At 36.1% G+C, this 210099-nt stretch overlaps 5 protein-coding genes across 35 annotated transcripts in view; 3 read left to right on the top strand and 2 right to left on the bottom strand.

Moving 5' to 3' along the window:
- Positions 1-18359, top strand: part of abch1 (ATP-binding cassette, sub-family H, member 1) — an 85016-nt gene extending 66657 nt beyond the window's left edge. For 3 of the 5 annotated variants that reach the window (XM_087290492.1, XM_087290493.1, XM_087290494.1), the window contains 3 exons: positions 11145-11304; positions 12411-12515; positions 15181-18359. In XM_087290492.1, coding sequence (XP_087146618.1) covers positions 11145-11304; positions 12411-12515; positions 15181-15287 — 372 coding nt within the window. In that variant the 3' untranslated portion in view covers positions 15288-18359. The remainder of the gene's footprint in view (positions 1-11144; positions 11305-12410; positions 12516-15180) is intronic. The other 2 variants (XR_015513392.1, XR_015513393.1) reach the window with 1 other exon arrangement.
- Positions 18360-29437: 11078 nt separating this feature from the next.
- On the top strand, positions 29438-73970 carry peli1b (pellino E3 ubiquitin protein ligase 1b). 2 transcript variants are annotated; one of them, NM_001077601.2, is given in 7 exon segments: positions 29438-29878; positions 56620-56825; positions 63061-63190; positions 64066-64167; positions 64408-64605; positions 66288-66476; positions 69893-70676. In NM_001077601.2, coding segments are annotated over 6 exon segments (1278 nt in total). In that variant the 5' UTR covers positions 29438-29878; positions 56620-56745; the 3' UTR covers positions 70472-70676.
- Positions 73971-74933: 963 nt separating this feature from the next.
- Positions 74934-206252, top strand: wdpcp (WD repeat containing planar cell polarity effector). 11 transcript variants are annotated; one of them, XR_015513394.1, is made up of 20 exons: positions 74970-75411; positions 75986-76112; positions 141275-141342; positions 142339-142383; positions 146906-146956; positions 150753-150823; positions 151178-151237; positions 153650-153764; positions 156159-156295; positions 163444-163635; positions 172666-173311; positions 183452-183640; positions 184593-184716; positions 185052-185115; positions 190706-190808; positions 192479-192619; positions 197730-197832; positions 202274-202359; positions 203025-203053; positions 206083-206252. XR_015513394.1 is itself a non-coding variant. In XM_087290496.1 (19 exons), coding segments are annotated over exons 2-19 (2133 nt in total). In that variant the 5' UTR covers positions 74934-75411; positions 75986-76110; the 3' UTR covers positions 206131-206252. The 11 variants fall into 11 exon arrangements, 9 of the variants coding, with proteins under 9 accessions (XP_087146622.1, XP_087146626.1, XP_087146621.1 ...); XM_087290496.1 differs by lacking the exon at positions 192479-192619 and having other exon boundaries at positions 74934-75411; XM_087290495.1 differs by lacking the exon at positions 192479-192619 and having other exon boundaries at positions 75083-75411; positions 76019-76112.
- ugp2b (UDP-glucose pyrophosphorylase 2b) lies at positions 79749-105044 on the bottom strand. Of its 11 annotated transcripts, none has more exons than NM_001443934.1 (11): positions 104997-105044; positions 104545-104685; positions 100111-100244; positions 98193-98300; positions 90019-90204; positions 88132-88265; positions 86673-86970; positions 85408-85605; positions 80951-81193; positions 80643-80747; positions 79749-80548 (listed from the first exon to the last, which is right to left on the bottom strand). In NM_001443934.1, the coding sequence occupies exons 1-11, from the start codon at positions 105010-105012 to the stop codon at positions 80441-80443; spliced, it is 1671 nt and encodes a 556-aa protein (NP_001430863.1). In that variant the 5' UTR covers positions 105013-105044; the 3' UTR covers positions 79749-80440. The 11 variants fall into 11 exon arrangements, with proteins under 11 accessions (NP_001430863.1, NP_001430864.1, NP_001430867.1 ...); NM_001443935.1 differs by having other exon boundaries at positions 104545-104669; NM_001443938.1 differs by lacking the exons at positions 104545-104685; positions 104997-105044 and adding exons at positions 102015-102532; positions 103722-104129.
- mdh1ab (malate dehydrogenase 1Ab, NAD (soluble)) lies at positions 106071-111273 on the bottom strand. Of its 6 annotated transcripts, none has more exons than NM_199969.5 (10): positions 111177-111244; positions 110744-110858; positions 110085-110183; positions 109781-109877; positions 108031-108206; positions 107806-107928; positions 107543-107692; positions 107223-107336; positions 106920-107009; positions 106071-106745 (listed from the first exon to the last, which is right to left on the bottom strand). In NM_199969.5, exons 2-10 carry the CDS (start codon positions 110744-110746, stop codon positions 106623-106625), a joined length of 975 nt encoding a protein of 324 aa, NP_956263.2. In that variant the 5' UTR covers positions 110747-110858; positions 111177-111244; the 3' UTR covers positions 106071-106622.
- Positions 206253-210099: the final 3847 nt, after the last annotated feature.

Below are 210099 nucleotides of genomic sequence, written 5' to 3'. Positions count from 1 at the left end.
GTATCATGCTATTCACATGCTAATTCATGCTAGAATCATGCTAGTAACATTCAAATTGATGTTAGAATCATGCTAACAACATGCTAATTCATGCTAGAATCATGCTAGTAACATGCTAATTCATGCTAGAATCATGCTAACAACATGCTATTTCATGCTAGATTCATGCTAGTAACATGCTAATTCATGCTAGAATCATGTTAACAACATGCTAATTCATGCTAGAATCATGCTAGTAACATGCTAATTCATGCTAGAATAATGCTAGTAACATGCTAATTTATGCTAGAATCATGCTAGTAACATGCTAATTCATGCTAAAATTATGCTAGTAACTTGCTAATTCATGCTAGAATCATGCTAACAACATGCTAATACATGCTAATTCATGCTAGAATAATGCTAGTAGCATGCTAATTCATGCTAGAATCATGCTAACAACATGCTAATTTATGCTAGAATCATGCTAGTAACATGCTAATTCATGCTAAAATCATGCTAGTAACATGCTAATTAATGCTAGAATCATGCTAACAACATGCTAATTCATGCTAGAATCATGCTAACAACATGCTAATTCATGCTAGAATCATGCTAGTAACATGCTAATTCATGCTAGAATAATGCTAGTAACATGCTAATTTATGCTAGAATCATGCTAGTAACATGCTAATTCATGCTAGAATCATGCTAACAACATGCTAATTCATGCTAGAATCATGCTAGTAGCATGCTAATTCATGCTAGAATCATGCTAACAACATGCTAATTTATGCTAGAATCATGCTAGTAACATGCTAATTCATGCTAAAATCATGCTAGTAACATGCTAATTCATGCTAGAATCATGCTAACAACATGCTAATTCATGCTAGAATCATGCTAGTAACATGCTAATTCATGCTAGAATCATGCTAACAACATGCTAATTCATGCTAGGATCATGCTAACAACATGCTAATTCATGCTAGAATCATGCTAACAACATGCTAATTCATGCTAGAATCATGCTAGTAACATGCTAATTCATGTTAGAATCATGCTAACAACATGCTAATTCATGCTAGAATCATGCTAGTAACGTGCTAATTCATGCTAAAATCATGCTAGTAACATGCTAATTGATGTTAGAATCATGCTAACAACATGCTAATTCATGCTAGAATCATGCTAGTAACATGCTAATTCATGCTAGAAGCATGCTAACAACGTGCTAATTTATGCTAGAATCATGCTAGTCACATGCTAATTCATGCTAGAATCATGCTAGTCAAATGCTAATTCATGCTAGAATCGTGCTAACAACATGCTAATTCATGCTAGAATCATGCTAGTAACATGCTAATTCATGCTAGAATCATGCTAGTAACATACTAATTCATGCTAGAATCATGCTAACAACATGCTAATTCATGCTAGAATCGTGCTAATTCATGCTAAAATCATGCTAGTAACATGCTAATTCATGTTAAAATCATGTTAGGTACATGCTAATTCATGCTAGTAACATGCTAATTCATGCTAGAATCGTGCTAGCAACATGCTAATTCATACTAGAATCATGCTAGTAACATGCTAATTCATGCTAGAATTATGTTAACAACATGCTAATTCATGCTAGAATCATGCTAGTAACATGCTAATTCATGCTAGAATCATGCTAACAACATGCTAATTCATGCTAGAATCATGCTAACAACATGCTAATTCATGCTAGAATCATGCTAACATTGTGCTAATTCATGCCAGAATCATGCTAACAACATCTATCTATCTATCTATCTATCTATCTATCTATCTATCTATCTATCTATCTATCTATCTATCTATCTATCTATCTATCTTTTCATACTTTTTAAAACTGTTTAAATAAACTACTACCGTCAGGCTTTCACAAGCCAGCCTCAAAGTTTGTTCTCAAACTTTAAGAATCTAGTTATTTTTATTAGGCTGGCTTGTCAAAGCCAGACTACTGAAATGCTATTTAAACTTATTATTATATTTTTTATTATTCTTCTGAGACTAAATTTCTGACTCTATCTCCTCCTAGAGCTTTTGAGCTATTACCACCAAACTCGCTCCAGACCTCCAAACTATTCTGACTCGTGTTGCTATATCTCCTCAGACTGATCCGACTTTCGGTTTTCCGAAAAACGTCCCGGGACTGTCGGAAAAATCCCATAGGCTTAACATTGGATCAAACTTTGTGAGCTCATAACTCTGCGTCAGACTGTCACACAGACTTCTAACTGGGCTCATTTAACTCAGACTATCAAACTGCCAATGACTGATCACCTTTAAACTTTCTAGCCACGCCCTAGCAACCACTTTTTGACCCTAGTAACTGTCCCATAGACTTCTATTCAAAAGACTCTCATTGACTTAACATGGGATCAAACTTGGTGAGCTCATAACTCTGCATCAGACTGTCCTACAGACTAATGGCTGAGCTCATTTAACTCAGACTACCAAACTGCCAATAACTGATGAGCTTTTAACTTTCTAGCCACACCCCTAACTACCACATACTGCACCCTAGGAACTGTCCCGTAGATTTCCATTACAAAAGACTCATTGACTTAACATGGGATCAAACTTTGTGAGCTCATAACTCTGCATCAGACTGTCATAGAGACTAATGGCTGAGCTCATTTAACTCAGACTACCAAACTGCCAATAACTGATGAGCTTTTAACTTTCTAGCCACACCCCTAATTACCACATACTGCACCCTAGCAACTGTCCCGTAGACTTCCATTACAAAAGACTCTCATTGACTTAACATAGGATCAAACTTTGTGAGCTCATAACTCTGCATCAGACTGTCATAGAGACTAATGGCTGAGCTCATTTAACTCAGTCTAGCCAGCAGCCAATCACTGATGGCCTTTTAACTTTCTAGCCACACCCCTAACTACCACATACTGCACCCTTGCAACCTATAGACTGTAATTAGCTGTGCTATTAAATGCTTATAATTCTAACATGCTAATGACATGCCAATCATGCTAGCAACATGCTACTCATATGCTAATCATGCTAATGACATGCTAACTCATACTGGAAACATGCTAATGACATGCTAATTTGTACTAGAATCATGCTAGTAACATGCTAATTCATACTAGACTCATGTTAATAACTGGCCTACATGCATATCTTTGCTTAGCAGTGTCCTATTGACTTGGGGGATGGCTCATCTGACTCAGACAACCAATGAGCATCTCAATATGATAATGAAGCTCACAAGCCACGCCCCCAAATTGATTCCATAGACTTCCATTAAAATAGGCCAAGATGCATATCTTTGCATAGCAGTGTCATAGAGACATGGGAGTTGGTTCATTTGACTTAGACAGCCAACCACATTCAAGTTCACTCTGTAACCTCGCCCATAGCAACAAAACAGAGTACCCTAACAACCATTCATCAACAGCTATATCCCAGCATCGGAACATCGTAGAGACTTGGGGATTGGCTTGTTTGACTCATGCTAGCAAACGGAACTTCCTATATGCTACACATGCTAGCAGTGATTAGCTACATGCTAATATTGACTAGCCAAGTACTGTAACTTGCTAGAAATGCTTACTAAGTATAAATGTTTTATCAAGCATGTATGTGGGGCTTGCCTAGTAACCACCCAGGGTACCCTAGCAACTGCCTAGCAACCACCCAAATTACCCTAGCAACCACCTAGTAACCACCTAGCAACGGCCTAGTAATGCCTTAGTAAGGGCCTAGCGACCACTCTGGACACCCTAGCAACCGCCTAGCAACGCCTTAGAAACCACTCAGAATACCCTAGCAACCACCTAGCAACACATTAGCAACCACCTAGCAACCACTTGGGACACCTTAGCAACCGCCTAGCAACACCTTAGCAACCACCTAGCAACCACTCAGAACACCCTAGCAACCACCTAGCAACACCTTAGCAACAACCTAGCAACCACTTAGAACACCCTAGCAACCGCCTAGCAACACCTTAGCAACCACTCAGAACACCCTAGCAACCACCTAGCAACATCTTAGCAACCACACAGAACACCCTAGCAACCGCCTAGCAAGACCTTAGCAACCGCCTAGCAACCAATCAGAGCACCCTAGCAACTGCTTAGCAACAACCTATCAACCACTCAGAACACCCTAGCAACCGCCTAGCAATGCCTTAGCAACCACCTAGCAACCACTCAGAACACCATAGCAACCACCTAGCAACACCCTAGCAACCGCCTAGCAACATCTTAGCAACCACCTAGCAACCACTCAGGACACCCTAGCAACTGCCTAGCAACGACTTAGCAACCACTCAGAATACCCTAGCAAACACCTAAGCATGCTATGTGACATGCTAATTCATACTAGAATCATGCTAGTAACATGCTAATTCATACTACAATCATGCTAATAACATGCTAATTCATACTAGAATCATGCTAGTAACATGCTAATGCATGCTAGAATCATACTAATAACATGCTAATTCACGCTAGAATCATGCTAGTAACATGCTAATTCATACTATAATCATGCTAATAACATGCTAATTCATGCTAGAATCATGCGAGTAACATGCTAATTCATGCTAGAATCATTCTAGTAACATGCTAATTCATAATAGAATCATGCTAATTCATGCTACAATCATGCTAATAACCTGCTAATTCATACTAGATTCATGATAGTAACAGGCTAATTCATACTAGAATCATGCTAGTAACATGCTAATGCATGCTAGAATCATGCTAGTAACATGCTAATTCATGCTAGAATCATACTAGTAACATGCTAATTCATGCTAGAATCATGTTAGTAACATGCTAATTCATACTATAATCATGCTAATAACATGCTAATTCATGCTAGAATCATGCGAGTAACATGCTAATTCATGCTAAAATCATTCTAGTAACATGCTAATTCATACTAGAATCATGCTAATTCATGCTAGAATCATGCTAATAACTTGCTAATTCATACTAGATTCATGATAGTAACAGGCTAATTCATACTAGAATCATGCTAGTAACATGCTAATGCATGCTAGAATCATGCTAGTAACATGCTAATTCATGCTAGAATCATGCTAATAACATGCTACTTATACTTTTTCAAAATGTTTTTAAACTAAATAAACTATTACCAACAGGCTTTGTCAAGCCAGCCTCAAAGTTTGTCTCGACGAACTTTACTGTCTAGTTTTTCTATATTATTCTTCTTCTGAGACTAAAAATTAAACTCTATCTCCTCCTAGGCCATTCAAGCTATGACCATCAAACTTGGGTCAGACCTCCGAACTATTCTGACTCGAGTTGCTATATCCTTTCCGACTGATCCGACTTTCGGTTTCCCGAAAAACGTCCCGGGACCGTCGGAAAAATCCCATAGACGTAACATTGGATCAAACTTTGTGACCTCATAACTCCGCATCAGAATGTCACACAGACTTCTAACTGGGCTCATTTAACTCAGACTATCAAACTGCCAGTGACTGATCACCTTTAAACTTTCTGGCCACGCCCTAGCAACCACTTTTGGACCCTAGAAACCGTCCCATACACTTCCATTGCAAAAGACTCTCATTGACTTTACATGGGATCAAACTTTGTGAGCTCATAACTCTGCATCAGACTGTCCTACAGACTAATGGCTGAGCTCATTTAACTCAGTCTAGCCAGCAGCCAATCACTGATGGCCTTTTAACTTTCTAGCCACACCCTAACAACCAGATACTGCACCCTAGCAACTGTCCCATAGACTGCAATTAAAGAGGTTCAGACTGATATTGTCATGCTGCAGTGTGATAGAGACATGGGGGTTGTGTTTAACTGTTCATACTGGCAAGAAGCTTTGATACATCATCAGTCTAAGCTGTCAATCAACTCCATAGCAACAAAACAGACTAACCTAGCAACGATATGGCACCAGCTATATCTCAGCATCAGAACATCGTAGAGAGGCGGGGGTTGGCTTGTTTGACTCATGCTCGCACTCCATCTATCTATCTATCTATCTATCTATCTATCTATCTATCTATCTATCTATCTATCTATCTATCTATCTATCTATCTATCTATCTATCTATCTATCTATCTATCTATCTATCTATCTATCTATCTATCTATCCATCATGCTAACAACATGCTAATTCATGCTAGAATCATGCTAGTTACATGCTAATTCATGCTAGAATCATGCTAGTCACATGCTAATTCATGCTAGAATCATGCTAGTCACATGCTAATTCATGCTAGTATCATGCTAACAACATGCTAATTCATGCTAGAATCATGCTAATTTATGCTAAAATCATGCTAGTAACATGCTAATCCATGCTAGAATCATGCTAACAACATTCTAATTCATGCTAGATTCATGCTAGTAACATGCTAATTCATGCTAGAATCATGCTAGTATCATGCTAATTCATGCTAGCATCGTGGTAACAACATGTTAATTCATGCTAGAATCATGCTAGTAACATGCTAATTCATGCTAGAATCATGCTAACAACATGCTAATTCATGCTAGAATCATGCTAATAACATGCTAATTCATGCTAGAATCATGCTAACAACATGCTAATTCATGCTAGAATCATGCTAGTAACATGCTAATTCATGCTAGAATCATGCTAACAACATGCTAATTCATGCTAGAATCATGCTAGTAACATGCTAATTCATGCTAGAAGCATGCTAACAACATGCTAATTTATGCTAGAATTATGCTAGTAGCATGCTAATTCATGCTAGAATCTTGCTAGTAACATGCTAAATCATGCTAGAATCATGCTAACAACATGCTAATTCATGCTAGAATCATGCTAACAACATGCTAATTCATGCTAGAATTGTGCTAATTCATGCTAAAATCATGCTAGTAACATGCTAATTCATGCTAGAATCATGCTAGTAACATGCTAATTCATGCTAGAATCGTGCTAACAACATGCTAATTCATGTTAAAATCATGCTAACAACATGCTAATTAATGCTAAAATCATGCTAGTAACATGCTATTTCATGCTAAAATCATGCTAACAACATGCTAATTCATGCTAAAATCATGCTAGTAACATGCTAATTCATGCTAGAATCATGCTAACAACATGCTATTTCACGTTAAAATCATGGTAATAACATGCTAATCTATCTATCTATCTATCTATCTATCTATCTATCTATCTATCTATCTATCTATCTATCTATCTATCTATCTATCTATCTATCTATCTATCTTTTCATACTTTTTAAAACTGTTTAAACTAAATAAACTATCACCGTCAGGCTTTCACAAGCCAGCCTCAAAGTTTGTTCTCAAACTTTAAGAATCTAGTTGACTTTACATGGGATCAAACTTTGTGAGCTCATAACTCTGCATCAGACTGTCCTACAGACTAATGACTGAGCTCATTTAACTCAGTCTAGCCAGCAGCCAATCACTGATGGCCTTTTAACTATCTAGCCACACCCTAACAACCAGATACTGCACCCTAGCAACTGTCCCATAGACTGCCATTAAAGAGGTTCAGACTGATATTGTCATGCTGCAGTGTGATAGAGACATGGGGGTTGTTTTTAACTGTTCATACTGGCAAGAAGCTTTGATACATCATCAGTCTAAGCTGTCAATCAACTCCATAGCAACAAAACAGACTAACCTAGCAACGATATAATAGCAGCTATATCTCAGCATCAGAACATCGTAGAGAGGCGGGGGTTGGCTTGTTTGAATCAGGCTCGTACACCATCTATCTATCTATCTATCTATCTATCTATCTATCTATCTATCTATCTATCTATCTATCTATCTATCTATCTATCTATCTATCTATCTATCTATCTATCTATCTACGTACCTCTATCTATCTACCTACCTACCTCTATCTATCTATCTATCTATCTATCTATCTATCTATCTATCTATCTATCTATCTATCTATCTATCTATCTATCTATCTATCTATCTATCTATCTGTCCATCATGCTAACAACATGCTAATTCATGCTAGAATCATGCTAGTTACATGCTAATACATGCTAGAATCATGCTAGTCACATGCTAATTCATGCTAGAATCATGCCAGTCACATGCTAATTCATACTAGAATCATGCTAACAACATGCTAATTCATGCTAGAATCATGCTAGTCACATGCTAATTCATGCTAGAATCATGCTAACAACATGCTAATTCATGCTAGAATCATGCTAGTTACATGTTAAATCATGTTAGAATCATGCTAACAACATGCTAATTCGTGCTAGAATCATGCTAGTAGCATGCTAATTCATGTTAGAATCATGCTAACAACATGCTAATTCATGCTAGAATCATGCTAGGAACATGCTAATTCATGCTAGAATCATGCTAACAACATGCTAATTCAAGCTAGAATCATTCTAGTCACATGCTTATTTATGCTAGAATCATGCTAACAACATGCTAATTCATGCTAGAATCATGCTGACAACATGCTAATTCATGCTAGAATCATGCTACTCAAATGCTAATTCATGCTAGGATCATGCTAACAACATGCTAATTCATGCTAGAATCATGCTAGTAACATGCTAATTCATGTTAGAATCATGCTAACAACATGCTAATTCATGCTAGAATCATGCTAGTAACATGCTAATTCATGCTAGAAGCATGTTAACAACATGCTAATTTATGCTAGAATCATGCTAGTAGCATGCTATTTCATGCTAGAATCTTGCTAGTAACATGCCAAATCATGCTAGAATCATGCTAACAACATGCTAATTAATGCTAGAATCATGCTAACAACATGCTAATTCATGCTAGAATTGTGCTAATTCAGGCTAAAATCATGCTAGTACCATGCTAATTCATGTTAAAATCATGCTAGGTACATGCTAATTCATGCTAGAATCATGCTAGTAACATGCTAATTCATGCTAGAATCGTGCTAACAACATGCTAATTCATGTTAAAATCATGCTAACAACATGCTAATTCATGCTAAAAACATGCTAGTAACATGCTAATTCATGCTAAAATCATGCTAACAACATGCTAATTCATGCTAAAATCATGCTAGTAACATGCTAATTCATGCTAGAATCATGCTAACAACATGCTAATTCACGTTAAAATCATGGTAATAACATGCTAATCTATCTATCTGTCTATCTATCTATCTATCTATCTATCTATCTATCTATCTATCTATCTATCTATCTATCTATCTATCTATCTATCTATCTATCTATCTATCTATTCTTACTTTTTAAAACTGTTTAAACTAAATAAACTATTACCGTCAGGCTTTCACAAGCCAGCCTCAAAGTTTGTTCTTAAACTTTAAGAATCTAGTTACTATTACTATTAATAATAATAATATGAATACTACTACTACTACTACTACTACTACTACTACTACTACTAATAATAATAATAATAATAATAATAATAATAAAAATAATTAATATTAGAGTGATTTCTGAAGGATCATGTGACTGAAGACTTGAGTAATGAAGCTGAAAATTCATCTTTAAAATCACTGGAATAAATTATTAAAATAAATTAAACTACTTTTGAACAATTATTTGCTACAATAACATTTTACAATTTTACAATCTGTGCTGAATTTGTAATAAAATAAATGCATCCTTGGTGAGCAGGAGAAGCTTATTGGAAAACATTTAAAAATCTCACTGACCCCAAACTTTTGACCAGTAGTGCACTACATACTCATTCTAGCCTGTAATTATATTTATACAGTTGAAGTCAGAATTATTGAACCCCCTTTAAATTATAATTTTTTTTATATTTCCCAAATTATGAGCAAGGAAATTTTCACAGTATGTCTGATAATATTATTTCTTCTGTGGAAAGTCATATTTGTTTTATTTCGGCTAGAATAAAAGCAGTTTTTAATTTTTTAAAAAACATTTTAAGGTCAAAATTGTTAGCCCTTTAAAGCTACATTTTTGTTTTTGATAGCCTACAGAACAAACCATCATTATACAATAACTTGCCTAATTACCCCAACCTCATTAACCTAGTTAAGCCTTTAAATGTCACTTTAAGCTGTATAGAAGTGTCTTGAAAAATATTTAGTAAAACATTATGTACTGTTATCATGGCAAAGATAAATTAAATCAGTTATTAGAAATGAGTTATTAAAACTATTTATGTTTAAAAATGTGTTGAAAAAAATCTTCTCTATGATAAACAGAAATTAGGGAAAAATAAACAGGAGGGCGAAAAATTCTGACTTTAACTGTATATGTATTGTTGTTGTATTATTGTTATTATTAATAATTCATTCAGTCATTAATTCATTTATTAATAAGATAAGTGAATATACATACATTCTTTTTTTAAATGCTAAAAAATACCTTGCTGACAAATTGTACAAATGGTAAATAGGTCATTTGTATTTTAGGGTGATCCCAAAATGCAGTCTTCTAATATTTTAGCAAATAATGGCCAATGTATAAACTGAATGACATTTTAGTGGATGTCTCCTGTAAATCATGAGGCAACAAAACTTAGTTTTTTTATTATAGAAAATAAAATGAAAAGAACATGGGTTGGAGAATTATAGTCTATATAGCAATTATGCATAGCAGTATTCCCTTAGTATTATGATTTTATAGCCCACATCACACCTTTTGTTCTCCATGATGGACGTCCAGCGTTCTCCAGCCTCCGGCGCCTAGACTACAGCTCCACATAAGAAGTTTGGCCAGAGGAGAAATGGTCTGCCCAACAGAGCCTGGTTTCTCTCAATGTTTTTTTTCCTTCACTTCGTCAGTTGGTGAAGTTTTCTTTTTCTTTTTTCCTAGCTTGCTTGGTTTGGGACTTGTGGAGCTGTGCATCAATGGATTTGCTCTTTAGTGTTTGGACTTTCAACAGTGAAATTAAAACCACACTGAACTAAACTGAACATCACTTCTGAAATCAGGACTTTACTAGAATTTCTATGTTAAGCTGCTAGGACACAATCCACATTGTATATTTTAATATATGTGTTGAATATATTATTAACATTTTATCTCAAACCTGAAAAATGTGATTACAAACTGTGCAGTGGAAAATTGAATACAGTTTTTATCTGATCTTTCTCTCATGATTATTATAAGCATGTTGTCTGTGTGTTGCAGATTCCTAATGAAGGCTCTCTGGCTCTGGTGATCTCACTGATTGTGCTGCAGGGAGTGACGGGGATCTCCTTTGGTCTGGTCATCTCGTCTGCAATCGATGACGAGCAGTCAGCCAATCAGGCGGCTCTTGGAGTCTTCTACCCCAACCTCATTCTAAGCGGTACAACTCACAACTCTCTCTCACATCTCTCTCTCTCTCACATCTCTCTCTTTTTTACTGATATTTTATTTTTAAATTATCTTTAAAACCTTTACACCAGAACTGATGCAGCAAGTGATATTTCACCCCAGAATTGAAGATTTACCAACCACTGTCTTTCTTTTGTTGATAAGATTTGTAAGACTCCGTGATTAGCACTGTCGCCTCACAGCAAGAAGGTCGCAGGTTAGAGTAGTAGTTGGACCAGTTGGCATTTCTGTGTGGAGTTTGCATGTTTTCCCAGTGTTCGGGCTTCAAAGACATGCACTGTACAGGTGAATTAAATAAACTAAATTGGCTGTAGTGTATGTGTGTGAATGTGAGAGTGTATGGGTGTTTTCCGGTACTCGGTTGCAGCTGGAAGGGCATCAGTTGCATAAAACATATGCTGGATAAGTTGGCGGTTCATCCCTCCGTGGCGACCCCTGATGAATAAAGGGACTAAACCAAATGAAAATGAATGAATGATTGAAGACTTGGAAATCAGTAGGTGCTGACATCTATGGTATGAACAAAATCTATAGACATCAATTGCTACGTTTTCAGCATTCTTAAGCATTTCTTCTTTTGTGTTTAACAGAAGAGAGAAATGTAAACAAATTTGGAACAAGTGGGTATTGAGTAAATAACTAAGTTTTCTCTTTTTTTGAGGAGGTGAACTATGCCTTTAAGATTTTTTTTTCATATCTCCCTCTACAAATGGTACAATCCAATAAATATTATAAGAGCTATTCGAGGGTAAAATATTTGGGTGTTCAAAATATCCAGTTCATTAAATTATGTGATGTGAATTGATTGATTGATAGTGGAATGAAATAAATAACGTGAATGATGATTCACGATTTAGATAACAATGGAAAGTAAATATATTTGAGCACTGTAAAGGGACATTCTGAGGTCCTGATCCCACTTGCTCTTCATATTTCACATCAACTAATTTGTAGTTTTCTGCTCAAGCAACACAGACACACTAGTAACTACTAAAATATACACATAGAAGGTGTTCGGGAGGAGATTTGCTTTAATGAATGTAGTCATCTGTCTGCTTCTCTGTCTAACTGCTGTAGGTGTTATCTGGCCGGTTGAGTGTATCCCATATCCTCTGCGATATTTGAGTCTCGTCCTGCCACAGACATATGCATCTGAAGCTCTGCGCTGTATCATGTACAGAGGTACAGTATGGCCACTCGTACATCTATAATCATACATCTATAGACCATTTTGAGGCATTTAAATAATTTAAATAATAAACAATGGTCTGTATGTATTTCCTGTTTTACATTTTTAATTTTTATAGCTTCTGAGAATCCAAAAACGTCCACATATTGAAAAATAATGCTATGACAGCTTTTTTTATGTTAAGGCATGATTGAATTGCCTTTTGTTACAGTTATGAAATGGTTAACAAGCAGCAAATGTTCATGGGTCAATGACATCACCACATTAAAATAGTCTATATAATGTGATTAGTGCTGCCAAGTAATTTATCATAATTACTTTAAATAAATAATATTTATTTATATGTAGAAAGTATTTTTAAAGAATATGTTAATTTACATATAAACTGCATGAAATTAAAATATGCCATATAGACTATAGACTTATTTCTTAATTATATAGCAAATATTATAGTATTAAAGTATATTTTAAAATATTAAAGTATATTTTAGAATTTATTTGTATAATTTAAGTATATCGTATGTAATTGTTTAACACATATGTTTATTAAAATATAAATATTTATTCTATTTTCCTTAAAATATGTCAAATAAATATAAAAATATGTAAATATTTTATTTATTAGAATAAAAAAAGATTCAGATTTATTTAGTTCTAATAAACGGTATTATATTTAGGGTTATTAGCTTCAATTATGCAAGATTTTCAATTAGAATTTCAAGCACATGCAACAAAGACTCTAGAATGAAGCATTACCTTTTGTTATTTAGTTATTATTGATGACATAAGGCATATTTAGAATTTAATTGTCACTTTTTAAGCCGGTACATGTTCTTTCGATGTCCCAAAATAACTCTGTATAAAAATAAAATGAGCAACAAACTCAAATGTGTGCATGTAAAGTCCAGATGGTGGATGTTGTTTACAGTTGCAATGTTTAGTACAGGTGGAGTCTTCTCACCTTTCACAATTCATGGAAATGGTGTGTCTATAATCTTGTTTCTAGCAAACCTCAAAGCTAATCTCCTACCAACAAACTTCAGAAGTCTAACGTCTCTTCAGTCCACACAAACACACAGTAATCTCCTCTGAAGTCCCACTCATCTAACATTTTCCCTGTGCTACAAACATCTTGGGTTACAGTAGACTTCAGGACACCCAACACTCTCACGTCTCAATTATTCACAGAGCAGGAGGAGCGTCTGCCTCCATTCCTAAATTAAACACACGACCACACTGCTGTGTACCTGCCTGCTCTGCTCAGAGACTTAGAGAAACACACACACACACACAGCTCAAGTTCAAGTTCATACCCACTGAGGCTGATTGTCTGTTGAGGGGAGATCAGAGCTGAGACTGGAAATGTGCAGACTACACAAACAGGGCTTTCCCCTTCATTAATCTGCAGCAGTGCTTTGGGTTATGGTTATGGTATCATAAGGACATCATTCTGGGAGAGTGTTGTTATTCTAAACTCAAATAAAAAAAAATCTATTGATTAAATTTTGAAAAATATAAATAAAATAAGTATTAATTGTAACATAATTACAAAATTTAAATAAACGGAGCATTTTTTTATTGGATATTGTTTATCACAGTGCCTCATGATTTGTCACTGGTTCAAGTGCATGCACACATGATTTATATAAAATGACAGAATGGACCTCGTTACACTTTTTAATTTTATTTTTAAGGCTTTAGAAATTACCACAGCCGGTATCTAGTTATAATAGTACTATCTAATAATAATTATAATAATAATAAAAAGTTATAATACTTATCAATAAACAACTAAAAAAATTAAATAAATAATTTACCTCTGAATTTAACTTCTTACAAGAACAATTTTAACAAAGGTAGATACATTGGACATTTGCACATTAAATAAAATGCAAAGAAAAAATCACAATAGCAAATCTTTTATCTTAGTTATTGCACATATCCATGAGGTCATAGTTATTGTTAAAGCGCCATGGATCCTTGTCACAGACAGTTCCATATTTGCAATGTCCAAGGACATATACATCCAGTGTTTCTGGTCCAGGGAGTGTGGAGGGTAATATTTTGAATTGAGTTTTTATTTTTATATTTTTTGTTTCAATTTTAAACTTTTAGTATTTTAGTTGTTGCAATTTAATTTAATCTTTTTTACATTTAATTAATTTATTTTGAACTAAACGCTAGTTAAACTAATTAAAAACTAAATTAGACATAATTTCTTGGCAGTCGGATTAGGCAAGAATTTGTTTAGGTGTGTATTTTTTCAGTTAATGCTTATTTTACAAAATAATTTGTATTATATAAATTTTTTATTATATTAATTATTTTATTTTTAAATACAATAACTACAATAGTCACAATTAAATGGAAATGTATAAACGTAGGCCTGAACATTCTGTATTGAAAATTGTTGAAATTTATTGTCATAGTTTCACTTTTCATAAAAGTACTATTTCCTTAATGCCCTAAACAGCCAGACTGTTTACTTATAGATTTTATACTCACCTTTATAAGGGGAATATTCTTCCTTTCTCATGTAAAACAAAACAGCTTCCGCAAATTAAAGTTAAATTTCTGAGTTTTCCTATCATGAGCCTACATTGATTTCCTATCTGTCATAACTCTGCTCATCTTTTGATTCTCTGATTTCTCATTCAGGATGGGGTTTGTCCCGCATGATGGTTTGGCGAGGTTTTGCAGTCACCCTTGGCTGGAACACATTCTTCCTCATGTTGGCGACCATCATTCTCAAGCTGAGAACGTGAGAGGCTCAGCTCAAAACAGGTGCTTCAGATTGGGTAAAGGAGTGTCTGTCGAGGCCAAAAAAAGGATTGACACATGGATCTGCCAATCAGAGCCTCTCTGTCTTCTTAATATGCCATTTACCCAAAACTGGCCTCCAAAGGACCATTAGTGTGAACTCAGGGCATTTCTCAACCAGCTACTCTTAGAGACGTGTTCTACAAAATATTCCAGTATCGAGTCGACTGACAATGTGAAGCATAACACTGCTGGAGCTACTGTATCCATACTCTCTTCGTTTTCTCCAGTTTATATATTGCATCCAAGTAGGTTCTGCGTGCCTGAGTTTCTTTGTGTATGTTCCATATGCCTTGTATGTGCCAGTAAACCTTATTAGACTGGGTAAAAGCACACACCTATAAACTGCTTTAGGTTAGATGGCCTAAACAGAAGGAGTCTCCTCTCTTTGTACAGTAGTGTTTTGTTTTCCAAAATCGCTGCTTGTTCATTGTTTTTTTTTACAATAATAGTTTTTCTGTTTGAGTTATAATAATCCATTCACGTGCCAAAAAAGAAATGAAGGACGAACAAGCGATGTTTACATTTGTGCACATAACAGGCGAATGTTAAACCTGATAGTTGCACTGAAAAGACGAGTTTAGTCTGCGCTTTAGGATATTTTATATATGAACGACAGCACAAACTGCATCACAATGCAAGCCATATGCTGAGTTGCTTGGAATGGCGAGAATAGTTTGAAGGATGTTTTAGCGTGCAATATTTGATCAGGAGATACTTTACAAAGAGGTTTTGGGTATTCATTTTAGATGTGAAGCACTGTTCTTATAAGATGACAACCACTTTAGTAGACTTAAATTTTCTCCACTTCCACATTAGGATTTTTTTGTCTCTACATTCTACCTTCACTGACCAGATCTAGGTTCTGGTTTGGTTTTAATTGTATGGGTTCATCCAAAAATGAAAATATGCTGTTATATGAAACAAAATCAATCCCAAAGGCATTAAAATAAAAAGCTTATCGAATAGCACTAACTGAAAAAAAATAATACACTGAATTAACAACTGCTTGCAATTTAGTGACTTGAATTGGTGGGGTTTGTAATTTAGGTCCTGAAATTTCAAATAGTATCTGGATGCAGCCTTTATGATGCAAGCTGTGACTGCATCACTCAGCGATGCACTGTCAGACACAATGCACTCAAATGGAGCTAGTGACGTCACTGTGACGGTTAGGGGTGGGGTTAGGTGAGCCCATTAAAAAGCATTGGATGCAGCCCAGATTGCACTGCACCAGGTCTGCAGCCAGACCCCTCTCGAAATTTCACACAACTGTTATTTAAGCTGTGAATATTTCAGTTCAAAACATAATTTCATACTTAAATTCAATACTTCACATTAAATTTCCAGATTTCCTTTGCAAAGTATTCAGTTCTGTTAAAAAATGCAAAGTTATAATATTGAAAAGACGGTTTTCAGATTATTTTATTTCAGTTCAAAAATTTGCTTCCATATATTCAGGTGTTCAAATTCGGCGAACCTGCAATATCGGAATGGGAGCAATCAACGAGGAGGAAAAAGATTGCTGGATCATCACTTGAGATCTGAAAAAATGAGGTTTACGTGATCCCCAGCTGGCTTTCCTTACATTAGGGCAAATATAAACATCAAAACATCTACATTTACTCATTTTAGGCCTTCTCATAATCCTTTTATTAGTCTACTTATAATGTCCAAGACATTGATATTAATATAAAATGCCATTTTTGTGCCGTTATTTGCTTTTTCCCTCACCTATTCATCAGTTTAAAAATCTTAATTTGGTCCATCTCTACCTGCTGGTGAAAAAGCAATCTGCAGTCTATCGAATCTGCTATCTGCAATCTATCGCTTTTCCTGCAGTTCCCGGATACAATGTAGAATTTTAACAGTTGAATTTAAAACGCTGATTTTATGGAAGCAAATTTTTGAACTGAAAATTGTCTTTTGAATATTATACTTTGTATTTGTAAACAGAACTGAATATTTTGGAACTTAAATCTTGAAGTTGAATGTGAATTATTCAATATAAGTATCAAATTGTGTTTTGAATTGAAATATTCACAGCTGTGTTAAATTTTAGGGCCTAAATTACAATTCAAGTCACTAAAATGCAAGCAGTTGTTAATTCAATGTATTATTTTTTCAGTCAGTGCCATTCAGCAAGCTTTTCATTTCAATATTTTAAATATTAGTCACTGATTTTGTTCCATACTGTTAAATTGATCACATTTTGTGCAATCTAGATGTTGGTGATTTTTTTCCTTTTGTGCAGCAGAGAAGTTTTCAACTGAGACTGTGTTTTTGGTGATTCATAAAATGTAAGTTAACAACTACCAGCACTCAGAAGGCAAAATAGAATTGATAGAGTTTACAATGGGGATGGAGGAATTGCATTTTATGAATCCTCAAGGACCACAGGTTGAGCTAAAAAAAAGTCCTTGTTTATTGATTATTGTAATTTAACTGTAGTTTCTCATTTTTGGGTGAACTATCTCTTTTTAAGTTTCTACACCACAGCCAGAAGCACAAACTCTAAACTAAAAGACTTTTTAAGTTACAAATTAGTTTGAATGCAAATTAGATTTAAAAGATTTAAAGCTACCTTTAAATTTTATTCCACTTTATATTAGCTGAATTTTAATATAGTATATACTTAACAATTATGAGGCGATTGTTTATTTATTGTAGTAATAATGACGCCCACAATAAGATTGGAATTTGGTGTTATGTTTATGTGATAGAGCGTAGGCTGACAGTTGATTTTAGGACTAGAGCTCTGTTGGTTCTGGATTTTCTGTGTTTGGCTCCGGCTGAAGCTTATAGAGACAAATGATTGGCAAAGGTTTGGTAGGTACTGTGCCATTTTGAAAGGTCATCGTGTCACCTCTATATACACACACAAGACCATCATTTGCTACCTCTTGAATTGTTGCATAAATTTCCTTATACGTGTGCACACTGTTCTTGTTATTTGTGTAAAATTATCTTTATGGAGCTGTTGACATCTTTTTCAGAAATAAATCTTTTCAAAAAGATGACCGTTTATACTTGTATAATAATGTTAATCTAATTAACTACTCATAGTGTTGTACCTTTCGTGATCCTTCATTACAAAGAGCCCTTGAAAGTGACTAGTTTTGAGCACTTGAGTTTGGAATGACACTTTAATATGGTGGTCATGATTGTTTTCACTCTGAAGATCCTTTGAGTAGGGAAATGTAGTGAATTTGGCTTCACACACTTCGTTCAGTTCAGAAGGGCTCTTAGGGCATTGATGAGCTCTTTCAAATGGGAAACCAGAGTATAAATCTAATGTGGAAAAAATCTGGGGCCGAAAAAGAACTTGACGTTTGTGCACTCCTCAACAGCCTCTCTATCGTAAGTTCAAAATAACGCAGAAAAAGATGGCTATTCTGTACTATGGTGATGTGTCTTGCCCAGAAAATTAATTCAAACTCCAGTAATCAACACTTTAAGGCAGGGGTGTCAAGCTCAGATCCTGGAGGGCCGCAGTTCCTGCACAGTCCCAACCATGCTCAAACACACTTGCCTGTAGGTTTCAAACAAGCCTGAAGGACTTAATTAATTTGATCAGGTGTGTTTAATTAGGGCTGGAACTAAACTGTGCAAAGCTGCAGCCCTCCAGGAACTGAGTTTGACGTCTGTGCTTTAAGGAGATCAAAATCTTTCACCAAAGTGTCCTAAAACTATCTAACAACATAGGCCTACTTGTCTCATGACAATTGTAAAAAAAGAAACGTATATGATCCATCTCAAAGATCCGTTGCTTTTAAAATGTCTCTCTACCTGCTGACATCTGACTGTTTGTCCACATTGCGGCAAATGTATTTCCAACTTTAATTGCTAATCAAAGAATAATAAAATCTTGGGCGTATGTTAAATTATATTCAATAGGCTATGCTAAAGTAAACTCACTAGTACACTCTCAGAAATAAAGGTACCTAGAGCTGTCACTGGGGTGCTACTTTTTAAAAACATACAATGTAAAGGATACATATTAGTACCTAAAAATACAAAAGTGTACCTCTTAAAATTTGTAGGTATATGCATTTGCAAATATATGCTTTTGAGGTACCATTATGGATCCTTGAAGTACAAATGTAAACCTTTTGAGAAGGTATCACCTGAGTGACAGCTTTGTACCTTTATTTCTGATTAGTGTAGGCTAATAAACTGCTGGCTGCAGTTCAAAGGTGGCACTGAAAAGGCTTATTCCCAGAATATTATATTTTCATTGTAAGCATATTAACTTTTTGATGAACCACTTAAAATAATGAATCAGTGTCATATAGACATTGTAATTTGAAACTATTCTTATGTGAGACTCAGGTCAGCAGCCAACATCCAGAATAACAAACAAAGATGCCTATTAGATATGAGGGTTCTTATTTTATCTGATATATCTAATGATGTGAATGTCTGACATTGAAAGCATTAAATGCATCATGTCAGTTAATCATTCATGCTGGTGACGTAATGTTAGGGTAATTGGAGAGCTTAAATGCCAGCATCAGTTTATGCGACATGCTTGGTAGATTGAATTACATATTGAAAAACAAATGGATTGATAAAGTGTTCAGATTGCTAATTGAGTTGGTCATGAGAAGCTGGACTTTCCTCTGTAATCCCTAGTGGAATTACTGGGAAAAATCCCATTCTCCCATATCAGACATAATTTATTACAGGAAATCAAACTCCACACCCAAGCTATGATCAGCATTCAAAGTTACTTGTGAAAATACTGGAAGTCAGCTGAAAAGAATTGGTTGATTTTGCTGGATATTATGTCCAGGAATAGGGCTCTTCTCTGCCTTTTCAGTTTGAGAAAGTTTCATAAATCTGAAGTAATTATTGGCCAAAAATATTCTTGTTTAATAAACCACATTTACTTTATGAAACATATAAATATTAACATTATATGAGAATCAACACCAGTTTTAATATTGAACTACAGTAGTGGACTTGTTCCATCAAGAACTTCCACAACATGGTGATTAAATGACTAGATGACATCACCCACAGCAGCTCACCCAGTGCTATCACAGTCTATAAATAGATTCTCTGCCAGTCTCTCACTGCTGTGTTAGGGCAGGTTTAGATTTAGGAAGGTAAAATACTAAAGAAATGAAAATCTACAGCTCACAAAATATATTTGAAAGAAAAACAAATATATTTGAACTATTACTCAGTGCAGCTGATGTAGAATACAGAAACATATGTTGATCTGTGCGCACATTGATTCCTCAGGTTTGTTTTTCCATATTCTAAACATTCTGTTGATATATTTTTGTACATGGTTACGGTCACCTTGACAGCCAGGGCAATAATTTGAACGCAATCTCCTAATGGCTGGGATGTAAACCTGATTGCTGTCACACTGTTTTATGTTTCTCACAGCTATTTGTTTTTAATCTTCTGGACGGGCACTAAATTAGGCTCTCAGATCACATTTTGTATAAAACAAATGGAGTCATTTGCAATGTGTAATTGCAATGGACTTTCCAACATTTATAGACCTTGAATAGCCCAATAAAATGATGTAAAGCCTGTAAAGGGATAGTTCGCCCAAAAAATTAATCATGTGGTTATAAACCTTTATGAGTTTATTTTTTCTACTGAACACAGAAGGTAATTTGAAGAATGCTGGTTGCCTGCATCCATCAGCTTCTAATGAAGGAACAATGGTACTATGGAAGTCAATGGGGACCAGCATTTTTCAAAACATCTTCTTTTGTGTTCAACAAAAGAAAGACACTCAATAGTGGAGGAGGAGTGAAGGATGACAGAAATTTCATTATTGGGTGAATCATCCCTTTAAATATTGAAAAATGTTAATTATTTAAAGAACACAAATGTGCTACCACTCATAATGCATTGGCATGTACATTATGCTCAACCTTCATATTCCTGGGTGTTTTGTACCCGAAGAAGCATAACAGCAACTTATAAATATGCAGTCAGTAGGTGATATTATAGCCCACTCTACAGTTATTAGAAAGAATGAAACTACTAGAATAATCTTTGCTAAAGAGCAGATTGTGGGTTACAAAGTTGACTGATGAAAGCAAGTTTCATTTATTTGGGTTTAATGGAAATCATTATGTTGGCATAAAGAAGTGTTTACAGTCTCAAATGTGAAGATCTTGGAAAAAGACTACTGTAAATGTATTTAACAAATGTTTATTTTACACTGATGGATTCATTAATGTAGCTAGTTTTTAAGTGTCTTAAAGCATTTTGGTCGTTTACACTACCTGACAAAAGCCTTCTAGTTGATCGTTTGAAAAAGTGGCAAAATCATTTTTTTCCATGAATCATCTGTTGAACTGCCTCCCAATCATCACAAATACTGCAGAAGACATATTTGAAAAGACCGCATAGACCCAAGATTCTCACAAATCAGTGAAGTTTGGTGAAGGAAAATCATGGTTTGGGGTCACATTCAGTATGGGGGCGTGTGAGAGATCTGCAGAGTGGGTTGCAACATCAATAGCCTGAAGACATTTGTGCTGCCCATTACATTACAAACCGCAGGAGAGGGCAAATTCTTCAGCAGGATAACACTCATACTTCAGCCTCCACATCAAAGTTCTTGAAAGCAAAGAAGGTCAAGGTGCTCCAGGATTGGCCTGCCCAGTCAGACAGGGGCGCCTCCAAGGGGTGGCCAGGGGTGGCCACGGCCACCCCTCGGTAAACTCTGGCCACCCCTGTGGCCACCCCTTTGGCCACCCCAATATAATTTTGCGGTTGACATTATTTATTTAAATGAACTTATAAATTCCCAATATTTAGATAAATAAATAAATAAATAAAATGCAGTCACTAAATTATTGTTGGTGTTACTGACGTAGCTCTCCCCCTCTGGTTCAATGCTGGTGAAAGCAAACTGACGCATGCGCGCGGAATACCATTCTCGCGTGCCTCACGCACTCCTGTGTGAATCCCGGTTGGTTGTTTGCATGCACGCCGACATAATAGGCACCGCTCATGCGCCGTGAAACCGGAGTAACAGCCTTTTGTGTAGAAGTGTCGGCACGCAGCGAGTTTTGAAAGTCGGTTAAAGTTTATATAATATGATAATGATGATGATGATGATGATGATGTTACTTTCACTAAGCATGCCTTTAAAGCAGAAAGGAGGGATAATGAGTCAGGGAGGTAAGACTTCATAACATGATTTATCAGCCATGATCTGGTCTAAGACCACAGATAATTCTATAATACATTTTTTGTATTCTTTAGAATTGTCATAATTAATTTTCATGCAAAAGGTTTCTTAAGTGATCTTGGCATATCACTCCAGTTGTTGTTTTCCAGTAATATTTAGGACTGATTTCTGTTATTTATTCAGAATATTAATTGTATATTAATATTATTTGTATTTATTTAGAATAAATATAAATAAATTGTTATATTTATTGAATAACAAATCTAACAATTCAAGAGAGGTGGGGGTGTATAGGGTGGTTCGCCCAGGGTGTCATTTAAACTAGAACCACCACTACCCTCCCCGATCGTCCTTGACAGCACGCACACACCTTCAATAGACAGCAATGGCAATTTAATATTTACCTTAAGCTACAGTATATCAATAGAAGAAGCTGCATTAATAAAATGGTTCAAAAAGCAATATGGATAAATAATATTATTAGGTATAGTGAGTGTGTATAGTAATGCCTTTTGTTCAGTTTGTTCATTTGTTTGGGTAATTAATAAACTCATTATTCTTTCATTCATTTTCTTTTCGGCTTAGTCCCTTTATTAATCCAGGGTCACCACAGCAGAATGAACCGCCAACTTATCCAGCACATTTTTACACAGCGGATGCCCTTCCAGCTGCAACCCATCACTGGGAATAATAAACTCATTAATCTTCATTAATTTTAGACATGGCATATCTCGTATGATGTACAATAAAGGCACGTAAAAAAAGAAGTTATTTATACAGTATATGAAAAGTGTTTTTAAACTAAACATAGATTTTTATTTGGTTTGCACATGTACTTGCTGAATTATTTCAAAGAATGAATTGCAATATTTCAAGTAGAATTAATTAAATGAATAAAAACTACATTATTTCATTTACCAGAAACAAAAATATAACATTACACTGAATTCATTATTTTTTTTGTGTGCCACCCCAAGATTTGGTGCGGCCTCTTCTGGCCACCCCTAAGAAAATTTTCTGGGGGCGCCACTGCAGTCAGAACATGAACATTACTGAGCATGTCTGGGGTAAGATGAAGGAGGAGGCACTGAGGATGAATCCAAAGAATCTTGATGAACTCTGGGAGTCCTGCAAGAACGCTTTCTTTGCCATTCCAGATGACTTGAGTTATTTGAGTTACTGCAGAGATGTTTGGATGCAGTCCTCCAAGCTCATGGGAGTCATACACAATATTAATTCTTTTTCCACTGCACCATGACTTTATATTCTATACTGTTCATTATTTCTGTTAAGTGACAAGACTTTTGTCTAAGCAAAGTCAGACCTTATTGTCCTAATTAAACAATTAAAAATTAAGGCTTGATCATATTTTATGTTGTTAAAATAAGCGTAATCTAGAGGCCTTTTCCTTTCATATAATTCACTTCTGATACCAAATGATAAACTAGAAGTCAAGTTATTATTAGTTGTTCCTAAAACTTGGATAGGCGACAAGACTTTTGTTAGGTAGTGTATTAAAAATCTAAATCAAAATGGAGCAAAGTGGACAAAATGCATAATGAAAGGTATTGAAAAATAGAAAGTGTACCATTTACTCAACCTGAAGTGGTTTTTCTGTTGAACACATAAGAAGTTATTTTGAAGAATGTTAGAAACTGCTAACCACTGAATTCCATAGTAGGAAAAACAAATAATATGAAAGTCAATTATTACTGGTTTCTAACATGTTTTAAAACAACTTCTTTTGTGTACAACAGAAGAAAGAAACTCAAACAGGTTCATGACAGAAGGGTTAATAAATGATGACAGTTTTCAGTTTTGCGTGAACTATCCTTTTAATTATGTAGGGGAGGGGGTGGAGATTTCAGACTGTGATGATGAAAATAAACTCATAAAGTTCATACACAAGAGTGCTTTGTGCACACGTCTTTTGAGACAATATACAGAAAAAATGTTGTTTAGCTTATCAAATTGTGAACTGAAGAAGGGATGGTTCACCCAAAAATGAAAGTTGTGCAATCTTTTATTCACCCTGCAATTGTTGTTTGATTTTCTTTCTTCTGTTGAACACAATAGAAGATGTTTTTAAAAATGTTAGTTGCTGACATTCATTGATCTCCACAGTAAAAGTCTTTCCTACTATGGAAGTCGATAAGTAGTAGCAACCAGCATTCTTCAAAATATCTTCTTTTGTGTTTAACAGAAAGAAAGAATCTCATAAAGGTTTATAACCACATGAGGTACAATTTATGATGTAATTTTCATTTAGAGAGGTAGAAAAAGCAGTCATTGGTGGTCTTTATACAGTACATTATTGATTACTGTGTATGTGTGTGTGAGAGTGTGTGTCACAGGTGAGAACTGAAAGAAGTATGATGTGTCAGTGAGCTGTGGTTGTCATGACAACATAAAGGCAGACAACGGATTAAGACAGATATTAATCTTCACCACAGCTATAATGTTATATGTGTGCATGTACGTGTCTGCATGCACTGACTAACCACACAGATCTGCAAAACTTTCTGCAGTGTGAAATCTTATTTAGTTGATTCACCAGGCTTACGTTGTATTTGGAGCATGCTATCTGAAGTACTTCACCAAGTGACCTGTACCGACGGTACCTGTATTCACAACACAGCCTTGAGCAGGCTTGGGCTCGAGTTGAAGGTGGATGTAAGGATATTACCAGATCATGTCTCAACACATCGGCCTCTGCTGGAAACCCTTTCCCAAATACTGTGTAGTTATATGACGCTTTTAAATCATCTTTCAACTCAGCAAGTTATCTAGACCAGGACTAGTCATAATGTGTTTGCTTTTAAGCACGAAGAAAAGTCCCATATCTGAAAAGAGTGGGTGGTAGAGAGAGATGATCTGATTGCTTTGAGGTTTTGCTGGGCATCTTAACGTGCATCATGCAGAAAAACAAAACTTTAGATTTCTTTTAAATGACTGAAGTTCAAATGCATTCAATTTTTGGTACATTTTATTCATTTAGGTTTATATTGCATTAATTCAAACAAATAACCCTGAACATTTTAAATTTAATTTAAAGATTAAAACACTGTAAAAAAAATTAATAATAAAAATTATATTTTGTGGTTTACTGTTTTTTTTTTTTTTTTTTTACAGTTGAATAAGTAAATTCTTGATCTCTGCTTTGTCTTAATTGATGTTGAATTTTATTGACATTTAATTGGTTTGAAACAATATATTGTAAAAGCAATAGGCTATATATAGGTTTATGTCTGAGGTGCCACAGTGGCTCGGTGGTTAGCTTCACAGGAAGAAGATTCAAGGCATTTCTGTGTACAGTTTGTATAGCCACAGTCACACTTGGACCCACAGTCCAAAGACATTAAATATACACTCACTGGCCACTTTATTAGGTACACCTTACTAGTGCCGTGTTGGACCCCCTTTTGCCTTTAGAACTGCCCTAATCCTTCATGGCATACATTCAAGAAGGTACTGGAAATGTTCCTCGGAGATTTTGCTCCATATTAACATGATAGCGTCACACAGTTGCTGCAGATTTGTCGACTGCACATCCATGATTCGAATCTCCCATTTCACCACATCCCAGTGCTCTATTGGATTGAGAGCTGGTGACAGTGGAGGCCATTGAGTAAGGTGAACTCATTGTCATGTTCAAGAAACCAGTCTGACTTGATTTGCGCTTTATGACATGGTGCATGTTATGCTGCTGGAAGTAGTCACCAGAAGATGGATACACTTGTCATGAAGGGATGGACATGGTCAGCAACAATACTCAGGTGTGCTGTGGCGTTGTCAGAATGCTCAATTGGTACTAATGGGCCTAAAGTGTGCCAAGAAAATACCCCCACACCATTACACCACCACCAGCAGCCTGAACTGTTTATACAAGGCAGGATGGATTCATGCTTTCATGTTGTTGACGCCAAATTCTGACCGTACCATCCAAATGTCGCAGCAGAAATCGAGACTCATCAGACCAGGCCCAAATTTGGTGAGCCTTTGTGAATTGTAGCCTCAGTTTCCTGTTCTAAGAACCATGCCACATTCAAAGTCACTTAAATCACCTTTCTTCCCTATTCTGAGGGTCAGTTTGAACTGCAGCAGATCGTCTTGACCATGTCTACATGCCTAAATGCACTGAGTTGCTGCCATGTGATTGGCTGATTAGAATTTTGCATTAATGAGCAGTTGGACAGGTGTTTGTAATAAAATGGCTGTTGTGTGTAGGTGGACTGGATAAACTTTAATTGGCCGTGGTGTATGTGTGTAAATGAGAGAGTGAATGGGTGTTTCCACATAAAAACATATTCCAGCGTAATTGCCGGTCCATTCTGCTATAGCAGCACCTAATGAATCAGAGACTAATCTGAAGAAAACTGAGAGTGAATTAAAAATGTAAAATAAAAAGTAGGTGGCACAGTGGAGGTCGCTGGTTCGAGCCTTGGCTGGGTCAATTGCCGTTTCTGTGTAGAGTTTGCATTTTTTTTCTGTGAAACCGGCGGTTTCCCCCACAGTTCAAAGACATGCGCTAAAGGTGAATTGGGTAGGCTAAATTGTCTGTACGTATGTGTTTGAATGAATGTGTATAGATGTTTCCTAGTGATGGGTTGCAGCTGGAAGAGCATCCGCTAAGTAAAACAAATGATAAGTTGGCAGTTCATTCCGCGGTGGTGACCCCGGGTTAATAAAGGGACTAAGCTGAAAAAAAAAATAATTAAATAAAAAGTACTGGGGATCCCATGATGCAGTTCAAAAGCATAATAAGGGAAAACATGAATTACAAAATATGAAAAACTATAAAATTATGTATATTTCTAGTGAACACTTGCTTACAGATGTATGGTGCACCGTAGAAGAAGTCAATGAATAAAATTAAGGATTAGATAGTCTGACAGTATTTTATTAAAATCTGTATCACCAAAAGGTTTTTGATACATTTCATGTACAGAGGAAACTTCACTCAGAATCTGGAAGATTATATGTTGTATATTCTTTTCGGTTTAAACGCATAACTAATTAGATACTTTTCATGTTAATATGAAATGGTGTCTGTGTTGAATCTTTAAATAATGAAAACTACATGTCTCTGGATGCATCTATCCTCTTGAAAAGATTTGAGATGAGATTTATTTTGTCTACATGGTCTTTTCTAATCATTGCTTTTGAAAAGATAATAAAATAGACTGGACCTGATATTTATTTTAACCATTCATCCATGACCCTTAAAAATACTATTCCAGAACATTCTGACTGTTCACTAAACATTGACTAACACTTTTTGTTGTTAAAGGTGACATACAGCTTCTTGATTACTGAGTCATGTATCATTTTCCTTTCCAGACATGCCAAAAAACGTAGTGTCGAAAAACAGGAAACCACACAATGCCTTTAATGACTAGTTAATCAGGGCAAACAAGACTCAGTTCAGATTTCTGAACAAAACAAGTCTAATTCTTGTACATTTCCATCTTTATTTTAGTTTTTATTTATTTTTATTTTATTTTTTATTTGTGCAATTAAATGTAAGGTTTCACAGGGATCAATCAAATTTAATGAATTGTATTGATTTAGCTTTTTAATGCTTGTTTTGTCTTATTTTAAACCATTTTACACTCCATGAAAGGTCTACACCAAACCTTTGCATATAAAGGGCCAAAAACCAAACTTGATTGAGGGATGTGGGCCAAGTATAAACAAAACCGAATATCACACCATATTACATTAAATTTGCTATGCAATTTCTTAATTTTTTTACCAAATATTTAAAAATTACTAGAAAATGTTGCTTTAAATTATATTAGCTAATGCAGTATATATATTTTTTACATTTCATAATGAACAGATTACAGTAAAAAAGTAAACAATCCCATTGATCCTACACGGGAAGAACCTAAACATATATGTTTAAATATAGGTTTTGATATAGGTTTTTAATATATGTAACATATATAAAATTGGCCATTTTCCTTTATTATTTGTACATATATGTACAAATAATGTGTGAAAACGGTCATAGTCTTACTTATTTGCCATAGTTAAATTCCATAACATGCCAATTACATGTGATACCAATTTCAAGTGTTCGCATATACAACTCTTTTGCATTTTCTTTTAATAGAAAATATGAGCTAGGCATCATGTATGACTAAGTGAAATATGAGCTAAATAGGAGACATATCTTATTTGTACATATAGGGCTTACATGTGGATATAAAGAAGCAATACAGGAGACCTGTATGGCCTGTATGTGCACATACAGTATATGCACCTTAATTTTGCCTATGTGGCATATATACATATATATGCAGCGTATATATTATCATATATGTGCACATATACTGCATATAGGTTTTATATATGCGCATATATCTTCATATAGGTTCTTTCCATGTGGTATAACACAATGGAGTTCAATGCAAAACACTAGTCGACCTGCTCCTGCCTTTGCCTTGATTTGCTTGCTAATATTTTGTGCATTGCTTTTTGTCAAGTGACAGCTTTTACATTTTAAAAGTCTGATTCATTTACAACATTTTATTGAAACATTAAATTTCAGTTGGATTTTTTGAAGCTCAGCAATAAAACTAAGAAACAAGGGTTACGTTAAAATTGAAATAACGATCTCTTTTCTCTCTTTTCAAATGGGATGGTGGGCCATGTCAAAGGTTACCATGTGGCAACTTTGGCCAGGGGGCCCTGCATCTCTGGTTTACAGCAACTGATTAGATTCTTCTTGTGCATATTTTGATGATGACATGTGATGATACATACATTTATATCTTGAAAAAAGAGCTCAAATCAGTTATTGTCTTCTATGGGCGTGCATTCAGCTTAAATATGAGATCTACTGTACTGACCCAGTGACACGCCTTTGATGGGACAGGCTCTTTGCTCAGAACTACATTACCCACAACACCCAACTCACCGATCTGTGACGCGGCAGGTTTTTCTCCCCTCATCTAGTCTGGAGGCACTATAACACAAAACACCACCGTCTGTTTACAGTCTCTCTAGAAGCAGCGGCGGACAGCACCGTTTTATAGCCTTTTTATAAAAATATCAATCCTCTGCTCTTCTTCCGAGCTCGACACTGTGCGGGATCACAGTTAACGTTACATACAACGGCAGGGAGAATATTTTTATTTGAACATTGACAGAGAACTCAAAACACCTGCTTTTGTTAGCAAGTTAACGTTAGCTTCTCTTGTCTTCACAGAAACCCTCTTTATCCTGTCTTTCCGTTATATTCTGTCTTGTTTTTTTATTTTGTTTAGTAATTTGTTTAGCCAGATAGCAGTTGTAGCTTAACCTGTGCTAACGGAGCAGCTCTTTGTTCGTGCCTCAGAAAAACACACCAACACCGCCGTGAGTACCTCAATTTACCTAGAAAATGAGCAATATGCTTTTGTTTTGTAGAACAATGGTTGTTTTCTATGTGAATCTGAGTTGTTTTCCTGCAGTGTTATTGTTATGATGTGTTTGTTTGTAAATATTCTAGTCATCATGTTTAGGCTAGTTTCATCTTTATGAGTGAACATTAAAATATGTTTCAGCATTCTGTATATTCATTTACTATTCATGTATTGTGTCTGTTTATTGTTTTATTTTCTTAAATATACAGCCATTGGATATTTGTTATATGATATATGGTTCTACTTTTCTAAAAGCTCTGCATACTGTAAATGTCCTTAACTGACATAACTTTTACATCTAATGATATGATAAAGAATTGTCGTTTTGTTAGTTGACACTTCTCGAAGTTGTTTTGTCAGATACATGCAAAAATGTGATTGCTTTGACTCTATTGATCCAACTTTTCAATTGTTCCTGCTTAGTCGACATGTTCAAGAATAACGTATTCTAGTCTGTATTGTTTGTCAAGTCCAGTAAATGACACGAAGCCTTCCTTTTTCATTTAGAGTTAGACAATGGGGAATTATGCTAATTGAGAAAGCAGTGCACTCCATATATTTTACGAGCACAATTTGCATTGGCTTTTGTGGGCTCGTTACAGACGTGTCATTGTTCTTTGCTGATGTATTTAAACGTTCAGAGTCATTTGCATAGGCAGACCGAGCATCTGGTCCGACCCAATGTGGCCTTTGTCCCTTTGCCTTGCTGACGTCATGATGTCAATCACCCCCCCTTTTTTTGGTACCAGCCGGTGCTGCTACATCTGAATTATTTATTACATCAACAGATGAATTAACATGCTTTCATACAAAACTTACTGTCACTCCATTGTTTCTTCTATCACATTAATGATATTCCTGAAATTGGAAACTTTTATGTTTAAAAGTATACCATTTGGATTGGAATATTATGTCAGGTATATGGAAACGTTGTACAAAATTTTTATTTTAACCGTGCGTATAGTTCCATATTTATGAATTGACATGCTTGATACTTTACCATGAGGCTAATATAATCTTTAGTCACATGTAATAGTGTCAAACAAAAAAATACTTTGCATACATATACAGGGACTTCAAAATTATTTATCTGAAATAACATTGGATTTAAGAGTTTGTATGTAAAATATTGTGTATATTAAATTTTTTATTGACACTGTTGAGTCCTTGCGCTAAATAACTAGTGCCATTTTGCCTGGAAAATCAAAATGATGTGACATTTGTATGTACTCCTCTTGAGAGCCTTTCTTTTGTTCTTTGACACATGTAACCAATGCTTATTCAATGTTCTGGACAATACCGAAATAGATATTTTGTTATGTAATGTCAATGTGTTAAGCAGAGAAAGCAATGAATTTGAAGTATCATTTCACATAATTGTAACCCCACTGATCCTACTGCACCCATTCCACTCTGAGCTGGGATCGAATCAGCGACAGTCCGCATAGCAGTTGAATGCTCTAACAAGGAGGCTAAAGACCATGGCCTCTAGTGACTGTTGCTAGAGCACCTTTAGAGGTCAGAGGAGTGAGGTTTACCTGCACGGTACTTCACTATCTGGGCTGTTATACTTACCCCCTTAAATCTCACTCCCATCCGGGTCACGGCACCATTGTATCCCCGCCGGTCCTACTGCACCCAACCCGCTCTGAGCTGGGATCGTACCAGTGACCTTCCACATGGTAGTCGGTTGCTCTTACAAGGAGGCTAAAGATCATGACCTCTAGCATCTGTGGCTAGAGCACCTTTAGAGGTCCCAGGAGTGAAATTTACCTGCACATCACTTAACTAGCTGGCCTCAGTTAAATTAGCCAGTTTTCCGCTGTTTGGTACGTTCCGTTTGGTTTGCTTGGCTGGTTTGTATTTCCACTGCAGTTTAGTATCGCTAAAAGTGGGTGGGATTTTTAGTTGCACAACCTCTGCTGAAGCTTCCAGAAAAACGTTTTCATGCCGGTTCATGCTCTCGCTGGATCTGCTCTTTGGCGACCAACGAAAGGGATGTCTGGATCTTTTCTATTGGTCATGATGCTGGCATTTCAGATGTCTTTTCCTTGCAATGGTATGAAAATGGTTTAGTCTTGTGAATCAACAATACAGCAGTGGCAGCTGTTGTCTATTTAAATATAGCATGTTTGTTGTGACTCCAATGATGCTGGTGGTCATGCTGATACTAATCATTCTCTTGGATCCATCGGTGATTAGCTGTGTGTCTATATAGAGTGGCCCTTTGTTAATCGCGGGAGCTACTCTTTAAAAATAGCCCGCAATAGGTGAAATCTGCAAAGTAGTCAGCTTTTTTATTATTTTTTTTTACAATTATTATAAATGTTTTGACTGTAAAACTGGATTGTGTAAGGCTGTTAAACCCTCACTGCATTATTTTCTTAGATTTTCACACTTTTCTCGCTTGTTTAAACACTTGCGTAACTTCTGCCTTTCTTTAGCATGTCCAGAAGGTCAACTTTTGGTGCAATGGTTATTGTCTTCCTCTGCCTTTTGGGTGCTACCATGGGTGTCTTTGGTTCAAAATGTTTCATCGACATTGTCGGATTTGTTGGGGAGAAAACTTGCAAACATGCAGTACAGCACTTGTGCAAATTTTGTCAGTAAAGCAAGTTCTAAAAAACCTCCTACACATGATTTCAGATGAAGCAGCGTCTTCTGCAGTCATATTCACTGATAAGCTCTGCAAAAAAAAATTGTTTTAAAATCTAATTTGCTTTACTTGGTCAATTAAAAACATTGGGATAACGGTTCATATTTACATATTCATCATCACTCACAGCAGTGTATTATAGTATTTTATTCCATTATAGTACATTGCTCCTTAGGTTTTTCTTTTTTTATTTTTAATCAAAGAGTGAAAAATAACTTCATCATGAGTATATCAAGGCATTACAACATGTATGTTATGTACGTTTGGTATGTAACGTCACATGTGCACAGAAGTAATAAGTTGTTGGCTGGAGTTAAACCATTAGTTTTGCTTATTAAACGAGTTTGTGAATTCTAATGGTATTTTTTTATATACTTTTTTTTTTCAAAATGTGAATTAGTTTGTTCGATCGATTAAGTGATCACGCACCCTGAATGCAGTCTGAAGATCCAAAGTTTTTTAGGTTTAAACAAGATTTGGTTTTGGTTATTATTGTTGTTGTTTTTTTTGCTAAAAAAAAAAAGCTTGGTCATGCTGAACATGTTCTTGCAATGATATAATCTTAACTTCCTGAATGCAAGTTGTACACTGGTGTCGTTTTTGTGGAAGAAAGTTACAAGTCAGAGAGAATACTGTTCCTCTTGAAGTTGCTTTTTTTTATATTTTAGCCTTTCCTCCAGTCATTTACTGGTTTCCTTTAAACAAGGGCAAAGGTTTAACCGTGCTTGACACTGGCCTTTTGTATGTTTGTGCTATTCTGGTGATTTGAGTGAGCTATTAGTCTTTTTTTCTATATGGCACTTTATGTAACACACATTACATGCATTCCCTCAAGCGTGATAGTTACACTGACTCTGCTTTAATGTAAAATGATCTCAGTCTGTATCACTTTCAGTGTCTTTTGAGCCTGCTGTTCTAGGATTGATTTTAGTTGCTACATCTTATCCAGTACAGTGTCATTTAGTTAGAAAACGGTTCCTGTAGACTAATGCTGAGAGACATGCGAGTCTTGATGTGTCTGCAGCTTATCTGATATCTGTGAAACTGTTGGACATCTCTGTCAATAACTTTAAATTGATTTCTGAGCTAATTGAAGCCGCATAGTCATTCTCTATTAAATACTGCAGAGCTCAGTTAAAGTTTTCGAATGAGCTTTTCTTAACATTGGTCTAATCTCAAAGTTGACTCGCTGTCATTATGATGAATTGTCTTTTTATTGAGCCTGCATGTTTGGAAATAGAACTTGCAAGGAGATTATTTGGGAGGCATCAACATGTTTTTGATAAAATGCTTGTAGTTCAATTTATCTATGAACTTCCATTAGTTGTCATGATGAGAAACCTGCTCATCAGTGGATGATTTCTCAAGTCTGTGTAGGTGATGAAACACAAATGGAACTGTTCAAATGTGCAGTCGTCTACTTTTTGACTGATCACTTTAATGCTACCTGTATTAATAATAGTATTAATTTACAGAACCAGCATGGTGCTTTTTAGAAAACTGCCAAACCTCTGCATTTAGAAAACATAGCACTCCCTGACACCTTCCAACAAATTAATTGATTATTGTCTATTTGTTTATATGGTAATCGACCCATGTGCACCAGTGCATCATCATCACTGTGTTGTTTGATCAGATAATTGTCCATAAATGTATCCAATGTATGCATATTACTTAAAAGTTTGTAGTGTAGGCAGTTTCTTAAAGATATAAATACTATTGTGATTTAAATTGTTTAAGAACTACAGCCAAGCTTCTATATAATTACAGAATTATTAGTTTTCAAATAAATGTTAATTAATATATATATATTTTGCATTATAGCCAATATGGCTGTTGATGATGATCTAAGTGTTTCTTCTGGACTAATTGAGCAATGATATAATGATTTTGGATTATGAAGGATGATGTCACTGAAGATTGGAGGAATGATGCTCAAAATTAAACTTAAATTATATTTTAAGTTATAGTAAAATTTCAGTGTTGCGATTTTTACTTAATCGAAAATCAACCTAGGTGTGCATAAGAGTCTTCTTTCAGAAGCAAATCCTCTATTCCTCAAACATATAAACAGTGTACCAGGGAACATTCATCTGTTAGATTCATTAGCCTGTTTTTGCATATTTTTGTTGAGGCTACACAAAGTTATGTGGATGATAACATATATGATGGAAACTAGGTCAGACAGTGGGCACCTCAGAGGAAAAGGAAGCAGGAACAATTCTCTTTTTCTCACATGCATGGCTGTGCTGACAGGCTGCTTTGACTGTTTTTGCTCTGTTTATAGTCGCAACACCTAAAAACTGAAAAAAGGTATGGGTGTATTTCTATTGGAAGGTAAACATTCACTTATTGGTTTTTGTACACCAAGCTGTTGATGGTGGTATTTGTTTAGTTTTGTTATTCCAGAAAGGACATCGCAGTAAAGACTTCTGTTTAAAAGCAAATGAACGTATGATAATTGTTTCTAAAAGATTGTCAAATGCAGAAATACTGTCTTGAGAGACTTTCAGAGGCTTAAAAAAAGTTTCACCAAGCAACCACTTTCTTTTGAAGGCTCACCGGACATAGGTACACCTTACTATTACCGGGTTGGACCCCCTTTTGCCTTCAGAACTGCCTTAATCCTTTGTGGCATAGATTCTACAAGATACTGGAAATATTCCTCAGGTCCATATTGACATGATATTATCACGCAGTATCTGCAGATTTGTCGGCTGCAGATCCACATTGCAAATCTCCCGTTCCACCACATCCCAAAGGTGCTCTATTGGATTGAGATCTGGTGACTTGGAAGGATATTTGAGTAAAGTGAACTCATTGTCATGTCGAAGAAACCAGTCAGAGGTGATCTGTGCTTTATGGCATGGCACGTTAGCTTGCTGGATGTAGCCATCAGAAGATGGGTACACTGTGGTCATAAAGAGATGGACATGGTCAGCAAAAATACGGAGGTAGTCTTTGGTGCTGACAGGATGTTAAATTGGTACTAATGAGTTATTGCTGCCTTTCTATCAGCTTGAACCAGTCTGGCCATTCTCCTCTGACCTCTGGAATCAACAAGGCATTTGCACCCACAGAACTGTTGCTTACTGGATATTTTCTCTTTGTCAGACCATTCTCTGTAAACCTAGAGATGGTTGTGGCTGACAATCCCAGTAGATCAGCAGTTTCTGAAATACTTAGACCTGCCCATCTGGCACCATCATCAACTATGCCACATTTAAAGTCACTTAAATCAGCTTTCTTCTTCATTCTGATGCTCGGGTTGAACTGCACTAGATTGTCTTGACCATGTCTGCATGCCAAAATGCATGTGATTGGCTGATTAGAAATTGGCATTACTAAGCGGTTGGACAGGTGTACTTAATAAAGTGTCCAGTGAGTGTATAGCCATGTCAGAGTGGTATTGTTTGGTTCTAGAACACCTGATTGGATCATGTGTACTGATGAATTGTTTAATCATTGCTCATGTATGTCTGTTGAACTCTTTGTAAATTCCACTACCTGCTATACCAAATACAACCTGATTCTGGTAATATGTTCTGCTGACTCTCGCTTTCTGCACACGTTCTGCTCTGGGCAGCTAAATTCTGAGTGGTGTGTGTGAAAGACGAGACCAGTCATGTGATCTGAAGGACACAACAACCCCCATCATAGGCCTATGTTTCCCTCAACTTCCTTTGGGGAGAGCCAGAGCTGATCACTGCGGGCTGTAAATGAGTTATTGTCATGGAGACTGTGAGGTCAATCTCTGCCAGTCAAAGCTGAATTCAGGAAAAGGATGAGCTCTGGCATACTGAGTATCTGGAGTTTGCGTCATTGGGGAGATCCTTTCGAACATTTTAAAACCAGCTGACAGACCTTTTATTAGTATTAAATAAGGATGACTTGTTTCCTGTTTAGACAGTCATAAAGAGCAAGCCCCACCTTGCTGGATTAGCAGGATCGTTTTACACTTTCTGGGAAAGATTTCATTGTTCTCTCTTGGGTAGTAAGTGGTTCTTTAGATGTGTGTTTTGTTGGCGAGCCTTTGTTTCAGAAATGGACACATTGCCCCAAATGTGTGGAGACTCAATACCATGTGTGTGTTTTGCTGTGGTTTCAAGTACATATGTGTTTGTGTCTGCATGGTTAGTTCATTGTCACAGTCCAGTCTGTTTATTTCTCTCTGGTGTCAGTGCTCATGTCATTGAATAATTAAAAACTCCTGAAATCGAAGCTCATCCCCCCCCTCCTCTCTCCTGTCCTCCCTCCATCTGTCTGTTCTTTTCTCATTTAAGAAAGCTAGCCGTCATTTTCAGCTTGAGTGTTGTTTGTGACCATTTCTTGTTCCTAGATGGTAATCTTCCATTGCATTGTTCTCGCTCTCTCTTGATTTTTTTTTTTTGTAACAGTGATTTGATCAGGAAAAGTATGCAGCTTATTATTCAGATCCCAATTAAATTATGATTGTGCTACACTTTTAAAAAAATACTAGAATGTTTAAACTCAAATTAAGAAAAAATACGGCCAGAAGCATCCAACAAAATGTAAGAAATGTAAACAAAATTCTCAGTAGTTGGATTTGGCTTTTTTTTTTGTTTAGCCTTGCTTCTTAGGCTGGTACTCTGCCATCTAAAATAATACACACTTATTTTCTCACAGTAAGTTTGTTTACATAGACAAAGTTCATTTCTGGTCCAACAGAAAGTAAAGACTCTAATATACTGACTGTAGTATTCCAGTTAACATGGTGAATTAATGCTCTCCAATAACTACTTAGTGAGTGAACTCGGCACCTACTTAGTTCTACTTAAATGCAAAAACGCTTTGTGTTAAAGAAACAAAAGATGTGTGCAGTAGAAAGGGTGAAAATATAGCTCATGGTCTCTGCAAAAGGTGTAAGATGTAATTACAACATGTCTGTCTAGTGCATGTTAACATAGAAAAAGTGGAACCTCTTAACTGACGAAGCCAGCTTTGATGTTTTGAGTTTTGTACAAAAAGACACTTAAAGGCATCAAAAAGACTACAGGTGATTGGCTGCTTGCTTTTGCATTGTGTGTCTTTGGGTAAGGAAGAAGCCGTCTATGTCAGCAGGTATCAGTACTCCATATTCCATATTCAGAAAGAGAATTTGAAACTAAAACTGCTCACTCTGCTTGCCTTTTGAATATGAATATAATTGATCACTCCAGGTGGCTCATATTTTGTAAATATTTGCATATATCAGAATTGTCAGGTAAGATGTCCTAACATTAAAATGCTCTTTTGTTTTTTTTTTTTGTTCTTGAATCTTTCAATACATTGGACAGGAAAAAATCTAAGTGATCCTCACCAATGGCTAAATGTGTGTTCAAACCGGTGGTGAGAGCGTCAAAGTACACTTTGGCAGGCCTGGCGACAACGCTGTCTTCTTTCGCAGCTCCAGCGGTGAGAGCGTTAAAATTCGCTACATTGATCTTGTATTTAGAGAAGCCCTTGCAGCAAATTACTTACATTCCCGCATAAAAACATGCCTTCTAGTGTGAAAATGTTGCACGCCTTTTATCAAATTCATTTCACAATAGAAGGTCTAGTTGCTGTGTGTGTTGTGGGTTTGCTCCACTTATCCAATATGTGTTCATATATCTAAAATAATCTAAAGCAGCAATACTGTTTTGTACTGTCGTTATAGTTAGCATGACATTCCCGCTTTTTTAAAAAACAGAATGTATAACATTAATGCCCATCAGTAACTCATCAGTATCTTTAATGTATGTCGCTGTTAGAAAACATTGTAAATAATTGGAAATCCGGCGACCGCAATAATCAAACCCCTATGATCAAACCCTTGGGAACCACTGTGGTCGGAACCAAAGTTCACAGGACTGTGTTCTCCGGACTCCTCTCAAGCGCATAACTGCGTCATAGCTTATTACCATAAAGTCGACTTCATTTCAACTCTCCTCGACGTCCACACTGTCGAACACTTGCCGCGATGCTCCTCACTGCTTATTGCTGCTGGCTCCCATTGAAAATTAATGACTTCTGGCTAATTTGACGCTCTCGCCGCCTTTGGTGTGAATGCAAATATGCTGATTTAATATGCTGTACTGGTCAAGCGACCACCAACATGAGCCCAACTAGAGTCAGATTGTTAAACACTTTACAAAAACTAGCTTTGAAGGATGTTCAATGACGGTCAACTTTCTGCCTGGTTTGTGTCAGCCCTAAATCTGCTTGTTCTTGTCAATTTAAACAACTGATTAATTAATTTCATGACACAAAGCCCAAAACACTTGTTATGTGTTCCTAAATATGTTTCTGTCAAAAGTACTTTGAACTTTGTACAGATAACCTTTACAAAGTTTACCACTATGAATCATTCCTAATTAGATTCATTTAGCTCTAAAGATCTTAAGACTTGAATTAGAGTAAATATTATGCATTTTTATTAATTATTAGCATGATCATGACACAATAACAACAGTTTTGTTTCTCAATACATAATTGTTTTAAAATGACATATTTTACTTTTCTTGAAGCAATTTCTGTGAGACACTCTGCAAAAGGCTCAAAAATCTTCCTTCTTAAACTAATAATTGCACATAATTCGCTCATAGCAAACTAACAGTCTAGAGGGGCATGGTTAAGAATATCAGTGTTCAGTTGGAAGCCCTCAGGTGGACATTAACAGAAAGTCTGCCACTCCAAATTCGGAAGCAAACGCTCAGTCTTTTTTTTCAGTGCATTAATTATTTACCATAGGAATAATAATGTGAGCTACAAAGTAAACATTGTAAACTTTGATTAGACACTGACTTTAAGTATGTGATTGCTCTTGTTAAATACAGATAATATGAGATTTAAGAACCATCTAAGTTGCTCTTATGGAACAATTTAGTAGAAAAGGACACTCAGTTTGGCTTTACTTCCAGAGCCTACACAGTACACGTGTTCCTGTGTGCTCACGTGAGGGTGGGGCATTGCAGAGGTCTCTTCCTTTGTGGTGTAATCAGTACCAGATGGAGGGGAGGGAGTGTGTGTTAATACACACCCCTCCTTTTCCCCTCACCTCTGAAATTAAATCGAAATGCACATTCAAATAAATCTTGGTGAAACAGTTACAATATTCTCTGTTACAGAATAAGTGATGTCATCTGATCTCTGGGATGCCCTTAAAATCTCAGCTTGTTTGTTGTTAGGTTTGAAGTTGAGCGCTTGTTTTCTTTTGATCCCCCATTAAGCAAACACACAGGCAGAGCTGAGACTTTATAAATGGGGTTTAAGTCAGATTCCGTGCACTCTTTGTTCCTCAAAGAAAGCTTTAAGCCAATTAGCCTGCTAGCTCAGTGCTGGGTGAATGGCTATGGTGAGGTAGTGTGTGTGAGTGATCCAAATGGCACTCTGGAGATTAACCAGCCTCGTGGAGTGTGTGTTTGTAATGAATGTTGTTGGGTTAATTCAGTTTTATTTTTTTTAAATACTTTTTTAAATAAACATCTTTGCTTTTTTAAATGTGACCTTTCATGGAGTTTGAAATGTGTGTAAATTTTTAGTTGAGTTATTGTCTTTTCAAAGATAAAAGCAGATTCTAAATTGCCTCAAATTAGTTGTCTGTAATTTCAGTCTATTTATTTTGTGCACTGAGTTTTGTAAGTTTATGACAGATTTGCATAACTGCAGCTAGGGCTGGACAATATAAAAAAAAATCACAATATCATGTTTCATATCATTCGGTATCGATAATTATTGAATTTTTTAACAATACATTTAGGAATATTTGGTTTTTTTTATTTAGCCACTTTTTTAATTTACCACCATACTAAGGTAACTAGTTTTAATAGTCAAAAACAGAAATATTTAGGCAAAATATCTCATCTCTTCATAATAAAATAAACATAAGTGTTAAAAAGACTCTTAAACTTGGTAAAATATTACAAAGTGTGTGCAATGGAAATGGTAGGTCAACATCTGTAAGGTGTCAGTAATAAATGATACAGTAAACCCTTAAACTGTCAACAAAGCAAATTATGATAATTAAATCTGAGCTTTCAAGTAAAAGAACCTGCCATCATTATTCGAATACATATTGCAACATTGCAAATTGTGAAGTTAGATGGTTACATTACACCTATGCTAAACAGTCTTTCTGATGTGGAGCTAGTAGAAGGGATGCACAAGAAAAGAAAACAAAAAGCCACTCTGGTGACATTCATACAAGCTTTTTTTATTCACAATTTCCTGACTACTGCTACACGGCACTCATTTTCGCGTGTGTTGCTATTCTGATATGAAATCACAAGCGCGTGGTTTCCTTTACCATTTTCAATGTACTTTGCACTTGCGGGCCCCGGGTGTCTCTCTCAAGGCGATCATCAACTCATCAAGTTAATAAGTCTGCTGTTATTACTGAAATGTGTATTTTCATACAAAGTGTGAAGCAGATTAGTTAGTTCTACTTGAAAAGTTTAGATGCTTTTCAACTAGGTTTACCTGGAAAATAAGCACATTAACATTCCTTCCAAGACATTCTTTCCAAGGCATTGACTCTGCAGCCATATTTTAATAAAACTACAGCCTTCATACTGAAACTTCATACCTAGCTTTTTTTTATCATTATTGATAATGGTGGTCCGGCAATAAATACAGATACCGATTTTTATCGCCCATCCCTAACTGCAGCTTATGTTCACAGTACTCAAAAGTGATATGTCGACTTTGGGCCATCTTTATTATTGATAGGTCAAGATGGCATTGTTTTCAGCTGTGTAAAACAAATTCCATTTGCATGCACTTTTAAAATATGAAACTCAAACTAGAATTGATACGGTATAACCTACGTCATCATTTACCATTCATTATGTATACAAGTGCTTAGTAAACCTCTTGAGCAAAAAAAATGTAATAGTAATGGATGGGTATTTTGGTTCCAACATGTACAGTAAGTAATCGACCAATCACACAAGCAGGCTGATTAATCAGAGATCCTGAACCTTGAACAAACCATTTCAGACACAGTGTGAGTAGAGAGTGCTGCAATGTTTATGATGAAAACAATTACGTTATGACCTTGGGTGGATGCTAACCTATAGTAGGAGACCTCCAGACAAAGTATATAAACTTTTTAATTCCCACAATGGCTACCTTATTATGCAAACTGATGATAGGCAACTTCAAATTAGTTGATCATCACTTTCACAGAAATTAGGATTTGTTTGTTGCGATTAGCCACAGACCACAGACATCTTTCTCATAAACTGATATTTTCTATCTCTGTTTTATCAATTTTTTTTTACTTTCTCAACATCCTCTTTGAAAGGTTGTTCCAAAATAAGGCACTTGTTGCATGCATCAAGTGTGTTTGTTCAGAAGTAGCACAGCGGTTTAATATTTTGTGTGCTTTCAATCTGAGTGCTTTGATTTAAAGAGAAGCCAATGTGACTCGGAGTTCACCACTGCATAATATGCAAAAGAAGCACGTGAAAACAGGCACCCACTTTATTTACAAAATGAGCATGTAGGGTCACAGTTGTCCCTTGCCCTAGAAAAACTCTGGTTTTAAATGTTTCACAGCGGCATGTAGGAAACGTTTGATGTTTCTGTTGCTGCTTCAAAGGACTGTTGTTCCTAGCTGAAATTTTTCTTAAGCTTTGATATTTGTTTTTCAGCAAGTCTCAAGGGGTGACTTTAGGCCACTCTTTGCCAATGTGTACATGTCTGTATTTAAAGCATTACTTAACCCAAAAATGTAAAGAATAAGTAAATAAAATCTTTTTTTCAAAACATCTTTAAATATCAGATTGGAATGACACGAGTAAATCTGGTCAGGCATTTCCTTTCAGTAGCTGCTGCTTTTGTCAGTTTTCATATGTAAGGCTGATGTGCATCAATACATATGGTGTTTCGTATGCGTGCAGGCTTCTGGATATCTGATTCATCTCACCTTATCACTTCTTCGCCATCTATGTTTTCTACTAATGATGCTATACGCTGTGCATTTGCCTTTGTCAATGGTGCTTCATCAATTCAAACTGTTTTCAGTGTAAAATAGTGTGCAGTGGTCCCATAACATGGTTTACCTTTTTTGATCTCGCAGTTTTTGCAGATTTTTTTTCATGCGCTTTTACATGACATGACATTTCTAGAATGCATTGTGTTCAGCGTCCTGATTAGCACATTGTGTTCTGTGTCCTGACTGGCTGTAGATCATTGGCAATCAATCTCCTCCACACCATGTCTCCTGTACACTACAGAATGCGTTCAGCTTGCCAAATTGACATAAATCTTTGATGGTTAGCAGAGTAACTGAAGTGCTGTACTGCATGTTTGCAAGTTTTCTCCTCACAATGTCGACAAAATGTTCTTCATCTTCAAAGGCACCCATGGTAGCACCCAAAAGGCAGAGGAAGATGCTAACCATTGCACAAAAAGTTGACCTTCTGGACATACTAAAGGAGGTAGAAGTTATGCAGCTGTGGGGTGCCATAACAGATAAAAAAATGAAGATTAAATGGTTTTGACCTTTAGGCTCATTCTATATATAATAATAATAGTTTTACAGCCTTAAAACATCTATAATAATCGTACAAAATAAAGCAGACTACTTAGTGGATTTTGCCTGTTGCAGGTTATTTTTAGAACATAACTTGTGCGATTAACGTGGGACCACTGTAAAGGTGGAGATGTAAAAAGCCTTGCTGTTTTTCGCCCAGGTGAAGGTCACCTGATCTCTTTTAGCAGTTTTACCGTGGTCAGCCACATGTGCCGTCCAGTTACTCATTAGTGGTGGAATGTTTTTGTAATGTGTTCATTAGGACGCTTTAAGCAGTCTGTGAAATTCCTTGTAAAGTGATTCATGGGTTTTGTGACTTGATTATTGTGTTGGTATTGTTTTCAGAAACACTTTTTCTGTTTCAAAACCCACGTACCTGCTGTCCCAGTTAAAGTTATGTTGCCTCCTAAACAACCTTGTTTTGAAGAGTTTAAGAACCATGTTAGGCAATGTGTTGATCAGAGAATAGAGACACACACACACTCACAGGACTTTATTAAAATACACAATACAAACTGCAAGGTTCCATAAATTAATACAAATCAAAAAAATGTTTAACGTATTAAATAATTGTTTAGTAAAACTATGTAGTACTTTGACATTCTTTTTCCATGACAGACACATCAACATATCGATTTGCACAGAGTTGTACTTTTATAGTGTGATAAAACAACACAAATGTTGATTTCTTACGCTGTGATACCTAAATTACATTTGTATTTTTTTGTATGTTTACTGAAAACCCTATGGTTAAAAGTCTTTTCCTGAACTTTTGAGAAAAGGCTGTCGCACCGATTGTAGTTTTCCTCTGACATTGTTGTGTATAAATCCAGACAGCTTTAATTCGTCTGTGGCTGGCCATGCGTATGGGTGTTCAGCGGGTGCGTATCGCTCGTCTGCTGTGAAGCAGCTGCACACCCAACATGCTCCACTTCAAACTTCCATCACCCACATGTAGCGCTGATCTGTCCCGCAGACCAGATGCCCATGCTGGATACAGATGTGTCCCTCCCTCTGGTTCCTAACTTCTCATTTCAACTTCTCTACTTTTGGATCTATTTTAGACCGCAGATGCCACCAGAACGTCTACCTAATTTCTCAGTGGGAACACTTTAAGCTTCCACATCCTACTCACTCATGAAAGGAGTTTTTTTCACCGTTAGGCTATAATTCTGAACTCCCCTGACAGCAAAGTGATGCTTGAACCTGCTTTCGTGTTTCAGCTGGAGTCTTAAAATTCTCATTTTAATCACAGAGCTGGCACCTTTTTTCCCCACAAGAGCTCTTGAAGAGGGATTTCTACAGAAAGGTGGTTTCGTTTGGGTTTTTGGTGGTTTTTGCACATGAGAATTTCCATTTCGATTTGTCTTTTATGTGTAAGGACAGATATAGTTTGTGTACAGATTTAGTTTGGTTTCACTTGCACTTTAATGTAGAATCTGCTTTGGACACTTTTTAAAATTATTTTTTATATTTTTTATATTTAACAATATTTTTTTACTAACATCTAATATGTTACAGCGGTTTCAGATTATATGATTTATCAGACTATATATTGTGTCCTATATGCTCCACTATATGAGATAAAAAAAATTGATTTCTGTGTCTTGACATGCATTTGCATTTACAAATTGCTACAACACCCTATGTCAAGAATCATGTAAACATCAGACTGAAATCCTGTATTCTGAAGTTGATGTTTGAATAAGTTGTATGGGAGTTGTCTGAGCTCAGAAGAGGCTTGAGGCTGTGAACCTCAACACAAACACTTCTCTGAAGTCTGACAAGTTTTGCTTGCTTTTAGTATGTCAGACAAAAACACATCTGTGTATCTAAACGGTGTGAGTGTAAATATAAAAAGGAGTATCTCATGCGTTTCTGTAGTATATTTTGGAAATGAGGGTCATATAATATTCTTGGAGGTCTGAAACCATGTTCTATGTTAAAGATAAAGGAAGTGGTTAGTTCATAGATGTATACAGGGCTAAATATGCAGACACTGTTAACATTATTTGAAATTTCTAAACTATTTTCTTTCTTTATTTATTTTTTTCCTGATTGATTAATCTTTGTTCATTGTACTTGTAATAATTGTGCCAAAATAAGGTGGCTGTAATGATGTTTTAATTTTCTGGTGCTTGCATGGCCACAGCAAACTAGTATAGATTGCTAATTTAGTACTAAGCTGTGTAGTTGTTTCTTGAACTCATCTGGAGCTAGTTTTTATCAGTTTGGAACTAGCTAGATTGAATGTTTTCCGAGTTGTAGTGCAAACCTTTTTGAGTGGGTGAGTGCTAACATGTGGCTGTGCAGTTCATAAGGTGTTAAGAGTGTTTATTTTAGCTGTTGCTAGGAGGTTTTGGTTCATTGCTGGGGCCTTGAAATAAAGTCAGGGTTCATTTCCCACCAGACACAAGTTGTAAAACTGATCTCTTATAAAAGTAGTAGCACACCTTTCTTTGCTGCAAAGATTGCAAGATGAATTGTAAAACTTTCCTAATTGGAAGAAAGCTCTAATAAAAAAATTATAGTAATTGGGGATGGGTTTTTAATCTAATTTACAAATGGATTTTGTCAGTAAAGACTGTTATGTAATAAGTAGTAAATCTCAGGATGTTTTTTTTACATCACAGATGTATTTACAATACAGAGCTGTAATTTATTGACCAGCAACGCAAAATTGTTTTCATAATCAGTCAATTAAATCTCATGATAATGAATTTTTATATTATCATTCTGCGATTCTGAAAGCAATATATTCTTTTTACTTCAAACAGTTGAGTTTTTTATAAATATTTTTTTCTAAGATATAATTCCATTGTTGGGTATGCTAAAGTTGACTGTAGTGTATGAGTATGAGAGTGTGTGTGTGTGTATGGATGTTTCCCAGTGATGGGTTGCAGCTGGAAGGGCATCCGCTGTGTAAGACATGTGCTCATAAAGTTGGGGGATCATTCCGCTATGGTAACCCCAGATTAATAAAGGGACTAAGCCGAAAAGAAAATGAATGAAATTAATGAATAATTAATTTCTTTGTTCTTTTATTATAAGTCATGTTAAATCAATGAAGACTGTTAAATCTTCTATTTATTGAGCAATCACTATGAGATTTCCTGTTGTTTTTTTCCGAAGCTTATTTCAGTCACTGCAAGAGTGCCCTCTGGCTTTCAGAGTGCATTTTAATATTGATGACAGAACTGTGCTTCCCTGACAAGTTGCCCATGACGATTGCAGCTTTTGCTTCATCATGTTTGCAATCTGTTTCCAATTTATTGCCCAGTCTTAACACAAACATTGTTGTATAAAAAACATTTGTTTCCTTAGTGGTTAAAGCTGAAAATGACAAAGTGATACTAAAATAAATATTTATAAAATAAATAATTGAAAAAATAAAAATTAAATAAATAAACATTTAAAAGCAACAAAAATGTAGAACTCTGAATGTTGCTTTTTAATTCACTGGCCATCTGTTACAGCTGACACATTATAGTAATATCCCAGCATGCTAATCTGAAGAGCCATATTAGTGTAAAGTTGTGGAAATAAAGCCAAGCTGGCGGGGTTACTGGGCCTTAAGCCCAACCTAAGTTGGAATAATGTATTTTTGTGTGCATTTTCAAGATTTACAAATCATTTCTCAGCAACACTGACACAAAGGCTGAACTATATTGAGTGTTTTTGATTTGTGAAACTTGTGGAGTGCCTTTGATGTCTCTGAAAAGTTTTTTTTTTTTGGATGACATAATTAATTTTTCTGCTTGTTGATTTGCGTGCATCTCATCTCTGTCACAGTTCTGTTCAGGCTTAATGCTAACCCAGGCTGTCTCGCTCCTCATGGGGTCAGGTTATTTTTCAGGTCATTATACAGAGAAGGAGTGCGAGACAAATCAGGACAAAACAGCAGGGGTGTGTTTGAAACAGGGTGTGCATCTGTTCTCTACTTTATTTCGGTATAGTTGCTGACTGTATAATAGATCTCTGAACTAGTACACATGTGTATATGTATGTAAGTATATATATATATGTGTGTGTGTGTGTGTGTGTGTGTGTGTGTGTGTGTGTGTGTGTGTGTGTGTGTGTGTGTGTGTGTGTGTGTGTGTGTGTGTGTGTGTGTGTGTGTGTGTGTGTATGTATGTATGTATGCATGCATGTATCTATGTATGTATACACAGTTGAAGTCAGAATTATTAGCCCCCTTTGATATATATTTTTTGTTTTTTAAATATTTCCCAAATTATGTTTAACAAAGTAAATAAACTTTACAGTATGTCTGATATTTTTTCTTCTGTGGAAAGTCTTATTTGTTTTATTTCGGCTATAAAATTATTAGCCCCTTTAAGCTATATTTTCTTTCAATAGTCTACAGAACAAACCACTGTTATACAATAACTTGCCTTATTACCCTAACCTGCCTAGTTAACCTCATTAACCTAGTTAAGCCTTTAAATGTCACTTTAAGCTGCATAGAAGTGTCTTGAAAATGATCTAGTCAAATATTATTTACTGTCATCATGGCAAAGATAAAATAAATCAGTTATTAGAAATGAGTTATTAAAAATATTATGTTTAGATATGTGTTGAAAAAATTATCTTCGTTAAATAGAAATTAGGAAAAAATATACAGGGTGGCTAATAATTCTGACTTCAACTGTGTTTGTGTTTGTGTGTGTGTGTTTGTGTTTGTGTGTGTGTGTGTGTGTGTGTGTGTGTGTGTGTGTGTGTGTGTGTGTGTGTGTGTGTGTGTGTGTGTGTGTGTGTGTGTGTGTGTGTGTGTGTGTGTGTGTGTGTGAGCATTTATATATATTTATTTACTGTGTTTTTGTGTATTAGCAATTGTGACCATATCAGTTATCTTTTAGGTAACTGCTTCTGGTGGTATAGATAAATCTGTAATCATGTCACCCATTTATGTAATGGGTTCACCTGGGTTTCATCAAACAGAAACTATTTGTCATGATGAAATGAGATGTGCAGATATAGAAAGACTGTCAGTTATTTTTCAGACCATGTGAGGTGGTTTTGTGTGTGAAACCGAGAGTGTAGAAGGATAGAGCCTTCAAATCTCTCAGAATCTGCATGCGAGAGATGCATAAATATGATGACCTTATAATGAAAATCTTTTTTTTTTCTATCTCTACATTTCCTTTCATGTTTCTCTCAAATTTTACATTACTGCAACATGCTTCAATGATTAGCTTAGCTGGTGTGTAAAATTGCTATAAAGGAGGTCATCAAGTGTGATTTGCTGTGTAAATATGGTTAGCTGGTTTGTCTTGAAATATTACAGGATTTTCAGGCCTGGTAATAACTGACACGAAAACAAATCATTGATACAGGTTCACGCTCTCTCTCCTCAGGAAGGTTGACTTGTGGTTAATGTTGTGCAATGGCCTTGTCTTAGTTTTCAGAGATGATATAGTGTGAAGAACCTTTTCCTTTCTTTTGCACTCTTGTTTTCTCAGTTTCTAAGCTCTATTCTCACTCTTGCGCTTTTTCTCCTTTGCTCTGTTTCAGTGTAAGGTGTAAACAGTGATTTCTAAGAACAGGAAGAACTGCTGTTTTTTTTACTCCATGGTATGACAAATACACTCAGCCTGTGGTGTAGGAAAGGATGTGAAATAAGTTTTCTTGTCATTTGTAACATCAGCACTGACTTTTTTTGGGCACTTAATAAGAAGAAATGCAGATAAGGATGTGTATCGCTTGCATTTTATCGATACCACCGATATTTACAGATACTGTTATCTATATTCGGGGTCGCACAAACTAGTTGACTTAAAAGCTCTAGTGTTACTCTGCAGATCACATTGTTGTTGACCTGAACTACATGGCAGACTTACACACCAAGGTAGCTCCACCGAATGAAACTCCCCTCAGATTATTGCATTATTCAATGATTCACATGAACTTTGAGTAAACTTCACATAGTCAAACAGGTGTCAGCCAGGGGTGCATTTTCCAAACAACTACGTAACTTGCAGCTGAACCATCTAAGTACAATGGATCATTTGGGAAAAGAACGATGTGTTTCTCTGTTGCAGATCCATCATTTGAACCATGTTAGTTATAAGGTAAAACGCCCATAATGATGCTCTAAACAGGGTGGGAAGAACTTTTTTAGAGAGAACCCCATAATTTATGTGCAAAATAGTAAACAATTCAGACACGTTTTTCTATATAAATGCGCTACTTTTTCTACTTTTTCTTTGTAAACATGCACTTAATGGACGTCCATGACTCCCTTCATTTTCAGCGCCTCCCTTTTTTAAGATGCCGTGTCAAGTTAAAGATTTTCAACTTTTATGTGAAGTTGACAGTTTTTTTCCACTGTCTTTCAGTTTCAGAGCAGTGGGCTAATCAGAAGAGCGCAGAGGCAGGGCAATTGTTGTTTACTATAGCAAGTTGGCATGACAACTGCATAATTCCTGACTGCTGCGTTTCACGTTTTTGGGTGCAAATATGCATTTTCCGTGAATGTCCCATTATCTGCGCATACGGTGAACATTTTGCTGTGAAAACAGGTCACACGGCAACAAATTTGATAAACTTGCACAAATGCTCTTAAATATATTTTGAGGTTGTGTAGACTAAATTTCAGGTACAAAACCGTTGCAATTTCGCACCCTGTGTATATATACCGAATATTTTTAGACAAAGTTTTCATGAACTTGTTTTATCATCTGACCGCTCAAAACTTTCCCAAGATTGTTTATGTATTGGATAAATAAATGTAAGACCCTTTAACTGGTTAGTATATGTTCATTTACATTTACATTATATCCAAAGCGACTTACAAATGAGGACAAGGAATCAATTTACACAACTATAAGAGCAACAATGAATAAGTGCTATAGGCAAGTTTCAGGTCTGTAAAGTCTAAGAAGGAAAGCATTAGTATTTTTTTTTTTGAGTACAGTTAGTGGTATATCCAGAGAGGCAATTGCAGATTAGGAAGTGAAGTAGAGACTAAATATTTGAGTTTTTAGTCGTTTCTTGAAAGCAGCGAGTGACTCTGCCGTTCTGATGCAGTTAGGGAGTTCATTCCACCAACTGGGCAGATTGAACGCAAGCGTTCGGGAAAGTGATTTTCTCTCTCTTTGGGATGGAACCACAAGACGACGTTCATTCACAGAACGCAAGTTTCTGGAGGGCACATAGATCTGCAGAAGTGAGAGCAGATAAGGAGGAGCAAGGCCAGAAGTCGCTTTGTAGGCAAACATCAGAGCTTTGAATTTGATGCGAGCAGCAACTGGCAGCCAGTGTAAACGGATAAGCAGCAGAGTGACATGTGCTCTTTTAGGTTCATTAAAGACCACTCTTGCTGCTGCTTTCTGGAGCAGCTGAAGAGGCTTGATAGAGTTAGCTGGAAGCCCTGCTAGTAGAGAGTTGCAGTAATTTAGTCTGGAGAGAACTAGAGCTTGAACAAGGAGTTGAGCTGCATGTTCAGATAAAAAGGGTCGGATCTTTCTGATGTTATAGAGTGCGAATCTGCACGATCGAGCAGTTCTATAAATGTGGTCAGAGACGTTTAGTTGGTCATCAATCGTTACTCCCCCATCCATCGGGATTGAAAATTTATGGTGTAGAGTCAGGTTGGCAGAAATTACAAGCATTTCCGTTTTTGCGATGTTAAGCTGAAGATGATGATCTTTCGTCCAGTGTGAAATGTCAGACAGGCAGGCTGAGATGCGAGCTGGAACCGAGGGATCATCAGGATGAAAAGAGAGGTATAGCTGGGTATCATTCAGGGGCATTCAACATTAACCACTCTCTATTGGCTCGTTTCCACTGACTGGTACAGTACGGTTCGGGTCGGTACGGGTCACCTTTATCAGGCTTGCGTTTCCATTACCAAGGGTCCCCTTTTGGTGGGCGTGGTGTATGACAAAGTTTTAGTCGACGTCATTTTCGCTCGAGAAAATGTCTACAATAAAGCTGCACAGGTCGTTCACATATCATATGAAAAGCACTTCTCACAAAATAGATACTTTACACACATAAATACTTGTGTATAAATGTTTATTACTAACTTTTCTATAAACAGAAGTTGTTTGTAACTGCAGATCAATGACGGTGCGAAATAGCCTACTGTAACGTCTGTAATTATATTAAATAAATAAATAAATAAATAAATGAACATATATGAACACATACAGACCCTTACAGTCTCCGATATGTTACCAACTACAGAAGAACTACACAAAGCAGACATTTCGTCGTTAATTAGGTTCAAAACAACACAAAGTATAGCCTACAGTCAGAGCAAACCTCTCATCTGTGTCTGTAATCTTCCGCAGCACATTAAGCCTCTGTTAGAGAGTCATTCCATCATTCCCAGTTCATATTAGTCCAAAGGGTGATAATAAGATTAAAGCAAGGCAGTTTGTTCACGTTTGCTGAAGAAATAACGTGATCCTTGGCTTCGCCTTTTTTTCCGTGCTCCACTCTCGCGTTTGTCCTTTTCTATCTGAATGTGTCACTCACGTTTGTCAGTTTCTCACAGGATCAGGTTTCCAAAAGCTTGTCAATAATCAAGCGCATGTTATTTTCATCAGCTCAAGAAGTTTGTTATTTTAGATAGAGACGCGCGGCGAGCGCAAGGAAGAAATCGAAACCACTCAGGCTTCAGACTGGCTCGTTAAAAACTACGCGGCACGGGGTGAATCCGCTCTTCTCCATGGCTTTGTGGCTGTTTATCATGACGACGACAGGGTTTGTTTGCAGGATCGACCATGGCTGCATATGTATTTATAATTCCGCTGTAATCTCTCGCTGTGTATTTCAAACATGGCGGGTCCTTTGTTTGCATTCTGGCTTGTTACATCTACGAATGACGTATCTCTGTAAACCAATAGCGTTCAGCTACGCATGTAGCTCCACCTTTTGGGACCCTTTCTGCAGTTTGGGACCCTTTCGAAAGGGTCCCAAAAAGTGGTACGGTACGGTTTGGTTCGGTACGCCTTTTGACAGTGGAAACGGCCATTAAAGCGTACCAAACCGAACCATACCGTACCGTACCACTCAGTGGAAACGGGCCATATTTCTCTATTAACATCAAAGTATACAAAAGTTAGTACCATTAACAGTACTGTTTGTCCTAAAGCTAATTAATAGACTGCTATTGACCCAGTTATGTACTGTACCCACCCCCCCAAAAAACTGTTCTTGATCCCATACTCTTCATGGAGATTAATAGTCAGCCTAGGGCTCTATGACAGGTTTGTATTATTATTTTTATTTGTATGTTGCAAATATAGAAATTATAGGGCACCATCAACCTCTTTTGTTTACTTATTGTACTGCTACTTTTATTGTACTTTATTAAGATCCAATGATTTGCATACTCAATGTTTTTTAGTGTTATGACACAGATGTTGAACACATTTTCAATGTTTGCCTAAAATGGAAAAGCTGAGCACAGAAAAAGGTTAATTGTCCTAAAGGCCTAATTTCCCTGTTATATGAGAAGTCAACAGCTCGGGGTAACACCTGTTAGCACTTCATGTTCTGTGGATGTCATTTAGACCGCATGCTTTGATGGTGTTATCAGGATAGTGTGTATGGGGCAGGTGTTGATTTTGTATGGCTGTGAGGAATTTATGAGTGCAGTTGATGCATGTGACCCATTAACGCTCATAGCTCTTGTTAAAGTATTATATAGGGACTGTATGACCACAATCTCCATTGCGCCCCTTAAAGTAAGCGACTTAGAGGTACAGCAGTAACACACACACTTTAAGCCCGTAGCAACAGTCTGGTATGTGGGACAGGGATCGCTGAGGGAGTAAAAAGGGAGGTGTGAATAAAGAAGATTCTGTGGATGGCGGGACGGGAGAGGGTGCGAATCCCCAGAGTGGCTGGCGTCGCTGTGTATGGACAAAGAGTGAGAAGATGGACATGAAGAGACAGAGCTCTCATATAAACAAGTTAGCTGAGTAAAAGCCAACATGGAAAAACATCAAATCACTCTTGTTGTTAATTCCTAATACCTGGCGTATTGTAAAATGATTCTTCAAAGCATATTCTGAAAATTAATATATGCTTGTCTTGGTGCGTGCTGTTTCAAAAAAAATCTTGTTTTTAAAAAAAAACTTTCATTTTTTTATTATTTTTTATTTACTTATTCATTCATTTTCCTTCGGCTTGTCCTTTTAATCATCAGGGGTTGCCACAGCGGAATGAACCACCAACTTCTCCAGCATATGCTTTACAAAGCGTAAGCCCTTCCAGCTGCAACCCATCACTCGGAAATAGTTAGCCTTCCCAATTCATCTATAGCACATGCCTTTGGATTGTGGGAGAAACCGGAGCACCCAGAAGAAACCCACACGAACACTAAGAGAACATGCAAACTCCACACAGATATGCCAACGGACCCAGCCGTGACTCGAACCAGCAACCTTCTTGCTGTGAGGCGACAGTGCTAACCACTGAGCCACTGTCACCTTTTTAAAAAAAATCATCTTTAATAAATAGTTAATTTTATTGTTGAATATATGCTGTTATTTTGAATACATTATACTACACAGGTAAAACATGAAAGTACAGTTAATAATTTCTGAGATAATTACCTCTTTCACAATCAGTTTCTGTTGATTCCAAATGTGCATGATGAGTGATTGGGTGTAACTTCCCTCACACATGCACTGACAGTTTCACCAGTGTCGTTAACCTCACCTCATCTGTAGCATCTGACAGGAAGTTTTCATAAACAAGCATGGTTAAAAGTGAAGGTCATGATGAACTTGAATTGATTTCCTTGTTAAGGCGAACTCTGTATCTCCCTTTATAGTGCAAAATACAACTTTAGCCAGAATTTGCACGAAAAATCTTTCATTGCCCCCATTTACCAGTACAAACTTTGCATGAAGAATTTCTCAATTTTAAATATAGTTTTTGGTTGTGCGATCTTAAAATCCCTTTCAGAAATTACAGTTCTGATACACAAGATCAGTTTTGGGTAACATTACTTTAGAAAGTAATGCAATAAATTAAGTTACTCCCTAAAAAAGTAAATAGTGGCATTACTTTTTATGGCAAGCAATACACTATATTCAGGGCTATATGAGGGTAGATTTCAGCTGTGACGGGTTAGACAGCCACTCTCACTAGCCACTTTGGCCGGTTGAAAATATATTTAAAGTGTAATTGTTTTCTTAAAAGCAGGGGTTTGACAATAGAGATGGCCCAATATGCGTGCAAATGTGGTCTTAGAAACAAAAAGCAGCACGACTGGCAAAAATAGAAAGCAGGTGAATACCGAACGAGAGGATAATCACTCACGCGCACAGGTGATGTTTAAAAAAGCGTGCACACTCCCGTTTCCTGACGCAAACCAACCTGCGATCAGTTCACTTTGAAATAGACGATGGTCGTGCACCAACACTCTTGCTGCTTTCAAGAGCACCAAATGTTTTTTTTTTTTAATTCTTTGTAATCAGCTGCAGTTGCCGCTTTCGCTTTTTTCCATTCTTAACAGATTATGGGCCTAAAGTTAACCGTTTGTGTGTGATAATGAAGAGATGAGCAGGTTTTTCAACTGCTTTCCTTTGCTTGTAGTTAGTTTTGCTAATATGGTTTAAATATTATTATAACAATAACATTTCTTTAATAGGAGATTAACAATAGAATATTAGCTCCCCATTTATGTGTAGTTAACTGGTGATCTGGGACCTTTAGCCAGGACAGAATACTGTGCATAGATTTATATACATGACAATAATAATTTTTTAAATGTCAATTGTTTTTTGTTTTTTTAAAGAATGGTTTTGTTGAATAAAAAAAGAGCATGTACGTGGCTATATTTAGCTTGTTTTGACTTTATTTAAAATTTGTGGCTAATAAATAATTATTTATTTTTGGTGTGGTGTCGGAGATATATTTGGTAAATCCTTAGTGTTGAGCCCTGAAAAATCAAATGAAATAAAAACTATTTGCAATGCATCACAATTAAACCATGACCCATTTGCTTATGCACATTAAGCAAGTTCATACACATATTACACACGAAAAAAGTGAAATGAATGAGGCATGTGGACATAGCACAAACAAATCCAAATTAAGTAATTTCAACATGTCATGTATGCTTTCATCCATTTATTTTCTTGTCGGCTTAGTCCCTTTAATAATCTGGGGTCGCCACAGCGGAATTAACCACCAACTTATCCAGCAAGTTTTTTACGCAGCGGATGCCCTTCTAGACGCAACCCATCTCTGGGAAACAATCACACACACACATTCACAATTCACACACACACACACACTTACTCACACACACACACTCATACACTACAGACAAATTAGCCTACTCAGTTCACCTGTACCGTATGTCTTTGGACTGTGGGGGAAACCGGAGCACCCAGAGGAAACACACGCAAATGCAGGGAAAAAATACAAACTCCACACAGAAACGGCAACTGAGCCGAGGCTCGAACCAGCGACTTTCTTACTGTGAGGCGACAGCACTACCTACTGTGCCACTGCTTCGCCCCTTATGTATGCATATTATGGAAATAAAATATATTTTCCCAACAACAAAATTGTGGCTAGTGAAAATGGCAACTGGCGAGTGGCTAGTAATGTTACAAATTTACTAACCACAGTAGCCGGTGATCAAAAAAAGTTAGTCAAGCCCTGGTACTTTTACATTTGGCTGACTGAGGCATCTCTTTCAGAAGTTTTTTCAGGTTTCTTTTTTCTTTTTTTTTATAGAGGAGCTCTGCAATTAAAAACATTCGGTATAACCTTCACTTACCTAAAAAATGAAAAAAAAAAAAACTCATAAAAAATGAATAAAATGAACTTTCTGACCCCAGAGCTATACATACATGCCCTATACACAGGTTAATTAAAGTTTAAAGCAGTGTGTTTGCTACTTTTGTACTTTTTGTCTGATTAAAAAGTAAATTCACTGTCCATTCAGATAATCCTCTTTTCCCTTTCTTCCATAAGTTCAAAATATCGAGAATATTTCCATTGCAGAAATGTAAGGCTCTGCCATCTTCCTATCAGTCTATTCCTGCATTCTCTCATTGAGTGTGGGATTCCACATGACTACGGTCATTTTAATTCAGAATTAACAAAACTAAAAAGTAACTCGCATTACATTTTTAAAAAGTAACTCAAATATTATTATTATTAAAAGTAATATTACATAACTCGCATAAGTTGTAACGTGTTACCCCCAACACTGCACGCGGTAATGAATTTAGATCATTTGATTTTAACAGTATTTAACAGTGAGTGTTTGGTTACTTTGACCGTGTTAAGCTTCATGGTTTGGTGTCTGCTTGAGCATTTGTTTGGGTTTAGGGGATCACCATCTTCTTAGTTTACTCTTTAGATCTTGTTAGCAGCCTTAATCTCATGCCTAAGCGCAAGTAAGACTGAAAAATATAGGCCACCAAACATCGCCGAAGGATTTTTAAGTGGTGCCTGGTTTAATCCTGTCATTGAAAGTTACCTGAATGATCTGCCAGCTGATTGTGTCCTCACAGGTTTCTTTCTCTGTTCTGTGCAGTTGAAGTGACGATGAGGATGATGATGGTGATGAAGAGGAGACAGAGTTGAGAGCTGAGTGTGTGTGGTTGTGTTGCGTTCACACTGGGAGCGGGACAACCCCCCCTCCCCCACACACACTGCACCCATGTTCTCCCCCGACCAGGAAAACATCTCCACGTCGTCAACCAAAGTGCCAGTCAAATACGGAGAACTCATTGTGCTCGGGTAAGACCTTATGACATTCGACCTCAGATCAGCAGAGAGCAGCATCTGTCGTGTTGGAGCTAATAGTTCGTAATGCTCTGTGACAACTCTTGCATGTGCGTGTTTGTGTGTTTCTGAAAATAGAGTCAGCTGCCTTGAACTTTTTGTTTGTGGTTGTGGGCAAAATGTGAGGGTGATGCTTGTTGGCGGGAACAAAGGAGCCCTCAGTTGGAAAACAAAGCGGGTTTCAACGTGGTGTTAGAGGATCATAATGCACTTCATTGACTTGTATTTGCAAAACAGGCTCCTGTGTGATTTGCTGTGCTATATACCATCACATGACCGACTAAAAGAGCTTTTTGTGTATTAACGTCTTTGATTAGATGTTCTCAGGGGGTCATGGATTGGATTAGATTCTCATCCTGGAGAGTGTAGAGGATTCACCTCCATTATTGTGTTTGGTTACAGCTCATTTAGGGGTTGTGTTACTGCTAAACTGTGGTTTTGGCTACCTTTTGTGCCAGGCTGTGCATTTAATCGAAATAAAAACCTGAAATCTTGATATGTCTTGGTGAGAATTATCAAATTTCAGAGGCTGTCACTTAATTAAATAAATAGGCCAGAGTTGATTAGAAGTGGGCAAGTGCAAAAGGAAAATATATGCATTGTATATTTCTGAGTAAAGAAAATTTTCATTTTGATATCAACAAATTAACACACTAAAAATATTAAGGCATAGTGTAGCTACATATTTATATGAATGTCATCTTCATTGTATGCATATTTATAACAAAACGGAGCCTATAACGTTACTGCCTCCTTTCATTCTCTTCTAAAAACATGAAACATACCCTGTCTCTTTTGCTTTAATAGTTTTAATAAGTTTTAATAATCAATAATGGCCATTATAAAAGTATAACATACAATAAGTTTATACAATATAGAAAATAAAGGCAATCAGTCAATATACAGAATCAATGTACGTGGTTACATAAATTATCACATTAACTTATTTTTGCACTCACAACACGTGACCTGAGAACAAGTAACAGATTCAAAAGACCAAAGAGTCGTTAGATTAACCAGGTGAATTAAATATCACATTTAACAACTATAGTGAGATGAGATCCAGCGGTGGATCTTGATCTTACCTGGGTGTGCTCAAAGCACCCGCTGACTGCCTGGAGCTCAGACATGCGCGTACGCTACAGCGCATGCCAGAGTGTGTGTGGTCACGTTATGCGTTTCCAATGGTATATAGTGGACAGAGATCTTTTCTGAAACGCTGGGTGAAACACAAGTGTGGGCATGGATTGTTTTCATTCTGAAAACTAAAATCCATTATTTTAAACGGGGACTGAAGATGGCTGGTGTGGAGAGGAAAGCCTTTCCTAAACCAGAGAGCAGTGTGTACAGAGGTGGTCAATGGGCACTCCAATCCAGAGGACTGGCTTTTGACATAAAAAAACTGACTATAAAATTACTTATTATACAGTAGGATAGTGAAAGGAGATGAACACGATTATGAAGGTGAATAATTTATATTACTTGTATAATTAATTAGTATTTTTAGTGTGATGCAATTAAAAATGTTCAAGATTATTTCTTCTTAAATGTTCAATAATAAGCAAATTATTATTAAAATATGCATAAACTTATTTGAAAGGGAGAGGGTAAAATAGTCTAATACCTGGTTTTGTAATAAAACTACTTTGTCTTTCAGTCTAAAAAACATCTTCACACTTTCGTTTTGAAGGCAATGATGCACCGCGTGATCTTCATAGCACTCGTCGGAGCAAGCGAAGCTGCAAATCATCTGGTCCGCGTGATTTGGCTTATTTATAGTGTTTTTGCATATAGACATCTTTGACAGTGGTTTATAACTGTGTTGACTGTTTATGTGCTTCATATCAGTTGTTCTGTTAGTGTAAGTAAAGGTCTGTTTGCAGTATTTGCACACAGTTTGTGTTTTGTCTGGAATACTTCACCGCTGTTGTTTAACTCTGCCGCCCCACCTCTTGCTCTTTGCTTATGTGCAGGTAAATCAAGTTTGCACCTGTAAACACAGCACCCCCTTTGTTCAAAAAATATATTGCGATTCATTCAACATTTCTAGCTGTTTGTATCTTCAAATATTGTAATCGATTTTTAACCAGCTCACGGTGAATCGTTACATCTCTAGTTTTTACCTCTGCTTTAAAAAAGATTGCAGTCTTGCCATCCAATTAAAGGTCTTATACTGACATTCGAGAAATTAAGAAATCTATAAATAATAGTCACTTTTCTGTAAACATTGTTTAATAATCAAATACTTGATATAGTTTTTCTCTAGATAATGACATTTTTGTCCACGCTATGCAGCCCTATAAAGAAGCACAGCAAACCAAAATATTTTTTTTAGTCCAATCACAATTTTAATCAGAAAACCTCATCCAGCCCTAGTGTTTTGTTCTGTTTTTCATCTTTGTAGTGACTGATTAATTCTGTTGAATGTTTTTGGAATGATATTTGTGTTACGTAAGTTTGCTTACTGTGCTCCCAGCACTGACAGGGCTCTCTTGAGCATATAACCTACATTTGACCACACACACACACACACACACACACACACACACACACACACACACACACACACACACACACACACACACACACACACACTATGAGTTCCATGAGACTGCTCATTTTCCTCCTCCACCTTGTTTTCCCTCTGTGTTTCACTCTCTCCTCCCAGCAACAGCTGACACTGAAAGACTTCCTTCATCTACACCTCTCCAGGGGGTGGGGGGGTTTCCTCCCTCCCTCTGTCTGTCGTTCCCAGAGTGTTTACTTAAGGAATGCGCTCGTAGATGAGAAATTGCAGCTGTGGAAAATTCAGCTTAGTTCTCGTGCGTGTTCATGCATCATGTTCTGTGAAATTCCCGCTCTGCGCTGATTCACTTTGTTTTTTCCCTGCACATCACTTCTGGAGATCATCAGAGAACGCCTCTGTCATCATAAGTGATGCATGGCTTTTTCAGGTTTGCAAAAGGTGAAGATGCCACCTGATGGAAATCCCCAGATGTCTTCAATGCACTTTTCTGGTCTCTATGTAAGAGAGTGTCGTTTTGTGAGGGAAGCTTTGGGAGAAATAAGCTCAGTCGGTCAGCTTGTTTAGCTTGTTTATAGAGCGCATTGTGATAATGTGGGCTTGCCAAAATATGCAGAGAATGCACTCAATAACGTCAACACATGCCTTCAGCAAGCTCATGTTAAATCAATCAGAGACTTAATAAAGTCCATTGCTGTTCATTTAAAGCCCACACAATCCCGCATAATGTTTAAACTACATAATCACATTGCAGTCACTGTGTCTGCATGCTGTTCCTGAAGGACGTTCGGGCAGTGAGTGAGTTGGTGGGTGGGGGATTGAGAGGAAACCTCCACAGACGAAACCAAAAGACACTGCAGGTGTGGCATTTCTTAATGCTTTATGTAGTGTACTTCACACAGATCAGATTTGTTCTTCACATGCTGCTTGGATCTGTAGTTCTAAAAATTCTCTCTGTCGTAAGTGATAATGGCAGCTCCATTTCTTCAGATCTGATATACGAACAATGGTTTCTCGAATGATGTCATCAGTGGGCGTGGCAAATCAGTATGCAAATCACTGTGTCCTTGTGATGTCACATGCCACTTTATATCTAACCACACACTTTTAGGATAAAAAAGTGGTAGTCCAGAGTGTATTTTTAAGGCTTGGATGTGTTTATAAGATGCAAAGCAATGTGTGCTCATGCTTCATTTGTAGAAAATCACATTATTTTTTGGTATTTTTTACTTAATGTACAGCTAATCAGCTAACATGACAATGACTGTCATATTTCCTAATTTCTTTGGAAAGAGGCTCTGATAGGTCAGCTATTATAATGTGCTGTGATTCGCGGATCAGTTTTATGTCACCAGAAAAAGTGTCACGCCTCCACAAGCACGTGCTTTCGCTCTGCTGTGTAAATACTGTCTGTCAGAGTAGCTTTTAGCCGTTTCAGTTTAAGCCTTAATCAGACAGAAAATAAAAAGGATAAACCTCAAGCCTGCTCCCTAAAATAAAATTCTGAAATGTGTCTTACACATGCTTATTCCGATTATATGTGAAAGTAATATAAAACATTCACTTATCTTTTGCGAGTTTGTTATTTGCAATGTAGAACGCAGGGAAAGCGGCCGCATAGAGAGACCCTGCAGCCCTGGTGAAGATTATGGATGTTTACAGCAGTCTGACAGATAAATATGAATTTGCAGCTAAATTGTTAGCAGTGCCAAACATCATTTCCCGTTGTTTGTACTCTTGTTTACATCCTTGCTACAACATAACGCTAACCTTCAAACTGTGCATGTAGTTGATTGATTTTATCAAATAAAAATACTTACAGGTTGTGGCTCACAATTCACAGGCAGAGGAATGCAATGTCTCTGAAAGCTTTTAACATCATCCGGCCCTTTCCAGTGAGTACGTACATGGACACCAATGCTCCGATTTTAATATGATTACGACAATTCTCTGATTAAGAGCCTAGACTACCATGTAAACAGTGATTTTGATTACCTTAAAGGACCACAGACACCTGCATCGTAAAATGCGAAGGTTTCCTTCTTTCCCTTCAACATGCGCTATCAAATTCCATTAAAAAAGCACTCTTCCACCAGTCCTTAGGTAATGCTCAAATCAAATCAAAAAATTAAAAATGAAACACCTGAAATTATATGAAACGCTAAAGGAAACATGGATAGCGTGGTGACGCAATGACATTAATCGATCTAAGTACTATAACATGTAAGATGAAAACATGAAAGGAACATTCAAAAAGCAACTTATGTAAACACCTTAATCATATTATTGTCTTATTCAGATTAAGGCAAATCATTAGTTTACTAATAAGCATGTAAACATTGTCACTAACCCCAACCCTAGGGAAAAAAAAAGAGTTCAGTATTTTGATAACAGCCTTTCCACAGGTTAGTAGTAAGCTATTGTAATTTCATAATGCTAATCTTAAATTCATGCTAACCAACAAATGATCAAAGGAAATATATTAATATAATTCAAATATATAAAATATGAATTGATGTTTCTTTTAAAGTTTAATTATATTGTTCTATTAAAATTATATTTTTTAAACATTTTGTCAAATAAAATATTTTTCTAGAGCGGTGGGGCTCAACCCTGTTCTGGCGATCGATCTTCCTGCAAAATTTAGCTCCAACCCTGATCAAACACACCTGAACCAATTAATTAGGACCTGAACAGCACTTGATAATTACATGCAGGTGTATTTGATATGGGTTGCAACTGAAATCTGCAGTAAGGTCGATTGCCAGGAACAGGGTTGGTCACGCCTGTTCTAGAGTCATCCACCATAATTTTGTGGCTTAAAAGTGTTGGTTCAGGCACTGTTTTGGCACCGGTACTGTTTTAAAAGTATCGATTTAGCACCGGAATCGGAATAACCCAACCCTAGGTTGGGCAGCATTTTAGCTTTGTCTGCAATAATATTACAGCGCCTCTGGGCACGCCCCTTTGCTGCACAGGATGTATGCGCATGGCGTATGCACTTAACCAGAAGCGTTTGTGATCTCACCAACCCGGATGTATTTTTTTGTAGTCCCAAAGCTAACTCTGTAAAAGCCAATGTCTCCCTTTTGTTCACACAGCTACATTGCACTTGAACTAAATTTTAAAACAATGATACAAATGATATTGTAGTAGACCACCTGTTTAAGAAATATTGTGAAGGATAATGATGTTGAAAATCTTGATGTTTAATTGAAGAGTTCTTCTATGTTGTTAAAAGAAATCAAGGCAAATTTCAAATGTAAAGACCCCTTTATTTTTATCACGAAAGATTATATTTGAAGTTATTAGTCTAGTAATTGTAGAAGCTGTTTTGGGGGTTGTGTCACCTCACCAGCATATATACATTTTATGAAGAGTGGATCTTGAAATGTATGGCATTTTGTGTTTTGGATTAGGTGTTGTTTCCAGTCAACAAACAAAATGATTGTTTGCTCTTCCAAGGAAAAGTATGGGATTGCATATCTACCGTACAGCTTTTGTTTGCTTGTGCTTTTGTGAGTGCATCTATCTGTTTTGTTCACCACCTGTTGCCTGCAGCTGAATTGGTGGTGAAGTATATGTTGCGCCCTGGTGCTTTCAGCTGAATCTCTCTCTCTCTCTCTCTCTCTCTCTCTCTCTCTCTCTCTCTCTCTCTATCTGTAGGTATAATGGCTCTCTACCCAATGGGGACCGCGGCAGAAGGAAGAGCAGGTTTGCACTCTTCAAAAGACCCAAATCCAATGGTGTCAAACCCAGCACTGTACACGTAGCCTGCACCCCACAGGCAGCCAAGGTACCCTCCACCTAGGCATTACACAGGACTATCTTAAGAAAATCAGCAGTTACAGTGATATTTTGGTTCTGGGAGAGTTTTGAATAAAAAAAAAAATAGGTAGGTTTGAGCTGCAATGGAACAGGGTGCGTCTGCTCGGACACATCTGGATACTGTTGAGCTCATGAATGACCCTTCTGTGGCTCCATCACAAACACACACATTTATACACAAACAGTTCCAGATTCCACAGCCTCTTAGACTCTATTGTGCTGGCCAATAAACTTTTGATGGAACTTTTTTCCACATCTGCAAATAGTGATCTGTGTTTATTTACACCTGTACACATTTACTTGCTTTAGTATATACAATGATATAATAATTATTGGTATATACAATATTTGGACTTGACTTGATGAGATCTACTTACCACTGTGTTTATTTCATATTTGTTCACATGCAAAAATAAGTTTGCCTAACATTTTTGCCAATCATGCTGCCTCTGTCATCATTATTTTTAGGGAAATATATTTTTCAACAAATTGTTATTATCGTGACTTTTCCATTCATGCATTTTCCATAAAATAAATCACATGACTTGAAATTGGGTCAGAACTATTTTTGGCTTACACAGTCACACTTTTAAATATAAAGCATAAACGACTTTATGGTAAAACTAAAACTTTTCGGATTTGAAAATTGGCTATAGAAATATTTGCGCATCTCATGCAGCACAATCCAAATGTGAGCATGCTGTAGCTTGTTATGCATGCTTGATGTTTGTTGTATTCCATGTGATTTTGAAATTGTCAGACATATATCTGTACAAATACAGTACATCTCAGGTTGTGTGTTCAGCATGAATTTTTTCATGATCTCTCTTCTTGTTTCCTCAGGCCATAAGTAACAAGGATCAGCACAGTATTTCCTACACATTGTCCCGAGTACAGACAGTAGTGGTGGAGTACACTCAAGACAGCAATACAGACATGTTTCAGGTACACAATTACTGTTCACTCTGCTGTCCTTCAGGGTTTCCTGGACTGTTGAAAAGTGTCCATTACTCTCCAAGTGTCAGTCTAAATTAATGCTGACGCTAGACAGAAAACAGTTGTCACTATCACTTAGGATGGTTCTGTACATATTATGATTATTATGTATAGTGATGCAAGTTTACAAATTCTCTCACAAAGTCTTCACTGTTTAATGTTTATTCTCTGCATCTCTCTGGATCTCAGATCGGCCGCTCAACTGAGAGTCCTATAGATTTTGTGGTGACCGACACGGTTCCTGGGAGTCAGAGTAACTCTGACACTCAGTCAGTTCAGAGCACCATATCTCGCTTCGCATGCCGGATCATGTGTCAGCGAACACCCCCTTACAATGCACGCATCTACGCCGCCGGATTTGACTCCTCCAAGAACATCTTCCTAGGGGTGAGAGAATAAGAATGTGTGACTTGAGCTTATATAAAAAGATGTGACCTAGGAAACCAGCACTGTTTTTTGAGTAGGGGTTGTTAGACTTGATATATTCAGCTCTGTGTTGAAAACAGGAATGGAACTGGATTAGATTTTTTAAATACATTTTAAATCATCTACCTAAATAAATGAAGGATTACACGGTTCTGATTAATAGAAAGACTTTTGTCAGCTATTTCATCCTCATTGTGTTCAAAGCCTGACTTTATTTCTTCTGTGTAACACAAAAGAAGATATTTTTATACATATCCACACAATGGAAGCCAGTAGTAGGGCTGCACAATATATTGTTTCAGTATCGATAACGCAATGTGATCTGTCGCAGTGGTCGAATCAAGAGTATACGCAATGTTGAGTCTGAATTATAATTAAGCATTTTGCAAGCGTCATTGAGGCCTGTTACTATGTGAGGGTTTTAAAAGCATTCAGGCATAACAAATTTTACTGTTTGTAACTTTGACAAATGAAAAACAATTGACTTCATTGAATTGTTTTATAAAGTGAAGACAATGCAGAATTATTTTCACAGTTGATTATTCAATTACTGTATAGCTGAAAACAGTTTGACTCCTCTGAAAACAATAAAATGTTGTTTATTTAATTTTTTTTCCTTTATTGAATTTATTTATCCTGTAGATCAGTGGTCTTCAACCATCGGACTGCGAACTGGTACCGGTCTATGGATAAATTGGTACATGGCCACACAAGAAATCATTAATTATTTCCATTTTATTTATTATCTTAAAATAATAAAATAAAACAATCTTTTATTTTGAAAAATCCTTTATTTTGAAAAATGACCATATTCTCTCAGTTACATCTCGATCACTTGAGCGCCAAAATTTAACCTACAAGCAGCAAAATGAGTAAGAAACGGACGTCTTTTGGAAAGGCAGAAAGGCCCAGTGAAGGATCTGGGAACTGCCATGGAATAGATCCGATTCCACAACCCATTTGTCAACAATCAGGTGAATCTAGCATGTCTGCACAAGAAGATCTACTGCTGGAGATCGCAAATAACGGCGGCCTTTTAGGGACCATTTGCATATCACGTCTTTACTTTACTAGAGTTCACGCAAGTTCGTTATTTCCAATGGATGTGCATGGCTTCCAGACGCACCCAGTTAAATGAATGCCATGAGCGCACCACGAGTCACGTGACAAGAACTGACCGATCAGCTTCAGCTTGTATGGACTATAGACATTCCGGTCGACTAATTATCTTAGACAAGCACAGAACACCAAAACACTGAAGTGCTTTGTAATTTTCTCCAGAAATAAAACTTGTATAAGAGTCACAGCAATGCTTTGTCAGCTTGTCATCCTCTGAGAAAACCTAGCAACCTATGATCCACCACCCTTGTGGTAAAATTGTCAATTGTGATAAAAAGGTTGGGGACAAATCTAGTAAAATTTTATTTCTAACGCAATATTTATTAGAGGATGAAAAAATATTGCAATGTTAGATTTTTCCAATATTGTGCAGCCCTAGCCAGCAGGATCAAATGCTGCTTGGTTCCCAGCATGCTTGAGAATGTTTATGTTCCACAGAAGGGGTTTGGAATGATATGAGGATGAATTAAGATACAACTTTTTGGGATAAAATTGCTTATTTTGATCAACTTTTTACCTTACAGGAGAAAGCAGCAAAGTGGAAGACATCAGATGGGCAGATGGACGGTCTAACTACTAATGGTGTGCTGGTAATGCATCCTCGGCACGGTTTCACAGAGGACTCCAAACCCGGTGTGTGGAGAGAGATTTCCGTGTGTGGAAATGTGTTCACCTTGAGAGAGACACGCTCTGCACAGCAGCGAGGGAAAATGGTCAGTGCTCACATATTACACATATATGTAAGCATGCTTAAACATTGTTTTGCTACATATTCAAACCAAAAATAATAATAATCCCACACAATTATGTGCAGTGTAAAACGTTTAGCATATTAGCTTGACACATCACTGCCACAAGGTATATCCCATCAAGATGCATAAATATAAGCTAGTGTTTATGAAGGATTTGTGGAAGCTGTAACTCAGTGTCAGATGGGTCGCTGAAATTAAAGATGTTTTAAACAGTCCGCTCAAGATGGGATGTTGGGTTGTTCTGCTGCCATTGACCGGTTGCTCTGGGACACTGTTGCCACAGTTACAGCCCAGGCAAGACGGTTTTGCCCTGTCCGGTGTAACACAAAGCTGTAAGATGATCTAGAGTCGATCTGTTAAGTGCGTCAGACAGGAGGTCCAATGTGAGCTACTGCACTCAACACTTTGCTCCTGTGCTCATGACAAGTCATTATCTTTAGTGGTTATCTGGACAAATATAGACCTGCAAGGCTCCTAGATATGTGCATGTGCCCACACTGAGGAAGACAAATCAAACTGCTTGTGTATTCTTGGTGCACAACCCAAACACTCGCTCTGATACGCATGCACTCACAGTCCAGAGGCTCAGAGGCGCCCCATTAATCTGGGTTGTCACTGGCAGAACAAACACGCTTCTGATTGCTGTTCATGTCCTGCTCCTGAGGAGTCCTTCTGATGGCTCAGTGCTGGCTAAACATGGATCTAATGCTGCCTCAGTGCTGGGCAAACACTGCTCTACTGTGCTGCTGTGGAAAGACTGTCGGCTTTACTGGCTCAGAAAAGATCAGGTTAAAGACCAACTGCTCAGACTCTGAGCTGATGCTGTGGAAACAGTCAAGCAGTACAGAACTTTGGCTATTTATCACAGTTTTTCAGTGGGAACTTTTAGTGTTGAACAAGTTTTGTGTATACAGTCAGTGTGTACCTCTGTAATCACAATATTTCATAACAGACTTAATACAGTTTAATTACAAATTTGGATTAAATATAGATTAGGGCTGCACGATTAATCGAAAAAATATCACAATCTCAAATTTATTTAAAAAATATTAATCCAGTATTTCTATGATTCAGCCAGTTATATTTTAATTGGTAAAACATAAACACCTCCAAATAGTGTTAAAAGTGTCACATACTGTATTTATAAGGTATAAATCACCCAAAAATGTACTTTCTCTCTTACCGCACTCGACAATGAAAGTGAAACCAAAAGCGCACACATCATTTAAATGATCATATCACATCTTAGAGTTTTGATTACAACAAGCATTTAATGTTTTTCTTTCATAGCGAACCCAGAGTGTTGTGCAGGAGAATAAACATGTAACAGTGTCTGTATATCTACTCTTGTCTATGTAATGCTGAATGTAATGCAAGAGGGAATCTGATAATGACAAATGTGTCATTTTACCAGTAAAAAAAAGTCTAATAATGTTGTCAGTGATGGATTGCAAGCATATATCTCAAATATAAAAATTCAGCTTCACAATTATGAATAGTTGTTTTCTGATGTCATCACTTTATTGGCACTAACGATCAAGACAAATTTAGTCTGTTCAAGTCTACCATTTAAAGTCTATACCAAATTTAGCATTTTAAACAACAGTAGACCAACACACAGGCTTAATGTCATTATTGTTGTTTTACCATATGTTTGGGAAATAACAATAATAATAGCCTACTCATGATAATCGTTATTTTACATCTACAGAATCGTGAGAAAATGGTAGTCTTGATTTTAAGCAAAGAAAAAATTGTGATTCTAATTTTAGCCAGAATCTTGCAGCCGTAATATAGATTGTTAATTTTTTATAATTATGATCTAATTATCCAAAGGCCAAAATTATCCAAATTGGCCTTTAACTCATCAAATTGTGTTTTGATCTCTTGGTTTATCAAATTATGGTGAGGTTTAAAAAAGATTTTACAGTTAAACAAATCTGTGCAGCTCTGGAAAGAGACATTTTACAGACTCAACTCTTGCACAGTAGTGTAATATGTAATTATTTGTTGATTTTACATATGATTCTATAGGATATATTTTAAGACAAATCAGGAGTTATAATTGTAATAAAATAAAGTTCTATTATGTCAAATAAATTAGTTAGGGCTGCATGGTATTGGAAAAAAAATTGACATTGCAATATTTTTATTCACTACGATATGTATATATATATATATATATATATATATATATATATATATATATATATATATATATATATATATATATATATATATATATATATATATATATATATATATATATATATTGGGATTATAAATGCAATTTCACCAGTTGACTTGAATAGCTTGTAAAGAATTCATCATTTTAGATCAATTGAGATGATACTGTAGGGGAGCATATCTGCATTAAATGTCATTAAAAAAATTACAAGCATATAGTACAACAGACAAAAGATGCAAATAAACAATCATTTATTATTTTCTGGGGAGTCAAACAGTATTCAGGAGCAGAAATTAAATAATATCAATAATATTAACACTATCATTTTAATTAAGTAATTATATAATGTTTAATTAACCCTCAAGCTACAAACACTTAATTTATTGTATCCAAATGGCTCAAGTTTGCAAGTTTCCAGATGCCTATGATGTGACCATTGCAGACTCGCACACTGCAATATCGATGCTGTAATAATATATTGTGCAGCCCTAATAATAATGTATTTTATTTATTTTAAAAAATACAACCATATGTATTAATGTTTTCAAGTTTCATTATGTTCAAGTCTATCATTATTCTATCCTCAGCATTTTACTTTATTGCGTTTTTGTAATAGTCAACAAAATTATGTATAGAGAAACGTTATGGGTCCTTTAAATCTTCAAGAAAACAACAACCCAATATATAAACACACACAAATACTAAATATTTGCTCACACACTTTACACTCGATGACCCTTACAAAACACAGCTCAGGCACTGCGCAGTTACCACAGATGGTGTCCATACAGCTGTGTAAGTGTATGTGTGTGTGTTTGGGGTGTGGCTATTGCAGCATTGTGAAGGTCGAAGTAAAGGCTGATCAAGGGTGGCTGGATGAAATGTGTTGCAACAATGGATTTTAAGACTCCAGGATTAATCTGTGAATCACAGGGTGTGTGTTTTGCACATGTGCGTATATGCCCATCACACTGACAGATGTCTAAACTGCTGGTTATGTCATTGTTAGGGAATTTTTAGACCTGTCTTGTACTGAACAAATCACTGCTGTAGAGAGAATAGTAGGGATTCACTGCCCCCTGCAGGACAACTGTGCAGAACTTGTGCCAACTAACAAGCTCTGCATGATATATTTGATTCAAGATGTGTTAAAAAATATAGTAATTTAGTTCTCTTGCTCTTTCTGAAGGTGGAGAATGAGACTCAAGAATTAGTGGACGGCTCTCTGATTGATCTCTGCGGAGCAACTCTCTTATGGCGAACGGCTGAGGGACTGTCCCGCACCCCCACCATCAAACACCTGGAGGCACTCCGGCAAGAGCTGAATGCCGCTCGTCCCCAGTGTCCTGTGGGCTTTAACACCCTTGCCTTTCCCAGCATGCGGCGGAAGGACATAGTAGACGAGAAGCAGCCCTGGGTCTACCTAAACTGCGGTCACGTTCACGGCTACCACAACTGGGGCAACCGAGATGCAGAGCGAGATGGAAGGGAGGGACGTGAGCGTGAATGTCCCATGTGTCGTGCTCGCGGGCCATACGTCCCGCTTTGGCTAGGCTGCGAGGCAGGGTTTTATTTAGATGCGGCTCCACCCACGCATGCATTCAGTCCATGCGGCCACGTGTGCTCCGAAAAAACAGCGGCCTACTGGAGTCAAATCCCACTTCCTCATGGGACGCACACCTTCCACGCCGCCTGTCCTTTCTGTGCACAGCAGCTCAACGGCGAGCAGGGATACATCAGACTAATCTTCCAGGGGCCAGTGGACTAAACACACCTGCCTTTGACCCTATTTCACAAACATTAATCCTTTTTCCACCTTCAGTGCGATTTTTATAAAGATTTTTCTGCGCTCCCAGACTGTTTTTTTCTTCCCTTTCTGGTTTATAAGTGACCTTTATACTGCTTTTTCCAATACAGAGAGAAAAAAAGACTATATATTTTCAAATAAAATGATAAAAGCAAAAAAAAAAAAATAATGCTTAACGCACCTCTTAAGAGCAGAGCACATGCACACCCATGTTTGAGTGATCTGATTGGGTGGCTCTGCTTGTCATTTGAAGTGGTGGGCGTGGCCGTTATAGATGGTGATGTGTACAGTGTTTATTTGCTAATAGTAATACTCAGCATTAGAGATGCAATACACCATCCATGTATGTTTATCAAGAGCTTATAGATGAGTTTCAGTGACTGTTTCTCAATTCTAAGAACGGAGAGAATGGATTGCGTTCTTGTGGAGACTAGACTTGCTAGGTCACCTCGGAAGAACGAACTCGGGAGACCGTGAGAACACAGAACGCATCCTGTGAGAAATTCGATGCTGCGTTCTTCTTGATGGTCACATGACTTTCACGTGTTTTTAACAGCATTGATGCAACGATTTATAGTTTTTCTTTTTCAATACATATAACATGCACAAAACCTTACAAATATACTTTGCACAATGAAAAATAAAACAAATTTTAATATGAATTTCAGCAAATAAACACCCTTAATGTGTTTATGCCTCTATTAAGATTTTCATGGTATTGCTTACTTTTACCAGCTCATTTAGGGAAACCCCTGAGATAAATAAGTTATATCTCTGAACTTTAATGATAAATCTGTATAAGATGCTGCAATACCCACCTCCTCTATTCAGTCGCAATACTGACTTGACTCGAGCGAGTTCGGTGCTCAAGTCAGCATTGGTGCATCCTAGATGTGTTCTTGGTATCGAGGAACTTTTTACGTGTTCTTTGTTCTTGCGGTCTTGAGTTTTAGAACTGAATTTTGGCAGTTGAAGTTGATGTTACACGAGAACACAAGAGCGCTGAAGAACGCATATTGAGAAACAGACAGTAATTCATAGCATTTCACACAGCAACTACATTTAGATTACAGATAACCGTTTTCCATGTCTAACTTAAAAGATTCTTAATGTTTTTTATTTATACACTATCGATCTTTATTAAAGATACAATTTATAGGTGTGCTTTTGGAGAGTTCAGTTCTATGTAGCTGTTTTTCGTTTGTTTTCTCTTTCATCGTTTTTGTGTGTCAGTTCTACTTGTAGCTTTCGCTAGAGCTCAGATCGTCCCTCATTTGTTCTCATTCATGTAAGTTACATATGATTGTGTGAGTGAAACCTTCTCTGCAATAGTGAATCAGTGAGGTCTTGCTCAGAGAAATATCCTTGCTGAACCTCCAGAGGCCTAGAAATCTTCACCTCCCTTAAAGAGCAGGCCCAAAACCACATGGCCTGTCAGTGACTTTGCTCAAAAACATTTGTATGCAGAAGTGTCTTTGTACAGGCCCTCTTTTCTGTTTGAGCCTTGTTTTGAAACCTCTGGACTTCATTTGTAGTATTTATATCAGTTTTTGTCTCTAGTGATTTACTTTTTTTATTCTGGTGATGCTAAGACATGACTTGTTTTGTACATAACAGCTTCTCGGAATTCCAGTAGAAAGGCTAAATTACTCCTTGTTCAGTTAATATGTGTTTTAACATGTTTTATATCAGTTCATATGCAAACCATTGAATTTTGGGGTCAATTATAGTTTTAAAAATGCATTACTTTTACTCACCAATGGCATTTTAATTTTACAATTTATTAATGTTTATATTTCATTTTTGTCTCGGTTCATAAAATAATTGGGGAAATCCATCACTTTTGTTCACCAAAGAAGCATATTTTAATGATTTCAGAGGTATAATATAACCAACTTTACAGGGAAATAGACTACATTTTAAAACAGAAGTGTTATTTTAATTTGAAATAATATTTAACATTATTTATTGTATTTTTGATCAAATAAATGCAGCCTTGGTGAGCATAAGACTTAAACAGGCCCAAAGTTTCTAACGGTTAAGCTTATAAAAACTCATAGGATTTTCTGAAGATAAATATAGCAATCCAGACTGCTCTTTTCAGTGAAATAAAAGTGGGAAATTAAAAAACTTCCACACAACAGCCTTTGTTCCCCATACACTTTTTTTCAACGAAGAAGAGCAGCTTTGACATTTCCCAGTAAGCATTTTGTTTGTTTGTGAAAAAGATGGCTAATCGATGTCTAAATTTGGACGTCTTTGCTAAAACAAGGCTAAAGTCGGGCTGCCTGATCAAATAGATGTCTAAGAATAGACCAAAACTAGACTAGTCGTCAAATAAACAGAAATGAATGACTACACATATAAGGTAACATATAATCTGTCTGACTAGTCTAGTTTTGGGCAATTATTAGATCTCTGTTAGATTTTCACTGACAGCCCAAGTTTAGCCTTGTTTTAGCCAAGCTGTCTTTTAAACACAAAATTGTTTGCTTGGTTTTCCTAACATCTTTTGTTTTATGAGAGACAGCTGTTTGTACAGATTTAGATCATTTCCTTTCAGTAAATTCTAGATCCTGTCGAAGGATGAACTTTTATGTCTATGTATATGTGTGTATGAGTACGCACGCTAATATATTTGAGTTTGTGTGATGACATTTTGACTGTTTGACTTTATGTACATGCGGTCGTATGTACTGTGCGAATGTTAAATGTGCTGTACTGTTACCTGTAAGAATCTGGAGAGCATTGGGTCTGAAGGCCTGAGTGTCCCGGGACTGTGTGAAGTGGATTCTCTGCCTCGGCTTCCAGAGATCGTTCAGTTCCTGCTGTTCTGAACGGCATACAGACACAGCATACTGATGCAGTTTCACCTCAGGGAGATTTCTCCATCCTGACCACCAGGGCATGTGTTCATGAAGTTTTTCAGATCCAGACAGCCGATCTGGGGTCTGTTGTTTGTGGGGTGATCCAGAACACGCTTAAAGTGCTACGAGCGACTATGAAGCTTGATCACGCCATTGATTAGCCCTACATCTGTGCTCCTCCTGAATTTGAGGATGCTTCATTAGTGATTTCATTAGCATTTCCCTTCACCTATTGTGAGAGTGTTTTTCTAAGTATTAAACAAACACGCTAGGTTTGTTAGACACATTTGACTTTTTAAGGGCATCGCTCGTTTGTCTCTGTAGAGGCAGCGTGTGTAAAGGGCTCCCCCCCTCCGTTTGTTAATTTGTTAGAGTTTCTTGACACATCTTTTGTCACTTTGGTCTAACTGGTCTGCATGATCCCAGTGTGTGTGTGTGTGTGTGAGAGAGAGAGAATGTGTTTCTCTGTGTTCTGGAAAAAAAAAAAGAAAAAAAACCCCATCAGAATGCATAAAGTTAAAGACTGAGAATGTTTCTGATCTACCATTTTGTACCAACTTTAAACAAATAAAGTTTTAAAAAGATTGTTGAAAGTGTCAGGAGGTGTATTTACAGTTCTTTAGATTTATACACCATCAACATCAATTAATAATAATAATTCAATTCATGTTTATCTATACAGCGCTTTTATCATGTAGATTGTGTCAAAGCAGATTAACATAGAAGTTCTAGTAAATTGAAACTGTCAGTCCATTTTTCAGAGTTGAAGTTTAGTTCAGTGTGGTTTTAATTTCACTGCTGAAAGTCCAAACACTGAAGAGGAAATCCATCGATGCACAGCTCCATAAGTACCAAAGTCCTCCAGCCAAACTTTCTGTGGAGAGCTGCAGTTTTGGTGTAGGAGGCTGGCGAACGCTGGACGTCTATCATGGAGAACTACAGGTGTTAGTAGGTCACTGGCGGGTGATCAGGCTGGCCAATCAATTTAAGACTCGGGATCAATGTGAAAACTCATCTGCAGTTCTTTCAGGAATCAGTCTCCGCTCCTCCATGACCGCCGCAGCATCTGCTCAGAATATGGCCTGGTCCAGGGTTATGGATAACTTGGCATCATTTCTTCGTAGTTATTGGATCGCATCAATGGCACTGCATCATCTCTAGAAATCTTTGGATGAGTATCCCCAAATGGAAATAGAGAATAAAGAAAATAATTAGCATTAGCTGCTATTCATGATGTACTTAAACACGATGGGCTATGCAAACATGAAGTGTTTTAATTGAAAAAAGTAATATAAACAGACATAGAAAGAAACATGTAAAGCATATTAGTGTTTCTAACAAATTGTTGGGTACAAGGCAGGACTCAGGAGTATCCTATATAATATGTAATAATATTAATAGTTAATACAAATACTCAATTTTTTTGTGTGTGAAAAAGACAGTGAGAGTTGTCGTAATAATTATATATAATTATCTTACTTTACACTTGCCAATATCATTGAAACTTTTTTTAGAATAGTTTATTGCATATAGGAGGCCTTGAATTCAAAAAGGTTGAGAAATGACCATCGTAACGAAATAAGTTCTATAACAGGAGCACTAAAGTGTTTGCTTGTAACAAGCTTTGTCTAGTAAAGGACTGGTTGAAATTTACCCATGTAACGTTAGTTTAGTTCACAAAAACAAACAGCCAACTGTAAAATCCGGTGCTCGAATGTGGTTGGTCGAGCGGTCACCACAATTTGAACCAGAGCCGTTGAGAGCTGTGGTTTGAACCACTTCAGTCTGTTTGAGGTTCCGCCATTAACGAACGTTAGGTGGCAACCATTATAATTTGCTTTATCGTAACAAGTTAGTGATTGAACCATTGATTCAATCAAAACATCGATTAATTCACAAACCAAACTTAAAGCCACTAAGTTACCTTGTTTTGCTCGGAGACGCGCAATGGTTAATTGTGATTTGGCTTGTGTGCTGCTAATTTGGAAGACAGATCTAAAATACACCACAAAAATGGACAAAATCGTCTAAAATGTAAGTTTTTCATTATAAATCTCTTGTTATAAACGCAGCAAAGTTATATATCTGGAAAAATTTGGAAAATATACTGTTACTGGTTTAGAGAGATGGGAATACTGAAAGAAAGCATGTTTGTTGCTGTCGTAATGTTTAAAAACGAGACAAAAACTACCCCTAGTCTACGTTATCCAGCTCCAGTGGTTTTGTTTGTGAACTAATTTTGTAATTTTCCACCGTTTATCGTTAGTTCAGTTCTTCACATTGCCATTAAAGAGAAATGGCCTCAAGGTGGCAGCATAATGTAGTTTTTGCTTTGTCTTTTTAAAGATGTTTATTTGGATGAAATCACTACAATCCTGCATATGACTTCCTATATTTATATGTAAAAGATTTATCTGCCAGAAGACTTCATTTTAGTATTTTCACCTCAAACCTTTAGGGATTGTTAGGCTTCAAGTTCAGCTGGCACATTTTCTGGCACTGCAATATGTCGAGTCAGAACATGTGAAGAAAGTCTGGGATAGCAGAGCTAGGTTCGCATTTCTCACCAAAGAGCCTTTTTTGTGTGTGTGTGTTTTCACTTTTGAAGGGTCTGTACTTACATAAGTGGCCTCTCTGTCAGCAAAATGAGGACAGCAGCCAAAATCAAGTCACGTGACGTCCTTCAGGGATACAGTACTATAACAGCAGAGTGTGTGTGATGGATCAACACAGATGTGAGTACAACCCAAATCCTTGTGCTACTTACATGACATTATTGGGCCAATGTAGACAAACCCAAACCGATTGAAACATGGATGTCTGTCTAAACCCTTTTCAAACTTCCCTCAGCCTTGTTTCACTAATCACCTGTAGTTATTGAGGTGATTTATTTCTGATTTATTTTCAAATACCAAGCTTTTTGATTGAAGTCAGTTTCTTTCCACTTTCTGAGTCCACTTAATCATCTTTACTCTGATCTTTTCGGCTTTTTTTCTTTCTGCTTTTATATGAGCTGCTAAAACAAAAAACGGTGTGTCAGCATGGCATTTGAGGTTAATAGTCCCCATAACCCTCATTATTGACCTGTAACAACACCACAAGAGCCTCATGCTGAGTTAACTGTGTGTGTTTCAGCTGAAACGCATATTGATTTCAGCCAGATTGTTATTGTTGGAGTAGTGAAATGGATTGTGCACAGTGGCATGTGTATTAGGATGTTTTTGTGATTTTTATTTGATGCGTGGTTTGTGGTAGACGCATTTACATGTCAGTATCAAAAATAATAGCCCATCACTGTCATTACAACAAAATTCATCACATATTTTGTTCACAATACATTCACAAAAGGGGGCAACACGGTGGCTCAACGGTTAGCACTGTCATCTCACAGCAAGAAGGTCGCTGGTTTGAGTTCCGGCTGGGTCACTTTGCATCTCTGTTTAGAGTTTGCATGTTCTCCCCGTGTTTGTCTGTTTTTTTTTTTCGGGAGTTCCGATTTCCCACACAGTCCAAAGACATGAGCTTTAGGTGAATTAAATTAGCAAAATTGTCTGTAGTGTATGCGTGCGCGTGTGAGGGTGTATGGGTGTTTCCCAGTACTGGGTTGCAGCTGGAGAGGCATCCGCTGTGTAAAACATGTGCTGGATAAGTTGGCGGTTCATTCCTCTGTGGCAACCCCTGATGAATAAACAGGGTGTCCACTGGGTCCTAAAAAGTCTTAAATTTCAAAAACTATATTTTAGGCCTTAAAAAGTCTTAAATTCACTGTAATATTGTGTTGTAGTCCTTAAACAATTTAGCCAGGTCTTAATTTTGTGCAAATAAAACTACTCAATCAGGCCGACATCTATCCAATCACCAACAATCCATCTCAATAAAACCTTATTCTTTATATTTAAGTTTTTTTATTGCAAACAGATACAATTTACAACTCCTTATAAACATTTTACAACAAATTCCTCATTAAATTAGGTAAAGAAAAAGAAAAATCATTGTATGAGTCCTCATAATTGGGTCATTAGAAACAAATTCTAATGTATAAGTCTAAAATTTCATTCTTAATGGTCTTAAAGGGGTCTTAAAAAGTCTTAAATTTCACTATATGAAACCTCCAGAAACCCTGAATAAAGGGACTAAGCCAAAGGAAAATGAATGAATGAATATTTACAAAATGTACATATATTTACAAATATATTGTTTGTTTATTTATTGTTTTTGTACAATGTTTTATGGTCTTTTACTATTGACTTTTTACTTCAAAGTTTGTAGCTGTTAATTAATGGAAAATTCATATTATAAATGCACATTTTAAAAAGATAATTTGTGAACCAGCACGATCACCTTACAGCAAGAAGTTTGCTGGTTCGAGCCTTGGCTGGGTCAGTTGGCATATCTGTGTGGAGTTTGCATGTACTCCCCATGTTCGCGTGGGTTTCCTCTGGGTGCTCCAGTTTCCCCCAAGGTCCATGCGGTATAGGTGAATTGGGTAAGCTAAATTGAAGTAGTGTATGTGTGTGAATGATTGTGTGTGGATGTTTCCCAGTAATAGGTTGCAGGTGGAAGTGCATCCGCTGTGTAAAACATATGCTGGATAAGTTGGCGGTTCATTCTGCTGTGGTGACCCCAGATTACTAAAGGGACTAAGCTGAAAAGAAAATGAATGAATCAATGAATTAATTTGTGAAGCCGGTTAATTGTAACATGTTTGAAGAACTGTGGCAATTTGGCTAAATAATAAAAATAAATATGTGCTATTGAATAAGCTACTATATTTAATTTGAATAACTGTGCAAATGATGCAAGTGGTTTTCTGGTTGACAAACCTCAAATAACTACTAATAACAACGACAAACCGCTGGGGTCATCGTTTCAGAACAGGATGTGTCAGACCTGTTTCCTGTTTTCATTTCTAAATGAGCTAATCTTGTTACAGTATTAGTGTGCAACAAAACAACATTTAATCTGAAGTGTGGTTCTGCAAATTAAGAAACTGAACTGTTATAACTATAACCTACATGTACATTAACCCAAAGCTTTATTTGGGATTTATTTTCTTTCACTTAGTTATGACCACATTCATTAAAAATTAGGACAGGTTTTGAATTAAAACACATTTATTCCTGTGTTCATTATGAATTAGAACAGATCTAGAAAAATGTGACATTGCAATATTTTGTTTTGCTGCGATATATATTTTATGATGCGAGTATAAGTTCACCAGACTAAATAGCTCTATTTGGTGAGATTTCATTCATTTTGATCAACTGGGATGATCCAGTCTTTTTCTATGAAGTGTGTCTGCATAAATTATATTAAATTACAAGCATATAGAGCAAATAGTTTTGCTTTATAGTTTGCTTGAGAGTATAACAGTATTCAAATACAGAAATTGAACAATCAAATGTAAAATAACATGGTCATCATTGTGTAAATAATAGTAAAAAATGTATAATATCTTTATCTTCTTTTATCTTTAACAAGAAATTTAATTCTCCAATGTGACCATTGCAGATACACACATTGCGATATCGATTCTCAAGCGATATATTGTTCAGCCTTACTATCAAGCCAATCTTCACTATGTATTAGGTGTGCCATGGTTTCTGAGAGATAGCATGCTGAAGCCACTGGGGCCGGCTTTTTTTCCTTATTGGAAAGCAAAAACATTGTCAACTTCCAGTACTACGAGTTGATTGTTCTTCCTGGACCTCTGGTTGTTGTAAATACTACAGTATTTTAATTGTTTACATAATGTTTTTGGACAAACATCTAACACACCCCTAAAAGTTAAGCTGTATTATATGTATAGTTAAACTGTCGATTATATGACATTATATGTTCTGGTGCATAAATTAACAAGCATTTTAAATATTTTTCAAAATGATTTCTTTTCAGTGTATTTAGACAAAGTATCATCACCAAAAACATAAAGATAACGATCAACCAGAATTTTAATGTCAGTGCATAATTTTTGGCCACATAGATTTGTACCGTTTGTAGTTTCACATTTTGTCAAAAGCTAAAGGCGATTGCCTGGCTGTGACAACAATCTCAGGCCTTCTTTGATCACCACTGTGTGTGTGTGTGTGTGTGTGTGTGTGTGTGTGTGTGTGTGTGTGTGTGTGTGTGTGTGTGTGTGTGTGTGTGTGTGTGTGTGTGTGTGTCTTGTTCCGTGTGCTGGTTATTAAAAGCGAGTTTAATGCTTGGCTGCTTTCACATTAACAGACCAGTGGAACACAATAACCTCCTGCCTCCAGGGAGTCTGGGAGACTTTCAGTACAGCCCTCGTACTCTGCTGCTAGACCCTTTTTAAACGTTCTTTCCCACCTACTTGTGCACATACATGTACCTGTTTTTTTAAATTTTTTTTATTTTTTTACTTCTGCTCATTATTTGCTGTACTAACAAATAGATGTGGTTCTAAGGAACTTCTCGCTAGTCCCTCTGTGCAGTAAGGAAAACCTCAGCCGTAGGTGTTCTTCTTGTTCCATATTGCACTTTATTTAGTTCCATAGAATTTTTAGGATCTAGAACATGTTCTAGAAAAAAAGACGGAACCGTCAGCCTTCACTGTCACACAACACTTATTGCTTTGCACTCCTTTCACATTTTTCAGCATGTAGGACACAGACGCTGCAAGGTCAGTTCGTGATTCCATAGGTACGACAAGAGAAAAATACTGCATTCTCAGAGTAAAAAACTAAAAAACAATGAGATTTGTGACGTACATTACATTTGAGAAACAATAAGATACAGAAAACAAACAAAGAAACACAAGCTACTTCAAAAAAATAAATGTCTCTGAAATGGGATCACTGGTGCTGAGATCAGCATCTCTGATAGCGGCTCTGAGAGTGGAAGGTGTTGGTTGGTCAAGTGATTCAGCATCTAGGTCTCTTGACATAGAAATGTCGGTGCTCTAGGATTTGCAGATTCCCAAACACTTATTTTCCATCATGGAATGGACTGGAATGTTGATTTTGTGGCCGTGGTCAGGATATGGACAGTGGCAGGTGTGGGTCTGTCATATAATTCTTTATCCAGGTCATTCTACACAAATGCATCAGTGGTCCAGGATCCGAAGGTTTCCGGACACTATCTTATTTTCTAACATAGAGCCAGCTGGAATGTCAATTCGATCTCCATGGTTCGCTATAATGATAACGGTTCCCTGGAAATGACAGAGGAATTAGAAAACTCTTTAACTTCCAACAAAATATCTTCATTGCAGAATCTGTCTCATAAGACCTTGACTGTTTTCTTACCTTCAGAGAAACATGCTTTCCAAAAGTCACATCACCAGACACTGTCAAGTGATCCAGCTCCAGCATGTCAGGAATGCTCTCAAAGCGTGTGATATATTCTTGAACCTGAAAAATAGAGGGAATTAGATTAAGGTGAACTAAATGTTTGATTGGTGGATGACTGTTCTTTAGAAGAACAAAAGTTTTGAATTTTAATGGCTGTCTTGATTTAGAAATGTTGAGAGATCATGCCTTCAAAGTATACAGTGCAAGAACACCATGCGTTCTGAATGGATCATTTGTTGTGAATGCTTCATTAGGCAAGGTACCTTGGTGAAGGAGCTGCCCAGTTTGACGTGAGGAGTTGTGGGGAACTCTCGTTTCTCGCTCATGGTGAGAGACCCTGCATCTAGGCTGTACAGGTTGGACATAACCAGCAGGAGGTCAGATGTGGTTTTGACAGGCAGAAAGCGGCTGCGTGGGACGTTGATGCCCAAGGCGTTATCAAAGCACTTGATGGCAGCACCCACTGCGGTCTCCAGCTGAATAACATTCAATCCCCCGTCTATTGTCTGAGAAAAAGGAAAATCTTTGAAACATTTTCCAGCAACTATGTGGAATATTTATACTTAACATTTTCAGTGCACATTCATACTTCACCAAATTTCAATGAAAAGACCATAGCTGACATCGCGCAAAACTGTAACGGATCAATGTAGATTAGTTATGGATGTGAAACTGGAATTGTTGATTGCTTGTTTCAGCGGTTCACAAGAATCATTTCCTTCTTTTAGGAAACCATTTCATTTGTTGTGTGTACTTTGAGCTTGCAGATGGTTTACATTTTACACTGCATAAAAGGTAACATTCAATAAAAGCTAAATAAGGGCACTTTTAAAATAATATCATTTCTCAAAATCCAAAAATTTTGCACTTTAATGAAAATAGCGATGATTTTTTTAAGTGCTTCCATGTTTTTATTTGTAAATCAGTTTGGATAAAACCATCTGCTCAAAGAATAAATGAAAGTAAATTCAGACTGAAAGAGGACTTGGTTCAATCCAACATTTGTTGATTGGATCTAATTTTCAGTTTGTATTTGATTGAGAAAGGGGCAGTGCTTAAGCAGACTAAATGTTTGGAGAAGTCTCCAAAGAGGAGTAAAGTTTTATCGGAAATGGAGTTAAAAAATTGACATGTTAAATGTGATGTTGGTGAAGTAAGAAGCGAAACTGCTTGCATTGTAAAAATGGCCTAGGCTAAGGAACAGGAGGGACTGAAAGACAATAAATCTAGAACAAGCTTAAATTTAAGTTTAATATGTCTTGCTGGATGAGAGCCTGGGCCTTAGGGAGAGAAACAGTGTACAATATTAAGCTCTGCTGGACTGTACTACTTTGCAAACACGCACACATACTCAGCTATCTAAATGAGGACATGCTATTCTACACTATCATAAACAGCTTTGTGTGTGCAGACAAATTACCTTGGAAATTGGAAATGCTATATTGCATAGGTTTGTTGGGCACAGTGTAAATTGGAAAATAGCTATTTTATGCTACATATCAAGAGTTTTTCCAATTAAGGATGCCCTTGAATGTCCTCAAAAGGAACTTTTATACTGACACACAAGCAAACACATCTCAAATCTTATGGTTACCTTTCATTTCTTTAGTCGCCTGTGATGGACTGAGAACAGAAAACCCAAGAGAAATGATTTGCAGTATAATGATTTATGGTTTATACTGTTTACAGCAAAACCCACTGATCACATTTTAAAGCCATGAACTATCAAATTATTTCTATTAGAATTAATTATTACTGCTAAAAAAAAAATCATTCACAATATATGGCTTCGGTGGTTAAGGTATAATAAATAAAAAAGTACAGAGAAATACATTTTGCACATCTAAAAATAGTGCTTCACAATAAAATGAAGAGGATTCATTTTGATTAATCCAGGAAACAAATTTCTTTTCTTAAGAAACTGACGAATGTCTGGTTTCCCGTATGACTAGTCCAGTTTTAAGGAAACAATTTTTTAAAAATGTTTTTGAAATGGTTTTGAAATTTCTAAGATGCTTAAGGGGAGATACTTTGAAACCATTTTAAAGAAGTGATATTGTGTTTTTCTGTGTGTATTGTTGATGTTTGAGCATGAAAATGTTTTTAGAGTACAAAGTCCACTCCAAATGGAATTATCTGTAAAAGTAAGAAAGCCCTTTAACCTTACATGCCTTAATTATAGGCTAATGTTTTGTTATAGTCTGTCAAAGTATTCAAAGGAAATGATGCTTTGTTGAGTTGTGTTAGTAGTGTGTTTTTGAAATGTCCAAGATGCTGGGATTTTCCTCTGTTTACAATGACATGATCAAGATTCTGTGAACTTGTATTTTTGACTTTGTGTGCATTTGACAGTAGACGCAAAACAGTACTTAGTCTTTATGCAACACAACACCTGACAGCTGGCATTCTGTTTGCACTCCCTTCTTGGTAAAATCTTAGTAAAAACCATTTCACTGTGGGGATGTCATTAGCCCATGAACATTTCCTGCTTGTTATCAAACTATTTCATAACTTTAACAAGAGGCAATTCAATCATAACTTAATGTTAAAACAGCTATCATAACATTATTTATGAATATGTGGCTTTTTGAATTTTCAGAAGCTAAAGAAATTAAAAATGTAAAACAGGAAATATGTTTGGAGGGACCATTGTTTACATCCCTGAAAATGATCTATATCAGACGTTTAAACTGACATGGCTTTAACAGTATGCTAGGGCTGCTTGATTTTGGGAAAAATCATAATCATGATTATTTTGGTCATAATTGTAATCATGATTATTCAAAACGATTATCAGTTAAAGTCAATTTTTAAAAACTAAATATTTTCCAAATGATGTTTAACAGCAAGAAATTTTAACTGTATTTCCTATAATATTTTTAAAAATTTATTTATTTGTTTTATTTTAGCTAGAATAAAAGCAGGTTTAAATATTTTGAAACCTATTTTAAGGTCAATATTATTAGCCCCCTTAAACAATATATATTTTTGGTTGTCTGCAGAAGAAACTACTGTTATACAATGACTTGCCTGATTACACTAATTAAGTCTTTAAATTGCACTTTGAATCTGAATGCTTGTATTTTGAAAAATATCTAGTAAAATATAATTTATTGTCATCATAGCAAAGATAAAATAAATCAGTTATTAGAAATTACTTATTAAAACTATTATGTTTAGAAATGGGTTGAAAAAAATATTTTCCATTAAACAGAAATTGGGGGGAAAGGGTCGCTATTAATTCAGGAGGGCTAATAATTTTGACTTCAACTGCAACTTCAGCTTTCCTCCCTGCAAAGGAAAGAGAAATAAATACAATAGAATAAAAATATGAAACAAACTGTTCTTAAAGCATCTTCACTGTCAGAAAAAACAATTTAGCTACAAAAGTCCTTCAGTCAAGAGCAGTGAGGGATTTTCTCCTTTTGTTGTTTGATTAATAACGATAAAAACAGGCGGCAGCAGGAATATTATGTGCTGTCACTTTAATGGTTTCTCTTTCACGTGTCTTTTGATTCTCAACTCGTTTATTACACAAATGAGGGTTAATATGAATAATCACTAAGCACCGCGTTTTGACACCTATTTGACAATTAAAGCGCTCGTGTTAAGATGACTTTAGATGTGTGTGCTCTGCTCGTCTCAGTGTATGAATGCTGACCGCATGCTGTGTTTGCGGCGCACACACCCAGAAGCATGCGTTCTCGTTCGCGCTTTTAAAAACATGATTCGAATGTATGTCAATGAAAGATGCGCATCCCGTGCTGCAAAAGTTACATAACAGTAATTGCTTTTAGTCCTTTTCATGTGAAGCTGAGCTTTGAAGAGCAACAAATGTGTAAAACTGGAAAGGGGCGGTATATGATGCAATAATCGTTTATTTCAATTAATGGTTTTTCATATTCGCTTGAAGCCAAAATTGAAATCGAAACCGTATTTTTGATTAATTGCACAGCCCTACAGTATGCAGATGTTTTGTTTGTTGTTGTTAGTATAACTGAGGCATGACTTGTAAATAGGTGTTCAACAGTTTTCAGTTGATCTGTGATCTGCCCTACAGTTTGGTTGCACATGACCCACAGATTAATCACACAAAAATACACTTTGTTCTGCCAAAATTGCTTCAAGTAATTAATTACACAGAGAAGTTGTGTTCATGTGAATAGCGCATGTTAATCAGTCAACAACAACGGCTAGCAGAGGAACTTGAAAAGCCTCCCACTTCATTCAAAATCGCATGTATTGGAGCACTTTGATTCCCAGTAAAATATAGTGATGATGAAAGAAATGTAGTGGACAAAGCCAGACATTCCACCTCTCCCGGAAGATCACAGATATGCACTGCACTCTGCTAGTATTGTTCTGTAAAGGTGATCGCGCATGCCGTCAGGTTTTTTACAGCTTCAACCTAATATCATACATGTCTGCTTGTCAGGAATAGGCGCTCAAACTATTTTGCTGCACTTTCTGTTAGATAAAGATATTTTGGTATCAACGGCAATCAGCAGCAGCTTTTAATATGAAATAGAATAGATATAGAAAAACTGTGTGTAGGAGCATTTACAGCGTGGTATAATAAAAGATCAGTAAGGCAACACTCATTGTGTGAAGCTAATTTTTTTTTCAATTACACCTCACTAATGAAGGTTTATATGAAGTCTTGTGATATGTCCTGTTTTTTCCACACAAGTTGTGATTTCTGTTCTCAAGTTTTCCCTACCTTAGGGTTGACTATAATTTCCATGTCCATGGCATTCTGTTCCTGTAGTCTCTTTATGGCAGATAGAGAGATCCACAGATTGTTGGTGTTGAATATCTTAAACTTGGTCACTGATTTGAATTCATCTACATGAGCCTTGGGAACTTGGGCAATCTCCAGTAACCGAAGCTTACCGTCATACTGAATGAGCGTACCTCCCTGCAACACAAATGTACAACATTCAGTGAGAGTGCAACACACATAAATCTTGTTTTCCACAAATACATTGCATATATTTATATTCATCACCAGATTATTTTTGTATCCAAGCAAATGGATTAACCTAGACATAAAAGAAGAACATCACACTAAGAAGGCCAGGAAAGAAGTGATAAATGTGTACCTTCATTGCAGTCTAAGTTGAATTGAATAAAAGGATAAATATATACAGTATGTGGATGACAATTAGTAATTATGGAGTGACCTTGTTTACTTCTGGCTTTAACATCTTTTATCTTTAATTTAACTTCTTGCAACTAGTATGTATGAGAATAATTTTTAAAACACTATCATTGATTTAAACTTAGAAATTTTTTAGATAAGGGTGTAAGGTCAGATAAAATTCTTCCAGTGAGTTGATTGAAACTGGCCATTTCAACTGAAACTGAATACTGAGTAGGCGGTGGGGCTTTCTTTTACATATCATTACCTAAATCGCAAACAGACTTTGATTAAAAACTCTCAAAACAAACAAATTTTTTTCAATTGTATGGTTTTATTATTCATTCATTTTCTTGTCGGCTTAGTCCCTTTATTAATCCGGGGTCGCCACAGCGGAATGAACCGACAACTTATCCAGCTAGTTTTTACGCAGCGGATGCCCTTCCATCTCTGGGAAGCATCCACACACACACACACTCATACACTATGGACAATTTAGCCTACCTTTCAATTTCACCTGTACCGCATGTCTTTGGACTGCGGGGGAAACCGGAGCACCCGGAGGAAACCCACGCAAAGGCAGGGAGAACATGCAAACTCCACACAGAAACACCAACTGAGCCGAGGTACGAACCAGCGACCCAGCGACCTTCTTGCTGTGAGGCGACAGCACTACCTACTGTGCCACTGCCTTGCCCTGGTTTTATTATTTATCTTAAAAATAACAATGTGATCTAGCTAAATATACATTGTAAATTTTGATTCCAAACGGATTTCAATATTGTTTTTTTTAGCTATATTGTTTATTTTATTGACATTACTGTATTAAAAAAAAATCCTCTCACCTTAACATCAGCTCTAGTCTTGTCTGTGACCTCCATGATGAACTCACAGCGTTTGCCATTGGGCTGGCTCACAAGATGGTTGAGTATATACAGATCTACTGTTGCACCCAGGTTATCAATGTTGGATACAAAAATGTATTCTTTCCCTTCTGCGATGAGCTGCTCCAACAGACCAGAGTTATAAAAGCTGGCATAAATGTCACCGTGTCCAGGAGGATACCACACATCTCCATTCTCTCCTGTCATACCCATGTCCTTAGCAACTGGCAACAAAGACTCCTTATTTATTCGTGGATACCTGGAAAAATTAGGAAACAAAAAGTTTGAGATTCCTAATATAGAATAGTAAAACTGGGTTACATTTACAATTGTCTCTGTTATTATTATGTTATTAACTAAAACTTTTAGGAACTACATTTAGTAAATAAAATTAAGCTGAAATAAAATGAAATGTTAAATGATAAACTAAACATGAGTGGAAATTAGAATGCTTCCTTAGCAACTGATTAAAAATTAAGATGTTTATGTTGCAATCCTAAAAGGAGGAAAAGACAAGTTTTTTTTTCAAAACAAAAGTGAGAAATAAACTGAAATACTAATGAAATAAAATCAAATAATTAATTAACATTAAAAAGTTGATAATATAGAAATTATTATCATATTGGCATTCTTTAATTATAGAAAACGAGAAAAAAAAACACTTTAAGCCTTGTGTATTGGCAAAACTTTTTACTTTTTTGTTAAATATGTTTTCAGATGGACTCTAAAATCTTTTCTCACTCCTGCATTTCAGGCTTATTAAGGTCAAATGAAGCCAGGCAAAACATCTAACATTTCTGTGCAGCCTTCATCCTCCTCCTCATTCTTTTATCATATTGTCTCTTTCACAAGCTTCAACTGGGTCTGAATGTGCCGTCTTTTAGTGATGTGTTCTGAATAACACATGTAACCATATCCCACAAGTGTCTGTTGTAAGCTTTGAGAAAAATCTCTGCTCTGACGAGCTCATCAAATATTAACATATCCCCATTATTGCTTAGAAACCTCATCAATCTTTAACTTGTTTTGACAAAACTTAAGTGTTTCCAGCTTAAGGGTAAGCAGCACACATAAAAGTGAAGAAATAACGCTTTTGGGCAGGGGGTTCTGTACCAATTACAAAATATGTCTTTGTTTAGATGTGTGTGCTCATGCAATGTGTCATCAGCTGAGTGTTATATTCAGCTCAAATTATGTAAACGTTATACATAGATATCTGTGGTTTAAGTGTTTACTTAGCTATTCTCAGAATAGTTACTACAGAAAGTCAGATAAACCTTAGTTTGGGGCTCTCTTAAATTGAAAAATGAAAAAGATGCAGTTTCAGGTACAGGTTTGTATCAATTATAGTTATGTAAAAGTGTTTGCCTTTTTAATGTCAGGTTAATAAGTGTGTTTGTACGTGTGTGGGGGAAAATACCTGCTCTGGTTGAAAGTGTGTATCTTAACTCTGTGGTGCGTGTACTTCTGTAGGATCTTCTTGGTATCTTCATCCGTATTGAAAGAGTTCATGAGCACCAATGGAACATCAGCGTTATACGTTTTATTTAAGTGCTGAAGAGACAAAAGGAAAAAATATGACATTTTATCAAGCAGGTTAACTTAAGATTTATCTTCCAACATTCTAAGCCACTTGACAGTGACCGTGAAGTGTGAAGCTACAGTTTTATCAATGCCATGACTTTAGACAGACTGATTGGTTTGAAAGGTTCAAAGGGGCTGAGACACTACGGCAGGTTCATCAAATTCAGCAGCATATTCTGTTTTAGCTGTAAGATTTAGCTCTAGATAACTAAGATTATCAGAGGTAATTGTTTAGACAGCGATGTTGTAAATTTGTGATCTTTAACACTAGAGTCAAGCTGATAAAACACTGTCTCAGATGGATGTAGACATTTCTCCTATCTAATTTCTGCTGTTAAGACTGGCATAATGAAATGGTCAATAATAAGTCAGAACAGAACTGAACATATCAACAGGGCTACAATAAACACAGAAAGACTTAATTTTGGACCAAAATGTCAGTCTTGAACACCAGTTTTTACTGTAATAATGTTAGAAAAAAAAAGTTAGACAGATTTGCTAAAAAGGCTAATTGTCCATGACATGACTAATTGCCCATTCTCCATGACGAGTCATTATTTAAAATACAAAACAAACACAAATATTTCTCCCTATCTTATTAGGTGTGACAAGCCTATCAATCGCCCTATCAAATGACATAAGCAAACAACAAACAGTACTGAACACAGTGCTGTAAAACCAACAAACATAATCCTCATTGTCTTAAAACATTGGTTTCCATGATCTTGGAGAGTGTACACTTTTTGTAAAGCATCCTCTTTTACTAACTACTAGATTTGTTATATTTTAGGTCAGTTTTCTGTAATAAATGTGTATCCATAAGTCCTAGCCAACTGGTATAAATTGGCCTAAGGGCTTGCTAAAAGGCCTGCCAAGCAGGAAAACGCCAGACTGTATTTCTGTGGGAGAAGTACAGATTACCCATTTACATGTACTAATGTGCCTTATTCAGTGAGTGGGGTATCTGACAACATAAAGCAGGTAAACAGTCTGACGAAGAGACAGTGAGCTGAGTGTTCTTCAGCAAGGGCGTCCCACAGGGCTCAGTATTTGGTCCTATCTTTTTTCCCCTCTTGCCCAGAACACAGCCTTCTCTGTTTTGGTTTCACCCAAAGTTCTCTTTCATGCTCACTACCTATCTTTCAGTCCATGGCACTGAGAAAATGACTAGCACAGATCCTGTTGCTGCTGGTTTGAAATGCTCGCTCTGTATAAATAAAGGAATGTGCCTGTGTTTTACAGCTGTGGATGAGGAGAGCAAGAAAAGGGAAAGACAGAGGAGCATATGTTTGTGATTTAAGACCTTTGGGTGGAGGTCTATTTGCTCACTTTTCAAATGTCTGAGACAGCTGCTGTGTTTTCCACAGCTGGACTGATTTATATTCCACATCTAAAAAGCTCTCTTATTTGAGATTCATTTAAAGAGACAATAATCGAATGTGTATCCTTTATGGATTAAATCATCTGAATGACATTTAAATTATATTATCTAGCAAAATGTGAAATGAAATAAAATAATTGTTATGATGTGTATTTTAAAAACAAAATGCAGACATTGTTATAAAGTACAGTTTATGTATGGAGGAAATCAACAAAGAATTTAGACAAACCATTGGGGCAGTTGGCTAGTTAGCAGTGCCACTATAGCCCCTTCTGAACAACTGATATATTACAGACCTACTGTATAACCTGAATTTATACATTTCAGTATCATATAACAAACCTCGATCTGTTGAACAGTTAGGTCCAAGAAAGTGTTTTCGTTGCGGACACTAATGAGGCTCTTGGGCCCTTTGCAGCCCATGCTGGTTCCCAGACCTCCATTCAGCTTCACCACCACCAGCTTATTCAGACTGTCTGCTATGTTGTCAGGTAGACCCTTCGCCTTGATCTTGTCATATGGCTGGATCTGAAACATAGACGCAAAACATAAACAACCATCAGTCAGGGCATGTTTACACTCTCTCACAATCTGGAAGATTATATTTTAAGGACTAAAGTTTGACACATCCAATGACTACACTGAAGTTTTAAATTTCATCCAGATGCTGTTGCTATGGGCATGTGCGTGTGTTTTCTGACTAAAGGGGCCAGACATTAGTCAGACAAGTGGGCAGTGTGCTGTTATGATCATTACTGTGGTCAGTCTTAAAGATTCACTAGGATCAACTTACAAACAATATATCGAAAAAGGCAAGCAGAACATTTCTCATATAGGCAGAAACAAATGCCCATGATTAACAGAGTAAACGGTTTGACTGCCAGATCAATAGGGCAAGTGGGAGAAAGTAGGACAGGCAAGAGGAAGGAGAGAATGGATTCGTTTTTGAAAGGAAGAAGCCTTTCCCTTTTCTTAATTTCTCTTCTTTTGCAAAGGGCCATGGGACATTACTGATGAGCTGGTTTCCAGTAAATTATACCAGCACACAGATGTTAATAATCAGAGCACAAAGCCATACTTTCTGATATAATTACAAAAATGAAGAATAAACATGAATCTCTCACACAGCTACTTGTCCATGTCATAAACAGACAGTCGAAGAGAATGATTTTCAGAATTTCAGTGGTTGAAATTTTGGTTTTCTGGATGTGTGTGTGTGTGGTATTATTTAATGATCTGTGAATAAGTGATAGTGCTGACCAAATGGTTGTGAACTTGAAGTGAGGTTTGATTGGTCTGAAGGGAAAAAATTATTTTCCATACAATTGTGTTGATTTGTAGCCGTCGGGTCCTTGGATACAACACGGTTTGCATCATATGCAGCCACATCAATCGCATGAGAAAAAAGGAGGAGTACATGGTTTCCGCTACATTCATTCTTCCATGGCAGGGCGCCACGCCAAAATTCATCCCGCCACGGCTACATTACAAATTTCTCATTCAAAACATTTTATTTTTTATCGCGGGTAATAATTGCACCAAAACGTTTTAAAGGGTAAGTGAATTATAATAGCACAAACTTTTCTGTAACCGTAGTAGTGCTTTGCGTCATTTGTTTACCTTTTAAGGTGACATGCTGACTGGCTAACAGGTGCGTGATGCGTGAGGTCAGCAAACACGACGTAGCTTTTAGTTAAGATGAACACAGTTTCCATAAGTATACTTTCTAGATAAAGGTCTAGAGCTCTGCAAACAATGACTTTATCTTGCTGGAGTTTATAGCTGTTTCACTTTACTTAAGGACGCATTAATGCTACTCTGTAGGACTATTGGAGACATTCATAAATATTCCCAGCAAATCTAATAAATGCTGGAGACATACTCGTTACATAAACACACTAAATCGCACCCAGCAGTGTTTGTTTGAGAGCGCACATGAAGATCTGCACGCTCTTGAAGCAGCTTATATTTGAGGTGGCGTGCAAGAAGTTTTGTGCACGAGCAGAGGAAATCGTCGCGCAAGCACAGAGATTCGCATGCTCGTAAGCTATTACATAATTGTGATCCCGACTTCTAATACTGCGCTCAAGAAATTTGTCATTGAAATAATAACGCCACAGGTAGTCGGTAGATCTGCGTAAAAAAAAAAAGGCTGCCGCCACTGGTGGAAAAAAATCCTAGAGGAAACACTGGAGTATCATTTTGTTAATGCTTTTTCTTATATGCATTACTCAAGGTTCCCAGTGATTAAACAGTTAAAGTGCCAGCAGAGAGTGGTGGCTGAAATCCCAGAGTTGCTTATTGCCTAGGGTGAACAACAGCCGGAGAGGTTGTTCCAAAAAGAAAATCCTTTTCAATGACCTTGTGTATTTATTCAAATCAAGAGCAGAATTGTTGCTCCACAAACTGTCAGGACTCAACCACATGGTTATAAAATGACAAGCAAAGTTTATTTCTACACGACATTCAAATTAATTTTCACAAGATTGTGCCAGAAAAACTGAATTAGAATAGCAAGGTATTGGAAACCAATACCATAATACATACAGTAATTACTATTTACTTAAAGTAATTAGTAGTTATAGAAAGTATAATTGTAGAAAGTAATTAAAATGTACTTTTGCCATTTTGTTTAAACTCAGTTCATTCCTATTTTATTTTCAATGAAAGGACATTAGACAACCCTGGAATTAATAACAGCTCTGAAAAGTACAGTATCTACACTATAATGACTGCATTTTTAAGGCCAACAAACAAGCAAATGCACAAGCATTTATAATGGCACACATTAATACTCATGACATAAAATCATTCAAGAGCACCAGTGATTAATGTGTGTGATGTTAGCTGTGTGTTAAAACGCACAAGAAAATAGTCAGTTGCATATTAGAGAAAGAGAGAAATGAATGGATATAGTGGAGCACATTTTATCTGTTGTGTTAATATACCATCAATAAACAAACTACTGGTCTTCTGCACTTAAAGTAGCACTTACTTTTTTTTAACTTTAGCTGTACTATGGCTCCTGGAGACATTTATGCAGTATAGTTATGTTTATTTTGTTACTCTCTCTGTTAAATGCTTCTTCTTGTGTTTGAAGGTTTGGATAAGTGTTGTTAAATGAGTAAATTAAAGTGTTTTTTTTCCATAAGTCCCATCATGCAGTATATCAATCCTGCCTCTGCCGAGATTCCTCCCATTAGCTTGTTGTTCCCCTTGCTAGTCAATGTCAGCAGACCTTATTAATGGAACAGATTTCTATGTAAATCATTTATAAATTATTCCTAAGTATAGCGATTAATTCAGCGTTATAATAAGCATAATAGATTTGGACTGAAACTTGTTTTGCTCAAGTTTCATGATTATGACCCAATGTCTCGAATCTCTAATTAGGTGCTCCTGTTTAATTGCATAGCTGATTTTGTGTTTAATTGAAACAGCATTTAAATCCTTCATCCTTTGTTTTTAAAATCCAAATTGACTCAAGAATACACATACTGTATATTCTTCTAAATGCAGGCCAATTGCAGGCTAATAAATAATAACAATGCAGCTCAGGGGTCATTATTATGCCAACGAAAAGGCATATGACTAAACATGAGACTAGCTCCAAACCACATCCCCTGTGGCCCTAAATGAAACATGACTGACTGAATAAACTCACCAGTCATTCAGGAAATAACCTCCTAACTGCTGATAAATAAAAGAAAAAATATGATAATATTCTTTCCTCCGGGTGCTCCAATTCCCTCCACTGTCCAAAGACATGCGCTATAGGTAAATTGGGTAAGTTAAATTGTCCATAGTGTATGTGTGTGAACGAGAGTGTATGGGTGTTTCCCGGTGATGGGTGGATCTGGAAGGGTATCTGCTGCATAAGTTGGCGGTTCATTCCGCTGTGGCGACCCTTTATTAATAAAGAGACTAAACTAAAAAGAAAATGAATGAATGAATGAATGAATGATAGGATTTATAACCATCAACCTGGTGCTCAGGATGAATCAGACTTTTAAAATGTTGTTTCTAGGTCAACCACATTCCAGTTTCTCAAAACTAAAATCTGTTCACACACACGCACGCACGCATAAATAAAACCTCAGAGCTCCCACAGAGTCACAAGACCAGAATTTAATTAGCTCAGTCAGAAAGCCACAATTTCAAGTCTGTTTGCAGCGCAAGCACCTTAGAAGAGCTTCTCCAACTTGTATAGAAGCTGATGGGAATACTTGAAGGACAGAGGTAATACAAGGCATTTGAACCTGAAAATTACCTCTAAGAATATCAATCTGTGCGATGCATTTTAAAATGTGTCGAATTGAGAGGAGAAAGAATTAGATTCATTCAAACAGGAAGAACAACCTTTCCCATAAATGCATGCAAATTATGCAGAATAGTTACAGGACATTTCCTGCATTTAGGAATTCTTAGTCAACAAACAGTTCTCAACTGTAATGATGGCTCAGGGCCAGTGCAGCATTCTCGATTTATCTTTACCCGGGTACAATTATAATTTAGCATATATTTCATCCACAACCCAAATAGGAGCCAAATAGGTTACCTTATATTAAATATCTTAACTAAAAAAACTCTACCTCATCATCTACTCATTTTGTTTTTAATTATTCGACAAATTAACTATGATTATATTTTATTAATAAGACATTTTATCTTAGGAAAAAAAACATTTTACATTATAATTTTGATTATTAAAGGATGAAAAAAGCAGATATACATATTCAGTGAATATGTATTTTGGTGAATTTAAACTAAACAGATTTATTAAACAGATACATTTATTAAAAATAATTTTTTAGTCACATTTAAAAATTGAAAGATAATACAATTAAAATCAAGCAAAATATTACAAAAAAACCCTTATTTTTATTTTTTTGCTTCTCTTGATTTCTCCCCCTTTTAAAAGTTGTATTTAATAATATTTTCTATAACATATAGACGATTAATCATGTTTGTTAATATTCAGGATGCACGCGCAGTGAGGTTACAGAAAAAAAACGGGAGCACTAGCATTTACAGCGAGAGAATGACACCCGATGTGGTAGAGAGTTTGTTGTTGTCTTAGAAATTCAAATAATATTATTAAATATTTATATATATATATATATTTATATATATATATATATATATATATATATATATATATATATATATATATATATATATATATATATATATATATATATATTTATATATATTTAATATTATTTATATAATGCTTTCAGTGTGTTATAACAGCTCGTCACCCAGTGATAAAAAGCACAGTTTTTCGGCAAAATTAACGTTAAGTGACCGGCTTTTGTCTGACGGGTCCATTTGCGATAGCACCCTCTCAATGGATATTGGATAAGATGAAATGGCCAAGCATCCAGCCCCAAATATACAACTATCTCACTGAAACTTCAAGTGTTTTTACAAGAGAGAAGTTAAAGGCCTACAAGTCTTTGGATGCCAACAACTTTGTTCTATGTGGTCATGTGCAAGAAATAATGTTCCATGATTACCAGATTCAAAACTATAGTGCTAAAAACCGACGTTCTGCATAGCCAAACACAAGGAAAAAAAGATTTAACTGTACAAGGGCTGGCTTAATCATCGACAAGCAAAACTGCATTCTCACAGCGAACTGCACCTGTAAAGCAGGGTATGCGAACATACATTTTTACATTTCATTCTAAGCATTCAGTGTCGGCAGTTTAATTCACCATATTCAACTGTTTTTGCTGAAATCATTGCTGCAATCAAAAACGAGTAATATGTATGATTCAGCATAGCTTGAACTTACTTGATATAACATGGAAACTGCAGTCCAGCATTTTTAATTAGGTTGTCACTTGATTCAGCTCCCGTTTAGCCAAAGATGTCTGCGGTTGGCATTAAAAGAAATGTGTTGTACAGTAAAAGTTACATATTCTATTTTACGAATTTGCCATCCTACCAAAGAACACAACGTGTTTGCTATTGCAACTGGTCTCTTTTTGCAACCAGGAACCCGTGTGACTTCATGTATAATGTAAGTTGGTTATTTCTCTATAAATTTGGCTGTACTAGTTTTTGGATCGTTATGGTAAGTTTTTTTTTGTTAGATTTGTTTTTTTGTTGGCTTCAGTACTGACTAATCTAATGTATATGCACAAATATAATATTGTGTAGCTTCCTGTTAAAATATGAATTTAAAAGAGAGATTTGTGAATAGGATGTTTTATTTATTTGACTTTAATCATGGAGGCATAGGCATCATGTAATGTCTGTTTAAAAACATACATACATTAATCTCTGTCTCTTGATAAGATGTCTTATAAAGCAGTTTTTTAATATTCATAATTTAACTAGTCTTTTTAGCCTTCTTTAAAATATTTTAGTGTAATTTTTTGTAAAAAAATAAGATTAGTTAAAATATGATTCAATAAAAAAAGCCTGAGTTAATCTGGATTTTGAAGTGAGCTTGGGTGGGGCTGTAATGGAGTAAACGTCATGATGAACTCAACACAAAATCTGGGCAAAGAGTTCTGGGCTAAAGTTCTAATCTCTTGATATTTTTACACCACAAACATTTCAATCAGGTACTTATCTTGGGTCTAATTAATAAAAACTGACAACCACAGTGATTATTATTACTACGGTACACATAAGGCATGTTACTTTATTACTTTTCTATTTTCACTGAAACTTGATTTGTGGCTTTATGTAGGAAACAATTCATTAAATTAGCACTTGCAGTTAAGCAACCTACTATTTGCAATAAATAATATTATAAAATGCCTCACACTTATATCACAGTTCTACAAAATGGGAATAGGAGCAGTAAAAAGATTCAGGATCCAGACGTCATGTGGCAACACACAAGGACTCATAAGCCTTAATACAACCAGGAAATGTTTAACAGGGAATTAATCCATTTGTTTTTGCCAAAGACGCACACGATGACACACCCTCAACTTACAATGATATTACAGGGAACAATGATATTACAGGGAACAAGAACGGAGAGCCAAACCTTCAGTTCGTCATCCCAAACCAAACATATTACAGCAAGTTACTAACATACACCAGAATTGGAAATAGAAACTATTGACATTCGGATCTTTTCCAAATATCCTTCAATTCCCATGTATACACGCAAAAGTCTGGAAGGAGCTTGGCCTCACTTAAATGTCCTATACTGTACAGTATGTTCACTCAACAGGAATTTCTGGAGTGATGCATTTAATTTCCTGCCCAGATAAGCTGGCTATGTGCCTTAACCTATAGTATCAACCACTTCACAGGCAGTTTCATAGTACAGCCTGCACGTGGTTCCTCACAGAGCTGAATGGCTTGTGTGTGGGTTTTTGGCTCTTAGAGAACATTGCATAATCATCACAGACACAAAGGGAGGCTGACTGACATTGGTTTATTTATGTGAAACACAAACACACAGCCTAATTAAAAGTTAATTCATATTTAGTATTAATACTCTATTTCTTCAATCCGATCACATGTGGATGGCACTAAGCACAGGTGTAAATGGGGTCTAAAACACTGTGAGCTTGTCCACTTTCAACCACTTCCATTTACTTGAAAACAGATTTGATTAGATTTTTTTGGTAGTGTAAAAACGTATTTCAATAAATTCATCAAATGGCCACAAAAGACCATCTAGTTTCCACCGACTGACCCAACACGTGACCATTATGGGATGTTTTGTACGGAAGTGCACTAAAACAAGCTACTTTGCATCACATAACATGAATTTGTTCACTCAGTAGTACATAGATGTTGCACTGAAAGCATGTTAATACCAGGTGGAATAAACTGTGACAAGTCTCAGTTGACCCCTTGTGATCAGATCACTGAAAATACATGCTAAAACCAGCTGTAAAAGGTCCTGAGACACACTTTTGGTTATAGATTTTTTGCTACATCCTTGCCTACAAAAATGAATCAGTGTTAAATCAATTCATCAATTCAAGTCATTTCAACAGAATAAATCTATAAGCTAATACCGTAAATCTAACTGGACCAAAAGTATTTGGATACATAAGTACAAGTGAATGAATGTCAAGCTAATTCATTCAAGCTGGAATATGGACAGCTTTTAATCACTGCTGGCTAATTCCCAGAGCCATCGGCAATACTGATGCCCACACATGAGACTCAAAGCAGAGGCTCTGAGTGCTGCCCGTCTGTTTTAATTACTGAAGTGTGTATAGATATACAAGGCTTGACGTTCTCTGCATATTTTTAGTCTATACAATCAAAATCTGGGCTCAATGAAAAATATGAGTGAGTCAGCATTAAGGTAATATTTATTGTTTATCTTAGGAGAAATTAGTTTTGGACGAGAGAACTGCTGCACAACAGCACCCACAAAACAGACATCATATACTATTCTAACCCTCTATGCAACATATAATGCCATTAAAATAATAAATGACAAACATAATTTAGTAAGAAAAACATACAACAGAATAAAGTGAGAGTAAGAAATAGGTTTGCGTATGATCAATTGTTTATCTTACAGAGTCCTCAGGGGGCCTGTTGATTTTCGGCCACTCTACTGAAGGTCCCTTGACTTGGAGAAATCGGTGGAATAACTTCCTGAAGCCTTCAAAATCCTTTTTAGAGACCTGGGGAAGAGCATAGGAAATACTGTAATAGTTATTGTGGTGTGCCCTATTGTGGAGTGGATTTCTACTTCATTTTACATTTGACTTGATTTTATTCTAAGGATCAGTTGTCACTATTCTGCAATGATTTGCATTACTATTACTCTAGTCTACTTGTTAACTTTTCAAATAAATAAATATGCAAAATTTTCAGCATTAAAAAACCTGCAGGCATAACTTTATAACCCTGGTATGTACAATCTGGCAATTAAAACTCCTAAAGGCATCTGAAATAATTAAAGCCCTGCTGTGAAAGATCGCTGGGTACTCAGGCTTCTCATTGAGCACATCATTAAAAATAAAACCTGTTTGATGAAAATCCATAAAACTCCTTGTGCCTGCTGAGAATTTAAAGTTACATCAATAATGCTGTACTCTAATCAAAGTGTAACGTTGATAAATAAACCTTGAAAGAAGCTGGAGGGGCAATATTGATTGATGAGAACAGCAGTTAACACTTAAGTACTGTAGATGTCAAGTAGAACTTAACACGTTTATATCAAATAATATGCATTTAGGGATGGCATAACATTTCAGTATAGTCTGTACTATTACTAGTGGTATTTATATATATATAAAAAAAACAAATGCTGCTTTATTTAATGTATTTATACATGTATATTAGAGTGTAAAATAAATATATATATAAAATACATATAATAGAGGACTGCATGTAAAATCAGAAAATGCTAACAAAATAATAATTTTTACTTTAGAATTTTAGAATCAAAGTATACCATAGCTTTATAAGAATAATAATTATTATGAATTTATTTTATTATCAGAAATAAATCATATACAAAAGCATGTGGTTGTCTCTATAAACGTGGCACAACTATGAACTGTAAACATGATAACATCCCACCTCCTTATCATACTTTATTTGCGCTAGCAGGGTGTGTAATTTGATACGTCATTTGGCAGTAAATGTATGGGTGGGATTATGGGAGTCTGTGTATGGAGAGGGAGGGTGGCACAATCGGTCAGTATGTGTCACTGTGATGACAGCAAAGCCTAATTATTACCATCTGGTGCTGAGGAAACGCCAAACAGCTCAGAGGTTTACTATCTAACCTGCTTAAGTTAGCTCACAATTTAATTTCATTAAAAAATGAAAGACGGGGTGAAGATGAAAGGGGACGAGGAGGAACCTGGTACATAGGGGCTGAAGAAAAGTCAAAGAAAAAAAGAGAAGCTACATCATGATGAGGCTAATTCAACATCAGGTCAACAGAGGATCTAATCTAGTCTGTCATACTGTCATATCATTCATCTGCTGCTCGGATACTTCAGTATGCCACGTACTAAGGGATCACTTGATTTCTCCTTTTTTTTTATGCACTAATGTTTAAGGATAATAAATGACATGGGGGCGGCGCAAAGCAAACAAGGCTCATTTTAATAATTAAAAATGATATCCAGTATAATAAAATCATAAGTCAGATGGAACAATTATTAGTTTATTAGAACATAAGGCCATTTTTACTTAGTTTTAAATTGAATTGAAGTCTTAAATTTAAATTTAAGAAGAATAATCAAGTAGCCTTCTTTCTAAAAATGTTTGTTATTATTATCGTTATTATTATTATGAGAAATACATTTGTAACAATTTATTCTAGTTATGAATTTATTCTAGTTATCTAATTTATTCTAAACATTATAAAAAATCTTATTAACCCCAAAATTTCAAAAGGTAGTGTACATATATATTTTCTTATGATAACAAGGTAGAATGAGCTTTTTTTCTTCAGTTTTTTAGCTTATATCTTACCTCAGCACCTGCACCTTTGGCTGTGCTTAAGAGTTTCTCCAGCTCAACATGCATAGAGCTCTCCAGCTGCTGTCGCATCACTTCCTGAAACTGAGCCATCCCGTTGGAGTTGCTCAATAACTCTTTACTGAGACCTGCAGTTAAAATCAAGCATTATTAATGTGAAAATTCTCATAATATAAAGCCAAAGACATGTACAGTTTGTTTGGTGATAGCCCAACAACAAAAATATCATTCATATATTAGTTGCAGATGTTTCCATAATGTGTCTTTGAAATTTCAGCTCAAAACACCTCACTGATCATTTTTATTATATCTACAGTGTGTACTGTATATGCCCCTTTATGTTCTAAGAGCATGCAAAGGTGAAATTCATATAATATGTCCCCTTTAATACTTATTTTGTCTGCTAATATAAACTGTTTCAATAGTAGTTTGCCTGATCATTGTGGCCCACAATGAAAAAAATCATATACCACAAACCATAAAAGCATAGATATGTTATCGAGAGAATCTGCTGAGTGTAACTCCACACACATCAATCACTGGGCTTGAGGTTAATTTGCAGTAAAGTCAACCATTAAGATTGGCTGTACTTTAAGGTGTGACTCAAATTTTCCGGTTCTACCACAAACACGAAGCTAAATTCTGTTTGATAAGGTCTACTCAAAATTAATTACTCCTCTGAGGAGGAATTACTTTATTTTTAATTACTATTATTTTGTATATTTTTATTTATTGGAGAGTTGAGGCAGATATAAAAGTTGGGAAGACAGGCAGAACAAGATACGCACCATGAACAGCACGTATTTTACCTTGGTTGAACTCTAAGAACCAGAGTCAATCCTGTTTGACTACATTTCTTCTTCATGCACCCATTTAATTAATTACCTTGCCTCTAAAAGACAGTCACCTTTCACCCTTTATGATTTCTTAGAATTTGTATTTGTGCGTCTAATGCAACAAATTTTTTTACCCCTGTTGTACGAGCATTAACATTATTCATACCTACATGTAAAGCTACAGCATCTTGACATTGATTCATAGTTTATTGAACTGTTGGTCAGTTGTTTAGTCATTAAGCAAACACTGTTATTCACTATACAGATAGAGTCTCTTTGGAGGAGCTGGAGATAAAGCAGGCAGTGATAATGTACAGTCAGCTAACAGGATGAGCCGGGGTTATTTTGCTTTAATGACCAGCTGACTGCACAATATTTCACTTGTACAGCTATTTACCCACTAAATAAATAAATAAAGGTACATGAGATATTGATTTGTGCTTCATGCGTTTGAGAAGAAATGATGGGGTGATGCGAGAGGTAATTTTACTAGCAATGCTACATTAATCTGGACTTTTGGTAAAGTCTACAACAAAACAAAAAACAAAAAATGTATAGTGGTAAAATCTTAATTAATTAGTTTAATATAAATAAAAACATTATTTAAAGACTTCCTGGGGTGAAAATGTGAATGCTGATAGAAATCAGCAATAAGGTTTGGGCAACATTAGCCACATATTAGCTGTTTGATAACCTAGTCAAACCAAAATTCAATTCATGTCAATAGTGGAGAGCCAGGTCTAGTTATGGGGGATTTACAGGTTCTTAGGCACCCTCAAACTAAAGCAAGAATACCCTCATTTAAAGATGCAATCTATTTCTGGAATGCAATGGCTAACTAGTTTAAGGTAAATTTCATTCAACACCCAATATGATAATAATATCCCAGATTAATTGTGCATTATAGTTTTTAACTGATTATAACAGAACTTTTCAGCAACACACGAAGAAGAGCTCTCTGTACAGTTCCAGACAATAATCCATTCAGCGTTTGATTAAATTCAGTCTTGAAACTGCAATATTTGACATACATATAATCATTTTTCCAAAATTGCCACTTGCCATTGTGCAGTGTTTGCTACTTCAGTCAAGAGAGAAGAAAGAAATTGGGGCAGGTCAGAGCTGGTGTGGTGTAGTGGAGGTGGGGTTAATTTTCATATTCATATATACAAATATGAAAGAACGTTTAAGTACATCATTTTTGAAAGATGGGTTTTAATGGATTTATTAGATTCTGACTGCATGATAAAGGCTCTTTAATGCTGCTGCATTATCCTAATTACATTTGGTTTCACCAGCCAGAGAAACTTTTAGGTTCAGGTAAGTTAGAAATAGCTCATTGGGGTAAATATAGACAGTTTCTAACAGTGTTAAAGTCTGTCAGAGTGCCCCCATTAGCAGTAATGTATATACTACATGACATTTACTAATGATTCTATGAGCAGTTCATTTCTATGCAGTTTGTTTGAAGAAAGGTGTTCCTTTTTTCTTCACAGCAAAGAATGCATGATGTGAAGTGCATCCATAAACTCTCAGTAAGCTGCTGTCATCAGACGAGTTCTACAAGGGTCAAAGGGCACCTGCAAACAGAGAATCCACCAGATACTATGGGCATAAGAAATTGACTGAAAGTGTATATTTGCATGTCCTTCTTTTGCTTTATTTACTTTAGTACTGAAGTTTAGACTTAAAGAAAATTGGCAAAGATTCCTTGGGGTAGTACAAACTTCTGACAGACTGTGTAAGAGGTCACTACATGAATTGTTCAAATTTGCTTACATGATATTTACCCATACAAAGCACAGAATCATGTTCTCACACCATCAAAGGTTTGCTTTTATTTTTATTAGAAAAACTATATTATTTAGAAATTATTCATTAAATTGATTAAAAGTAGTGGTAATATTTTTCAATTTAATATAAATTCAGTTCTTCAAACATACATTGAAAAAATGTGTCACAGCTTTTACAAATTTATTTATTTTTTTAAGTTTAATTAAAATTTCTTGTGCACCAAAACATTTTGTTATGATTATTTCAGAAGAATGATGAAACTAATGTAATTTGATGCTATTACTGCAGTATTTAAAGTATATCTAATTATACAAGTTATTTTAAATTGTAATAACATTTCACAATGTTGCTGTTTTTAACAAATAAAGCCGCCTTCAAGCATCCCTTTCCGCCCAAAAAAAGAATAAAAGTCTTAATTACTTTATACTTTTGAATGGCACTTTATTTAACAATAGTTCATTTAATTCCAAAGTCGTAAAGCTCTTTTTTATTTATAGGTTTAAATAAGATGTCATATTCAAGATTTTCAACGTGACCTCATACTTTTAGATCAGACTGCACATCCGAAATACTGTTGGACACAAGCAGACACAGGACTCAGTAAGCATCCTTTATAATAGAGTTCAATATAAAATCTTTTTAAATTACAGACACTGTCAGGCCAAATGAATAGCTGTCAGAGAACCAGACTTCTTACAGCCAAACCAAACCAAAGAACAGACTGACAGTCTACACGGTACAATCTTTCCAATTCAGTCTAGCCACATTTCTAGAGCAACTTTCCCAGTGTATCATACAGCATAGACTGAGGGGTCCATTCAGCTCTCACTCTCATCTGAATTCAACTGACAGCTTGTTCACACTGCAATACGATCTATTTTATCCCTAAATAACAGTGACATCGACCTAAAATTAAGAACGAGTATAAAAGTCATGTATAAAGTTTAAAGAAACTAAATGTATGCAAGTTCTTACCTTCAACGTAAAGCGACATACTGCTAATGTCTCTGTCCTTTAAACTCAATTAATTGCTCTTAATTATCACAACATTAATAATCCAGTTTTTTTGATAAATCCGCTTAAATCATGGGGACAACGGAAACGCAAATACAATCCTTTCAGTATGCGAAGCTTATCGGTAGTAGTGTTAAGACAGAAGGTCAGCTGATCGATTTTCTCATTCTGTTGAAGAGCGCTTTCCTCTACCGTTCACGCGCTTTTAAGTCAACCTACTCTCTCTCTTTCTCTCCTCCCACTGACTATCGAGTAACTCATGGTGAATAAACAGCGACCTTTACTCACAGAGCATTTATTGCTTTAAGGAAACTGTGTGCTGTACCAAACCGTGAAATATGCTTCCCTGCTGTGTGTAAGAAAGTGAAGGAACTGCGTTCGCGCGCAGCCCGTCATTTACGACACGTCACATCAGCCCTTGCACGATCACGCGCTCACGTCCACCCGATCCGGATCGCGTCCTTAGGGTCAAATTTGTTTCTTTTTGTCGGCGAAGTTAATCAGCTGTATACTCTATTTTCTTATAATACGAGTTTGAATGTTTGTCGTCGCAACAGCATCGTTAAACATGGATTTGCACGCGTTGTTGCAGTATTTTCGTCAGTACTTTTGCAGACAGTGAACAGCGATGTTTTCTCCTGACTATATATGAGAGATGCTCGATGGTTTTGCATCGAAAATCGTCGCTTTTAGACGTGGTTCAGGAAGACGACAAAGGAGGTGGTTTTGTGGTGGTAAAATATAAGTGCAAAGCGAATGTGAAAGTATATTTGAAGTGTCTTACTCTGCAAGCTGGAGGAGGATGCTGTTGGGCAGCTGCTGAAGGTTGTTCCGGAACAGCGACGTGTTTTCCTCGCTAGCCAACCAACTTTCTTCTCTCGTAAACCAGCAGTGCGGGTCATAGGCACACTGCGGAAGTGCTTTACTTATAACATTGTTTTAAAATTGTCCTTAACATCATACCCTGAAAATGTGTTAGCTTACAATGCCTGTTTACTTGCCAACAATTTATTCGTCACATATCACCCATTTTAAGCAGTTTATATTACTCAGTATTATTAATGGCGATTGAGGAAAGTATACATGTACACTTTATTATTATCTTAAAGGAAAATAAATCGGTTCTTTATAATTTGTGAAGTTAAAAAATACAAATTTTATTATAGCATTGAGTGGCTTTAACCCCAAAAGGAAATATGCAAATTCACAAGAACCAATGAGAGCACAGTATTTTACCTGAGGTGTTTCTCATTGGTTGTCTATAGTGTTGCCATGTCCTCTATCAACAAGCTACTTGTGGAGTGCTATCCTTTATAGCTGGGGTACCCAACCATTTCAGCCCACGAATCTCAATATAACAATGCCAGTATGGCAAGCCCAGTGACTTGTGACCCCGACATTCCTCAGAGGTAGTTATAAATATACAAATGTTGCACGCAAAGCAGTAGGCCTGTATAAATTTGTGGACAATGTTTTAGCATAAGTCTATTTTTGGTGAGACTGCCACAGAGATCATCCTCAATGTTCAGTTGTGGTCTGTATTAATTTTTTTCTATTTAATTGCAAATTTGTATTTGAAAATTTACCCTGGTGTTTTTAAGAACCATTAACTAATATTGTTTATCTTCTGTGGGTAATGGATAAAAAATAGTTGTTCTAATAGTTTTAATAAATGTATTTTACAATTGGAAACCACAAAGCGACCCCATAATTGTCCCGCTACCCCCACTTTGGGAACCACTGCAGGTTGTGTTTTGTTTGCTTGTTTGGCAAATACGATGATCTCTTTGTCATCTTTTGTGGAATGAAACATTACTATGACACGTATTAATACTGTAGTAGCATGGATAATAGCACCAAATCTATATAAATATTGAAATTCATTGCTGAAAATCTGTATTTTTAAGCCAATTATACATAAAAACTATTATTTTATAAAACTGTAATTATTTAAAAGAAATGTTTTTCTACTGTGATTTGGCAACATAGAAGGCAAGCCACGTCTGCAAAAAGAAGAAAAAAAAAGTGACCTTGCAGGATAAAACATCCAGACATCCTTTCATACACCTCATGTTATGCTACACAAAACACGTTCAATATTCCTTATTTTTGGAAAAATATTATCTTGAAAAAAATATAGGTGAAAAAAATATTCTTAATCTGAACAATATGTATGAAATTGCACTGACTAGTGATTTGTAAGTTTTAGACATTGTTCTAGACATTGTAAACTATATATATATATATATATATATATATATATATATTTTTTTTTTTCTTTCCTTTTTTTTAACAAATAAAACAGTAGTATTACATTCAAGAATGTATTTTAATGTTTGTTTTATTGCTGGATTCTACATAAAATCATATTACATTAACCAAAGCTCTTAAATTAACTCATGAAATGTTACTTGACAGTTTCTGACAAACTTTTGTCATACATGTAACAGCTGAAACTTCAGTCTGGACAATGACACAGAAAGACCTAATGTACTCTGATTGCTGATGTCCACTTAAGCCCTTTCCAGGCTTTGATCCTCCTTTATGCAGCTTTGAACTGAACAGGACAGTCTATAAATAATTAAATAAATAAATATCTTGCTTTCTTCTGTAAAAGATGTGTTTAGCTGGAAGACCAAAAAGAGGAAGGGAAACACCCAAAGTCCATGCAAGACTAGGTTTCAATTCTGCATTATTAGTCAATATCCAGCTGAAAAAGTTAAGTACACACACAGACACAGAGTTCTACAATTTGTGTAACAGTTTCAGGGGAAGACAACACAGTTTTACTGGAGTGTTTTACAAACGTGCTTCTGGAGTTTTCTGGGTATCTAACAGTGTTGTAGATGGTTGAGTTTGTCGTCAAACACCCAGGAAAGAGAGAGCAGTGTCTCTTTCCTCCACTAATTCTGCTGCTGTTGCCTCCATCTTGGCTTTTGAGAAGTCGTTAATGGGGAGTCCATCAACAATTTTCCAGTTCTTATCCTGAAGAAAAAAGAAACATGTTCCAATACTGACAACAAATTGTGCTCTAATTTAAAAGAGTATGATTTGTATGAGAGAAGTCATTTGACCTCAAGATTCAGAGTAAATAAGATCACAGGGTTGAAAACTGTAATGAATAGATAAAAGAAGGTTTTGGTAATTTTAATAACAAACCTTAATTGAAATGGGGAATGAGTAAATGAGGTCCTCAGGTACTCCATAAGAGTTTCCAGTGGAATAGACACCCATTGAAATGAACTCACCCTATAAAACAAACACAACACCTTTGTAAAAACGTATAGCTTAATTTAAAATTAAATTAAGAAGAGACTCATATTGTGCAATCAACATATTGTGTATAAAATTACTAGTATGCTATACATTATGATTAACTCCCATAATGTGTGCGAGTGAGAGTGGGCAATGATGGTCTCAGAATAGGCTTATACCAGTGTGAAGGACCCTTAAAAAGCTGACCTCAGGAGTGCCAGTCCAAATGTCTCTCATGTGGTCACAGATGGCCTTGGCGGCTGACATGGCACTGGAGAGTTTCCTGGCTTTGATGACTGCAGCACCTCGCTGCTGCACCGTCTGAGAAGGAACAATGATGTAGAACAATAGATTATAAATCTGATAATATCATTCCAATCAGTTACATTCAGTTTGCATGACCACTATGTTTGCCTGTGCAAATTAATAGCCTTATTACTCAAATCATAATCCTCCTAATTACTTTAGTAGCATAGAAAATAGACCAACAGTGACCTCTACAGGAGGAGAAAGTCAAAGACACTTACAGAAATGAATTCTCCCTTCAGCCAGGCATCGTCCTTCCCTTGCACATTCACCTTGCAGTGGTGGACGTCAGGGTACTGCGTAGATGAATGATTTCCCCAGATGATCACATTCTTCACATTGTTTGGTGCAATGCCACAACGTAATGCCACCTAGAGGACATATTGTGTAGTGTGAGCGAGTGTGAAACGGGTATAGATTGAACCATTCCATCTCTTTGAATTGTGCTCCATTATGGTGGGTTGTCCAGCAGAGTTTGTGTTACCTGTGAGGAAGCCCTGTTGTGATCCAGACGTGTTAGACAAGAGAAATTCTCTTTGGGTATGGATGGTGCAGATTTAGCCGCAATTAAGCAGTTAGTGTTGGCTGGGTTGCCAACAACTAGGACCTGCATATTAAAACATGAGGGTCAAGATATTGTATTGACATTTACAGGCTTGGTCAATTAGCTATGCAATTTACAGCAATACATCATGAGGCTGTTATTCACCTTAACGGTTTTCTTTGCATACTTGTCAAGGGCCTCCCCTTGGGATTTGAAGATGGCAACATTGGCCTTCAGTAGATCCTTTCTCTCCATGCCCTCTCTCCTTGGCATTGAGCCCACCAGGATGGCAGCATCCAAATCTTTGAATGCCACATCCTCTTTATCCGTGGGGATGACCTCTGTAACACAAATTCATCAGATTAGACAAGTCCAACAACTGGAAATGCATGCACATTTTAGAGCAAATCCAATCTAGTAAGAATCCACAGAGCTGAGAAACAGGACTGCGTTTAAACAAGATCTGGAGAAGACTACAAAACAATTCTGTAGCATTTAAGGTTCACAGGAGCAAGTGACCTCCATCAAATGGAAGAAGTTTGGAAAAACCAAGATTCTTACTAGAGTTCCTCCAGGACCCACCGAGCTTTGGTTATTACCATTTTTGAGTGGCCCAGCCAGAGTTGGACTTGAACGCAATCTAACATCAAACCTAAAATGTCCATTTACTGACAGACCTTATCCATCACACAGCAGATCGGCCTTGAGACTATCTACAGAGAAGAATGGCAAAAAACCTGAAAAGCTTTACACCCACATTGTACCCTAAAATACTTGATTCTGTACCAATTGCCAAAGATGCTCCAACTCAATGGTCTTAAACTCAGTTCCTCAAGGGCCGCAGCTCTGCATAATTTAGCTCCAAGCACCAACTCACACCTGCTTAATAGTCTCTAGTAGTTTTGAACACCTTGATTAGTTGAATCAGGTGTGTTTGATTAGTGTTGGAACTGTGCAGCCATGCACAAATCGAGTCTCAGTCCTATGCTCTAACTAAAGGTGCTTTGAGTTGAATACTTATGAGCAATTCCAGCGTTATGGATGTGACAATTGCAGTAAAAACTAAAAAAATAAATTCGCATAGAAAGTATATTTTAACATTATATTGAAACATCTGTTTATGTTTTGCAGAACAATTAACCAAAGAGTTAAGGTATCAGAAAAATATTAATCTGTAGACATGTTTTGTACTTTAAATTAGGACAATAAACATGCGTTATGGATTTGACGAAAGGTTTAGAGTATACAAAATTTTTTGTAGAAATTCTGCAAAATAAACTGCACAACCCAAAAGAAACTATAATAATCAAAAGGATATGAGCTGGCTCTCTATAGAACAAAAATTTTTGGTTTTATTTAATTGAATATTTTCACATTTATGAAGAAAAAGTGTTGTCACGCATGTGACATCTCTCCGTTATGGATGTGATAGATGTGAAATTACCACTTGTGTGACTTTGGTAAATCAAATAGAATAGTTTGAAAACATTGACAGGGACATTTTTGAGTATTTCCAAAGTACTGTAAATACTTGTTCACACACACAACAAAAAAAACCCTGAAACTGTTTCCGTTTTTTTGGTGAAAACTTTTTTTTTTCATGGCAAGGTTGACATTTGCACTGAATTGCTCTAATATATATTTTTTTTTCCATTTGTCACTATAGAAAGAGTAGCCCCCTTCCCCCACATAGGCTCTAATGTTACTGTCAATCTTCCCATTCCATTCTCTAATAGGGACCACCGTTAATAAGTCTAGCAGCCCTTTCAGCTGGGGATCATATGGCTAACCAATCAGACTGCTCTGTGCTCTTGTCATTTGTGCAATGAAAACACAAGCCTTAAAAACCGCAAGACTCGCACAAAGCTTAGAAAACACAGGGCCTCATAACACTCATTCTACTGTATGCGTGTACCTCTCAGAAGTGGAAGGGCGCAGTCCTGCAGCTCCATAACAACACCCTCCAGCACAGGCAACATGGGAGTGATGTCCAGCAGAAGCAAAACGAGAGGCTAAAGAGAGAGAGAGAGAGAGAAACTGATCATAAGAGTGTGCCTTGCATAAATGCAACAATAAATGACACATGAAATAATCTCATCAGGTGTTTGTCAGACATATATGGAGCTTATTCTTGGAATAAGTCAAACCACATGCTGAATGACACAACAGTGTTTAATTGGTTGTGACGGGCCATTGCCTAAGCCAAATCCTGCTTCTACCTGATCTTTACCGAAGACATCTCCCTTTGCAATGCCGTACAGCAGAGAGTATGCGATCTGTCCTGCGGCACCGGTCACCAAGACTCTAATAGGCTCAGACTATAACAAAAAAGGAAAATAATTATGAACAACTAATGTGAACAAAGAAAAGAGTTATATATGACAACATTCAGCCAGTAGAGATGAGCAGGAAGCTCATGGTGTTAGAACATATAAATAGTCCTGGCAAACTCTGCCAGACCTCAGAATGACGTGCTGAGTGGGATATTTTTAAACCGAGAGACATTTACTCAGTTCTTCAATTAACTCACTTTCTCCGCTGCTTTCACTCATCTGTTGCAAATTAATCATATTTTGAATTAATAATTAAGACTTGTACACTGAATAGACTGTGAATGCAATTTAAAATTACGAACGATTTAATAAAATACCACATGAATACAAAAGTGCATGACTCTTATTGTCTTATAATAAGTGATTAAATGATCATTATACAAGTCTTTGTAATTTAACAGCACAAACATAAAGAAAATAGCTCCTGGTATTATTCGACTCAAAGCTTTGACGTTAACCTCGCAGTTTCCATAAGCATGATAACGTATTAACAACAAAACGTGAAATTGTTTTAAAACATTAGTTGCAATATGAAATTTTCCTACCATTTTCTGCTGGTTACGAATGACAGCTGCTCTCCCACTACTCTGATTGCGGAGGTCACCCCTATTTTCCTCACGAGGCAACAAGTTGCCGTTGCACCTGCGTTACAAGTGCCTCCTGGGAAATGTAGTTTTTAGTTATCATACAGGCGTTCATGTTGTTAAGATAAAAACTACAGTTCCTATAAGCAAGTATAGTAAATCACAAACTAACAGATGCCTCTACCATGAGTCCAAGGGGACCTCCGATTTAAGTTTGCAATTCTGTTCTTTCTAATTAAATTGTGTTAGAAACATTATTTGCACTTAAAACTAAAAACGTAATAAAGCAGTTACTGATTTAATGGTTTACTTTTAATTATTTAAAAAATGTGAACGTGCAATTTGGTTAACGGAGCATTACACAAAAATAATCAAAAACATTCCCCGTAAAAACCTTAATATGTGGTGTTCCTTGGGATTTTTATAACTCATGCATTTAGTCTACGCACACAAATCCCGATCCTGACTGAAGGAACAACCCGGAAGATATTGGAGTTTACCGTAATATTTGGAAAACAACGCAGGAGAAAAAGTAAAAGCTATGGAGATTACAGCTGCGTCCGTTGCTTAGACACACTTGAAATCATGAACATGTCTGAAGTTAGCGACTGCTAATATTTTAACATATCGTGAGAACATGTTTTAGTTAAATTTAGTTACATTTACATTTTTTATTTGTGCATTTTTCCTAAAGTTATATTTATATGCAGTCGTCTGACAACAAAAACTCTGCACCTGCGGCATCAGTTCAAGTAACGTTAGCAGGGGATCAACACATTATTGTAAACTTATCGGTAAGTCTATTGATGAGACAGTCAAAGCATCCTGTGCATTATGTGGAGTGTTTAATAGTGGCGAATCCTGTATGTACTGTATGTATGTGGTCTTTTAATTTTGTAATCTGTAAAACATTATTTTTCCGTTATCGAAAATGGAAACATGCAGAAGTCAGATGTTTCGGAATCTACTGTATCGACTTCTCCCCCATACGTTGTCCAGACAGGGTTCACTGTTGTCGGCTTGATTGAATTCTGTACTGGCTTGTGTTTTGTAGCTGTAAAAGATCTTGGAAAACATTAGTAAGTAAGTAGATAAGTGGTTGGTCTCATATAAAAGTTGTATTTTAGACTTTGCTATTTGTACCTTTTTATAAACCATTTACAACGAACGTCATTCATGTTTTTGCCTACAAACAAAACTAAAAATGAGAAAAACCACAAATGTTTCATGATTTTGCTTCACTGACCACTATTTAAGCATTTGTTATACAAATGGTGCAGTGATTAATGTGGTGAAAACATACTATCACATTTGCTATTATTGAATCATGGTTCATTTCAAAAGGTATTATAACATATACTTGTAATTAATGTATGATATTGTTAAAATAACTTTACCCTTAAAAAAAATTGTAAAAAAACAGATAATGTCCTTGGCCTGACATTTAACTGCAGTTCTTCATTAAAGATGAAATTTGATTAATGAATGGTCCTGTTAAACAAACAGCGTTGATTGATTGATTGATTGATTGATTTAGGGGTTGGCTGATCATTCATTTCTTAGTTTTATATATAAATCGTACTCATTTTTGTTTGTTTTTTCAGTAAGGCATTATCTCTCTCTTTGTGAAAAAATTTGGCAATAATGTTAAACTATCTAAAGTAGGCTTTTGTAGCTTCTATTAAAAGGGCTTATTTCATTTTGACAATTCTTTTTTTTTTTTAATGGAAAATATTTATTTTCTGTTGGAGAATTTTTAGACAGTTTATTAGCCATATAATTAATACCAACTTGATTCTGTTTGAAAACGCATCCAAGAGCAGCTGTATCATAAACACTTCTATAATTTTTGTGTCTTTGACTACCTCCTATTGAGAGGGCGAAATAGGGCGTCTGTGTCAGTTTAGAGCTGTGAGGACCCCTGCTTAGGGTGAGATAGATGATCTCCCTCTGCATTTTACATGAACTCATTACAGGCTCATTACAAACCGCCTGACAAAGGAGCTGAGGATAATGTTGCTTCTTCATGTGATGTCCCAGAACAGAACAACAGCAAACACTCTTCTCCATAACACAGCGGAGAGGAGCTGTCAGTTCATAGGTGCTTTTTGATTCGTTTGAACAACTGTAGTTAGATTGTTAGATTGAGTTTTTATCCCCACTTGTATTTTGGATGGAAAATTATATATATATATATATTTTTTTTTTATATAAATTATAGAATTTATTTTATATATGTGTCTGAACCTGCCTTCCTTCTTGACTTTCTTGTATTTTCTTTCTCTCTGTCCCTCAGGCTTTTTCTATTGCATTGTGTACAGTGAGACTGGTGTTTCTAAAAAATGTCCAGTGTGGTTCACCCGTACAATACTGTAATGCATATTAATAGAAATTGCTTTAGTAAAATACTATAATAAAGTTTGATTTTAATTTAAAAGTGTAAATCATGTTTGTTAAAAATAAAAGTTGAAATACTGATGGTAATTTAAAAAGTAATTGTTAATTATAAAGTAATATGATGTAATATAATATAAAACACATTTTTTAAAGCATATTAAGGGTTTCCTCATTTCAGTCCTTGTTGGAATAAATGAAAGATTATATACACCATATTGGCTCATTGGGAGGTTTGGATAACTTATAAATCAGTGTTGCTCTTTCTGATTTTTTTTTTCATTTTACTAGGTGAACCATTTCAAAAGAATGATTCATGGTAAATTGAGCATAACTCCAGACCTTTTTCTGAAGCTTATTGGTGATAATTAATAACTCAGTGTCATCTCATGTACATACAATTTAATTTCACTATCAATTTAATGTATTTACTAAAAGTGGTATTTCCAGGAAATACAATTAAATACTATTTATTTTATATATTTGATAGTGGGTAACATGTTTATTTAAACTTGTATTTTATTTGTATCTTAATTGTTTATTATTTCTAAAACTAACGTAACATTTAGCTATCTATGCATCTGATAGCTTTGAAAAACATATTTAACCTTTAAATCACATAACCTTTGGTCTTAACCATCACAGTGCTGTCACACTGGTAAATACAGTTTTGAAATATTTTAATAACCCAGTATCATATTGCAAATGGTGAAGAGTGAAATTCTAGAATAATCCAGACCTGCTTCAACAGGCCCTCATTTCAACCTCATATCTGTTAGACACTAGTCAATTCTCTCCATGTAAAACTATTAAATAAATTCAAATTAAGTAATTAATGCGAAATGAATCAACATTTAGTCTGATTAATTGACTGTGGGTTTTTTTTTTTTTTTTTTTGTTTTGTTTTGCCCAAAATGTGTTTGAATTAGATCAGTTTCACTAATTATTAGTCAAGCATTGGTTACATGTTTTTTTATGTGCACTTCTCAACCACTGTTGTTATTGACCCAGCTCAGATGAATCATTTGACTGATTATAGGCTTTTCTTCATGGATTAAAATCAGATCTCAGCTGTCATGTTTCAGACGCTGTCCCTGATTCAGTGCACCTCTATCAACTCACGCTCTGGCGACTTTAGCTGCCGTTTTTTTTTTTTTTTAAATGCACTGTTTTTACAGATTTGTGGACCTGCATTGTTTAAGTCCTGTCAATGGGAATGTTTGTTATTGTGTCTCATGCTTGCGCTGTACCTGGTGACATGAGCAGGATATTCACGGTCTATGCAGAGCAGAAAAATTTAAACAATACCGGATATCTGAGAACGTCTACACTCTTTGACCTCATCAAACTGTGCCTCTGAATAAAGAGATGCGCTGTGGGACATGTCATCATTTCAGTTTCCTAAGTAAACTGGGAAAAAGGTGAACATAGAAAAATACACTAGTTTTTGTGAGAGAGTGAAAATTGAGAGTTTTTGACATCGTTTAGACACATTAACAACTGCAGTTCTTGATACCTATTTTAAATTTGTTAACCCTTCAGTTTTTAATGATTAAACTACATATACAGTACATTAACGGTCAAATGTTTGAGGCCATTTTTTTTTTCAATGTTTTTTTTTTTCGTCTTAAAGAAAATTATTCTGTAAAAAATGTAAATGTGGTAAAAATGTGGTTTCAAATGAAAAGATTACTCCAGACATTATTGCTTTTATTACTATGTCCATTAATAATAATAATAATAATTTTCTGAAGGATCAAGTGACTAAAGACTGGAGTAATGAAGCTTCGAACAGTTATTTTATAGTGCAATAACATTTTTCTCGGTTGGTGTCATGCGTTTTTTTTTTTTTTTTCAGTGTCGCATGACTTAAATTGACAGGAAAATTTGATCCATGTTCTTACATTGCAGACCCAAATGCACATCTGATTTACATAAGATTTATTTGCACTTGTAAATGAGGTCTGAAACCGATCCGGGAATATCAGAATCTGTGTACTTTTTCACTTTTTACCTTTAGAAGAGATGTATTTTACTATTTGCTTTTCATACTAGTTTAAGAAATTAACTGAAGATTATGACATTATAAATTACACTACTGTTCAAATTTGAGGCTTTTTTTTCACTGTGAAATGAACACTTGTTCAACAAGGAAGTGTTAAATTGTTAATCTTAAAAAAAAAAAAAAGAAAACACATTTGAACTTTCAAGAAAGAAAGTTGAAAGTAGAGTCACAGATTCCACAAAAATATACATACTTTTTTGGAACAACAAATCAGTATAAGATTGAGACCTATAGCTGGAGTTACAATGCTAATAAATGCGCTTAGAGTTTTTAAAAATATTCATTCTTTTATTCATTCATTTATTTTCTTTTTGGCTTCAATTTAGCCTACCTAATTCAACTATAGCGCATGTTTTTGGACTTGTGGGGGAAACCGGTGCACCCGGTGGAGACCAACACCAACGCAGGGAGAACATGCAAATTCCACACAGAAATGCCAACTGACTCAGCTGAGGCTCGAACCACTGACCTTCTTACTGTGAGGCGATCATGCTACCCACTATGCCACAGTGATGCTCTTTTTGAAACTATATTTCTTGAAAATGAAAAAAGCTGGTTTATGGGCCGGCACAATGAATCATTCTTAAAGCGAAATTGTGATTAAAAAGGTGGCGTTTTCAAATCGCAAAAGCTGTGATTGTTTTGATGCGCTCTTAAATATGGTAGCCAGCATATAGTTTTTAAAAGTTTTAACAGTTCTTAAGCACATTATCCTGAACAACGTGTAAAATATAACATGGTCTAAAATGTAAAAGTTTTTTATAAATCTTTATATATAAGATTTTATATATACATAAACTTAATTGAATTTAAAATGCTGTATTTTTTTCTTAATTTGTCATGACAACTGACAACATTAGTGGGAAAAACCATCTTCAAGAGGTTTTAAATAAACATTAGCATAGCATAATTTGTGATTTTGCTTGGTTATTCTTTGGTGCTATTAAAACCACCACATGAAATCTAGCTCTTTCTTGAAATTATAGTAAATGACATTTTAAATCGCAAACTGCAACTTTGATCAGATAAATCGCGATTAGATGTTTTTCTCCAAATTGTACAGTCCTACCATTTTAAATGTCAATAATATATCTGTATTTACTATATATTTTGATGAGCCTAAATGAGTGTAACATCTTACGGATCCCACACATTTGAACAATAGTGTACATGAGCATCGTTTTGGCATCTTTTCATTTTCAGTAACCTTTTTACCCCATTTAGCTGTTTATAGCAAGGGCATGGTTTATATCGAAGTGTATCATGTGTGTACGTGTGTGTGGTATTACTGTTTCATAGATCCTGATTTATTTATTTTTTAAATCTGAATCCACTGTTATTCACCCATGACAGCATTGGCACTCTGGCATTATAACCGTGCCAAGTTTTATGTAGGCCTATACATGAGTGTTTTATAATCCATGTTGATTGGATTAAGATTCACATACCCTTATTTATGCGCTTATAAATCTGTTTTATATCACAATGATGTGCTTTATTCGAAAGCGCTTGATATATCTGTTGGTGATCTGGTAACAGATCCAGACAACTATTATCTCTCTTTCATTGTCTGTTTGCAAAAGCCTTCTTCATAATCTCAATCAAGTTACGTGAGAAACGTCATGTCCATCCTTTAGATGTTTACTTGCATTCTCATGAGCTTAGTTCATGGCATGTTCAACTTGCATTATTTTGCTAGTGGCCTAAGTTTGAACTCCAGTATCGCAGTCTGACCAATAGATGTCAGTGCAGCACCAGTTTTACAGCGTAATTCCAGCATCGACTATACATGTTATCAACTAATAAACAAGTTTATTATTTACTGTAACAAAGGAAGTTGAACATTTATTTTCCACGAGTGGTTTAATTTCAATTGTGCTCAATTTTAACCCATGCTTGTTTGGGGTTTTGAAGGAGCTACATTTTAGCTCTAGCCCCTTGAAACCTGCCTGGAAGTAATTGAGTGAGTGTTATTTAGTTTCTCCTCCTTCAGGGGTTTTACAGACAGGCGCATTTCAAGTTGTCACATTGTTTCACAAATGTACAGCTGGCTTCTCCTGGCTCGTGATCATTCTAAGTGCTCTTTGATTTAGCTTCAAACAACAAAGCCCTCAGGAGTATTTACTCAAGAATGCTTTTTCAACCCCTAGACTTCCCCAATGCCTGTCAACTACACACTCTGTCAGCCTCAAACTTTCCCATGCCTGGCAGACACACACACACACACACACACACACACACACACACACACACACACACACACACACACACACACACACACTTAGATCAAAGTGAAAGCACACACTTCACCTGCTTAAAGAGCAGTCCCGCCCTCCAGCTGTCAATCAAACTGTCTTTCCTCTTCTGTGTCTGGTAAACACACCATGAAATCCGTTTTAAAATCAAAGCGCTGAGATATTGGTGTCAACTTAATTTGACAGACTGAATAATGTCCCTTTTAGTTAGCATAAGGGTATGATTATTTTTTGCATAACAATAATCTGAAATAAAAAGAGGCAAAATATAAATTAAATATTGACAAATATTTTGATATATTGTATATTTTTAGTGTGTGAATATACATATATAGAATGCATTGCTTTGTTATTTACTAAATAATAGTAAAGTAGAGATAATAGGGATGTTTAATTTCCAAAATAAATTTTAATTGTTAATCTGAATATGGTTGTCATGAAGTGTTCGTCTTGCGTTATTATTCACAAAATGCGTCGTCATTTTTTCACATGCAGTGTTTTTGACCATGCTGCATGCAATATTTATATTTGTAAAGAATAATGTCACACACAAACAAATTTAAAATGAACAAATAAAGACGAATTTATAAAGAAATACATTTAAATATTAGAAAAAGCATTTGCAGAATCTAATAACACGTTTATCACATACACATTAAAATGTTGACTGATTGGATAAAAATAAAAACTAATAGACTATACTTTATAGTTTACATTTGCTATTATTCTTTCATTCATTTTCTTTTCGGCTTAGTCCCTTTATTCATTAGGGGTCGCAACAACGCAATGAACCGCCAACTTGTCCAGCACAGGTTTTACGCAGCGGATGCCCTTCCAGCTGCAACCCATCACTGGAAAACATTCTTATTATTATAAATATATTTTAATTTAAGCTGTAGACTTTTAGAATTGAGTTTTAATTCTATTTATAGGCTGTAAAAAATATTTTAAAATCATTTTTATATAAAATTTACATATACATTTGAAAATAAACTTTATTATCTCTTTATAGGCTGTAAAATAATTAAGCCAATTTTATTTATTACATATATTATATTGAAACAACTGTAATGTTTATATATTTTTTACAACTATTAAAACTTTTTCACATAACTACTAAAATTAAAATGTATTAAAATGTTATTTTTCATGCCACCAGATTTTTGTTGTTTGTTAATAATAACATTAACATTCTGCTCTTCACTGTGAAATAAAACTATATTTTTGTAGATATATAGAGTCTGTGAAATAAAAGGTTTATAGAATTTGATTTAGGGGACATATTCTAGTCTTTCTATTATTACATATTTTTTGTGTACTTAAAAATACTTGTGTATTTTTTGTGTTTTTTTGCGGGCTAAAGTTGGCTCATGGTATCCTTTGATTTGGCCCCCCATCCCATTTGAAAAGAGAGGGAGAAGGATGGGGAGGTGGTTGGGGCGAGTGCCTTTGACAGTGATTGTCATTTCGGATTTAACATAACCTGTTGTTTCTTTGTTTTATTGCTGAGCTACAATAAAACAACAGACAATAAATGATTTAATTAAATACTGTAAATTTATCTTTGTAAATGACTTTTAAAATGTAAATACTGTTAGCAAACTGCACAAGACATCTGCGAGCAAATCAAAGTAAACTTGACATGTGTATTCAGAATTTAACTTTTTTATAAATAAGATTGTGTATATTTTACTGTAATGACTATTCTAAAATGTAAAAAAATGATATACTGCATTAGTCAATATGATTTAAAGCATATTTTGTAGTTATTTATAAATATTAGAGAATAAATTAGAAAATTACCCATGGCAAATTTGAATATATACGGTTTGGTATATATTTGGCTCACACCACTCAATCAAGTTTGCTTTATGGACCTTTATAAGAAAAAGTTTGGGCACACCAGGAATAAATGTTGTTAATAGTAGTTCCCTCTACATGACAGTGGAGGTCGCCAATGAGCCACACAAAACTTGCTTCAACGTTGTGCTGTGTTTGGTGTCTGGCTCCTGTCTTTTTTTCTCCATTGTTTTGTTGTTTGCTTCAACAGTGCTCTTCTCAGAGTCCTACACATCCCCTGCACTCATCTAAAGAAGTGAGTCATTGCCTTGGGGATCAGAAGCTGGTGCTGTTCAACTCACCCTTTGTGTTTGATTGTAGCCGTCCAGCAATCAAAACATGTTGCTTTAATTCAAATCCCTTAAACTGGACGGGCACTCCTGGCCTTCACACTCTCTTGCACAATGCTGAGAAATGGAGACACAGAGAGACAGTGAGTGTCCTGGACCGGCTCCTGACTTTCAGCTTTGTTTTTTATTTGTGTCTGCGTGGGGATTAGGCCTGTAGTTGTTGTGCCCTAAGTTACCGTACAGATGTTAGCTGGGATAGCGCTTTCATGCCAACCACAGCCTTCTGTCTGGAGTGACGGGGCGTTTAGGTCCTACAAAAATGCTTGCTCGTGTATACGCAGGTGTGTGTGTGTGTGTGTGGTTTAGGGTGAGTTCAGTGTCATTTGTCAGACAAAAAAGCTTATGAGAGTTAAGTACAAATAGTTTTGACACTTTCAGTAATCTTTGTGTGCTTGTGTTTCATTCCCCTTCTTTCAGTGCTAAAAAATAGACAGCAGTCATCATAGTCTAATACTGAATTTGCAGTGTTGAAATGTGTTGCTTAAATGGCTCTTTTGTATTTATATAGGGCTTTATGTGTTTACATAGACAATGGCTGACTGTATGGGAGTTGATAGGTTTAAGCTACAACACAATAGTCTGTTTGCCTTTGTGGAAACTCTTTAACCAGACCATGAAATATAAAAATAATGCTTGACGATTTTTACATGACATGACTTTTTCACTTGCTATCCACAAGACGATTAATATGATGGAATAGCTATTTTTAGAACCACTTTTATTCATGTATCTAACGTGTCCAGAAATTATTACTTATTATTATACTACTATTCAAAACTTTTAAAGCAATTCATGTTTATATATTTCCTAAAATAAATCAAATGTGACATTAATGTTGTTACTTTTTTCAAGTAAATGCTGTTCTTTTTAACTTTTAAATTGATCAGTTTTATTTAAATAATATTTCACATTATTATTTTTACCATGTTTTAGTCAGAAAATATATACTAAATGAGCAACAAAGATTTCGTAAGTAACTATGCGTAATACTTTTGTGGATAAAAATCAACTCCGGTTTACAGTTTGAATAAAGTTGGATTTTGAGTCACAAAAAGGCAAATACAAGCATTTTTATTGAAAATATTGTGCAGTTAGGAATAAATATACTAGCAATAAAACATATTAATACAATAGATCAAAAAATATTATACAGTGTTTTTTAGGTAGTTTTTAAATGTTTCATTTTTCTACATATATTCAGTCCTACTATAAAAGGATGTAAACAAAAAATACTCCCAACATATTTCCTGTTTAACATTTCATCCAGAAAGAGCCACAGGTTGATAAATAATGCTATGATAGCTGTTTTAACATTAAGTTATGATTGAATTGTCTGTTGTTACACAGGGAATGTTCATGGGCCGATGACATGACCACATTAAAATGGTTGATAATTTACCCTTATTAAAGTGTACTCACACTGCACTTTTTTCACCTTATACAGTACACCTTCATATGCATTAAAATGTGAGCGATAAGTTTGCATGTTGCTGCATTTCAAAGTTCAAGCAGACAAGCACAATAAACTCTGACCTGCGAATTCGCTTCACATGAGTGCAAATAGAAGAATCAAATATGACATCTGTACAGAAATGTTAAAATATGGAGCAATTGCTCGTCATCAGTGTTTTGCATTATCTTTTTTTTTTTCTGTATCATCTAACTGAATTTTACATGCTCAAACTAGGGCTGCACAATATATCAATTAATCATCTGTATCGCAATGTAAGCATCTACAATAGTCACATCACAGAACATGCAATGTGAGTTAGGATTATAGTTGGTTATACAGTTCATTATGACCAATAAAGAGTTTAATAATAAAAAGAGTAAAAATGTATCTACTTCATGCATTTTTAAAGAGGTAGTTATAATGTTTGTAAGTTTCATAAATATTATGAGACTATGCAGTGTGAATTATTCAACATCTGTACCTCAAAACTGTTAGAGTTTCTAGAAAATGATAATTCACTTATCTTTGCTTTATTGTATTTATCTATGCTTCAAAAGTGTGTTATTTGAGATTCTAAATATTATATATACCCTACAAAATCACCCCAGTAAATCTAATATTAAGAATTTTTCCCAATAAAGCTGTTAAATTCATCTGGTGAAATTGTATTTGCATCACAATATACATCGCCGAAATATAAAATATTGCAATGTCAGATTTTTCCAACATCGTGCAACTAAAGTTCAAACTCTAGTGTGACCACAGTGTTAACCTCACAAAACCTAATTTTCTCAGTTGTGCAATGAGTGATACACAGACCCAATATACTGATACACATTTGTTCCTCGGCTAGGAGTTTGTGAGGACTGTGTTTACAAGGATAATTACCAAGACAAATATTTTGACCAAAAATGCCCAAGAAGAATCAGAAGAAAACTGCATGAGAAAAAAAAATGTAACAACAGTGCCAGTAAAAAGTTTAATCTTCACAAGAACAGTCTACTTACATGTGATTGGTTTAAAATCAATTAGGTTTTTGTGCTAAGATAATTGTTAAACTTAAACGGATCACGTATGTATTAAATGTGGTTCATTAAACCCTTAGTTTACTTGTATAAAATCGGCCTAATTTTAAGGATTTTAACAGACAAACAAGATATACAGTGCTCAGCATAAATAAATACACCCCTCACAGATCTCTATTTTTAATTAATATTTTTTTACAATAATATATTTGTTCTTATACAATAGATTAGTCAGTACCAAAGCCAAAATCTAACAACAACAACAAAAAAAAAACACAAAAAAACCTTTAGATCACAGTCCAAAAGTGTGTACTTAAATTAATATATTGAGGAAATGTGAAATTAAATTTAAATAAACAGGACAAATCAAGAGAAAGATAATACACATACGATTTAGTTTAAGTTTTGTAGTTTGTAAGTATTATTTTGCAATGTTTAATTTTAAACATATTATCTTTCTATTACTAAAGATGTTACTTTACTACACTTATTTTAAAGGATTTAATAAATGTGTTGTTTAAATCCACCTAAAATTATTGCCAAAATTTACTGGGAAATAGATAAAAATATTCATTTTGAAAAGGGGGTGTACTCATTTATGCTGAGCTCTGCATTTCAAACTTCTATGAAACTTAATTATACTTAATATACGCTGTTCTTTGAACACACTGGTCTCAGAAAAAGCACTTTAGGCTTGACTCATTCTCAAATAAAACTCAGCCTACGTCACTCGCTCTGGCTCTTAGTCACACCATTGATTTGTAAAGACCTCCTCATTTAGTTCATCAGAAGAGGGTGATGTCTGAAATAGGAGCTCTCTCGCAACCATTTTAATACTTTAACTGCTGCTGAATGCTCTCAGAGCTTTGGTACCAGCCCCGCGGGCCCCTGCCTGGGAAAGCTGATATAGGATCTGACAAGACAGGACTTGACACAGCAATGCACTTCTCTACCATTGTGTCCACTGACCTGGGGCCAGCTGCCTGCGTTTGAGGATTTCCCCAAATAAAGAGGCAGAGGGGAAACAAGTGTATGTGTTGACTATCATCAGTCAAATTCAACATGCAGCAGCCATGGATAGAATAGCAGGGAGTGTGTTTGCTGTGTTTAACACTGAGTGAGCATCCTATTAGAATCGACGCCATTGTGTTTGTAGAGAGGCACTTGGGTGGGTGTGTGTTTTTTTGCACACGCTTGGCTGATCACTGCGGTTGCTTTTTGATGGAGCTTCTTGATGTGTTTGAGAATTCTGCATTCCCAGTCCCTCCTGCTTTCTCTGTTCATTTTCACTCGCTTACAGACTCGCGTCATGATGCTGAAATTCGAAGGTCAAAGGTCATACTGGAAAAGTTGACCTTTATTTAAAATTGAAAATAACTTTGTGTGTCGTCTCTGTCAGCGGTGATGGGTTTAGGGGTCAGATATAGGGCAAGACTCTTATCCGGACTGCCAAAAAACACCTGGAGAAAAAGATAACATTTCATTACAAGTCATATTTCGAGTGCCAGCATAGTCTGGCTGTGTGAATGATTTGCATTGGTACTAATCAAAGTAGTTCTACTTAGTTTTAGGGGATTTTTTTTTTAAACGTCTCATCTAGCGTGACACAGCAACATTAGCTCTAACAATTATTTTTGTTGTTCCCTGAAAATTGATATTTTTAATTATATAGAACTTTATTTTAGCTTAGTCATTAAATACATTTTTAAGAGAATCCTCTGTGCGTATTTTTTATGTATTTCAAAAGACAGATAAATCATATTTAAATTATATGATAAAGATATTGTATAGTATTGTATAATATATTGGATGCTCCAATCAGCATTTTTGCAGCCAATTTCAAGTACCGATTCTTTGTCTTGGTGATTGGCCGATACTGAGTAATGAATCCTATGCTTCAAGCTTAATAATGCATAAAGCACGTTTTCCCTCTAAGTATGATACTTAAGTGGGGATGTCGCCTTACCTAAGGGAATTAACTAAGGATGCTGCATATATTACCTTAAACACATCTCTTTTAACCATTTAGAGTGGATATGTCATGGCCAGAAGCAACTTTACAGAAAATATTATAACACAGATATAAAAACTAATAAGAAAAATGACAAACAATGAAATTGAAAATTGCAAATGATGAAAGAAGAATTCAACATGTCTCAATCAATAAAAAGTTTGGAGCACATATTTAATGCATCAGAAGTTAAAATGCAAACCTATAAATCCACTTCTTTACTAAGAGTAAACAGGCCCATAAACTACGTTTTTTGCAAAAAGTATGTTACAATAAGTTATTATAAGAATATATTTAACTGTTTATGAAATACAAATATTCATCTAATAATTCCAGCCATCTTTTAGTGAACTTTCAGTTTTTATAAAGCCTACATGCAAGACTGTTCAAATGTTTTGCTAATCCATATCTATTGACAGCAGATGAGACAGAGGGTTCTTTACTGCAACACAACACATGTAATGTTTAAAACATCACTGTGCCTCTCGCGATCTGTTCTCTTGCTCCTTCACTTTCATTGCCATGATTTCCGGGTATTTTATCTAAATTTTGGGGATCACAGAGCCGGTATGAATGTGCAGGAAATTTGCAAAGCTTCCTGAAGAGGTCACGAGGTTGGATAGGGGCGATCCAAAATTGGTGATCCAATTTTTGAGTTTTTTTGCAACAACTTAATTGTTTCAAGTTCAGTTCACTTTGTAAAAACTAATAATTGAACTCAATTCCTTTATGTTGTCCCTACACAAATCGATTGTGTGGAACCCAACATTTTATTTACCATGTAGTATATATTTTGAAACAACTGGCAAACTTTAGGCACCTCACAATCTGATCTAATTTTGATTCTTGAAATCACAATCTGATGCCAATAGGGGATCTACATTTTTTTCCAATCAGTTAACTATCAGCTTTTAAAATAGTTTTTTTGTGTTAGAAAAAAATATTTTTTTTCTTTTTTCAATCTTCTGTGTGGTCTAATGCAGAAATAACACTGAAAGGTCTAAATGAGGTCGATCACTCTGGATGTCACCCTGAAGAAAAGAAGGGAGCAATGGAATGCGGGCAAGAGGAAGGGCAGGCATGTGCTGTGTAGCGGCCACCATGTCAACGTTTGCCTTTCTGGACTGACAGCTTGTCATTTTTTTGTGACAGCATCCTGCAGACTATCCGTAATGAGCTGCTGTGAAGTCTGGAACATTCTCCTGACCTTTCAGCGGCTCGCAACGTACCCAGGTCTTCGCCTTCCACGCATCCTTGTCAAAGGGCCAAACTGCAAACCGTCAGGGGATGAACGCTGGCAGGGACATTAAAGAAAGTAAATCCAACAACAAAAACAAAGACACGGACACACTGACACCTGTCTCGCTCGCACCTGTCTCACCAACAACCACACTGGACACTGATAGACAGACTCCTAGAGGCTCTCTCCCGTCGTTTAGCAGCTCCTTGCGGTTTCAGCCTTTGTTGATGTTGTTGTTTGCTCACCTTTGGTCACCAGAGTTTATTTCGCAAACAAACTCTAGCATGTGTTTGAAAGTCACAGAAAAAAATATACAGGCAAGAAAAAAAAAAGATCCCCGCCATTTCTTAAATGACAAGAAATTCCTGGGCTCTGAGAAGTGTGACCCAGCCTCGCGCCCCCACTGTTTGGCTTTCTGCTCAAAGTCTTTGGGTAAACACCTGCTTAAAAGGCATCGCTCCTTTTTTCTCCTCTCTTCTGTTCTTTCGGTTGCCCTCTTTCTCCTGATCATTTTGCTTTAATGACGTTTACAGATGTACTTAGACCTCCTCGTGAGTGTTTTAGTCTCAGGTTATTACCACCCATGTTTACGGCTATGCTAACAAGAATCCCATTACACTCTGCCTGACGGGATGGAAGAATTCAAATCAAAGCTCACTCAAAGCTGTCTTTATCTAAGCGTTTAGTAAGACAGCCAGCCTGGGGATTCAATTTTAGAATGTCATAACTGAAATCGTAAAGTTTGTGCAGTTGAAATATAAACGCATATAGTGATAATAAATTTCTTGTTATTGTATGATTTTTCCAAAACAAATGTATATATATATTTTATTTATGTGGAAACATTAACCCCTAATATACCCAATTTTTTGGATTCAAACTTGAAAATGAAGTGCACTATATATTTGGTCAATATAAGTTTAGATACATAGGCTAAAAAGATATATGTTGAAAAACATATATCAGAAAACATTCCTTCTGTGGGACAATGACTGTTAAACAGTTTTTAAATGAACGAATTAAACAATAAATTAGTACTACCAATAGGTGTCTGTAAATTCATATAATTTTTTTATATATATTATGTATTTTTAAGTCATTTGTTTGTTCAGCTGATTTATTCAGGACTGAAGTAAATAACACTGTGGTTCATTGATTTCAGTAGTCATGTCAAAGCAGTAACTAAATCAGCATACTATCATCTCAAAACATTGCAAGAATTAGATGCTTTGTTTCCAGTGAGGACTTAGGGAAACTTGTTCTTGCTTTTATCAGCAGCAGGGTGGATCACTGTAATGGACTCCTCACTGGCCTTCCCAAAAGACAGTCAGACAGTTGCGACGAGAACTAGAAAATCAGAGCACATCACACCTGTCCCCAGGTCTTTACACTGGCTCCCAGTTACAAGTTAAAGTATTATTACTTGTCTATAAATCACCAAATGGCCTAGGAGCTCAATACATTACAGATATGTTCACTGAAAACAAACCTAACAGATCACTCAGATCAGTAGGATCAAGTAAATTAGAATCTCCAGGAGTTCAGTCAAAGCAGGGTGAATCGGCCTTCAGCTATTACGCCCCCACTGCTCTAATCAGCTTCCAGAAATGATCAGATGTGCTCCAACATTAGACACGTTCAAATCAAGACTCAAAACACATCTGTCTAGTTGTGCCTGCACTTTGCTACGTCCGACAGGTTATACGATTATGTCTTTCTTTTCTTTTTCATTCATTGATAACCTGTTTTTAAACACATTTTCAATTTTTTTTTATCAGTTTTAAAACGCTTTTATTACTTGTTTTTCTTTCTTTTACTTGTCTCTTTTGTTCCTGTTTATGTAAAGCACTTTGAATTGCCACTGTGTATGGAAGGTGCTATATAAATAAACTTGCTTTGCCTTGCCTATCAAAAACAGTTCTTCTCTGATCTTGTAGGTAATATTAATTAATTTGTATTTTATAATTTTAAACAAATGCTTATAATATAACACAGTATATAAACTTATTTATTGAACACTTGTATATAATCAGTATCCCATTTGCACATTAAAATCAATTGTATAAGAAGTATGATCTGTGTCTGTCGGCTTATATATTAAAAACATTTTAGATTTTGGCAACCTATAAAATATGTAATAAAACCTGAGAGGGAGTGAAAAAGATAGCGAGGGCCAGAAAGGAATGGAGTGGAAGAATGACCTGCAGTAGATAAGATGACTGGGGGCAATAGAATTGTGTGTATGTGTGTGTGTGTGTGTGTGCGCATGCATGTGTTGCTCGGTCAGCTGTACAAGAACATGTCACAGTGTCAGAAACTGTCTATCCAAACCTGCTGATACATGCTTTCTCTCTCTTCCTTTCTCTCCCTCCCTCTTTACAGGTCTCTTCCTCTTTTCAAGCCACCTTTTCTTGGTGAAAGGCTAGTAAATCCTTTGCTTGTCTTAGTTAATGCTACTAACTGTTGTTTGTGAGTGCTGGCAACTCCTCAACATGTTTGTGCTGATCTTCTTCATCTCAAACCCTTTTTTCCTCATTTGAACTTTTCAACTCCTGAACTCTCAATGGCCTTGCTCTTCTGCTATCTGACAACAATTGGAGTAGGTTCTTCCTTTTCATCCCGTTGGGATCTCCTCGTTTTTCACACTTGTTCATTCCTTTCTCTTCTGGTTTGACAGACAGAAAGACCTGCCCCTCGGCCACGTCACTCAAGCAGTCCAACTTAATTTATGGCTCTGATTGACACTTCTTACACACGCACTTACACACACAAACATACTGTAGATGTCTTCTCACATGAATAGTATTAGCTTTACCTCATTTTGAGCTGCTTGTCTGTCAGTGCCTATTATTTGCCTGCTGAATGTGAATAGAGGCCTCTCAGAGACATTCGGGCTGTGTGTGTGTGGTTGGTGATGGCGCCACTCTGTCCTTGTGTCTCTTCAATGGCACCTTCATGTTACGTGGTGTAGCCACATATTGTCTGTCACACTTGACTTGTCTCTCTCTATATGAGGACCTGAGAAAGTGGAAGAAAGAAATAGATGAGTGGACTGATATGATACAGTTTAAATTGTATGAAGCTGTGGTATTGCCGCTGCTGAAAGCAGACAGATGAGAATATATAGACCAATTCAGTTCTTTTCTTTGCTTGGATATGGGTTTTCTGCTTGTGTTGCCTTTTGAACTGAGCTCTGTTCATGGAAATGTCTAAAATATACCTGCTTGAAAAGACAGCTGATTCTTTCCTTTTATGCAGTACTTTACATTTAAGCATTTCTGTAAAAAGCTAAAGCAGATTTTGGAAAAACAAGTGCTGGTCAAGAAAGAGGTATTCATATTTCATATGTACATGTAGATGAATATTTCAGTTTAAATGCACTTATTCTAACCGAAGATCTTGATCCTTGGTCTGAAAGTGTTAGTTTACCCAAACATAAAAATATGTTAATGACATTCTCATGTGTTTCCCAGAGATGGGTTGCGGCTGGACGGGCATCCGCTGCGTAAAAACTTGCTGGATAAGTTGGCGGTTCATTCCGCTGTGGTGACCCCGGATTTATAAAGGGACTAAGCCGACAAGAAAATGAATGAATGAACATTCTCATGTTGTTCCAAACCTCTGAGATCTTTGTTTGTCTTTAGAGCACAAATTAAGATATTTTTGGTGAAATCTGAGGGCTCTCTCATGCTCCATAGACAGCAAGGTTCATGTCGATTTTGAGAATTGAAAATTGCAAGAATTAGATGCATTGAGGACTTTTAAAGAAACTTGGTCATGCTTTTATGACCAGTAGGGTAAATTACTGTATTGAACTCCTCACAGGCCATCTCAAAAAGAGAGTCAGATAGTTGCAGCTCATCCAGAATGCTGCTGCCAGGATTCTGAACAGAACCAGAAAATCTAAGCAAATCACACCTGTCCTCAGGTCTTTACACTGGCTCCCAGTTACATTCAGAATAGATTTTAAAGTACTTGTATTAATTTTAAGTATTACTTGTCTATACATCAATAAATGCCCTAGGGCTTCAATACATGATATCAGATATGCTCACTAAATACAAACAGTTTTACCCTATCTTTACCATTTTTATTTCAAATGCGTACTGTTCTTTTGAACTTTGTTTTCTTCAAATCAACATTAAACAAAGGTTTATTTGATTATTTCTGGAGTAAAATATGACTGTACAAGTAGCTTCATGGCTTCTTAAATATTTAGCTTTGTTTTCATTGTAATGGCAAGACATACAAATTTGCTCCTAAACAGTAATGATCCAGCTCATGCTAGTTTGAGGTGGCTAGGTTGGGATTTTGAACATGGTAGCTGTTTTTTAGTGGTTCATGGTGGTCCACCAGCCCTATGCAACCGTTTTTAGTCCCACTTGCTAATAGTGAATCTAATCAGCATCTTGACCAATTCATAACCATGCTGGTTTAGCAAAATTTTCCTGCAAGTTTATTTTTTTCAGTTGGACTATCTTTTAAATGCCATGATTGACTTTACTTAGCCCTCTTCTTTCTCTCTCTTACTTTTTTCTCTGTTTGCCGGGCTTCTCTTCTCTCTTATGTAGATCTCTCTCTCTCTCTCTCTCTCTCTCTCTCTCTCTCTCTCTCTCTCTCCCTCCTTTTCTCTCATCTTTTTCTCCTCTGTCTTATCACCCTCCCCACAGGACTCCTGGGCATCCTCCAGTATCCCATCATGCCCTTCTGTAATCTGTGACACCATTTTGTCAGCACATCTACTTGTATGTTTGACTTTAGCGTTCCCCTTTCCGCTTCTCTCTCCCAAAGTGTTTTCCATTGTTTTGTGTCTCTTTAATGTTAATGCTGATGGCCATGGCCAGGCTGTGCCCTAGAGGACTCTGATAAGAGCTGCTGCCTTTTCTGTTTTCTTTTAGTTGTTACTGTTTTATATTTTCACTTCAATAGCTTCAGGTTGAGATACAGAGGAGAGAGAGCAGAGTGGGTGATGCTTGAAGTTCACATACAACGAAAAAAGACTAATATAATTTGTTGAAAATTAAATTTACAATTATAATTTACAAATGTTTTATGTTAAATATTGTGTATTTGGTCACTTTATTAGCTACACCATTACACAACACAGGCCTAAACCATTAACACAAGGCAGCATGTGTTCATGGTTCCATATGTGACAAACGGTTTCATATCTAACAAATACACAAATGTGTTAGGGTGCTAAAAACAGTAATTAACCTTCATGATTTCATAAAGTTTTGTTTTTTAAAAAAGGCAGCTATGGTACATTGAATAAAAGTATAGATTTATTTTATTGAGGCCTATTTATTTATTTATTTATTTATTTATTATCCAAAGAATAGGCATAATCACAAAATGGATACAGACCTACTAAGTGACCATAAGACAATGAGTATGTTTACATGGACGCCAATAATACAATTTTAATACAATTAAGACAATACTCTGATTAAGAGTCTATCATGTAAACAGTTTTTTTGATTACCTTAATCTGACTAAGGTCAAGTTGAACTAAACAGAAATCGGATTAACATCGAGTATGCCTATTTAAGTTGCATTATTGAAGTGCAGTATAGACATGTAAACACCCTAATCCTTTAACTACCCCACCAAGAATAAAATATTTGGATTGCATTTCTTAACTCCTAATGTCGCTAGATGCTTTTTTTTTTAACACTTCCCATAATTTGTAAAATGTCAGCCTCTACCAAATGGTAGATATTTTGGTTTATGGTTAAAGTACCAGGCTTAAAACATTTACTATGAAAAATCTCAAAATATGAAGTGTAAGACCAATTTATTTAAAAAAATATTAAAAATAAAACATTTTTGAATACTAAATAATCTTTTTTTTTAAGTATGCCATCTAATTTTTCAGATTCTCATTTAACATGCTTTCTTAGTTAAACACAGTTATACCAAAATCAACAGTAGTAGTGCAACAGAATTATATTAGTTTTTTTTTAAATCAACAATGCTGTTTGAGTAAACCATTATTTAAAACAGTCATTGTTTAAATGACTTTAACAGTGATTAATTAAAACAGTAAAAACATGGTCAACCATTTGGTAGAGGGGCAGTCAAAAGGTTAATCAAACATTTACCATTTAAACTGCAGTTAAAGTGTAAAAATTAAAAATGAAACCTGAAATTACATGAAATTCCAGAAGAATTGTGGATAGCGTGGTGACGCAATTATATTTATTGATTTATGCTATAACATGTAAAACAGGATCATGAAAGGAACATCCAAAAAGCAACTCGTGTAAACCCCTTAATCATAGCGTTGTCTTATTCAGATTAGAACAAATAATTTGATTACTGAAGTTCATGTAAATATAGTCATTATTGACTAAAAACCTTTTACATGGAAAGTTGAAAGACTTCTGAACTGAACAGCAGCCATGTGCGTTGCTCAAGCTTGTTTTTACTTTTACTTAAAAAAATCAGTTTTGTTCTGAGCTTGGTTACATTGTGTATCTATTGCTGGACACTACAAATAGAGCAGAAATACAGGAATGTCATGGGAAATACAAGACATCTGGGGCCTCATGTATCAACGCTGCGTACGCACAAAAACTTTGTGTACGCCAGGTTTCACGCTCAGAATCGCTCACGTTTGGATTTACTAACAATGAACTGAACGTGGGAATGTGCGCAGCTCCACGCCAGCTTTATGGCTGGCGTACGCACATTTTTTGTGCGTGTCTGTTTTATTTCCATTGGCGACTCCTAGAGGCAGTTGTGTTAAATTCCTCTCTACAAAGTGTCTGAGCCTTGCAATAGCAGCTGTATGAGACGGGTTCATTCATCTAGCAGGTATATAAGGTTTCTATACCATACAGTTGACCAGCTAAACATTAAAGCACAATTTACAGCAGTCGCCTGTTTTCCCAATGTAATCTACTGCACGCACATTGCTATAAAAACACTATCTGAAGATGAATTTGCATGCGTGAATCAGAAACATTTCCATTCAGTAAATGTACAAATAAAATATGATCCACAAACTTATTAATGATTCCTACTTGTCTTTCTCGTGATAAATAGTAGGCAAAATCTGATATGTAGCAGTGGAAAAAAGAGGAAAGAGTTTATCAGACGCTGGATTCGAAATGAGTTCATGCTCAAACGTGTCAAAACATGTTGACATGCGCTTTACGAGCTGCGCCACTGAGACTGTTAAGGTTACCGCAACATTTTACACATATAAACCACCCTATTTCTTTTTCAATTCACTCAGTGTGATGTTCAGACCCAACTGTGTTAACCGCATCAGCTAAACTCTCCCACTTAATTTTTTTTTCTTTTGTTGTTAATTCCGGAGAACAAATTTGCAAATAACACCGCTTTTCTCCGCTCTACCTCCGAAAGCAGCACCTCCAATTCACATTCTTTTCAAAGTTTCTCTTTTGGCTAGCTTTTGCCATTGCTTTTTCGTTGGGTTTTGCCAAAGTAGAGCCATTAGCATATTTATACGGGGGAGGAGGCAGGGAGGGGTTTTGTGCTCGTGCATGTTGCGCTCAGTTTCACGTTCATTCGGATGTACAAAAGAATATGCGTGGGATTCGGCGTATGCAGTGTTTTATACATCTGAATTTTTTTCTGCGTACGCACATTTACAGCTTTGTGCGTACGCAATGTTTTAGTATGATTTTCACGCAAGTCTTCGTACATGAGGCCCCTGGTCACCCTTTTTGAGGGCTAAACTGGGGCTATTCAACATTCTGTCAGGGATACAGCACTCCTAACCATGGTGTAGCACGCTCCTTTAGGACATTGATTTGTGTGTCATTGCTATTTTCATTAATGACTTCAGGACCACAGATGACACGGATAAAAATGAGGACTGTGAAATCCCAGCTTAAGAAGCCAGAGTACACTGAAAAAGAACCGGAGGACAAAAAAGGAAGGGTTACAGAAAGTTTGGTAGATTATGTGACTCGCTCAACCTTGTTGTTTGTTCCAAATCATCTTTTAATTCCTGAAGCAATTTCAAAATATCATGGCTTGGCAAACAATATGTTTAGATATTCTTTTGGCATTTAAAATAAATGTATACATGTGGAAAACAGTCTTCTGTCTTAAACCACTCACTCTCTGTGCTCTGCTGTATACTCGCTCTCTGTGCTATTATTCAACAACAACTGCAGTCATTTGTAGTGGGATATTTAAGACTATATATTTAAGGCTTTTTTTATAAAAGCACAAATACCTCCTAATGTCAGGTGTACAAACATTAGTAAATTGTGTTGTATGATTCATTTAAATACTCCTCTCCCGTTAAACTTGTGTCTTACCAGGAAGCTATTACAACTGCATATTCAATAAGGTTGGGCACAAAAAAAAATTACAGCCCATGCCTTTTTCCTGAGCAACTCTTTTCGGGGCATGTATAGTAAATACTGATAGTACTGTAGTGTTTCAACACCAAAAAGACAGTTTGCTCTGGTGCAAGCCATTAGTAAATCTGGCCCTAAATCTTGTGTACCTGATAACGTACCAAAATCAGTAAATGTCTGGAAAAGGGTGTTACGTTTTTTTTTTTCTTCTTTTTTTCTTCTTCTTTTTTTTTTTTTTGAAATTGAGGAGTGTGAGGTGAAGAGTTAAGATGAAATTAAAATGACTTTTTAGGGTTGTTTGAGGGGCTGCTGTTCTTTTCCTTTGGGAGTTTCTGCTGTCTGCAATTTCAGCTGTCAGTCCAGGTTAGATGGGACACTTTTACTTGTGTCTTTGACTAAAGAGAGTTCTGAAGTGAGAAAGAGAGAGAAAAAGAGAGAGAGGGTAAGGGAAAGTCAAAAGAGGACATGTCTTCCTTTCCCTCACTCATCTCCTGAAATCAGCAGGTGCATCTCTCTCCACTCTCCGCTATGACCCTTCATAGAGGCAAAAGGTCACCAGGGGTCAATCACTTGCTGATGATTTCCTTTCCTTCGTTCCACTGCCGTCAGCTAAACTGCGTTGGTTATCTGCTCTCGCCCTGCTGCACGTGAATTCACCGGCCTGACCTTTTTAATTTCGTCTGACATTTTTTATTATTCAATTTGCCCTGTATTCTCCTACATTGCTAAGGTCTTGTTGCTCAGAAAAAAAAGTCGAATGAAATAGAATTTTAAAAAAAATGTAGATTGCATGAAATAAATTGAAGGATGACGGTGTGGATGATAATTTACTATGAAGGGCAGAACTAAAGGTACAGTTAAAACGAGAGCGCCATAAATGAGGAATGATAAATTTAATCTGGCCCTGATTAAATAAGGGAAAAGAGGAACAACGTCTCTTTGGGGTCGACCACTGGGCAAACAGAAAGATTGCTTGATGGACTCATCCTTTGCTCAGGTTGAATATTAATGTGAATATGTCTGTGTGAGAGAGAGAGAAAGAGAGGGAATGAGCACCGATAAGACTTTGATAAAGATTCCTTTTCCCAGGGATTTAATTATGTTACCTTTTAAATCAGAGCAGGACCAGAGGGCCGGATGCTCCTTGTCCTTGTTGTAAAACACTCTCAGTGCTGTTTGACTTTAATGTTCACCTGCTTTGACAAATCTCATGTGTAATTTAGAGATTTACAGCAAACACACAACTGCAACTTGCTTTCCATAAGCTTCTTTAACAACTTAATGAGTTTTCAGTGATTGGATTACACTTGACCACTCAAGAACTCAAGTGTACAGGTATCCAAGACACATTGAGATTATTCATAGGTCATTCAAAGGATGGATTTTGACCCTAAAGTTCTGGAGACAACATATTTGAGTGTATAATTAAAGGATTATAGTTCACCCAAAAATTTCCTGTTGATTTACTCACCCATAGATCATGCAAGTTGTTGGTGACTTTTTTGTATGTCACCAGCCCTCGAGGTTTCATCCTCAATTGTCACCGGAGAACAATTGATATCTGTTTGACCGTTGACTTGGACTTATATGTGTTGATTTTTTAATTAAAAACAAAAATTATTATGTGCACATTATGCTAATATTACAAATATTTATAGAAATATATTTCGCAACTTTAACCCTTTAACTGCCCCTCAAAAAAAAAAAAGTTTGGATGGCATTTTATAACTCCTGATTTCGCTAGTTAACACACTAGACATGTCGGCTTATGGTAAAAGTTCCGGAATTAATACATATACTTTGAAAAATATGAAGTGTCAGACTAATTTATTTAAAAAATATAATCAAAATAAAACAACTTCCAATAATAAATCATCTTTTATTTTTTGAAGCTTGTCATAAACTATTTCAGATTTTCATTTAACTTGTTTTCTTGTTTTTTGTTTTGTTTTTTTGAACAATAAAATCAAAATCAAGTGTAGGAGTGCAACAGGATTATGTTTGTTTATATTTATATGATTTAATTTTTGTAAATCATTAATGATGTGTGTATAAAACATTTAAAACAATCATTTAAAGAACATTTAAAACATGTCATTATTTAAAACAGTCAAAAATATGTGTTTACTGTAATGTTTGATGAATTTAATACATCATTGATGAACGCATATTTTAAAATCTTCTGAAATATTTTATCAAATTATTCACCAAAATGCTTATTGTACCAACCCAAATTTGGGTCAAGTAAAAAGCTGAATTAAAAATTTAATTAAAAAAAATTTAAATGAAATAATAAATCAATGTTTTTGTTTGTCATTATCTGAGCAAAATTTGGGTTCAAGAAATTGACTAGATGCTTTTTGTATATAATAAAATGGAACTGAGAAAACAGGGGCGTAGTTTGGCTTCATTATCTTGTTGTGTGTTTTATTTAATTCATTCTAGGTTTGGTTGATTGAGTTAAAATTCTCCAATACTGTCTCTGCTTTGAACAGATCTCAGGTAGACTGACTGTGTTTTTCTGTTGACCCCAGTGTTTAGACAGGCAGTTGGAGACGTCTATCTGAAGCAGTACATATACAGCTAGAGGAGGTACAGGGAACATGTTGGCCTCGGGATCAGGATTAGAGTTAGTTTGACAGCTGCTCAGTGTGCTTTCTGTACGTTTCCATGTGCAAAAATGGCTACAAACTATCTTTTATGGCATGTGTTTACTCAGTAAGAAATGATCCAATATACAGCAGTATAACATATTGTGTATGTTAAATCTTTAAATACCTATTTTAGTTAGTTTTTTAATGCTTGTCCTGCATAAGCATTTAGGTCAAAATTTATTCCTGTATAAAAGTGATTATTGTTTATTTAATGACATTTAAAGTTTGTAGTTATTATCATTCTGCGTAAATCTGAAAATAGCAGAAAATAGAAAAAACAAAAACTGTCTGCAGATTCTGTCTGGCCCTGGTAATAAGCCACTAGTTAATAATAAGAATTTGTACTTAAACTAAAGTGTTACCCTAATTTCAAATCTGCAGATTTTAGTTGATTTTCAAAGAAAGGAAATGAGATTTTTCATTGATAAATGTGTTGCCTCTCTATCACAAGTACACATAGACACAGAAGAGACCTGTCACAGGCAGATGATGCACTTGCTCAAAAGAACACTCAAGTGTTATTCACACACCAATAATAAAAGCATTTGCACTTTTTCTTTTTCTATAACAGAAAGACTCAATTTAATGTATCACTCTGCACCAAAGCTGTTTTTTCCTCCACAAACTAACTGACATCTCACACACACCTGAAACAATGCAGTGAAACTATTACTAGGAATTGTCAGATACTTAAGCAGTCAGTCAAAAAAGCTATTTCAAAAACACTCGGCACTAAACAGTCGCTAAAGCTGCATTCAGTGTGTGGCGTAGAGGGGTTGTGTTTGTCCCACTGGCTGACCTCGCTTTTGTTCTTCCCCTGATCAGTAAATACTGCTTCTTAATTTGCTCGCACACGGCACAATAAAAGCCCATTAACGCATGCAAATGTGTGGCCACTTCAGCAGCTTGCCACGGCCGGCCGGCACTGCTGTGTTCACGATACTGTGGCATCTGCAGCGCGGCACTCTGGGATGTGCCCGTTGACATTGTGAACGAGTGCACAGGGAGCGCTGCGTCTCCGGTGAGTGCCAGAAAGGGAGTGCGCGCTGTGTTTTGATAAGCAGTTTCGCTAATTTACCATTCAGGTCATTCGCATGTCTTAATTTGGGTGGAACAATGAGACCAATTGTCTCTTTTTTGTTTCAGGCAAAGTGCTTTTTCCCAGCCTGTCTTGCGAATCGCAGCCTCGCGTCACCCTGATGTCAAAAATAAAGATGCAATTCTCTCTCTTTTTCAAGCTTATCTTGGCCGTTTTGAGATGGGGTCATCAAAAATGAGCCTTCTGCCTGACTGTCCATCTCAAAGTCTGAATTGAAGCTTCTTCCCTATGTGGAAAAATTGGGTTTCTGTCGGGGAGAGAGAAAGAGCTGACTCGCTCTAAAAGCTGGCGAGAAGATGAAAGAATCCTCTTATGTCAGTAAACTTGTTAAGAGGCTGTGCTGGGGACAGCGTTTTCCCAACAATTTTTTTTTTTTGGTTTAGCGTTATTTTATGTTTGTGGTAAATTTTATTTATTTATTTATTTTGGAAAGTGGCAGAATTTTTTTTGCCCCTCTCTCTTTCTCTTTCTCCCTCTCCCCCTCTGTTAGCCCAGGTCTGGAGATAAGACTTGGCATGCTCAGCGCTAACCCTGTGACACAGACAGAAAGCAGAGATGCTGCTCTTCCTTCAATATGACATTAGATTTAATTTTTTCTGCAACCTTTAGCCATCCAAACAGGTCACGCGGATGTAGAGATGGCTGGACCAAGGATATTTGAAAGTTATGTTTGGTCGAAGTCAAACTCTATATTTTTGCTGAAGTAGTCAGTACACAAGCTCCAGACACACTGTGGTGCTCATATGGGTGTCTCGGGTTCATATGCAAAATACAACATGCCCTAATTTCATTTCCACATCTTTTTAAACAATTTTTATTATATTTGTTTTTTGTAATTTACAGCTGCAACTCAAGGCTAGAAGTATTTATTTATCATTTTGTTACATATTGTATGAATCTAGCTAAATTCCTTTCCTTATATAATCAATGCTGTCCTTAATGTAATCTGTCTCTGTGTTGAACTAAGCCCTATTCCTCACTATCCCCAAAAGCCATACCAATAAACATATTTATAACCTTATTCAACCTTTAACAATTTGCTCAAATGTGTTCAAAATTCTAAGTTTTAATTTATTTTGTATTTAATTTATAGTCCATTTTAACCCATTGGATAGATTTGAATATATTTGACCTACATTTGGGTTAAATTTATCCACCATGTTTTGTGTAATAATAACACGGAACCTGCAAGTAACCAACTAAAATCCTGTCACCTACCCATACCACTAAAGCTGTCCATAACATTTACAAATCCTTAAACCTGCCGACACTACTAAATTTGCATCTAACTACAGTATAACTAACCAATAAGCGTACACATGCCACTAAACCTGCCTATAAACTTATGCATGCACAGATTGTGTACCTAACTCTTGATTAATTCTTAAATCTACCCATATTACTAAACATGCTCTTTATCTTATTCTTAACCAATACCCCTAAATCTGGATATAATGAATGGAAATTCATTTTTGAGATTTGATATCACGCTGCATTATAACATTACATATCACATTGGATTGGATTTGGATTGGTATGTCTTTAATTTTGCTTTTCAGCAATAGCCGACACAGATCAACACTTGAACAAACATAGAAATAACAGTAAACAATAAAATTAACCATGATCAAGTGAAATATTAATTTAAAAAAGTTACCAATTAAAACATGTTCAAGAGCAGGAATATTCAATGTAGATGAGCAAATACAACTTAAAGCTTGTTAAGTAACCCAACTGCAGCTGGAGTAAGTGAATCCAAATATCTGTTGGTTGGACCTAGCCCGTCTGAAATAAGTGTGCATTCTGGCTGATGGCAGGAGGCAAAACTTAGAATAAAAGTGGGTGATTCTTATCTGCTAGAATGGACATAGCCCTCTGTATGACTCTCACCTCATACACATCACATGCCCAATGCTGTTAAGATTTGCGATTTTGAGATAGGTGAACAATTTTTGCAAGTCTGTTTTTACTTTTCACCCTCAAATGACTATACCAGCATATTAGGTCGGTGCGATGTGAAAAAAATAAAAATAAAATTGTGTTATTTAAAAAAAATAATATAATAATAATAATTAATAATATATATTTTTTTACATATATTGCAATTTTAATTTGATTTGTGATTTTAATTGTGTAGTCAAGCTTCAGCTCAATATTCTGTATCTTAGCTTCTTATTGCTAAAACGCAGTGAGTGTTAGTTAAAAAAGGAACTGAAAAGGCATGAACTAACTCCAACTTTTATTTAAATTTGTTTTTAAATATTCAGTAATGAAACACTAAATTTTCTCTAGTGCAAACAGTAGTGAGTTGTGGCGTTAGCCATCTCCTGATGCCTTTGTGTTGTTTTTTTCATATAGTGTAACAGCTGCAAACAACGAAATTTTACTTTGCTGTTGCAAGCTACAAGATCTAGTGTCACTGGCAATACTTTTAGGTGACTTTTTACAAAGACACTCCTCATATAGCCACCTTTGGTGCTTTTTTTAGGTGCTGGTTGTTGTATTTTCTTGTTCCGTGGCAACAATTCTGCCACAGCTCTTACAAATTACTTGTTTGTGTTTGGTGTCTGAGACTTTGAAACCAAAATATTCCAATATTACTGACTTGCTGATTTTCTTTGATATGAATTCGACTATTAATGCTTCTGAAGCAGCAGAAGCCATCATTGCCGGAGCTTTCCTGTTTGTTTGTTTTTTATTGTGGGTGTTCCTCATAGTCTGGGGAACCTGCATTCGCAGCCTCTTGCGATTAGCTAATCACAACGTTTCAAATAGCGATTGCGATTTCAATTAATTGCACAACCCCACAACATATTACTGCAAAAGTTAAAAGTGGCTCAATAAAATAAAAATAAAATGTCCTTAGAAGAGGCTTTTTGACATTAAATCCCTTTACTTCCTCAAATAATTAACCTCATTATTAATGAATTTTGGAATTCTGTAAAATTAAACTTACGAGTGGCAGACATAATGTAGGAAATGTGCTTGCACAATTACAATGAATATCAGTAAACAGAATAAAACAAATTCTGATATCAACTGAGAACTGAAGTGGCACCAATATTTAGTTTGTCCTTAAATAACATTTCAAATGCATTTCTTTATGCTCTACTTATATAGATATATAACGGTGTCTTTCTTTTGATGATTTGAATTTTAAATGTCCTTTCATACCATCTGTAGCTGGCTAGCATCTGATGTTTGCACAGGAATGAACAAACACATCTTTTTTAATGCCATCTGTGTGAGAAAGAAAGAGTGTTGTAGCCCACTGGTCCAGGGAGTTGTCGCAGTGTGTGTGTGATTGTGTGTCTGTGTGTGGAGGAGACAGAGGTGTGTTCACCTTGTTGAGACGTGCAGAGGTGCTCCACACTGGGCTGACACCTGGCACAGAGCTCTGGCTCGAACCCAGACACACACAGCAGGAGTGAGTGTGTGTGTGTGTGTGTAGAAAACAGAGAGTGTGTGAGTGGTGTCATAGTCTGGTGTGTGTGCCAGCATGTTGTGTCAGTAAGCACCCTCGAGATGCATATGTTTATCTAAATAAAGGATTAATCTGCAAGTTGATGTAGTTTTGCATGCGTTCAAATCGCTTCACTTTTTCAGTCCCGACCAAAGATGCCAAAACTAGTTCTACTCTAAACACTATCTTTTCTGCTCTCAGAGGTGATGCGAAAAGCACAGTGCAGGGCTTCCATTTCATATCTCTGCTATTGTTTTGTCTGCCGTTCCTCTTTTTCACTGGCTCTCTCCCTGTTCGGACAGGCTCCAGATGTCGTTCTGCCTGGCGGAGCTGCATTTGTGGTCCTTTAGGAACAGCCTGCAAGTCCCAGGTAATTAAAAGACACTGAACGTCTCTCTTTCACACATTTGATTGCCACTAATACGTCCAGCTAACTTGCATTTACTGTCTTTTTTATTATTATTATTTGCACCCACTTGCTTTTCTCCGACTTTGTCTTGTAATAATAAATATTAGTCAGAAAAGAGCCAGTTAAACGGCCATGTCATACACTTACGATGGTTATTATTACACCACCACAGCAGTTAGTCTTTTTATTAGAGACATTCTGTGGCCTATAATTAAATTCATAAAACGTAATTATAGCCGTTTAAGAGGCGGTTTGCGATAAATACTTCATAGCGCACAAATTTGTGCCGTTCTTTTTGTTTTTTAATGACAGGCATAGTCATGTCCTCTTGCTCCTGTCGTAACCTTTTTGAACGTTTGTTCCTTCGTCTTCCTTTGTGTAATTTTCTTGGGTGTTCTGGTGTACTGTAAGTGTGTGTAAGAGGAATTTATATTTAGCTTTTTCTCACAGACGAGTCCAGTTATCAGTTATTTGGAAAATCCGGTGATAACATGTTGTCACGGATTGTATGCATGCATGTTTATGTACATGCGTTATATATTGTATTCCGGAATCTGTGTGCAAGCATTTTTTTATGTGATTGCTGCTCTATCGCCTCTAGCCAGACCTCCTGACCCATGCATTGAGTGAGAGAGAGGGAATGAAATGAATGAAAAGTTGATGCATCAACATGAGTGGATGGAAATGGTGTAGTCCATCTGTATTTGTTATACCATGTCAGAGGTCCGTGAAAAGTCCAACTGGAAATCCAATGCAAAGTCAAAAATTCAAGATGCTCACAGCTACAGTACCTTAGGAATCGGGGTTTCTTTATCATTGATTAAAGGATATAAAATGTAATTTACTGCTATCAAAAGTGCTAAAGTGCTCACATATATTTCTTAATGTGCATGTTTGTTTGAGTCCTTGGACAAGACTTCCCAATGTTTGTCTCTAACCGACTTGCACCTTTTACAGATAGAGATATTGGCACATACCAACTCTATGAAAAAGGAGAACCAGGTATGCGACTTTCTATTATTTCCTTAAAACAATTGTTTATTCTATCACATTTTCTCTGTTTATAAATATTAGTATTGTTAATGTGTCATGTAACATATTTTTAGTAAAGAACCGTAATAGAGTAATGCAATACCTAATAATTTTTGGAATGTTATTGTCTGCCCTTTTTCTACAGTTTGTTTTATTTAGCAGTTCATTTAAGGTTTTTGAGAACCTATTAAAAGCCACTTTTCCCCTATCAGGTTGAATGGTTCTAAGAACACTCAAGTATAATAGTTGTAGTTTTTCCTTGTATGCCTGGTTTGGCATGGCATGATTACAAACCATTCTTGGCCCGGAAGTTTAAGCATGACAACTGCATCACCTGCAGTTGCGCAGTAGGTAGTGCTGTCGCCTCACGACAGAAGGTCGCTGGGTTGCTGGTTCGAGCCTCGGCTCAGTTGACGTTTCTGCGTGGAGTTTGCATGTTCTCCCTGTGTTCGTGTGGGTTTCCTCCTGGTGCTTCGGTTTCCCCCACAGTCCAAAGACATGCGGTACAGGTGAATTGGGTAAGCTAAATTGTCTGTAGCGTATGAGTGTGTGTGTGAATGAGTGTGTGTGTGTGGATGTTTCCCAGAGATGGGTTGCGGCTGGAAGGGCATCCGCTCTGTAAAAACATGCTGAATAAGTTGGTGGTTCATTCCACTGTGGTGACTGCAGATTAATAAAGGGATTAAGCCGACAAGAAAATTACTGCATCGGCACTCTGTTTTCTGTATTTAAGAGCACTATTTTTTTTTTTTATAACAAAGTTAATATCAGATCAAAAAATATTTGATCATCATCCATATTTGCGTTACCAATCAGCATCTGACTGGCCTAGGTTTGAATGGAATGGAACTATTAAGCAAAGAGGACTGTTAGTGGAAAAGCAGTTTCTACTGTTAGTAAATACTAACAAAAATGAAAGACTGAATTGTTGGCCATTTGTGTTGGCCACAAATGTCCTAAACATAAAGGGAATGACTTTCTTGTTAAATTTAAATATGGATAAATATTTTTAATTAATGAGGAAAAAAATCATTTGTTGACCATTTTTTATATGAAATGACATGGAATTTATACTGTAGGGGATCAAACAATTGTTCTGTTGGGTCCTGATGTTCTGTGTACACTTTTGTACATAATACAATTATTTTTAATATAAGGGTTAATGTACATCTCTTCTGTTGTTTTCACTGAATAAAGCCTGGCATGTTTACCAGCTGTTGTATAAGACTTAAGGGCTTTATTGTGCTAAAATTGCAGCTCAATGTACATTATCCTGTTTATTACGCAGCTACTTGCCACAAAAGTCAGAATTATTAACCCCCCGTTTATTTTTTCCCAATTTCTGTTTAACGGAAGATTTTTTCAACACATTTCTAAACAATCGTTTTAATAACTCATTTCTAACAACTAACTTATTTTATCTTTCCCATGATAACAGTAAATAATATTTACTAGATATTTTTCAAGACACTAGTATTGAGCTTAAAGTGACATTTAAAGGCTTAACTAGGTTGATTAGGTTAACTAGGCAGGTTTGAGTAATTAGGCCAGTTATTGTTCTGTAGACTAGTCTAAAAGAGGCTAATAATTTTGACCTTTAAAATAGTTTTTAAAAAATTAAAAACTGCTTTTATTCTAGCTTAAATAAAACAAATATGACTTTTTCCAGAAGAAAAAATATTATCAGGCTTACTGTTAAAATTTCCTTACTTTGTTAATTATCATTTGGGAAATATTGAAAAAGAAAGAAAATTCAAAGGAGGGCTAATAATATTTTAGTCAGTTGTTGTCTGAGAATAACGTACTTTGGAATGAAGTGATTGACTAATTAGGATTAAGTATTCCAGAGTAGTTTAATGAGTGTGTATCTTGTGTGTCTGTTGCTTAACACCAAACATGCGTGCAATCTTCACTCACAGAATGCTCTCCAATTTTTGCAAAATTCTATTAATCTCCCCATCTTCTTTGTTATTTTTTAAAATAAGCATTTAATTTAATTCATCAAAAGGTTTGCACCTAATACAAGATTGAAAAAAGAAACTCATTACTTGCTCATCCACATTGAAGATGCTTCTGGCCAAATGAATTGCCACCAGGTTTCTTGATGAAGTTCTTTTTTAATTTATAAATGTGGTGCAGATTAAATGTTTAGTAATCCAGACCCCTCATGAGATGACACAGTTGGCAAATAAAGCAGAATGAAATGCGAAAAGCTTTAAACAAAAACTAAATTATTCTTTTTTTTAATACTTTAGACTTGAATGATTTTGTTTGTGCTGTTATTTTATCTATTTCCAATGGTTAAAGTTGCATTGATTGGAAGTTTCTGAGAAAGGATTTATGTAGTATATTTCTCATACCTGATGTTAATTAATAACTGAGATGAAAATCTTAATGTCGAATCTATATGTAAATAAATTGCAAACAAATAGGTGTGTTTGTATCGTGTTGTTAGTGTGTGTTGTCAAGTGGCTTTTTTGATCATATTGAAATCATTACATAATAAATATGATCATGATGAGATTATGATGTAGACTTTGTGATCTTCAATGATCTCTTATGGCCCCTTTATGATGTATGTGAATGAAACATTCCTTCCTTATAAGAAGGATTTTTAAGGCTTTAATAGATGATGTGTGTGCTATGTATGGAATATAGCTCTGAAGTTTGGCTTTGAGTTTGGCTTTGAATGTGCCACCTGCTGTTTCTCATGGCCACCAGAAGAGGGCGAAGGAGACCCATGCTTTCCTCAAGGATGGGGGCTCTTTCCACCCCTCTGTCCCATAGCAGATGTGTGTGTCTGGGACAGGCAGGGGCAGAATGGCCCTTATCTGATTAGCAGCAGTAATCCTGGAGCTGTCCAGCAGGTCCAGGCCTCCAGCAGAGAGAGGCAGGGCTCCTGTAGAGTGAGGCAGGGAAGGGGGCCGTCTGGCTGGGCCGCTGAGGGCTGGAGATCTGGGACTCTGGGGTGAAATGGGGCTTAAGGTATGGTACTATAACATAGAGGAGAGAGAGCGTGCTGACAAAGCAGGAGTTTGTTCTTGCCTCAGTCATTTCCGTCTGTCGGCATACCTGTCCCTCTCACTGTATGAGTCAGTGTTTTTCTTCTTTTTTTTTTCTTTACAAACACACACACATTTGGGCAAGACGACAACCGAGTGGCCATATGCTGAGAAAGACACTTGAGGAGTGTTTACACACACCCACATGGGTGTTGCTTAAACTATGGGCACTTTAATGTGCCAGGTGTAGATTTTTAAATATTTTAATTTGTTGTATTCTATATTTAAATATATTTTAAAATTTTTTTCCCAATTTTGCTTTTATTCACTTTGTCCCATCCTCAAACAAACTTTCAATTTTAAGCAATGAAATTCATTAATATTTCTGAACATTACAATAAAGTAAAAATAGAAATAACATAATTTAAAAACATTTGTTCAAGCAACATATATGAAAGGTTTTACTATGATAAGTTTTTTTTAAATCACAAAGTGTGAATATATTAATTAACTGTGTATAATTTAGTATCTCAACTGTTACAATTACAGCAGCATTAACAGGTTAAAGGCTAATTGACATTAACATTTGAAATGGTTCACATAAATATTGAAAATGCCATTTCTGTTACAGAAAGCTATTTAATGCAATACTTGATTTGGCTTTATCGGAAAGAGTTTCTTGAAAATTGTTAGTGTTGGACAATTATTGGTAGACAAGTTAAACTGTTTAGCATAAAAAAATGCATTATTTCACCACATATCCAGATCATCCACAATATTAATTTGATGTGCTAGCGATAGATTTTGTAATAATTTTTTTATTTTGTTGTATTCTGTATTTTAAATATAATTTAACTTCTTTATTTTTTTCCAAACAAAACTGCTTTAATACATATTGTCCCATTCTCAGGCAAACTTTCAATTTTAAGCAATGAAAATTCATTACAGATATAATACTTCTAAGCACCATAATAATGTAAAAAAATGAAATAACAATTTAAAAATGAATTGCTAAAGCAATATGAAAAGTTTTGCATTAAAGTAATTTTTAATATGATATTTTTATTGCAAATTTTGTAACTGTCCTCTATGTTGTTTTCATCACAAACCAAAATCAAAAATTGTGAATATATTAATTGTGTATAATTTAGTATCTCAGCTGTTACAATTAAAGAAACATTAACAGGTTAAAGGCTAATTGGCATTAACATTCCACATTTATCACATAAATATTGATGTCACAGAAAGCTATTAAATGCAGGTCTTGATTTGGCTTTATGGTTTAAGAGTTCTTGAGTTTTGGAAAATTGTTAGTGTTGGGACAATTATTAGTAGACAAGTTAAACTGTTTAGCATTTTAAAATATATGCTTTAATTCAGTTTGCTTTTACCACATGTCCAGATCACCCACAATATGCACACACAACTCACTTATACATCCTCTCTCATAAAAATGATTTTTTTTTAACAATGTATCCCTCTTTGTGCAGCCTCTCCTACAGATCAGCATTACTACAATGAGAAACAGCAGTTTGCAGACAGTAAGTAATCCATCATCAAACAATTAACCTTCATGTCAATGACTGTATTAGCTCATTATTAAAGAGCATCAGTTTACATGTTACTGAAGCAACACTCATCCAATCCCTAAATTAAACTGCTTCAGATGCCTGGAAAATGAAGTGCCCCATTAGTGCAAATCTGACAAATATTAAGCATCACTCCACTTCTTTAACCCTCACGAGTATGACGCAACAGTAATGAAGGATGGGGATAAAAAAAACACTGCGTAAAACTGTAATGTACTGGTGGCTTTCAAAAGTTGGGACAGAAAATGTGTTTTTGCAGTAATTCTACAAACTTTAGTTGAGCACCAGCTGTCTCGAAATGTATTGTGTTTTTTTAATGGTGCAGCCATGGCGTAAGATTTACTACTGTGTATTCTTGTAGAATGTTTCTATTGTATTTTTAAGCTTGTGGCATGTTTAAAATAATAATAAAAAAAACCTTAGTAATATGGGTAAGTTATTATTAAGAAATATGAGTAGTTGTTTTTGTCAAATGTTTTAAGTAGTCTGTTTCCATCAACATTACATTTAGTCAGGCGTTCCTCTCTGCTTTTTAATTTTTGTGTTTGTTTTATTGCAAGTACAGCTTTATTCTGTATTGCAATTGTAGTTTATTCTACAGTAGCACTGACAGCTTTATATTGCTTTTTTATTTGGTTATGATGTTGTCAGATGTTCATTTCCACTATGGCCACAGTGTCTTCCCATATAATGCCCGGTTACCTCCTACCCGCTTGCCCTGCTGGTGGGGCAACTCCCGTCGCCCTCGAGAGAAACACAAACACCCTTATCAGAAGACACAGACCCGTCCCCCTCTCGCCCCCGTCCTGCTCGTCCCCCACCTCTCTCCTTCATTTGCATTCATTTATTTCTGCATCCTCTTACTCCTAAAAGGCAGGAGACGTTTCTTAATAGTGTAGAAATACCAATAAAAAAAACTGATTGGACTTGATTGCGAAATCTTTAAGAAAACAAATAACAGACCTCCTTCATTTCCGTGGGTCCCTGTCCCGGATGAGCGTATTAATGCATAAATGCAAACGCATACTCACAGATTGAACTCAGCCGAGAATTCTATTAACGTTTCTTTCTCTTTTTTTTCCTCCCTTCGCTGGTTTGCTCCAGAGGGAAACAGGGACTGAGATCTGAGCGGAAATTTGGGGGGCTTTGTGAGCGGAACGAGGCATTTTGGAGTGGCGTATTTAATGTGTTTAATATGTTATGGTAACTTTGAGTTCTTCCCTCGGGTGACTGTGTTAACTCAGGGAGCGCTGATTGAATGAGACCACGGCGTTACACTGAATTTAGCCTCTGTTGCGCTATTAGTTAATATTTTGATTTTAAATCCCTTCTGTCTACAAAATGAGAGAAATCAAAAGAGAGAAAAGTAAATATTTCAACTATAGTGAAAATAGAAGATTGATGTTTTTGAACATTAAGAGGAGGAAGCTTTGCATTGTAGATTAAGTGAAAATATTGGATTTTGGTGGGAATGAGGCATTACGTTTGCTGTTAAAACGGAGTAGTTTTAACAAAAAAACATATCCATATGGGAAAAGACTTTTTAAATTGACTAAATTATATAAGATTAAAAAAAGTGCAACAAATTGTTTAGTAATATAAATAAATTTTCAAAATGGGAATTTAAAAAATAAAATAGGTACATGTTTAAAGTAAAATGTTTATTTTTGTTTGATATATTTCCTTATTGTCATTTTTATTTTATTGTTATAACTTATTTTCAAAATTTCAAATAAAAATTTATCATTTAGAGTATTTATTTGCAAGCAATGACAATTGGTCAAAGTACAATATTCCATATTTATGAACCTTTAAAGGGGCAGTAGGTGATTGTCTTCAGAAACATTTTTGTTGTGCTGGTTAAAAGTCTCTTTACATTCCAATAATACTAATTAAAGTAAATGATCTAAATGTATTTAAATTCATTTTTATATTCTGGTTGAGGCATAAGACTAAAAAATGTTCATCCAATTAAAAATTGTCTGGCAGATAATTTCCATAATTCTGATAAGTAGCCCAAACTATCTGTCAACAAATGTAGATTTGTACAACTGCACACCTGTTCACGCAGATCCGCCATTTGCGCGTACACACACGCCGCAGCCACGTGGACACAAGTGTGAGTGATAAAAACAAATGCTAAATCAAAACTTTTTAAAATCCTGAATCCATATTGGAATTACTTTTGAACGCTGGAGGAAGGATGACACCATGGCTGAAGTATTTCTTTTAGACAGGTAATGTTCTGTTTTAAAACTCTTTTAGTCACGCAAATATTATGTAGATTGTGTTGTTACACATGGGTTATATGCACAGAAGTGTTGTTTAGGCTCTGAAATCTGGCGATGGACTATTTTCAAGTTTGTAAGGGACCTTTTACACCATCGATAATGTAGATTTTTATTTAGTTTAACAACAAAGCATAAGTAAATAGCGCTATTCCACCTAGCCTGCTTTACTTAGGTGAAGTTGAATTTTATATTCACATCGGTTCATTTTTGAACGCGCTCCCTGTATTGTTTACCATGCTACTTTAAATATTCTGTATGAAATAGCATGTAACTATGGCTTAGTAATAATTGTAATGTCTGTATCCTGCTGGGCAAACATTAAGTATACAGTATAGTCGCTTTAGGACAGAGCGGGTGAGAGAGTGAGACCCGCAATACTTGCATGTGTATGTTAAATAATATATAACTTAAAACGTGCTAGATATAATACAGTTTTTAGTTCATAAATGTAGTATTATAAAGTACTATAAAGTTTTCTAACTGGTGAATGGCATGATCTAGTGGGCCTCAGTCATCTTTAGCGTGTGCATTTGTGATTTCCAGTAGCTGGTCTTTGACTGCAAGGGAGGGATTGTATTTGAAAGATAATATGCTAACCAGTTAGCATTTAAGCAGATCACCTTTTGCACCTTTAAATACTTAAAAAAAAAATGAAAAAAAAGAGAATATTTTACTCAAAACACATATCTCTTTACTGATTACTGAAGTGGTAAAATTTTCCAAAAGCTTTATATTATTATTGTTTTATTCATTCAATCATTTTCTTTTCAGCTTAGTCTCTTTAGTAATCCGGGGTTGCCACAATGAAATGAACCACCAACTTATCCAGCACATGTTTTACGCAGAGGATTTCCTTCCAGCCACAACCCATCACCGGAAAATTATTATTTTATCTACTTATTATTTCAAAATATATAGCAATTTGTACAAAAATTAAATTAAAAACAAAAAAAAAATCAATGCCTTCGTAGATATTTGAATATTCTTTGATATCTGTCCATCAGTTAAACTTTTTTTAAGCAATCATCTCTTATATATATATATATATATATATATATATATATATATATATATATATATATATATATATATATATATATATATATATATATATTTTTTTTTTTTTTTTTTCACACCCTTTTCATGGCGGTTCATTCTGCTGTGGCGACACCTGATTAATAAAGGGACTAAGCTGAATAGAAATTTAATAAATCAATATCCTTTTCATTCTTGATTGTATCCAATGTGTTTGGGCCCAAATCATCATCCAGACTGAAATGAGTGGATTTAAATTTTAAGCTTTCAGCTCAGATTCATTTTCTAGGGTGACCTCAGGTGGAGCTGTATTTCAGGGTCAATCCTTTGCACCCTTAAAACACACTTTGATTGCTTCTTTTAATGCCTGAGATGACGTTGCACTTTATACCTGTGTCCTCTCCCTCTCTCCTGTCACTCAGGTCGTGGTTACCCATGGTTCCTTAGTAACCGTCGCCCAGAGAAGCTGCGTGATGCCCTAAAGGAACTAGAGGTATTTGTTTACATTTCCTGCAGTCCGATTAACAAATAGCAGCATTCTCTCTTTCTCCTTCCTTTCATAAGAAAAGAAAAAATCCCCCGACCTCTCTCTCTCTCTCTCTCTCTCTCAGCACCTGTGTGGGTGCCTCTCTGTCATCGTGGGGGATATTTGAGGGGGATGATTGGGACTGTGAGCTGGCTCTCTCTCTGCCTCTGGCTCTCTCACACAAACCTAGCTTTGTTCAGTCCGACTCGGGTTCATTTTTGCTGCCTCTCTGTATCTGAAACTGGAAACATCCTTATAAACCTGACCCTGAAAATGCTCAGACGACGTCTACTCCACATTCTCTGCCTCTCTTTCTCTCAGGAGCTGCTGCAGTCGTGCCCGGTCATGAGTGTCAGATGGAGAAGCAAGCAGTGCTGTCAGGTACCTTACCCAGCATGCACCAGTACCCAGCAGGCATCAGGCCTTCTTGGCGTGAGTTGGCTCGTGTAGCAGAGGTCAGGCGATGAGCATATGCAGACTGTTTGTGTCGAATACTCTTGGGGAATTTATCTCTGGGATCAAAAAGTTTCCCTTCTTAAAACACATCGCTGCAGCCCAGCAGTTTTCCCTTCAGTGAAGATGGATTCTTCAGTCACATGAGCACACCTTTTTTGCTCATAAAGTGCTACATTTAAGGCATTTGAAAAGGTCAGGGAGACCAAACTGAGATTTGTTTTAGGGTCTGATTGAATGTGGTGTCCATTATCGTGTGTTCACGTGATATGGAAGTTAAATGTTCAAACATTTTACACAGAATGTTATCAGTCAAAATGCAAAAATGCAAACTACAGTCCACTCATATGCATTTTCAACTGCCTTTAGAAAAGGTAGATGTGAACTTGATTGGATTGACAACAAGAACATATTTAAGAGGATGTTTCAGCCATTTTTTGTTCTATAGAGGGAAAGTTAATGTTTCAGCCATTTTTTGTTCTATAGAGGGAAAGTTAATAAGCTTTTCTGAGGATACAATAAGCATTTATAGACAATAGATATGGGGAAGACCAGTGTTAGGGAAAGTTACTTTTAAAAGTAGTGCATACAATATTGAGTTACTCTTCCACAAAAAGTAACTTATTGCTTTACTTTTTATGGAAAGTATTGTTACATTTGTTTTAAGTTACTTTTATGTTACTTTTCCTTACCTGGCTGAGGTTGGAGCTCTGCATTTAACAACCACCTATAGAACCTACACCTTCATATTCCTTTAAAAGATGTAGGATAAAATTATATTTTGAGAACTTGAGTCCTGAGCTATACATGCTGTACTGTATATATAGATTAATGAAAGCATGTAAAGTAATGTGTTTGCTACTTTTCAATTCAATTCAGCTTTATTTGTATAGCGCTTTTACAATGTAGATTGTGTCAAAGCAGCTTTACATAAATGGTCATAGTAACTGGATCAGGGTAGTTCAGTTTTAGTGTTTAAGTTCAGTTCAGTTCAGTTTAGCTCAGTCAGTGTGGTTTTAAAGTCATTACTGAGAGTTTTGTACGTTTTGTGTTATTAGTTAAGTAAATTCACTGTCCATTGAAATATAGATTGCAATAAAGCCTAATAGTACGAACATGAAATAAATTATAAGGCAAAAACAGATTTTAAACCTTTAAAATGTGTGACAACAAAATGAACAGTAAGGGGAAAAAAACACATCAAAAATAAATACTTGAGCTTTATACATTAAATAAATTGCTTGATGTGGCCTTAACAAATGTAAATAAATGTAAATCGTTTCCCAAAAGAGAAAAAAATCGTACTATATTACAAAACATAGTTGCCTCTACTGTAACGTGAGACAGTGACTGCACCTTGTCAACAATAAAAGCAATAACCATTTTTTAGTTTAGTCAAATTATTTGTTTTACCTGGAGACTGTTAACTGATGTCAATCATAGCAATCATACTTTTGTTTAAGTAATTCAAATAATATTACTTATTTTTTAAAAGTAATGCGTTATATTACTTGTTACTTTGAAAAAGTAATATTATGTAACCCACGTTATTTACTTTATAACGCGTTACGCCCAACAATTTCTTCTCAAGTGATACGATCAACATGTTGTTGAGCCTTTATTTACTCTCAAATCAAAATTTTAATCAACACACACACTTACACACACTGCATTAAGTTTGGCATCACAAGCCTGTAACGCAAAATTAATGGCAAATCTCATTGGTCATATTATATGCTATGATGTATGCATCACGATTTTCACATAATCTTTGAATAGGTGTGTTGATCAAGTTTTCATTTGGACTTCTATATGTGTCTTGCTGAAAAAAAAAAAATCTGAACAGAAATTTTAATAAAGTGGCCATCATGGTGATGATCACCTTACAGCAAAAAGGTCGCTGGTTCGAGCCTCGGCTGGGCCAGTTGATTTTTTTTTCTGTAGAGTCTGCATGTTCTCCCTGTGTTCACGTGGGTTTCCTTCAGGTGCTCTGGTTTCCCCCACAAGCCCAAAGACATGCGGTACAGGTGAATTGGGTAAATTGGCCCTATTGTATGAGTGTGTATGAATGTTTCCCAGTGATGGGTTGCAGCTGCAAGGGCATCCGCTGTTTAAAACATATGCTGGACAAGTTGGCGGTTCATTCCGCTGTGGTGACCCCAGATGAGTAACGGGACTAATCCGCAAAGAAAATTAATGAATGAATGAAAATTTGAATAAATGTTAACAAAACATTATTTTGTGCCTGAGAACAGCCCCTATAATGTATTTATGTTGAAATATTTACTGTAGCATTTTCCCTGTCAGTGTGAATGTGTGATTGTCCATTGCTATGTGCAGATGCTCTTGAGATCAGGTGTGTTGGTGACCCTGATTCTAGGCGGAGCTCAGGTTGAACGGGTGGTCATTGACAGAACTCTGGTGGGGCGATTACCTGCTGACACCATCAGTGACGGTGAGTAAATGCACACTTGCCTTCCTCTCTTGTCTCTTTTCATTCTTTCTTCTTGTCTCTCTCTTTCTCCTTGCGGTTTCACTCACTGCTCATTTTCTCAGCATGAGCCTGGGCGGCTGCACACCCACAGGTCACGAACGCCAGTCCCTTCTGTCTCTTCCTCTTCTGTTACTCCCAGAGGAAGTTGGAAAGGCACGGACACATGCACACATACACTAAGAGGTTCCTCTGAAATCTCTGGGGAATCTGGCATGACTCCCTGTCTTATTTATGGTTTGTGAAATTGGACACTATCCCAAATCTGCTAATTATTTTCTCATATCTTTTATTGTTTAGAGCTTATATGGCTAAAGCTCTCTGTGCCAGGTCTCTAGATACCTGACAAACCTCTCTCTCTTTCTCTCTCTTGCTCTCAACCTCTCTGTCAGCCCACTCCTTCCCTTTTCCTAGTAGACCCCCATAGAGTGCCATTCAGGCCCCCAGAGCCCCTAATTACCAGAGTAATTATGTGTGTGTATGAGAGAGAGAGAGAGAGAGAGAGAGAGAGCGAGCGTGTATGTAAGGATGGGGGTGCCAGGAGGGCTCCTACATCTGTCACTTATTCAGTTAGTTTCACACACGCTGTCAGACCTGTTCTGGCCTTGATGACTTTACTTCATGAGTGCTAGAGTACAAAGAGAGCGGTCGAAAACTTTTTCCATTGAGATTTCACATTTCTGACCCACAAATCTCATGTGTTGTTGTCATTTTGTACTTTTTATGTACCATTATATACACTTTAAGTAAAGATATGTACAAATATGGGCAATCATGTAGCTACAAGTATGTTCCTTTTAAAAATGTATTGTGCGAGTAACAGAATTTGTACCTTTACTTACGAGAGTGTAGGTGTTTTATTATTACAATCACTCTTTAAGATGATGTTTTAAAAATGACAAGAAAGGAATTTGGAAATATTTGTATGGTGTTAGAAACCCCCACAGTTGTTTTATGTTGAAAAAGGCTCAATATCGAGTCTATTAGTAATGCCTAAAACCTGCAATTTGAGAACCAAATTATCCATCAAGTATTGCATAATTTAGTTCTTTTTTAGAAATGAATTTGTCTGCTGGTAAGCTCTGTAAACATGTTTTAAAGGAATGAAGTATTAACTAGCTAAGCAGATTTAGAGAAATATATTGATTTATTCTGATTTAACCCGCCACTGCTCATATGTTCCAAAACCTGTTTACTAGCCCCTGGACACAAATTTGGATTTTTTTTAAAGGATTATCATGGAATCTTCCACTTAATTTGGCCATGATTACTGAACACTAATACATGGGCATGTTCTCTGGAATTTTGGTAATCTTTTAAAAGCTTCCATGTTTTTCTTTTTTTTTTCCAAAGGGAAAATATGTCATTTAAATAATCTGTTTTAATTTGGTTGAGTGTGTCATTTACATGTAGCATTTCTAAATCATACTTGAGCCTCTCACAGTGGTTATAATACAAACTTTGGTCTAAAAACACACACACACACACACACACACACACACACAAAAAAAAAAAAAACTCACACATCTGATTTATTAAAAAAGTATATTTACAAAAACATGCAGGTTGTTTTTGGAATTAAAGTATAACTTAAAGTAAAAGTAAAAAAAAGCTCTTCCCTTGAAATGAGCTTCCTGTTTTATGCTTGAATGTGAGATGATTCATAATTACTGCAGAAGCGCTGATATTCCGTCTCTAATTGCTGTTGAGGTTGGAAATTCCAGCCCTGAATATCATCCTCTACTAAACCTGCTTCTCTGAATGGCTTGTATTAATTTTTTCTGCCGTTTAATTGGTTTCATAAACAGATTAATTTTTTAGGAAGGGAAGGTTAATTGCTAATCACAGTGTGGAGAGCTTGTCAACAGTTTCACTGCAAATGTCTCTCTTTAACATGAAAGCTGTACAGCCTACAGGCTTTACAGTCTCTATTTCTTTCTCTCTATCTCTTCTGTGACTCCTTATTAGTGTCTTAAACTACTGCACTTATGAAAATTATTCATTTAAAATTCAAAAGATGAAATCAATGATGCTTGAACCAGCTAGTTGAATGTCACGTAGAAACGTCATTTCATGAATGTTGCATTGGGTTTAGTTATAAATGTGTCTCATTATGTTCAATAAACAACCTATCAGGGATATTCGGGGACACCATCATTTGAAAAAAGCAAAAATCTGTAAGTAAATTAAATAATATTTTCTAATGTTTTAAATGGCAAAGCTTTTCTATTAGAGGTATATATGATTTGAGTGAGTCTATAGTAATAATAATATGTAATTTAGATAGCAAAGTAAACGCTTTGTTTTCTGGCAAGGTCATATGAGTTTTGACCTTTGACCTCGCCCTGTGGTTTTCAGCGGTGATTGGCGATCGCTTCCTGCTGTTCTCCCTGATGGAGAGGAGTCAGGTGTGTCAGGTTTACCTGAACAGGAAGAACCAGAGCTCACCTGATCTAGCAAGACACATGGAGAAACTCACAGCTGCAGAGATTAAGGTAACACACACACACACACACATACCTCTTACACACATCTTTTGAACGCTCGCCCAAAGACACACACACTCTTGAATACGCACGCATTAGCACATTTTAGGAGGAAAGGCAGACCAGCCTCTCCTGCTTTCAATTAAAAAGCTTTAATGAGGCTGGTCTGGCTCTTTCCACAGGGCTTTTAGCTCTAATAATTGCCTGGCTTTTCTTGCTTTCTTTTACCACTGGGACAGGTAACACTGTGATTACTGGAGCTCCTCTCTAATGCACACCTGTGGGGAACATCAGGTCCAAACACACAGCACTCGTGTCTTTATAGAGAGATCACATCCGTTATGACAGTGCATCTGTGTGTGCCTGAGAACTGTTCTTTCCCTCATTCTCAATTTCCTTTTGTTTAATTACTGAAACCTGAAAAAATAAAAAAGGGCAGCCAGTTGAAGATCATTGTGTAATTGCTGTAATAATTCTTATGCATCAAATATAAAAAGAAAAAAAGCTCTTTTGAAGGTGTAATATTTGAAATTTGAGAAGCATACAAGAACTAACAAAAAGGAGTTTTTTAATGTGCACTTTGTACAATGTTTTCCCACATCAAAGGTATTGCTCGAACCTGAACTGAAAGATTCGAAATGATTTCTGTATTTGGAAGGGAATTTATATTATACAGTGATGGAAAGATTACTGAAAAATCACACTTAAGTTAAAGTACTATTACTTGATAAAAAATGTAGTGCAAGTAGAGTAAAAGTATCTGTAATATTACTCAAATTATGAGTAAAAAGCAGAGCTTTCAAATGTACTCCAGAATAGTGAGTATTACACTATAAAAAGCTGTTGCTTTTACATGTGGTTTGTGGATGTGTGTAAACAAAACATTTTGTAGTGCATTTAGTTATTGCTATTAATATTGGGTTAGATTTAGGTTGTAATGTCATTCAGTGTCTAATGACAACATTATTTTGATATCCAATTACAATGTCAAATAACGTTGATATTTGGTTGATTTTAGGTTGTGTTAGAAAGTGACCATAATCCAACGTTGATCCAACAATTTAAACCAATGTCATATTAATGTCAAATCCTGACATTTATTCTTCAGGCATGGCAACCAAAATCCAGTGTCTGATAGAAATCATAGTGGTAACGTCCACACAACATCAAGCTGTAACATCATTGAACGTTGATATTTGGTTGATTTTAGGTTGGACACAGTCGTCGGCCTTTGGGTTGGGTTCTGACGTCAACCCGATTTTCATTTCCAAACAAAATGCCACATCCTCACAACGTTGGGGTACAACGTCAATCTGACATCATGTTGACGCGTCATGTTGACGCCTGCTGGGTATTTAAGGCAATTTCGAACATTATACAGTAAACATCTGTCATCTTCTCATCTGTGCCATGCATCTAAACATTTCTGGGTCAATCCGTGTAAAGATTTTGGACGTGTATTGTACATTTTTAATGCTTCCAAACAGTTTTCTGCAATTATAAATCACCCATGTCTTTAGGTAGTTCATTATGATGTGATTTACCTTCTATATGCAATTTGATGGGACAGGAATCACAGGATTGATTTTTTTTCTAATCCCCATAGACAGGAAAAAAGTAAGTAGTGACTGCAGGTGGAAGAAAATTACGGAAGTAAAAGTATCAATACTGCAGTAAAAAAAAGTCTTAAAAGTGATTGAAAGATGATAAATCAATTTAGAGAAATTTAAGGCCCTTAAAAAGGATTAAAAAGTCATAAATGTTTTTTTTTACAAGGTATTAAATTTTGTATAATTTTTGATTATTAAGGTTCTGTGTAGTTTATGGAGTGGATAAAATCCTGGAGTTCTATAGGCACCAATTAGCATTTTTATTCAGTATATGAATTATGTTTTAGTTTAGGATAAGTTTTTTACAATCAGTATTTTGTAAATATACTGTACCTTAAAATGTCCCCAGTGTTAAAGGGTGAAACTTAAAGCGGCAATGAGGGTTTAACATGTATTAAAAGAGTCTTAAAAAAGGTCTTAAAAGTTAATGAAATTTCCTCTCTGATTTCTGTATATACCCTGTTAAAATGTTAAATTATTAATATAATTTTATTATTATTATTAATTTTATTATTATTATCTTTTTAATATTTCTATTGTAAGAATTTATATTGTATTTTTGGAATTGTTTATTAGCTAGAATATATTAAATTGATCAAAATTGAGAGTAAAGACTTCTATGTAAGCACTGTTTCCTCACAGCAAGAATGTCGCTGGTTTGAGTCCCGCCCGACTGGGTCAGTTGGCGTTTCTGTGTGGCGTTTGCATGTTCTCCGGGTGCTCCTGCTTTGCCCACAGTCCAAAGACATGCACTATAGGTGAATTGAATAAACAAAATTGGCCATATTTATGCACGTGAATGAGTATGTATGGATGTTTCTTAGTATTGGGTTGCAGCTGGAAGGGCATTCGCTGTGCAAAACATATGCTGGATAAGTTAGTGGTTCATTCCGTTGTGGTGACCCCTAATGAATAAAGGGACTAAGCCGAAGGAAAATGAATGAATGTATGACTTCTATGTAGTTACTAACTGTCAATTCATTAAAACAGCTTAAATATTTTGCATAAAACACTGTATTATGCATGACAACTGTTTTCATCATTGATGATAATGTTAATTGTTTCTTCAAGCACCAAAAACATATTAGAATGATTTCTGAAAGACCATATAACACTAAAAACAGGAGTAATATGTGCTGAAAATGCAGTTTTGCACTAATTTTAAAATACATTTAAACAGAAGAACTTTCACTATTTTTTATAAAATAAATACAGCCTAGCTTAGCAGGAGAGACATATTTAAAAAAAATTCTTACAAACCGAAACATTTGATAAGTGTATGAATTTCATCAGTTCGTGGCTGACTATTGACCTCCATGACTTTGACTTTGCTTGTTTAATGCACTACTGTGCATTACAGGAGGAATAGAGGATGTACTATCTGGATTTTCTAACATCACCATTTTCCCTATTTTATAAATCTGGTCACAGTTGTGCAGTCTTTGGCTAGCCAAGCAGTGGGGTAGGGGTCAGAGGGTGGGGTCAAGTCCATCTCCTCCTCTACAGAGGAAACCAAGGTGATCGCTCCTCTCTTTATCCTCCATCCCATTCATTCTCTGGCTTTCCAAAGCAACTTGTCTGAAAAATTCATAATATAGTATAAGAAAAAAAAAATCTTTATTCGTTTTCTTTTTGAAAGCATTAACCTCATTTTAATGGGCCGGAGACCAAGTGTGCAGAGATCACAATTTGGATGGGTCTGATTATGGACTAAACACAATACATAAATACATCAGGCTCTTAACACCCTCCGCACCCGAACATTATCGCATTACTGGAGCGCTTTGTTGCAACGGCAGCCTGAGTATGAAAGCAATCTCTCCTGCGGTGTGGCTGGCTCCAGCAGCATGGCTCTGATAAGGAGAGACCGTACGTTCCCCCCTCCAGACCCTGCCCTCCCTCCCGACAACACCCCCGCCCATCACACCCCCCCATCCCAGCCCGGCCGGCCCCATCCACTGCCTGCTCCACTGGACTAAGCTTTGAGCCTAATCCTCCAGAAAGAGGGTCTGATTATTGCTGACCAGCAAGCACAGGCAAGATGGGGAATCAAGTTTTGGGGGAGGGCAGTAAGAGACACAGAGAGATGAATGTTATTTTCCCACAGTCTGTGTTGCTTGGCTTTGTTTTTGTTTGTTTATTAATCTTATATGAATCATTTGCATGGTAGATGATACTTGGCACTAGCAGAATATGAAGGTCAAGGTTAAATGATGAACAATTTTATTTTGTTGTTGCAGGCAGACTGTGGTGCATTTCTACTCCTCCCTATTGTGCACAGATAGAGTTGTTGACATAAAAAAGAGACTCCATGTTTGCTCTCTTGATAAGGCCTTTCAAAATGAAGTATATGGAAATGACTGCTATTATGTTGCATGAATAGGCGCTGTCTCTATAAGAGCCATGTCGTATTTTCATGCCATTTATTCATACTATGGGCTGCATTAATGGTCGGCTTTAAAACCTCAGCCCAGAACTGCTGAAATAGCGCATGATGAGCAGCCGCAGATATGAGATATGAGAGTTTAATGCGGAGACAGTGGTGTGATGTAGGAGAGAATATCCTCTCAATACTGCACTATTATTGCAGTCCCATAAACAGATAGTGGAATTAACGCCCCTTCAAAGGAACTAGTTTTGAATACCTCAATTATTATGTCCACGTTGAGGCTAGACTGTCTGATTAAAGCAGTTTGTGCATCAGCCAAAATGCAGGTGTGTCTCAATCAGGTGCGGCTCATTTTAATGAAATTTGCTAGTCAGACTTAGTCAGCAGCAAAACACTTGCCTATGCTTCATCACAAACCTGTAATTTTGTGGTTTGGATTTATGTTTGTCATTTGATTTCATAATTTGAGTTTCATTTTATAGCCATTTGATGGAGTTTTAAAATACCTCAAATTTATGTTCATTGTACTGTAAAGTTAATATACAAAGCTGTCAGGTATGATTGGGTGGGAAATGTTTGATTGTTTTGATTAATGTTTTTATGGCTTTTACTTATTAAATGTTTATTCTCTGTCTTTAGCACTCCTATGTACGGCATTTTGTTCAACTTTGGTTGTTTTTAAATGTACTTTATAAATAGATAGTGTATTGTATTTGTCATTTGTGTGTTTTTGTCTTAAACTGTTATAGCAGCTTATCTGCTACTTTAAAAAGCTTTATAGAATTCCGAAACCATCATTATTAGTCAGTTGTTCCAAACCTATATGATATCCTTTTTTTTCTGTTGAACATAAAATAATATATTTTAAAGAATGCCATAGCCATTGGGCCCTATTATACACTCAGCGTAATAAGGCACAATACGTGTTTGGCACCACTTTGTGGGTTCATGGGTGTTCTGTTCTAGAAAGGAGGTGTGTTAAGGTGCATTGTTGGCACATTGCTTTTTTGCGGAACTAAAAAAGACTGTGCAATTGACCAGCTGAAAGCAGGTCTAAAGTCCAGCGCAGCGCACGTTAGTTGTGCACCTTAAACGCATACACATTGCTTAATGCACACAGGATGTACAGCAATACGCAAATATCTTTAAGTATGAAAAAGAATTAAGTGATTAAAATATTAGAAAAAAAGTTTTTTACATAAATTTAAAAAACATGCATTTTTCATCTCGAAGGGCTTTTTTTTTAGTTTATTCATGACAATTTGTTTTTGTATAATATTATTGCTATTATATTATACATATTGGGTAATGCACAGGTAGTGCTGTCGACTCACAGCAAGAAGGTCGCTGGTTCGGCGTTCCTGTGTGGAGTTTGCATGTTCTCCCCACGTTCGTGTGGGTTTCCTCTGGGTGCTCCGGTTTCCCCCACAGTCTAAAGACATGCAGCATAGGTGAATTGATAGGCTAAATTGTCCGTAGTCTATGAGTGTGAATGAGTGTGTATGGATGTTTCCCAGAGATGGGCTGCAGTTGGAAGGGCATCCACTGCATAAAACATATGCTGGATAAGTTGGCGGTTAATTCCGCTGTGGCAACCCTAGATTAATAAAGGGACTAAGCCGAAACGAAAATAATTAATATACTGTATGGATATTTATATTTGCTTGAATAAAAACAAGTTTAGATTTGTCCAAACGACGCATTTTGGACCATATGGGGCATAAGAACAGGACGTGTTTGGATATAACTCAGTTTTTTGACCACACTTTGTTATTATTGTTCATTTATGCGTTTGCATGAAATAATAACTGAATTTGTTAATTTTTTAAAACAAATCTTTGCGCTTCACAAACAAGACTATGTTTGTAAGACAATGTCCTCAGTGGAGTGCATACAACACCGCTTCCTTATCCACGTAAATAAAGGAGTAAAGTAAAAGTAAAGTGAAAGTAAAGAGGCCGATCAGAGGAGGCTCTTTATCCTCGTGCAGATGGTCTGTTAAACTGTTTTCTCACTCGTGAAGCGTTTAGTTTTTCAAAGTGCGCCATGTAAATAGCAAATGCACTATGGCATGACACAACTGACTCTTAAAGGAAATGTGTGATGGGACTGATTGGTTTATTGCACGTAATGAACAAAAAAACACAACCATAACTCAGTAGGAGAATAAGCACAACCCTGTTAGTCCATGCGCTGCTGTGCAAACCATATTTTTTTATCCTTAAATAGCAAAAGTGGATTCGGACATGCCCTTAATGCTTTATCGCCATGCGCTTTAGACTCTGTGCCTAGATTGTTAAAATACGGCCCATTGACTTCACCAGTAGAAAAAACAACGTTTCCAACATTCTTAAAATGTCTTCTTTCTTGTTAAACTGAAGGTTTGGAACAAAGGGAGGGTGAGCAAATAATGGCGGAACTTAAATTTTTGGATCAACCGTTCAAACCAAATCTGTTTCTGTTAGATTATAAATATCGTTGATATTGTATACAATATAGATCTGGTTAAAGTTTTAATTAATGGTCCTGTACACAACAACTATTTCAGCATGATTTTTGTCTCGCAGAATGGAAGAGAGGCTTCAAGGAATGTGTGTAAAACTCAAATCCTTTTAATTTGTCCAGCCAAAAAACTGGCCATCACACAAAAATCAGCTTTCATAGACCAACTAGGAAGTCCTGCTTTTTTGTTATATACTCGACTACAAGCTTCTGATTTCATTACAAGCAATGGGAGCAATTTAGTATGGGAACCAGTTCTTTCAACAATTTCTTGTTAGCTTGTTTATTATCTTTTCATTAAGAACTATTATTCACATGCAGAATTTATGCATTATCCTGCATTTGATTCTAGTTTAGTCCTGCTGCCACATTATCAGTATTACAGTTACTAGAACAAATAAAGCTGGTTTACAATAGTAAAACCATCTAGAGATCTTATTAGCAGTTGCACAAATATCCTACCCACAAAAGCAGCTATTTCAAATAAATTGAATACAAAACCCAACAAAATATAAATCCCACCCCTTCAATGCTGGAGAGCTTGGGCCACATTAATAAAGCAGCATGCAGTTGTAATGAGTTATGCAGAGGAGTTTGGCTTATGTTTTATAGATGTTTAGTGGTCCAATTACTTTATGGTTGTTGTTCATCTTCAGGTTTCAGTGGCAGACTTACCTGGTGGAGGGCGGCGTGTGGAGCGTCACTTGGGGCTGAACCGGACGCAGGACGTGGCCGTGTGCTGGTGGCCGCTCTGTAACGAGGAGGTTAGGCCTTGGTCTCCCATCCCTAGTGCAGCAGACAGAGCCAACCTGGTGCTGCTCGCCTGCTCCGACACCCCTGGGCTCACGGTAAGCAGACACTCACGTTCCTTCAGGGTTGGCCTTTCCGAATGAATATTTTTTGGGAGATAAAATTAAATGATGCGAGAACAAGATTTTGGAGCTTCTTGAAGGTCAGATAGCAATCAGGGTGTGACCTCCTAAATAATATAAATACTTTTAATAATGCCCTCGCAATGCTCCACTGCTCAAGGTTTTTTGGAAACATTCTCAATCCTTTTTTGCCCCAGTCTCTGTTTTATCTTTCCTTTTTCTATTTTGTCATGCTTTACCAGTCACCATTGTGTTTCTTTTTGAGCTCCTGTAACACATAGACTGTTCACTTGAAACTTTTTCTTTTTGTGAACCGCCAACCTTTGACCTCTCACTCTATTTCTGGGTTTTCTGCCACTCAAACTTTGTAGTATGTATTCTGCTACACAGACATCAAAAATGAATGTGCCATTTAGTGCACAAATGTTTATCTTGTATAGTATTTTGTATAGTATTTTTATCTTGTATATTAATTTGTAATAATGTTGTACTTGCATTATACCACTTAGCATGTCCACTCAGTCTCAGTGAATATGGGTTATATATTTAGATGCATTTGAACAAAGAAGAATTATTAAACAGATATATTTATAAAAATAATATTTTAGTCACTGAACATCTTATAAAGATAATCTAAATTCATGCTATATATATATATATATATATATATATATATATATATATATATATATATATATATATATATATATATATACACACACACACACACACACACACACACACACACACACATACATACATATATACACAAATATTTTATTTTTTATTTAATTTAGCATTTTTTACTATCTTTTTTTGTTTCGTATTTTTCCCAAACATGTTTCAGCACGGTGGCTTAGCGGTAGTTGGTGGTTCATTCCACTGTGGCAACCCCTGATAAATAAGGGACTAAACCAAAGGAATTTTTCCCTAACATAAATTTGGCCTACTAATTTTTGGACCATTATTATAAGTTTTTTTTTTTGTTTGATTAGATTCAGATTTTGATTCAGTACTGACCAACCTAATGCATACACACAAATATAATACTGTAGAGCATCAGATAAAATATAAAATACTACAAAACAATAATTTAACTGAGAGATTTGTTAGGGTCATACTCGTATATAACGAACACTGTAGATGCAGATGTGGAAGAAATGAAGGACCCACTTGGAAATTCTCGTTTTATCTGGGTTTACAGGATTTATTAAGTATGAGCTTGAGTAAAATGTTTCATTTGATTCATTCTATACAAGTGTGATAATAACTTTTCATCCCAATTTTAAATCCAAGCATTGTCATTTAGAGCACTTTTTGATTTCCTAACTGTTAAAAGCTAAAAACATTGCATTGTATAAAAAATAAAACGTAAATGCATGGCCTTCATTTTATCCTTTACTAATATATATATATATATATATGGGTGTCACGGTGGCGCAGTGGGTAGGGTGGATGTTTCCCAGCGATGGGAAAGGGAAGCTGGAAGGGTATCCGCTGCGTAAAACATATGCTGGATAAGTTGCCGGTTTATTCCACGGTGGCGACCCCAGATTAATAAAGGCACTAAGCCAAAAAGAAAATGAATATGTATATAAAAAAAACAAGAACAAACAATGGCTGGTACTGTAGACATACAAAGGACATTATTAAGGAAAACGACAAAAAAAAAAAAAAAAACACCACAGTCACAAAACACACAATCAAAACTGGAGAGGGTTTATAACTTAGTCTCTCTATTTAATAAGTAATATCATGTCGTAAATACAATTCTGGAATGAGGTGATACAGGTGATTTCCAATTGTTAAGCACTAGTCTTTTAGCCACCACCATGCCTTGTAATGCCTTGGCACTTCTTCATCTCTGCATCTCTACTGTACATTCCTCCTTTTTCCTTTCTCTCAGTGCTGTTGAATGATGAATGGCGACGATTCAAAAATGCTTAAGCTCCCAATGCTGCACTCTGCTTTTAAACATATGCAAAATCTTCACTCGTAGAGCAGGGTATGAGAGAGACGAGCAAACGGAGCTGCGTTTCCAATTGCAAATGCACCAAATGAAAACAAACAAGGGTTGGAAAAATGCTAAATAAAAAAATAAAAGGGGGGCAGCGTGGAACATCGCTGGATTGCTCTGGTTGAAATTGAACGGGGGATTTATCCTGGGCCTTCACCTATTTATTTCCCTCTCTCTCTCTCTGTCTGCCCCCCCTCTCTCCCTCTCTCATTTTTCTACGGTTAAAAAACATTAAAGTGTCTCTCGCCTTCATCGTTTCTAATTAAAGTGTTTGTTGTCATTTTCAGATCCGTAGTGTGAAATCAAGCTAGCAGTTTATGTAAGACGCGAGCGGTGAATCAAACGGTTCGCTCGGCGCACAGACACACACTTCAATCAATTCTGCCTCATATATATGTTCCCTTTGTTAAGTTTGCTATCTGCATGCTAAACCCATTTTCTGCTTAGTCTTCAGCATTTAAAAAGTGCGCTTTCTTTCCCTATGTGGTCTTAATTCTTACCCCTTGCAGATAAGCACTGCCAAGAGACACACCGGGAAAAACACTTGTGCACACACACTTATTTATGCAAACGTTTAACATTTTTAATCAATTCCCCTGTTCCTGGAATGTAATGATTTTAATAAAAAGAATTTTTATATATACAGTTATTTTGCATGTTGAGTTGGTTGTTGTTATGTTTTCTGAAAGCTTTTGATGTCTTTTTTTTTTTTTTTTTGGTAGTTGTTTTGCATATTGGGGTGGTTGTTGTTATCCAAACACATTCAATGTTGAATATCCTGTTATCTCTCTCAGAACACTTCTCTTTCTTTCATTTGCATGTGTACAAGCTATCCATACTTTATTTGCAAATTGCAACATTTCTTGTTTTCAATCAAACATGCACCATTTTTTTCACCCAATGTGGATTAATAGATGAAAAGTTTATAGTTTTATAGTATGTAAGGGTGCGCAATATATCATTTCAGCATCGATATCGGAGTGTGCATCCCAATAGTCACATTGCGTAGATCTGCAATGGTGAGATAACAATGCAGTGTAATGTTTACCTTTACATACAGTATACAAAACAACTGTTTATTTCACTTTTATCTTTGCTTTTTTGCATTTATCTATGCTTGTAATTAGTTTTTTGCATTTCATGCATGATTCACTACCCCTACAGTATCATCCCAATTAACCTAAATTAATACATTTGTTAACACTTTAAAGACCAGTTCACTATATCCTAGTTGCTAGGTTATTGAGATATTGTCGGCTTATTAGTAGGGCCAGACAGAATATGCAGATATTGTTTGCTATTTCTGCTGAGAATTTAGTAAAAAATCTGCTTTATGTGGAATGATTTTTGGGAGTATCATAACTAAAAACTTAATATATATATATATATATATATATATATATATATATATATATATATATATATATATATATATATATATATATAACACCTTTTATTTAGAGTTTAAATGCAACTCTAATTAGAACCACTTATTTGGTAAACAAAGCAAGTCTCTCAAATACTATGTCTACTACAAGACAGAAAATATTAATTTACAAACTGTATTTTAAATAGATCATATAAACATTTTCATATCAGCCAATATTCATTCATTCATTTTCTTGTCAGCTTAGTCTTTTTATTACTCCGGGGTCGCCACAGCGGAATGAACCGCCAACTTATCAAGCAAGTTTTTACGCAGCGAATGCCCTTCCAGCCGCAACCCATCCTTGGAAAACATCCACACACACATTCAGACTATGGACAATTTAGCCTACCCAATTCACCTGTACATCATGTCTTTGGACTGCGGGGGAAACCGGAGCACCCGGAGGAAATCCAAGTGAACGCAGGGAGAACATGCAAACTCCACACAGAAGCGCCAACTGAGCCGAGGCTCGAACCAGCAACCCAGCGACCTTCTTGCTGTGAGGCGACAGCACTACCTACTGCGCCACTGCTTTGCCCTATCAGCCAATAATATTACTGAAATTAATTAAAAAAAAAAACTTAATTAATATAAATTCATGCACATTTACACAATTAAATAAATCAACTCAATGATGGGCTAAAAATCTGCGGATTTCTGCGCGTGCAGATTCTGTGTGTTCCTACTTATTAGTAATTATAAAGAACATATTATGTATAATCTTATTCTACATCCTTAACTGTACCCAATACCTAAACTACATTAATAAATAATAATAAGAAGAGTCAATGAATTGAAATGAGGCTCACATTTATTAAAAATAGATTTGTTTTCAGAACATTTTATGGCTGCAGATGGACTTGCCCAAATTGTCACTTTATATTAAAGATCTTTTTTATGATGAAAATTAAATAAAATTCTAAATTATGTCAGAATTTTTAGTTTATTACTATTCTGAAATTAGATTTAATACTTAAACTTCTTTGAATATTTATTTAGTCCTTCGAGACATATTTATTTATTCTTAATATTAAATAAGTAGTAAAACAATATTATTGTTACAGCTGGAGTCAGACTTATTACCTGAATTATAAGCCCCCCTGGTTATTTGTTTCACAAATTTCTGTTTAACAGAGATAAGACTTTTTTTTAACACATTTTCTACATAATAGCTTTAATAACTCATCTCTAAAAAGTGATTTATTTTATTTTTGCCATGATGACAGTAAATAATATTTTACTATATATATTTCAAGACACTTTTATACGACTTGAAGTGACATTCAAAAGCTTAACTAGGTTAATTAGATTAACTAGGCTGGATAGGGTAATTAGGCAAGTTATTGTATAACGATGGTTTGTTCTGTAGAAAAAAATAACTTAAAGGGGCTAATAATTTTGACCTTTAAAATGTTTTTGAAAAATTAAAAACTGCTTTGATTCTAGACTTTTTTTTTCAACTTTCAGACTAAAATTCTGACTTCAACTGTATATATATTTGTTATAATTATTTTTCTGGGGCTTTCACCTTTATTGGATTGGGCAGTAAAGAGAATTGACAGGAAAGTGTGGAGAGCAGAGAGAGGGGAATGATCGGCATAGGTTCTCGAGACGGGAATCGAACTCGGGTTGTCGTGAGCACTGGAGTGCATGTGTCAATGGACTTTTCACTACGCCATTGGCTCTGACATTGTTAAATATTTTTACAATATAATAAAACTTTTCTCAAATTTTGTGTATTTTGATACATTTATATGCTGCATTATTTTTTTCTTGTGATGGCACAGCTAAATTTTAAACAATCAATACGTAAGTTTACATAACCTTTAGGATCACATTCTATGCTGATTTGCTTAAGTTTATCGTAGAAACATTTTCTTCTTTTTTGTGAATATAAACATAAAAGTATAGCATTTATGTTAAATAGAAATGTTTTGAAAGAATGTTTTTACTACTATTATTAATTGATTTTTAAAATAAAAATATCGATTTTTTTAACAAGGGAATCATACTAACTGCAGAATTTTGAAGGATAGCAGGATATATATATATATATATACACACACACGCACACACAAACACATTTTTGAGACATGCAGCCTCTATTTGACCTTTTTAGTGAGCCATTTATCCTTCTGCTGAATTTATCACCTCATTTTTTGAATGTATTTCTTATTCAGTGACCCTCTGCCAGTGTTGATTTGATTCTAGAAGGCTCATGTGGAATGGTTTCAATCTCTGTCGTTTTTCTACACATGGCTGCTGTTATGATTCCAGACCATGTTATATATGAAGAGAAAGGGTCCGAGTGGAATGTGATTTCCAGGGTTAAATTCTTGGGCATGTGCAGGTGCAGTAGAGCGAATGCTTCTGTGTTGATTTCATGCCACAGCGGCCTGACAAGCATCTGAGTAGTACACACACACACACACACACACACACATATACACACACCAGAAGAGCGGAGACTCAGCAACAAGAACTTTCATAGATTGCCTTCATCATCATCTCTCTTTCTCTCTCACTGTCCCGCTCTCTCCCTCTCTCTCGCTCTCTCTCACTGTTTGCTCTCTGAGCTGGAAAATTGGCTCAAAGAGCTCTACTGCTGTGAACAAGGCCTGCTGCTCAGCTGGACCTCTTTGGGTTTATCTTTCAAGCTGCAAAAGAAAGTCCGGAGAAGAGAAGAAAAGAAAAGAATAGTTTTGACCAGTGACTGAAACCAATAACTAACAGAGACTCACTTACCACTGTTCTCTCTCACTGTCTTTCTCGCTCTCCTTTGCGCTCCCCCCATCCCAACCTCCCCAACTCACCAAGATGCCGTTTGTCTTTGTGAAATTGAATCTGTCATTGTTTCAGCAGCAGCTGTGGGATTTGTGATGTTTGTGTGTGTGTGTGTGTGTGTGTGTGTGAATGCAGGTCTTAAGAAGGATCACTCTGTGAAGATGTTAAAACCTTTGTAGCGGGTGGGAGAAAGACACTCGAAATGTCCCCCAGTGCTGAGGCAAACACACTGCCTCTCAAAACCAGCCCTCCTTTATTTCTTCACCTTTTTGTTTTTGTTTAGTGTTACCGTGGCAAAGAGCTTAGCGCTTTCTCTCTATGGCTATCCGTTACTACTAAACCGGATAAACAAGTGTGAGGATTGTGCACTTTCCCTCTAGTTCCTGATGGCACATTTAATCTGTGATTTTGAACACACACGACAAAGCACAACAGCGTTATAGTGTGTACTATTAGCCTGTAGCGCTACCTAGCATGGCATTAGCAAAGAATTAACCTCGTGAGGTCACCAGCTCTCACCTTAAAATGGCCCAGAAAGGTGTTCAACCAAGCCCTCGATAGATTTTTACTAGCTTAATGCTAGCGGGGTCAGCATTATCGTAGTATTAGCCAAAGCAGTTGGGGCAGTTGGTCTGTAGCTAGCGTGGTCAGTGGGGTGTTGGTTCTGAGCCCAGGCCCAGCTGTGGACAGGCCCAGAGTGGGGGCCTCAGTGGCTGGGGCAGGTGTGTCTCAGCGGGGCCTGGCTCTGTGGAGATCTGGCACTGTTCCGGATCTCCCCTCTGTGCTGTCAGCAACTCCTCTCCCGCCTCTCACTAAACCCCTCTCACCCCCTAGGGTGCAGCGGGAGTCGGCCCAGGGGGGATTACAGCTAAAAAAAAGACAAAAAAACTCATCCCCTGCTTTCACAGAAACCATCGGCAACCCGCTTAACTCAGTCTCCTACGTTGGCGCACACGCCATGCTTCTGTGCCAGCCCATCTCTCTCAGTCTCTCTCCTACCCCACCATCTGCACCACAAACACACATACTACAGGTAAACCCGAACTTCCTGCATGCTGCTGTCTGATAGGACACTTTTTAAGCTGTTTGTGTGCACATTTTGAGGTTAAATCTCCAAGCAAATTTGCTCAACATGTGTGTTGGGCCTGTGATTTCTACTGTCTCAGGGATGGAGGAGCCCATGCTGAATTGTTACTTTTGTAAAATGTTTGTAACTTTTTGTTGAACTGTTATACTTCAAGGTCGACTGTGTCTTTCATTTATGGTTGCCAGCTTTATTTAAATGAAATAAAGGACATAGGAAATAAATCCTAGCCACACAGGAGTGTAATTCTTTCCCTGGCAGCATCAGAGATAAAACTGTCTTTAATATGTTCAAAAACAATTAAAAATCCGGTTTATAGAGAATCATACGTGTCATCATTCCTATTAAAATAAACCTAGCATGTTTCCATTTGTGCCTTTTTTAGTTTAATTTGTATATATTTATTTTTTATTAACATCTACATAACTATGTATATTATAGTACTTTTGAACTAAACTATGTTTGATTGATTGTAAAATTCTTGTATTGTTTTTTTAGGTTGTTCAGGGACAACAGATCTTCTAGCTAATTCTGGTACATTTGCAGAAATGCTAATTAATGTACACTGTCCTTGCCAAATAAACAAATAAATAAATATTTATTAATGCTCCGATTTTGGATCGTTGTGGTCAATTGTGTTTTCTAAGTTTTACACATTTACATTTACGTTCTCATTTTTTAAAGAAAAAATAACTAAATATATGCATATACCAAGGTGTTTATTTGCTTTATCACAGGCTTAAACTTAAGTATGCTGTGATTTAAATTAGATTGTATTTGTAAAATGTAAAGTAAACATATAATGATCTGACGTTATAGCTTTATTCAGTCCTGCTACATAAAGCATGTCATTTATAAATCATAAACAGCAGGGAGACTAAATAAAAAAGAAGATTCACTCTGTGCCAGCTGGAGGCACTTATAGAATAGCAGGATAAACAGCATGTCCATTATTAATGTTGTAAACAATGTAACTGTCATATGTAATATGCATTACACAGAGATCATCCTAGAAGAAAATACATTTAAACTCCTCTGAAGTCAATAGTTTTAGATGCATCAACCTCAAGTGTCATGGTCAGCACTGATGATGATGGTTAAATCAGTATAGCAGTCAATAAACGAGACAAGGCAGGTCATGTATGGGACTAGGCATGGATAACCGTTTTCAAGGTATACCGCGGTTTGGAAAAGTAAAGGTTTCAGAACTGCCAAAATGTTTTGCTATACCGTTCCAAAGATATGTGTAAGATTTTTTATTTACATTTTTTTAAAGACAGCAGTATCTACAGCAGAAAAGATATCCAAAGATGCGGGCCCAAGATCAGAAATCAATGATACATTTAGCCTGACTTGTTTACTGTTACAAAATATTTAAAATGTTTCTCAAAATATAAAATGTGTTCAAAGGGCAAAAAGTTTTTATCCAGACATTTAAAAATAATATATTTTAGAGCAGTAATCACAATTTCATGAAACTGTGATATTTTTATGTAGAAATATACATCATTATTTACCTTTGCAGGAAGAAGTACATAATTTCTTGCATACATTTGCCAAAAGATTTGTCTTTCTGACATTTTCAGTTGTGGATCAGAGATACATGACCAGAATGAATTTCAAACCATAGATGACAAGTGTAAATGAGAGTCAGTCTGTGACTTTTTTGTTTCTGTTTTTTCATCCGTGTAGGTTTTGAGCTCTATCCGAACGGACGGGGATCCTATAGACTGCAGATTTAGTCTGACCCAACCCTACCATATCCTGACCGTGGAGCTGCACCAAGACACCAAACACTCCACATCTGAGTCCCTTGAGGAAATTCAGCATCCTGACATCCAAACCTGTGTGTATGAATTGACTCGTGGCCGTCTCCAGCGTCTGTCCAGCATATCTTTAACCCTCACATCCAAACCTATAACCTGTAGTCGTGACCCCTTAGAGCGTTGGGTTGTTCTGGGGCTTCAAGATTGCTCTGTGGTTCTTTTCGACCCACAGACAGGACTCTCCCAGTGGGCCACTTGCTCCATGATGCCGGCGGTGCTAGCATGGCATCCTTCTGGATCACTGCTGGTGGTGGGTGGAGGTCAAGGCGAGCTTCAGTGCTTTGATATGGGCTTCTCGCCTCTCCCACTGCGGTTAGTGAGTGAAGAACCGGTCCCTGGCTCTGTAGGCTCCAGCCTGCAGCTCTCTCAACACTTCAATACCTCTGAGGGGCTAGAGGGGATCCAATGGGCCTACTGTCCGATATCTCAGGGAAACGAGAGTCTAGAGGTGCATGACTTGCTGCTGCTTCGGTTTCATGGAGGACCACTTGCTGCGCTGAGGTTAAAACTGGGTTAGTGGGACCTTTGTAATAATTGATTAAAATCCAGGGTAGAGCATGTAAGATGTAGAGCTAAAGGGTTTAACTGGATTGTATTTAGGTAGCTGGAGGGCATAAAACACAGTCTTAGCTATAATAGCATTTAAATACAGCCATTTAAATGTAGTATGGTTGACTCTAAAGCTACATGCGTTGAATTTGCTTTACATATTTGGGCTACCAATTAAATTTTGAGGTCAGTAAGACAAAATTACAAAAAAAAGACAAAAATGTGATTGTACAGAAAATTATAATGTTAGAAATGTTCAAAATAAAGGCTTTTCTAGAGAACTTTTAGTTAGAGTATTAAAAAAATGAACATTTTTAGCAGCAAAACTGTTTCAAGCCTTAAGAATGACAAGCAATGTTTTTTTAGTTAGAAGATAACATTCTGGGTGACTGACCTTTACCATAATGCAATAATACATTTTACTTTATTTGAACAAGCTGTTTCAATATTATAGTAAATAGTACAAGCTGAAGTGAAGCTTCTTTTAATAATTGCTTATTGGTGCATTTCAAATATCCGGTATATTGTAACAACCCTTGGTGACTTTCCAAAATCCAGCAATTAGCTTCTCCAAACATGATAGTTCTAATAACTCGTTATTTTGTAAAAGACACACATTAATCAGCCAATCAGATTTTTGCTTCAGAGGGTACATAATAATAAAGTGTGTAATATACACCCACTGGACACTTTATTAAGTACACCTTACTAGTGCCGGGTTGGCTCCTTTTGCCTTCAGAACGGAGATTTTGGTAGCATCACATAGTTGCTGCAGATTTGTCAGCTGCACATCCATGTTGCAAATCTCCCAATCCACCACATACCAAAGTTGCTCTATTGGATTGAGAGCTGGTGACTGTGGAGGCCATTTGAGTACAATGAGCACATTGTCATGTTCATAAGACCAGTCGGAGATGATTTGCGCTTTATTTCATGGTGCATTATCCTGCTGGAACTAGTCATCAGAAGATGGGTACAGTGTGGTCATAAAAAGATGGATATGGTCAGCAACAATATTTAGGTGGGCTGTGGCATTGGCACTATGCTCAATTGGTACTAATGGGCCAAAAGTGTGCCAAGAAAATATCCCTCACACCTTAAACCACCACCACCAACCTGAACTGTTGATACAAGGCAGGATGGATCCATGCTTTCATGTTGTTGATGGCAAATTCCAACCCTACCATCCGAATGTTGCAGCAGAAATCGAGACTCATCAGACCAGGCAATATTTTTCTATTCTCTATAGACGAATTACCATGTTTGTAAAGATTCAGGATGCATGCGCAGAGAGGTGGCAGGAAAATACTGGAAGTGCTAGCATTTACAGTGAGGGAATTACATCCGATGCGGTACAGAGTTTGTTGTTGTCTTAGAAATAATTTTTATTGAATACATATTATTTATAATATTTACATAACGCTTTCAGCTTATTATAACAGCTCGTCACCCAGTGATAAGCACAGTGATTCTGCAAAATCAGCATTAAAGTGAGTGGTGTTCATCTGACAGGTCCATTTACGATAACACCCTTCCAAAGAATATTGGATAAGATGAAATGGCCAAGCATCTAGGCCCAAATATACAATCTCATTGAAGTGTTTTAACAAGATGTGTGATCATGTGCAAGAAATAATGTTCCATGATTACCACATTTAAAACTGTGTAGTGCTAAAAACCGAGGTTCTGCTTAGCCAAAGACAAGGAAAAAAACAGAGGTAACGTTATACAAGTGCTGGCTAATCATCAACAATCAAAGCTATTGCATTCTGACAGTGAACTACACCTGAACATATGGCAGGGTATGTGAACTTACACATAAAGGTAAAGTTGTTGTGAACTTACACATAAAGGTAATGTTGGTTTTATATTTGCACATTCAGACTTTCTCCTTAATAATATAATTTCATAAAAGTATTATTTGCAATCTCTAAATAGCAAAATAGTATTAGCAGCCAATGACTATCAAATTACAACATTGTTCATATTCGAATAAACAGTTTTAATGTTATTTTCAAGTCACACTAGCAGGTTATTCCAGACCGAATAATCAAAGTGCCGTGGTAAACAATATAGGGAGTGTGTCACAAGTTGTCACTGAATGAATGTGTGAATATAAAAACAGCTTTACCCTAATAAGTTACACTTTCACATTTCATTGTTAGCATTCATTTTCTGCAGTTTAATTCAGCATATTGAACTGCTTTTGCTGAAATCATTGCTGCAATCAAAAACGAGTAATGTGTGTGATTCAGCATAGCGTGAACTTACCTGATATAACATGAGTCCAGCATTTTTAATTAGGTCGTCACTTCATTCAGCTCCCTTTAAAACAACGGCAGTCAGCATTAAAAGCAGTCTAGTTTATGGTAATTGTTAGGTTTTCTATTTTTGGACTTGAATTTAGCATCCTACTGCACACAACATGTTTGCTATTGCGACCGGTCTCTTTTTGCAACCGGGAACCCGTGTGACGTTGTGTGTGACGTAGGTTGTTAATTTGTCTATTCTCCCAATTTTGCTCTTCTGCATACCTCGGTTGAACCGAGTGGTTATTTGAGTTACTGTGCTTTTCTATCAGCTGGATCCAGTCACGCCATTCTCCTCTGACCTCTGGCATCAGCAAGGCCCCTATTGGATATTTCCTCTTTTTCAGGCCATTCTCTGTAAACCCTATGGATGGTTGTGCATGAAAATCCCAGTAGATCAGCAGTTTTTTAAACACGCAGACCAGTCTATCTGGCACTAGCAACTATGCCACATTCAAAGTCACTGAAGTCACCTATCTTCTCCATTCAGATGCTCAGTTTGAACTGCAATAGATCGTCTTGACCATGTCTACATGCCTAAATGCATTAAGTTGCATTCATGTGATTGGCTGATTAGAAATTTGCATTTACGAGCAGTTGGACAGGTGTACCTAATAAAGTGGCTGTTGAGTGTACATCAGCGGTGTGCCATGTCACCATAAATTTGTAGAAGCATGCAGACATTTTAGGGGAGTAACTGAGGCAGAGGCCATGTCTTCTGAGGTCACTCAATATCAACCCTTGGGCTGCCACCTCCAGGTGCATTCTGGGATGCATTTCTCCGATAAATCATTTACAGTGGCTTACGCTCCCTCAGGGTGCAAGATAAAGTTTGCCAATCAAAACCTGCCCATGCCTAGAGTTTAATTTTGACTTTGGAAGTGAATGTGACTCCCAGCCACTCTCAAAGTTTTAAATGGAGAGCGTCAGCAAGAGAAAGAGTTTTTCTGAGCGAGAGAGAGCTAAAAAGCAAGGGAGGGTGGAAGGGAGAGAGAGAGCGACAGCAGTTCCCTCTCCTCTGATCGCGTGCCAAGGTTTTGATGAAGAAAGCAAACGCACATCCTTTCCGACTGATAATTTGGAGCAGCTAGTGAGCAGCGCTTGTTTGCCCGTTTGTCTATTTATTTGTTTGTGGACGTGTTTGTTGAGCTTGTCTTGCTTGCGCGCCCATATTTATTGACTTATATCTCTAAAACTGCTACATGATGAAGTGAGTGAATCGGACGCGCAGAGGATGAAAGAGTTGGCAGACCTCCAGTCTTCCCAAGGAAGCAGCTCTTTCTTTTTCTTTCCCTCACCCTCCCTTCTTTTTTTCCTCTCCTCCCTGAGTTATCTCATCTGGGCACGCGCTCGGCACAGGAGAGCTGCTGTACGGAGGGGATACGGGGGCAGCTGGCCGGCACACTCTGAGAAAGTGGAGGAAAAAAAATAGCGAGTGAGGGAGAAACAAGATTAATTTAAAGGAGAGGAAATTGCACAGCATTGCAGTTTGGAGCCTTTTGGTTGCATCACATAACACCCTCTGTTTGTTTTGGTTGTGTCAGATTATGTCTATATATAACCCCTTACAAATAAATTAATTAGTGGGCCTTTTGTATACTACTTAGCCCAGTTAAAAGACCAAGGAAAACAACTTCTACAATCCGCAGTTAATTAAGACTTAAACAAAGATTGCTGTAGATAAAAGGAGATGTAACAGTATATATAATATATATATATATATATAGGCATGGGCAGGTATAAGATTCTGATAATATGATAACCTTGAATAAAAATATCACGGTTTCACGGTATCACAGTATTGTGATTACTACTGTAAAATATGGTCTTTTTAAATGTCTGGGTAAAAAACAACTCTTCTCCCCATTGAACACAATGTATTTTATTTTAACATTTAAAATATTTTGAAATGTAAACATGTCAGGCTAAATAATTAAAATAAGTCGTTGACTGCTGTCTTTATTAGTTTCAAAAACAGATTTCCTTACAACTTGAAAAGGCATATTTGACTTTCTTTTTTTTTTTTGGTATGAAGTAAAGCCACTGCACTGTTCAGCTGTAGAGCATGCTGGATGTTGGTTTAAAAGCCCAACAAATTGTCATAAAAAACACGTAAAGAATTACATGTACTGTAGTAACAGTATTACAGAAAATGTTAATGGTTTTAAAATCTTGACTTTTCAAAACCGTGATAAACCTTAAAACTGTTTATCGTTCCATGCCTAAATGTATGTGTACAGACGTGGACAAAATTGTTGGTACCTTTCCATTAAAGAAAGAAAAACAGCAGCGCCAATAGCCTAGTGGTTAGTGCGTCAACATATAGCACACAGGTGCTCGCGGCGACCCGAGTTCGATTCCCGGTTCGAGGTCCGTTGCCGATCCTTCCCCTCTCTCTGCTCCCCATACTTTATACCATATTATTAAATAATAATAATAATAAAAAAAGAAAAAGAAAAACTACAGTGGTCACTGAAATAACTTAATAGAGAAAAAAGTCATGAAAAATTATTGAAAATAAACAGTAGCACATATGTTATTTAAAAACACGCTTTTATTTTAAATGTGATTAATCACAATTATTTAAAAACTGAAATAAATATACTTTTTTTATACTACTTAGTTTTTAGGAAAACATAACCAGTGGTAACAAAACGAGCTAACAAAAAATAAAAATGCATGCATGCATATACACAGATACATTAATTCATTCATTTTCTTTTCAGCTTACTTCCTTTATTATTGTGTCATTCACACACATACACTACGGACAATTTAGCTTACCCATTTCGCCTGTGCCACATGTCTTTGGACTGTTGAGGAAACCGGAGCACCCGGAAGAAACCCACGCAAACATGGGGAGAACATGAAAACTCTGCATAGAAATGCCAACTGACCCAGCCGGGACTCGAACCAGCGAGTTGTGAGGTGATCATGCTACCCACTGCGCCACCGTGACGCCTATATACATACTTATCTAAAAATATTAAATTAACCTCATCAAGAAAATAAATAAATAGAATAAGTATAAAATAAACTATGATGAAAGGTTGCCAAACATATTCTCGCAATAATGCTTAACCTCTAGAATTATATAAATGTTAAATTATAGATAATTATATTGTCGTTGTATTGTCTATCTGTAATCAAACTGCATGTGTCATTTTTTTTTATTTCCTCAACTTTTGCTATTATTTTGAACTATTCATCTTTAGTTGGTGGGTCTTCTCAATACCATTTTCGGGTTATAGCTTTTTTTTACTTGTTGCCTAAAATATCTGAAATAAATATCTATGCTCCTTTTCAAGTTTAATAGGAATATCTCCTAGATCAAGTACTTTGAATGATCTGGGAACATGAAGTTCAAAAATATCATTGATAGTGCAGCCAAAAATTGTTTTCTTTGGATATACTATGTGTAGTTTACGTTTGTTCTATTCTGCAAAATACTTTTTACATTTTATTTTCATTACAATTTAAATGTAAAAGTGTAATAATTGTTACATATAAAAACAATTATTTTTTAGGCAACACAACATCAATGTTTTAACTTAAGGGGAGTTAAATCAATAGAATGTAATATAAAAGATTCTTTAGAAAAAAAATTGTGAAATTCTTGGGTTCATTTCACAAACTGCTACTCTGTGCACTTATACCTCTCAATGTCATATGTTTTTTTTTCAGCTTGATCTCAGGCCAAGGGAGAAAATGAAATGGTTTATTTTTCATTTTTGTGTATGCTGTGTTATTGAGTCTCTGCAGCGCTGCAGCTCTTCTGTTTGTCCTGACGTTTGGCATTTCTCTTCACACTGTTATTACTCACATTAGTTGCTCTTCAGGGGTTTGTGGGAGGCGGCCTGTTAATTTCCCACATGCAGTTTTAATTGGACCCTCTCCGACCTCCTTTCCAAACTCACTTACAAAAAAACGATGGCCGTCATATTGTTTGCCTCCTTCTCCTTCTGCTCCCGAAGTCCACAGGAGGTGATTTTTGTCCCGTTGGAATCTGAATTGGTTTAACATGGAAAAATTATATAAAAACATGGCCCATTTGCTTTTTTTTTAATGTGTTTCTTCAGGATTAGGGTGAAATCATTTTGAGATTTTGGGCTTTTTAGATTTTGTGTAGTGTTTTTTTAGTTTATTGGAAAGAAAATGTCAAAAATACACACATACGTGCTTCTTTCTGGTTGTAGATTTCACAATACATATTTTTGATGCCTTTTTCTTTAAATATTTTTTTTGTCCTGTATTGAGCTACAAATCTTCACTTCAGCAGCACTTACTGTACATATAAAAAAGATACTCCAAAACCTCTCTGTGAAAAACTTCAACTCTAATTTATCAAACAAAAACAAGAATTTTTAATCTAACTTCATCCAATGTTTACATTTTTGTTTGAGATTTGCAGGCAAATTTGTGCATATTTAATTAAATTCTGACTAATTTGTATATTTAAACATTACACTTTAGAAAGCTTGTTCAATTTTGAAATTCTTAATCAGTTTGGAAAGTTTGATGATAACTATTGTCTCATCTTTTTCCCGTCACACTCAGTACAAAGGGGTTATTTTATTCATAGCCAACATATTTGTCAGCAACATTAACTTGTGTATTGTTTTTGTGGCTTTTCTGCTGGTCTCCTGTTGAGAAGTGAGCAAGGTTGTGTGTGCCGTTCAGAAGCAGATCCAGTATGGCTGGATTAAGCTCTGTTACATTATTAAAGGCGCCTCAGGTGAATTACTGCTCATTGTGATCACAGACTCCAGCGTTCACAGAAAGTTAGCAAGAGAGACAGACAGATGAGAGAAAGAAATAGAATGAGGCGACTGAGAGAGAAAGAAACAGGATTGAAAGAAAAAGAGAGAGGAGCAAGTACAGAAAAAGTTTGAGTGGTTAATACTGTATATTAGTTTCTCTTGACTCATTGTGAAATCTGAACCTACTGTAAAATCAAGACCAACCTAAAGATATTACAGATAATAGCTGATAAAGTATCAACTGTAAAAAACAAAAAGTGCATGCTGAGGCTGACAATAACTTTTTATTTGTACTGCTAGTCCAGTTTGGGCAGTTCAGTTTTGTATAATATCACTTACTCTGCAGAAATATTTTGTGATATTTATGAGCATTTACAAAGTTTTCTTGGTTAAGTTATAATGTAACACTTATAGCAATGATTTAATGTACTTCACAGCAAAAAATGCTTTTCTTACCTAGATATTTGTTGGTCTTTTTTTATAAATATCTGAAAATTTTTAAATCATGAAGCATTTTTTACACAAGCAAATAATATTGTTTTTATGTTAAGAGTTAGGATAAGACTTAAAAGTTAGGATCTTTCTGTAATTTTCCCCCAGGCCACTTTTGTAAAGAGCCTTTAAATCACGGTTTGAAACAGCTGCTATTTGTAAAAATAGGGTAAAATAACATGGTTGCTCTAGTAGATGCATTTTATTGTCATTTTTGTTTGATTGTGGAATTCAAATGTTATACAGAATTAGCCATATGGTGACGCTCATTAGTCATCTAATTTTTTAAACTGCAGCCATTCATGCATGAGTGTAATAAAACTTTGCCAATCACATTTATTTTTAAGGAACTGAACACACATTATAGATGAATTTTCTTGACATTTCACTTTGAAAGTGCTGTTAAACATGCAATGTTATGTCAGATTTTGCTGAAGTTTTGTTGATCTTTATGTTTTGTGAAATACATGCAGCCTTGGTGAGCATTCAAAGCTTTTGAAATGGAATTAATCATCATAGTATTTGGCTTTATTGAATTAAATCTTATCACTTTTCTTCCATCAGCCTTCGTGCTATCTAGATAACAATCTTTGTATCGGCTGTTAAAAAATCCATATCAGTCAACCACTAATTTATAGAGTAAGATCAGTTTGATCATCATTCAGATCACCATTCTTTACAACCTATTTTGTGATTAACATGATGTGTGATTGTCTTGTGGGTTAATGCACATTTGAGAAGCTTTGTAAACAGTAGATAGTAAGTCCCTTAGCTCAGTGTCCATTCAGATGCTCTCATTATTCCTCTCTGATTGATTCTCTGCAGTAAATGATGTTTTCTAAAGCGGCCACCATTCCTCTTAAAGGTAATTCTCTATACAAACTGACAGCAGTATCCACACCAATGAGTATGTTTAACCTGAATCGACTGCATTTGCTGTGTGTCACAGTTCAGTGCTCACAGACACACACACACTTCTCAGCAGTGCTACAGGGAAAGAGCACAGACTGAAGATCGATTCAAATGTCAATGGCAATCTTACAGAGCGTCGCCTTTAAAGATCTCCCACCTCGCACGGCCCAAAGCTTCCACAATCTCTTCTCTTTTTCTGTTTCTTGTATTTGTTAAAATGTAAAAGAAATTGCGTAGCTGTATGCTTTGAAATTAACAAAACTAGTCGTCACAAGTTAGTAAACTTTCATAGCTTCTTACTTTTCGTGGGGTTTTTTTGATGAAAAAAAGATAATAATACATTTAGACCTGCTTCACTTGTTGTTCAAACTGTCTTTTTAAGACCTAACCTCAAAATAAAAAAGGAACCAGCTTTTATGACATACATTTTGTGACAAGATTTAAAGAACATAAAAAAACTACAATAAATTTGCTAATTGTACTTGCAATGTGTTAAAGCCAATTATATAACTTGACAATAAATTATATAAATTATATATAAAACTTTTTTTTTACAAAAAACCCAACCCAGTCTGAGCTGGGATCGAACTGACACTTCTGTCGGTTGCCCTAACAAAGAGGCTAAAATAAGGCTTTGGCCTCTAGCGCCGTCTGTGGCTAGAACACCTTTTGATGTCAGTGAGGAATGAGGTTTACCTGCACTTTGCTGGCTGGCCTCCGTTACACTAAGCCCCCTAAATCTTACTCCCATCTTGGATGAGCCCCCATGTGTAACCCACTAGTCCTTCTGCACTTAGCCTGGTCTGAGCTGGGATCGAACCAGCTATTCTTTGTATGGGAGTCGGTTGCTGGCCTTTGTTACACTCACCCCCCCCTCTAAACTTCAATCCCATTCTGGTCTCCCAAGTCCTCACATGAAACCCACCAGTCTTACTGCACCCAACCCAGTCTGAGCTAAGATCGAACCGGTGAATTTTTGCATGGGAGTTGGTTGCTCTAACAAGGAGGCTAAAGACCATGGCGTCTGCTAGAGCACTTTTTAAGGTCAGAGGAGTGAGGTTTACTTACATAGCACTTCGCTAGCTGGCTTCAGTTACATATGTATTCAAAATTTGTCTAAAAATAGTTATTTATTTTATTTGTCATGAACTGGTAAAAATATAGACATCTGAACTACCAAACAGGAAAAAAAAAACATAATTGTTACCCTCACCGTGGCATCAATGGTACTTTTTTTTTTTAGAGTAACTAATTTATCAGCAACTTCCTCTAATTTCTTCTGTGTGATTATTTTTTTCTTCAAATATTTCTGCTATTATTATAAAGTACTATTTAATGGAAAGGACATATTTTTCAACACAATTTAAATTATAATATATAATATTAAATTTATATATAAGAAATATATAAGAAAAACTGAAATTATTTTTTGCTTTGTTAAATTTTAAAAAAAGAATTAAGATTTCACAGAAGGGCTAATTTTGTGTCCTCTACTATTACTATAGCAGTGTTTGAAAATTTTTTATTGATTTTGGAGAAAGTGAGCAATCGTATGATTGATTTGGGTCTCCAAAAACATGGAGCATTTTAATAATATACTGTAATAGTTATATATGTGTTCTATGTGCAGGTGTGTTTAATGGTGCTCAGCTTGGCCCATGTGATCTGATACTGCACCGTCTGCGCTTTGAGGAGGTAGATGCAGCTCTGGGAATTCTGGGTAATATGGACTGGGCTATTATGGGGGCAGAGTGTTACAGGTCACTCATCTCCATCACCGATCACCTGCTGAGAAAACCACTGGACCAGCAGACTGAAGGTAAAGACCCCAGACCTGCAGGCTTTGATTTCTGAATGGAGACTAAACCTAAACTTAATTAGTGTCAGGGAAAGTGTACAGTAATCTCAGCTTAGAATTAAATACGGTCTTTACTTGTGAAAATAACACCTTTTAAATCACATTATATGATCTGGTTCTGAATGTATTTGGCAAACAGGACAATTCAGCACATTAAAAACCAATGATAAATTATTTTATTTATTGAGAATTTACATTTATGGCCCCCAATAGTATTTTAGTATATCTGTTTTGTTGGTCACTTTTACTTTTTTTGTTAGTTCCCCAAAGGACAAGCTACTGACTATAAGTACATTTTTTAAGTACATTGCAACTTAGGTGATGAGGAGAGGTCCACGAGCTGTGATTGGCGAGTTGCCATTTAGTTTGAGACTTAGTTGTAAACTAAAAGTGGTCATCAAATACAGGTCTAACGATTATAAAAATATTAATTCCAACAACTCTATTGAATTGTAGCAGGCAGCATTATGACTATGGTGAGAAAAACAGGTCTTATTAAATATTTTGTATTTTTCATTGCCACATCTTGTGACTTGATGTGTTATGTTCATTCATATTTAAGCCAAAGTTCATCAGAGATGGTTTCAAGCAAATCTTTTCACTCACTTTTTTGCGATTTGCATGTTTGGTCAACATCGAGTTTATTTTGTAGCGTTCACATTTAATAAACTGAACTGCACTAACAGAGTAAATCCACAAGAGTTTGTTTTAATCAAACCAATCAAGAAACAATCCTGCCAAGTGTGAACACACACTTAAACTCACTGTGACATTACCTGGTGAAAAAATTCACTCAGAAGATTGGAGGAAGATTAGATTTGCAGACTCCACTGTAATATTTTGCATTTTAAGCAATGAAAACTGTTTGCAGCCACCGCTTGTACAAATTTAATACCTTTGTGTGTCATTACAGGCCAGCTGGAAGCAGCTCTGGGGGTGTTTTATGCGCCCTGTAGACCTCTCTCAAACACTGTCATTCTGGAGTACAGGGACCCCATCAGCAGATACGCTCGACGATTCTTCCATCACCTACTCAGGTACACACCTGTTCCATTGTGTTTCTCTTCACTTAAAAAAACTCATTAACAAAATAGTTCACACAGTACTGAAAAAATGTTGGTTATTTAACTCTCACTAAAACCATACAAGATGTAGGCCACTTTTTTTAGTAGAACATTTAAAGAAGATTTTAAGCTGAATTAAACAGCTAAGTGTATCAAAATAACACTTAATGTTTCATGAGGCAAAACACTTCTAAGGTTGACCTACAGACCTCAGATGGCATTAGTGTGAGTTTGGAGTAAACCATCCCTTTAAATGAAAATGAGCAGTTAGTCAGGTGTTCAGAAATGGCTGTATTTCTCTCTTCCAGACACCAGCGCTTTGAAAAAGCCTTCTTGCTGGCTGTAGATATCGGTGCTAGAGATCTGTTCATGGTGAGCACTTTCTTTTATACATGCACATACAATAAACACTAAATGGATTTGGAGATTTAAGCAACACGTTTAAATATAATAAGACCATTGCTTTAGAGTAATTTTCATCAGTCAAATCTTTATATAAAAATGCTCAAAGTTCTCTGTTTGCCGACAAGAACAATGCAAGTAAAGCTAACTTTTAAAACATTAAAGATTTTCCATTTTAAAATCTACATTACTTTTATATAAAATATACTATTACTTAAATATAAACTATAATGTTGTTGTATTTAAACTTTTATTTCAATAATGGTGATTATACATGGCTTTTATGTATTAGATATGTATTAAAGCAATTTACGTATTTAAAAAAGTTCAAAATTGCAGGCAGAGGGCATATTTAAAAAATTAAATTAAATTTATTTAAAAAAATTAATAATTTGTTAAAACAATACTACATATAATCAAAGCATTGACCTATGATGATCAATATTACAAATGTTATATAACTTCAAGTTGAATGAAAAATGTGTTTTAAACTGACTTTAAAGTGAGTTGGCATTGTGCACGATATCAGTGCAGTTACGGGTGGCTTCCGCCTGCAGAGAGCTTTGAGCTGGCTCTGTTATGGGCTGAGAGGCTCTGGGCAGGTGCAGCTCAGGGTTTGAGGCCCCTGGCCATGTCACGTCTCCTCTCTCCTACCATAACAAGAATCCCCGAGACTCCAGAGAGCAACAGTTGCTAAGCGAAAAAGGGAGGGGGTCGGAAGAAAAAGGGAGAGTGAGTGAGCCTGTCTTTCACAGCTCTCGTGGCCGGTGCACTATCTTTTCTCTCCTGCTCCTTTCTCACTCCTTTAAATGGTCCTGTGTGTGTGACCCCTTTTCTAGGCCTCCTCTCTCCATGCCCGAGTGACACCTTCCCTATTAGCGTTCACACCGGCCGCTGTCTCTCTCTTTCTCCCTGTCCTTTTTTCATGCAGTTCCTCTCTCTCCCTCCTTCTTTCACGCCGATCGCACTCGTTCCAATTCATTCCCCACTAAGTGCTGCTGCTGAGGGCCCCAATTGAAAAGGTGGAGCTCGAGCCACACAAGCCTGAAAGGGCAGAGAAGAGAGAGAGGGAGGGAGGGAGAAGGGCAAAGGAAACCTGGATCTGTTATTCTTGGGACATGCACTGGGAAAAGCAAAAAGAGAAAGGATGAGAGAGGCGAAAGTGGCAAATTATGAATGGCCCATGAATATCAGTGCTTCTGAATCAACAAAGAGCAGCCAGCGAGCGAGCAAGTGAGGTAAAGACAGAGAACTAGGGAAAGAGAGAGAGAGAGAAGGAGCTAAAGGCAGTGGCGTTTCACCCTGCGGTTTTGGCTCTTGGCTAATTAACCACAGAAGTTAAATTAAACCACCCACAGGAGAGAGGGAGAGAAAGAAAGAAAGAGAAAGGCAGAGAACGAGCGGGGGTCCTTGCTCCATCTGATCTGGTCCCCTCCATGTCACAGAGGTCAGCTGAAACAAAACGGACGGAGCCCCACGTAAGAGCCCCCAGTATGAGCTGGGCTCGAGTCTCTATTGTCTCCAAACTAACAATGGAGCTCCGAAAGAATTTCTCTTTCTTTTCTTTTGTAAGAAGCCTTTTGTGAAGTGAAGCACTTTGGTGTTGGAAGAAACTGAAGGGTTCGGAGTCACCCAAAGGGGTAGAGAGAGGGAGGGCAGAGTCGCCCTTCCACTCGTTCGCTGGAGTGTTTTGCATAATTGTAACATTCTATTCTTGTAATTATCCTCTGATGTGCACCCTGATAATGTCTTCACTAATTCATTTAGCCGTATTTCCTTGACTTTTCTCTTTTTTTTTTTAATGTGCCGATTAATTAATTAGATCATAATTGTGATCATATGCTTGCTTTGTTGGTTAACGGGGCGTATGCACGTGCGTGTGTTTGCCTGATCGGAGGGGGCCGGAGTTCATTTCGACGATTAGACGTGAGACGCTGAGCTGATATTGGCTGGTTTCCGTGTCGAGATGGATAATGAACTCTGTAAGACCCTCTGATAAACACCTTCCTCAAACACTCACGTGGATTACAGGTGTGATCCTTCAGAATTGTCTTGGCACTTGAGCGTAAATGTGCAATTGTGCATGTAACGCTTCTCTCTCCCTCGCTCTGCTCCACTGGTCCATTAATTTTAAACTCTTTTTCTGACGCAGAGCGAATATCAAGCATCATCGCTGGACCAGCTGTTTATCCTGTCTCCATATGCCTCTCCAGTCAAAAATAACACTAAAAGGCCGTTTATCCGCATTTGAGCTTTTAAAGCTCTTAAATAAATAAGATTAGACCAGATCCTGTGTCCTGTGTAAGCTGTGGTGAATAAGAGGTATAATATCTGATTTATGTACAGAATTATTGTCATCCCTCTTAGATGTCTGGATTCACACAGTTTTTCTCTGTCAGTCTCTCTGTTTCTTGGCCTTCCTCTATTTTTCGATCCATCTCTTTTTTTGGCTTTGAGAGCATTATGTTCTTCTTAAACAAGCTGAATAAAAGTCTTTAGACACAGTACTAATTTCCAGTGCTAATTGTCAGTCTTTATCAAAAACATGATGCCCTCAGAATGCTCTCTGTATCTCTGTGTGGTTGCGTCTGATTTTTCATTCTGTACATGTGGTTATGGAAATGTAGGTATTATTAAAATTCACAGGGACTAAAAGTTCATGCCTGATTCAGGGATTCACTCTGTGACTAAAATGTGACAAATTATTTGCAATGATATTGTAAAATTAAATAAATATTTGTCAATCAAATGTATCTTGTGGTTTCAAATAGATTAATGAAACAGTCTAGAACTTACATGGTAGTCAACAACAGGGTTGTTATAGTTAAGTCAAAGACACTTTAAGGCAATTAATTTCACTTGGCAGCCATCTTTAAAACGCCTCTCGGGCAGTATGTTCGGGCATTCTGTCTAAATGGGAAAACATGAAATTCTTCAAAACTGATTGCCAGGATTACGATTACTTTACATGTTTGGAACCACCAATAAAACTAAGCAAGAACTGTCTGATAAACTTTGTTTATAAACGTTCAAATTAAACAAAATCGCCATATTTTCAGGTTACCCGAGCTAATGCACAGATCACGACACTAACCTAATTTATGGCATACACATGGCATACGTATACAGTACATATTATCATCCTCTTGATAATGATCGCCTGATCACGCTGCTTATCTGAAGTAATTCACAACCTTATGGCAAATCTCTGCAACTAAAACTATAACTAGAACTATAAAGCCTAAATTATTAAGTTTACAATAAAGTTTAATATGCTAACTTTAGGTTTTTTGCATTGCTTTATTATTCTGTCTATAATTCATGCATTACATTTGCTGGATCTGTGTATGTGTACTTGTTAATATGGTTTACAAGGACAAAATTTACAAAAGAAGTTTACAAATTTTTATATTGACATGGTATAAAAATTACTTTAAGGTGGTTTACAAGGACATGTGTCCTTGTAATTTGAAATCCTTAAAAAGCATTTTTCCTTAAATCCTTAAAGTCTTTTCACATTCAGATTTTGCCACAGGTTTCCTGTGAATATTGGGTTTATCTTTAGGGGTAGGAGTGTAATATGTTAAGTGGTTTTTACAGTATAAAATATGTTATATTTTGTAAACCACATATACAAGTGTGTGGGTGTGTGTTATACCTTGTATTCCTGATATTGTGGGGACATTTTTGGTCACTATTAGGAAGATGGCTCATAAATCACATAATTAAATATGTTGATGTAAAAAGGCTGATTGTTTCATGTAAAGTTTGTGTTTTAGGGCAGGGGGATATAATAATCACTGCTTTTAGGGTACTCATAAAGCTAGCTGTACAAATGAATGTGTGTTATATTTTTACTTAATAAAGGTATGTTTGGTATTAAAATGTTATGGTTCAGTTATAAACTACTGTATATGTTTGCTCTTTTTTATTTAGACAGATGTAAGCATACCGTTAGTATTGAATGATTCTTTATTTTCAAACTAAAATAGTCATTTGACTCTTAAATTCATCCTCGTTTAAGGTCTGTCGGCCTGTGATGGTTTAGTGTGATTGTTTGAGTCGTGAGGTTATTGGCTCTCATCTCTGAGCCTGTGAAGAGCTAAATCAAGTCCCGTTTGATGTTTGTAAGTCACTCTTAGCGCCTCCCTCCTCATTTCATCAGACTTGCAGAGTCCGGTTGACAATACAGGCATTAGTGCTCTGCGGGTCCGACTGTGCTGTATTCAGCCTCACTGCAGCTCTGACTGATGTCTCTGAAGCGGAAGGATGGGTTTAGCGTTTAAACGGACAGACACAGAGGATCTTATTAGTTCAGAGTCAGAGCTGAGCTCCGCTCCCAACTTTCACTTTAATTTACCCATGAATGAGCTCTTCAAAGATGGTCAAATGTAGTCTGTCAGATACATTATTGTATGTTCTTCCATCATGTGTGAACATCTGAGGATCTTCTCTACTGCTACATAAAGATATTTGGTTGAATAAGTTAAAGTAAATCATATTCTTTGAAATAAAATAAAGAAAGGCAGAATATATTGGATTTTTGGATTCTCTTAAATTTGATTGGATGAGTATCATTTGAATAAGAGAAATTAATGCGACCAAATATGACTATCATCAGTAGAAATTTTTGTGAAATTATTTTGTTATTATTTTATTATTTGTTTTGTGTTTTTTCTTTTGTTGCTGTCTTTGTATTTAATTTTATTTGATTATTTTTATAATATTATAATAGTTATGTTTTATTATTTGAATTCATTTTTTGTTTTACATTCTCAGTCGGCCTATATACTAGTGTATTCTTGAATAAACAGCTTGCTTTATGATTCAAATGATCTTTTTTTAAATGATGACTTTTAGTTTAACACACCAAAGATTGTCAGTAAAGCATGTCTAGTGTCATTATTGCACACAGACTTTCTCTGAGCAGTCGGATGGGCTTTATCTCTGTCGTGTGTCTCAATCCGGCATCCATTTTGCTGGGACTAATGGTGTGACATTTAAAAACATGTTTGTGGGTTAATGGAGGTCTCCTGACTGCATGAGGCTTTATAATAGATATATTATAGTCTATTCTCTGGGATGAGAGGGCTCATATTTAAGAGAGAGAAAGTGTGTGTGTGTGTGTATGTGTGTGTGCATCACACACCCACCTGCTCGTAATGACAATAGTTTAAACATGAAGAGCATCACTCCTGCTTTTTAAAAGATGACACATGCCTTTCCCCGCATCTTTGTGCTTTTTGAAACCAGTATGATTGCATCCAGTCAGAGTTCAGGGAGAAAGAGAAAAGGAGGGAGGATGACATAAAGGCAACCGAACAAATGAGCAAGACTGATTTTTGAAAGTTTGATACTTTTATCTGTTTTTTTTTCTCTCCTCTGAAACTTCAAACAGGTTATTTAATCTATTCTCTCTCCTGTTCTCCTGCAGCCTCTCTTCGCTGCTTCTCTCTCTTCGAAGCAGAGCACAGAAATGAAAAAGGGAAAAAACTGAAGTATTGTCATGTGAGCTGAGATTAATTTTAGATTGCTCTGCTGTTCTGCTTTACCTTCAAAGGACCTCCATTACGTGGCAGCAGATAAGGGTGAGGTGGTGTTAGCCGCTGTAGCCAAGAAGAAGGCTAATGAAATAGACGCAGAGGCACAAACATCAGCACCAGGTGAGAGAATTATTCACACTGTGTTAGTTACAATAAAAATTCAACAAAATCTCATCTTATGTGTGATTAATATGCTTCATAAGTGCAAATGATCACTCTTTAATCTACTCTTTGAAAAAAAAAGTAAATGCAGCAAGTTTATATTAGAGAACACACATTCACTAAGAGTGTTGCTTAATCAGTCTACCTCATTCAATGAATCAACCTAATTACTGATTAATAATAGAATGCAATCTGATATTTTATATGGCCATTCAAAATAAGGCATTTATGTTCCTACGAAATTAAAACAAAAAAAATGTTAGTAGTTAGTTTTAGTCTGTTATTTTTAAGGACATCTATATGTTGGTGTGCTCCAAAACAAAATTAAACGGATATAAACATCTAAAGCTTGCAGTTTGTCACTTTTGTCTAAATGAATTAATGGTTTGTTTCACATCAGCTCAAACTTTAGTTTCTCATCAAAGCTTGAAAAATCAAATGCTCTCTAGTCATGTCCCGCCCCCTTCAAGATGCTTTTCATTTGCTTTTCATTTGATGCGCTTCAGCTCAACCACTCACCGGTAGAGCTGTGAGAAAAACAAAACGCTATTGGCTACTTTTTTAAAAGGGGACGGGCTACTCAATATCCCACCCTTGCTCAATTTTTCAGTTGAGATTACGTCAAACATTGAATAAAATATGCAAGGGACCTTTAATATGTGCTTTTAAAACAATAAAACAATCAGTATTCTAGTAACATACATAAAACACGAATATGGGTATCGAAAAACGAGTTCCTAGATCTAAAGTGTTTTCGAAGATTATTTAAGGCAGAAATGTGTTATTTCTGTGCCTCCTACATCATTAGATGAAATTACACAAATATTGGCTGTTATCAGGGTTTTTAACTTTGCAAATATAATAATAATAATAATAATTCCTTACATTTACATAGCGCTTTCCTAGACACTCAAAGCGCTTTACACATTGGGGGGAATCTCCTCATTCACCCCCAGTGTGCAGCATCCACCTGGTCACTAACACCACTTCCAGCAGCAACCCGCAGCCCTGCTTAGCTTCAGTGGGTGACCATGTGAGAGTTGTGGAGAGCAAGCTGCCGCCAGTATTTTTTTTATCACTGATAAACTAAATATCAATTGAAGTTAATTAGTTTGAATTATTATAATTTTTATTATTTTTTAAATATAATAGCCATGGCGACGCAGTGGCGCAGTAGGTAGTGCTGTCGCCTCACAGCAAAAAGGTTGCTGGTTCTAGCCTCGGCTGGGTCAGTTGGCGTTTCTGTGCGGAGTTGGCATGTTCTCCCTGCGTACACGTGGGTTTCCTCCGGGTACTCTGGTTTCCCCCACCATTCAAAGACATGTGGTACATGTGAATTGGGTAGGCTAAATTCTCCGTAGTGTATGAGTGTGAATGGGGATATATGGATGTTTCCCAGAGATAGGTTGTGGCAGGAAGGGCATCCGCTGCGAAAACCATGTGCTGGATAAGTTGGCGGTTCATTCCGCTGTGGCGACTCCAATTTAAAGGGCACCTAGGTTACCCCTTCTTTCAGATTTTATACAAGTTTTGCGTCTCTAGAATGTGTATATAAAGTTTCAGATCAAAATACCCATCAGATTTTTCATTATACCTTTTACAAGATGCTGTTTTATACTAATTTCCAGCAGGGGGTGGTTTTGTCGTACTGCGCCTTTAAGACGAGTCTTTCCCGCCCACTATTTCTACATGCCTCCTCCCTCAGCTGCGTCAGACAACAGACAGACTTAAAGGAAGAAGGTCTCACGTAGCGTTTGTGAGATACTACAGTAAGAACTAACCTTTACTAATCAGTATTGTGAAGTTGCATTGATGAGTCACACACAATATCGTTACAAAGTAACGCGCACGCCCGCGCACACACACACACACACACACACACACCGCAGATGACACACACACACACACACACACACACACACACACACACAGGCAGGCAGGCAGGCAGGCAGGCAGACAGACAGAGCGCGCTTAGCTTAGTTAAGGCTAACCTCAAGTACTGTGTGAATATCTGTTATGCTAATGTACAAAATAAACCTGATTTAACTTCCACAAACCGGGATTGAAGCGTCTCCTTTTATAATTGTTCTGACACACGGCTGTGCTGATGAAGTAAAGTTGAAGTAAAACGCTGTAATTAATTACACACATACTCTGTTTTAAAACACTTTAAACATGTGAAACTTACTCTTAATCACATTTGATGATGATTGCTGATCCTAGCGAACAGAACAGAGCTTTTATTCCCGGTTGCTTTGCGTATGTCTGTCTGGTCTTGTTGACATACACGCGACTACCGGAACATGTTAATGCCCGCAGCTGTCAATCAATTCGGTGGGCGGGGGGATCGCACACCTACGTAATGGTGCGATCAATTTGAAAACAGCTCCAATTGGCCGACCCTTTTTTTTGTAGTTAAATTGAAAAAAAAAGACTGGGTGTGTTCATATCACCCCAGTATGACGGTCTATACACTATACCAACACTCAGATCTGTCCAAACAGCTTAAAAAGTAGATTTTTTACCATAGGTGCCCTTTAATAAAAGGACTAAGCCAAAATGAAAGTGAATGAATGAATGAATGAATATGATAGCCATGTTAATAAAGATGTTTTAACTTTTTGATTGTAATTTATGATATTGTTGTTTTACGAGTCCCTTATCCAAAGAGCACTGACCCATTCATTACCGCTGAAACACTTTTTGTTTGATTTTGGATTATAATTTTTTTTTATTTGCTTTTTGGCAAACTTTTTTTTTTTTCAAAACCACTTACCCTTATTAGAGAATCGAACCAACAGATTTAGGTTTGCTAATGTCAAGCTAATTTTTTTATTTCCTGTTTTTATACTAAAAAAGTTTAATTAAGTCCTGTTTTAAATATGTTTTACAGCTGTTTTAAAATCTACAATGATATTATTAATATTATTAATAATAATTATGTTATATTAGCATCATTATTATTAATAATATTATTGTAGATTTTTAAAACAAATATACTGATGTACTGTAACACAGTCATATCAGTAAGCATGTATGGTCTTAATATCATGGATGTTATGAAATATTTATATTTTAGATAGCATATTAAGTATAAGCAAATCCATCATTGTGGAAAAAGTGAAGTGGACATGCTGAAAGATAATGCATATTTACTCTTTAACAGTATATGGTGCCTATTTTACTGCAGGAATACAGCTGGATCCCCATTACTAAAACCCTTGTTTTCTATTGACTTGACGAACACATCACTATAGTAAAGATGAAATGTTGTCACAGAAAAAAAAATTCTTTGGTTTTCCATTTACAGCCATTGCTTATTCCATATATTCCATGCAGAATTTACTCCAGCACTGAGTTCAAAACACATATAGAGTTAATTCATTCATTCTTTCACTATATGACATAACACGTATGTGACCCTGGCAGTGGCACCACTGGGAAATTAAAAAAAGTCATTAGATTTCATAATGTTTAATCTCTTATGTAATTATATTTCACTTTTTTGTGCAGATATAGAGCAGACTTTGATTCATTCACATTGTTAATTGGCTGAATTGGACTGGTTTAAAGAGCACTGACCTCAGCTCTGATATTCAGTTTCCAGCTGACCTGATGAGGACAGCGATTTTCAACATGTATTTCCTAGGCCAGCAGGACAGCCAGACATTCAAATGAGAGAGAGACATGCAGAAAGGAAAGAAAAGAAAAGCGAGAGGGAGATGAGGGATGACAGAAGTGCTTTGGCTAACAGGTGTACAGATGAGACAAGGGAGGTGTTTAGCTTCTAATAAGGGGGTGAAAACTTGAGGGTGTGTGTGTGTCTGTGTGTGTGTGTGTGTGTTTCCCACCCTGTCTGCCCATAAGCCTCTTAATTATGTCCTTGATGATTTCCCTGCTCTCTCACCCCGAGCAGACTTTAGCCTTGGAAGGAACTGCTTAAGAGCGTGAATGTAAAAGGAACAGATGGACAAAATAGTCTGTTTGGGGGCATTTTACCACTGTTAATAGTTAAAATGTTGCAATTAGAAGTCATTGCCTGGGATTTTTTTGTAGTGCAAGATACTCATTTTCAGATTCTCTCTTTTTGTCAATAAACTCTGTATATGTTTTCAGGTCAGTAACTTCTTTAAGGTGCTGATTTTGGATGTTTGTATTGAGGGATTATTGTTGAATAGAAGAATATTTAGAACAAATTCTGTTGGGCAGTGTGGAAGATTGTAAATAGGGAATGAGAGCAATTGGATTCGGCATTGTGCAGTGTATTAAAAAGACAAGGTGTCTTGTTTACATTTGGCCAGCCTGAAGCAAACGTCTCACACTGTCAGCCAACCATGACTTTAAAGGAGAAACACACACGCACTCACATTAGAAATTCAAAAGAGACTTAATATTCACACATAATGTGACTGTTCTCATAAATAAAACAAAGCTCAAAGTGTCAGACAGCTTTAAGGGTATTGATCTGCTGTAGCTGTTCCTGGATGATTATTAACTGACTGTTTATTGCCCCAAACGGACAACCTCTTAAACTAATGTAATAAAGTAGGGATGGTAGTAATAATATGTATAAATGATGATGATATGATACACACTCACTGGCCACTTTATTAGGTGCACCTTACTAGTACCGGGTTGGACCCCATTTTTCTATTAGAACTGCGTTGATTCTTCATGGCATAGACTTTTCCTTGGCATAGATTCAACAAGGTACTGGAAATATTCCTGAGATTTTGGTCCATATTTACATGATACCATCACGCAGTTGCTGCAGATTTGTCAGCTGCACATCCGTTATGCGAATCTCCCATTTCACCACAGGGTGCTCTGTTGGATTGAGGTCTGGTGACTGGAGGCCATTTGAGTACAGTAAACTCATTGTTTTGTTCAAGAAACTAGTCTGAGATAATTTGCACTTTATGACATGGCGCATTATCCTACTGGAAGTAGCCATTAGAACATGGGTGGGAAAACTCAGTCCTGGAGGGCCGGTGTCCTGCATATTTAAGCTCCAACACTAATCAAACACACCTGAACATGCTAATCAGTGTCTTCAAAATCACTAGGAATCTATAAGCAGGTGTGTTTGATTAGAGTTGGAGCTAAACTGTGCAGGAGACTGGCCCTCCAGGACCGAATGTGCCCACCCCTGCATTAGAAGCTGGGTACACTGTGGTCATAAAGGGATGGACATGGTCTGCAACAATACTCAGAGGGGCTGTGGCATTGGCACAATGCTCAATTGGACCATTCTCTGTAAACCCCAGATATGGTTGTGCATAGAAATCCCAGTGGATCAGCAGGTTCTGAAATACTCACACCAGCCTGTCTGGCACCAAAAACCATACCACGTTTAAAGTCACTTAAATCAGCTTTCTTCTTCATTCTGATATTTGGTTTGAACTGCTGCAGATCGTCTTGACCATGTCTACATGCCTAAATACATTGAGTTGCTGCCATGTGATTGGTTGATTAGAAATTTGCAACTTACAGTTGGAATATAATTGGGTATATGCAGAGCTAGTGCTGTTCCCATGCTAATACACTTCCGGTGACCTGTTATTGTGAACTTTTTTCCATTTTATACGGTTCCTTATACAGCATTGATGTTGTAATGTCATAAAAATACATTCAGTTAAATAAACTTTAGCATTTATTTAGTTGCTCAAGCGTAAAATGAGACAAAAAGCCGTTTACTCGCACGCGCCCGTCAGAATCGGCAGACTAACGCAGAAGTTCCATTGAATATAATGGGGTAAAATAAATGCTCATATTATAAAGATATGGCGGGGGATATGTAATTTAATGCAGTGCTTCTTGTACAATCTGAGACCCACTTTAAATCGGATATCACTCAGCTAGTGGAGATCGCTGATTTTTAAAGAAAACAGACCTTAAACGCACCGGATTTTGCATTGGCATTCACTTCGCCGGAATCGCTTAACCCAGGTTACTGGCAAATTAAAAGTCCTATTAGCATGCTTTGGCATATACCCCATTTCATTTTACCAATGCATTGTAAAAACAAAAGCTCACATTAAATAAAGTATAAACTGTTACTAAATTGCAGTGATTCATTGTTATTTTATCGCTTTCCTTTGTATTTTTTTGCTGACAATCTCTTGAACATTTCTCACTAAGCATGTTTCCTATGTCATCTCATATGACATGACACAGAGAACAGAGAAATGTTTTATGCTAATATATGCTAAGTAAACATACATCGCAAAATAGCTTGAATAAAGGACACAGTATGCATTTTGTAAGTATGTTTTGTAAAAAACTTACGAATATTATCTGAAGTTTGCCTAGAATTTGATGTCACAAGTTAAGCATAATTAAATTGCACTTTTTTAAATGTAAATTTTCTTATATACCAACATACTTAATCAATGCATTAACCTAATAGCACTAAATTATTTTAATGCATTTTTATGAAGAAAAAAGTCTTCATCTCCCTGCACAGACAACCCAGTCATATCTATGCAATTTTGCGTTTTTGTAACAAAGATGATCAGTGCCCATTGTCTTCTTGAGAAGTGTGTTGATTTGGTGAGAGAGGCAATTGTATAGGAAGACTCTGAGAAGAGTGTGCGTTTGCGTCTCATCTATAAGATGATTCCTCACATACACACTCATGCGCTGTAGGGTGTTCCCTGAGATCAAGTCTCACTTAGTGTCTCTTGTTCGATGTAACCTTCACAGTCTCTGTCTAGGAGAGTCGTGTTCAAGACGCCCATGTATTACACAATATGTCATGTTCTGTCTGCCTCTCTCTCTCTCCCTCTGTTTCATACAGAAGAGCTTCTACATTTCAAAGATTCAGCATGTTAAACTGTTTCCCCTCTGGGTACGGTGGGATTTTGTGTGTGATTTCAGATGAGTGTCAGTCAGCGTATGGAGGGCAGAGTGGAGTCAAACTACCAGCAACCATTAGCGAGAGAAATGTTCATGACCTCAAACACTGGAGCACTGCATCAAGGTGTGTGTTTAAGATTTTATATTCAAGAATAGTATACTCAAAAACAAAAATTTAGCTTCAATATACTCCCCCCTCAGGCCTTCCAAGATGCGGGTGACATTTTTCTTCATTAAAACATCAAAGATTTTTAGCTAAAACTGACCTTGGTGATTCATAAAATGCAAGTCAGCGGCTATTAAATCAAACCTTTTGTTTGTCTTGATAGACCTTCTCTAATAATATTTTAGAAAAGCAAATCAAAGTGCTAAGCATATTTATGAAACACAATGCCAGGTTTATTAGAAGATTGGAAGGCTAGGTAGAGAAAAGGTTTTAACAGAAAAAAAGGTTTTCCTTTTAAAAATAAGAACCTTAACACAAGGTCATATTTGCCCCATATTTCAAGATTAGTTACAATCTTTATAATTTATAAACCAAATGCTAAATGTGCTTAGTAGTAACAACACTTAGTAGTGTTTTGAAATCCAATTTTGGAGAAAGTACATTTTATTAAAAAGTTAAATTTATTGTCTTGCACTACATTTATTTTAAAGTAATTAAATGGGTTAGTTTCTTTTTTTAATAAAGTAATGCATTGCATTACTTTTGCTGTACTTTTTTCATCTGGCCTGGGAATGCTTATTGGTAATAATATAAAAACCTTTATTTTTGACAAATGTAAGGCCCTTTTACACCAAAAGTGAAATGATTAAACCTCAGGCTGAAGGAAATTGATGTAATCTCTGTATAGTTTAGCTCGAACTAAAATTTCAGATTTGCTTTATTTTCAGGACTGTGTGACAAATAAAATGCATTCAAAGTATTCAATAAGAATTGAGTTTGCATATCACAGTTTCTAGTCATTTTAGAGGATACTGAACCTGTTGGGGAAAGGTTTAAGGCAGAAATTTAGTAAATGTTAACACATCTTACACAACAAATACATTTGGGGTTACTCCTGTTTCACTCCACAAAGGGACAGGAAATCTGACAAAGTAACTGGAGTTACTTTTTTGGAAAATAAATGAAAATGTATCATGTTACTTTACTATTTAATTAAAAAAGAAATTAAGTTAAAGTACTTAAGTTACTTGTAGTGTATTACCCTTAACATTGGCAAAATCATGCAACTGATTTGTGAAATGTAAGTAAACTCTCCTTGATAGTATTGAGAACCACCTTAACCAGCACATTGACTTGATGAGTTGAACTTAGAAATAAGTGTCATTTGCAAAATGTCAACAAATGTATTGCAACAAATGTATTATTCTCATCTAAAATAATGTTTGATTCTCATACGATATCATTATTTCCTCTGCTATTTGTAAATGTATGTTTTGGAGAATAATGGCTTAATTTTATAAATTTGTAGAATCCCATTTGTATGTTTTTGTGTTATCTGCTCACGGCAAATGGTTATGTTTTGGGGTGGGCCTTTGAGCTTTTTCTTAAAGATTGTGCATTTTTTCTATGAAAATTATTTTAATTGAGATTACAAATGTAATTTATGTGGACCAGCCACTAATTTGTCAGTCATGTTTTTTTCTTGAGATCAGGTTAGTTTAAAAATGTAACTTGTCAAGTTCAATCATTCAGTGACTAATGGCCTATTTTCAGTTTGTTCCTCTGAAGCATCACAGCAAGTCAATTTTTTTGTGTGTTATATGAGGGGTGTCCTATTGTCTGATCCTGCCTCTGCTTCCACTGCTGCTGACGGAAGGACCATTGACTCTTGTGTTCACTCTCCTTCTTTCTGTCGCTCTTAAGCTCCCTCGATCTCCTTCAAATCCTCCCTTTCCCATCAGCCACTTCCGAGCGGATGGCCGAAAGAGGATGGGCTGGGATTAAAGTTTTTTTAAAAACTTAAAATAAGGGGTTTGGGGTAATTTGGCAGCCTGAATCCCAGTGTAAAGGCCTGTACTGCAATATGGCCACTTATACAAGACATCAGAGGGAGATGCTCCCACCCAGATAAATAGCAGAGGAAATCCTCTTCTCAGTTTTCCCTTTTTGTGTTTGTTTTTGGAGTTTTTTTTATTCTATTTAACCAGACTAATCTGGTCTCCGATGAAGTTTTATTGTTTCTTATGCCGAGCCAATAAGGCTTAGAGACACTGATTCGAGCTTCATGCTTGCGTTGTGCTGGCAAAGAAAAAAAGATTGGGAGAGTGAGCGAGAGAAGGAGTACAATGACACCGTCGGTTGTACTAAATCCAGCCCTACGCAGGGAGAGAGGCAAAGATGCGGATATCTGGAAAACATCCCGACACACATCTGCTGTCGCATCCTTTCATTCTCACACACACATGCAACGCACTCAGAGAGAGGCGCTCCAGCTCTTGGACCCGTGACACTTTTTGCATCTGAGTGCATCTGTACATGTGTAGTGATGTGTATGTGTTTGTTCGCCTGTTTGTACAGTGTGGGCTGCGCCCCGTAGGCCTTTCTCTCCTCCTCCCTCAGTTCCTTGTAAGCGACGTGCATCACTAAAGGAAATAGAAAAAACACAGAAATTGGACCCCATCTCCGTCGCCGCAGAAAACCCAAATCGCAAAGCCCACAATACGGCTGATAACATTCACACAGTCCTCCACGCTTGCTGGATTTGCCGGTGTGGCATACGGTGGCAGCGGCTGCTCATGTTTTCCGGAATACCCATGAATCCAGGGGAAAGGCCTGACTCCCACACGTCAGTGCTCTGCATTGAGGGTCGGACTTGACACTGTGTTTGTGAAAGAGACCCAGACCCATCTGCTGTAAATGCTAGTTAGTGTGAACAAAATAGTAAAGCGTTCATACCTCCTGCTCTCTGAATTCAGAAGCCCAGAATATTTCTGTACAGTTTTCACAGTTAGCAGAGAAACATGTGAAACTGCTCTTGACTATAATCATCTTTTAGTCATGTAAAGTGGCCAGAAAAGTAGTTCAGTATTTCAGTAATTACTTAAGAGTTTAGGATTGGATCTTTATTGCAGTTATTAATATGTTTTTAGCTTGTTATTTGTTTTGCAATGATTCTTTGAATTCCAACTGATGCTGTGTGTTGCTTGTTGTGCTACCACTCGCAAAATGTCCACTATTTGACCAGAACCACACTGAAAGAAGACTTTGCCTGTCAGATAGTGACCATCTTTAGCTTTGATTGCATTGTCAGTCATCAGCATTGTTTCAACAATTGTATGCAATCTATGCAAAGATTATATATTAATCAACAGTGGCATTATTTTTTGTATTAATATTGGGAGAATCTCCACTTTTTATAAGACTTTAGCAGTATGTTATTTTCATGTAGGAATTCAAAACCTTTTTTTTTTCTGGTCAAAAACTTTCAACCTAAAATATTTGTACTTCTTCACTGAAATACTTTCAAACCTTTGCATGTTTACAGTTCTCTAACTTTTAAGTGAGTTTTACTTTTTTACGTTGTTACAATTTAATTTTATATTCATCAAACTGATGTAATTTGGTGTGATGTTTGATGTGCTTTGGTAATGGCAAAGAATGAAATGTATTTTATGTTTGTATTTTAGATTAATAGTTGTATAAAAGTTAGGTCAAAAGTAATCAAAAAGTACTTGTCATTTTCCTTCTTTTTTTATATTAATAATGGGAGAACCTTCACTTTCTACTCCAGCACATCCTAATTAGACTTTCATTGTAGTTCAGGTCACCACTATTCATAGGGGTATTCATAGTTTAGTCACATCCCGTTTAAATCACTGTAATTCCCTTCTGTTTGGCCTCCCTAATAAAACCGTTCATAAATTACAACTGTACAAAACACTGCAGCCCGTATTATCACAAACACCCACTCTATCGGTTACATCCCACCCATTCTACAACAGCTTCATTGGCTTCCCATCTTTTTCAGAATTAATTATAAAATACTTCTTCTCACTTTTAAAGCCATCCATAGTCTTGCTCCTCCATACCTTACTAGTCTTGCTCATATCTCCACACCCTCTCGAACACTCAGATCTTCTTCTTCTTCTTCTTCTTCTTCTTCTTCATCTTCTTCTTCACCATGGGGAGGGGGTCTTCAGCCACTCGGCTCCTCAGCTTTGGAATTCACTCTCTCCTGATCTCTGTAATCTAAACTCTTACAACTTAAATCTGAACTCAAAACACATCTGTTTAAAGCAGCCTACTTTCTTAAACTCAGCTACACTTTTTTAAAAATTGTATTGTATCCTTTGACTTTTTGATATTGTGTTTTTATTTGGACTGACGGTCCTTGCTGTCTTGTACGATGACCTTGAGTGTCAAGAAAGGTGCCTTCAAATATAATGCATTATTATTATTATTATTATTACCACTGATACATTAGTGTGAACAGGATGGTAAATCATTCATATATTACTTTTTGTCTTAATGCAGAAGACAATAATAGTCTGTGTGTACTGTATGTGTGTTTTAAAGTCCTATTTTAGTCTGTGATTCCAGCCTCTCTTTTCCGCAATAGGGCTGGAGAAACATCTTCCTCTAAGGCTCAGGATGACCTCTCCAACACACAGACAAGTCACAGCAGCTGGCCTTGGAAACACACAGGTGTGTTCTTTTGTGTCCTTTTGAGTAAATATACTGCTCTCAAAGTAGATACAAAAGTAACAGGGTTGAATGAGTTCATTGTTCTCAGTATTTGGATGAAAGCGTACGACTTGTTTTTCCACGTTGAGCTTTATGGACATCGTTTATGGCAACTGTGTGTTTTACTGCTGTAGATAATTCCTTCATTAATGCCCTGCGAGTGATATCTTCCCCTCTGTTTTGCCCCTCTCAAAAATAGGTTCAAGTTGACTGCCTTTTTTTCTGCTTGTATTGTACTTAGCTAATCACCCTAAAACACGGACGTTTTATTCTTTTCTGTCCGCAGAATAATTAAACTTTTTCCCATACATATTTATTGGACAGTACAGACTGTAGGCTATTACAGACATTTACATCAGAATTTTAATACATGCATAATCCTGAATGCTAATGGCACAGTCATAATTTAGCATGAAGAAACCCTCCTCCAGTTGAGCTGCAGAGGATGCTTGAACTCGTCTCCTCCACCCACTCACACATACAGTACTCTTACACTAGATTACTGACAGATCAGCACTCAGTCTCATCACCTGATCAAGTGTGACACTCAAGGTGAGGAGATGAAGGACATCTTAAAACTTTTAAACACTTTTGTGTGATCTCTCTCCCCCTCTCTCTCTCTCTAGAAATCAACCTTGTTGACCAGAACACCCAGGTAATGCTTTACATTTGTATGGTAACTTGGTATTTTTGTTATTTTAGATTATTTCTTTCCTCCAATTTTTGTATGAGGAACATTTATTGTGCTTTATACAGAATCAGGTTTCAGAATCAGATTCCAAAAAATGAAGTACTTAATAAGTAATTAGGTTATATCGCATTTAAAAATACTCATAATAAAAAATTGATTACATGATTACATATGGCATGTAGTTTTGAAACAATATTATATGTGATAACACTTATTAATAGAGAGTGTTTTCACATATAAAATTGTTTTAAGGTTTGGTAACAAAAACTTAAACAGAAGAAGAAATGATCACAAATGATCAATCAGGCAAATGAGATAACTGGTCACAAACAGCATTCGCTGCAGATTCAATTTGACTACTTGATGGAAAAAACAGCAATTGCAATTTTTAAAGATACACATCCCCTTTACTCGGCTCTTGAAATGTTACTATCAGGACGCAGGTGTAAAATTCTTAAAGCTCGAATCAGGGTTTCTGCAGGGTCTTAAAAAAATCTTAAAATGTCTTAAATCTCAAAATCCAAATTTTAGGCCTTAAAAAGTCTTAAATCTACTGAAATGTTGTGTTGTAGGTCTTAATTTTCTTTTTTTCATTTATTGCTACCCGATCTGGCCAAAACCCATGCAATCAACAGCAATCCATCTCAATAAAACAATAAACTTTTATTTATTTTACTTTTTATTTATTTAACTTTTATTTATCTTTTATTTTTAACTTCCTTTATAATAATGGTTTAATTATTTTCCTTACAATAACATTTGTTTAAAAGTTCTCAGTGTATTTACTGCTGACCTAGACAGATTGTTGTGCATAGATTTAGTTTATTATATTTTTTAAAACATTTTTTCATTTATTATTTTTTAAAGAAAGTTTATGTTGGAAGAAAAGTGTAAGGATACAAGTAGAGCTAGGTTGTTTTTACACAATATTTAAAATATTTTGCTAAGAAATAATCAAATCTTAAATATTTTAATAGTTTATTATGAGAGTATTATTGAATTTTTAAATATATGAAATTATATATATATTTTTTTTTTCCTGAGCCTTTAGCCCTTTATTAGTCTAAAATATAATTCATTATGGTTTAAAAAATGTTTTTAAAAGTCTTAAAAAACCCGCAGAAACCCTGTCAAAGAAATGCTTTTTAAAAAGTCATTTATCCCAATTGCAGTTGTTGGATTAAATCGGATCACTGTTTGATGTGGATCGGGTGGTCGTTAAGAATGATCTGCAGTAATACATATCGAGCCAATTTGTTTTTACATAAGTTGTTAAATTCATGTTGTTGTCTTTATGAGGGCAACACAGTGGCGCAGTAGATAGTGCTGTCGCCTCAGCAAGAAGGTTGCTGGTTGGAGCCTCGGCTGGGTTAGTCGCCGGTTTTGTTTGGGGTTTGCATGTTGTCCCTGCGTGGGTTTCCTCCGAGTGCTCTGGTTCCCCCACAGTCCAAAGACATGCGGTACAGGTGAATTGGGAAGGCTAAATTGTTCGTAGTATATGAGTGTGGGTGAGTGTTCATGGATGTTTCCCAGAGATGGGTTGCAGCTGGAAGGGCATCCACTGCGTAAAAACATATGCTGGATAATTTGGTGGTTCATTCCGCTGTGGTGACCCCAGATTAATAAGCTGAAAAGAGAATGAATGAATGAGTGAGTGAATGAATAAATGTCTTGATGATTATTGTATGGTTGTTTGCAAGTTACCAGTGTTAAAGACAAATTTCCTTTCTGTCCCAAGCAGAACAGACAATAAGGTTTAAACTAAACTAAATCCTGTGTGTTCATTACATGCATTTAATTGGACGTTTCTGTAAAAAATATATATATATTTCAAAACTATAAGACTTCAGCAGTATGTTATTTTCATGCAGGGATCCAAACTTTTTTGTCTAGTCGAACACGTTCAACCTAAAATATTTATTTCACACCTGAAATACTTTTTCAAACATTTGCTTGTTTACAGTTCTCTGACATTTAGGCGAGTTTTGATTTTACATTGTTAGGATTGAATTTTATTTTTATCACACTGATGTAATTTAATGTGACGTGTGCTTTGTTAATAACAAAGAATGAAATAAATTTTACTTCTGTTCGTATTTTATATTAATAATTGTATAACAGTTGGGTCAAACGTAATCAAAAAGTTCTTTTGTAATCTCATTTCATTCATTCATTGATTCATTTTCTTGTCGGCTTAGTCCCTTTATTAATCTGGGGTCACCACAGCGAAATGAACCACCAACTTATCCAGCAAGTTTTTACGCAGCGGAGGCCCTTCCAGCCGCAACCCATCTCTGGGAATAATCCATACACGCTCATTCACACACATACAAACACTATGGACAATTTAACCTACCCAATTCACCTGTACCGCATGTCTTTGGACTGCGGGGGAAACCGGAGCACCCGGAGAAAACCCACGCGAAGGCAGGGAGAACATGCCAACTCCACACAGAAACGCCAACTGAGCCGAGGTTTGAACCAGCGACCTTCTTGCTGTGAGGCGACAGCACTACCTACTGTGCCACTGCCTCGCCTATAATCTCATTATCATTCTGTAATTTGCAGTCAGTAAATAATAATCAAACCTACCCAACACTGGCTTTAAATCGTACATATATTTTTCCAGCTATTATATCAAAGGATGAGTAGATTTTTCCATGAAAATGACTACTTTAAAGTTTTTTATATTGCACTATATATATATATATATATATATATATATATATATATATATATATATATATATATATATATATATATATATATATATATATATATATATATATATATATATATATATATATATATATATATTAAATATATATATATATATATATATATATATATATATATATATATATATATATATATATATATATATATATATATATATATATATATTAAGAGTACTGTTTTAATGTAGTATTGCTATTTGATGCTATAATGATGATAATGATGTAGTAATGATATTCTTGTTTTGTTACTTACAGGGTCCTGAGGAGGGGAAACTGAAAGTTATTCATTTCGGTTTAGTGTAAATATACTAATGTTTGTTTTATATATATAGTATAATTGTTTTTGTTAAATATATAGTATACAGTAATTGAATTAATGTGCTTAAACTTTAAATGTTCAAATAAAATATATATATTTGCAGTTCTTTTCGATCTCTTTTGATCATTTCTTTTCAGCTTGATACACTACATTTTTCACTCTCTGATTTGCAAAAGGGGTTGTTAAAAAAAAAAAAAAATCCTGTTTATGGCCAGTTTTGCACAGCCTTGTCGAGTAAAAAAAAATTCTAACCTACTTTTCCACGGTTATTCCTTATTCTGTTTCATACATTCCCAACCCATTTTGGCTGGTGCCAGTCACTATCACACTATCAGAATGGATGTGTTTGAGGGTCTGTGTTATTTTAGCAACACTTGAGTTTCTTTGAGCGTAGAGCACACAGGCCACACTGGTCTCCCTGTGCTTGATCACAGGATCAGTGGTGCGGCTTGTGGGCCGGGTTTAATTCTCCACCTGTTTGGTGTGTGAGATTACATGCAGAAGAAATGCAGCGCATGTCTCTAAAGAGGAGGCTGCTGGTTTCCCCCCACAGTCTTCATACACACGGCCGTGTCAGAACTGTCCCAACTTAATCTGACAGCACCCAGCCATCCATAATCCCTCACTGTATCGTAATCTATTTACTCTGCATTCTAAGAGGATTTGCTTTTTAAAAAAAAAGTATATATACAAGACATATAAATATGAATTGATGCTGGAAATGGAGGCAGGGTCAGGAGAGGAAGCTTTTGTGTTGCAACCTCTGTTTTTATGTCTGCCTATTGCGTATTCTTTGCACGTTTTTAGAAAAAATCTGTTACGTACAGTTGTCACCACATTTTTTTTTTAATTAGTTTTAAAACATTGCTTTATGTGCACATTTAAATCAGAAAAATGCTTCCTTTATGAATGTAAATGTATAGACTAGTAGAAAAAAATATATATATATTTTTTGAAAGCCTCACCAAGGCCATATTTTTGTTTTATGAAAGAATATTTTCCTATACAGGCCCGTAGACAGCCTGGTGGTTCTTTTTTCTCAAAATGTGCACCTTTTTGCAGTAATTTGCCTCATTTTCAGTTTAATTGTTAGATTTAAATACTGAATTTGACTATTTAAGCACTATTTTTAGCTTGTCGGACGGTCATCATAACCACACTTTGAAATACCAAAAATATTTCCTAAATATTTAGAATAAAGAAAAAATTTTTGAAATACAAATTTATCACATCACATATCATTAGAAAAAGGTTTTAAATTAGAAGCTGTGGCCTATTGTAATTTATTAGGCAAATAACAAACTGGCGAGCACATTCCTGAGTCAGAATCTGACGAATTGAATTATAAAAAATTAAAACATAATTATAATAACAGTAATTTAGAGCTTCACACATTTTGTAGCCTCTTGTAAAAAAAGCACATTTGAAAATTCATGGATAACAGCATTAGCCAAAATAGTATTCAGTTTGATTTTAATATGGGTCGCTTTTGGTGTCACACTTTTTATTGGTCATGTTTTCTCTCAAGAATAAGGTCCAAGATTTAGAATAAGTTACTTGTCAAATGTTTTCTTTATTTAAAAACAATACAGTAGCGAAAAATGACTTTGCTTACTGTATGTCACATGTTTTCTTGCACAGCTGGATGTTGGACTCAACATTCAGTGGATTATTTTTACCATTTATGATGGCATAGCAGTCAAAATAGGACAAATGAGCTCATCAATGGGACAAATTCTGGACATTTGTCAGTGAGGGGTTGGTTTTCCGAACCCCCTCTAGCCACAGACTTGATGTATTTTAAAATGAAATGAATTGTGATTCAAAACTGAACAGGTGAGCTGTTGGACAAGAAACATTTCTCTTTATTGATATTAAAAACAGAAATACTCCAAAAAAATTATTCTAAAAATGTGACAATTTTAATACTATGATATTACTTATATAAAAATAAAATATTCACTTTTGAATCAGGTGAATGAAATAGATTAAGATGGAAATCAGTTGTTTTAAATTGAAATAGTTTTTTTTTTATAAGCAGACCATACATACAGTATAATTGTGTGTATTATATGATTCATATAATTTACAACCTTTCATTTCTGCATCAATTATAATACTTAATTGGACTAGCAACCATTAATAATGTCTTCATCTGATAATCGTAGGATTTTTCAAAAGACATCTGTCTTATTTGTATTTTATTTATATTGTGTGTGTGTGTGTGTGTGTGTGTGTGTTTTAATTAGTCTGGCCTCCAGTCACAGACTGAGCGCCAGAAACCATTTTCAGCAGCTCAGACTAAAGCTTAAAAACTTACAATCACACCGGATTATTTGAGAGATCACAGTTTTTCTGTGAATGACAGCCTTGTAATCCTGTGTTGAGTCAAACTAAGAAACTGTTTAGGATCAAACAGCCTTTTTGGCAAAAATGCCGAAATGTGATTGCCACTTAAATGGGTTTGATTTATGACACATTTCTTTCATAACATCCAGAAGCATTGTTCACTACTTTTCATGAGTTGCGATATGGGATCTTCGATGAGCTGATCATGTTTGTGTATTTTTACATTGCCTATGCAGTCATCGTTTACACTGCTAACATTATGTTGTAATATTAATAACCTTTTTGATTTACCCTGATAGAACAAGTGCATTTGTTTAATGAGTTTACAAATAAAAAATTCTAATTCATCACCTGATATAATGATCAAATCTGCACAAACAAAAAGCCACCCACTGTTAAGAGTATATTTCCGGGATGATTGTGTAATAGAGGGCGAACTGGTTTTCAGCGAGCAAAGGCCTCTGGGTTCATTCGAGCACTATTCTTCAGACGGAAAGCTGATGTCACTGTCTGGTCACTCCATATTAGGAAACTTGACAAACTGTTCTTGCTTCAAATTAACTGTTCCCGTTTTAATTGTGGCCATTAAGATCAATTATGTCACCACTAGGATAAGATTGCATGTTTTGTCAACTAGCACTTCAGTGGTATTAGGTATTGGCTACATTAGCAGAGATCCTGTTTCAGTGTACGGTGTTAAATATTTTTGGTTTGTTTTGTCATTTGTCAAATGGTGAAACCAAGTACTGAAATATTTCGAATACATCATTAAAAAAAAGAGAGAACATTTTTAATGTATTTTTAGCAAATATATTTTGGCATTATTTTTTGTTATATGAGAATCCTATTTAAAAAAACAAAAACAAAACAAACCAGGCGCTAAAATGTCTCATTATAAACATCACTAGCAAAGGAAAAAATGGAAAAGGCTTTTCCTCTTTAAAAAAAATTAAACATTAAACATTTCTTTTAGTAATATAAATATATATATATATATATATATATATATATATATATATATATATATATATATATATATATATATATAAATATATATATATATATATATATATATATATATATATATATATATATATATATATATATATATATATATATATATATATAAATAAGTGTTTTTGTATAATAAATATGTATATTTACTCCACTTGACACGGAAAAAAATTAATGATAATTATTTAAATAAAATTTAACTTAGAAAAATGGTTTAAAGGTGTACGCTTTTATTCATGAAGATGTTTTATAGATCAAAATATTTTATTTATTACAAATATAAACTGTTTTTACAGCCACTAGAACATTTGTAACATTAAGCCAGAATAAATTATATATATATATATATATATATATATATATATATATATAGAGAGAGAGAGAGAGAGAGAGAGAGAGAGAGAGAGAGAGAGAGAGAGAGAGAGAAATCACATAAAAGTGTTTAAAAGTAGAAAACTTCGCTAATAGATTGGAACACAAAAAGAGCGCTTATTGACACTGATATCTTAGAAATGTTAGAGTTTAATAGGGGCTAGAGTCTGCAGCGAACCTAAACTGTATGTATGGTCAGTTGCCGAGTTAAAGATAAA

Source organism: Danio rerio, chromosome 17 (genome assembly GCF_052040795.2).
Source record: "Danio rerio strain M-AB ecotype USA chromosome 17, GRCz13ab, whole genome shotgun sequence".
NCBI lineage: Eukaryota > Metazoa > Chordata > Actinopteri > Cypriniformes > Danionidae > Danio > Danio rerio.
The sequence above is the reverse complement of the archived record's forward strand: the minus strand, read 5'-3'. Positions and strand labels throughout refer to the sequence as shown.

Coding starts and splice junctions, on each gene's coding strand:
- peli1b (XM_087289185.1), top strand. Junction 64,606..66,287: donor CCAAGAACATCTTCCTAGGG/GTGAGAGAATAA, acceptor TTTACCTTACAG/GAGAAAGCAGCAAAGTGGAA. Junction 66,477..69,892: donor CACAGCAGCGAGGGAAAATG/GTCAGTGCTCAC, acceptor CTCTTTCTGAAG/GTGGAGAATGAGACTCAAGA.
- wdpcp (XM_087290496.1), top strand. Junction 163,636..172,665: donor CCGACACCCCTGGGCTCACG/GTAAGCAGACAC, acceptor TCATCCGTGTAG/GTTTTGAGCTCTATCCGAAC. Junction 202,360..203,024: donor CTGGCCTTGGAAACACACAG/GTGTGTTCTTTT, acceptor CTCTCTCTCTAG/AAATCAACCTTGTTGACCAG.
- ugp2b (NM_001443934.1), bottom strand. Junction 100,245..104,544: donor ATCCTCCTCCAGCTTGCAGA/GTAAGACACTTC, acceptor TTTTAACTGCAG/GTCTCAGTAAAGAGTTATTG. Junction 85,606..86,672: donor AGACTAGAGCTGATGTTAAG/GTGAGAGGATTT, acceptor TTTGTGTTGCAG/GGAGGTACGCTCATTCAGTA.
- mdh1ab (NM_001355553.2), bottom strand. Junction 107,929..108,030: donor ATGCAAAGAAAACCGTTAAG/GTGAATAACAGC, acceptor TTTAATATGCAG/GTCCTAGTTGTTGGCAACCC. Junction 107,693..107,805: donor ACAACAGGGCTTCCTCACAG/GTAACACAAACT, acceptor TATGTCCTCTAG/GTGGCATTACGTTGTGGCAT.